Source organism: Mobula hypostoma, chromosome 7 (genome assembly GCF_963921235.1).
Source record: "Mobula hypostoma chromosome 7, sMobHyp1.1, whole genome shotgun sequence".
Classification (NCBI taxonomy): domain Eukaryota; kingdom Metazoa; phylum Chordata; class Chondrichthyes; order Myliobatiformes; family Myliobatidae; genus Mobula; species Mobula hypostoma.
In genome coordinates this window covers 74,712,519-75,000,876 of record NC_086103.1, presented here as the reverse complement: position 1 = coordinate 75,000,876, position 288,358 = coordinate 74,712,519, and the positions used below count along the sequence as shown (strand labels likewise).

At 46.1% G+C, this 288,358-nt stretch overlaps 1 protein-coding gene across 6 annotated transcripts; it reads left to right on the top strand.

Moving 5' to 3' along the window:
• Positions 1–47,689: 47,689 nt before the first annotated feature.
• Positions 47,690–282,168, top strand: n4bp3 (NEDD4 binding protein 3). 6 transcript variants are annotated; one of them, XM_063053618.1, is made up of 5 exons: positions 47,690–47,878; positions 66,993–67,143; positions 275,826–276,247; positions 278,122–278,940; positions 280,356–282,168. In XM_063053618.1, the coding sequence occupies exons 3-5, from the start codon at positions 275,858–275,860 to the stop codon at positions 281,001–281,003; spliced, it is 1,857 nt and encodes a 618-aa protein (XP_062909688.1). In that variant the 5' UTR covers positions 47,690–47,878; positions 66,993–67,143; positions 275,826–275,857; the 3' UTR covers positions 281,004–282,168. The 6 variants fall into 6 exon arrangements, with proteins under 6 accessions (XP_062909688.1, XP_062909684.1, XP_062909686.1 ...); XM_063053614.1 differs by lacking the exon at positions 66,993–67,143; XM_063053616.1 differs by lacking the exons at positions 47,690–47,878; positions 66,993–67,143 and adding an exon at positions 47,889–49,021.
• The last annotated feature ends 6,190 nt before the right edge of the window (positions 282,169–288,358 follow it).

Genomic DNA, 288,358 nt, shown 5'->3' with positions numbered 1-288,358 from the left:
AGGGGGTATGGAGAGAAGGCAGGTACAGGGTTCTTAGTTGGATGATCAGCCATGATCATATTGAATGGCGATGCAGGCTCGAAGGGCTGAATGGCCTACTCCTACACCTATTTTCTATGTTTCTATGTTTCTCTGTACCTCGAGCTTTATCTTCTGCATTTTGTTTTCTTTTTTCTGCCTCAAAGTACTCTTGTATGGCATGATCTCCCTGGATGGAATGTATGCAGAAGCTTTTCATTGTATCTCAATAAACATTTCAATAATAAACCAGTATCAATACTGTATCCGTTACCAGAGGTGCAAAAATACATTATCTGCTTATTTTCTTTTTTCTCCACAAAAATTCTGTAAGAACAAATTTTATTCCATATCATGGTACATGGAGCTTAGACAAATAGAGGGCCGTCCGGTGGGGAAATTCTAGGCAGCTTCTAGAGTAGGTTACATGGTCAGCACAGCATTATGGGCTGAAGGGCCTGTAATGTGCTGTAGGTTTTTATATATTCTATGTTCTATGTCCTATGTTCTATCTCAAATTTTTGTAGCAATTATGTGAATTCTGCGAGGTCAAATTTCCAAAATCCGAAAGGCCGTAACATGGGGGTTGTCTGTGAGATTTTTTGCTCCAAAGGGCTCAGAAGAAATATCTACCTCCCAGAATGCTGATCTCAGCCTTCTGACCTAGGTTCCTACAGGGTCAAGCTACCTAAGAAGAAATGGATGGATTTACCTCCATTTTTCTCATTCAATAGTAGTTCTTCGCCTCTCCTTCAGTATTGGTTAAAACACCAATAGGTTGCATTTCAGGCTGTCAAACATACTGGAATGACAGTTCTGAGCATTGACAAAGATGCCAACCTTCAGGCATATGGTTAACCGCGGTCCCGACCACCAGTGTTACTGGTTGATTAGTACATTTTTTTAATTCATTTACGGGATGTGGGCATCGCCAGCTAAGCCAGCATTTGTTGCCCATACACGAGGAATTCTGCAGATGCTGGAAATTCAAGCAACACACATCAAGGTTGCTGGTGAACGCAGCAGGTCAGGCAGCATCTCTAGGAAGAGGTACAGTCAACATTTCGGGCCTGGACCTGGCCTGAAATGTCGACTGTACCTCTTCCTAGAGATTCTGCCTGACCTGCTGCGTTCACCAGCAACTTTGATTTGTTGCCTATCCCTAGTTGCCCATGAGAAGGCGGTGATAATCCACCTTCTTGAACCGCTGCAGTCCCTGGGGTGTAGGTATACTCACAGTGCTGTTAGGTGGGTGAATTCCATGATTTTGACCCAGCGACAATGAATGAATGGTGATATGTTTCCAAGTCAGGATGGTGAGTAACTTGGAGGGGAATTTCCAAGTGGTGGTATTCCCAGGTATCTGCTGTTCTTGTCCTTCTAGATGGTAGTGGTTGTGGGTCTGGAAGGTGCTGCCTTAGGAACTTTGGTGTGTTGTTGCAGTGCATCTTGTAGATAGTACACACTGTTGCAACTGTTCATCGATGGTGGAGGGATTGGATGCTTGTGGAATGGGTACCAATCAATTTGGCTGCCTTCTACTGGATGGTGTCAAGCTTCTTGAATGTTGTTGGAGCTGCATTCATCCAGGTGAGTGGCGAGTATTCCATTATACTCCTGACCTGAGCCTTGTGAATGGTGAACAAGCCTTGGGGAGTCAGGAGGTCAGCTACACACCACAGCAATCCTAGTCTTTGACCTGTTCTGGTAGCCACGGTGTTAATATGGCTAGACCAGTTCAGTTTCCTGTCAATGGTAACCCCCCGGGATGTTAATAGTACTGTAGGGAATTCAGTGATGGTGATACCACTGGATGTCCAGGGCCAATGGTTAGAGCCTCTCTTGTGGGAGATTGTCATTGCCTGGCATTTGCGTGGCTCAAATGCTACTTGCCACTTGTCAGCCCAGCCTGGATATTGTCCAGGTTCTGCTGCATTTGGATGTGAACTGCTTCACTATCTGAGGAGTCACAATTGGTGCAGAACATTATGCAGTCATCTGCAAACATCTCCACATCTGACCTTGTGACAGATGGAAGGTCATTGATGGTTGGTCCTAGGACACTTTCCTGAGGAATTCAGCAAAACAATTTCAGAATTGTAGACACTCTTTAACTGACAATTTGTAACCAACAAAGTCCTACAAATAACAATAAAGTAATTGCACAGACTAGATGGACCAAAGGGTCTGTTTCTGTGCTGTACTCTTCCATAACTCTAAGACTCTGTAATCTGCTTGAGGATGTTGAATTGGTCAAGTTGCCAGTGAGGACCCTCCAGATCTTTAAAGAGTCAACATGACTTTTTACATTCCTTGAAAGGACAAATATGCAAATATTGCTCTGAAAGTTGGCACCACTGTTACTGTAGCACCTATCTGAATAGCACAGGAGTGCCCCTCGAACTTTGAGCTGAAATCCTTGAGTTAGGAAATAAAACCACAACACTCCGACCCAAATCCAAGAGTGGAATATCCTCCCGGATACAAATCGCTAAACAGAAAAAAAATGTTCACAGTAGAATCTAGAGCTGGAAAAGCCTTTGGAATGTACTTGAAGGACAGTTTACAATGCAGAAGGGCACAGTTTACTGATGAAGCTGTGCTCATGGATTTATCGAAGACAAAACTTTTTACTTTGGAGCCAGCAGCTACAATAACAATGGACTTGGTACAAGTGGAATCTGGAGAGCTGGGACTGGATGGCCAAACAAGAACTGCCCAGGAACAGAGGACAATGGGAATGAAGAGTGTGAGCTGTGACAACTGGGTCAGCTGCAGTCAGTGCCAGTGGGAACTGTAATAGGAGGGGTATAGATCACAGCAAATAAGAATTAAGCCGAGTATGGGAATGCAATAGTTTTAGTCATTTGTAACAGGGTAAGAATATTGACAGGTTTTATAGAAGATATAACATATAACCTCCAAAAAGCTATATGATTAAGAGGTCTTGGATTTTTGTAAATCTTAAAGTCAAACTTTGTAAGGGGCAGGTCTCGTTGACAGTTCACAGACTTTAATGAACTTTGCAGAATTTTAAGAGAAAGGGAAACGATAAACGCTAGTCCAACAGGGCCGTTAACGGAAACTCTCAAACTGAAGGTAAAATGCGAACACTGCAGCTGAAAGCAATAACTAAATACTAAATGAATACCGCTGCTTTCCTGCATCATTCGAAGCAGTAGCCTTCTTTCTGAGACAAAGACGAAGGTAAGCAGGGAGCATGATGTTGCTGTGCTTTGCTCAAGTCTCAACAAGACTACAAGGAAAAGAAAGGGTTAAATGCTGCTGTAATGGAACAGTAATTAGCTGGATCATGCATATTCATAAACACAATTGCTGAACTTGTTGCACAGCCTACCTGCGAGGGCACGTAAACTCCACAACAGAGTCCATGGTTGTGACAGGGATAGCTATTCCAGCAACAGTAAGAAGATGATTCCATTTCATCAATCTTTTCCTAAAATGGCTTAATCCAAGTCATTAGGTTATAGATGCAGAATGTTTCTCCTCCACTTCCAACCCAATGATGGTGTCTGAGATGTAGACATAATGTTGGTTAAATATGATTGCATATAGGAATAAGTTTTGAAGACCAAGAACTCTGTCAAAGAGACCCATGTTTTGGGGAAATGAGGGTAACTGCAAAACATTTGCAGAACCGCAGATCAGACTCAGTGTTTTCACTGCCTAACACTGTAATTGCTTAGAATATCTCTGAGCCACCATAACATATGGCAGCAGAAAGCCTTCCACCTGTTATCGCAATTAAAAGCCTAACATTGCACTGTTCATCCTTCTGTAGTGTTCACAGAGTCCAGTCCCCTGTTGGAAGCTCCTCCCACTGGTAACCCTGCACTATGTATTTGCCCAAGAGAAAATCTGCAGACACTGGAAATCCGAGCAACACACACATAATCCTGGAGGAACTCAGCAGGCCAGGCAGCATCTATGGAAAAGAGTAAACCGTTGACATTTTGGGCTGAGACCCTTTATCAGGACTGGAGAAAAAAGACGAGAAGTCAGAGTAAAAAGGTGGGGGGAGGAGAGGAAGAAATACGAGGCAGTAGGTGATAGGGGAAACCGGGAGGGGGGGATCCCACCACCAAGCATTTCTTTCCCTCCCCTCCCTCCCCACTTTCTGCATTGTGCAGGGATCGCTCCCTATGCAACTCCCTTGTCCATTCATCCTTCCCCACTGATCTCCCTCCTGGTAAGTGGAACAAGTGCTACACCTGCCCCTACACCTCCTCCCTCACTACCATTCAGGGCCCCAAACAGTCTTTCCAGGTGAGGCAACACTTCACCTGTGAGTCTGCTGCGGTCATCCACTGTATCCGGTGCTCCCAGTGAGGCCTTCTGTATATTGGTGAGACCCGAAGTAGATTGGGTAACCGCTTCGCCGAGCACCTATGCTCTGCCTGCCAGAAACAGCAGGATCTCCCGATGGCCACCCATTTCAATTCTACTTCCCATTCCCATTCTGACATGTCAGTCCACGGCCTCCTCTACTGCTGTGATGTGGCCATATTCAGGTTGGAGGAGCAACATCCGATATTCTGTCTGGGTAGCCTCCAACCTGATGGCATGAACATCAATTTCTTGAACTTCCAGTGATGCCCCCCGCCTCCTTCACCATTCCCCATTCCCATTTCCCTCTCTCACCTTATCTCCCTACCTGTCCATCACCTCCCTCTGGTGTTCCTCCCACTCCCCTTTCTTCCATGGCCTTCTGTCCTCTCCTATCAGACTCTCCCTTCTCCAGCCCTTTATCTTTTTCACCAATCGACTTCCCAGCTCTTAACTTCACCCCCTTGTCCTCTCCCGGTTTCACCTGTCACCTACCACCTCGTACTTCCTCCCCTCCCCCCACCTTGTTAGTCTGACTTTTCATCTGTTTCTCTCCAGCCCTGAAGGTCTTGGCCCGAAGGGTCTTGGCCCTAAACGTCGACTGTTTACTCTTTTCCATAGATCCTGCCTGGCTTTCTGATATCCCCCAGCATTCTGAGTGTGCTGCTTGGATTCTCCCTACATCTTGGCTGAGGTCACTTCCAGGCATTAGTTTTTGTGACAACAAATAGCTGTGATCAGGGTGTATTTAAATCATGCAGAATCTTCTGACATTACCATGTTTTGTGTGGAGGAAGGGGATTTGGGGGTCAATGTTCTTGTTGTGTTTTTGTTAGATTTTTTGTGCAGGGAGAGAGGGATTTGGGGGCCACTGTTCTTGTTGCATATTGTGCGGGGTGGGGAGGGAGTTTTGGGGGGGAGGGAGTTGATGATCGTGTTGCCATTCTTTTTTTTGTGTAGGGTGGTGGGTTGCTGTTTCTCTCAGAATTGACCTTTGTGGTTTTTCTTTGTTTTATGTCTATCTGGAGAAGACGAATCTCAGAGTTGTATACTGAATGCATACTTTGATAATAAATGGACCTTTCAACCTTTGAACTGCCAGACAATGAATCAGTAGTAAAATTGTAGAAATATCTAGACCGAAGAAAATCTTTGTCTAAAATCAAACTGCAGAGCAAAATTATTTATTTAAAATTGCATTTCTCCAAGTGACTTCCTGTACTCATGCACGCATCCACCACACCCCAGCTGAAAGTGTCTTGTAAAGAGTTACAGTACAAGTAACAGAGCTCAATAGAAAACTAATCGTATTCCTTTGCAGGAAGACCACCTCCTGTTTGTGCATAGTGTTTTTTGGTTCCAGACAACCCAAAGAATGTTGTGCAACCTAATACCCACAAAGCTTCTGTGGTGGACCAGTGACCAAGGTTTAATAAACACAATGAAACCTTTGTTTACCACATCTTCATTAGTAATCATCTACCAGCAATGCTCCAATGTAACTGCACGATCTTCAGATATTGGTTTTTCTTCTCCATATAATACAATCACACTTTGTGGTTGTGATATGTCACTGAACAGCACAACTACAACTGCAGCACCCTGCTGATCCATTCAGCTTTCTCACTCAAAAACAAGAACATTACCACACAGCAAGAGCTGGTGATGCAACCTGAGGACTAGCCCAGACTCAATGGGTTGAATGGCCAGCTGTGTGGTAGTATGTAAGTAAAGCATTGTTTAGGAGGAGAGGTAAACTGGATCAGTGAGCAGGCTGTTGAGGATTATAGTAACTTTTAGGGATAATTTGCTTTAATTGCAGTTTTGGACATTAGGCAAGGTCATGGAGGCCTCATCCAGTATGCATTGCAGCTGTCAAACTTAGGAAGGAAGCTGGCGAAAGACATGTTGGATATTTGCCTCTGTGTGAAATAACCCATACTAACATCCAATGATAAACACAAGAGGTTTTACGGATGCTGGTAAACTTGAGTAAAACACACAAAATGCTGGAGGAGCTCAGCACTTCAGGCAGCGTCTATGAAGCAATAAACAGTCAATATTTCAAGTTGAGACCCTTCATCAAAGTTCAAATTACATTTATTATCCCAGTATATATATACATATTATACAACCTTCAGATTCATCTCAAACAGCAAATGATCTTTGAAGCAAAGGCACCCAAACATTCTCTATGTGGAATTTTCATCAACTAAACACTTACAACAGAATTGGATTGCAGCTCAAAGTTCAATAAATTTATTTTCAAAGTACATATATGTCACCATATACCACCCTGAGATTAATTTTCTTGTGGGCATACTCAATAAATCCATAATAGATAATAACCAGAATAGAATCAATGGAAGACTGCACCAAATGGGTGTTTAATGAGTGTGCAAAAGACAACAAACTGTGCAAATACAAAAAGAAATAAATAATAATAAATAATTAAGGAATACATATTGAGAGCATGAGATGAAGATTCCATGAAATTGAGTCCATAGGTTGAGAGAACATTTCAGTGATGGGGCAAGTGAAGTTGAGTGTAGTTATCCCCTTTGGTTCAAAAGCCTGATGGTTGAGGGTTAATAATAACTGTTCCTGAGCCTGGTGGTGTAAGTCCTGAGGCTCGTATACCTTCTTCCAGAAGGCAGCAGTAAGAAGAAAGCATGATATGGGTAGTGGGGTTACATGATGATGGATGCTGCTTTCCTACGTCAACGCTCCATGTAGATGTTCTCAATGGTATGGAGAGCTTTTCCCATGATGGACTGGGCTGTGTCTACTACTTATTGTTGGATTTTCCGTTCAAGGACATTAGTCCTTCCATACCAGTCTATGATGCAGCCAGTCAATATACTCTCCACCACACATCTGTAGAGGTTTGTCAAAGTTTTAGATGTCATGCAGAACCTTTGCTAGCTCCTAAGGAAGTAGAGGTGCTGCTGTGCTTTCTGCGTAATTGCACTTATATGCCGGGCCCAGGACAGATCCTCTGAAATGATAACACCGAGGAATTTAAAGTTGCTGACCCTTTCCACCTCTGATTCCCCAGCGAGGACTGGCTCATGGACCTCCGGTTTTCTCCTGAAGTCAATAATCAGCTCCTTATTATTGCTGACATTGAGTAAAAGGTTATTGTGGCACCATTTGGCTATATTTTCAATCTCCCTCCCATATCCTGATTTGTCCCCACCTTTGATTCAGCCGACGACAGTGTTGTCATCAGCAAACTTGAAAATGGCATTGGAGCTGTGCTTAGCGTGAGCAGATTAAAGTCTGTCATGAGCCTAGTTGCCCATCAGGCCAGTGTTTATGCTGGTTCCGTGGCGTGAAGAGACTGGGAGTACGAGACTCCCCCCCCCCACCCCGATAGGACACCAGTCTATCGCGAGATTAACCCCCAGCATTTTTGCCAGTACCCATTCTCAGCTGGGTAGACTGGAGCATTGTGTGGTTAAGTGCCTTGCTCAAGGACACACACGCTGCCTCAGCTGAGGCTCGTACCCATGACCTTCAGATCGCTAGTCCAACACCCTAACCACTTGGCCACGTCCCACACAACGCGAGCAGAGCAGGGGACTAACTACACAGCCTTGTGGTGCACCTGTGCCGATGGAGATTGTGCAGGAGATGCTGTTGCCAATCCAAAATGCGTCCATCTCTTCAAATGCCCCCAGTGATCCAACTTCTAGGGCAAAGAATTCCAGAGATCTGCCACATTGTGCAAGAAAGAATTCCTACACACCACTTTTAAATGACCAGCCCTGTAACTACAGCCCATTGCTTAGATTTTCCCAAGAATGGAAACTTACCAACAGTCATGCTGTCCTGCTCCTAAAAGGATCATCTCTACTCCCTCAAAGGTCATATCAGGCTGAATCTAAATCAGCACCTGTCATGTCTCTATGCTTCTTGAACTTCTTACTCTGACTTGGTTTCATTTTTTATAAAATAGATAATGACATGGCTGCTCCCAGGTTGTGTATTTTCAGTACTTTAGGATCACATTCATCTCCTTTGCTTATACTGTATATGTGTCCTGGGAGTAGGTGAGCCAAAAGCCAAACAAAATACTGGTTTCTATTTCCTATTATTTATTGCTTTGTTAATAATTTTATTAGGTGTAAAATAAAGGAATGGTTTACATAAACATACCCAGACAAGTTGAACATTACTTTTAACTTTGATGACTGTGTAACAAGCTCTTCGGGCCTATGCGGGGAGCCAGAGAGCAGTGGACTCTGAGGTTCGTAGAGCACTTGAATTGGTTAATTGTTGTTTAACGAGAGTCGTTAATCATATACAGTTCCCTATGTTTTTTTATCGAGTGACTTGCTCTCTGTAATGTGGTATTCTGGTGCTTTCTGTTAAAGCTTGTTAGCTCAGAAAGGATGTGTTGTCATGGGAGAGAATCCAGAGGAGGCTAATAAGAATGATTACATAGAAACATAGAAAATAGGTGCAGGAGTAGGCCATTCGGCCCTTCAAGCCTGCACCGCCATTTATTATGATCATGGCTGATCATCCAACTCAGAACCCTGCACCAGCCTTCCCTCCATACCCCCGATCCCCGTAGCCACAAGGGCCATATCTAACTCCCTCTTAAATATAGCCAATGAACTGGCCTCAACTGTTTCCTGTGGCAGAGAATTCCACAGATTCACCACTCTCTGTGTGAAGAAGTTTTTCCTAATCTCAGTCCTAAAAGGCTTCCCCTTTATCCTCAATCTGTGACTCCTCGTTCTGGACTTCCCCAACATCGGGAACAATCTTCCTGCATCTAGCCTGTCCAATCCCTTTAGGATTTTATACGTTTCAATCAGATCCCCCCTCAATCTTCTAAATTCCAACAAGTACAAGCCTAGTTCATCCAGTCTTTCTTCATATGAAAGACCTGCCATCCCAGGAATCAATCTGGTGAACCTTCTTTTTACTCCCTCTATGTCAAGGATGTCTTTCCTCAGATTAGGGGACCAAAACTGCACACAATACTCCAGGTGTGGTCTCACCAAGGCCTTGTACAACTGCAGTAGTACCTCCCTGCTCCTGTACTCGAATCCTCTCGCTATAAATGCCAGCATACCGTTCTCCTTTTTCACCGCCTGCTGTACCTGCATGCCCACTTTCAATGACTGGTGTATAATGACACCCAGGTCTCATTGCACCTCCCCTTTTCCTAATCGGCCACCATTCAGATAATAATCTGTTTTCCTATTTTTGCCACCAAAGTAGATAACTTCACATTTATCCACATTAAATTGCATCTGCCATGAATTTGCCCACTCACCCAACCTATCCAAGTCACCCTGCATCCTCTTAGCATCCTCCTCACAGCTAACACTGCCGCCCAGCTTCGTGTCATCCGCAAACTTGGAGATGCTGCATTTAATTCCCTCGTCCAAGTCACTAATATATATTGTAAACAACTGGGGTCCCAGCACTGAGCCTTGCGGTACCCCACTAGTCACCGCCTGCCATTCTGAAAAGGTCCCGTTTATTCCCACTCTTTGCTTCCTGTCTGCTAACCAATTCTCCATGCACATCAATACCTTACCCCCAATACCGTGTGCTTTAAGTTTGCACACTAATCTCCTGTGTGGGACCTTGTCAAAAGCCTTTTGAAAATCCAAATATACCACATCCACTGGTTCTCCCCTATCCACTCTACTAGTTACATCCTCAAAAAGTTCTATGAGATTCGTCAGACATGATTTTCCTTTCACAAATCCATGCTGACTTTGTCCAATGATTTCACCGCTTTCCAAATGTGCTGTTATCACATCCTTGATAACTGACTCCAGCAGTTTCCCTACCACCGACGTTAGGTTAACCGGTCTATAATTTCCCGGTTTCTCTCTCCCTCCTTTTTTAAAAAGTGGGGTTACATTAGCCACCCTCCAATCCTCAGGAACTAGTCCAGAATCTAACGAGTTTTGAAAAATTATCACTGATGCATCCACAATTTCTCGGGCTACTTCCTTAAGCACTCTGGGATGCAGACCATTTGGCCCTGGGGATTTATCTGCCTTTAATCCCTTCAATTTACCTAACACCACTTCCCTACTAACATGTATTTCCCTCAGTTCCTCCATCTCACTGGACCCTCTGTCCCCTACTATTTCCGGAAGATTATTTATGTCTTCCTTAGTGAAGACAGAACCAAAGTAATTATTCAATTGGTCTGCCATGTCCTTGCTCCCCATAATCAATTCACCTGTTTCAGTCTGTAGGGGATCTACATTTGTCTTTACCAGTCTTTTCCTTTTTACATATCTATAAAAGCTTTTCTGGGAATGAAGGAGTTAACACATGAGGAGCATTTGAAGCTTTGGGACTGTACTCTCTGGAATTTAGAAGAATGTGGGGGGATCTCATTGAAACCAACTGAATGTTGAAAGGACTAGATAGGGTGGATGTCGGGAGGCTTTTTCCTATGGTAGGGGTATCCAGAACTAGAGGGTACAGCCTCAAAATTGAGGGGTAACCTTTTAGAACAGAGGTAAGGATGAATTTTTCAGACTGTGGTGGAAGCCAAGTCCGTGGGTATACTTAAGGCAGAAGTTGATGGTTTCCTGATCAGTCAGGGCATCAAAGGATATGGAGAGAAGGCAGGTGTATGGGATTGAGTGGGATCCAGGATCAGCCATGATGTGATGACAGAACAGACTCAATGGGCTGAATGGCCTAATTCTGCTCCTATGTCTTATGGTCTTATGGTTGAAGTGTAACTTGATAGGCTCAGGGATTCTGCACCTTCCTCCTGATGGTAGCAGTGAGAGAAAGGAGGGAGAGGGAGAGGGAGAGGGAGAGGCAGAGAGGGAGTGTCAGAGGGAGAGGGAGAGTCAGAGATATAACCATGTGACTGAGCATTAGCTGAGCTGCACACTTGAAACCAAGAATGAATGTAACCTAAAAATTCATTCTAGGTTACAAGAACCTAGAGAGAGAGTTGGTGGAAGGAGGGCTGGAGGGAGGGAGGAAATGAACCTACAGATTTGCCTTTGGAGACAAAATCACTACCCTGGGTTTTAGAACAGGTCATTATTTACCACACATTTGATCAAGGTGAAATGGATTGTGTTATCACATGAGACCTCATGTAATATAAAAGAAATGGCTGTCGCACTCATCATTAAAGGGCTTTGGAATAAAGCTGCCACAATATTCTGCACCACGCAGTTATAAAGGTTTTCAGCATTAGGTCAGCATGTGGCCACAAGTGCGATGAGTAATATGATTTAAGCTATCCAGATATGCAATTTAACTTAACGTTAAATAGTACTTTATGCAGCTCCTTGAGAACAGCTAATTATAACACAAGTACCTACAGGACCTGAGATCTCCTGCAAAATGTGGCAACTTGCAGCGTGAGATTGTGTAAAATTTAACTGCGAAGTGCTGCATTGTTGTATGCTTTTCATCATCTGTTGTCTGTGTTCACAAAGTTTTTTCACAAAGCTGTACATTTCAATACTCGTTCATTCTGTTACTCTCAAATGTTGTATTGTTAGTCTTTTCTGTTACCCACAAATGGTGTATCCCTCAAATACTGTATTGTTAGTCTTTTCTGCTATCCTCAAATAGTGCTTTGTTAATCTTTTGCAGGACACAGGATGTAACCCAGTTGGTGAGTGAGAAAACCTTAACAAGTTATTATTAGTAAAAGGGAAAGTGCAGGATGTTATTGTTAAACAGGGGCGAGAATGTACAGCCTTTGTAAGTTTACAAAGAAAAAGAAGTCTGTTTTAATCTGATATCTATCATATAAACAGCCAGAAGTTAAACAAGTAGTCCATCAGTGGCTGAGGCAGATTTCCTGCAGTATGAATTCAAAATCCTAGCTAGGTCCACTGAGCTTTACGGAAAACCAATTTCCATTAGGCTATTAATTTTTCCTGCAGTCTGTTATCCTGTTCATATTAACTTGTTTAAATAATTGAGTTACTATCATGGGTTTTCATCACAACATTCTATTTGACTTGTATATTGGAAAAACCATTGCGCCTTGCTAGCCTTTTACAAATTCTCTACAACAGTCACTAATTCCATTCTCATTCTATTGGTCATGATATAAGGAGGAAAGGTTCCAATGTTGATCTTATCTATTTTATAAAGACATAGAAAGCAACTTGGCCCATCAATTCTATGCTGCTTCACAGAGCAAACTTGTTCCCCACTAAATTTCCTAGTAAACTTTTTCCTCCACATTCCCATTCAATTCTAACACCACACTATAGAAAATTTACAGTGCATTTCTTTGGGATGTGAGAGGCAATCAGCTCATCAGGGAGAACATGTAAACAGTACTAGAGGTCAGGATTAAACCTAGGTCACTGGAGTTGTGTAGACCAAAGCTCCTATATCTGCACCATTACTCAATCTCTTCAGCCCCTCTGTTTTAGTAAAATCAACAACAACATGTTAATGTATTTGTTGGTGTTCCCAGGTAAAAATGACTGAAGAAATTGAATAATTTAGCATTTCTCCAGACCTCTGCTCATCTCCAAAGGTAATGTTTAGTTAAGGTCTCAACCTTAATGCAATGAGATTCCTCTTGACTTTTGGACAACTAGCCATGGGTTCAAACCTAAGGCTAATCGGGAGTACCATTTTTGAGCAATGATAAAACGTAGATGTTTTGTGGGTGAACAAGCGCTTTTATTTTCCTTTGACCTATGTGGTTGAAGTTCTCACTGCAGACAAGGTTTGCAAGCAAGTGCTATGAATGTTGATGTAACTTGGGGAGTTGTACAACTGAAAAAACTTACAGGGAAAACAAATGTCCCACCAAAAGTCAGAAGACATATTTGGCAGTGGGGCCTAAAGCACCCAAAACATATGCAAAATCAACTTGTTCAGGTTAAGCCGACTTTCAACAATTCCATATTGAATGAAGCTGGAACTCCTATCCTAACCAACACTTAACCTGTAGGTGGCTCCATTACGTGCTCATTTACCCCATCATATTTGTGAGACTTTTTATCAAATTTGACAGGCATGTTCTACTGCATTAATGTTCTTCAGAATTTGTTCTCTGAGAACATTGGGTTGCTTTCAACCCAGATAAATGAGAATTCTCTTTCTTATATAATACTTTCTATCTAGCAAATCTCTCTTACTTTGTAATAAATAGGAGGTAGAATGCCATATAGAATATGGAAGAGATTTGCAAATTTTGACCAAAGAAGTGTTAGCAGAGATAATATTAATGGAAACTTTTGAGTAACGAAAAATTATTGATACATTTTTCATGTAAGAATTCAGGAGTGTTGAATCTAAGGGACTTAAAAAAATATTGGCAATATTGAACCAAAAGGAAGCGATGTTAAATGTATCAAAAGGCAAATATTTGGAAGTTGAGGGAGGAACTGTACAAAGTTAAAGAGAAAAGAGGTTCATGGTTAAGATCTGGTGCCAAAAAGAGATAGGAGTGATGGGCAATTGAATTAGGAGGGCAGGAAATACAGAGTTAGAATCATTGACAAGCTGACTAGTTTACATGAAAGTCTTTACATACAGGTATCACGATGGGTCTGAGCTCTCTGATGCTCTGATGGAGGCTGGGATTAGAGAATTTTACAGCATGAGAATGCTATTCAGTGCCCTGATTATCTCTACTTCCCTGAACCACCACCCCCCACCCCTGCTGTTTCTTTATGGAACTCCTCCACTACTCTTTCAGGGTATGCATCATAGATCAGAACAATGTTGCTTTTATTTACATTGCCTCTGGCTCTTTTGGTTATACAGTAGATTCCAGTTAGTCAGGGCAGCTGCTTATTTGGGAAAACTCTTAAAGAACAAAACTAATCAAGAGAATAACCAGGATTCCCTTCATAAAATGGCGCCGGTAACTGGCGACTTTGCGCGTGCTCTCCCGAGCAAACTGCCCTCTCCACTATCCTATACCCGAGAAACCCTTCTAAGCCTCCAGTCTAGCAAGATCAAGATCAACAACACCCTGGCGAAGCTACTGACCCAGCTGGAGAACCCCGCACCAGAACTGCTTCTTAAACTCCAGACCGCACCTGGACCTGACCAACGAGTCCCACCACATTCCTGGAGACCCACGGTCTGCTACCATGCTGGAGCGCTTGGAGATGCGGCCCATTCCGACCAGCACCTCTCCGGAGCAGACGACCACACAGAAGTGATGGCAGAGCCCTCAAGGTGCCCCAGACGCTTCCCCAGAGCGACCACCGTAAAGCCCCATTGGTGGCCATCCACAGCTGCCGGAAGTGAGGTCCCGCTGCAGACCTCGGAAATCGAGCCCAAGGCTCGGCTGGAGCGGAGGCCTCCGCAACCGTGACTGGGCTTAAGGACTTGTTTCAGCCAGGAGCCCAGCCATCCGGGATTAAGTGTTGGCTTCGGGGCCCGACCCAATCGACAGCCTGGGCCCCCGGCAGCTGGAAGTGGCAGCGGAGCCTCCCCCGTTACTCGGCCCGACCTGGAGCGCAGAACGTGACCTGCCCATTGATCCCCGCGGGATGCGTTCACCAACATCAAAGAGTTGACAACAACACACTGCATCGATGGAAACCTGGAAAGATGCACTATTTATCGAGGAAGCGTGGGAAAAGAGCTGGACTGCTGGTCAGATTGAAGCTGAGGGGCTTCAGGGTCCCTATGCCAACCATCCTACTAGCTAATGTGCAAGCCATACAGAACAAGGTGGATGATCTTAAAGGGAGACTCACCTACTGCAGGGAGATGCAGGACTGCTGTGTATTCTGTTTCACCGAGACCTGGCTCTCCCCTGCCACTCCTGACTGTGCCATCCGACCGGAGGGATTTTCGATCCATCGGATGGACCGCATGGCGTCTTCGGGCAAGACGAGGGGAGGTGGTGTCTGCCTACTGATCAACACTGGGTGGTGCTCGGACACAGTGGCACTGACAAGCTCCTGCAGCCCAGACCTGGAACACCTGTCGGTGAAGTGTCGTCCCTACTATCTGCCATGGGAATTCACCTCGGTCATACTGACATCCCCCCAGGCGGACGTGGAGTGTGCTCTGAACATACTGTATGTCAACATCAGTGAACTTGAGACCAGGTATCCGGAGGCTTTGCTCATTACAGCCGGGGACTTTAACCAGGCCAACCTCAGAAAGGCGCTGCCAAAGTTATACCAACATGTCTCCTGCCCCACTAGAGGCCCGAATATACTTGACCACTGCTACAAAGCAGTCAAGGATGCCTACCATTCCATCCCACGACCTCACTTCGGAAAATTGGACCATCAGGCCGTACTCCTCCTCCCGGCTTACAAACAGAAACTGAAGTGGGAGGTCACGGTGTCAAAAGTAGTGGCACGTTGGACGGAGGAAACAGATGAGGTCCTCCATGACTGCTTTGAATCAGTGGACTGGTTAGTATTCAAGGACTCGGCAGCTAACCTCGATGAGTATGCCTCAGCTGTCACGGACTTTATCTGAAATGCACGGAGGACTGTGTGTCTCGCAAAACGATCCGGGTATTACCTAACCAGAAACTTTGGATGAATTATGAGGTCAAGTCCCTTTTAAAGGCTAGAGCTGCGGCTTTTAGTTCCGGGGATACCAGTCGCTACACGGAATCCAGGCGTAAACTCCGGAATGCCATTAAGGGCACCAAGAGGCAATATCGAGCCAAGTTGGAAGCCCAGGCTAACCAAAGGGACGCCAGTAGACTGTGGCAGGGTCTAAATGAGATCACTGGGTGCAAAGAAAAGGCTGGGAATATCAATAACTGTGGCACTTCTCTTCCTGACGAACTTAACGTATTCTACGCAAGATTTGAACAGAAGAGGAGCGTCCCACTCCCTCCGGATGAACCGGACCTGGTGGCATTGAGATTCATCGTCACCGAGGAGGATGTTAGAAGGGCCTTCCTGAAGATAAATCCAAGGAAGGCGACGGGCCCAGATGGCGTCCCAGGACCAGTTCTCTGGGCCTGTGCAAGCGAACTAGCCAGAGTGTTTGCTGACATCTTCAACTGCTCCTTGTTTCAGTCTAAGATCCCCTCGTGTTTTAAGAAGGCAATGATAATCCCAGTGCCGAAGAAGAGCAAGGTGGCATGCCTGAATGACTATCGACCTGTGGCTCTGACATCAATTGCTATGAAGTGCTTCGAGCGATTGGTTATGGCACATATCAACCACAGCCTACCAGTCAACCTCGATGCTTTGCAATTCGCCTACCGGAGCAACAGGTCAACAGCAGATGCCATCTCTCTGGCCCTACATTCCTCCTTAGAACACCTGGAGAATAAAGATGCATACGTAAGGCTCCTTTTCATTGACTACAGGTCTGCTTTTAATATTATCATTCCAAATAAACTAATTCCTAAGCTCCAGAACCTGGGCCTTAGCACTCAGATCTGCAGCTGGATCTTCAACTTCCTCACAGACAGGCCCAGGCTGTAAAGATAGGGGACAAACTCTCCTCTACAATCACTCTGAGCACTGGTGCCCCACAAGGCTGTGTACTCAGCCCCCTGCTGTACTCACTGCACACCCATGATTGTGTAGCCAAGTTTCCATCAAACTCAATATATAAGTTTGCTGATGACACAACAATTGTAGGCCGTATCTCGGGTAATGATGAGTTTGAGTACAGCGAGGAAATTAAGAACCTGGTGGCATGGTGCGAAGACAATAACCTATCCCTTAAAGTCAGCAAGACGAAAGAATTGGTTGTTGACTTCAGAAGGAATAGCGGACCGCACGACCCAATTTACATCGGTGGTGCACAAGTGGAACAGGTCAAAAGCTTTAAGTTCCTTGGGGTCAATATCACAAATGACCTGACTTGGTCCAACCAAGCAGAGTTCACTGCCAAGAAGGCCCACCAGCGCCTTTACTTCCTGAGAAAACTAAAGACATTTGGCCTGTCCCCTAAAACCCTCGCTAATTTTTATAGATGCACCGTAGAAAGCATTCTTCTAGGGTACATCACAACCTGGTATGGAAGTTGTCCTGTCCAAGACCGGAAGAAGCTGCAGAAGATCGTGAACTCGGCGCAGCACATCACACAAACCAATCTTCCGTCCGTGGATTCACTTTACACCGCACACTGTGGGAGCAGTGCTGCCAGGATAATCAAGGACACAACCCACCCAGCCAACACACTTTTTGTCCCTCTTCCCTGCAGGAAAAGGCTCAGGAGCTTGAAGACTCATACGGCCAGATTTGGGAACAGCTTCTTTCCAAATGTGATAAGACTGCTGAACGGATCCTGACCTGGATCTGGGCTGTACCCTCCAAATATCCGGACCTACCTCTTGGTTTTTTTGCACTACCTTACTTTCCATTTTTCTATTTTCTATTTATGATTTATAATTTAAATTTTTAATATTTACTAATTTTTACTATTTTTAATATTTAATATTTGTAATCCAGGGAGTGGACGCGCAAAATCAAATATTGCTGTGATGATTGTACGTTCTAGTATCAATTGTTTGGCGACAATAAAGTATAAAGTATAAAGTATTTATTTGAGACATTATGTCAATTAATTGGGGCGGGAGACTATTACTGCACTATTTCTAACTCGTGTCAGTCACATGTACTTGTGTGGCCGTTAGTCGCTACACTGTACTTAAAGTGAACGGGTTTTAAATAGCGTCAGTTGTATGCTTTTGTGTGTTCAAAAAGTAGTGATTTTTGTCACTTTTAGTTGGTGAGAAATAGCGGTAAGACAATTCAGAACAGTTTTGCTCACCACAGTTTCAAACATTAAGGCTTGCCAATGCCAGAAATGGACAGGAGTGAAAATGAAACTATTTCATTATTTCAACAAGTTAGGAAGTACAAAGAGTTTAAGGGAGGGGAGGGAACATCCCCCTCCCTCCCTCCCCTCCCCCCAAAGAGTTTAAAGGTATTGTCAATCATCTTGAAAGTCACAATTAAAATGAAGATTTGGATGATACCATCATTGAAAGCATTCTATGAAGCAGTCTCTTATATGCACTAGGTGTCTGTGCTCATTTTGTTCTTCTACAGTTCATCAAAAGAACATGGCAGCATATTCCGGAAGAATTCCTCCATTGATAACTATTAGGAACAAATGCACAGTCTTATAGTACTGTAGAGGTTTTGGTAGAGTTCTAATTTGTTCTGTATTTCATTTAAATGCATAAATTCTTACTCAGTTAAATGGTAGTTTGTCTCTTTTATACCTTTTTAACAATTTCCACGAAACTTCAGCTAATTAAGGCAGCCACTTAACTGGGCCAAAATGTACTAGTCCTGATATGTCCCAATTAACTGGAATCTGCTGTACGTCAAGTTTCGGTTTCCAAGTGAACCTCCAGGAAAAATAGTTTATTCTGATTCATGTCATCAAAACCTTCAGTGATTTTAACCACCACTTCCATCTGGCTTTCTCTGCCCTAAAGAGGACAATCCTTGTTTATCTCATCTCTTCACATAGCTGAAGTCTTTCATCTCTGGTAGCACTAACAACAACCTCTCTCAGGGCCTGACATCCTTTCTAAAGCATGGTGTGCAGAATGTGCTCCAGCTGAGACTTCTTTGTGTGAAAAAGTTTCTCTGTTTCTGATAAAGGGGTAGATGGCATCCTACAGATACTTTAAGAAAAGCAGACCTCAGTTGGTATTTGTGATAGAGCCTTCAAATCAGAATCCGAATCAGGATTAGGTTTAATATCATTGGCATATGTCATGAAATTTGTTGTTTTTGTGGCAGCAGGACATTGCAATACATAATAATCTAAATAAACGTGAATTACAATAAGTATACATACAGTACATTAAATAGTTAAATTACATAAGTCATGCAAAAATAGAAGTAAAAAAAAGTAGTGAGGTAGTGTTCATGGTTCAATATCCACTCAGAAATCGGATGTCAGAGGGGAAGAACTGTCCTGGATCATAGAGTGTCTGTCTTCAGGCTTCCTCACCTCTTTGCTGATGGTAGCAATGAGACCAAGACATGGCCTGGGTGATGGGGTTCTTTTTGAGGTATTGCTCCTTGAAGATATCCTGGATGCAACAGAGGCTGGTGCCCATGATGGAGCAGACTAAGTTTACAACTCACTGCAGCTTATTTTAATCCTTTGCAGTGGCACCCCCACACCCCCCATTCCAGATGGTGATGCAGCTGGTTAAAATGCTCTCCATGATACATCTATAGAAATCCGCCCGTGTCTATGATGACATATCAAATCTCCTCCTAATGAAAAATGGCCACTATTGTGCCTTCTTTGTAGCTGCATCGATATGTTGCTTCTGAAACATGTGGATCCAGCTTTCTTTTGCATCTCTTTTAAACAGGTATCATGTAGTTTTTAGTGTTTTTCCTTAGTTTTCCTGCTAAAGAGACACATTTCACATTCCTTTAAAAATAATTTAATTGCATTTCACCGAGATTTTTTAAAAATTGCAGATGCTAGAAATAATATAAAATAGAAAATGTGAAAAAGCTCAGCAGATCAGCCAGCATCTGTGATAAGAGAAACATCATCAGAATGCTATTTCTCTTAATTTTCTCCTCTTTGGTCAATTAATTTAAACTGGGGGCCTGCAAGCCCTCTCCCTGTGGGACAGTGACCTCTTCATGAGCTTGAATGGCATTATTAAATCTCCCCATGTCTCCTCTGTTCCAAGGAAAAGAATCCCAGTTTCTTCCGTCTCTGCATACACCCAGTGTTATAGTGATGAATTAAATTCATTTACGTAGTGAGGGAAACCAGGATGCAGCATCACCAAGAATGGGGTGGGCAGATAACTTTGGAATATAGACTAGTTCAGAAAGAGAAAGATTCAGATAGAGGAGAAACAAAAGGTAGACTAAAACTGACTTGAATTACATAATGCGTATAATGCAAGATATTGTGATATAATGACAAAGGTAATATTACAACAGTGAAAAAAGAGGTGGTATTTAAAATTTTGTTACCTGGGTTTGGTTAAAGAGCAGGATTACTGACACTTCTGGCTGTAAATCTAAGGTAACCAAAATTGGAAAATAACTTGAAGTGCAAATTTACAGGTATATTTTTGAAAGTTGCAAAAACAATTGACTAATGGTAAGCTAAGGAATTCATTTAGCTTAAAAATAGACTGAGAAAGCGGCTATCAGTAGGCAGCCCTGAGGAACTTTCTGACAAGTGTGAGAGAGAGAGATGGTGAATACAAATCCAGGATAACTAAAGATATAATGAGTAACATACTAATAGAATAATTTATTTACATGGGGTAGTAGAAATAGATCTTAGGTCCCACGCAACTAGGTTCAGGAACAGTTATGACCTTTCAACTATCAGGCTCCTGAACCAGCATGGATAACTTCACTCACCTCAACACTGAAGTAGTTCCACAACCTATAGACTAACTTTCAACTGTACAACTCACGTTCCTAGTATTATTTATTTGTTAATATTGTTTTTCCCTATTTGCACAGTTTATCTTCTTTTTCAGATTGATTGTTTGTCTGTCTTTGCATGTAGCTTTTCATCATTTCCATTGTGTTTCTTTGTTTTACTGTGAATGCCTGCAAGAAGTGAATCTCAGTACATCTGTACTTCAGGAATAAATGTACTTTGAATGTTTAACTTTTAACAGAGATACTGCCTTCAATTGAGAATTGAAGTCCCAATCATTCAGACTTTTTAAACAGCTCTTTGGGCGGAATAAACGTAATTGAATTCTTACAGGTGAGGACATGCTGCTGCCATTACAGATTTAATCCATCACACTGAATGCATTGGCCACTGTCATATAAGATGTCTAACTTCTGGTAACTTCTCCCTTACCCCCCACTTCTCTCTTGTTCCATTCCCTATTCTATCTCCCCTCTTACCCTTCTCTTCTCCTCACCTCCCTCTTGTGTTCCTCCTCCTTCCCTCTCCCCCATGGTACGTTGTCCTCTCCTATCAGATTCCTTCTTCCTCAGCCTTTCACCTCTTCTAACTGTCACCTCCGAGCTTCTCTCTTCATCCCCACTCCTCCCATCTACCTATCCTTATCCTCGTCTGGTTTCACCTATCACCTGCCGCTTGTACTCTTTACCTTCCCCCATCCCACCTTCTTCCTCTGCCTTCCAGTCCTGACTAAGGGTCTTACCACCCAAGATATTGACCGTTCATTCCTCTCCACAGATGTTGCCTAACCTGCTGAGTTCCTCCAGCATTTTGTGTGTGTTGTTGTGTGCATCAAATTGGTATTGCCAAGAAGCCCATACTGGATCAGTCAAAGGCAAATTACATTTAAGTAAGAAAAGATTTTAAAAAGTCAAACCATGAATTCCTGAGATGATTCCCAATTAGAGAGAGAGAGAGAGAGAGAGAGAGCAGTATTTAAATTCTAGTTTGAACTTTATAATCAACACACACAAAATATTGGAAGAACTCAGCAGGCCAGGCAGCATCTATCGAAAAAGATAACATTTCGGGCTAAGAACCTTCATTAGGACCCTCTCTCTATCAATCAACTATAAAAATTTGTGAGTGTCCTTGATGGCATACCAAATCTGCTCAAACTCTTCATGAAGTACAGTTGTTAGGTGTCTTCTTCATGATTACATCAGATTGTTGAACACAGGATAGGTCATCCAGGTTGATGATGCCCAGGAGTTTGAAACTGCTCACCCTTCCCACTGCTGACCCCTCAATGAGGACTGGATGTGTTGTCCCGACTTCCCATTCCAGAAGTCCACAATCAGTTCCTTGGTCTTGCTGACATTGTGTTTGAGGTTGTTGTTGTATCACCATTCAACCAGTCAATCCATCTTACTCCTGTATACTCCCTCACTGTCATGTAAGAGCTCCCCGTAACTTCCTTCAGTGCCTGCACTGTGATCCTCTCTCTACTGACAGTCAGAGAATCTGCTTCCCTGAAATAAGTGTGCTTCCTGACATATTTAGCACTGAGCAGCACTTGAACTCTCTGAATTCATGTTGGGGCTAATTTTCTTGCTGTTCTGATCACATGTTTACTGGTTATTCAATTTCAAGATAATCCTTCCTACACTATTTATCCTTATCCAAATCCCTTCCTTCTTGAACAAGGGAAAATCTGCAGATGCTGGAAATCAAAGTAGTACACACAAGATGCTGGAGGAACTCAACGGGCTGGGCAGCATCTATGGAAAAGTGTAAAGAGTTGACATTTTGGGTCAAGATGTTAGTTGTTTCCCCTTTCCCATAGATACTACCTGGCCTGCTGAGTTCCTTCAGCATTTTTGTGCATTACCCTTCCTTCTCGAGTTTGTTCTGTGGATTTCAAGTGTAGTGGTGCATCTGTTTTGAGCCGGAGGAGAAGAGTGGTATAGTCACTGCTATGGAGAAGTATAGCAAGGGCCAGCTGGTGGCGCAATGACATCACCGCCAGTCGGGTCCACTCCCGAGTAAGCTTTCCATCCATGCCAGGTTGAGTGTCGAGATCGCAACTCAGCCTCGTAAGTCAAAGGGAAAAATACTGCGAAATGTCTATGTGAGGAGTGGCGCGCCACACAGTCTCTCTCCCTCGCTCCACACCTTGTAAAGGCATGAAAATGACATTGTCCCGCCAACGTCGCACACGCACAGATGCACGCACGCACAGACGCACGCAGACGCAGACGCACACGCCAAAAAAAAAGTATAGCAAGATTAAGCTGTATTTTATATAAGCAACACACATAAAAGTTGCTGGTGAACGCAGCAGGCCAGGCAGCATCTCTAGGAAGAGGTGCAGTCAACGTTTCAGACCGAGACCCTTCGTCAGGACTAGGGTATGTATTAGGACTATGTATTTTATATATGCTGGATTGGTTTCATCTACCACTAGATAACGAAATGAATCAGTTCCATCTCCCCTTCTTCCTGTCCAAGACCGAAAGAAGCTGCAGAAGATCGTGAACACAGCCCAGCACATCACACAAGCCAATCTTCCGTCCTTGGATTCACTTTACACCGCACGCTGTCAGAGCAATGCTGCCAGGATAATCAAGGACACGACCCACCCATCCAACACACTTTTCATCCCTCTTCCCTCCGGGAGAAGGCTCAGGAGCTTGAAGACTCTTACGGCCAGATTTGGGAACAGTTTCTTTCCAACTGTGATAAGAACTGCTGAACGGATCCTGACCTGGATCTGGGCTGTACCCTCCAAATATCTGGACCTGCCTCTCGGTTTTTTTGCACTACCTTACTTTCCATTTTTCTATTTTCTATTCATGATTTATAATTTAAATTTTTATATTTACTAATTCTTACTATTTCTAATATTTAATATCGGTAAACCAGGGAGCGGGAAGCGCAGAATCAAATATCGCTGTGATGATTGTATGTTCTAGTATCAATTGTTTGGCGACAATAAAGTATAAAGTATAAGAATTGACATTATTAGTGTGCTATACACTCAATGGCCAGTTTATTAGGTTCACCTGTACAGCTGCTCATTAATGCAGATATCTAATCAGCCAGTAAAAGCATGCAGACAAGGTCAAGAGGCTCAGTTGTTGTTTGGACCAAACATGAGAATGGGGAAGGAATGTGATCTGAGTGACTTTGACCATGGAATTATTGTTGGTGCCCTAGAGTGGCTTGAAATCTCAAAAACTGCTGGTCTCCTGGGATTTTCATACACAACTGTCTAGAGCTTACACTGAATGGTGAAAAATACAAAAAAAACCATTCAGTGTGTGGCAGTTCTGTGGGCGTAAGTGCCTTGTAAATGAGAGGTGAGAAGAGAATGGCAGACTGGTTCAAGCTGACAGGAAGGCAACAGTAACTCAGTGGCCACTTTATTAGGTACATCCTGTACCTAATAAAATGGCCACTGAGAGCAAGGTTGCAGTAAGTGCACTTAATTAGACAAGGTTGTTTCAGAAGTTGGTCATTCTTCCTTTAAATGTAGCCAACTACCAGATCATCACTTCACTTCTGAAAATCCTCTTCAAATCATATTTGAAGTTTAAACACCTAAGGCTTAAATCAGGGAAATCAGAACAAAGCACTGACTGTGAATGGAGTGGTTAAACTTATTGTCTACGTTGAAAAGGGAGGGGAGGGGTGGGGATTAACAAGTGCAGTTTTATGGTGCTTCAGGAGAGTTAGTTGTTCCTGTACTCTCTGTTCAAATTGCGTGGGGGAAGGAATGTTCAGAGCAGGATATTGCCTTGATTCCCTGGGGGCTCTAACAATAAAAGCAAATGCCCGCTACTTCTTACTTTCCTTCCCTGGTTTGAACTGGTGTCTTATTTCAGTTAAGTGCTTGAGGGAGGGCGAAGGGTGGAAACCAAAAATGATGGCTTTGTCCTCTTCTAATTTTTCCTTTTCATTCCTATGAGTGTGTCTGTCTTCCCAAGGTACCTCCGTACTCAAAGATTCCTTACTCGGGTTATAAGATAATGATTTTAAACTTCTTTCTTCTGTTCTCTATTTCATCCTCTGCAGTTGCATCATAAAATCTTGGAAAGAAGTGAATTTGACTATTATGAGTGTACAGTGAAAGAAGAGCACACACTTGCTTAGGTTCACCTAACTTTCATAGCTCATCACTGGAATGGGAACTAACTATATGAAGACTTGGATTATCATTTGGGCAATTCCTCTAGAATTGCGATGGGACAATATGACTCACTGGAAGATGTTTGAGTCAATTGTTAAGGATGACGTGATGGAGTACTTGGTGACACAGGACAAGACAGTACAAAGTCAACATGGTTTCCTTCAGCGAAAATCCTGCCTGACGAACCTGCTGGAATTCTTTGAGGAGGTTACAAGTAGGATAGATAAAGGGGATGTAGTGGATGTTGTATATTTGGACTTTCAGAAGGCCTTTGACAAGGTGCCACACATGAGGCTGCTTACCAAGTTAAGAGCCCATGGTATTACAGGAGAGTTATTAACATGGTTAGAGCATTGATTGATTGGTAGGAGACAGCTAGTGGGAATAAAAAGGATCCTTTTCTGGTTGGCTGCGAGTGACCAGTGGTGTTCCACAAGGGTCGGTGTTGGGACCACTGTTTATAAATGAGTTAGATGATGGAATAGATGGCTTTGTTGCCATGTTTGCAGATGATATGAAGATTGGTGGAGGTGCAGGTAGTGTTGAGGAAACAGGTAGGATGCAGAAGGACTTAGACAGATAGAATGGGCAAGAAAGTGGCAAATGAAATAAAATGTTGGAAAAAGCATGATCATTAGAAATAAATGTGCAGACTATTTTCTAAACAGGGAAAAATCCAAATGTCTGAGATGCAAAGGGACTTGGGAGTCACTGTGCAGAACACCCTAAAGGTTAACTTGCAGGTTGAGTCATTGGTGAGGAATGCAAATGCCATGTTAGCATTCATTTCAAGAGGTCTAGAATACAAGATCAAGGATGTGATGCTGAGGCTTTATAAGGCACTGGTGAGACCTCACCTTGAGTATTATGAACCATTTTGGGCCCCCTCATCTTAGAAAAGATGTGCTGGCATTGGAGAGGGTCCAGAGGAGATTCTCAAGAATGATTCCAGGAATGAAAGGATTATCATATGGGAAACCTTTGATGGATCCGGGTCTGTACTCGCTGGAACTCAGAAGGATGAGGGGGGATCTCATTGAAACCTTTCGAATGTTGAAAGGCCTAGACAGAGTAGATGTGGAAAGGATGTTTCCCATGGTGGGAGAGTCTAGGACAAGAGGGCACAGCCTCAGGATAGAAGGGCACCCTCTCAAAACAGAGAAACGGAGAAATTTCTTTAGCCAGAGGATGGTAAATTTGTGGAATTTTTTGCCACATGCCGCTGTGGAGGCCAGGTTGTTGGGTGTATTTAAGGCAGAGATTGATAGGTTCTTGATTAGACATGGCATTAAAGGTTACGGGAGAAGGCCGGGAACTGGGGTTGAGAAGGAGAAAAAAAGGATCAGCCATGATTGAATGACAGAGCAGACTCTATGCGCCAAATGGCCTAATTCTGCTCCTATGTCTTATGGTCTTATGATTCTGCTGCTTTTGTTTGGTCTAGCTCATTGTGATTTCCCAGGGATAGATTCTCGGGATAGTGGGCACTGGAAGTTGATGCTGAAATTGAGGATGAATTGGCTCCTTTCCACTTTTGTGAGTTCTCAGGTGGCTGATGGAGTCAGTATGGTAACCGCAGACTCTTTCAGTGGTGGGGTAGCACCTGCCAAATGGGACAGCTGGATAGAGAGTGCCTGCACCTTCCACTGCTTATAAAGAAGGTTAAACAAGAGAAAATCTGTAGATGTTGGAAATCCAAGCAACATACACAAAATGCTGAAGGAACTCAACAGGCCAGGCAGCATCTATGGAAAAAAGTACAGTCAACATTTCCTGTCGACAGGTTTTGGTCCGACGCATCAACAGTACTTTTTTCCATAGATGCTGCCTGGCTGCTGGCTTCCTCCAGTATTTTGTGTGTGTTATAAAGGAGGTCTCTGCATTACCAGTACACAGACCCAAAGTTCATAATATGATTCCAAATACCCTTTTCCATTTTGATCAACAATGGGCCAGATGTTTCCAGGAGTCAGTGAGGATTTTGATTTCTGCAAGGAGTCTTTGAATACTTGAGTGTTTTTTTTTCTGCATGATAATACCTTCACTTGCAGGAGCTCAGATTGGATTGTTTTGGGACATTGATGTTGAATGTGCACAACAGAGCTGTGTGAGTGTAACTGAACTGTCTATGCTAGCTTGGGAGAGGGCACTAATGTTGGTTCTCTTGTCCCTCCAATAATTTTCGACAACTTTGCAAAGACATCATACCCCACCAACAACGAGGAAATCTGCAGATGCCGGAAATTCAGGCAACACACACAAAAAATGCTGGTGAACGCAGCAGGCCAGGTAGCATCTATAGGAAGAGGTGCAGTCGACGTTTTGGGCTGAAACCCTTCATCAGGACTGACCCACATCATACCCCACCACAGTGCACCACACTGCTCTCCAAACTCTGGAAAATGTCAGTCACTTTCTCCTGTTCCAAAGCTCTACCTCTTGGTGAGGACAGACACCATCACCTTCAATATGTCATCACAGTTTTTGGTTGATTGAAGAAAAGGTCAAGACCTGTGACCTGGCTTGAGACAGACTAGCAGCAGTGATGCCTGCCCTCCGCTAGGGGCAGACACTCGAAGCACTGGAAACTTACCTCCAACACTCTCTTTGCAAAATCCAACACATTCTCTAGAAGGCATTTTAAGGGTCTGCAGCAGTTAATCAGGGAGAACAAGAAGGCAATATCAGTCCTGATGAAGAGTCTCTGCCAGATACGTCAACTCTATTCCTTTCCATAGGTGCTACCTGACCTGTTGAGGGTCCTTCATCATTTTGTGTGTGCTATTCTGGATTTTCAGCATCTGCAGAATCTCATGTGTTTAAAGCAATGTCATAGAGCAAAAACGTCAAAGTGTTTTGCAAGATGCTGCATCAGGTCTCTGAATCCTAAAATTTCAAAACTCTCCTTTAGAGGTTTTACTTGGTGAATGCACTGGATGGAAAAAAAACCTGCAGAGGCTTGTAGACTCAGCCAGCTTCATCAAGGGCTAACTAGCCTCCCCACCACATAGGACATCTTCAAAAGGCAGTGCCTCAAGAAGGCAGAATCCATCATGAAGGACCTCACCACCCAGGACATGCCCTCTTCTCATTGCTACCATCAGGGAAGAGGTACAGGAGCCCAAGGATGCACACTTGATGTTTTATGAACAGCTTCTTCCCCTCAGCCATCAGGTTTGTGAATAGTCCATCAACCCACGAACACTACCGCACAATTTTGCACTCATCTTTCACTATTCACTTTTATGTTTATATATCTCTTATTGTAGCCTACAGTGATTTTTTGTATACTGAACTGTTCTGTTGTCACAAAACAACAAATATCACAACATGCTGCATGTCAGCAATAATAAACCTGAAAGAAGGGACAAACTGGTTGGAATTCAGTGAAGACAATCAAGAGATTGATCTTAAGGACATGATGTATGCAATTTAGTGCCAGAAAAAAACTGAAGATTTTACTGGCTACTGAAGATCAATCAGGGTGTGTAATGGATGGTACTTACTGAGTGACCTGCCTGTTATACATTCTGCCTGATTTTCATTCTCAATATCAAGAGAACAGACATCACATGTATGTTTAGCAACACACACAAAACGCTGGATGAACTCAGCAGGTTAGGCAGCCTTAGTGGCAGGGAATAAACAGTCGATGTTTCAGAGCTAGACCCTTCCTCAGGTGCTGCCCGACTCGCTGAGCTCCTCCAGCATTTTGTGTGCATTGCTCGCGATTTCTAGCATCGGCAGAATCGCTTGTGACTACCATTTGTATGTTTGATTCACATGACAACGCACATGGTTCTGTAACTGTTATGTAGTCTGAGTGACAATAGAGGAAGAGACAAAACCTGAGATATTGGAAAACCTGAGACTTTTACTATCAACACTTGTGCTTTTTTAGTGTATATTACCTTCGTCAGCAGAGTGGCTAATGATAGTCTGTTCTTCCATGTCAGTCAAATCTATCCAGTATAAGCTTTTCTTACAAAAAGTAAGTGAATTAAATAATTTAATGGCTTTGTATATTATAGCAAGGTATTTCATAGATAAAATGAGAAACTATTCCGTAAATATTACCGTTTCCCCAGGAGTTAATCAGTGTCAGGGAGGCCCCAGACCAGCAAGTTATGGAGATGATGGAGGGAGGGGCCTGAGGAGCTGGCTGGCAGGTAATGGCAGGGTTGGAGGCTCTGGGATAATCAAGGAAGTAGGGAAGTCTGAGGAGATGGTCCGGGTTGGGATTGGGGCATGATGACGAGGGTATGTCAGAGGAGGTACTTGTTGGGGGCTGATGAGTAGGGAAGGGGATTGTGGAAGTATCTGTGAAGTAAAGCTAAATTAGGTCATCCAAGATGAGGTGGGTGGTTGTTGGAGAGGTAGGGAGTTGGCTCTGCCATGAAGAATCATACTTGAGGAAGTTGGACATCATAGATTCCGAAGTGGCAGCACAGAAAGCTGTGGTACAAATACCAAAGCAGGATTTAATGCTCTGAACCTGAGGGTCTGTTATGCATAATTTTGAGTCACAACGTCAGTCCAGTACCCTCCAAAAGCATACATCACATCCATGGAGAATGCAGACCAAATACATAAATTGTACACAGACAAATCATCCAATCACATACAGTGAGTGGGTTTTCAATAAAATTCTTTCACATAGCACATAAAATATTTGTACCAAATAACTGAATTTCCAGGCCACCATCTCATATTGAAGGTATTCACTTCATCTTACACTTAGTTTAAGAGACACAAGAGAGACTGCAGATGCTGGAAGTCTGGAGCAACACACACAAAAGGCAGGAAAAGAAAGGGTATTCACTCTTAACAACTTCTCCTTTGGTTCCTCTCACTTTCTCCAGACCAACAGTGTAGCCATGGGCCCTGACTGCCTTTTTATTAGCGTTGTGGAATGATTCAAGTTCCAAGCCTATAATCCCCAGATCTTCCTCCACTACATTGACGACTGCATTGGTGTTGTTCCCTGCACCCACGTGGAGCTTGTCAATTTCACTAACTTCGAATTCACCCTCAAATATGCTTGGCCCATCTCCAACACCTCTCTCCCCTTAATTGATCTCTCTATCTCCATCTCTCGAGACAGATTATCTAGATACCTTTACATAGCCACTGACTCTCATAATTACCTTGACTATACTTTTTCCTGCCCCGTCATTTGTAAGAATGTTATTCCCTTCTCTCATTTCCTCCGTCTCTGCTGCATGTGTTTTCTCATGATGAGGTATTCCACTCCAGAGCATCCAGGGTGCTGGTCTTTTTCAGAAACCAGTGTTCCCCTCCACTGCTAACAATGCTGCCTTCACCTGCCTCACCTGAACCTCTTCCACTTCCTGCACTCATTATGAGTCTTTAGCTCATCAACATCCCTCCCACTGGCGACGTAACAAGGATAGAGTTCTCCTTGTTCTCACGTACAACCCCAAAAAACTCTACATCCAACAAATCATTCTCCAGAACTTATGACAGCTCAAACCTGATCGCACTGCCAGGCATATCTTCCCTACTTGCCTGCTTTAGCTTTCTGCAGGGATTACACTCTCTGCAACTTCCTCATGCACTTGTCCATCCCCACCGATTCCCTCCATGGAAAAGTAGTGTTGAGGCTAAAATAGGCCAGCGGCGACTTCATTGAATGATGAAGCAGACACAAGGGGCTCAATGGCCTACTTCTGCTCCTAATTCTTATGTCTGTATGAAATATCTCCGCAGTTTTATTCTTGGAGTGAAATCTGCGCTGTGCTCAGGAGTCTGCTGTTGGGTGGTGCAAGGGCAATGCAGTTATGAGAGTGCTCAGGATGTGTCCTGCAAAATGTGTGACATAAAAACAGCCTACAAAGTCAGTGCTCTCCACTAGCCTCAAAATAGCCATTAACTGCTCAGCGGTGGTTGTCGTGAAGCTTTTGTTAATCACCAACGTGGTAGTCAGCCACAAGCCAAAATACTTATGAATATAGTAACCTGTGTTATTTTTAATGTACCTTGGAGATCAATGTGGGATGTATCCCAGTCCTAGGACGGGAATTGACCCATGATTGAAGTACTGGAAATGCACTGACAGAGTGAAGTGATAAAGAGGTCTCTTGGGCAAACCAAAACAGTTGGCTTTCACAAACTCCTTCAACTTTTCAAAGGCAAGAACTGCAGGAGTCTCAGTCTGACCTCTCCCTCGTCATCCATTTGAAAAAAGTTTTAAGGGCTTTCTAAATAAACTCCAATTAAACTACTTGCCGGAGGCACCTGCTGTGCCATGTTTACCTCTTGCTGTAAGTGACTAGCTAGATAATATAGGTGCACCAGTATGGAATATTTTATCTAGGTTTTATAGTACACGGTGATATGGGTAGAGTTTGCTTCTGCTGTCTATAAGTTGCAGGCTGCATACCACATGCAGAGGGTGGTGGGTGGGCTGTATAGATCAAGGTTTTGAGCTGTAGGTTGTAAGCTGTGGACTGTATCCTACTGGGCACTGAAGGCGGTGGATTGAATGCTGTGTGCTGCTTGTGGATACTGCTAACAATGTGTTGAGCACTGCAGGTTCTCTGGCCTAGAAATTCTTGGCCAGTGGGAAAGGTGCTGCAGGTTTTTCTACAGTGTGAAAGTATTATTCAAGTGTGCAAGAAAGCCAAGACATTGAGCACGCAGAACTGGTCCTGTATATTTAGGCCCCAGTGACTCAAGTGAGAATGATAGTGACGAAACTGTTTGTATAAGATAGACAGTTAGGTCACAGCTTGCTCCAAAAGGTGTCAGGGGTAAGTTTTTCACGCAGGGAGTGGTGAGTGCGTGGAATGGGCTGCCAGTGACAGTGGTGGAGGCAGATACGATAGGGTCTTTTAAGATAGGTACATGGAGCTTAGAAAAATCAAGGGCTATGGGTAGCCCTACGTAATTTCCTAAGTAAGTACATGTTCGGTACAGCATTGTGGGCCGAAGGGCCTGTATTGTCTTGTAGGGTTTCTACGTTTCTATGTTTCTGTACTCAGAGGTCTTTGTACGATTAGGCAGAACAGAACAAATTCAAAATAGACACCAAGGGGTGTGGTTGATGCCAGCCACGGCTGACCAGTTAATGGCTATTGTGAGGCGAGTGGAAAACATACTTTATACTTCATACTTCATCCATCTTGTAGCTTGTTTTCATGCAAAATATACTGAGATATGACTCACACGGGTGGAGATTTATTTGATCAGGCCAGAGGCTTGGGGGGGGGGTGGTGATGGGGATGGGGTGGTAATTGGTCCAGGCTTCAGTGGCTATTGGTGTGGCAGGTGCTCCATCACCAAGAGGACTGAGTGAACGTGTTGGAGCTGGCAATAGGCTACTGAAAGGGAGGGGCCACAATGGAGTCAGGTTGGGAAAATGTGAAGGGGAGCCACAGTAAGGGTTCAGATGTTATAATTAAAGGGCATTCAGTAGGAGAGATGTGGCAGCCTTCAGCAGCAAGAGCCCAAGGAGCATGGAGCAATGTAGGAGGACATAACATGATTTCACAAATACGTCACGGCACGAATGTGAGTATGTTGGGGATCTGCTTCCCAGAGCTCCTATCTTCAGCTGCTTCCAGAGAAACTCAGACAACTTCCGCAAAATATCACACGCAGGAACTAACCAGTCAGTAATATAAGAATGCCACAGTAGATGACAAATAACCATTCCCCCTCTGTGTCAAAGTAACCACATTGGTCAATTGGATGGGAAAAGGATCCACTCATGTGCAATGCCTCACATTTTAGAAGAGAAGCCCCTCCCCTTTATGGGATTTGAGGCGTTCGGTAGCCTCAAATGCAGTGTCCCACTGCAGAGCTGGTGCTCTACTCCATCAGTACGTAGCTTTTGTCCCTTCACCATTGTTCTGCTGGCATGTCTCTGTGTGTGTGGCCTTGGATGCCCCCAGAAATACCAGCTACCGAGATTGTTCATGTTTTTCTACTGCTGAAGCTAACCTGAGAGACCTCCACTATCCCCGCACAACTCAAGTGCCAGTGGAGGAGGAGAGGATGGGCAGAAAGTGATGGGATGAAAGAGGATGATAAGGTAGTGGAGGATGAAGAACGTACCACTGCAACTGGTAGAAAGTGAGGCCAGAAGGCAACAAGTTAAAGGGGTATGCAGCACAGGAGAAGAAAACTGGCACCTGGGCCTGGAGCTGAAGGAAATCTTGAGAGAAATCTTGTCAGAGCAGAGGTTTACATACCAATACCCGTAAGGGCCACGATCAGAAAACATCCACTCAGAATCTGAAAGAAAGGTTTTCACAGGGGGTTGCACTAATCCAGAACAGTGTCAAAGCTTTGGTCCTTACATGGTAACCGGTATGCTGCCTGTGATAAAGAAAATGCTGAAATGTCCAGGTCAGCCAAATTATCAGAATTTCTCACGAAACATTGTAGAGAACTGAAGCAAAGTGGTATCCTCCTGAGAAACTTCAGGCTCTTAAATTGTGTCTGCCTGCACATCTGGAGGTTGTCCTCTTCCTGGGGAGTGATCTTCATAGACTGGAACTTGTGATGCTTGATGCTCATTCTGCTCTTCACCTTTCTCTGGCTCCTCCCATTTCCGCTCTCCTCGTGGATCTTCAGATAAAACCTGAGCTCCTCTGCTGGCCATGTTTTCCAAGGCCTGGCAGACTAAACAAAGAACGCAACTGCATGGGGTGTAATGCATTGAATCACTGGATTGGCACAGTCAGAGGGGTCTCACCTTGCAAACACCAGTGACATTCTCCAGGGCCCTGATAATTTGTTCATCTATTTATTTACAAGATATAGACATTTTTAATCAGGCTGTCATTTGCTGCCCATTCCTAATATCCCTTGAGAAGGTATTGGTGAGCTGCCATCTTAAATTGCTCAAAGTTCAAAGCAAATTCACTACCAAACTGCATATATGTCACCATATACAACTGTGAGACCCACTTACTTGCAGGCATACTGAGTAAGTCCAAGAACCATAACAGAATCAATGCAAGACGACACCCAACAGGCCAGTCAAACTGTGCAAATACAAAGGGGAGAAAATAAAAGTAATAATCATAAATAAATAATAAATATCAAGGACCTCCGATGAAGGGCCCTTGAATGTGAGTCCACAGGTTGTGGGAACAGTTCAGTGATGTGATAAGTGAAGTTGAATGAGGTTGTCATCTCTGGTTCAAGAGCTGATAGTAGAGGAGTAATAACTATTCCTGAAGCTGATAGTGTGAGTCCTGAGGCTCCTGTAACAGGGAGAACCCTGATGGCAGCAGTGAGAAGAGACCATGACCTGGGTGGTGAGGGTCCCTGAAGATGGATGCTGCTTTTCTGCAACATCACTCTGTGTATATCTGTTCAATGGAGGTGAGGTCTTTACCCGGGGTGGACTGGGCTGTGTCTTTCTAGCTACAATCTTTCCAGTGAAGGTACTTTCACAATGCGGTGGAGAGGGAGTTCCAGGGTTTCAAGCCAGCAACAATGAAGCAACAGTAATACACAGTATGTTGAAGTCAAGATGGTAAGTGACTTGAAGCAGAACTGCAAGTGATGGTATTTCCAATCATATGCTGCCATTGTCCTTCTGATGTACAGGGAAAGGTGACCTTCACCCTTCTGCCATTTTTGTGGAGGAATGTTTTTGGGAGTAAAACCAGTACTGAAAACATTCATTCAGCGCAGGCATGGGACACACTTGCCCAAACAGTAGGGGGGTCCTTACCAACACTGAAAGTATTTACACCACCACCAGGCACATTCACATCAGCAGTGGGATGACTAACTCTGGACAAACTCACTCCACCACCGCACACAGCAGCATTAACCCATCAGGACCAAATTCTCAGGATACTAAAGACACTTGCTAACGTGGACTCCTGAGGGACAAATAAGTCAGAGAGACACAGAGTTATAGGAAAGTACACTACTGAAACATGCCCTACAGGCCATCTAGTCCATGCCGAACCACTTAAACAGCCTACTCCCATCAAGCTGCACCGGGACCATAGCCCTCCATAGCTCTGCCATCCATGTGGCCATCCAAACTTCTCTTAACCATTGAAATCAAACTCTCATACATCACTAGCACTGGCAGCTCATTTCACACTCTCATGATCCTCTAGGTGAAGAAATTTTCCGTCATGTTCCCCTTAAACTTTTCACCTTTTGCCCTTAACCCATGACCTCTAGTTGTAGTCCCACCCAGCCTCAGTGGAAAAAGCCTGCTTGCATTTGCCCTATAAGCCACCATAATTTTGTATACCTCTATCAAATACCCTCTCAAGGAATAAAGTCCTAACCTATTTAATCTTTCCTTATAACTCGGGTCCTCCAGTTCTGGCAACATCCTTGTAAATTTTCTATGTATTCTTTCAACCTTATTAACATCTTTCTTGTAGGTAGGAAATCAAAAATGCAGACAATACTCCAAATTAGGCTCTACCAATGTCTTACACAACTGCAACATGACGTCCCATCCTGTACTCAGTACTTTGATTTATGAAGGTCAATATGACAAAAGCTTTCTATATGACCCTATCTACCTGTGACGCCACTTTGAAAGAATTATGGGTGTCTATTTCCAGATCCCTTTAATGTGAGTCATGTAAGCTTCCTGGACTCTGGGCACTGATCATAAGAAATATGTTTCATAGTTGGCGATGACTTCTGCATTGAATGAGGAGGAGTACTTACAATTCAGAGTCTGAAGACAATTCCTATTTTCTTTGTATTTTCACCAATATATCTCAAGGCCAGAACTGGTGCTATAAATAGGTTCTTAATAAGCTTAGCATAAAAACTCTGTGTTTCAATCCTGTTTCTCTAGAAATGGATCCCAAAGTCTGAATTGTATAATCCTAGAAAATTAATCAAGCAGAAAGAGGCTGTTCAGCCCATTATATCTGTGCTTGTCAAAAATAACTACCCATCCAAATCCCATCGTCCAGCACTGGATGCCTAGCTCTGTTGCTTACATATCTTCAAGTGCACATTCAACTACCATTCCAATGTGACAGGGTCTTATGCACCTGCCACGTTTTCAGACAGTGAGTTCGGGACCCATGCTAACCTTTGGTGAAACATATTTTCTCTTCTCCTCTCTAATGCTTCTACCTATTAGTTTCAGTCTATGTAAAATAGTTAACATGGAAATGGTGGGCAGAAAGGCCAACTTCTGTGCTATGTAACTCTGAGTGCCCTGGTTTGTGATTCCTCTGCAAAGGGAAATAGGCCCTTCCTATTTATTCTATCTGGGATTTTCATTATTTTCTGCATCTCAATTAAGTTTCCTCTCAGCATCGTCGTTTCCATTAAAATAAACGACTTTATTTATTCTTTCCTCTTAGCTATAATTTTCGAATCCTGGCAACATTGCCATAAATCTCCTCTACACCCTCTCCAGTGCAATCACATCTTCCAATTTATGTGATAAATAGAACTCTACTATTTACTTATGGTCTATCGCATAACCACTCTTGTTGATTTGTGTAGTTGCTTGGAAATTCTTAGAAATTTGCTTCATGTTCTTTTGAAATTAAGTGTTCAAATGTAGTAAATAGCCTTCACTGTTTACCATATTTAAACTCTTACTTTCCAAGAAATACCAGTAAGTCTTCCACCAGCTTTTCTAACAGTGATGTGAAACCACTGTATTGATAATTATAGAGACATAGAACACTACAGCACAGAAACAGGCCCTTCGCCCATCTAGTCCATGCTGAACCATTAATCTGCCTAGACCCATCGGCCATGCCCAGACCAAGGCCCTCCATAGTCCTTCTATCCATGCGTATATCCGAAAAATCAAACATGCATCCATCACTTGTGCTGGCAGCTTGTTCTGCATTCTCACCACTCTCTGAGTGAAGAAGTTCCCCCTAATGTTCCCCTTAAATGTTTCACCTTTCACCCTTAACCCATGATCTCTAGTTGTAGTCTCATCCAACTTGTGGAAAAAGCCTGCTTGAATTTACCCTATCTATGCCCCGCATAATTTTATATACCTCTATCAAATCTCCCATCAATCTTCTGTGTTCTGGAGAATAAAGTTCTAACCTATCCAATCTTTCCTTATAACTTCAGGTTGTCAAGTCCCAGCAACATCTTTGTAAATGCTCACTGTACTCTTTCGATCTTATTTGCATATTTCCTGTAGGTAGGTGACTAAAACTGCACACAGTATTCCAAATTAGGCCTCACCAATGTCCTGTACAATTTCAGTATAAGATCCCAGATTCCTCTGTTCTACCACACTCATCAGTGCCCGACTGCTCACTCTGTAAGACCTACGCTGGTCTGTCCTCCCAAAGTGCAACACCTCACACTTGAATGCATTAAATTCCATCTGCCATTTTTCTGTCTGGTCTAGGTTCTGCTGCAAGCTTTGATAGTCTTCCTCGCTGTCCACTAACACCACCAATCTTGGTGTCATCCGCAGTTCTGTTGGTCCAGTTAGCAACATTATCATCTAGATCATGATATAGATGACAAACAAAGTGTAATGAGCTCTGTGGGTCTGTGCAGCCGTTTTTGTTAGTTGTTGCTTTACCTAAAGTCGTTAAACCCTTGTGCTTTCTGTTTAATCTTGTCAAGTTTACTTTGACTGGAACAGGTTTTCTATGTACATTGTACTGTGATTATTTTCTATGTATGTACTGTGACTCCAGATTAGTGTTTACCGCAGGACCCATGTGTTTCGAGAATGATTTGTCTCACAGTGTAGCTCGGTTCAGCCACCGATGTTCTGGTGGTATTCCTATCAGTAAACTCTTGTTTCTGTCTCCAGATGGGAATCTGTTATTCCTCCACCCCGAGGTTCAGTACTTTGTCAGTGAACACCATGGGCTGTAAATTAACCCAGTGGAGGTCCTCAGTGACTTGGATATTGGTTGGCTGGGGGCAAGGATGCCTTCTATTCTCAGTGCTTGTGCGGTGGTTACACTCCACATTTCCTGAGGCTCCATTCTAAGTTTCTCGAGACTACATTCCAAGTTTCTCGAGTCCACGCTATGAGCTTCTCTGGTCTATGTTCAAGGTCATCAATGTTTCCTGGCTCTCCCATGGCCCTCTATGTTTCTGAGGACTGCTCCATATTTTCAAGGACTATTCCATGTTCCCAAGTTATAGGCAATGTTTCCGAGTTATATACAATGTTCTTGAGTTATATGCAATGTTCCTGAATTATATGCAATGTTTCCAAGTTATAAGCAATTTTGCCAAGCCATATGCAATGTTCCTGAGTTTACCAGCCCTGTCTCGAATTCCTCAGGGCTCCCTGGGCTGTGAGGTGCTGGCCTTAGGGAGGGAGGTACTGTCATGAGCCCTACAGTCCTGTGCACCTGTATTGTTAATAATTGTCTTATCTAAATTCGTTAAGCCCTTGTGCTTTCTGTTTAACCTTGTCAAGACTACTTTGACTGGAATGGGTTTTCTCTGTACTGTGATTATTTAAAGCAGTCTCCCAATTACCGCTTATCACGGGGTCATTGTGTTTCGAAAATGATTCATCTTGTGCTACCAATGTTCTGGTGGAATTCCTAAGAATAAACTTTTGGTTCTGTCTCTACGTGCGAGCCTGTTGTTCCTCTGCACCTGGGTTCAGCTGTCCGTCAGCACACACTGCGACACAACAGACCCGGCAGCAATCCTTGCGACACTCCACTAGTCACAGACCTCCAGTCAGGCAGGCAACCATCTATTATCACTCTCTGGCTTCTCCTGCAAAGTCAATGTCTAATCCAATTTACTACCTTATCTTGAATGCCGAGAAAACTGAAACTTCGTGACTAAACTCCCATTTGGGACCTTGTCAAATGCCTTGCTGAAGTCCATGTAGACAACATCCATTGACTTGCCTTGATCAACTTTCCTAGTAACTTCCTCGAAAAACTCTATTAGATTGGTTAGTCATGACCTACCACGCACAAAACCATACTGTCTATCCCTAATCGATCCCTGTCTATCCAATTACTCAGAGTCCCTTAGAATACCTTCTAATAACTTTCCCACTACTGAAGTCAGGCTCAACAGTGTATAATTTCCTGGTTTATTGTTTGAGCCTTTCTTAAACAGCAGAATAACATTAGCTATCCTCCAAACCTCCCGTACCTTATCTGTGGCTAAGGATGATTTAAATATCTCTGCTCGGGCTCCTGCAGTTTCTGCACCAGCACTGTATAGTACCTGAGCAAACACCTTGTCAGGCACTGGGAATGTATCCACCCCAATTCATTTCAGAACAGCAAACACCTCCTCCTCTGTAATCTATATAGGGTCTTTGACTTCACTGCTGATTTGTTTCAACTCTATAGACTCTGTGTCCATCTCCTAAATATACACAGATTCAAAATGTCCATTTAATATCTTCCCCATCTCTTTCAGCTCCATGCATAGATTACTACTGATCTTCCAGAGGAACAATTTTGTTCCTTGCCATCCTTTCGCTCTTGATATACTTATCTGTAGAAACCCTAATGATTTTCCTTCACCTAGTCTGTTAGAGTAAACTCATGCCTTCTTTTAGCTCTCCTAATTTACTTAAGTTTTCTCTTACATTTCTTATAGTGAAGTACCTCATTTGTTCCTACCTGCCTAAACCTACGATGAACCTCCTCCATTTTCTTAACGAGGGCCTCAACATCTCTCAAAAACCACAGTTCCTAAACCTGTCATCCTTGCCTTTTTTTCTGACTGGAAAATGCAAACTCTGTACTCTCAAAATTTCACCTTTGAAGGCCTTCCACTTACCAAGTATACCTTTGCCAGAAAACAACCTGTCCAAATCCACACTTGTTAAAACCTTTCTGCTACCATCAAAATTGGCCTTTCTCCAGTTTCCCAGAGTCTCAACCTGAGCACAGACCTAACTTTTACCATAATTACTTTGAAACAATGACATTATGATCACGCAATGTAAAATGTTCTCCTACATAAATCCTGCACAGCCTCATTCCCTAATAGAAGATCTAGTATCATACTCTCTCTGATTGGAACTTCTATATTCTGATGAAGGAAACTTTCCTGAACACATTTGCAAAGTCTTTCCCATCCAGCCTTCTTACAATATGGGAGTCCCAGTCAATACAACATGTGGAAAGTTAAAATCAACTATCACAACCTTATATTTCTTACAATAGTCTGCAATCTCTTTACAAACTTACTTCCCTAAATCTCATTAACATGTTCACACATATTTTCTTCCTTAGTTCTACCCATAAAGCTTCATTAGATGAGCTCTCTGTTTTGTCCTGCTGTGATATTTTCCCTGACTACCAACGCCACCCCCCCATTCAATCCCTCCCCCATCACATCTAAAACAATGGAACCCCAGAACAGCCAGTCCTTCCCCTCCTGCAACCAAGTCTCACAAATGGCTACAATATTCTAATTCCATGTGCTGATCCATGCCCTAAGCTCAACCGCCTTTCCTACAATATTCCTTGCATTATGAAGCTCAGAACTTTAGTCCCACCATGCTCAAACTTTTGATTCCTGACTTTGTTTGTAGGCTTAACAACATCTTTCTCCACAATCACTCCACTATCTGTTCTTCTGTTCTGGTGCTCTGGTTCCCATCACCCTGCAACTCAAGTTTAAACCCCTACCACCAACTTTCCCCCTCCCGTGCAGGTACTAGCAAACCTTCCCACTAGGAAATTAGTCCCCCTCCAGTTCAGGTGCAAACCACACTTTCTCTACAAGTTTCAACTTCGCTGGAAGAGATTCCAGTGATCCAAAAATCTGAAACCCTCCCTCCTGCACCATTTCCTTAGCCATGTGTTAAACTGTAGGATCTTCCTATTTCTGGCCTCACTAGCATGTGGCATGGGTAGCAATCCTGAGATCATAACAGTGGAGGTCCTGACCTTTAACTTAGCACTCTGAACTCACTTTGCAGACCTTGTCACCTCTCCTCCCCATGTCATTGGTACCAACGTGGACCATGACCTCTGATTTCTCACTCTGACACTTAAGAATGCTGTGGACTCGATCTGAGATGTTCCTCACAAAAGAATAAATCAAGGAAGGTAGTGCACCCGTGGCTGACAAGAGAAATTAGGGATAGTATCAATTCCAAAGAAGTAGCATACAAATTAGCCAGAGAAAGTGGCTCACCTGAGGACTGGGAGAAATTCAGAGTTCAGCAGAGGAGGACAAAGGGCTTAATTAGGAAGGGGAAAAAAGATTATGAGAGAAAACTGGCAGAGAACATAAAAACGGACTGTAAAAGCTTTTATAGATATGTAAAAAGGAAAAGACTGATAAAGACAAATGTAGGTCCCCTGCAAACAGAAACAGGTGAATTGATTATGGGGAGCAAGGACATGGCAGACCAATTGAATAATTACTTTGGTTCTGTCTTCACTAAGGAGGACATAAATAATCTTCCAGAAATAGTAAGGGACAGAGGGTCCAGTGAGATGGAGGAACTGAGCGAAATACATGTTAGTAGGGAAGTGGTGTTAGGTAAATTGAAGGGATTGAAGGCAGATAAATCCCCAGGGCCAGATGGTCTGCATCCCAGAGTGCTTAAGGAAGTGGCCCAAGAAATAGTGGATGCATTAGTGATAATTTTTCAAAACTCGTTAGATTCTGGACTAGTTCCTGAGGATTGGAGGGTGGCTAATGTAACCCCACTTTTTAAAAAAGGAGGGAGAGAGAAACCGGGGAATTATAGGCCGGTTAGCCTAACGTCGGTGGTGGGGAAACTGCTGGAGTCAGTTATCAAGGATGTGATAACAGCACATTTGGAAAGCGGTGAAATGATCGGACAAAGTCAGCATGGATTTGTGAAAGGAAAATCATGTCTGACGAATCTCATAGAATTTTTTGAGGATGTAACTAGTAGAGTGGATAGGGGAGAACCAGTGGATGTGGTATATTTGGATTTTCAAAAGGCTTTTGACAAGGTCCCACATAGGAGATTAGTGTGCAAACTTAAAGCACACGGTATTGGGGGTAAGGTATTGGTGTGGGTGGAGAATTGGTTAGCAGACAGGAAGCAAAGAGTGGGAATAAACGGGACCTTTTCAGAATGGCAGGCGGTGACTAGTGGGGTACCGCAAGGCTCAGTGCTGGGACCCCAGTTGTTTACAATATATATTAATGACTTGGATGAGGGAATTAAATGCAGCATCTCCAAGTTTGCGGATGACACGAAGCTGGGTGGCAGTGTTAGCAGTGAGGAGGATGCTAAGAGGATGCAGGGTGACTTGGATAGGTTGGGTGAGTGGGCAAACTCATGGCAGATGCAATTTAATGTGGATAAATGTGAAGTTATCCACTTTGGTGGCAAAAATAGGAAAACAGATTATTATCTGAATGGTGGCCGATTAGGAAAAGGGGAGGTGCAACGAGACCTGGGTGTCATTATACACCAGTCATTGAAAGTGGGCATGCAGGTACAGCAGGCGGTGAAAAAGGCGAACGGTATGCTGGCATTTATAGCGAGAGGATTCGAGTACAGGAGCAGGGAGGTACTACTGCAGTTGTACAAGGCCTTGGTGAGACCACACCTGGAGTATTGTGTGCAGTTTTGGTCCCCTAATCTGAGGAAAGACATCTTTGCCATAGAGGGAGTACAAAGAAGGTTCACCAGATTGATTCCTGGGATGGCAGGTCTTTCATATGAAGAAAGACTGGATGAACTGGGCTTGTACTCGTTGGAATTTAGAAGATTGAGGGGGGATCTGATTGAAACGTATAAGATCCTAAAGGGATTGGACAGGCTAGATGCAGGAAGATTGTTCCCGATGTTGGGGAGGTCTAGAACGAGGGGTCACAGTTTGAGGATAGAGGGGAAGCCTTTTAGGACCGAGGTTAGGAAAAACTTCTTCACACAGAGAGTGGTGAATCTGTGGAATTCTCTGCCACAGCAAACTGTTGAGGCCAGTTCATTAGCTATGTTTAAAAGGAAGTTAGATATGGCCCTTGTGGCTACAGGGGTCAGGGGGTATGGAGGGAAGGCTGGGTTCTGAGTTGGATGATCAGCCATGATCATAATAAATGGCGGTGCAGGCTCGAAGGGCCGAATGGCCTACTCCTGCACCTATTTTCTATGTTTCTATGTTTCTATGTTTCTCACCCTGGCACTTGGGAGGTAATGCCTCTGGGAATCTCGTTCTTGTCCACAGACCCTCCTTTTTGTTCCCCTAACAACTAATTCCCTGTCCCTACAGTTCACCTCTTTTCCCCCTTCCCTTCTGAGCCACAGAGCCAGACTCAGTGCCAGAAACATGACTACTGTAGCTTTCCTCTGCTGGGTCACTCCATCCCCCAACAATCTCCAAAGCAGTTGAGGGAAATGGCCACAGGGTACTCTGCACTGGCTGCCTATTCTCTTTCACCCCACCTGATGGTCACCCAGTTACCTGTATCCTGCATATTGGGCGTAACTACCTCCCTCTATATCCTGTCTGTCAACTCCTCAGCTTTCCGAATAATCTGAAGTTCATTCATCTCCAGCTCCAACTCCTTAACATGGCCCATTAGAAGCTGCAGCTGGATGCACTTCTTGCAGGTTTAGTCATCAGGGACCCTGGAGGTCTCCTTGCCATCACACATCCCACAAGAGGAGCAGTTCATTATGCTGCCTGGTGCCCCCACCACTCTAAATGTGCGATAAGAAAGAAAGAAAGAAGAAAACAGATCTACCTACACCTTTTCTTGCCAAGGCTTCAATGAGCCAATGCCTCAACTCCCCACTCTAACACTGACCACTCACACAATGATCGAATCACTTAAACCTAACTTCCTTTTTGCCTAATTGTGCACAATCCAATGTGTCCTCAGGAACTATGAAGTGCAAAGTGTGTCGACTGCCCCCACTCACTTCTTTTAAATTCTCTCTCCCTCTGCACAATCCAAAGTCTCCTTGGGACTGTGGTACACAAAATGTGCCAACTGCCCCTGCTCGCTTCTTCGAAACTCTGTCTCTCCCGCTCTATAATCCAAAGTCTCCTTGGGATCCGTGGCATGCAAAATGTGCGGATGGCCGCTGCTTTCTTCGTTTAATCTCTCTCTCCCTGTATGGAATCCAATGCCTTCTTGGGAATTGTGGAGCACAAAATATTCATCTGGTGCATTCTGTCTCCTTTTAAAATATGGCAAACACGATAGTAGTACACAAACAAATTGGCACCATTCTACTTCCCAATGATTTTTTATAATTATTTAAATTAACTTGTATCAAAAATGTTTTAATGCACAGATTCAATCCATCCAGATTGGGGTGGGGTATCCTCAAGCTTTATTAGCTTCTCCCTTTTCTTCCCTCTCCTCTCTATATTAAATGTCCATACATTTTTGATCTCTTTTAGTATTATATCCCACCAACATGGTCTCCCTAATAAATAGCAAACCAAATCAATTACTTGATGTTAGTTTAGTGCTACTGTCATGGGGACCAGTGTTCTGTCAGTGCTGTCTGAGCAGAGTTCTCATACTTGCTCTATGGCCACGTGGGCTTTTTCTAGATGCTCTAGTCTTCTCCAAACTTACTGGCAGGTTAATTGGCTGTATAATGCAGGTTGATGGCAAAAAGAATCAAAGTGTACTTAATGGACATGTGTGACAGAGAATAAATTGCAGGGGTGCAGGGAAACAAGACAATGGGAGCTGGCATTGGATTCAATGGGCTGAGTGGCACCTTGTGTGCTCTTACATGGTTGGATATTGTGGCTCATTTGGTGTGATTTCCAGTGACTGAGCCTCGACCTTGACCTTCATTTAGTTGTTTTATGTGATCCTAGAACATTTTATTAATGTTCTCATATTTCTTTGTCATTTCTTCTTATGATTGCTTTGTTATCAATGTACATAGAGGGTGTCTGTTACTTTAAATTTTATCCTTAATTTTTTTATTTCAAACATTACATTTATTACCAGCAACTTATTTATGTTTCTAGTTGATTATAAGTAGATTATATTGATCCCTAACAACAGGAATTCTGCAGATGCTGGAAATTCAAGCAACACACATCAAAGTTGCTGGTGAACGCAGCAGGCCAGGCAGCATCTCTAGGAAGAGGTTCAGTCGACGTTTCAGGCCGAGACCCTTCGTCAGGACTAACTGAAGGAAGAGTTAGTAAGAGATTTGAAAGTGGGAGGGGGAGGGGGAGATCCAAAATGATAGGAGAAGACAGGAGGGGGAGGGATGGAGCCAAGAGCTGGACAGGTGATTGGCAAAGGGGATATGAGAGGATCATGGGACAGGAGGTCCGGGGAGAAAGACAAGGGGGGAAAACCCAGAGGATGGGCAAGGGGTATAGTCAGAGGGACAGAGGGAGAAAAAGGAGAGTGAGAGAAAGAATGTGTGTATAAAAATAAATAACGGATGGGGTATGAGGGGGAGGTGGGGCATTAGCGGAAGTTGGAGAAGTCGATGTTCATGCCATCAGGTTGGAGGCTACCCAGACGGAATATGAGGTGTTGTTCCTCCAACCTGAGTGTGGCTTCATCTTTACAGTAGAGGAGGCCGTGGATAGACATGTCAGAATGGGAATGGGATGTGGAATTAAAATGTGTGGCCACTGGGAGATCCTGCTTTCTCTGGGGGACAGAGCGTAGGTGTTCAGCAAAGCGGTCTCCCAGTCTGCGTCGGATCTATGTTCCGTGCCTGTTCTGGTATCTGTCCCCCACTTTTCCTTCGCTACATCGATGACTGCATTGGCGCTGCTTCCTGCACGCATGCTGAGCTCGTTGACTTTATTAACTTTGCCTCCAACTTTCACCCTGACCTCAAGTTTACCTGGTCCTTTTCCAACACCTCCCTCCCCTTTCTAGATCTTTCTGTCTGTGTCTCTGGAGACAACTTATCCACTGATGTCTACTATAAGCCTACTGACTCTCACAGCTATCTGGACTATTCCTCTTCTCACCCTGTCTCTTGCAAAAATGCCATCCCCTTCTCGCAATTCCTCCGTCTCCGTCACATCTGCTCTCAGGATGAGGCTTTTCATTCCAGGACGAGGGAGATGTCCTCCTTTTTTAAAGAAAGGGGCTTCCCTTCCTCCACTATCAACTCTGCTCTCAAACACATCTCCCCCATTTCACATACATCTGCTCTCACTCCATCCTCCCGCCACCCCACTAGGAATAGGGTTCCCCTGGTTCTCACCTACCACCTCACCAGCCTCCGGGTCCAACATATTATTCTACGTAACTTCCGCCACCTCCAACGGGATCCCACCACTAAGCACATCTTTCCCTCCCCCCCCCAGCTTTCTGCAGGGATCGTTCCCTATGCGACTCTCTTGTCCATTTGTCCCCCCCATCCCTCCCCACTGATCTCCCTCCTGGCACTTATCCTTGTAAGCGGAACAAGTTCTACACATGCCCTTACACTTCCTCCCTTACCACCATTCAGGGCCCCAAACAGTCCTTCCAGGTAAGGCAACACTTCACCTGTGAGTCGACTGGGGTGATATACTGCGTCCGGTGCTCCCGATGTGGCCTTCTATATATTGGCGAGTCCCGATGCAGACTGGGAGCCAGAGAAAGCAGGATCTCCCAGTGGCCACACATTTTAATTCCACATCCCATTCCCATTCTGACATGTCTATCCACAGCCTCCTCTACTGTAAAGATGAAGCCACACTCAGGTTGGAGGAACAACACCTTATATTCCATCTGGGTAGCCTCCAACCTGATGACATGAACATTGATTTCTCTAACTTCTGCTAATGCCCCACCTCCCCCTCGTACCCCATCCGTTATTTATTTTTATACACACATTCTTTCTCTCACTCTCCTTTTTCTCCCTCTGTCCCTCTGACTATACCCCTTGCCCATCCTCTGGGTTTTCCCCCCTTGTCTTTCTCCCCGGACCTCCTGTCCCATGATCCTCTCATATCCCTTTTGCCAATCACCTGTCCAGCTCTTGGCTCCATCCCTCCCCCTCCTGTCTTCTCCTATCATTTTGGATCTCCCCCTCCCCCTCCAGCTTTCAAATCCCTTACTCACTCTTCCTTCAGTTAGTCCTGACGAAGGGTCTCGGCCTGAAACGTCGACTGTACCTCTTCCTAGAGATGCTGCCTGGCCTGCTGCGTTCACCAGCAACTTTGATGTGTGTTGCTTATATTGATCCTTGTTTCCTGTGGCTATTATATTTTTCTGTCAGAAAATATTTACTTTCAGAAATACTAAACTCAACTCTTCAAAACATCTTACTTCCAATTTAATATTTCGATCACATTCCCATTTCTGATGATGGGTCATTAACTCTTGTTTTTCTGCCCATCGATGCTGACTGCCTTGCTGCATTATTTAAATCTTTACTTTTTTTAGGGGAGGGGGTCTATTTGTTTCCTTATCAACAGTTGTGCCTCAGACTTTTGTCAATAGCTCCAGTTATTAACTTACTGGAGCTCTGTACTTACTGCTCTGATCTGAGCAGGTCTGTGAGCATTTCGCATGTACACGAGCGTGTTTGCTAAGGTTAAATTTGTGGTGTTTGTGGTGAGTGTGTTTGTGGTGTGTATTTGTGTGTTTTCGCGTGAACATTGACTGGAATTTACCGCACTGTCCCTATAGAAGTCCATATACTGTATATGCACAAGTTTTGTAATCGAGCCGAATTCAACGACTGTAGTGTCTCAGTTTATAAACTGCGTGTTCCATCTAGCGAAGTGAAAATCATTAATCTGTTTACGGATCGCCATTTAGTAATGAGCATCGTGGCCACTTCCAACCAGTGGGGTCCAGTATCCTTTTTTCCTTCAAGGATCCAACCCCGTGCTGCCTGGATTGTCCAGTCCCTCTTTTGCAGCTGTCCCGTTCCACTTTGCCACTGCATCCAATAAAGTCAGATTAGCGCTGCCTGCGCTCACACGGCGTGTCAGTTGAGAGGCGGCTGACCCGCAATTTCTTTCAGACAGTGCACCGGACTGAAGCGGGATAAAGTCTCGTCTGCTTGAGTGCATATTCAGTCTAAATCAACACAGAACGGAATGAAGACCACCTAAGTCAGTTCATCAGGACGCTTACCGAAGTGAACAGCGATGGGAAGGAATGGAGTTAGCATGAGTGAGTACATACCGTCTGAAGCAGGGCAGAAGAGTACAGTGTAACGCGTCAGATCTGAGTGCGGTTTAATCCACTGAGCTGCAGGTTATACTGGGCGCTGGCGTTCAGCGGAGCCGGTTACATGTGTGGGATGCGTGCTCGGTATTGAGCGGACGCGGTCCGTGTCCCTGCTGGAGAAGTTGCTGTTGTGATTGTGGAGCTTGTGAAGCCAAAAAAAAAACATTTCTGGTCGTTTGGGACGGGGATGGTGTTGCGATTTAGTTGGAAAGCTTTTGGTTTCCTCCATATGGGTGGTTAAGCCCCGGCTATCTCGCTCGGTAGGTGGTCCTGTGCATCTGGCCGGCACTTTCAGCAGTGCACTTGTCCTTGCGAGTGTGCGGGGCTCTGATGGAAACGGGCGCGTTCTGCTGCGTGCTGGGGGCTCCAGCGAACCTGGTGGTGGTCGGAAGGTCCCGAGTGCAGGCTAGGTAGAGCACACGTCAGCTGTGGGACTAGCACTACATCAACAACCGTTGGAGGCAGCATGTAATATTATCTTTGAAACCGCTTCTGTTGCTAACTGCCCCTGACTCTTTAAAATTTTGTGCGGTCTCTTTAAAAGTCTGTTTTAATTTTAATCGAAGTTGAGAATGACCCTTTCGCCCCCTGCACGGTGACTGATCTTTGCACGGATATTTAGCTTGCTTTATGCTATCCAAGACTTGAGAGGCTTATACACTGGGCTTTTGTCCAAAGTTAAATGCACGTTTTTTTTACGGGCCCCGGAGCATTGAGAAAGTCTCGGCTCAACTGATGCAGCTGTGAAGAAGGAGGAATCGACTGAACTCCCCGTACCCGACTCCCTTTGAAGAGAGTTCGCCAATGGATATCAGGTTGGAGTAAGACTGGATTCCCCTCAGGGATGAATAGTTGATCCTGATATTTAACTGTCCGGGAAGGACAGCAGCTTGAGACTTTATGGGAGTTGGTGGAAGACCAGTCCAACAGAATCAGTGCCTTCGAGGTGAATCTGAATCGAGGGAATGAAAATCAACTAGGGGGAGAATTGGAGGCTTTTTTTAAAAAAAAATCGTCTGTCTATTGTGGAGACAATGAATGCAACGGCTGTGTTTTGAAGAATGGCGGTGACTGTATCTTTACAAGGTAGTGTTTATGGCAACCATTCATGCACCCTTATTGAATCTTCAGTCAGTCCTTATTAATGTAGAGGAGCAAAACACTTTTTTTCTACGGTGATTGAAGTGCTTTAGCTAATCCATTTTAAGTCTTGGGAAAGTGATAATTGCTCTGGAAGAAGATATTGTATTGGGACAGAAATGTTCTACTATAATATTTCTTTTACTTGGTAAAATCATTAGGATCAAAGAAATGTATACTAGGGACAGGAAGTAGTTAGAAAGTTGGCATTTTGAAAGAAGAGTGGAGTAACGTTGGGAAGTTTTGATGGAACGTTAACTTGTGAGATTTTGTGCAGTTTAATTTCCTTACCTAAGGACAATGCTTGCATTGGTGGCTGGTGGCAGTGCTGGGGTTCAATTGTTGGCTTCTAAGATGAAATGGGTGATGTATGAAAAACGAGCTGATAACGTTGGTGTTTAGAGCGATGTGAGGTGATCTTATTGCTACAAACATTCTGACTGGGTTTGCTGATAGGCTGGATGCTGAGTAGACGATTCTCCTAGTGGGAGATCAATAGCCACAGTTTCTGAATAAGGGATTACCAACTAGCAATAGAGACAAGAGTCACCAGACCACTTTCCCTGCGGGTTATGAATATTCGGAGAGTTATGGAGATGGGCTCGTTAAATGTTTTAAAAGATGGAGACTGCTGGACACTGGTGTAAGGAGTTGCGGGGCGGTGGGGAGAATTCCATAATGTGGCCATGATCTTATTGAATGGTGGACAGGACAGGTTTGAGAGGCCGATTGGCTTCCACCTGCTGTTTTCTGTTTATCTTTTTATGATTAATTTAGCCCATTTTGACCCAGCCTAACAAAAATCAATATTCCCACTTCTTGATAGTTCTGATATCTAATGATTATCCCGATAACTTCAGGAGTTCCTAGCCCCAATCTCTCTAACATTTTCCCTCAAGTCTTCTCCAATTCTTCTCTCTATCAGTTAACTTAAATCTACTGTATATCCTCAAACCAATGACCACAGTCAAGCTGAGCTTATTGTTATGTGCAGAATACAGTGAGGTGCAAGTACGATGATAAGCTTGCTTGCAAGTGCAAAGTACTTATGATACTTGTGCAATGAATGAGTGGTCCTTTCTGTTCTCAATAGTTCCATTCCCTGAACAGTTCAAGAATTTTTTTTTAACATATATTTTACTGGATATCAGTTTGGTGATCTGTATTTCCTTCCATCATTCTGCAATAGGTATGAAATGATAGGAATTTTAGAGTAACTACAGATTCTGTCAGAAAGCTCAGCTTTGGGCAAACATGCTTCCTGTCATGACTATTAAGTTCAATGTATCCTAACTTTTTTACCTTTTCGTGGTCTGGATGTTGCTCATAAGGCCAGTATAATTGTCCCTGAGGAACTATTCTTAGCTGAAGTAATTCTGTGAAGAAGCTTCCAAAGTGGGGTTGGGTGGGTTGGTTCTGGGATTTAAGTGCAGTGATAATGAAGGAATGGCATATTTCCAAGCTGGGATGGTGTACAATATGGAAGGGAACCTGCAGGGGGTAGTGCATGTTGAGAGCTGCATTCAGGGTAGCCTTGGCAAGTAAAAGTAGTAAAGGTTGCAACCTGTAAATGGTACCGACTGTCACAGCATTACATCAATGATAAACAGATTAAATGCTTGAAATGCTGGATGGGATGCAAATTGAGTAACCTGCTTTATCTTGGATAGGGTCAAGCCTTTGATAGTTGTTGGAGCTTCATCCTGGCTGGTAGGGAGAACTCCATCACATCCTGACTTGCAGGTGAGAGTAGGAGTTTGGCACGGACTAGAAGGGCAGAGCTGGCCTGTTTCTGTGCTGTAATTGTTATATAGTTATATGGTTATTGGTAGAAAAAGACTTTGGGATGTCAGGAGCTGGGTTCCGCACCATAGAGTACCCAGTCTACGACCTGCTGCTGCAGCCATGATGTCTCTGGGCTTGTTCTGGTCGAGTTTTTGGTCAGTGATAAAAGATGATAGCTGACCTCTTTTGCTTTGAATGTGGAATTTGCTTTCCACAAGCAGTTGTAACCGCTAGTGTTGTCATGGACTGATGTACCTGCCAGGAGCACACTGAGGAGAAGGTCAATTAGATTTATCCCTTACGTTGGTTTGCTTGATTCTTGTAAGGTCCCAGTCTGGCAGCTCTGCCCTTCATCAGTAAGCCACCTCGATAAGTGGGCCACCAAGCCTATTTTGATATTAGATGTTGAAGACCCCAATTCTATATCTGTGAAACTTTCCATACTGTTTCCAAGCTGCTGTCCAACATAGAAGATACGACAGTATAGTACTGGACAACCTATCTGGCACACAGTGTTGAATGTTGTGCTGACCTTGAGCAAGAGGTTGCAGAGGACTATAGATTCAGCTAGCTCCATCAGTGGCATAACTCTCCCCACCACTGAGGACATCTTCAAAAGGCATTGGCTCAAGAAGACAGCAGCCATCATTTAGGACCCTGACCATCAGGGACACACCTTCTTCATATTACTACCATCAAGGAAGAGGTACAGGAGCCTGAAGACCTTCATTCACTGTTGTAGGAGCAACTTCATCTCCTCTGAACCATCTGCAATCCCATGAACACTACGTTATTATTTGTCTTTCACACTATTTATTTATTTTTGTAACTTATAGTAATTTTAATGTCTTGCACTATACTGCTGTTATAAAACAATAAATTTCATGAGTTCATTTTGTGATAACAGATCTGATTCTGATGTTCATCTATTTCCCTCCTTTGCCTTCATATTCATGTGCCTTTCTAAAGGCCTCTTAAACTCCATCAAACTACCTGCTTCCATCACTACCCTTGGTAACCTATACAGAGACCTACCACTCTCTGTGTGTGTATATATATATATATATATATATATAAAAATAAATTTGTCCCTCATGTTGACTTTAAACTTCTTCTCCACTAATGCCCCACCTCCCCCTCGTACCCCATCTGTTATTTATTCGTATACACACAATCTTTCTCTCTCTCTCTCTCTCTCTCCTTTTCCTCCCTCTGTCCCTCTGACTATACCCCTTGCCCATCCTCTGAGTTTTTCCCCCTCCCCCTTTTCCTTCTCCCTGGGCCTCCTGTCCCATGATCCTCTCATATCCCCTTTGCCAATCACCTGTCCAGCTCTTGGCTCCATCCCTCCCCCTCCTGTCTTCTCCTATCATTTTGGATCTCCCCCTCCCCCTCCCACTTTCAAATCTCTTACTAACTCTTCCTTCAGTTAGTCCTGACGAAGGGTCTCGGTCTGAAACGTCGACTGTACCTCTTCCTAGAGATGCTGCCTGGCCTGCTGCGTTCACCAGCAACTTTGATGTGTGTTGCTTAAAAACATCTTCTAGTGTTTGATATTTCTACCCTAGGGATAATATTTTGACTATCTATCCTAACCCTGCCTCCAATATCAGATTTCCCGTGAGCCTCTGAGGTTCTAGCAGGAGCACCCCAAGTTTGTCCAACTTCTCGTGCCCTCTAATCCAGGCAGTATCCCAGTAAAACTCTTCTGTGCTCTCACCACTGTTTCCACATCCTTTCTTTTTTTTTGACGTGTGCGTATGCCTGTGTGGCCACTCCTCACACAGACATTTCCGCAGTATTTTTCCATTTTTTATTTTACGAGGTCAAGTTGTGATCTTGACATTCAACCCAGCACAGATGGAAAGCATACTCGGGAGCGGACCCGACTGGTTTCGAACCTGGGAACCTCCGCTCCCAGGTCCGGCGCCGATGTCATTGCGCCACCAGCCAGCCCCTCCACATCCTTTTTGCAATGGGGTGACCAGAAACACATGCAGTATTACAAGTGCAGTTTGACTGAAGTTTGTGTATAGCTGCAGAATGACTTCTTTTCACTTAAACTCAACACCCCTATGAGATACACCACCTTTACCACTTTATCCACATGCACAGCCACTTACATTGAAGTGTGGGCCTGGGCCCCAAGATCCCTTTGTACCTCAATGCTACTAAGGGATCTACCATTAACTGGAGTCCAGGTGAAGGGTCTTGGCCCAAAACATTGACTGTTCATTTCCACAGATGCTGCCTGACCTGCTGAGTTCCTCCAGCGTGTTGTGCGTGTTGCTTTGACCCCAGCATCTGCAGAGAATTTTGTGTTTACCATTAACTGTATACTTTCTCCTCTCATATGACTCTCTTAAGTGCAACACCTCACACTTGCTCAGATTAACCTCCATCTGCCACTTCTCTACCCCTGTCTGTAACTGATCTATGATTATATATGCACAACAACGGTCTCAGCAATGATCCTTGCCAAATGCCACTGGTCTTGGAGCACCAGAGACAACAACAGCCTTCTTCCTCTACTGGAGTAGCATTGTTTAATCAGCTGAAGGAGGATGGTTGCTGGTAATAGAGAAGTGTTTTTTTTTGAGAATCTGATGTCAAGAGGTCTGAAGTTGAAGTTGAGCTCCGGGGCCCACAGTATGTCTTACCCCTTTGTCTTCCGGTAAGACGGGATATACGTATTTACTTATTGAGATACAGTGTGGAACAGTCCCTTTTGGCTCTTTGAGCCATGCTGCCCAGCAACCCTTGATTTAATCCAAGCCTAATCACGGGTCATTTACAATGACCAATTAACCTACCAACCGGTACGTCTTTGGACTGTAAAAAGAAACCAGAGAACCCGAGGAAAGCCATGCAGTCACACTAAGAACGTACAGGCTCCTTACTGACCGCAGTGCGAATTGAACCTCAGTGGCTGGTACTGTACGGTGCTGTGCTAACGTCTATGCTACCGTGGGACTGCAGTGGTGGAGTCCAGCATGTTCTCTGTAAGATGTTGCTTGTTAGGCTATTGCTCGAATGGTCTGTAGTATAACTCTTCAGTTTGGATCCCAGTCCCCAGGTATTTGTGAGGAGGAACTTGCATGGTCCACTGGACTAACAATGACTTTGTGAACCTTCGCTAGTGCCCAGTCTGACACTGATTTGTTTTGTTGTGCACTGAATGGCTAGCCTGACCACAGAAGGTGGTTAAGAATCAAGCGCAGAGCTGTGGGCCTGGAGTCATGTTCAGGCCAGATTCTAACCAGGAGGAACATTGGTGGAACAGATGGGCCCTACAAAAATCAGCTAATTCCAAGGTCACTATCAATGAAGTCTTTTAAAATTCCTGATGGGAATGAAAAAGATTGCAAGAGCAAGAAAGTTGCATATCTTTCTAATTTACTAAAAATATTAGCAATTGTTTAAACAGTGTAAGGATTTTTCATCTTTGGCCGATTTCTTCTAAAATGACTGATGTCACTGGAAGATTAAGGTCAGGTCATAGGCCGCCCACAATTGATCTTTTAGAAATTAGTGACTGGTATTTCCCTTTGCTCTGTTTAAAATCCATCCTGTCTCTGAGAGTATTTCTGACTTGTCCCAGACTTGTACTGTCTACACGGTGACAATATCCAGTAGGTTTGAAGCACTGACTCTAGTCTCTGTGCTAGCGATGTCAGTAGTTTGTATTTTTGGTAGACAGAGATGATGCTGATTTTCGTCTGGAATGTAGCCTTGTGTGTCTAACCACTGCAATGTAAACATTTCATGAGTTTGTGCAGGAACATTTTAGAAATTGTCTGGCAGGGAGTAATTTAGTAACACCAGGAGGACAATGAGTGCTTGACTGCTGTTAGTTCTCCAAAACAAGCCTGAGCCTTTATTGATAAAGTCTCTACTCTATCACTCTGTGTTTGGGTTAAGCTGTTGGGTTTTTCTTTTCAAATTCATTGCATTCTTCTGGTGCAACCCACCCCCCACTCTTCATGAACAAAAATAAAGAATGAACAAAGCATTTCACCAACCATTCCAATAGATTACTGTGCACCCTTGTGATTTGTTGAAAGTTATCCAGTCTAACAAAGGTGTTTGATCAGTTTGGGTTTCACATTGGTTGTCTGTGTGTTTTGTTTATGATGGTGATCGCCTCAAAGGACCATCAGGTGCACTGTAACCTTGTGTTGTGAAGTAAGGGAAATGAGCATGTGTGGACTTGGAGCAGTGACAAGAGTGACGTTCAATTGTAAAGCATGAGCTCAGATTGCTTTTGTTCTTTTCAATATGTTTCTTTGTCTGTATCCTTCAAATAAGGAGAGAAGAGATGAAATATAGGGAAAGCTAGCCGATAAAATAAAAGATACCAAACATTTTTTAGATATATAAACAATTAAAGAGAGGCGAGTGGATGTCGGACCACTGGAAAATAATAATTGGAGACAAAGAAATGACGGACAAACTGAATAAGCATTTTGCGTCAGTCTTCATTGTGGAAGACACTAGTAGAATGTCAGGGGGCAGAAGCGAATTGCTGTTACTAAGGAGAAGGTGCTTGGGAAGCTGAAAGGTCTGAAGGTAGATACGTCATCTGGAGCAGGTGGACTACACTCCAAGGTTCTGAAAGAGGTAACTGAAGAGACTGTGGAGCCATTAATAATGATACTTCAAGGATCAATGGATTCTGGAATGGTTCTGGAGGACTGGATAATTGCAAATGTCACTCTTTAAGTAGGGAGAGAGGCAGAAGAAAGGAAATTGTAGGCCTTTTAGCCTGACGTCGGTGGTTGGGAAGATGTTGGAGCCCATTATTAAAGTGAGGTTTCGAGGCACTTGGAGTCACATGATAAAAAAGGCCAGTCAGCATGGTTTCCTTGATTCCTTGAAATTCTTTGAGGAAGGAACAGGCAGAATAGCCAAAGGCGAGTTCATGGATATTACTTACTTGGAATTTCACAAGGCTTTTGACAAGGTGGTACATGAGGCTGCTTAACATACTTGTGCAGACATCCCACCCTGCAAAAACTCATTTCAGGGAGGTAGCACCATCAATTTGCGGGAGACTTCCGGGAGAAGTGGGATGTCTGCAATAGAGTAGCTCCTTAGCAGCTAGCCAGCTAGTTTAAATAATGTTAACTATGCTGATGAACAAATGACACCTGTTAAACTCACCTCAACATGTCTTTGACATTTTAACCCACCATGGGCAATAGAAAAGTCACTGTTGCAAACAGTGCAGCGAGCAACATTGTCATTATTTTGACCCCTATTAGGCAGGGGTACACTTTAGTGTAGTCTGGGGTGACGTACATTTTATTTTTTCTTTTTTTGGCACACTCTGCCACTCTGACTTTGTTTGGAACTCACTCTTACTCTTGCTCTCGCTCTCTCTCTATCACTCGTATCTCACTTGTGGTCACTCTCACTCGCGCTTGCTTTCTCGCTCGCTCTCTCTCACTCTCTCTCGCTCTCACGCTCTCTCGTGGTCGCTCTCACTCGCGCTTGCTTTCTCGCTCTTGCTCTCGCTCTCTCACGCGCTCTCAAAAAAAAATCAATTTCCAGGACATTGTATATAATTTGCGGGCATCAGGGAGCCACTATTAATTTGCGGGAGACTCCTGGACCTTGCGGGAGAGGTGGGATGTCTGCTTGTGAACCTCGTCTGAAACCTCTCCCATGCCAGCACTTGGCATGGATAGAAGATTGGTTGAGTTGCAAGAGGCCAAGAGTGGGAACGAAGGGGGCCTTTTCTGGTTGGCTGCCAGCGACTAAAGGTGTTTGCAGGGGCTGGTGCTGGGGACTGCTTCTTTTCACATTGTGTGTCAGTGACTTGGATGATGAAATTGGTGGCTTTGTGGCCAAGTTTGTGCACAGAGTGAAGAGAGGTGGAGGGGCAGGTAGTGTTAGGGAAGCAGGGAACCTGCAGAAGGGCTTGTATTGGGAGAACAGGCAAAATAGTGGCACATGGAATATCATGTAGGGAGATGTATAGTCATGCACTTTGGTAGAAGGAATAAAGTCATGGACTATTTTCTAAACAGGCAGAAAATTCAAAAATCTGATGTAGAAAGGGATTTATGAGTCCTTGTGCAGGATTCCCGATTGTTAATTTGTAGGTTGGGTGGGTGGTAAGGAAGGTAATTGCAACGTTAGCATTCGTTTCAAGAGGACTAGAATATATGAGCAAGGATATAATGTTGATGCTTTATAGGCATTGGTCAGACCACACTTGGAGCACTGTGAGCAGTTTTGGGCCCCTTATCTAAGAAAAGATATGTTGTCACTGAAGAGGTTTCAGAGGAGGTTCACAAGTATGATTCTGGGAATAAAGGGTTAAGCTATAAGAAGTGTTTGATGGGTTTGGACCTGTGCTCATTGGAGTTTAGAAGAATGAAGGGGAGAGGGTCTCATTGAATCCATTGAATATCGAAAGGCCTAGATAGAGTGGATGTCAAGAGGATGTTTCCCATAGTGGGTGAGTCTAGGACCAGAGGACACAACCTCAGAGTAGAGGGAACATCCATTTAGAACTGAGATGAGGAGGAATTTCTTTAGCTAGAGGGTGGTGAATCTGTGGAATTCATTGCCACAGACAGCTGTGGAGGCCAAGTTGTTTTTAAAGTGGAGGTTGATAGATTTCTGATTAGGCAGGCTGTCAAATGTTACAGGGAAAAGGCGGGAGAATGGGATTGAGAGGGATAATAAATCAGCCACGATGGAATGGCAGTGCAGACACAATAGGCCAATGGCCTAATTCTGTTCTTGTGTCTTATGGTCTAAATACGTAGAATATTGTGACTGACTCTCTGTGGTGCTCCTGTGTATCTAAATCCCCAATACTGAATGCTGAAAGTAATCTAGAAGAAATGGAGTGGCAGAGTAGCAGAGACAGGAATGGATGGCGTTGCAATGGACAAGTTCAGAGCTTGGTCAAAGAGGTGGGTTTAAGAGAGTTTTGGAGGCAGTAAGTGAAGTGGGGGGGGGTGAGGTGGAAAGAGATACTGATGAGGGACTTTTAACGTGTATGATAAAAATGCTAAGAAGTCTCCATGGGTGATGGTCAGCCCAAATCCACAGTAAATAAATAGTTTGAGCGTGAAAGAGAATGAAAAACTGGAGAATATTGTAAATTATTGGTTAAGGAAAATGAGTTATGAAAACAGGGATGGATTTTTTTCCAAACTTAGAATAAATTTTATACTTCCTGTGTCTTTATAAATATAAAATAGTAGGTGTGCTGTGGGAAAACAAGTAAACAATGCAACAAGAATTGCAAACTTGGCATGGCAAGAAGGTCACCTCATTCTGGGTTTCCTCTCCACTGTTAGAAGATGCCTGTAGCGTCTGCTTGGCCTGCCATGGACTGTGCAACCCATGGAAGTGCTCCAGGCTTAAGATGCTCTTTGGCTTTAGTGCCGTGGAACCTTTGAAGGTGAGTCTACGACTGTGGCTTCGAGGCAGGTGGTGAAATGGATTGGAAGGGGAACTGGTGGTCGGACACTCAGTCAGGACTTGATGAGGTGGATGTTTCTCTGACATGCATGGTGGTAGTGGTGATGATGGGAGATGGAGAGAGGGCCGTCTTGTTGTATGGAGGTGTGACTTGAGACAGAGTTGATCCCAAAGGTCGGTGCCTATAATGGGAGGATACCTGAAACTGGACCATGGGATTGCCAGGTGGGTCATTTGGAGTTCGGGAGTGGGAGTGGCTGGAACTTGAATAGCATACATAACTTGGAAAGGGGCCATCTTCGATTAGATTTCTACTGTGGGGCTGACACCTTGCTAATAGGCTGATCTAAATTTCACTGCTGTAAGTTAAGTAATGGCATGACAGTGTGGGTATTCATGAACTGACCAGAGACTATCATTTCTTAGAACAACATAACGCTATAGATGTTATACAGGGACCAATGTGTCAGATATTCAGATAGGGCCCAAGTACAGAGAGAGCAACACTGAAGCGGGTCAACAGTTCACTGACTTTAATGAGAATTGTTGCAGAATTTACAGGATAAGAAAAACAATAAAACACTAAGCCACCAGGGCCGTTAACTTTCAGTTTGAGAGTTTTAGTTGAAGCCAACAGTGTGGCTGGAAACAATAACTAAATACTAAGTGAATACTGCTCCTTTTCCGTGTCTGCCTGTGTAGTGGTCCTCTTTCCGGGTAAGGACGAGGGTAAGCAGGGAGCATAACGTTGCTGTGCTTTGGGTCAACTCTCGACAGGACTACAATGAAAAGAAGAGAGTTAAATACCGCCATTATGAAACAGCCATTAGTTGGAAAGTGTATACCCACAAGTGCAATTGCTGACCCTGTTGTGCAGCTCACCTGTGGGGGGTGGGGTGTAGACCCTGCAGCAGAGTCTGTGATAGTGACACATTGCACAGGCCTGTGACAATCATGTCTCTAGAGCTCAAAGCTGATTTGCAATTGGAAGCTTCATGCTAAATATTTGGAACGGTGTCCTTTGAACTAGAACGGATTGCGATCATGTTCTGCTCTGGAAATTAGTTTTATTTGTTTCCCTAGACATTTGCGCTGAACAAACACTGCTCTATAAAAAATTTCTAAGTGACCTTGTGATAGGTGTGTACAGTTCAATAGCACATTGTGATTACTCTCCATGTCATGCAAAATGGTTCCTTCCCAATTATTATGCTTGGTCTCCTTTAGAGAGATAAGGCATCGTCTCTGAAGTTTGACTTCAAATTTTATAATAGGATTGCATTATAAGCATAAGGACTGTGCTGGCATTTTGTGCTTAATGTGGGTGGAATCCATGGTACATCGATCAAAGTGAGTTTCAGGAAGTTGCTATGTTGCAGTGGTGCACAATTACAGTTAAACAAGTTGGCATTGAAGCTGAGCCAACCTCACAAGAATAAAATATGGTAGTTTATAGAGGAAATTGGTTGAGGCTTATTATCTAAAATCATGTCCTTCTCTAACTTTCATACTTATTCTTTCTAATCACTCGTTTGTTAATTCTCTGCAAGATTTGATTATTTTGTTTATATGAAGGAAGCTATATACAGACAGGTTATTTTACAAAAGCTGTTGTAGAATAGTGTCATCATGCATACTAAGGAGAGAGATGACTTTCAAAGTAGAATAGACATTATGGGCTCTGCAGTGTTGACCTACTTTTGTTTTTAGAAAGACTTATTTGCCCAGTGCATGCAACCACGCTGATATTTGGCCCTTTAAGAGCTCTTTTCCCTTTTTCAATATTTTTATTATTAATTTCTACATAAAGAATACAGAGTACAAGAAGTATATATTTTAAGTCAAAAAAGATAAAATAATACTAATACATATTTGAATCACACTTGCAACCTCATTACTCTATATTCATGTAAATTAAATTAAATCATAATATTTAAATATGACATAACATCACGTAACCATTGAGCGTGAGTAGGCGGAGCGATATCCTTCCATTTAAGCAAGAGCGTCCTCCTAGCTATAAGAGAAATAAAAGCCAAAATGTGCAAATCAGTTGTCCCCAGAATAATATCTTTTTCTCCAACAATACCAAATAAAGCTGTCAAAGGGTTGGGCTTAAAATTTACTTTGAAAAGTACAGAGAGAGTTTGAAATACTTCCTTCCTTCCAGTATTTCCCAAGACTCATGTCCAAAACATACGAATTAGTGAAGTTCTCCATTATTACATCTATCACAAAAGGGAGATATATCCGAATAAAAACGAGATAGCTTATCCTTGGTCATGTGGGCCCTACGGACCACTTTAAATTGTAAGAGGGAGTGACGGGCACATAACGATGAAGTGTTAACCAACTTAAAAATTTCATTCTAAGTTTCCTCAGAAACTGAAGTCTGTAAATCTTGTTCCCAAAGATTTTTAATTTTGTCTAAAGGAGCATTTCTCATTCCCAGCAACATACCATAAATATTAGATATTGAACCATTATGAAAAGGTTTCAAATTAAAAATTACATCTATTAAGTTCTTATTGGGACTTTTAGGAAATGTATATAATTGAGATCGCAGAAAGTCTCTAATTTGTAGATATCGAAAAAAGTGGGTTTTTAGTAAGCTATACTTAGCTGACAATTGTTCAAATGAAAAGAGACTTTCTCCAACAAAAAAATCCTGGAAGCATTTAATACCTAATCTATCCCATTCTTTAAAAACTAGGTCGGTCATAGAGGGTTTAAAATAAATTAGAAAAAGTGGGACTAGAAAGAGAAAATCTCAATAAACTGAAATATTTTCTAAATTGTACCCAGATCCTCAAATTATGTTTAACTACCAAATTGTCAGTTAGTTTACTTAAAGATAAAGGAAGTGAGGATCCAAGAAGAGAAATGATAGAAAATTTATTAACAGAGTTAGTTTCTAAAGAGACCCATACCGGACAGTCCTCACGGTTAATATAATATGACCAAAACATAAGGTTTCGTATATTGACTGCCCAGAAATAAAACCTAAAATTGGGTAAAACTAAACCTCCATTCTTTTTAGCTTTTTGAAGATGAACTTTATTTAATCGAATGTTTATTTTTCCATATATAAAAAGAATAGAATCAAGAGAATCAAAAAAGATTTAGGAATGAAAATAGGTAAAGCCTGGAAAAGGTATATAAATTTAGGTAAGATATTCATTTTAATAGAATTAATTCAGCCAACCAATGATAACGAAAGGGGCGACCAGTTTGTAAGAGCTCTAAATCTGGAACAACTGCAGCTATTTATTTTAGTTGTGTTTCTCTCTGGGTAGTTTGGTCCCTTTGATTATTTACAAGATTTGGGATCAGCACCCCAAGCCAAGTGCCACTGGTCTTGGAGCACCAAAGACAACAACAGCCTTCTTCCTCTACTGGAAAGGGAATGCCCACTGTTCCATGCCTAGAACACTTTTTGGGAGATCCGATCACTTGGCTGCCTTCTCTTATTTGCATACAGGTAGAGGCTAAAAAGCAAAGCTCCAGCGATAAGATTAACAAAGAGGTGGTCGCAGAAGACAGGAGCGGCTATAGGATTGCTTTGAGTCAGTGAACTGGGCCGTACTCAAGGACTCATCAGATGAACTGAATGAATATCATGGACTTTATTAGAACAGTCCCCACAAAATCATTCTGACTTTTCCCCAACCAGATGCCCTGGATGAACCATGAGATCTGCAATCTACCGAGGGCCACATCAGTGATACGATCACCAGGAAGACATCTCACGCGAGAAATGACAATTCCAGACCAAACACAAGTCACTGAGGGATGCTTAACTGCTGTGGCAGGGCTTGAATCGCTCCCAGCAACATACCATAAATATTAGATATTGAACCATTATGAAAAGGTTTCAAATTAAAAATTACATCTAATAAGTTCTTATTGGGACTTGTAGGAAATGTATATAATTGAGATCGCAGCAAGTCTCTAATATGTAGATATCGAAAAAAGTGGGTTTTTAGTAAGCTATACTTAGCTGACAATTGAAATCAAGTGACATAGCTGACACCAAGGCTTCACTCCCAGATGAACTCAGTGCAGTCTATACTTGCTTTGACCATTAAAACACGGAGGAAACATCACAATCTTCCACAGCCTCTGATGACCCTCTGATCTCAGTCTCTGAGGCTGATGTGAGAGCATCTTTCAGGAGAGTGAACCCAGCTCAAATGGGGTACCTGGCTGAGTTCTAAAGACCTGTGCTGATCGATTGGTTGGATTGTTTACCAATATCTTTATCCTCTCAATTCTGCAATCTGAGGTACCCACTTGATTCAAGTGGACTTCCATTATAGTGGTTCCTGAGAAGAACATGGTATCTGCCACAATGACTATCATCCAGTAGCACTTACACGCACTGTGATGAAGTACTCTGAGAGGTTGGTGATGAAACATATCAATTCCTGTCTGAGAAACAATTTGGATCTGGTCTAATTTGCCTGTCATCACAAGAGGTCCAGAGCAGGTGCCATTTCTTTGGCTCTTCACTTAGCCCTGGAACATCTGGACAGCAAAGGTGCATACATCATGATGCTCTTTATTGACTGCAGCACTCATTTCAGCATTCAACAGTATTGTTCCCTGAAAGCTAATCAATAGGCTCCAAGACCTTGGCCTCAATACCTTCTTGTGCAATTGGATACTCTTTTTCCTTGCTTGCAGACCCTAGTTAGTTCAGACTGGCAAGAATATCTTCTCCACAATCTTTATCAGCACAGGTGCACACCAAGGCTGTAAGGCTGTGTGCTTAGCCTCTGCTCTACTGGCTTTACAGTAATGACTGTGTGGCCAAGCAGAGCCCAATACCATATTTATGTTTGTTGATGACGCCACTATCGTTGGCCAAATCAAAGGCGGGAATGAATTGGCAAATAGGAGGGAGAATAGAAAATCTACTGGAGCCTCTACCTTCATAAAGTTTGTGAAGATTCGGCATGGTATCTAAAACATCGACAAACTTCTGTAGATGTATGGTGGAGAGTTTATTGACTAGTTGCATCATGGCTTGGTATGGAAATACCAATGCCCTGGAATGGAAAATCCTACAAAAAGTAGTGGATCAGGAGTAAAGCCCTTGCCACCATTGAGCATATCAACATGGAGTGCTACACAGAAAAGCAGCATCCTTCATCATAGATCCCCCCACCCACTTCCAGGCCATGCTCCCTTCACAGTACTGCCATCAAGAAGGTGGTGAGGGGCCTCAAGACCCACACCGGCAGGTTCAGGAACAATTATTACCCCTCAACCATCAGGTTCTTGACTCAACTTTACTCACCCCATCATTGAATTGTTCCGATAACTTGGGTACGCACTTTCAAGGACACTTCATCTTACGTTCTTGATATTTCTTGTTTATTATTGTTATTATTATTATTGTTTTTGCTCTTTTGTATGTATTTCCACGTTTGTTATCCTTTGCCCAATTTTCTTTTGTTTATCCTGTTGGGTACAGTACTTCAGTGATTCTGTTGTGTTTCTTGGATTTACGGCAAATGCCTGCAAGGAAACAAACCTCAGGGTTGTATATGGTGACATAAATGTAGTTTGATAATAAATTTACTTTGAACGTTTAAGAATGTTTCTGGAAATGAAAGGGTTAATGTATGAGGAGCATTTGATGGCTCCAGCCATTACTCACTGGAGTTTAGAAGAATGTGGGGGGATATCATTGAAACCTATCAAATATTGAAAGGCCTAGACAGTGGATATGGAGAGGATGTTTCCTATAGTGGGGGAGTTTGTAAGTCTATGCTTATATCTAAAGTGGAGTTTGATAGTTTCTTGATTAGTAAATGTGTCAGAGGTTATGGGGAGAAGGATGGAGAATGATATTTGAGAGGAATAATAAATCGGCCATGATGGAATGGTGGAGCAGACTCAGTGGGCTGAATGGTCCAGTTTTGCTTCTATGTCTTATGGTCCAATGGTCTTATGGTCAATTACATAATTAGGAATGGAGATTGGAGCAAAGATGGCCACTTTTCTTCCCTGAAGAACATTAGTGGACCATTTGGTTTTGTAACAACAATCCAGTAATTTCATGCCTACCATGAGTTGCTTTCTTTAAACAAGTGATATTTAATACCTCAATTTTTATTTCTCCAGCTTCCAATGTAGAATTTGAACTGTTATCACCTCTAGATCAGAGGTCCAGAACTTCAGCTCCAGTAAATTTACCACAGTGTTACAGTAAAAAATTTGTTGTTATAGAGATCTTGGGATGTCCGGAGTTCTTCATAATTATTAAGATACTTCTGAAGTCCAGCCACCATTGGAAGAAGTGTAATGGCTATTTTCAGACAGTAGGGTCTTAGTAAAGGAATTTTTGATGGGATTATCTGTTGATTCAAACTGTTAATGTTGAACACACTGAAAGGAAACCCTGCTGCTTTTCGGATACTTTTGGGAGTTCGTTAGCACTTCACTGGGCCAGATGCAGAATCTTGTATGTTTTTTTTAAAGCTGTCTTCAAACCTTTGACTCTGTGCTTTCTCAGGGCTGCACTGAAATGTCTCGTGAGCTATCACCCTATGACTTGAAAGCACACATACTGACACTGAGCTAAGATAGACGTGGAGAACTGCGTAGCGAGGAAAACCAAACTGCATGCAAAACAATGTGGAATAGCCAAAGATGAAATTGAAAACAGTTTTGACAAACTTGAAGTTCAGCAGCTTCTGCTAATGAAAAGCAGCAATCAACAGAATTAATGGAATTTTCAACTATAAGATGGAGCAGAACAAATGCCACACCAAATCATTCTTAAAGGTTTCAGACTCTGGTCAAATCACATCTTGAATATTGTCCATTTTTGGCATCAGATTACCCAGGTGATTGCAGATGCTATAGAGATACCTGATCTTAATGTTCAAGGCCTAATTCATGAGAACTTTGCTCTAGAAAGTCATTCATATGGTGTACTTTTTTAATCCTGCTGTACAATAACATGGAAGTATCACATTGAAACAGTATATGGTTCGAAATAGGATGGTTGTTGATTGTGCTCGTCATGTGCCTGTGTATGAACTCTATAGTGTATGCAGTAGTGAAGACAGCTGCCACATTATGCTGGTTTGTTGCTGCTAATATACTCTAAAGAAAAGGTCTCGGCCTCAAATGTCTTAAAAAGAAGGAATGCAGCCAGCAGTTCTGTAGATAGGGGTATCCTGAAATATTGCTGTGGAATCCATCAAACAAAAAAAAACAAACTTGAATTTTCTTCAATGGACCATATTTCTTTGCATATTCCATGTAAAGCTTTGTATCTTAGGCTGCACAAGTATTTCCTAAAGGTCTAAGTGTCTGATCATCCCCTAGGAATGCATCATGCCCATTTCCTTGTCTATTTTCCCACTCCTCGTTAGGATATCACATTCAGCTCCGTTACTAAAGTGGAAATTCTTGCTGAGAGCTCCTACCATGGTTGGAAATTACTTGGATAGAATCACATTTTCTTTGAAAGTCTTGAAATTGCTCATAAATTCTCTGTGTAATTGCATTGATTGTCATCATTGAGATATTCCTGCACTTTACTCACTGTACGCACAAGGAAACCCTTCCCTCTCCATCCTGGAAGGAACTTGAACCGCTGTTACATCACATGTCTGTGTCTGCTTTGTATGTGCAGAAATTCAGTTAGAGGAAAAGGTGCTACAATCATTATTAATTTGTGATTCATTCTCTCTATAACTGTCGTTGGGGATTGGGAGGAGGGATTTGCAAGAGGAACAGCATCAGGGTTGGAAGGTTGATCAAAGTCAAGAAGTACTCATCACATTTCCATGAAAAGAAATTACCATTTCACTCTGGAGGGGAGGAGGGAGGGAGTTCAATTTCTCAGTTGCATGACAATGAAGTTGTTCATTTGCATTTCTGGGCACTAAAATTTGGATTACAGGTGTCCCCCACTTTTCGAACGTTCGCTTTACAAAACCTCACTGTTACGAAAGACCTACATTAGTACCCTGTTTTCGCTTTCAGAAGGTGTTTTCACTGTTACGAAGAAAGGCAGCGTGCGCCCCGAGCAGCCACTCTGCCCCGGATTCAGAACGGCATTGCTTAAGCACGTTGCATTGAGCAGCTGTTAGCAAGATAAGTTCTAAGGTGTCGGAAAAGCCTGAAAGAGTAAGGGTGTTACACTTAGCATAAAACTAGACATAATTAAGCGTTTCGATCGTGGTGAACGAAGCAAGGACAAAGTGAGTTTGGCTTGTGGAAGTTGACAAAGATGATGTTGAAGAGGTTTTGGCATCCCATGACCAAGAACTGATAGATGAAGAGCTGATGCAATTGGAAGAGGAAAGGATAACAATCGTAAACACAAAATAATCTGCAGATGCTGGGGTCAAAGCAACACTCACAACACGCTGGAGGAACTCAGCAGGTCGGGCAGCATCTGTGGAAAAGATCACACAGCACGCTGGAGGAACTCAGCAGGTCGGGCAGCATACATCTCAGCTTCACCACTCCTCTCTCCTGTTCCAACCTCACTCCCTCTGAATGCACTGCCCTCCACTCTCTGCACTAAAGAAAAGGTCTGGGCCTCAAGTGTCTTAAACAGAAGGAATGCAGCAATCGGCAATCGCCTCTGATCTGCGCCGACATTTACGTGCTGGGCAGCACCTAATTAATTAGCATGTTTATTTTGGCTTTTTTCTTAAAGATGTGCCGGGTGCCTCCCGGCTACCGCTGCGTTCTTCACGACAATGTATTGGGTCGGCGGCCTGGAGGTTGGGGCCACTGCACCACCCAGCCTGTGACAACTCAGTCTAACTCAGTCTATCAGTGTGCTCGGCGCTGTTTTCCCAATTCCGGTAAGTGATACTACACTGTACATACATTATTTCTACTTTATATCGGCTGTGTATTTTTACGTGTTATTTGGTAGATTTGGCAGCTTCATAGTTTAAAGGTTACTGGAGAGCGCGTTTATGCCAACAGCGTTTGCGTGAGATTTTCTGCCGACGGCGCTTGCATGAGATTTTCGCTACGGAGATCTGTGCAGGCAATCGTTGTAGAGAAGTATTTCTACTTTATATAGGCTGTGTATTTTTACACGGTATTTGGTAGATTTGGCAGCTTCATAGTTTAAAGGTTACTGGAGAGCGTGTTTATGCCAACAACACTTGCGTGAGATTTTCACTACAGAGATCTGTGCAGGCAATCATTGTAGAGAAGTACTTCTACTTTATATAAGCTGTGTATTTATCATATCATTCCTGCTTTTACTATATGTTACTGTTATTTTAGGTTTTATGTGTTATTTGGCAAGATTTGGTAGGTTATTTTTGGGTCTGCGAACGCTCACAAAATTTTTCCATATAAATAAATGGTAATTGCTTCTTCACTTTACGACATTTCAACTTACGAACCATTTCGTAGGAACGCTCTACCTTCGGATGGCGGGGGAAACCTGTATTTCAATTCAATGCTTACCTGGCTTGAGCTCGGAAAACAAAAGTGCTTGTTACAACTCAGTGTAAGGATTAGATGTGAAAATTCTCTAATGTGAGCAGGTGCTTTCCTGAAGTTGGAAGGTCAGGGTTTCTATGCTGGTAATGGACAGGACACAATGCTACAGTTGAGTGTTTCCAAGGATTTCTACTTAGATTTTTAAAGACTTCTACTAAATATATCCCTTCTTTTACATGGGAAAACTTACTCTGTTGGTTATTGAGCCCTGATGCTGTCATGTGGGCTGAAAAGTGAAACACTGTTTTCCATGACTAGCATCCTTTGTCTTGATTGCAGAAATAACAAACAAAAACAAATTCAATTCTTGCACTGACAGGCACTGCCATGGCGAAACCAATGGATTTTCATTCTGAGCTGTTCTTTTTATATGTGTCAACATTACTCCAGTACGGCTAAATCACCTTCCTGTTTGTAAATCTTTTAATATAACTTTATCCTTGCGTGTTATTGATATGTGCATTATTAATGCACATTTTATTAAGACTCACTACAAACACTGAAAGGGATTTTGTCATTTAGTGCTAAGTACCTGTTCAACAAATTATTCTATGTTCTGTCAGCTGGACAGATTTGCTTGGACTATTAATGTAAAACTTTGATGATCTGATGGTCAATGTATCTGTAAGTCTATGCTGTAGGACCAGAGTTTCAGAGGTTTTCTAGTGGCTTGCTGTGCAGTGTGATATGATTGTATTGATGGCTCACTTTCCGGTCTTGATTCCCAATCTGACATGGAATTTTAGCCAATCTTTCCCTATAAGTATCCCAATTAATTCCCATTAATTTAGTATTCCAGTTTACTAACTACTATCTTGTGGCCATCTGTGTGGATATCTGGTTAAATGGCTTAGGCTTGGCTATATTAACCTCAGAACCTGTCTTTTTTTTTTAAAAACTTTGTATATGAATGTAGAGTTGAGTTTACAGTAAGGTCAGCCATGATCTTATTAAATTTGAGAGCAGGCTTGAGAGACCAGCTGCCTATTTGTCTCATTCATTTGTATGTACATCAAGAGTTGACCACAAGTTAGGGTAGCTTAATAGAAATTCAGTAGATTCTGTGAAACTGGCCATTAGAAATTGATAATGTGCCACTAACATGCCCACCCTACAATGGTTCAGCATGTGGAGTAATCTTTACTTCACCTTTCATATCCGACACAATGCTATTATATGTATCCTGGGTATACTTGGATGCCTACCACAATTTGGTAACCAAGGAAGTAAAGTTCTTACAGTGATTAATGACACCTGTGCAGACTGTTTTCATCTTGCTATTTTACTACCGCACACTCCATTATGAAGTATGTATGCATTCATTGGAATTAGGATCACTTCCCCAAGGGAGATATCCATTCCTCATTTATATTCGCTAATCAGAAATGAAATTAGAAACATCTGTTATTCGATGAGCCACAAGTAAATGACCTGTGTTGGCTGGGATATGTAAAACTAGTTGTTTTGTGGCTGGAATGACTGATGCAGGTATAAATTTTAGAATTCATTCAGGCTGTTCTAACACTTAAATTGTTTAAAATGTTCAAAGAATTGGGAAAAAAGAACTTTGTGGTTCAATTCTTCCCCCTCTTCTCTGTAAGCTATGTTGCGATTAATATATGAATCATGGTTCGCTGGTAATGCACTTGACTGAGTTAAAGTCCTGTTCTAAATGAGTGGAAAATATAGGCCTGGCATTGCTGTGGACAACAAAGGGATTACTACATTGCTGGTGGCCCAGCCTGTCAGATGAGCTGTTTTACTGAGGTCATGTCTGAATCTAAGGTAGAGGTGAAAGGTCAAAAATGAATAGGAGAATATCCTGGTGTCCTTCCTGATGCCACAAATGTGAAGCATGTGTACCAGGTTGCCTTTCATTTTCTGAAGAACTAAATGGCGATTTCACATCCCATCCCATGTGAAGAATTACAACACTTCCAATAGCTGGAAATAAATTGCAAGGAGAATTTACTCTAATTTTGTAAGTGAGCATCAGATCCTTTTTGCAGTAGTTTTTGTATAGTTTGTCAAGGAATTTGTGTTATTGATTCTTAGCAAGAATCCTTGAGCTGTAATGGATTTAGAATCCTTATTTTGATTTTTATTTCTCTTGCCCCTGACTGTCCACACTGAATGACTGAATACTGCCGGCACAATTCCCTAGCTCTGTATTTTAATTTATTTATTTTATTGACATAGGAGCAGGCCCTTCTGGCCCTTCAAGCTGCACGCCCACCAATCAGCCGATTTAACCCTAGCCTAGTCACGGGACAATTTACAATAACTAATTAACCTACTAACCAGTATGTCTTTGGACTGTGGGAGGAAACTGAAGCACCTAGAACAAACCCACAGGGTCACAGGGAAAACGTATAAATTCCTTACAGGCTGTGCCAGGAATTGAACCCAGGTCGCCTGCACTGTAAAGTGTTACCCCAACCACCACTCTCCCATGCCACCCATACACATCCTGACGAGATTATGTCCCCTTCTGGAGCCTTTATTACTATTTGGCAATGATCTCATTTGAAGCATATTTTCCTACAGTGTTCCATAATTTCTTACAATTTGGAATTATGCCATTTTGGCCAATTGAGATTTTGCTAACACACAAGGCAATCCCATTCCTCCACTATTTTCTTTTTCCCCCTCTGTTGCATAGTCTCCTTGGATTCCTCAGATTCTACCACTCACGTACGTGCTAGTGGCAAGTTAGCTAGTGTGTAGCCAGTAGTTAGTTAGTAACTAATGTGCAGCCACAGTAAGTTAGCTAGTCAGTAGCCAGTTAACCAACTAGTTAGATGAGATTAGATTAGATTATAAAGACACGCAATCCTCTTTTATTGTCATTTAGTAATGCATGCATTAAGAAATTATACAATGTTTCTCCAGAATGATATCACAGAAACACAAGACAGATCAAGACTGAAAAACTGACAAAAACCACATAATTAAAACATATAGTTACAACAGTGCAAAGCAATACCGTAATTTGATAAAGAACAGACCATGGGCACAGTTTAAAAAAAAAGTCTCAAAGTCTTTCAAAAGAGTCATCATCTCACGCAGACGGTAGAAGGAAAAAGACTCTCCCTGCTGTGAACCTCCAGCGCCGCAAACTTGCCGATGCAGCACCCTGGAAGCACCTGACCACAGCCGACTCTTGAGTCCGTCCGAAAACTTCGAGCCTCCAACCAGCCCTCCGACACCAAGCACCATCTCTGCCGAGCGCTTTGACCCCGGCCCCAGCCACCAAGCAACAGGCAAAGCCGAGGATTTGGGGCCTTCCCCTCCGGAGATTCTCGATCGCACAGTAGCAGCAGCAGCGAAGCGGACATTATGCAGCTTTGGGATTGGAAGGACATTGGATCAACCAGATAAGATGAGCATGATCACAGAGAGGACAGACAAATTCCACACAGGCAGCATTCAAGGTCAGGACAGAACCCAGCACCAGAGCTGTGAGCCAGCAGGTCCGCTATCTCTGTCACTCTGCATTGTTTGTGACCAGCTAAACCCAAAATTCTTGCCTAGTTGTTCCTGCAGTAGGGAAGAAACTTAGAATCTGGGGGGGATATTTTGTCTTATTGGAATTTGCAGGAAGTCTTCAATCCGTCTGAGCTCTCAGACTGAACGGTGACCTTTGAAGTGGGAAGACCGGTCGGAAGCATTCCATTCCGAGTCTGGATACAGTCTTCCACAGCTGTGAGCAGGAATCTCAAAGGCTACATTCCTGCTCTGTATTGAGTCTGTGTCCTTGGAGCTGAAAAATTTTGTAGGGGAATGATCGTTTGGTGATGTACATGGGAATAAAAAAAATATGGTAAGGATAGGAATTAAGTTCTACTGAGGGACTTTGAGGAACTAGGGACCAAATCACAGGACATAATCTCAAGAATTATAACGTCAGGATTGTTATGTGAGCCATGTGCAAATTGGCATACTTGAAAACAGATGAATGCATAGCTCAGTGATGTGTGAATGAAATGTTTCATTTCAAGAAGGGAAAGGATTTTTTTTTCTGATAGTTCATGTTATTAAACTGGGCTGCAGCCAGTGAATTAGGTATCTAGAGCATTACACAGACCTTTAAATAGTAGATGTGGGACAGGGTTTAGGTTAGGTAGAGGTTACAGATTTAAAGTAAAGTCAGGCTGTAAAACAAAATGGCAAACTGGGTGGTGATTTAGTGACAGAGGAAAGTCCATAGAGTTCAACAATAGTAGTCATGGAACATAGAACAGCACAGGCTCTTCAGCCCACAGTGTTGTGCTGACCCTGTCACCTACTTCAAGATCAATCTAACCCTTTCCTCCCATGTAGCCCCTATTTTTCTTTCATCCATGTGCTTTCTAAGAATCTCTTAAATGTCCCTAATGCACCTGCCTCTACTACAACCTCTGGCAGCATATTCCACGTACCTACTACCTCTGCGTTTTTAAAAAAAAAACTACCTCTGACATCCCCCCCCACCGACCCTGTATACTTTCCTCCAAATCACCTTAAAATTATGTCCCCATCCATTAGCCATTTCTATCCTGGGAAAAAGTCTTTATCTACTCTATATATGCTTCTTATCATCTTCTACACCTGTATCCAACCACCTTTCATCCTCCTTCTCTCCAAAGAGAAAAGCCCTAGCTCACTCAGCCTAATAATTGTTGTTCAAGATGATGCAGGTCGATGTTTTTCCGGCAGCTCACTGAAGTTCCTTTTTCTGAAATACTATTGCTGCAATCTGCAGCCTGTAACTTCCCTTTAAGAAAAGCACTTTTGAACCGTCTAATTGAACTAGTTGCACAGTTTGCCACCTTTTGCACAACAGTTGTTTGTCCATCTTTGTTTGTGTGTACTTTCTCATTGATTCTATTGTGTTTCTTTGTGTCTACTGTGAATGCCTGCAAGAAAATGAGTCTCAGGGTTGCATAAAGTGACATGGACAGTACATCTCTTGATAATAAATTTACTTTAAACTTTGAGCTTTGTCCTCATAAGTCATGCTCTACAATGCAGGCAGATTCCTGGTACATCTCCAGTCGTAGTAATACATCAGTAGAAAATAATGTAGCATATTGTCTGCTATTGCATTCACTGTTTGCCTGTACAGTGTGGCTTCCTCCGCGCTGAAGAAACCAAACCCAGGTTGGGAGATTGCTTTGTGACTCGTGTTGCGCGTGGTCCTGAAGTTCCTGTTGCATGCTACTTCAGATCTCAACCCAATTCCAAACTCTCACAGCAGCAGAATCACAAAGATGAGAAAATCTGCACAAAGCAAAATATACAAAATGCTGGGGATCTCAGCAGGCTAGGCAGCAACTATAGGAACGTTCCGACACGATTTCTGGTTTTCATTTGGATTCCAACATCTGCAGGTTTATTCATTTCCATTGTTTCTGCCAGACCTACTGAGTTCCTCCAGCATTTCATGTGTTTTGTCTTCCGGCAGTCTACTCCAATGCTATAGTGTGGTCTAACATAAACTCAAAGAACAACAGTTCATCTAAACTCTAAGCACATTGCTACTCACTCAAATAACAGAGATTTCACACCACTTCTTGTAAGGAGTTTGTACTTTCTCCCCATGACCATGTAGGTTTACTCCAGGTCCTCTGGTTTCCTCACCTGGTCCAAAGACATCAGTTGGTAGGTTAATTGGTCATTGTAAATTGTACCGTGATTAGGCTTGGGTTAAATGGGGGGGTGGGGGGAATTGTTGTACGGTGCAGCTCGAAGGTCCAGAAAGACCTGTTCCAAGCTGTATCTCGATAAATTAATGTATTAAATTAGCAACTTCAAGTAACCTCTCCTATTGTTTCCCATTATCTTGCCTTTATGTCCTTTTTTTTTCTGTTTCTTTAACATATCTTGCTAACATAAACTAGAAAAACAACAGTTTTATCTAAACCCTAAGCACATTGCCACTCACTCAAATGACATAAAACTCACACTGTTTCTTGCAAGGATCATATCAGTACATGCTCCTGATTGTTCATAAAGTCCACCACTCCCCTCCCTGCACCCCCCCACCCCGCCCCAGCTCTGTTTGAACACTGTAAACTCTCCACTCCTTACCAGCCAGTTCTGATGAAGGGTTGCTGAGAACATTGACTGGTTTCTCTTTCCATAGCTATTGCTTGACTAAGTTCCTGCAGGATTTCTGGTTTTGATTTGGATTCCAGAATCTGCAGTTTTAATTGCTTTTCACAAAACAGAGAAAAAAAATCTGAAAGGTTAAAATTTAAGTGAATTACACCTGATCGCACAAAGGAAATGTAAAACAGATGGCACAATTTGAGACCAAAAGGGTTTGAGCTGCTAATCACGACGGTAACATGGTTGCAGGATTGGAAATGAAATACTCTAGTAGATCTTGCTTTCAGAAAAGCAAAACAATGAGGAAGGGTGAGTTGGGGGATGGAGTTATGTAACTTGTAAAGGATAGTGGAGATTAATCTTGGCATAGCAGAACAGGAAGCAGACTCATCAGGGGTAGAGAGGAAATGAGATTCTCAAAGAGCAATGCTTGTAGACAGAATCATGAAGGAAGATTGGTGATGGCAGCTTGATGGGTTTTCTCCTCGTTCCTCACTTTGGGGAATAGTTTCCTTTAGCAGAACCAGGAAAGCTACCAGGAAACTGGTTATCTTTTATCTTGTGTAATGTGATGGTATTAATTAATAATCTCGAGTGAAATATCTCTTTGGGAAAAGTGGCCACAATACAATAGTCTTGTATAGAGTTCAAGAGAGCCAGCTCTGTTAGAAATTTGTCTTTGAGTTTCTGTAGGTGAGTGGCCAGTCTAGACTGGGATCATATATTAAAAAGATTTGCTGGAAGATAAACAATGAGAAACAATAAATGAAATATTTAGACTTTCTTACAAACATACATTCCATTGAGAAATCAAAACTATCTCTCCATGCCTAACCAAGAAGGTCAGGATTATGTTAGATTGAAGGCCAGACATTACCAAAAAGTTTAATATGTCTACCAGCTCAAATTCTCAATAAATGAACAAAATATTGATAAAGATGGCAAAGGGTGATTGAGCAATTTAATAAATATTTTCAAAAAAAGTAAAAGAGCAGGAAGAAAATAGCAAAACGAAACACTTAAGGAAAATACATGATGTAGAAGGGGAATTGATTACACCGATACAAAATTGGCTAAGTGACGGGTAACAGAGGGGTCGTGAGTGAATGGTTAGTTTTCAAGCCGGAGAAAAGTGAATTGTGCTGTTCCCCGGAGATCAAAGTTAGGCTTATTACTTTTTCAAAAATCTCGATTAATCACGACTTGCAGGTACGTGCCATAATTTCTAAATTTGCAGCTAACACAAAAGTTGACAGTATTGTGAAAAATAAACAAAAACTATAGTTGTTGGAAATCTAATCTAATGCAGAAATACTGGAGACGCAGCAGGTCAGGTCAGGTCACATCTATTAGCAGTAATGGGTGTTGCAAGGTGGGTAGTGATAAGATGCAGCAGGATGCACTCGGGCGTAATTTGTAGTTTCATGCTGGTTTGTGCTCAGTCTACCATTTAATCCTCATCAATTTGTACTGCCATAGATGTGATATTTGTTGCATTTTGATACGTTCTTTTGACTTTGAAATGATAAATTCTGAGGAAAATTTTAATATGGACAATTGATAAGATGATATTTTCTAGGTTATATTTTTCGAACTCTCACCAAGGCAGAATCGGATAGACACAAGACTCTGCAGATGTCAGGAATCTTGAGCAGCACACACAGAATGTTGGAGGATCTCGGCACATCAGGCAGCATTTACGGAGGAGAATAAGCAGTTGATGTCTTGGGCCGAGATCATTCTTTAGGATTGGAAAGGAAAGGGTTTGAAACCAGAATAAGAAGGTGGCGGAAGGAAGGGGAAGGATTAACTTCATTACCCCCTCACCTACCCACCCACCATCCTGCTCACCCGGTATCACATCACCTGCCTGCTTGTACTCCTTCCCCTCCCATCCCCAATCTTCTTTTGAAGCATTTGACAGCTCCCCCATGTTTTGACTGAATTATACAACATTGGGACAGGCCCATCAACCAACTAAGCCTATGCTGACCCAGTACCTATTTACACTAACGTTGTAGTCCCACTTTCTTCTTCCCATGTTCCCATTAACTCCCTACAGACTCTATCCAGCAGCACTCCAGAGAAAATATTGAAGTGGTTAATAAACCAACCAAACCTTGCATCTTTGAGATGTGGGAGAAACCTATATGGTCACAGGGAGAACATGAGATCTCCAGATAAAGAGCACTAAAGGTTAGACCGTACGGTATAAGAGCAGAGTTGAGTCATTTGGCCCATTATCTGTTCTGCCATTTCATTCATGGCTGATCTGTTTCTCCTCTCAGGTACAATCTCTTGCCTTCTCCCCGTATCCCATCATGTCCTGACTAATCAAGAATCTATCAACCTCTGCCATAAATATACTGATGACTTGGCCTCCAATGCCGCCTGTGGCAATGAATTCCACAAATTCGCCACTCTCTGGCTGAAGATGTTCCTCCTCATCTATATTCTAAATGGACATCCCTCTGTTCTGAGGCTGTGTCCTCTGGTCTTAGATTTCCCTACCATAGGAAACATCCTCTCCACATCCTCTCTGTCAGGGCCTCCAACATTCAATAGATTTCAATGAGGTCATTCCTCATTCTTCTGAATTCCAGTGAGTCCAGGTCCAGAGCCATCAAATGCTCCTCATATGATACGCGTTTCAATCCCAGAATCACTTTCTTAAAACTCCTTTGAACCCTCTCCAATGTCAGCACAGCCTTTCTTAGATAAAGGACACAAAACTGCTCACAATACTCCAAGAGAGCCCTCAGCAGTGATTTATAAAGCCTCAACATTGGGACTGAACCCAAGGTCATGGAGTCTGAGGCCGCTTTTCTATTCACTGTGCCACTGTGCTATAAAAATAAGAGCAAACAGATTGAATTGTTTTATTTGATGAATTGAAATTAAAATTGGCTAATAAAGGGAGGGAAATGGTTAGTTCTTGCAGTAGCCTTTTGGCTTAAACTTGCAGTAAGAAAACTGATTGATGGGAGGGATATGCAGCAACTTTGCTTCAACTGTCACTGAATTAACAACCCACCTTAACTGCGGCAGCGTGGAGAGGAACGGGAATGCATGGCGAGCATTTGTAGATAGTTGTCCCCATTTGAGTTGTTTTTAGGAGGTTACCTAAACCCAATTAGACACTGACTGAATCGCAGCAGAGCATCACCTGTGGAATGCTACATTGAGTTTTCCTAAGGTGCATGTTGAAGCACTCGGGCTTGGATGGGTAAAATACCGGTGTAGGTACCGACAATGCTAATGTACATTTGTCCCTTTATTAAACATCAAGTTTAATAACTTGAACTATCAGAAAAATCCTTTCTCTTCTTGAAATAAATTCTCCAGCAATGCTATTGCATACCTGCCCCTGCAACAGTAGGAGAAAAAGGTCATAGTCATTAAAGATTTCTGGGAAGGGCGAAAAAATTATTGAAATATCTATTTAATCCCATGCCAGTGATTTAGCCAGGAGTGAAGGATATTCTAATCTCTGCACGAGAAAACAAAATTACAGTTTCCAGAGACATTTTGCCATATAGTAATAATGAATATTAGCATTGTGTTGCATCATTAAGATTGTAGGACATTTGGATCTAGGTCACCTGGAAGGTGCTGTTGATGCAGAGCTGCAGGGTGAATGAAAGAAAATAGATTTCAAAGACAGCAGGTGGTTAATTTAAAACTATACTCGTATTCAAACCTCAAAGGAATATCCTTTTCTTGCTGGATATATAATTCTGTCTAAGTTAGAGCTCATTGTGAAAAATCTAAATTAACTTTACTACGTACAGATCGAGCGTAAAGCAGAACAGTATAGCACAGTGCAGGCTCTTTGGTCCATGATATTCTGCCAACATTTTAACCTACTCTAAGATCAATCTAACCCTTTCCTCCTACATAGCCCTTAAACCTCCATTTTTCTTTCTTTCTGAGTTTAGTTTTCATGGAAGTGAGAGTATTTTAATATTTCGTGCATGATGTAACCTGATAATTTGCAAATGACCTTTGCCAACAGCTGGCCAAGTGTCTACACTGCCTCAGAAATGGTTATATTTCTTCAAAGATGTGCTTAACCAGGTGCCTTACCCTTGGTGAAGGAAACATTTCTTGTTAAAGCAATGGGCTGCAGCTGATCCAGCAAGCATTAGGTGAATCGAGGCGATGAGAGATTGACTGGCAGATGGCATCAAGTGGGGGAGGGAAGAGTGGAGGTAGCATTAGAAGCTGGGAGGACATCTCCCAGGACATCCCAGGACAAGTGTATCCAGGACATCTTCAGTGAGTGATGCCTCAAAAAGGTGACATCCATCATTCAGTACTCCCATCACCCAGGTCATGTGGTGTTCTCACCCATCAGGAAGGAGGTACAGAAGACTGTGAAGACGCACTCAACAATTCAAGAACAGCTTCTACCCCTCTGCCACTTGATTTCTGAATGGAAATTGAACCCATGGACATTACCTCACTACCTATTTATTTTGATTTTTGCACTAATTATTTAATTTAACATACATACACTTAAATTCATTTTTTCTCTTACGATGTATTGCATTGTACTACTGCTGCAAAGACAACAAATTTCACAACATATTCTGGTGATATTCAACCTGATTCTGAGGTGAAAGGTGGAGGCAACAATGTGATGCATGGACAGATGAGATGTTCCTTGCTGGATACAGTGAAGGTTGTGACATTAGGTGGTGATGTTAGTGCATTGTCCCACCATCATTAAATCTTCTATAGGAAGAGGGCAATTGCTTTGTGGTTACACTTGGCTCTGCAATTCACACGTGCACTGTTGGCATTTCTTTTAAAATGGTGTCTAAAATACCGGGAAGTTTTGTTATGAGAGGACATTGTGCTAACGGGGTTGGTGAGGGGGAGGGGGTGTTGGTGGTGGGGGGACAAAATGAGGAAGGATTTTTTTCAGGAAAAAAAGACACAGCAGTAAGTTGTGTTATGCGAGTACCCTTTTCAGAACAGGCGCTAATTAGAGTTTTGCTTCATGCTGACTACAGAGAGTTTGTGTGCAGAGCATTAATCCTGCCGCAGCGTACTTCTCTGCCGGTCACCGAGGATCTGTACAGAAATTATTCTGAAGAGCACCAGGGTTCAGGAAAGTTTAATTAACCTTGTTGAGGAAAATCTACTTCCTGGCAGCGGGAGATAAATTAGTTTTCCCATATACCCTTAATCCTAATTTGGTATTTCTATTTATGTTAAATGTCAACATACCAAACCGGAGCATAAGGCTTGTGGTTGAGGTTTGGATGGAGAAATGGGAACTCTTCTCATGCCGGGTATTGTCATGGAGCAGGCTTGGAACATGACACGGTTTCTTTCTCATTCTGCCAAGCCTCAGGCTCGATCCTCCACAGCAATCCAAGGTCATTCTCATTTTCAAATCCAGTTTTAATGTAAAACAACAAGCTGTAGGTAGATTTTGGCAGCAGGCAGTGAGCCTCAGAATCTCTGAGCAAGCATTGACCAGCAACACCAGGGTGTGTTGGGCGGGAGGGGAGGAAGGAGGCTGACAACTCTTGGTGAGATGGTCTTTTCCATCTCACCACCTTGCAGATTGTTACCAATACTGAAAACCTAACTCAAAACGAGTTGGACTCCGCACAGACACATCCCGTTCTCCCCTTTCCACCAAACACAATATGCTTTGTGCCGGCAAAATGTGGGTGTGATTGATGGTGCCCCCTGCTCACAGCGGCTGTCACATGTCCTCAGGGAGACTTGGATAAGAGGCTCTGCTGCCAGCTACTCCCTTCTGCAGTTGGAGCATTTACAACCTGAAGGTTAGATTAAACTTTGCTCTGGATAGAAGACTGCCCACTGCTTTATCCAGTTACTTGTTTTAAATTGCGAGGGGAATCCAGGAGGGATGCAACTTGCCTTTTCCTTACTCCAGTTATAATGAAGGGTTTTCTACCTGAAACATTAACTATCTATATACTACTAAAACTCTCATGCTCTGTCTGTCTGTCTGTTTGTGACCTCCAATTAGTGCAAACGGTGCATTACAGCAGCACTTTTTTTTTGCTAAATCGAATTAAAATGCGCTAACTTACAGAATGCAGGCAAAGTTCAGGGTTATATATTCGTATAAAATCGCTCATTCACCAAAAATCAACAGGCTGGCTTTCACCCGAGAGCCGATCGATCATCATGGAATTCCGGACGCAACAGCCCGACGCATACGCACGGCCAGCCTCAGCAGCATCACCTACCAGAGCAAAAGGGCACACAGCTCTATTTCGAGGGGTCACATTCTGCTAATCACCATCAGCATGTGCAGGATTGGACAGATCTAACTGCCACCCATCAACAAGAGATAATTAAATCTTATTGTAATGATGTACTTTGAGACACCCATAAAACCTTTTGCTGCAGTCAAAGGACAGCGGTGACTATATCACGTCCATTTAGGAGAGTGCCAATCATATCATCAAGAATAATCATCATCCTTTGGTGTTAGTGCTTCTTATCTTCTATCCAGCATTAGGGTAAACAAAAAATTGTCAGCCTAATTACGCCGCGTGGAAAGGGAAGGGGGACATTATGGTCAAGAGATGACGCCAAACATCGTCGGGAAGTGGCAGGAGAGGGAGAGAACAAGAATCGGATGAGGCTAGGGCCGCACGACTCCGGGATCAAAGAGTCAGGACATAAAAAGATGAGAGAAGAAGAGACAGAGGAGGAGAGGCATGCACATCTCCAGGGTCAGAGACAAACAACAAACAGCAGAAGAGATGTAGAGATGGGGGATGAACGGACTGCACATCTCCAGAATGACAAAAACACACACAGATGGAGGAGAGAGGAAGAGACAAAGGAGCTGAGAAATGCACGTCTCCAGGATCACAGACAAACAACAAACAGCAGAAAGGATGAAGAGATGGGGGATGGAAATTCTGCACGTCTCCAGAATGACAACAAGAGGCATGAGGGTGGCAGATAAACCAGAAATTATGTCATCAAAAATGTCCTTCATTAAACGAGGAGGAGCTATATTTGCTTTGCTACGCATCGTTCTTCTTTAATAAACTGAGATTTTCTACTTCGGTTTGCAAAGCAAAGCGATACCAGTAGCATTCAAGAAAATTTAATGTTCATTCTAGTCACATCAGACTGCACTACCCTTCTTTCAAAGGGTGCCCCAACGGGTTACCCCGTTGTCTAGTGTTTCCTACGGATGTTGCCCAACCTGCCCGAGTGTGTTTATTTCAGATCTCCAGCACCTGACATTTCTTTGTATTTCTTCAGGATGTAAAGGGTGACATTTCCTCATAACTCTAACCATTCAGGTGCCTGCTTTGAAGGCAATGGAATGAGGATCTGGCTAGAGATTTCAAGTTCACTTGTGACATTTGGTTTTGTTTCCCCCTGCTGTGGGCAATGACATGGCACCAGTGCGATATCTTGGGATAACACCAACTATGGCCTTCCCGCTGCCCACTTGAATGCCTACTGTTGCAGGTGGAAAGCTAGAGGTTTGGAGTCCTGCTCTTTGAACTGAAACACAGGACAGACGACTATGCCCATTGCAACATAACAGGAGACCTATACTACTATAGTTGTTGCCATGGACAGAATTTGGAAATGGCTTTCACGATGCAGCAGCTGGACCCGTGGAACCCAATGCACCTTCAAATGGTGATGGGGTTTGGGAAATGCAGGGTTTCCAGAGGCTGATCAAAATGCAGGAGCAGGGGCGGTTTGTGACTTTGGTTTGGAGCCAGGAAGAATGGTCCTGGCATTCTCTTCAGTCTGCTGTCAGTGGACCATTTCCAGGGGCGTATCTCGATGTCCTCTGGTGCTCCGGGCTGACTGCTGTCTGCTCCTCCTCCCCCCTGTTGGAAATAAAAACGATGGGGGATTCCCAATGGGTAAAAGACTTGATATGTTGCTTTCAGAAATAGTTCATGTGGTGCAACTTCTGTTGCATCACATTGTTCTTGCTTTTTCTGAAAGCTGGTCATGAAAGGTCATGTGCACCTTGTGCAAATTTCACCAGACTTCCCTGCACACCTAGAAAATGAGAGATGCAAGCAGCAATATTCTAATGCAACATGAAATATACACTTAGAAAATATGTGAGTCTTGAATGCTAGAGCAGGCCATTATTGAATGTTAAAGATGTGTTGTGGAGTGTTCCTGAGAGATCCAGTAGTCTAGTAGAGCAAATCCATAAATTGTCTCAGGTTCCAAGGCCTTGCATCTCAAAAATGGCCGGTATTTCTTTCTTTGTTGTGAAAAGTCACACGAAAAGGATCTATGCTTCTGGCACAATGTTCGACAAGGTTCATTAACATCTGGGCTGCTCATTTCTAGCACTCACCTAGTGCTTGAACAGTTTGCCTCAAAACTGGCCCCAGTATCTGAAGATGGGACCAGCACTTTAAGAGCTGCCATATGGCCAAGGATGTCACTGACAAGTTTGCCCTTTGGAACTAAAACACAGGATTCATGGTTTTAACGTGTCTGAAGCATTGTGCATCATGCACAGTAGAAAGTTGATCTCCATGGCCCTCCTCGTAACTGGCTCTTTTAATACCTTTTATACAACATTGACAAATGTCCACGCTGTTGCCTCTGGAAGAGTTGGAGGGTTACCCAAAATACAGATACAGATGGAGTGATAATCCACTCCTTTGCTCTTAACTCAGTGGTGCAATGAAAAAAAAATCAGTGAAGCTTTATCATGGATTTAAAACTTATTCAACTGTGTTTTGGAGGGCATCAAAACCCCAGGCATCTGTTATATAGAGAACGAAGCTAAAGACATGAAAAGTTTGAAATACTGAACAGGTCAGACTACACCTATGGCCATACCTCCGGAAGAAGTTCTAATGAAGGGTCTTTGACCTGAAGTGTTAGTTCTGTTTTTCTTCCCACACATGCAGCCTGACCTGCTGAGTACTCCCAGCACTTGCGAGAAGTGTATCTGGCTACAGCCCTTGCAGTCCATGTTAAGGTACAGGAGCTGGAGCTGGGTGAACTATGTATCATTGGGCAGGCTGAGGAGTTGATTGCCAGGAGTTACAGGGTGGTAGTCATTCCTGTGATGCAGGAGGCAGGTAAGCATTTGACTGTCGGGATAGAGAAAGAGAGTAGACAGCCTGTGGCTGTTCCCTTCAATACAAACGTACTGCTTTGGATACTGTTGGGGGAGATAACCACCCTAAATGACCAGTCTAGCTCTGTGGCTCAGGAGTGAAAGGGAGGGGAAGAAGAAGAGTGAGGAAGTGTTAGGGGATTCATTGATTAGGGGACCAGACAGTTGGTTCTGTAGGTGTGAAAGGGTCATCCGGATCATATGTGGTCAAAGTTATTTCAGAGTCCAAAGCATTCATACTGGGGAGTGTGAGCAGCCTGAAGTTGTGGTACATATTGGTACCAATGACAGCAGGGAAAAGGGGTGAGGTGCTGACAAGTGAATGTACCACAGGTAATTAGGACCGAAACCAAGCAGCAGGGCCTGAAGGGCAGTAATCTCTGGATGACTGTCTGTGCCATGCACCAGTGAGGGTAAGAATAGGATGATTTGGCAGATAAATGTGTGGCTGGAGAGCTGACGCAGGGGCAGGAGTTCAGGGTTGTTTATCATTGGATCTCTTTTGGGGGGAAGATATGACCTGTACAAAAGGGAGCTTTACTCCCAAACTCAAGAATGACCAATGCCCTTGCCAGCAGGTTTGGTAGAGCTGTTCGGGAGGGCTGACAGAAAGATGCAAACCAGAGTGCTTGGTCAGAAGCTGAAACAGCTGGTGTGAAGGTGAATGCATTGTGCAGACAGACTGAGTGAAAGTATAGGCACTGCATATGATATGGGGGGGTTGAATTGTGTTTACTTCTACACGAGAAGTAATAAGGACAAGGTTGCAAATTTAGAGTACGGATCAGTACGTTGTATTACGATGTCGTGGCCATGACAGAGAGTTGGCTGCTTGATGATCTGGAGCTGTTTCAAAAAGAGGGAGGGGGGGAGTGACTTTGCTAATTAGGGATAGTACCACAGCTGCAGAAAGGGAGGATGTCGTAGGTGGATTGTGTTCTGAGTCAGTCTAAGTGGAAGTCAGAAATAGGAAGGGAGCAATCATTCTATTAAGAGTATCGTAAAGGTCAATAGCACTCACGACACTGAGGAGATTTTAGAAAGGTGAGTTTTTGTCATGGATGATTTCAACTTGCCCAATATAGATTTAAATTTGACAGATTTATCCAGGAAGGATTCCTCACACAGTATGTGGACAAGCTGACTAGAGGTGAGTCAATACTGGATCTAGGCAATGAACTTAGTCTGGTGACAAATCTCGCTGGTGACCATTTCAGAGACAGTGGCCACAGCTCCTCACCTTTAGGATAATGATGAACAAGGATAGGAACAAACGGGAAGGTAATTAGCGAGGGCTAATTACAATGGTATTAGACAGAAATTTAGGAGCTTACATTGGGAACAGATGTTCTCAGAAAAATGTACAACAGAAATGTGGAGTTTGTTTAGGGAGTACTTGCATGAGGACCTGAAGAGGTTTGTCCCATTGAGGCAGGGGAAGGATAGGGTGAAAGAGCCATGTTTGACAAGAGAAGTGAAATATTTAATCAAGAGGAAGAAAGTGCATATTTATTGTTTAGGAAGTAAATTTCAGACAGGACTCTTGAAGGTCATAGGTGGCCAGGAAGGAGCTTGAGAATAGACTTCAGAGAGCTAAAGGCGGACACGAGAAGGCCTTGATGAATCGGATTAAGGAAAATCCCAAGGCATTCCACATGTACACAAGGAACAGGAGGATGACTAGAATGAGGGTAGAATCTCTCGGGGATAAAGTGGAAAACGTGTACCTGGAGCTAGATGAGATAGGTGAAGACCTTAACAAATACTTTTCTTCACTATTCATTAGGAAAAGGGACCTTGATGAATATGTGGTCAGCGTAGAACTAACTAATGTGCTGGAGCATGTCAAGGTTAAGAAAGTGACAGTGTTGGAGTTTTTGGCAAAACATAAGGATGGATAAGTCCCCAGGGCCAGGTGGGACATACCCCAGATTATACAGGAATTGAAGGAAGAGATTGCTGAGGCATTGATGATGCTGTTTGTGCCCTCACTAGCCACAGGAGTAGTGCCAGATGATTGGAAAATGGCAAATGTTATTCAATTACGAATACAAGTACATAAGAAGCAGGTGTAGGCCACCTGACCCATCAAGCCTGCTCTGCCATTCAGTAAGATCATGGCTGATCTGGCTATGGACCCGTCTCCACCTACCTGCCTTTTCCCCATAACCCTTACTTTCTTTTCCCTATTATGTGAAAATCTATCCAACCTTGTCTATATATTTATTGAGGTAGCCTCCACCGCTTCATTGGACAGAGAATTCCACAGATTCACCACTCTCTGGGAAAAGCAATTCCTCCTCATCTCCATCCTAAATCTACTGTCCCAAATCTTGAGGTTGTGTCCCCTAGCTCTAGTCTCACGTACCAGTGGAAACAGCTTTCTTGCCTCTATCTTATCAATTGCTTTCATAATTTTATGTTTCTATAAGATCTCCTCTCATCCTTCTGAATTCCAGCGAGTACGGTCCCAGGTGACTCAATCTCTCCTCATAGCCATCTCTGGGATCAACCTGGTGAAGGTCCTCTGCACTGCCTCCAAAGCCAGTATATCCTTCCTCAAGTAAGGAGACCAGAACTGCACAAAGTACTCCAGATGTGGCCTCGCCAGTACCCTGTACAGTTGCAGCAAAACCTCCCTGCTCTTAAATTCTGTCCTTCAAGCAGTGAAGGCCAGCATCTCATTTGCCGCCTTGATAGCCTGCTGCACCTGCAAACCAACCTTCTGTGACTCCCAAGTCCCTCTGCATAACAGCATGCTGCAATTTCTTTTACCATTTAAATAATAAACTGCTCTTTCATTTTCCCTTCCAAAGTGGATGACCTCGCATTTACCAACATCGTACTCCACCTGCCAGACCCTTGCTCACTCACTTAACCTATCCATATCTTCCTGCAGACTCACTGTATCTTCTGCACAATTTGCTTTTCCACTCAATTTAGTATCATCAGCAAACTTAGATACACTACACTCAGTTCCCTCTTCCAGATGGTTAATGTATATCATGAACAGTTGTGGGCCCAGCACACGACTCACCACTGATTGCCAACCAGAGTAACACCCGTGTACCCCAACTCTCTACTGTCTATTAGTTAACCAAACCTCTATCCATACTAGCACATCACCCCTAACTCTATGCATCCTTATCTTAAGGAATAGTCTTTTTTTTGTGACACCTTACCAAACACCTGGAAATCTAAGTAATTACGTCATCTGTTCTCCTTTATCCACAGCGCTCGGTATATCCTCAAAGAACTCCAGTAAGTTTGTCAAGGAGACAAGTTCAAGAAAAGTAATAGGGATAATCCTGAGAATTATAGACTGAGACTTAAGTCAGTGGTAGGGGAAACTATTATAGAGCATTTCTAGAGACAGGAATTACAAGCACTTGGAGAGGCATAGTCTTATTAGGGATAAACTGATGAAGGTAGAACGGTGGTGGTTGTGTATAAGGTTCCTAATGGTAAGCTCATCCCGAAAGTCACATGGCTTAGAATCCATGGAAACTTTGAAGCATGGATTCTGAATTGATGTGCCCACAGAAGGCAGAAGGTGGTAGTAGATGGATTGAGTGCCTGGGGGTCGATGACTAGAGGTGTTCCGCAGCGATCTGTTCTGGGAACCCTGCTGTTTATTAGTTTTATAAATAACTTGAATGAGGAAGTGGAAGGATGTGTTAGTAAGTTTGCAGATGACACAAAGATTAGTTGCGTTGTGTGGAAGGTTATTGTAGGTTACGGCAGGACGTAGGCAAGGTGCAGAGCTGGGCGGAGAAGTGGCAGGCTGAACTCTATCCAGAAAAGTGTGAAGTTATGCATTTTGGAAGATTGAATGAAGGCAAAGTGCAAGGTTAATGGCAGGACTTTTAGCAGTGCGGACAAATGGGGAGATATTGGGGCTCAGGTCCATTGATTTCCCAAAGTTGTTGTGCAGGTTGATAGGGTGGACAAGAATGTGTGTTGTGTGCTGGCCTTCATTAGTAAGGGCACTGAGATCGAGAGCTGTGAAATAGAATTGCAGCTCTGTAAAACTACGGTTAGACCACACTTGGAATATTGTGTTCAGTTCTGGTAATCTCATTATAGGAAGGATATGGAAGCTTTAGAGAGGGCGCAGAAGATATTTGCCAGGATTATGCCTGGATTAGGGAACGTGTCCGATGAGGAAAGTTTGAGCAAGCTAGGGCTTTTCTGTTTAGAGTGAACGAGGATGGGCTGCAACTTGATAGAAGTGTGTAAGATTGAGAGGCATAGATACTGTGGACAGCCAGTGCCTCTTTCCTAGGGTGGGAATGGCCAGGATCAGAGGATTTCCATTTGTGATTAGAAGAAAGTTTATGGAAGATGTGAATAATAGTTTTCTCCACACAAAGAGTGGCGGGGGGTTGGAACTCACTACCAGGGTTTGTTGTAGAAGCTGATAAAATAGGGACATGGATGTAAGAAAGCTGGAGGTTTATGGATTGTGTAGGAGGGAAGGTTAGATTGATAGCAGAATAGGTTTGCATAGGTCAGCACAATGTCACGGTCCAAAAGTACTGTTCTGTTCTACTTTACTGTTCTATGTTTTGTGTTTCTGTTTTCAGTTTAGAATGCCAACATCTGTGGTTTTGTTTTGATTTTCACCTTGTAGATGGAGATATTTTTTCCTCCTAAATGTAAATAAGATAAAGGTGATATAGCAATATGCAGAATCTCAAGAAAGCCTCGGTCAAGCATGCTTAGGGCCTAACCATTTTGGGATAGGTACTTAAACAACATAAAACAGTTAATGGCTGCCAGACTGCTTACACAGTGGTTTTGTAGCCCTGTACAGTTTAGTGTTTGTTGCTATCTGCATGTCAGATACCATTTGCTGCTTCTGAAAGCTGAGGGCATTGAATTTAAAAACAGAGGGAAATGGATGTCTCAACCAGCAGATCATGCCTTTGAAGATGTGACATTCTCTGCAGCAAAACATTAGCCAACATGATTTCCTTGTGTGTTTAATGAAATTGGATCTCTCAGCTTTTGTGGCTTTGACACCGACAAGAGAGTGTTTAAGAGATAGTAACATCATTTCCAGGACACAAGTTTAAAGGAGAAACAAAATAATTGTTACTCCGCATCTGATGCAGCACAAAAAGCATAATGAGATAAAGAACTCAATTGTAAAAAAACACAATAAATATATAAGATTGATTTATATACATTGATTGTATGTCCATGAAGTGATGCTAGTGTGTGTACGTAAGTTGACTGACAGGACATGATGAAGTAGTGGTGGTAGGAGGTGCAGAAAGTTGGTTTAGTGAGTGAAGGTGTTGATCAGCCTTACTACTTGTGCAAAGTAACTATTTTTGAGGCTGTTGATCCTCACATGGATGCTACGTAGCCTTTTCCCTGATGAGAGTGGGACAAACGGTCCATGAGCAGGGTGGGTAGGATCCTTCATGATGTTTTCCAGCACCTTTCTATGTATACAGTGTGTATCTCCTCGACAGCAGGTAGGATGGTGCTGGCGAAGCGTTGGACAGTTTTGACCACCCGCTGCAGAGCCTTCCTGTCTGCTGCAGTGCTGTTTCTGTATCATGCAGAGAGTGGTTCTGCATCTTGAGTGTCTGAGGTCTGTGGATTAGGAGGTCCAACAGTGGTGAGGAGTACAAGCTTGTTCACCAATAGTGTTGAATGTAGAAATGAAATCCAGAAACAGCATTCTGACCCAAGTGGCCTCATTTGTTGGTGTGTCAGGGCCAGGTACATGACATCTATGGCATCTGTTGTAGAGTGGTTCTGTCAGTAAGTATATTGATGATTGCCCAGTGTGGCAGGAATAGAGTTTTTGATATGTGCCTGACTAGAAGCTTTGAAACACTATCTAAGAATTTGAAACTAGTACCATTACTGGGAGCCAAAGGAGCCACCGTGTCTCTAGTGCGCCACCATCTTTTGCCCAGTTGGCAGTTCTTAGATCAGGTGGAGTGCTGTGCTGAAAGTTGAAGAAAACCTGTGCTGGCAAGTCTGCCTAGCGTCTGCAGAAGCAGCCAGGCTCAACTGAATCTCCCCTGAACTGCTATGTTGAGAAGTTGGTCATGTCTTCTGTTTCCTACAGGTTAACTGAATGTTTGCTGGAGGTGGTGAATGTTGATGGACTTGCACATTTTATTCATCTTAGGGAGAAAACCTTCTAAGCTAAGGGTTTAGATAAATTAGTCTTAAAAAACTTTCAAACGTTAATGAGGATGTCCTGTTTTGAAGAAAATTGGCTCTAAGCCATAGGGACTGGTGAATGTGTGTAATTAGTTGTCAACTTTTGACGATTTTGCTATTTGTAGCTTTCAGTTTCCATCATCCATAAACACCATGCAGTTTTCTCACTTCTCCTCCTCAATATTCTGACTCACATGAAGTTATTTCCGTATGTTAGAAATCGTCATTGTAAGTTGGTTGTCTGCCATTAAATGTTAATGACTACTAAAATGTGGAAGAGGCATAAAAAGCCACACAAGTGCTCATAAGCACACTTACAGGTAAGCAGGGCCAGTGGGAAAGGGAAGAGGTTCCAGTATGGACGTGTTTAAACCCTTCCTGACTTTCTCCTTGCTTGTTATCGCGGGGATTCTAAGGGCAGTAACAACACCAATACCAGCTGACACTATAAGCAGAGGGAAGGAAAAGGGAATCCACATTTAACACATCCTTTTTTCTGCATTAAGTGACACTAGTCCAAAATCTATATTTATGTAGAGGTAATTTATTTCACAGAAGTCATTTTGGTTACCTTAATCGATTGCTTGCATGAGAGCCATGCTGTAAAACTTTTTTTTATATAAAGACCTCCTCTTTTCTCATAACACCAGCTTATGTCCTGGTCTACCCGTTGTGCCTATAACTCATTGAAATACATCCTGTTTTATTTCTGCTTTTGAATGTTAGGCACCTTGGCCTTGGCTGAGCTCCAGGTGACCTGGTATTATACCAAGCTCCTCAAAGCTACTGACGCTTGATAACGTCTCCAGTCCTAACTGTGAGTTGCTACTTCTGCTTCTGTTTTAATGAAGAGAAAATTAATAGAAAGACTCACTCTTGGCTGTCGAGCTGATGCTGAGAAACAGTTTTTAAAAGGGAGATTGCTATTTCGCTGAGGAAGTTAATTGGTGTAAGGCCTGAATATTTCAGCCTGAATGTTATTGAGTTGCCACAGCCCTCTCAGCTGAATTCTGTTTGAGTCTACTTTGTGTATCTGCCTTACCATTCCAGTGCTCTGCAGCTCCTACAAGAGCCGATTGCATTTTATATGTGAAAAAGGAATACTCCTTCAGTGATGTCGTTCAATGCCTGGTGCTATTCTTCAATATGTATTTATGCATTAATCTGACTTTGTCCAATTTTAATGTGTAAATGTGTTTGGTGTTTACTGGAGTGAGAAAAGTTTTTGCCAGCTTGAAACACTTCTCTGGTTCAACTATTCTGTGGCTAGAAATAGGGAAGTGTCAACACAAGTAGACAGGGTGGTAAACAAGGCATATGGCTTGCTCACCTTCATTATTCAGGGCATTGAGTATGAAAGTTGGCAAGTTACGTTGTAGCTGTATAAAACTTTCGTTAGGCCAATTTGGAGTATTATGCACACTTCTGGTTGTTGCATTACATGAAGGATGTGGAGGCATAAAGAGGGTGCAGAAGAGGTTCACTAGGATGTTGCCGGGATGGGAGAGTATTAGATTAGATTATGAGGACACACAGTCCTCTTTTATTGTCATTTAGTAATGCATGCATTAAGAAATGATACAATATTCCTCCGGTGTGATATCACAGAAACACAGGACAGACCAAGACTGAAAAACTAACAAAAAACACATAATTATAACATATAGTTACAACAGTGCAACAATACCATAACTTGATGAAGAACGGGCCATGGGCACAGTAAAAAGTTCACAGTAAAGGAATCGAGATGCTGAACAAAATTGGAATATGTTTCACACCCCGCACTTCCCGTTTCTACCTCCTACCCAAGATCCACAAACCTGCCCGTCCTGGCCGACCTATTGTCTCAGCTTGCTCCTGCCCCACCGAACTCGTTTCTGCATACCTCGACACTGTTTTATCACCCCTTGTTCAATCCCTTCCGACCTATGTTCGTGACACTTCTCACGCTCTTAAACTTTTCGATGATTTTAAGTTCTCTGGCCCCCACCGCTTTATTTTCACCATGGATGTCCAGTCCTTATATACTTCCATCCCCCATCAGGAAGGTCTCAAAGCTCTACGCTTCTTTTTGGATTCCAGACCTAATCAGTTCCCCTCTACCACCACTCTGCTCCGTCTAGCGGAATTAGTCCTTACTCTTAATAATTTCTCCTTTTGCTCCTCCCATTTCCTCCAAACTAAAGGTGTAGCTATGGGCACCCGTATGGGTCCTAGCTATGCCTGCCTTTTTGTTGGGTTTGTGGAACAATCTATGTTCCGTGCCTATTCTGGTATCTGTCCCCCACTTTTCCTTCGCTACATCGACGACTGTATTGGCGCTGCTTCCTGCACGCATGCAGAACTCGTTGACTTTACTAACTTTGCCTCCAACTTTCACCCTGCCCTCAAGTTTACCTGGACATTTCCGACACCTCTCTCCCCTTTCTAGATCTTTCTGTCTCTGTCTCTGGAGACAGCTGATCCACTGATGTCTACTATAAGCCTACTGACTCTCACAGCTATCTGGACTATTCCTCTTCTCACCCTGTCTCTTGCAAAAACGCCATCCCCTTCTCGCAATTCCTCCGTCTCCGCCGCATCTGCTCTCAGGATGAGGCTTTTCATTCTAGGACGAGGGAGATGTCTTCATCTTTTAAAGAAAGGGGCTTCCCTTCCTCCACTATCAACTCTGCTCTTAAACGCATCTCCCCCATTTCACGTACATCTGCTCTCACTCCATCCTCCCACCACCCCACTAGGAATAGGGTTCCCCTGGTCCTCACCTACCACCCCACCAGCCTCCGGGTCCAACATATTATTCTCCGTAACTTCCGCCACCTCCAACGGGATCCCACCACTAAGCACATCTTTCCCTCCCCCCCCCTCTGCATTCCGCAGGGATCGCTCCCTACACAACTCCCTTGTCCATTCGTCCCCCCCATCCCTCCCCACTGATCTCCCTCCTGGCACTTATCCGTGTAAGTGGAACAAGTGCTACACATGCCCTTACACTTCCATCCTTACCACCATTCAGGGCCCCAAACAGTCCTTCCAGGTGAGGCATCACTTCACCTGTGAGTCGACTGGGGTGATATACTGCGTCCGGTGGTCCCGATGTGGCCTTTTATATATTGGTGAGACCCGACGCAGACTGGGAGACCGCTTTGCTGAACATCTACGCTCTGTCCGCCAGAGAAAGCAGGATCTCCCAGTGGCCACACATTTTAATTCCACATCCCATTCCCATTCTGACATGTCTATCCACGGCCTCCTCTACTGTAAAGATGAAGCCACACTCAGGTTGGAGGAACAACACCTTATATTCCGTCTGGGTAGCCTCCAACCTGATGGCATGAACATTGACTTCTCTAACTTCCGCTAGGCCCCACCTCCCCCTCGTACCCCATCTGTTACTCATTTTTATGCACACATTCTTTCTCTCACTCTCCTTTTTCTCCCTCTGTCCCTCTGAATATACCTCTTGCCCATCCTCTGGGTCACCCCCCCCCTTGTCTTTCTTCCCGGACCTCCTGTCCCATGATCCTCTCGTATCCCCTTTTGCCTATCACCTGTCCAGCTCTCGGCTCTATCCCTCCCCCTCCTGTCTTCTCCTATCATTTTGCATCTCCCCCTCCCCCTCCAGCTTTCAAATCCCTTACTCACTCTTCCTTCAGTTAGTCCTGACGAAGGGTCTCGGCCTGAAACGTCGACTGCGCCTCTTCCTATAGATGCTGCTTGGCCTGCTGCGTTCACCAGCAACTTTGATGTGTGTTGCTTGAATTTCCAGCATCTGCAGAATTCCTGTTGTTTGCGTTTAAATTCACTACTGCGAAGCCTCTTCCGGTGATGCCTACACCGAAGAAGTTTAGATCCTCTCTTCGACGGGAGTTCAGTGAAACCATCTCTCACTGCTCCCCATCTGTAATTTCTTCGGCTCTTCAACTTTTCGACCACACTTTCACTCAAACTCGCTATCACAGCCATGTATCCTTTCTTGGAACGTGCCTCCGTCGCCAACTTACTCCAGTTGGCTTTAGGATTCGTTTCCAAGCCTCTCAATTTGGACCTTCTGAAGATCCCAGGTACTCACATTTTATTGACTCTGCCTCTCGCCGCTTCTCCCGTCAAGCTCTGAAGGCGACTCTCTCCGCCATGAGGAGGTACTTGGTGTCCCTATCCCAGACCCTTCCACACCTTCGGGACACTTTCTTCGCCGTCTGTAATGGTCCTACCCATTATTTCATCCTCCGTCGGATCCACGCCTGCAATCGCCGTTTTTTTGACTTTGTCATGTTAGGCAAAGATCGCAAGATCTTACATCTACGGACTCCAGAGCCTGCCGGCCCCGACGCTAGCAGGCATGAACTTTCAATTGCGGCCCCTGCCATTGATCTCGGCGGCTCCAACACCTCAGGACATATTCAAAACCCGGACTCCAGCAACGACCATGGACACATTCAAAGTGATTACGCAACCACCAACTGCAACTCCAGCCTTGAACACCAGGCCGGGTCTTTATGTGCTGCTGTTGTGACTCCCGTCTCCCCTTCCCCCACCACCACTCCGCAGCCCCGTCTTCCTCAGATCCCACCGTCAGCTCCTGGGCCCTCAGAGGCTCCATCTTCCTCTCACCCCAACCCTCCCCTCTCCACTGACACCCCCAGCCTCCCCCCTCCCCCCTCTGATCCGAGCTCTCATCCGTGCCGGGTCTTTACCATCCCCTCCGACCTTCAACTGTCGGAGGCAGAACGCTCTGTTCTCAGTAAGGGCCTCACCCTTGTCCCCCTTTGCCCACACCTCAGCGAGTTCCGTGTTCGCCACGATGCGGAACTTTTCTTCCGCCATCTCCGTCTCCGAGCCTACTTCTTCGGCAAGGACTCTTCCACCCCCACCGATGACCCCTTCTCCAGTCTTCAACCCTCCTCTTCTTCATGGACACCCCGCTCTGGTCTTCTGCCTGCTCTGGATCTCTTTATTGCCAACTGCCGACGGGACATCAACCGTCTCGACTTCACCGCACCTTGTCCCCATTCCAACCTCACTCCTTTGGAACGCTCTGCTCTCCACTCCCTCCGCACTAATCCTAACATTATTATTAAACCCGCTGATAAAGGGGGTGCTGTTGTAGTCTGGCGTACTGACCTCTACCTTGCCGAGGCACAGCGACAACTCGCGGATACCTCCTCTTATGTACCCCTCGATCGTGACCCCACTAAGGAGCACCAGGCCATTGTCTCCCACACTATCAACGACTTTATCCGCTCAGGGGATCTCCCATCCACTGCTACCAACCTTATAGTTCCCACACCCCGCACTTCCCGTTTCTACCTCCTACCCAAGATCCACAAACCTGCCCGTCCTGGCCGACCTATTGTCTCAGCTTGCTCCTGCCCCACCGAACTCGTTTCTGCATACCTCGACACTGTTTTATCACCCCTTGTTCAATCCCTTCCGACCTATGTTCGTGACACTTCTCACGCTCTTAAACTTTTCGATGATTTTAAGTTCCCTGGCCCCCACCGCTTTATTTTCACCATGGATGTCCAGTCCTTATATACTTCCATCCCCCATCAGGAAGGTCTCAAAGCTCTACGCTTCTTTTTGGATTCCAGACCTAATCAGTTCCCCTCTACCACCACTCTGCTCCGTCTAGCGGAATTAGTCCTTACTCTTAATAATTTCTCCTTTTGCTCCTCCCATTTCCTCCAAACTAAAGGTGTAGCTATGGGCACCCGTATGGGTCCTAGCTATGCCTGCCTTTTTGTTGGGTTTGTGGAACAATCTATGTTCCGTGCCTAGTCTGGTATCTGGCCCCCACTATTCCTTCGCTACATCGACGACTGCATTGGCGCTGCTTCCTGCACGCATGCAGAACTCGTTGACTTTATTAACTTTGCCTCCAACTTTCACCCTGCCCTCAAGTTTACCTGGTCCATTTCCGACACCTCCCTCCCCTTTCTAGATCTTTCTGTCTCTGTCTCTGGAGACAGCTTATCCACTGATGTCTACTATAAGCCTACTGACTCTCACAGCTATCTGGACAATTCCTCTTCTCACCCTGTCTCTTGCAAAAACGCCATCCCCTTCTCGCAATTCCTCCGTCTCCGCCGCATCTGCTCTCAGGATGAGGCTTTTCATTCTAGGACGAGGGAGATGTCTTCATTTTTTAAAGAAAGGGGCTTCCCTTCCTCCACTATCAACTCTGCTCTTAAACGCATCTCCCCCATTTCACGTACATCTGCTCTCACTCCATCCTCCCACCACCCCACTAGGAATAGGGTTCCCCTGGTCCTCACCTACCACCCCACCAGCCTCCGGGTCCAACATATTATTCTCCGTAACTTCCGCCACCTCCAACGGGATCCCACCACTAAGCACATCTTTCCCTCCCCCCCTCTCTCTGCATTCCGCAGGGATCGCTTCCTACACAACTCCCTTGTCCATTCGTCCCCCCCATCCCTCCCCACTGATCTCCCTCCTGGCACTTATCCGTGTAAGCGGAACAAGTGCTACACATGCCCTTACACTTCCACCCTTACCACCATTCAGGGCCCCAAACAGTCCTTCCAGGTGAGGCATCACTTCACCTGTGAGTCGACTGGGGTGATATACTGCGTCCGGTGCTCCCGATGTGGCCTTTTATATATTGGTGAGACCCGACGCAGACTGGGAGACTGCTTTGCTGAACATCTACGCTCTGTCCGCCAGAGAAAGCAGGATCTCCCAGTGGCCACACATTTTAATTCCACATCCCATTCCCATTCTGACATGTCTATCCACGGCCTCCTCTACTGTAAAGATGAAGCCACACTCAGGTTGGAGGAACAACACCTTATATTCCGTCTGGGTAGCCTCCAACCTGATGGCATGAACATTGAGTTCTCTAACTTCCGCTAGGCCCCACCTCCCCCTCGTACCCCATCTGTTACTCATTTTTATGCACACATTCTTTCTCTCACTCTCCTTTTTCTCCCTCTGTCCCTCTGAATATACCTCTTGCCCATCCTCTGGGTCACCCCCCCCCCGTCTTTCTCCCTAGGCCTCCTGTCCCATGATCCTCTCGTATCCCCTTTTGCCTATCACCTGTCCAGCTCTCGGCTCTATCCCTCCCCCTCCTGTCTTCTCCTATCATTTTGCATCTCCCCCTCCCCCTCCAGCTTTCAAATCCCTTACTCACTCTTCCTTCAGTTAGTCCTGACGAAGGGTCTCGGCCTGAAACGTCGACTGCGCCTCTTCCTATAGATGCTGCTTGGCCTGCTGCGTTCACCAGCAACTTTGATGTGTGTTGCTGGAATATGTTTCTCTTGAGTGTCAAAGGCTAAGAAATGACCTAATGGAAGTATATGAGAAGCACAAACAAGGTAGTCAGAGTATTTTTCCCCACAGGATGGAAATGACAAATACTAGAGAATTGGCTTTGTTTATGTTGTGGAGCAACTGACTTCTATGATGCATAAACTGTTCTCGGACTTCCAGCCAAATCCAGATGTCGATATTAATCATGTTTTGATGACAGACTCTGCCATCTTCATCAGGGATGAAGCCTAGGCATGTCTAGTCTGGTGGTGTATATACTCAACTCCCATCTTGCATCCCTCCTCATTAATTAGTCTTTCACCAATCAGGCTTTCACTGTCCCATCTTGTTTAAAGTCGTATTCCTGTTTTCATCTAGAGTGAGACCATCAAGGAGCATAGGAGGTGTATCGTTTTGGTTACCTGGAGAAATTGGCAGTAGCAGAACATTGCATATACAATGTCCACAGGATTGACTTCAATGGCACAAAATTTCTGTGCCATGCCAATGGCTTTTGGGACCACCTGGTGAAGGAAGCCATTGATATAAGACTAGAGAATAAGAATTTCAAAGACAAAGGTATGCTCTAAGTAAGAACTGGAATGCAACTTTAAACAAAGTGGGACCATGGAAAACTGATTGGTTGAGGACTAACCAATCAAGAGGGATGGATGATGGGGTATAAATACCACCGGACTAGACATGCCTAGACATTATTCCTGATGAAGATGACGGAGTTTGTCATCAAAACATGGTTAAAACTGACACCTGGACCTGGCTGGAAGCCCAAGAAGAGTTTATGCATCATATATGCCAGGAAAGCACTAGATCCTTTTTCAGTTCACTTGTATTGTTTGTTGCCTCCTGAAAGTCTTACTGTTGGGGGTGGGTGGGTAGCTTTTGGCACTTGAACATTAAAAGGAGGAGGAACGTATGGAGATGATACTTATTTACTTACTAAATACTTTAACTCTGTTCAAGGATATGTAGAGTCATTTAGGATAAAGAAAGCTGTAGGTACTTGAAATTAATTTTTTGAAGGGAAGTTAATTCATATACTTGAATATTTTCATTGATTCATCTGTAAATTGAGATGATGTTAGCTACTGTCAACCTGAGTTTTTCAGGAAGCATTAATATTTGGAGACTGAATTTATATTGGCATGCTTTTAATTTCAGATTAATTTCTTACCCTGCCTCTCTAACCTTTTAGGGAAATGTGCTCTGTTTGCATGGAGTTGTAATTAAGTTTAATTTTAGTAGTGGATTATTTCCACTTCCTTTACTGGGAAATTACATTGTATAATTTGGAAGTAGGTGTGCTGTGTTGAATGTCTGAATGATGCTATCATGTAGTTGGTTCTTTCAAAACATTTGATCAGAATCTTGCCTTAGTTCCGGGTAGGTAGTGTCTGGAAATCGTAAAGATCTATTTTTATATTGAATTTTGCTGGCATTCCAACTTTCTTTTATGAATTTGCAAAGCCACTATAATTGACTCTCTGTTTCTCTCCTTTGGCCTCCCTGTAGCTGAAACCTATTCAGCTTATAAGCAAATTTGTATGTTGTAAAAACAGATCCTGCTGATCTTGTTGACCAGCTGAAACACTTCACCTTTCTTTGCCATCACTACCTTTTTATTTAAATTTCTGTCCTCTCGTTGTCCAACACCTTTTCTGAAATTTGAAGATCAAAACAGCACAGATGTTAGAAACCTGAAATAAAAACTGCAAATGCTCTAAACTCTCAGCAGGCTGGGCGTCATCTGTGTAAAGAGGAAAAAAATGAGTTTTAGATGAAGTGACATGAATGGTTAAGTTTTCCAGAGACGCTGCATAACCTGAAGGATTTCTTCCTGAAAGTAATGACTTTGCTCTTAGTACTTCAAGATTTGGTAGGACATGTATATTGTGAATTTGAATCTTCAGATATGCCATATGATCTGTGTTATTAACATGAAGGCAAAAGTTATAAAATTTATAACTACATTTCTGCAGATGTAGTCGTTATAAAATCCAATTAATGATCTCGGTGAAATGCTTATTGAATCATACAGCGTGGAAACAGGAGTTTTGGCCACCCTGTCCCTGTTGGCCACTAAGCCTCTATGTATTCATCACTTTTACGAGCACTTGGTCCATAGACTTTCGTGCTTTGGTAACTCAAGTGATCAAAGTTCAAAGTAAATTTACATAAGATGTACATCACCATGTACAACTGCGAAATGAGTTTTGTTACGAGCATACACAGTAAATGTAAGAAACACAACAGAATCCTCCAATATCTACAAGGCCTCCTTGTGCAAGTGATGATCCAAGGTCATGAAGATGGTGGTGAATATTTGGTCTGAAGAATGACTTTTGAAAGCATTTTGATCATCAGAGACAACTACCATGTCAGAAATATAGAATGTAGGATTTCTGATATCTGCTAACTGAGGATTTTGTTTTTGATGGACTATTGCTTGATTTCTGTACGGCACTGCCTTGAATTAGTGGATTGTACAGCTGTGCTTTTAACGTTCTGACTGTTCCATCTGGTGAAAGGTGGTCTTTATTAAGTAGATAATTATTGGCCTGCTTTACCAGGGAAGGGACACAAATTCCAAGAATAGAAAGAAAAGTTCCCAGAGTGGAATAAAAGGAAAATTCAGGCACAGATGTACATTAAGCATGGCCACCCCTGTAGTAAACTGATGATCTGATTGCTTTAACCATGATTAAAGCTGTATTCCTAGATCTACAATATGACGCATGTGGTCTTTCCCTCCACACTCCACTCCCCAAGGCGACTGATGTTCAAATGATTCATGCTCAGTAAATAAGATTGGAGGAGTTCTTGGCAATTATCAAATCTTGATATGCTCTCTAAGAGCATTATCCTTTTAATGGAATTGGTTTTGAACATGAAAGTTGGTGTACATTTTCAGAATCACTGTTGACAAGCATTGAGCCTAAGGCGCAGGAAAAATAAGACCATAAGACAGGAGTAGAATTAGGCCATTTGGCCCATTGAGTCTTCCCTATCATTCCATCATGGCCGGCTTATGATCTCCCTCAACCCCATTCTCCTGCTTTCTGCATGTGACCTTTCATGCCCTGACTAATCAAGAACCTATCAACCTCCACTTTAAATATGCCTAATGACTTGGACTCTACAGCTGTCCATGGCAGTGAATTCCACAGATTCTCTACCCTCTGGCTAAGGAAATTCCCCCTCATCTTTGTGCTGAATGAATGTGCCTCTATTCTAATTCTGTGCCCTCTTGTCCTTGATTCCCCCACTATAATAAACATCCTCTCCACATCCAATATATCTAGGCCTTTTCAATATTTGATAGATGTCAGAGATCCCCACTCATTCTTCGAAACTCCAGCAAGTACAGACCCAAAGCATTCCAACACTCCTCATACATTCACCCTTTAATTCCCACAAACCTCCTCTGGGCCCACTCCAATGCCAGCACATCTTTTCTCAGATAAGGGGCCCAAAATGCAAAGTTCAAAGTAAACTTCTTATTAAAGTACATAAATGTCACCCACTACAATTCTGAGTATCATTTTCTTGTTAGAATACTTATTAAATCCAAGAACCAAACTAGAATCAGTGAAAAACTGCACGCAAAGGGGCGGACAAACAACCAATGTGCAAAAGACAACAAACTGCAAATACAAAAGAAAAAATAAATAAGCAACAACTATCAAGAACCTGAGATGAAGAGTCCTTGAAAGTGAGTCCATAGCTTGTGGAAACAGTTCAGTGATGGGGAAGTGAGGTTGAGTGAAGTTATCCCCACTGGTTCAGGAGCCTGACGGCTGAGGGGTAATAACTGGTGGTGAGAGTTTCGAGGCTCTAGTACTTCCTTCCCGATGGCAGCATTGAGAGAAGAACATGACCTGGGTGGTGGCGGGTCCCTGATTGTGGATGCTGCTATCCCGCGACAGCGCTCCGTGTGGATGTACGCAGTGGTGGGGAGCGATTTATCCATGATGAATTGGGCTGTATCCACTCACAATTCTACAAGTGCAATCTGACTGATGCCTTATAAAACCTCAGAATTACATTCTTGCTTTTATATTCTAGCACTATCAGAATGAATTCTAACATTGCATTTGCCTTCTTTACCACTGACTCAGCCTGGTTAAGTTTTAGGGAATCCTGCACAAGGACTTCCAAGTCTCTTTGCAACTCAGATTTTTGAATTTTATCTCCATATGGAAAATTGTCCATGCCTTTATTCCTTTTACCAAATGCATGACCATAGTCTTCCCTACACTATAGTCCATCTACCACTTCTTTGCCCATTCATCCAATTTGTCCAAGTCTTTCTGCAGACTCCCTGTTTCCTCAACACTTCCTGCCTCTGTTTCATCTGCAAACTTGGCCATGAAGCCACCAATTCAGTCATCCAAATCATTGACATATAATGTGAAAAGTAACGGACCCAACACCAAACCCTGCAGAGCAACACTAGTCACTAGCAGAAACCAGAAAAGGCCCTCTTTATTCCCACTTTTTGCCTCCTGCCAATTAACCAATCCTCTATCCATGCTAGTATCTTTCCTGTAATACTACGGGCTCTTACCTTGTTAAACAGCTTTATGTGCAGCACATAGTGACAAAGGCTTTCTGAAAATCCAAGTAAACAGCATCTGCTGTCTCTCCTTTGTCTGTCCTGCCCATATTATTTTCTCAAAGAATTCCAACAGATTTGTCAGGAAAGATTTCTCCTTATGGAAACTATTGCTGACTTTGGCATATTTTATCATATGCTTCCAAGTACCCTGAAACATCTTCCTCAATAATAGACTCCAGCATCTTCCCAAGCACTGATGGCAGGGTAAATGGCCTATCATTTCCTTTTTTCTGCTTCCCTCCTTTCTTAAAGAGTGGAGTGACATTTTCTAATTTCATATCCTCTGGAGCCATTCCAGAAACTAGTCAATCTTGAAAGATCATTAATATTGCCTCCACAATCTCTTCAGCTACCCCTTTCAGAACCTTGGTGTGTGAGTCCATCTGATTCAGATAATTTATCTATCTTCAGACATTTCATCTTTCCAAGTACCTTCTCCCTAGGAATAATAACTTCACTCACTTTTACCCTGACACTTGAATTTATGGTATATTGCTAGTGTCTTCAATAGTGAAGACTGATGCAGATGTTTATTAAGTTCATCCGTCATTTCTTTGCCCCCCCGTTACGACTTCTCCAGTATCATTTCCTGTCGTCCTATATCCAGCCTCACTTATCTATTACTCTTTATATATCTGAAAAAAACTTTTAGTATTTTGATTGATATTGGCTAGCTTGCCTTCATTTTCATCTTTTCTCTTTTTATGACTTTTCTTAGCTCCCTTCTCTCAGTGTCCAAGAGGTCCCCATTCCTCTAACTTCCCACTAATTTTTGCTATATTATATGTCCACTCTTTTCCTTTTCTGTTGTCTTTGACGTTCCTTGTCAGTTACAGTTCTTTTACAATTCTTCTTTAAGATTATCTATCCTATGCCTTCAGGATTGCTTCCAGACCTCCATCATTGCTGTTTTACCATCATCCGTGCTAGTGTCCCTTCCAATCAACTTTAGCCAGTTTCTTTCTCATGCCTCTGTAATTCCCTTTACTCCACTGCATTGCTGATACATTTGACTGTAGCTTCTCTCTCTCAAACTGCAGGGTGAATTCTAGCATATTATGATCACTGTCATCCAAGGGTTCCTTTACCTGAAGCTCCCAAATCAAATCTGGTTCCTTGTACAACACCCAACCCAGAATAGCTGATCCCCTAGTGGGCTGAACTACAAGCTGCTCTAAAAAGCTATCTTGTAGGCATTCTACAAATTCCCTCTCTTGGGATCCAGCAACAAACCGATTTTCCCAATCTACCTGCAAATTGAAATCCCCCATGATTATTGTAATATGCCTTTTTACATGCCTTTTCTATCTCCCACTATAATTTATATTGCATATCCTGACTACTATTCCAGCTGCTACCATCTGGGAAGTGGTATCACAGTGTGAAAGCCAGGATCAACAGTCTCCCAGACATCTTCTTCCACCAGGCCATCAGACAGGTGAACTCACACTGACTTGAGTGTACTCTATATTACATTGACTGTTCTATTTATTATAAATTACTATGATTGCTCATTTAGATGGAGATGTAGAGATTTTTACTCTCATGTATGTGAAGGATGTAAGAAATAAAGTCAATTCAATACTGTTCAGAGGCCTGTACATAACTCCGATCAAGGTCTTTGTACCCTGCAGTTTCTTAACTCTACCCACAAGGATTCTATACCTACCAATCCTATCTCACCTTTCTAAGGATTTGATTTCACTTTTTTACCAACCTGCTCTGCGTATTTCCTGTTCTTTCAAAACAATGTGCACCCTTGGATGCTAGTCTCTCTCAACTATGATCTTCTTTCATCCACAACTCAGTGATACCCACAACGTCATACCTGCCAATCTAACTGTGCTACGAGATCGAGATCATCTACCTCAAAGTGTATACTGTGTGTACTCAAATATAGCACCTTTAGTCCTGTTTTCATAACCCTTTTTGCCTTTGCCCCCATGTTACACTTCAACTCATCTGCCTTCTCATACTGTTTCTATAAGCTCTATAATATCCCATTTCTTGTGCAGTTTGCTTCCTGTTGTTTGGCCTTGGTGACTTGTGACATTATCTTATTGACTAACATTCCATTCTTCATAGGTCTTTTGCCCCACTATGAAACGGTACCCATTTATGACAAGATGGACTCTTGACCTCACAGGCTACCCTGTTAGAGCCTTGCACTTTATAGTCTGTCTGCACTACACTGTCACCTTAATCGTGGAATGAATTTGGTAGAAGGAATAAAAGCGTAGGCTATTTTCTAAAAGGTGATAAAAAGTAGAAATGGATTAGAATAAATCCAACATGTCCCAGGATTCTATATTTTTTAAAAAAAACTCTGTGCTTAGAATGTCAGGTCAAGTGGATGTAAGAATCAGCCCATCAGAGCTTAAAACTTTTTTCAGAGATGCAGCAGATTTTGAGCGCTGACATTGGCTGGTACACAGGCTGTTCTTGAGCTACCTTTACCATCAAGGTGCGGGGATGGGCATTGATGTCTCAGTTCAATAAATGTTTCAGTGAAACAATACTAACAAAAATGTCAATAATATTAGAGAAAAAAACTGGAATTTAAGTTTTTTTCAGTCCATGCCAGTGAAACCTTCATTTTAAGCCTGGTAACTAGGAAAAATGTTTTTAATTTTGTTTTTCTTGCTGAAGCTAACACGTACGCAGCTCATGGTGGTTACAGTATGCCATCCGGTGTGATTGGTTTCCAACAGCCTGTTATTATCTCCAGTCACAACATCACCCCTCCACAAAAACAAGCCATCCAAGACTTCGTGGTCAGCAGGTGAATACATAGCATGGTAAACCCATCAAATTGCAAAAAGGTTCTGAGAAAGATGATAGAATATCATAAAACCAAATGCAGAATAAACCCTTGCATTATTGAAGCCCAGTTTTTAATGTCTGGATGCTAGAAAGAGTCATGGCAATTTTACTGAGGTTGCCACAAATACAAAATACTGGAGGAAATCAGCAGGAAATGAATAAACAGCCGACATTTCGGGCCAAGACCATTTATCAAGACTTGAAAGGAAGGGGGGAAATGCCAAGTAAAAAGTTGGGAGGAGAGGAAGGAGAACAAGCTAACTACTCACCTTGTCTCTAAAGAATGTTTATTTTACATTCAACGCACGTTGGGGTTGCTGGTGGGCGTGGTGGGCTGGGCAGCGTCTCTGGGGGGAGGTGCAGTCGACGTTTCGGGCCGAGACCCTTCGTCAGGACCCTTCAGTGCGGGGCATCGGCTGTGCCTTTTCCTGGAGGTGCTGCCTGGCCTGCTGAGTTCACCAGCAACTTTGATGTGTGTTGCTTGAATTTCCAGCATCTGCAAAATTCCTCATGTTTATGTTTATTTTACATTATTTAGTTGTAAGCTTAAGAGCATGCATTGTCCCTGGGGAGGCAAAGGCTGATTGTTAAGGTCACCCGACCGACACGTTAGGGTCGTGTAAACGTCAGATTGGATGCTTGGCCCCTTCCAGCTGGACTGGGAGGTGGCGATAGTGCTATAAAGGTGGAAAAGTTCTTTCTCGGGCAGACCTCTCGCCTGGGTCCCACCTTCAGGCCGAGCAGCTGAACAGGCGCCAAGGACCTCCACCCTAACCAGTCCATGATCGATCGCCTGCCTCAGGGACCACGCAGACGTTGCTAAGTATACTCGGCAGTGTAGACCACTACGGGGTGCTTCTGTTAGCCCTACCTATTAGTGGTGTAGGTACTGTACAATATAAAGTATTTCTTGCAACTCTTTATTTCTTCTCTGTATTAACAATAAAGTGAGTCTTGGAGGAACTACCGCGTCTGTGTCCATTTGTTCAAGCGAAACCAAATAGTTGCAGCATCCACCCGTCACGGTTATTCTTATTGGTTATCAGTTTTGTGGAACAATTGGTGTAGTCGACAGGATTCGTGGATTGCTGACAATGTTTCGCTGGAACAAAAAGGTTGCCCCGGAACAATATCGCATACCTGGGTGGACGGATAATACTGATGGGTTTCCTGTGCTTGCTAACACCCTTGCTAAGTTGGGACCTCCCATAAGTTGGGATGATCGCCTAGATAATCCTGGCGACAAATTGGGAAGTAAGGTGGCTAGATTGTTGCGAGAAATAAATTTTCCATCGAAATGAGGTTCTCGTACCGATGGCTGTTGGCTGCTGGCCACAGCCTTGCGCCAACAGTTGGAAAGGGCCCGTGAAGTGGAACAAGAAAATGATAAGTTGAGGGATGAAGTGAATGCTATGGAGAGGTGCTCAGTAATGACTGAGGTGGTGAGGACCAGTCAGAATAGGGCACAGGAAGCTGAGGAGAGGGGAATTAAGATGGCATGTAGGCTAGTGTAAATTAAACGTCAGGAGGCAGCCTGCTGCCAGAATTATAACCCCGATCCCATGAGGATAAGACCGATGTTGCTATCCAGGGGAGACCCAGACACCAGGGATGGGGATATACGGTATGATGATAATGATAATGGGTCCTTTGGTGAGGGGGAAACTGCTTTTGACCCAGAACCATTGCAGGCTCGGCCTGCTGTGGTGACTTCTGAGAAAAATGTCCATGGGCAGCCAGGAGTACAGACTCTCGAGTGCAAGAAGTATAATGATAAGGAGCTATCTGAGATGGCTGCTCGTTTTAAATGAAGGTCCGGGAAATCACTGACCGAATGGTTCCTCTGCTTGTGGGATGGTGGAAGTGCTAGTATAACCTTTTATCCTGAAGAACTAGCAAGGCTAGGGTCTTTAACCTCGAATTCTCGTATTAATATTGATATCCTCAAATCTGGAGTATTGTGTGCAGTTTTGGTCACCAAATTACCGGAAGGATATTAATGAGGTTGAAAGAATGCAGAAAAGGTTTACAAGGATGTTGCCGGGACTTGAGAAACTGAGTTACAGAGAAAGGGTGAATAAGTTAGGACTTTATACCCTGGAGCGTAGAATAATGAGGGGAGATTTGATAGAGGTATATAAAATTATGATGGGTATAGATAGAGTGAATGCAAGCAGGCTTTTTCCACTGAGGTAAGGGGAGAAAAAAACCAGAGGACATGGGTTTAGGGTGAGGGGGGAAAAGTTTAAAGGGAACGTTAGAAGGGGCTTCTTCACACAGAGAGTGGTGGGAGTGTGGAATGAGCTGCCAGATGAAGTGGTAAATGAGGGCTCACTTTTAACATTTAAGAAAAACCTGGACAGGTACATGGACGGGAGGTGTATGGAGGGGATATGGTCCAGGTGCAGGTCAGTGGGATGAGGCAGAAAAATGGTTTGGCACAGCCAAGAAGGGCCAAAAGGTCTGATTCTGTGCTGTATGTTCTATGGTTCTAAGCTATAATGGGATAGGTGAAGCCAGGTGGGTGGGAAAGGTAAAGGGAAGGAGAGGGAGTCTGACAGGAGAGGAGATTGGACACGGGAGGAAGGAAAGGAGGCATCAGGCAAGTGAGAAGAGGTAAGAGGCCAGAGAGGGGAATAGAAAAGAGAAAGGAAAAAAGAGAGGATAAAAGGTTACCAGAAGGAGAAATCAATGTTCATGCCATCAGTTTAGAGACTACCTAAACAGAATATGAGATATTGCTTCTGTACCCTGCGAATGGCCTCATTGTGACAAAAATGGAGGCCATAATCTGACAAGTCAGAAATGGGTTTGGGGATTGGAATTGATACGTTTGGCCACTGGGAGATTCTGCTTTCGGTGAATGGAACAGAGGTGCTCGGCAATGCAGTTCCCCAGTTCTGACAAGGGAGGGACAAATGGACAAGGCAACCACAGAGGGAGTCATCCCTGTGGAGAGTGGGGGGAGGAAAAGACATGTTTGGTGGTAGAAGTTGAAGAGAATGATGTGCTGGATGCAGAGGGCGAGAACAAGAGGAACTCTATCGTTGTTAAGGTGGTGAGCTGATGCGGTGAGTGTGGATGTCTGGGAAATAGAGGAGATGTAGGTGAGGTCAATGGTGGTGGAAGGGAAAGGAGACGTCCTGAAAAGCAAAGCTTCACCCTGGGAACAGATAGTGGAGACAAAGAAACTGAGAAATAGGGAATAGCATTTTTACATGAGACAGGGTGGGAAGAATACAACAGAATACAACTTTGAGATTCGTCTTCCCCAGATAGCCATTAAATTCAGAAAAGCCATGGAAGTCATTGAGGCCCACCTCCGCACAAAAATGAAAAAGAATCAAAACTTTTGCAAACCCCAAATCCCCCAACTTCTCCTTTGCACAAAACCTTAATAGATTGTCCATTCAGACATATCAGTTAAAACATCAAACCCCTAACGCCCAGCCTCTCCATCACACAAAAATTGACAGATTGCCCACCTGGACACAAACATAGCAGCTAAAACACCAGACCCCTAACCCCCAACGTCTCCCCGCAAACAAAAACTAACAGATCATCCATTCGGACACAGCAGCTAAAACATTAAACCTCTAAACCCCAAGCTCCTCCCACACAAAAAAAACCAGCAACAATGACATGAAACACCCAATCCCTCTCTCACCCAGAAAAGTACCATATTGCCCAACTGCCAATCGACAACAAGAAACAACACAAACCAATATAAAATGTAGTCCACACCAATAATCACACGTCTTGGAATTTTGAAAAGTCCTCTGCCAGCATTGAGGAGAGCAACAGTTTGAACTCAATCCTTCCATGGGGCCTTCATCCACTGAGAGGTGGCCTCCTGTGAGGTGTGACCCCCAGCCCGACATGGCCTCCCATGTGGAGCGACCACTATTGAGAAACTGTTGCAGGTGAGCACCAGTTCTTCCAGAGGAGGAGAGTGGTGGTGGCGGTGAACAGGTTAAGTCTTTCGCCAAGAAAGAAGCAGAGGTCTTCTTGTTGAGGGATACAAGTGTTCAGGGACTGGACATCCATGGTGAGAATGTGGGTCTCAGGGTCAGGTATAGTCAAGATAGCCATGGGAATTGGTAGGTTTATAAAATATGTTGATAGGTGGTTTGTCTTTAGAGATGGAGACAGAGAGATCGAGAAAAGGGAGAGGGGTGTCAGAAATAGACCAAATGAATTTAAGGGATGTTGATGAAATTGATGAGATCAGCATGGATGCACGAAACAATGGAGTCATCTATATAGCGCAGAAAGAACTGGGGAGCATTACCAGAGAAGCCTTAGAACATGGACTGTTCTACATAGCCAATGAAAAGGAGGCAGGGCTGGGACCCATGCAGGTGCCCATGGCTGCACCTTGAGCTTGTAAATAGTGGGGGAGGCCGAAGGAGAAATTGTCGAGGGTGAGCACCAGTTCCTCCAGATGGAGGATGGTAGTGGTGGAGGAGGTGAATTGGTTGGGTCTTTTGTCAAGAAAGAAGTGGGAAGCTTTGAGGTCTTCTTGATGGGGGATAGAACTGTGTAGGGACTGAACATCCATGGTGAAAATGGGGCAGTCAGGGGCAGGGAATTGAAAGTTGTTGAGGGGATCGAGAGCGCATGAAGTGTCGCAGACATAGGTGGGAAGGGACTGAACCAAGGGGGATACAGTAGAGTTGTGGTATGTGGATACAAGTTCGATGGGACAGGAGCGGGCAGAGACTATAGTCCTACCTGGACAGTCAGGTCTGTTGATCTTGGGTAGGACGTAGAAGCAAGCAGTGTCGGGTAAGGGAGCTATGAGTTTGGTGGCAGTGGATGGGAGTTCTCCAGATCTGATGAGGTTAGTGATGGTGTAGGACACAATGGTCCTTAGTGAGGACCTTTTCAAGGGGTAAGTATGAGGTGGTGTCAGAAAGTTATTGTCTGACCTCAGCAATGTAGAGGTCAGTCTGCCACACTACAACAGCACTCCTTCTGTCTGTGAGTCTGATGGTAAGGTTGGGAGGGCAGTTCATTCAGAGGGGGTAAGGTTCGAGGGCGAGAGGGGAATGCTGAAGTTGAGCTGGGCGACATTTCACTAGCAGTTGGAGATAAAAAGTTCCAGAGTGGGCAGAAGGCCAGAGTGAGGTTCCCAAGAAGAGGAGGAGGGTTGAGTACAGCAGAAGGGATCATTGGTAGGGGATGAGGAATCCTTGCCAAAGAAATAGGCTTGGAGACTGAGACAACGTAAGAGAACCTCTGTGTCATGGCTGGTGCGGAATTCATTGAGGCATGGGCACGGGGGACAAAGGGAAGGCCCTTGCTGAGGACAGGGCGTTCCACCTCAGGGGAAGGTCGGAAGGGCTGGGGAAGGCACTGAGGGATCTGAGCTGGGATCAGAGGGGGAGAAGAGTTGGTGCAATCAGCGGAGGGGGAAAGCGTTTGGGGTGTTCAAGGAAGGTAGGGCGGGAGGAAAATGCTGAAGATGTGTGTTTTGTTCACTAAATACCAGAACTGTAGCCTAGGTCTGCGACCCATTCAGAATTGAAGGAATTCAGAAAAAAATTATGTTTCTTCTTTGCATATTTTCAACATCATCAACATAGTTTGCTGCATCTGTGTGAATTGCGATTGCTAAATTAAATGTACTGTACCAGACATTTAGGCAGAAGGTCATGTTATTTTTATTGACTTTATTAGCAGTCAGATATTTGCATAAGGTTGGCAGATGAGAAGCCTTTCCTGATGGGCAACCTCTTCAAGTATGATCTATTCAGTGTTAATATAATGGGCAGACAAAGCTATTTAAGAACTTTGGCAGCTGTGTTCCAGTAAAATACTGTTTTGCTAAAAATGGTGTTACAGTGCAAATCTTCAAAGTATATATTCTTCTATACTTCAGTGCAGCCATTAGCAAGCTAACATCTGAGAGATCTCCTGCTGGCCATCATCCATGGTTCATTAAAACCCATGAGGTTATGATTCTCAAATTTTTAAAAATATAGCTCGCTCAAAACCAAAATAACTTTTGTCACTGCCTCACTTTCCCTGAGGGAGAGTTGTAGAAATATACCGAGGTGGAGAGATTTTACAGGATGTTTCTAAACTTGATTATTATGACACAGTAGGAGGCAGGTCATTTAATCTGTTAGACCCATTCTGATTACTGTTCGGCAGTCAACACCATCAACCCCTCGCTACAAATCAACAAGCTTCAAAACCTGGGCCACTGCTGCTCCATCCTCGATTTCCACATTGGGTAAGTACAGTCAGTGTGGATTGATTAAAAACATCTCCCCTTCACTGATAATCAACACCAGCAAGACCAAGGATTTGATTGTGGACTCAGAAAGTTTAGAAAACGCACACCAAAGCCACACACACAAACAGTGGAAGAGTTCAGGAGGTCAGGCAGTATCTGTGGAAATGAATAAACAGTGAACATTACAGGCCGAGACCCTTCTTCAGAACAAACACACAGCAATCCTCATTTAGGGATCAGTGGTGGAAAGGGCGAGTAGCTTTAAGTTCCTGGGTGTCAATGTCTCTGAAGATCAATTGCGGACCCAGTAAAATGACGCAATCACGAAGTGGAGATCTGGTATGCCACCAAAGACTAGCAGGTTTCTATACCTGTGTGCGATGGAGAGAATTCTGAGATTGCATCACTGCCTGGTATGAAGGCTCCAAGGTGCAGGATTGAGAGAGGCTGCAAAGGTTATAGATTCAGCCAGCTCCATCACGGGCACAACCTTCCCCTCCATCGAGGACATCTTCAAAGTGCAGTGCCTCAAGAAGGCAGTATCCATCATGAAGGATCCTCATCTGGGAAATTACTACCTCTTCTCATTACTACCATCAGGGAGGAGCTACAGGAGACGGAAGATCCCCACTCAATGTTTTAACAACAGTTCCTTCCCCTCCACCATTAGATTTTTGAATGGTCCACGAACACCATCTCACTCTTCTGTTTTTGCTATGCTTGTTTGTTTGTTTGTTTATTTATTGATTGATTGCAACTTAAGTCTTGTGCTGTCCCGCTACCACAAAACAACAATTTTCATGACTTCTAGTATGTCGGTGATAATAAAACCAATTCTGATTTTCATTTTCTTGTAGCCCTGCAATTTATTCTTACCCCTCCAGCCCTTTGACCATGTTTGCCACTTACCAGATACTTCTAAATGTTCTGAGCATACTGGTGTCCGCCACCTCCTTGGACAGTACGTCGCAGATTTCAAGCAAGTTGTTCTGTTTTCTCGCTAGTCATCTGAAGTTTTTCACAAACTTCAAGCTGCCCCTGGAGATTTTCATAATCTTTCTGATGGTCCATACCTGCCAAATTCCACACAGATGATTGTTCTCACAGTACTTCATTGAGGTCATTGCCATCATTTTCCCATCTGTTTTGAAAGATGCAAATTGCCCTTCCTCCATCTCAAGTATATTAAGTTATAGCTCAGTTAGCAGACTCATTCTTCCCTGGAATCTCAAAGGTGGGAAGCTGCTTGCTGCCCTTCCAATTTTTGGTGTCCTTCCTTCCACAGGGGACAGTATGTATTAGAGTAAGCTGGAGGCTTCAGCTGTGTTTATCACAGGAGAGGTGAGCTGACAGATTGCTGCTTAGCCCTGCACTGTGGGGTTGAGGCTTCTTGCATTCTTGGCCAAAATTAACCGATTCCAGAGTGCTGTGCTGGGCCAAAGTCAGACGAGGATTGCTGAATGTCATATCACACACATTTTCTGTTTATTTGAATGTCATTGTTTATTTCCTTTGCAATGATTATATTACCCGTAAAGATTCCACTTTTCATGCTAACAAATCAGTCCGAAAGAGTAACCCTGATTTTCCAGTTGCCTGTCACTTCAGTTCACCATCTCACTCCCTCCCTGACCTTGGTCTGTGGCCTGCTGCACTTGCTTAACAAGGCCCAATATAGCAACATCTCACCTTTCAGAATCAGAATCAGGTTCAATATCTGCGGCATATCTCGTGCTCATCCTTGTAAGTGGAACAAGTGCTACACATGCCCTTACACTTCCTGCCTCACTGCCATTCAGGGCCCCAGACAGTCCTTCCAGGTGAGGCGACACTTCACCTGTGAGTCGGCTGGGGTGATATACTGCGTCCGGTGCTCCCGATGCGGCCTTCTATATATTGGCGTGACCCGACGCAGACTGGGGTATCGTTTCACTGAACACCTACGCTCTGTCTGCCAGAGAAAGCAGGATCTCCCAGTGGCCACACATTTTAATTCCACATTCCATTCCCATTCTGACATGCCTATCCATGGCCTCCTCTACTGTAAAGATGAAGCCACACTCAGGTTGGAGGAACAACACCTTATATCCGTCTGTGGAGCCTCCAACCTGATGGCATGAACATTGACTTCTCTAACTTCTGCTAATGCCCCTCCCCCTCATACCCCATCCGGTATTTAATTATTTATATACACACATTCTTTCTCTCTCTTCCCTTTTTCTCCCTCTGTCCCTCTCACTATACCCCTTGCCCATCCTCTGGGCTTCCCCCCTCCCCCTTTTCTTTCTCCCTGGGCTTCCTGTCCCATGATCCTCTCATATCCCTTTTGCCAATCACCTGTCCAGCTCTTGGCTCCATCCCTCCCCCTCCTGTCTTTTCCTATCATTTCAGATCTCCCCCTCCCCTCCCACTTTCACATCTCTTACTAGCTCTTCTTTCAGTTAGTCCTGATGAAGGGTCTCGGCCCGTAACGTCGACTGCACCTCTTCCTAAAGATGCTGCCTGGCCTGCTGCGTTCACCAGCAACTTTGATGTGTGTTGCTTGAAATTCCAGCATCTACAGATTTCCTCGTGTTCTCGTGAAATTTGTTGCCTTTGCGGCAGCAGCACAATGAAATACATAATAATGAAAAAAATGAATTAAAGTATATATATTAAATAGTTAGATTAAATTAGTGCTAAAAATAGAAATTAAAGAAGGTAGTGAGGTAGTGTTCATGGGTTCAATGTCCATTCAGAAATTGGACGGCAGAGGAGAAGAAGCTGTTCCTGAATTGTTGAGTATGTGCCTTCAGATTTCTGCACCTCCTTCCTGAGAACAAGACATGCATCAAGACTGGTTGCTTTTGTCCGCTTGCCGCTGTTTGCCATTTTCTCTCAGTTGTATGAACAAAGAGCTTAATTGCCCCTTATCATCCACAGTAGTGAACCCTCACAGAAATTTCCTTTCTGTAGCCATTGCCCTCTTCCACTTGCTTTGCTACCAAGACTAAATAATTTCTCCTTCTCTGGTGGACTGTCCCAGAGTGGAACTATTGACTGTTTCTCCTTCCACAGATGTTGCCTGACCTGCTGAGTGTCTCCAGTATTTTCTGTTTTAACTTGGTGCTGACACTAAGTGTGAGGTTTTACTAATCCCACCTACTCACTGTGACCTGCACAATTCCATCTTTATAAGCCTGACTCGTGTGTGATCCTAAACACACGAGATTCTGCAGATGCTGGAATTCTAGTGCAACACACACAAAATGCTGATGGTACTCAGCAGCATCTGTGGAGGGGAATAAACAGTCGATGTTTCTATGCAATGCAGACTGGGGGAACACTTTGTTGAGCACCTTCACTCTGAATGCTGCAAAAGGCAGATTCCAATGGTTACCCATTTTAATTTAACTTCCCATTCCCATTCTGATGTATCTGTCCATGGTCTGTTCTACTGCCATGAAGAGGTCAAAGTCAGGTTGGAGTAGCAACAACTCATATTCTGTCTGGGTAGCCTTGAACCTGAAGGCATTAAAATCAATTTCTCCAACTTCTGTTGATTTCTCCCCCGCCTCTCCTCTTTTAAATATCCCCACTCTGGTTCTCTTTTCACCTCTCCTCTCCTCATCCTCATCACCTTTTCTTTGCTGTCTTTCAGGAGAGGAAAGGGGATGGCAGCCAGTGTAGAGTACCCTGTGGCCATTGGCCATTTGCATCAATAATAAGTATATCATTTTGGATACTGTTGGGTGGGGGAAATAACCTATCGGGGAAAGCTACAATAACCAGGTCTCTGACACGGAATCTGGCTCGACAAGTAATTGCCTGAATTTAACACCAATGCAATGTTTGCATGCATTTTAAGAGAACTAGAATATAAAAGCAAGGAAGTAATGCTGAGGGTTTATAAGGGCACTGGTCAGACCTCACGTGGAGTATTGAGAGCAGTTTTTGGGCCCCTAATCATAGAAAAGATGTGCCGACAATGGAGAGAGTTCAGAGGAGGTTCACGAGAATAATTCTAGCAATGAAGGAGTTAACATATGAGGAGTGTTTGATGGCTGTGGGTCTGTATTCACTAGAGTTTAGAAGAATGAAGGAGGTGGCTTTCCTTCAAACCTATTGAATATTGAAAGGCCTAGAGAGATTGGATGTGGAGAGTTTGTTTCCTGTAGTGGGGGAGTCTAGAACCAAAAGGCACAGTCTCAGAATAGGATGTCCCTTTAGAACAGAGATGAAGAGGAATTTCTTTAACCAAAGGGTGGTGAATCTGTGGAATTCATTGCCACAGAAAGCTGTGGAGGCCAAGTCATTGGGTATATCGAAAATGGAGGGTGATTGGTTCTTAATTAGTAGGAGCATCAAAGGTTACAGGGAGATGCCTGAGAGGGATAACAAATCAACCATGTTGGAATGGCGGAATGGACTCAACAGGCCAAATGGACTAATTCTGATCCTGTGTCTTAAAGCCAATGTTCCCTTGTCCCCTTCCTCCTCTGTTTTCCCCCATGGTTCACTCCTTCCCCCTACTGGATTCCTTCTTCAACCCCACACCTCTTCCCCCTCCCAGCTTCTTTCTTCATCCCCCTTCCCTTTCACCTGTACTGCCTCCCCTTCCTCCCTCGAACCCCCCTCCCCCACCCACCGCCTTATTATTCCAGCTTCTGCCCCTTTTGTTTTCCAGTCCTGGTGAAAGGTCTTGGCCCAAAGCGTCACCTGTTTATTCCCCTCCATAGAGGCCGCCCAACTTGCTAAGTCCCTCCAGCTTGTGTGTGTTGCTGGTGTTTGGTTCCTGTCGAGAAAGTCAAGGTGCGGCTTCCAAAAGCACGAAGTGCTGGGCTTGATCTCTACAAATTTCAAATGGAAAGGCACATTGAGCAGAAGGAACAGGGTTAATCAAAATCATTTGATGCTTGGCAGGATTAAAGTGATGTTAACAGAGTGTAAATGCTGTGTCTGTCTCCTCTATCCCAAAGGCATTTGGTGTTTACAGAGTGTCATCATGGTACTAAATGTCAGGGTATTGGTACACTGAGTGCAACTGACAACAGTTCTTGTGTTTTTTCCCCCCATTTACTACACTCCTTTTAAGCAAGTCGCATTTTGTTTTTGCTACCAGCTGAGTCTGAGTGATGCTTCCACTACTTTTAAGCAGTGGATGCTACTCTTTGGATGAAATAAGGTCACACTGAGATCCCCTCTAATCCTTCTTAATTACCTCATCTATATCCCTTTAATTATATCCCAGTCATGTCCCTGTCTGGCCTCCCCTAAACCGGGGAAAACAGTCCTGGCTTCTCATGTCTCCTCTTAATTGAAATGCCTCATTCCGGACAACATCCTGGTAAATCACCGCTGTACCCACTCCAGCATTTACAACACAGAGTAAGAGTTGGACAGTTTTGAAGCAGGTCTGTCGGATCACTGAGCCTGTCGGTAAGATTTCCACCAAGTAGAGGAGGGTGGTGGTGGGGTCCCACCAAAGGGCTTTGGCCTGAAACATCGACTGTACTCTTTTCCGAGATGCTGCCTGGCCTGCTGAGTTCCTCCAGTATTTTGTGTGTGTTGCTCAGATTCCCAGCATCTGCAGATTTTCTCTTGGTGGTGGTGGTGGGGGAACTCATAGGTCTGTTGTCCAGAAAAAAAGCTGAGAGCTTTAAGGCCTTTCTGATGGGGGTTGGACGTCCATGGTGATCTGGGCCAGGGCAATGAAAGTGATTGAAGTGATGGAGAGCATGTGAACTGTCATGGATGTAGGGGGAAGCAAGGGAATCAACAGGGATAAATTAGAGTCAAGGTATGAAGACATGAGTTCAGTGGGACAGGAGCAGGCAGAATCAATAGGCCTACTGGAACAAAAGAGCTTGTGGATCTTGGGTAGGAGCTAGAAGCATTGGTGGCTGAGGATGGAAGATCTCCAGAGTCGATGAGGTTGGTGATGGTGAAGGAGGCAATGGCTTGATGCTCCTTAGTGGGGTCCTGTGCAAGGGATAACTAAGAGAAGGTGTCTGAGATTTGCCAGCTGGCCTCAGCAAGGTAGAGGTCAGTCCACCAGACTACAACAGCAACCCCACCCCACTTGACAGTGACTTTGATAAGGAGGTTGGGACTGGTGTGGGGAGAATGGACAGCAGGTGAATTTAGAGGGGGTAAGGTTTAAATTGAATTGACTTTACTACTTGCAACCTTCATATACATGAGGAGTGAAAATCTTTATATCTCTGTCTAAATGTGCAAAGTGCAATTTATAATAAACAGTATGTAGAACAGGATAGTCAATATAACACAGAAATACAGCTGTGTTAGCATGAATTAAGCAGTCTGAAGGTCTGGTGGAAGAAGCTATCCTGGAGCCTGTTGGCCTGGCTTTTATGCTGCGGTAACAGTAACATTTCCTGGATGGCAGCAGCTGGAACAGTTTGTGGCTGGGGTGACTCAGGTCCCCAATGATCCTTCAGGCCCTTTTTACACACCTGTCTTTGTAAGTGTCTTAAATAGTAGGAAGTTCACATCTACAGATGCGCTGGGCTGTCCGCACCACTCTCTGCAGGGTCCTGTGATTGAGGGAAGTACAGTTCCCATACCAGGCAGTGATGCAGCCGGTCAGGATGAATCAATTGTGCCCCTATCGGAAGTTCTTAGGATTTGGGGGCTCACAGCACACAACTTCAACCATCTGAGGTGAAAGAGGTGCTGTTGTGCCTTTCTCACCACACAACTGGTATGTACAGACCAGGTGAGATCCTCAGTGATGTTTATGCTGAGGAATTTAAAGCTGTTCACCCTCTGAACCCCAGATCCATCGATGTCAATAGGGGCTAACCTGTCTCCATTCCTCCAGTAGTCCACAACCAGCTCCTTTGTTTTTGCGACATTGAAGGAGAGGTGGTTTTCTTGACACCACTGTGTCAGGGCGATGACTTCTTCTCTGTAGGCTGCTTTATTATTATTTGAGATTAGGCCAATCAGTGTAGTGTCGTCAGCAAATTTAATTAGCAAATTGGAGCTGTGGGTGGTGACATAGTCATGGATATACAGAGAGTACAGGAGGGGGTTTAGTACACAGCACTGAGGGGCACCTGTGTTGAGGGGCAGAGGTGAGGGAGCCCACTCTTACCACCTGCTGGCAATCTGACAGGAAGTCCAGGATCCAGCTATAAAAGTCAGGGTGAAGGCCGAGGTCTCTGAGCTTCTTGTCAAGCCTGGAGGGAATTATGGTGTTGAATGCTGAACTGTAGTCCAAGAATAGCATTCTCACATAAGCATCCCACTTCTCCAGATGTGTAAGAACAATGTGTAAAGCAGTGGCTATTGTGTCATCTGTTGATCACTTGTGTCGGTAGGTGAATTGTAGGGGGTCCAGTGTGGGTGGTAGCAAGCTGCAGATGTAGTCCTTGACCAGCCTCTCAAAGCATTTGCTTATTATTGAGGTGAGTGCAACAGGGCACCACTCATTCAGACATGTTACCTTGGTCTTTTTAGGTACAGCAACAATGGTGGATGTTTTGAAGCAGGAGGGCACTCTACAATGGGAGAGGGAGAGATTAAAAATGTCTGTAAACACACCTGCCAGTTGTGTCGCGCACATCCTGAGTACCCGCCCTGGGATGTCGTCTGGTCCCGCAGCCTTGTGGCTGTCCACTCATTGGAAACACCTGCGTACTTCGGCTTCAGATGACCAAGCTGCAGGTCACACCAGCTGTAGGACTCCTCTGGAGCTCAGTGTTGGCAGTATCAAATCGAGCGTAAAAAAGATTTAGCTCATCTGGGAGTGAGACAGCGATGTTAGAAACGCTACTGCGTTTAGCTTTGAAGTCTGCGATGGTGTGCAGACTTTGCCATAGGTTGCATGTGTTGTTGGTGGAGAGTTGAGTCTGAATCCTTTCAATCATTTTTTTCGAAGTTTTAGATTTGATCAGAAAGTCTTTCTTTTTTTGTCGTATCCTCAAAATGGACTGTCCAGTCCCCTTTTTTGTTTTTTTTATATATAGTGTAGAGTTTCTTTTTCTTTTCATTTAAAACCCAATGTTTTTTCCTTTCTCTTGATAAACTGGTAAGAGGAGAATTGCTATTTTCATTTTTTTTATTATATATTTTATACTAGTTTATCAATATGTATGATTTTGACAATGTCTATCTTAATCTTGGTTTATATTGTTACTGATATATATATTTTTTTTGAACTAATTCTCCTCAATTGTATGTATGCTTTTTTAAATCAATAAAAAGATTAATAAAGAAAGACAGAGTTTGAATCTTGTCCCTGTATTGGTGTTTCGCTGCCTTGATGACTTTGCGCAGATCGTAGCTGCAGTTCTTGAGCTCTTGCTGATTACCAGTAACTCAAGCTCTGTGTTGAGCAGTGGGTGCTGCTCGCATGGAACTGTTGATCCAGGTTTTCTGGTTTGGATAGACCCTGACTGATTCCTCGGGGAACAACATCCTTGATGCACTTCCGGATGAAACTCGTGACCCCATCCATGAACTTGGAGACATTCTCATCATGGAAGACATTCCAGTAACGTCATCAAAGCAGTCCTGCAGCATAGAGGCCGATTGGACGGACCAACAGTGGACGGTTTTAACTATGGCCGCCTCTTGTTTCAGCTTTTGCTTGTACTTTGGCAGCAGCAAAGTGGAGTGATCTGATTTTCCAAATGGTGGATGGAGGAGCACTTTGTAATCATTGCAGAAGGGAGAGTAGCAGTGGTCGAGTATGCTACCTCCCCGTGTGCTCACCTGGATGTGTTGACAAAACTTCACAGAGACTTTAGGCAGTGACGCTCTGTTAAAATCATTGGCCATGATGAAGGCAGCCTCCGGATGTGCAACCTCAGGGAGAAGAGAGGAGTGCTGAAGTTGGGCCAGTTGACATCTTATCGTCAATTAGAGAGGAAAAGATCCAGAGTGGACAGAAGGCCGGAGCAGGGTGTCTAAGAAGAGGAGAGGGTTGAAGACAGCAGAAGGGGTCATCAGTGGCGGGTGGGGGAATCTTTGTGAAAGAAGTAGGCTTAGAGATGGAGACAACGGAAGAGGAGCTGGGTGTCGTGCCAGGTGTGGAACTCAGTGATGTGGGCAGAGGAGGACAAAGGTAATGCTCTTGCTGAGGACAGAATGTGCCACCTCAGAGAGGGAATGGTCCAAAGGGACAATGACGACACGGCAGGGGTTAGAGCTGGCGTCAAAAGAGGGTAGAGGGTTGGAGGGGTCAGAGGAGAGAGGAGGATAGGGGTGTTTAGGGAAAGTGGGGTGGAAGGAAGATGAGGACTAATGGAAATGAAGGGGTGATAAGGGGTAGAGGGGAGCCTGAGAGACCAGGGTTGGTGGTGGAAGAGGAAGAGTAGTAGGACCCAGCAGCCTCGAGAATGGTAATCAAGCTGGGTGAATCTCAATTCATCCACTCCAAATTCCCATCAGTGCCCTCATCTGCCTGCTAGAAGCAACTTAGTCATAAACCCATGAACATGCATGTCTTTGATGTGTGGGAGCAAACTGGAACACCCTGAGAAAATCTATATGGTCACAGTGAGATTGGGAAACGCCACAAAGACAGCACCAGAAGTCAGGATTGTACCAGAGTTGCTAGAGCTGGGACAAACCACCATGTTCTGTCTAACTACTGTTTTGTTCTGCTCAAGTCATCTAAAAGCTGTTTCATGCAGAATGATTCAAAATACATCGAAGCCATGTTCTGTCTAACTACCGTTTTGGTCCGCTCAAGTCATCTAAAAGCTGTTTCATGCAGAATGATTCAAAATACATCTAAACCATGGCTACTAGGAAAGCACTGGTTAAATAGAGAACATACATGAACAAGACACTGGTGACAGATGGGGTGGGGATTGGGCCAAATGCTCAACTTATCCAGGTTGCTTTTGCATTTCTTAAACATTCCGCCTTTCTCTGTGGACTGTTCCAGCAGTTTTAGAATCTGCGGGGAAGTCATGGGAATACAGGAACAATAAAGTGGGAGCAGTGTGGGATTAGTGTCAATGATCAGCACAGATTTAGGAGGCCAAAAGTCGCTTCTTTGCTGCTTTATAACTGCTAAACAATTTTTTATTCAGTCAGCAGAATGTGGAAACATTATTCAAATGGAGTATTATGAGCATATTACAAACAGATTTATACTTGTATGGTGCCTTTCTTCCTCTTGGGTTATCCCAAATCACATTCCAATTGAACCCAAGTCCCCAAAATGAGCAATCGTAATGTATTTTATGCCATCCCATCTGTGAGGACAAAATGCAACCACAGTTGCCTGGCGGAAAAGAAAGATGCAAGCGTTTTGAAAAAAAACATGCTTATGCATCCTGCCTAATTGCAAAACAAACACAGCTTTCCATTTATTTAGCACCTTTTAAAGCAAGGAGCATCCCAAAGTGCTTCATCGAGTAAAATTAATGCAGAGCTGCACAGGGTATAAAGGTGAATGCCCAAAAGTTCATTCCAAAGACCGTTTTAAGAGGACCTGAGAGAGGAGGTGAATTTAGAGAAATAATAAGTTTAGTGCTTTGGCAGCTGAAGGCAAAGCAGCCCATGGTGAATCAATCCCACCGAATACACACCAGTTTCTCACTGTGACTTCCACATAATGCATCGAGGTAGGTCTTTGGTGCAATCTGGAACACTAATATACACTTAGTGTTGGGAGTAGCATTGGTTACCTTGGCATGGCATTACCTGAAACGCTTGAGGCCGAGTTTATGTTGAGGGAATGAGTAACCAGCTTGACATTCAATGTTTTATGGCGGAGTATTGAACAAAATTTAAGTACAGCTCTGCAAAAGATTGGATTTCAATTTAAAAGAAAAAGTGAAGAGTTCTAATAAAGTTCAAGGAAAAAGCTTTTGAGTTGTTAAATAATTCCAGTTTTTCCCCCAGTCAGCTGACCCAGAAAGGGGAGATAAAACCCACTGATTCACCCATTGTATGTTTTGAACTGGCTAAGTTTAAGACCATATTTGTTTTAATTTGGTCTTACTTTTATGGTGTTACAGAATGTACTTTTTTATTTCAGACTTTGTACTATTTGAGTTTCAGAAGTGTGGGAAGGATGTCTGATTCACTGAATGAGCTACTGAATTTAGACTGCATTTCTTTTAACAATTGCATGCCTGTGTATTGCTGGGTTGGGGAACATTAGATTTACGTACAGAGATGGGTCTGATAAAGGCCATTGTTTTTCTGCTGTAGTCCACAATTCCTGCCAGGCGCCACTGATGCGGAGAGCTGCTTTGATTGTCTCTGCTGTTGATAAGTACTTTTTAAATCAATGTGTTCATTGGCAGATTCTGTCTAGTGGCAAATTCATAATCTTGATACTTTAAAATACAAATAAAATTTCTTCAATTTTCAAAGTTTTTTGAAATATTATATTGGACGCTGCCTACCCCTGGAGATTAGGTATGATGGTAACTATCATGAGAGAATGACGAATATTGGTGAAATTGCAAGAAGGGTAAAAGCAACTGGAGTATGGTTCACTTAAAGATTAATCCATACAGAAAGACATAACTATGCACTGACTTCTTGTCTCTGTATTTTGTTTCGTGATCTGAAAGTTGCGTTGCATGACTTTTTTTTAGACCCTGTGGGAGAGCTTGGGAGAATAGATTGTATTTTTTATGCAGGAAATGAGATTGGAGGAGGTTGGCTGGGAGGCTGTGGTCTTGTAATGGACATTGGTCACTATCTAGTGCCTGAGATGGAGAAGTTGAGGAGGGGAAGAGGAGAGTTGGAGATGGATCATGTGAAGGTACGAGTAAGGAGGAAATCGAGAGCAATCTTGGGGTTTTCCAGTTTAGAAAGTGAACAGGAAGCAGTATTCATACTGTCTTCAATGCACCAAGCAAAAGTGGATTATTATGTTGGATTCTGCTCTCCACACAATCTTGCTGTGTATTTAATATTTCAGGAATATTTGAATAATATTGCAAATATATTGTTTGATTAAGCATTCTTTGATGTTTATGTACTGCATTGTGGGTTATATCTAAAAGTACATAAGTGGCTTATGACATTCTGCCACCACATCATATGTAATCCACCTCACTTAAAGTAAAAACAAAATTGGACTTGCATTCTGGACCTCTTTGTTTTTCTTCATATTAGATTTTATGAGTTACAAAACATAACAGATGCAATGAGCAAGATTTAAACAAACCTACTACCTGCTACCTACTTTTTGAAGCACAGCGAGATGTAAGAGTTTATAGAAAAACACAGCAAGGAAAGGTCAAGTAAAAAAAATACACAGCACATACTTCTTCGTTAAAGGAGATGTTTGGGTTTAAAAAAAGGAGGGGAAGGCAGTCAAATTCACAGGTTCATAGACAGTGATTACCATGTGATAATGATAATAAATATTAAAAAAAGCAGAAATGGCTGGCTACATTGGAAAGATGAATGTGTTCAATTGTACAAGAGATAACTGGAACATGTGTGCTGAGTGAATTGAGCAGTATTTTAAAGCAAATGAGAAGGAAGTACCAGTTTTGCTGAGTGCATTGAATGGAAAGGCATACAGTTTGTTTCAAAGATTGACTGCTCCAACCAAACCAACCGAAATGAGCTTTGCTGATATCATGAATGTAATGCAGGAACATTTAGAACCAATGCCACACCCACATTTTACAAAGCCCATCTGGTTCCTTATACTATCTGTGATAAAGTAGCCAATGAGCTAGATCATATGGAGCTTGAAGGAATTCTTTCTAAGGTTGAGTGGAGACTGTCCTAGCAGCCAAGAAAAATGGGTTTGACAGATTCTGTGTGGATTTTAAGTTCACCGTCAACCCACTACTGACCGTAGATCAATACCCTTTGCCCATGGTAGAGAATCTCTGGAAAATCTTTCTGGAGAAAAACACTTCAGCAACGTGGACTTAGCTGTGACTTACCTATAGATGGAAATGGAAGAAGAGTCCAAAGTGTTACTCACACCAAGCACTCCCAAAGGGCTTTATCACTATAATAGGCTTATTTTTGGAGTAACATCTGTCCTTGCACTCTGGCAGACAGCTATAGACAAGGTCCTGCAAGGCTGTCCAGGCACTCAGTGTTACTGGGATGGTATCATTGTTACTGGTAAAGATGACAAGGAACATCTCTAAAACCTCAAGGTAGTGTTAAAAAGATTAGAAAATTATGGGTCAGGGCATGACGCAACAAGTGTAAATTCTTTAAAACAAGCAGCACCTACTGTGGTCACACAATTGATGCACAAGGATGATACATGTGTGCTGAGAAAATTCAAGCAGTGGTGGATGGCCCAAGACCAAAGGATGTATCACAGTTGCAGTCCTTCGTGGGATATGTCAATTACTAGAACAGGCTCCACCCATTGAACTCATTACTACTACAGATCGGGAAGAAATGTCAAAGGATAAAGCAGTGTAAGGTGGCTTTCAAAAGGGTAAAGAAAATGGTGATATCAGGCACTGTATTCACACATTGTGATCCACATCATCTAGTATAGCTTCCATATGACAACTTCACTTATGGGGAAAAGTGCAGTCATGCCACATGTAACGAGTGATCGAAGCAAACATCCCATACCCTTTATATCAAAGTCCCTGTGATAATATTTCTCTACCACTTCAGAGAAAAGTCATGCATAGATTGAGAGAGAGGCTTTGCGTGTGGTTTGGGGTGTAAAACATTTGAATCAGTACTTGTATGGGAGAGTTTGCCCTCAGTACTGATCATCAGCCACTAGACTACATTGTCAATCCACAGCAGCAGCCTGAATGCAGAAATGGGTTCTGTTCCTTGCAGAGCACAACTACAAGATCAAATTCACAAGGACAACTAATCATGGAGATGCTGATGGAGCATCTTGGAGAAAGGAGGAAAAAGGTGTCCAGGACAGTCAGGATCACTGCTTGCAGTCTTAGAATCAACGCAGAGGAGGCCCCAGAACTATATATCAACAGAAATGCCTCTTTTCTGTCAAAGTGAAAACAAATTTCTACAAATTGGTCCAAGTTTATTAAAATTATTGACCACAAAAATTGATTGCATAATTACTCACCCCCTTCAGGTTAGTATTTAGTAGGTGCAGCTTTGGCAGCAATTAGAGCCTTGAGTCTGTGTGGATAGGTCTCTATCAGCTTTGCACATATGGACACTGCAAATTTTCCCCATTTTTTTAAATAAACTGCTCAATCTCTGTTATGGGGATCATGAGTGAACAGCCCTTTTCAAGCCCAGTCACAAATTTTCAATTGGATTGAGGTCTAGACTCTGGCTTGGCCACTCCAGGGCATTAACTTTGCTATTTATAAGCCATTCCTGTGTTGCTTTGGCTTTATGCTTGGGACCATTGTCTTGCTGGAAAACAAATCATCTCCCCAATCAGTGTTCTCTTGCACACTGCATCAGGTCTTCCGCCAGGATTTTCCTCTATTTTGCTGCATTCATTTTACCATCTACCTTCACAAGCCTTCCAGGGCCTGCTGCAATGAAACAACCCCACAGCATGATCCAGCCACCACCATACTTCACAGTAGGGATGGTGTGTTTTTGATAATGTGCGATATTTGGCTTCTGATGGCCAAGAAGCTCAATTTTGGTTTCATCAGACCATCAAACCTTCTTCCAGCTGACTCCAGAGTCTCTCATATCCCTTCTGGCAAAATCTAGCCAAGATTTCATGTGAGGTTTTATTTCAACAGTGGCTTTCTCTTTGCCACTCTCCCATAAAGCTGCAACTGGTGAAGCACTTGGGCAACAGCTGTTTACCTGTGCAGTCTCTCCCGCCTCAACCACTGAAGTTCGTAAGTCCTCCAGAGTTATCATAGGTCTCTTGGTGGCCTCCCTCACTAGTTCCCTTCTTGCATGGTTACTCAGTTTTTGAGGACGACCTGCTCTAGGCAGATTTACAGCTCTGCCATATTCTTTCCATTTCTTGGTAATTGACCTGACTGCACTCCACGGGATATTCAGTGACTTGGAAATTTTCTTGTATCCATCTCCTGACTGGTGCTTTTCAATAACCTTTTCATGGAGATGCTTAGAGTGTTCTTTCGCCTTCATGATGTAGTTTTTGCTAGGATACTGATTCATCAGCAGTTGGTCCCTTCATTTAACTAATTATGAAACTTCAAAAACCAATTGGCTGTGCCTGTGATGATTTGATGTGTCATATTAAAGGGGGTGAATACTTACACAATCAATTATTTTAGTTTTATATATGTAATTAATTTAGATCACTTTGTAGAGATCTGTTTTCACTTTGACACGAAAGAATCTTTTTCTGTTGATTAATGTCAAAAAAAGCCAAATTAAATCCACTGTGATTTAATGTTGTAAAACAATAAAACATGAAAACTTCCAAGGGGAGTGAATACTTTTTATAGGCACTGAATAGAATGTGTGTGTGTGTGTGTAAGTTGAAATGCATTCTGTATTGAGTCGGAGTTCATAGCTAAACAGGGAGGAGTGTTGTGTATTCAGTAATATTACAGTAATAGTGTAAATATATTGTTTGATTAAGCCTTCTCTGTTGTTTGCATAGTGCATTCTGACCTGTGTGTAGAAGTACAGAAATGGCATACACCATTGTCCTGCCATGTCATATGTACATAACTTGCTTGTAGTAAAAACAAATTTAGACTCTCATTCCGGACTTCCTTGTTTTTTTTCCAATTAGTTTTATGTTTTGGAGTTACAAAACATAACAGATCTTACCTATTCTGTTCCTTCCCAGAGCTATGATCGTGTTCCCTGGCCCTCCCCTTCCACCCTAGAAAGCCTCTTTACTAAATAAATCATCCTCCCCTTCAAGGCCACTCTTGATGTGTCGTGTCATTTTTCTGGGCATATAACTCTTGTTTGAAGTTGGTTTTAATTCTTTCAGGCATTGTTACTCAATCATCAAACACTTTTTCAAATAAATGCAAGAACACCCCGTAATCCAGCTTGCGCAATACCAAGTGATATGTAGAGAATATTTATCTCCTGCCACGGTGGTGGTGTTGCATTCTGAACTCTGCAATAATAAAAATTCTCATCCTCATCCCTGGCAGTCAGTATCTGGCAACGGTGATGGGGGAGAACCATGAGAAGGAGCCTGTATCTACTTTGTCACTGGTAATCCCACAGGGGGGAAAACAACTGGTTGGATCAAGGCACAGCAGTGCAGGTGGGGCCTCCTAAATTGAAATAAAATTTCTCATGCAGTATTAATTTAGTTGAGATGGCGTTCTCCTTTCAGATTTGGAGGTTTTTTGTTTCAAGTTCAATTTTGAACCCTGGCTGTTACTCCAATGTAAAGCTGAGACCAACAAATACATTGCCGAAAGGACTGCCTTGAAAATCAGAATCTAAATCAAGGCTCTCTTCAACAATAGCATTTCCTTTCTCCTGAGGTCATTGTCTTCAAACATTGCCACCTAAAACCTCATGTACTGGTTTTTCCTCTTAATTTTGATCCTTGTGCAAACCTGCTGCATTATTTCCTTGAAGTAATTCTTTGGGTGCAGAGATGCATGAACTGCACAAGTTTTCTTTGTTGTTTTTACCTTTTTGTTTGGGGTGCAATGCAATTATACAGAATGATTGTTTGTTTGTGGCCAAAACTCTGATCTTATAGCAGATATTAATTACTTTAGATCCTTTCATCGATCAGAAGGGTTCTGGATTAGTACAATCCAGTTCCTTCAGACATTCATGCCTGCTTTATATGACTGGATTTTCCTGAAATGTCATTGTTGTGGTCAATTCTAAATTTTTGGGCCAATTAAGCTTTTTGCCTTGTGAAATAGTAATTTAGCATCTTCCTCATCTTACTAATTACATCGTTTTGACAAAGGAGTCATTCATCATGAATTGATTGATTGGTGACGTTAATGAAAGAGGATACTGTGCTCTTGAATTTGTTTCCAGATTTAATTTGAAGGTGTCAGAAACTAATGGTGATGGAAAATAAAGGCTTTGTTTACTCAGATATTCATTGCATTTAAGTGCTGTTGTTCTCCATCAGGGCTCAGAATCTAATCATGTAAGCACCGCGGCAGGAAGCAACTTACTTCATCAGGAACTCATAAAAGCGAGTTATGATCTTCCTCTGTCAGTAACATTTGGATGTTTACATTTAGTTTTCTCCAAGAAGAGTGATCCTTGGGTGTAATGATGGCAATTCCCTGTTGGAACTCATCCCAAACAAACTGTGCTGCAAGGCTTCATTATGGACACACTGTGATATTTCTTTATGAAATCTATGTTAATATACTTTCTAAAATATTTAGTTTTGTCTGCCGTTTCATTTCAATAACACCAGAGAAACTCTTTTTATATATAAAGTTTGGTTTCCTGCTGGCAGAAAGCTACAATTGGTCACTTATGAAGGAGCTGATTAATAGTAGACACCTGATAATTAAATGGTGTCTCAAATCCATGGAAATGTTTTTCTTTGTATGGTTTCAGATGCAATAAAGACATTAATGCCCTGAGGAGCTCTGCTTAATTTCTACTGAATGCCTGTTTTTAATGGAATGTCCCGATTAAAAGCTCTCCTTTGACGTTATTTATAGCTTACATGTTTTAATTTGCCCTGCAGCAAGTGCTACGACTGTTTACCTGGTGCTGATGAAGTTGCTTGGGATCTTTTTGTCAGGTTTGGTGAGCACAGTCCACAATGGCTTGCTTACTGATACAGAATTGGAGATCATTGTCAGATGTCTTTTGCTAGGGGTTCAAATTTCATGCAATCAGAGTGACTGGTATTTGAATTGGAATCCAGAGTGTGTATAAAAAATCTGGATTGTGGTTCCGTCTGAGTACATCCTTTGCATGGGAGCTAAGGAATGTGAAATATAAATAGGTGACAGCAAGGACTGCCCTTCAAACAATACCTTCCTTTTAACGCTAAGGTTTTGAAAACAAAAGGAAGATGATCAAAATGCACATGTTGGAAATTCAAAATAGATCATAAGGCCATAAGACAAAAGAGCAGATTTAGGCATTTTGGCCCATCAATAAAAAACAAAAAATGCTAGAAATACTCAGCAGGTCAGGCAGCACGTTTGGAAAGATAAACAGAGTCAATGTTTCAGTTCTAAGAATCTTTGTCAGAAGTGGGAGGATGAGAAAGAAGCGGCAAGGAGGTTGGGTGACCGGTAAGGTAACCAGGTGGAAAAGCTCAGTAAATGAATGGAAGCAGCTAGAGTGAGAACATTGACAAATAATGTCAGAACTGTAAAATGCAAAGCAGGAAGACAAGCAGGGCAAGTCCTCCATTCCCAAAGGGGAAAAACTGGGAAGAGAAACAAACAATATTATCCTACATCACAGATGAATGACTGATAAAGACAAAGAAATCAGCATCTTAGGTTGTAGAATTCCATATTGAGCACAGAATGCTGCAATGTGTCCACAAGCTGATCTCCGGTCTTGTTTTGGGTCTTGTGTAACAGTACAGGAGATCACATACCAACAGGTTAGAGTGTGAGTGGAGTGGAGAATCAAAGTGGCAGGAAGTTTAGGATCACCTTGTAGAGTGAAGGCCTGTGCTCCACGAAGCAGTCACCTAATCTGCGTTTGGTTTCTCCAGTGTAGAGGAGATCACATTTTGAACACTGATTACAGTACACTAGATTGGAAAAAAATCACTGCTGAACATCTTGGCCTGAAACGCCGACTGTAGTCTTTTCCATAGATGCTGCCTGACCTGCTGAGTTTTTCCAGCATTTTGTGTGTGTTGCTTGGATTTCCAGCATCTGCAGATTTTCTCTTCTTTGGAATTGAAGTTAAAAGCACACTTTTACAAATAACCAATACTGTCTGTAGGAGATATGGTTTGCAAAATGGTGAACATGAGACATCGCCATATGCATCAGGCAATCATAAAACATAGAACCAGGGGTGCAGCGGTAGCCGGAGCGCACCCAGCATATATTTAAGAAAAAAGCCGAAATAAAGGAGCTAATTAATTAGGTGCCGCCTGGCATGTAAATGTCGGCTCAGATCAGAGACGATTGCGATTTCATTTGCTCTACGCAATGTTCACTCCTCTTTCCAGGGCACTGGAGCCTTTAGCTGTTCCGTTGTTTAGTCAATTTAAACGCCAGCCCAGACAGGCTGAAAAGACAGGGCTGTCAGGTTCGAGGTGACATGTTGAATCTACACAAACTTCTAATAAAGTATAGGCACTGCCGTGCTTTCTTTGTAATGACAGTTACGTGCTGGTCCCAGGACAGATCCTCTGACACTTTTCAGAGAGAGAAACGTCGATCCTTAATGTCAAAGAATTTAAAGTTATTGACCCTCTCCGCCTCAGTTCCTCTAATGAAGACTGGCTTCTGGGCGGCACCTAATTAATTAGTTTGTTTATTTTGGCTTTTTTCTTAAAGATGTGCTGGGTGTGCTCTGGCTACCGCTGCACCTCTGCACAGAACATAGAAAATCTACGGTCCATTACAGGGCCTTCAGCTCACTATGTTGTGCCAACCATGTAATCTACTCTAGAAACTGCCTAGAGTTTTCCTACCGCATAGCCCTCTATTTTTCTAAGCTCCATGTACCTATCCAAGAGTCTCTTAAAAGACCCTATTGTATCCACCTCTACCACCGTCGCTGGTAGTGCATTCCACACACCCACCACTCTCTGTAAAATGTACCTCTGACACCCCCCTTGTACCTACTTCTAAGCACCTTAAAACTCTGCCCCCTCATGTTAGCCATTTCAGCCCTGGGAAAAAGCCTCTAGCTATCCACACAATCAATGCCTCTCATCGTCTTACACATCTCTATAAGATCATCTCTCATTTGCTGTCACTCCAAGGAGAAAAGGCCAAGTTCACTCAACCTATTCTCATAAGGCACACTCTCCAATTCAGGCAACAGCCTTGTAAATCTCCTCTTCTCTCTCTCTATAGTATCCACACCAGAACTGAATACAGTACTCCAAGTAGGATCTAACTAAGCTCATATATAGCTTTAACATTACCTCATGGCTCTTGAACTCAATCCCACGGTTGATGAAAGCCATCACACCATACACCTTCATAATAACACTGTCAACCTGCGCAGCAGCTTTGAGTGTCCGATGGACACAGAACCCAAGATCTTGTTGATCCTCTACACTGCCAAGTGTCTTACCATTAATGCTATATTCTGTCTTCAAATTTGACCTACCAAAATGTACCACTTCACACTTTTCTGGGTTGAACTCCATCTGCCACTTCTCAGCCCATTTCTGCATCCTATCAATGTCCCACTGTATACTTTGATAACCCTTCGGTCTATCCACAACACCCCCAACTTTTGTGTCATCAGCAAACTTACTAACCTACCCTTCTATTTCTTCATCCAAGTCACTTATAAAAAATCACAAAGAGGAGGGGTCCCAAAACAGATTCCTGCAGAACACCACTGGTCACCAAACACTGTGCAGAATACAAACCATCTGCAACCACCTTTTGCCTTCTGTGGACAAGCCAATTCTGGATCCACAAAGCAAGGTCTCCTTGGATCCCATGCTTCAGTACTTTCTGAATGAGCCTTACATGGGGAACATTATCAAATGCCTTACTGAAATCCATATACACTACATCCACTGCTCTACATTCATCAATGTGTTAGGTTACATCCTCAAAGAATTCAATTTTGGCTCATAAGCACGGCTGGCCCTTGACAAAGCCATGCTGACTATCCCTAATCAGGTTATGTCTCCCCAAATGCTCATAAATCCTGCCTCTCAGGATCTTGTTCAACAACTTGCCCACCAATGAAGTAAGATTCACTGGTCTTGAACAAGGGAACAACATTTGCAAACTTCTAACCCTCTGGTACTTCTCCTGCCTCCATTGATGATGCAAAAATCAGCACCAGAGGCTCAGCAATCTCCTCCCTCGCTTCCGACAGCAGCCTGGGTTGTATATCATCTGGTCCTGGTGACTTATCTAACTTAATACCTTTCAATAGCTCTAGCACATGCTCTTACTTAATGTCTGTACTCAAGTGTTTCAGTCCGTTGTAAGTAATTCCCACAGTTCCCAAGGTCCTTTTCACTGGTGAATACTGAAGCAAAGTATTCATTAAGTATCTCTGCTACCTCCTCCGACTCCATGCCCACGTTTCCTCTATCACACCTGATTGGTCCTATTCTCACACAGCTCATCCTCTTGCTCTTCATATACTTGTAGAATGCCTTGGGGTTTTCCTTAACCCTGCTCACCAAAGCCTTCTCATGGCCCCTTCTAGCTCTCCTAATTTCATTCTTGAGCTCCTTCCTGGTATCCTTGTAATTTTCTAGAGCTCTAACAGTGGGTTGTGTTAATTGGCCTGCATCAATCCAGGGTGTGAGTAATGGGTTTAAGTAATTTGCACCTTTGTAAACAAGTTCAAGGAAGCTTGTGGACCAGACTGATACCATCACTAAGACCTGTCGATAGTTGGGCATGTGGCTGTCTGTCATCAAATGTTCTCATTTCTCCCGGCAAGAGTTGTCTTATCAATTACGATGTGCTTCCACTGTAAATATATACCTCAAAGGAGCCATTCGTCCACCCAAAATATAGAAGTAAACAAGGCTATTGTAACTAATTAAAATTGAATTGAATCACCTACTGTTACCTTTGATCTTAAAGATATAAAAAATGTGATGTACTTTTGAGATTGAGGGACTGTATCGAGCATTTCCAAGAGAATGTCTGTATGTCATGATGAATAAAGACTATCATATCTACAATTTCTGCAGTTTCTCCAGGGATTTATTCGCAGTCACAACAGGGTCCTTAGATAGAAGGAAAGAGGTGAAAGGGCAAGTGTTGTTACACCAGCAGAAGTCAGGGAAAGTACCAAAAGAACCAGGGGAGAATGCTGAGAACAGAAGAGTGGACCAGGAAGTCTTGAAGGGGAAGGTCACTGCGAAATGCTGAAAGGGAAGGAAGAGAAGGATGTATTCAGTGGTGGTTCTCTTTGAAGGCGGCAGAAACTGCTGAGGATGATCCGTTGAATGCGGAGAGTGAAAGCTGAGAACAGGAGAACTCTACCCTTATTCTGTTTCAAAGGAGATGGGGGTGAGAGCAAGACATAGGAATTGGTATGATGCAGTTAAGGTTGTTGTTAACAATTGTAGAACTGAAGCCACAGTTTAAGAAGAACCATTTTATTGGAGACAAATGTTTGTTGCATATTTGGGGGAAAATGGAACACATTTATGGTAGACTACAGTTCTTGACAGCATTTGCTCTGTATGTAGAACCTTGAGTTTTCTTGTGAGCTCTGAAATGTTCTTGATTGTGAACACTACACTTTTAAAAAGATTTTGAAAACTCTCTCTAAGAATTGCTATTGAACACAGTTGCTGCAAGATAAGAGGGATGTGTGAGGGAGCGTAGGAAACAAGGGGGCCTAGAAAATGTAAGGCATTATCATTAATGGTAGGCTGAGGATAAACCCCAGTACTGATATTGGGTTTAGAGCAATAGACTGGGGAACGAAGAAGGAAAAGTTGAACAAAACTAGAGGAAATTATGTTTAGTATGTCCTGCGTCAAAGAACTAACACAGATCAGTGATAACAAAGGAGAAAGGTGAATTGAACTCAGGGGAGACCTGACTATGTGTAGCTGCATTGAACCATTGCATGTCTCAGTTTCGTTTTAAAGTCTTTGCATACAGAACAAGTGAAGCATGTTTGGATAAGATACCCACCTTGAATTCATTGCTCTTTTTTTAAAGTTGTGTGTGTCTGAGCCAAAATATATTTGTTTTAATTGAGTATTTAAGTTAAAAGGTAAGACTGAGGAGCTGACACTGGATGGTTAGCTAGAAAAGATGGCACCAATGTAATTGGAAGTTAGAGGCAACAGCAGCAGAAGGGAAGATTTTGCTGCAGTGAGGTGGTAAAGATAATGGGAGTGGAATTGCACAGTTCTGGCATTGGGTGGGATATCAGTTTTGTAGCTTTGGGAAGGATCAGAATGCTTCCGTTTAACCAAGGAACTGGGAAATATGAAGATTAAGTTTTATACATTCAAAATACACCATCTGTTGGTGCTGTTTGCATTTTGTAGCCAGCCATGCTGCCACCAAACCATCTTCAATATTGACCTTTGACTCTCTGGCAAGATTCTCCATCATTTAACTTCACTAATTAGTTTTGAAGAATCCACCTCTTGGCACTTGATGCCATAATGACATTACTAATGTACAGCTTTACAGTTAGGATAAAATTTTAGTAAATTGGCAGCTGCATTATTTTGATGATGGAGAGAATTCAATTACTGTAATGGCTCTGAAGCATTTTGAAATACTCTGACGATGTGAAATCCTGATCCCATTTCAGTTTGTCTTCTTGAAGAGTGAAGAAAATCTCATGTCATTCACACAACAGTAATGAGCCAGTTCTGTTCTGTTTGGATGACAAAAGTATGATTTTTTTTGTAATTTGATGATAAAAAGAGAGCTTAAAACAAAAAAAGCCATTTGGAATTTCTCTAGTGCCCATGTAGATGATCGAATTCTTGCTGAGGGAATTGCAAACAGGAAATTTCCTAATATTCAACGCAGAATGTTTTGCAATTTATCAACACACCAGGTGAAGTTAACAAGCCAGCCAAACATGAGTAAGTGTGAGAGAATTTCTTTTTTTGCTTTTTGATTGGGTGTTTGCATCTCCTATTTATCAGCTTGGAGACTGAGCAGGTTTAGGCTAGCCTTCCACTTCACCACTTACCTCAGAGGATGACCTCACTGGCAGTCCTGGGCTGAATAAAACAGCAATTAGTTTGTTGGTCACAGTGAAAGGTGTGCAGGCAAATCCAACTGTTTTCTGAGCCAGGACAGTGACTGACTATTTATTCAGTTTATACATTGAAGGGGCAAGTATCCGAGGAAATGTTGAGCTGTTTGTATCAAGTATGCAAGTTTATGAACATAGATTGTGAGAAATATTAGTCTAAATAGATTAAATTCCCTTGAGTATGTGGCTAACACAAACCACTGTTTTATCTAACATCTATATAAATCTATCTTTAAACTGGATAGATTTTTAGGTATTCAGTGGTGTTGAGCGAAAAGATCTTATTCAATGGTTTGGCAGGCAGGAGGGACCAATTGGATGAATTCTGCTTTTTAAGTTCTAAATAGGTTATAGATGGAGTGTCTCATATGTATCTGGTCCTTATGGGAGGGCACACTCTACAGCTTGGACTTGCTAGCCACAAGGTCTACTCTTTGACATTTGATTCTGTGGCAGCTTTGATTATTTTTTACTGAAAGGAAGTACATGTTTGATAAGGTCTTGGTGCAACAGTGCATCCCTGAGCTGTGGATTTTCAGCGGCCTCTGTGGATGCACCCCGGAGCAATGAAGCTGAATGCTTATTTTAAAATCCTTGTTGCTGATTATCCCGCAGGAAAATATTAAACCATTCCTTTTCAGAGTTCCATTATTTTTGGAAGTAAGGCCATTTCTCTCTATTTTTTTCTAGTCTTTGATAATCTGATGAATTTAGGCACAATTACTGCATCCCACTGCAGAACTACAGTGCTATCAGACCCCAGGCATCACCTTTTCCTGGGCCATCAAGCTCTTTAGTGTTCTCAGTGGATTCAAGTTCAAGAGGTTCCTTATCAAGTGTCTGTGGAGAATACATTTATTAAGCACTGAAGCCCAGAGCAGAGCAAGGTTGGCTGGGGCAGTATTCCCTATTTAAAAGGCTGCAAGAAATAATACATTCTTCATGAAGAACTTTTATTTTCTATGTTTTAATGCTTCAATGCGAAGAAATGCAAACACCGTTAGGAAAAAGTCTTCTAAAAAAATTCTTGTGGATTGATGCTTTACCCAACCATGATGACTGCAAATGTACATTTGGGAGGAGTTCTATTTGCAGCATTACAATCCTTCCCTAGATGGGCATAATTCTGTGTCTGAACAGATTCTAAATCAATGTAAATGTATTGTCAAGCTCTAGTTTATATCTGTGTACTTGCTGCGTAGCTGTTGAGTTTTGGGATCTTTTAAGTCATAGTCTTTTTTGATTGAAAAGAATTTGTTGCATGGACTTTTTCTGATCTATGCAAATGGGAATGTCATCAGCGGTCACTAAATGAAAATATTGAAAGAGATGATGTAACAAAATGGTAAGATAACTTGAAAGTTCAGTTGAATATGTGCATGTTAAACAACTGTGAGATTAACCTTAAGGATGGGGAGGTTAAGTGGTCAATCACTGTACCTTTTTACTAAATTTTCACTTTCAGTTGAACATTGACAACTACAATAAATTTATGTTTACCTGATGCTCCATAATAAATTAGTGTAAGTGATGGCCAGTTTAGACAAACCCACAGTATCAAGATACAGTAGTGTCAAATAGCCACATCCTGGTCCAGAACTGGTCCTCACCCTCACCAATTTCTCCTTCAGGTCCTTCCACTTACTACAAACCTAAGGGGTAGCCATAGGCTCTCACGTGGGTCCCAGTTATGCCTGCCTCTTTGTTGACTGTGTAGAACACTCTATGTTTGAAGCCTTCCCCAGTTATACTCTATAAGTCTTTCTCCAATACATTGACTACTGCATTGCTGCTGCTCTATACACCCATGCTGAGTTCATCAATTTTATCAACTTTTCCTCTAACTTTCACTCTGCCCTGAAATTCACTTGGTCCATCTCTGACACCGCCCTCCCCTTTCTTGATCTCTGTCTCTATCTCTGGAGACAAAATGTCAATAGATATTTGCTCTGTTGGTAAAAAATGAAATCAAATCATTAGAAAGAGGCAACATAGGGTCTGAAGGTGTTGAATCATTGTGGATAGAGCTAAAGAACTGTAAGGATAAAAGGACCCTGATGGGAGTTGTATACAGGCCCCCCAGTAAGGATGTGGTCTGCAAATTCCAATAGGAGATAGAAATTGCATGCCTAAAGGGCAATGTTACAATAGTCATGGGTGATTTCAATATGCAGGTAGATTGGGAAAGTCGGGTTGGTGCTGGATCCCAAGAGGGGAAATTTCTAGAATGCCTATGATATGGCTTTTTAGAGCAGCTCATAATTGAGCTCACTGGAGGATCAACTGTTCTGGATTGGTTGTTGTGCAATGAACCTGAATTGATTAGAGAGTTTAAGGTAAGAGAACCCTTAGGGGTAAGTGATCATAATATGATCAAATTCACCCTGAAATTTGAGGAGAAGCTAATGTCAGATGTAGCAATGGCTGGAATTTCTAGAAGCAATTCAGAAGGCACAGGATATACACATCCCAAAGAAGTATTCTAAAGGCAAGATGACACAACTGTGGCTAACAAAAGAAGTCAAAGCCAACATAAAAGCCAAAGAGAAGGCATACAATAGAGTAAAAATTAGTGGGAAGTTAGAGGATTTGGAAGCCTGGAAAAACTAACAAAAGGCAACTAAGAAAGTTATTAAGGAGGTAGAGATGGAATACAAAAGTAAGCTAGCAATAACATTAAAGAGGATTCCAAAAGTTTCTTCAGATACATATAGTGTTCTGATTAAGATTTTACTGCTATGCTGTGAGGTAATTTTATTTTAACAGTTTTCTGCAAAAGCAGTATGTTCTGCTAGTAAGTGTGTTTTGGCTTCAGCTAATGATAAAGAGCCATGTTGCCCAATTTAGGAATGTGTGTGAGCCAATCAGGACTGTCTGGGTATGTATTGTAACTTTCTGCCCAGTGGGATGCAAGAGAAGATTGCCGAGAACTGGGTGGGTGGGATGAGATTGCTGAAGGACAGTAATCTGGTTTGGGGTCTTTTGGTGGGAGCTTTAGAGTGGGGCACAAAGGAAGAAGCCCGCCAAATGCCAGATGAAGGAGAGACCCATTGTTTCAAGTACTTTTGCAGATAAATGGTTCAAAGGAGGAATTGTCAATACTCCTGAGTTATCCAGTTTGTTTGAGATGGTCTTCAAGGGAGGTTCAAATTGAGGCTGGTGTCTTTCACACAGAACATGAGTTCAGCATGTGAGTAAGTCGACACACCCGACTACTCCAGAAATGAGCTCCAATGTTTATGGGCATATTGGACTGGCATAACTGTAATAGGCCTGTTTATTTTTCTTTTCTTTTCCTGTTAGCTCTTTCGATAACATTGAAAAATTGGTGAATATGCTTGCTTTATAATTTTATATAAGTATATGGTCTGTTATTTCTTGGTGACCAATAATTGTGCATGGGGCAGTATTTGCACAGCATTTGCTACAGTCAGTGTAAAGATGAAGCTATTCCACATCCCATTCCCATTCTGATATATCTCTCCATGGCCTCCTCTACTGTAAAGTTGAAGCCACACTCAGGTTGGAAGAACAACACCTTATATTCCGTCTGGGTAGCCTCCAACCTGATGGCATGAACATTGACTTCTCAAACTTCTGCTAATGCTCCACCTCCCCCTCGTACCCCATCCGTTATTTATTTATATACACACATTCTTTTTCTCTCTCTCCTTTTTCTCCCTCTGTCCCCCTCACTATACCTCTTGCCCATCCTCTGGTTTTCTCCCCCCTCCCACTTTTCATTCTCCCTAGGCCTCCTGTCCCATGATCCTCTCATATCCTTTTTGCCAACCAACTGTCCAGCTCTTGGCTCCATCCCTCCCCCTCCTGTCTTCTCCTATCATTTCGGATCTCCCCCTCCCCCTCCCACTTTCAAATCTCTCACGGTCTCTTCTTTCAGTTAGTTCTGACGAAGGGTCTCGGCCCGAAACGTCGACTGTACCTCTTCCTAGAGATGCTGCCTGGCCTGCTGTGTTCACCAGCAACTTTTATATGTGTTGCTACAATTGGTGTTCCTTAACATATGATTGAACCCCAAATCATACCGACCCTAGACGTATATTGCTTATGGAAGGTGGCCTTCTCACCATTGAGACACATGGCTGTTAGCAGAGTTAGCTAAGGAGCCAAGTTTCTATATGAGCTCGGTGAAATGGTTATATACATAAAGTGTAAAAGAGAGGCGAAAATGTATATCAAACCATTGGTAAACGATGCTGGAAAGGTAGTAATGGGGAACAAAGATAAGGTGGATGAACTGAATAAATATTTTGCATCAGTCTTCACTGTGGAAGACACTAGCAGTATGGTGGAAGTTCCAGGTGTCAGGGGTCATGAAGTGCGTGAAGTTACCATAGCTAGAGAGAAGGATCTTGGGAAACTGGATGGTTTGAAAGTAGATAAGTCACCTGGACCAGATGCTGTACACTCCAGAGTTCTGAAAGAGGTGACTGAAGAGATTGTGGAGGCATTAGTAATGATCTTTCAAGGATCACTATATTGTGCAAGAGTTCTGAATGTCACTCCACTCGTCAAGAAGGGAGAGAGGCAGAAGAAAGAAAACTATAGGCCAGTTAGTCTGACCTCAGTGATTGGGAAGATATTGGAGTTGATTATTAAGGATGAGGTCTCAGGTTACTTGGAAGCACATGACAAAATAGGTTGCAGTCAGCATAGTTTCTTCAAGGGAAAATCTAGCCTGACAAACCTGTTGGAATTCTTTGAAGAAATAGCAAGCAGGATAGACAAAGGAGAATTGGTTGATGTTGTATACTTGGATTTTCAGAAGGCGTTTGACAAGGTGCCACACGTGAGGCTGCTTAACAAACTATGAGCCCATGGTATTACAGGAAAGATTCTATCATAGATAAAGCAGTGGTTGATAGGCAGGAGGCAAAGAGAGGAAATAAAGGGAACCTTTTCTGCAACACACATCAAAGTTGCTGGTGAACGCAGCAGGCCAGGCAGCATCTCTAGGAAGAGGTACGGTCGACGTTTCGGGCCGAGACCCTTCATCAGGACTAACTGAAGGAAGAACTAGTAAGAGATACTTTTCCTGGTTGTCTGCCGATGATTTGTGGTGTTCTGCAAGGGGCTGTGTTGGGACTGACATTTTTTTACATCATACATCAATGATTTGGAGGATAGAATTGATGACTTTGTTGCAAAGTTTGCAGACAATATGAAGATAGGTGGAGGAGCTGGCAGTTTTGAAGAAGTGGAGAGGTTACAAAAGAACTTAGACAGATTAGGAGAATGGACAAAGAAGTGGCAGATGGAAGACAGTGCCAGGAAGTGTATGGTCATGTACTTTGGTAGAAGAAATGAAAGGATTGACTATTTTCTAAATGGAGAGAAATTACAAAAAACTGAAGCAGAAAGGGACTTGGGAGTCCTTGTGTAGGATTCTCTGAGGGTTAATTTGCAGGTTGAGTCTGTGGTGAGGAAGGCAAATGTGTTGTTTGCATTCATTTTAAAAGAACCAGAATATAAAAGCAAGGATATGATATTGATGCTTTTTAAAACACTGATGAGGCCTCACTTGGAGTATTGTGAGCAGCTGATGGCTCTGGGTCTATATTCACTAGAATTCAGAAGGATTGCTAAATGAGGAGGAATTTTTTTAGCCAGAGAGTGGTGAATTTGTGGAATTCTTTGCCATGGGTAGCTGCGGAAGCCATGTCTTTATGTATATTTAAGGCAGAGTTTGATAGGTTCTTGATTAGTCAGGGCATGAAGTGATATGGGGAGAAGGCAGGATTGGGGCAGAGAGGAAAATTGGATTAGCCATGATGAACTGGCGGAGCAGACTCGATAGGCCAAATGGCTTTTTGTGCTCCAATACCTTTTGGTCTATATCTGTATCTACTGATTCCCACAGCTATCTTGACTATATTTCTTCCCACCCTATTCATGTAAAAATGCTATTTCCATTTCTCAGTTCCTTCACTTACCCCACGATTGTTCCCAGGACGTGGCCTTCCATTGTAGGACATCAGAGATGTTCTCCTTCTTTAAAGAGCAGGTTTTCCCTCATTCCACTATTGATGCTGCCCTCTCCTGCATCTCCTCCATTTCCCCTATATCCACAGTCACCCATCTTCCTGCTACCTTAACGGTGAACGTGTTCCTTATGTTCTTACCTATCGCGCCATCAACCTCCGCATCCATCCAAAATATTATCCTCCACAACTTCTGCCATCTCCAAATGGTCCTTCCACTAAACATTTCTTTACATCTTCCCTCTCCCCACCCCTGGCCTTTGCAGGGATCATTCCCTCTGCAATTCACCTGTCAGTTTGTCCCTCCCCACTAACCTCCCTCCCAGCACTTAACCCTGCACGCGGCCAAAGAGCTACACCTGCGCGTGCACCACCTCTCTCACCTCCCTTCAGGGGCTCAAACAGTCCTTCCAAGTGACACAACACTTCAGCTGCAGATCTGCTGGGGTCATCTATTGTGACTGATGCTCCCGATGCAGCCCCCTTTACAGAGGTGAAAACCATTGTAAATTGTGGGACCGCTTCGTCGAGCACCACCGCTCTATCCACCACAGGCAGAACTTCCCGTTGGCTAAACCTTTTAACTCCGATTCCCATTCCCCATTCTGACCTGTGGTCCATGGCCTCCTCCTGTGCCAAGATGAGGCCACCCTCAGAGTGGAGGAGCACCTTATATTCCAGCTGGGCAGTCTCCAACCTGATGGGATAAATATAGATTCCTGCTTCTGGTAAACAAATTCCCCCTCACTGACCTCCTCTGTTCCTCACTCTGATCTTTTACCTCTTCTCACCTGCCTATTACTTCCCCCTGGGTCCTCTCCTCCTTCTCTTTCTCCTATGGACCACTCTCGTCTCCTGTCAGGTTCCTCCTTCTCCAGCCCTGCTCCTTTCCCACCAACCTGACTTCACCTATTACCTTCTAGCTAGCATCTTTCCCCTCTCCCACTTTCTATTTTGGCATCTTCCCCCTCCCCCACTTTTTATTTTGGCATCTTCCCCCTTCCATCTCAATCCTGAAGAAGGGTCTCAGCCCAAAACACTGACTATCTTTTCATTTCCTTAGATGCTGCCTGACCTGCTGAGTTCCTCCAGCATTTTGTGTGTGTTGCATGAAGTTATCCTCTCTGGTTCAAGAGCCTGATGGTTGAGTGGTACTAACTGTTCCTGAACCTGGTGGTGAGGCCCAAGGCTCCTGTACCTTTCTCCTGATGGCAGCAACAAGATGAGAACATGACCTGGGTGATGACGGATGCTGCTCTCCTGTGACAATGCTCCGTGTAGATGTGTTCAATCTTGGGGAGGGGCTTTGCTTGTGATGGACTGGGCCTCACCACCAGGTTCAGGAACAGTTAGTACTCCACTAATTTTTGTAGGATTTTCAAGGGCATTAATGTTTCCATACCAGGCTGTGATGCAGCCTGTCAATGTACTCTCCACCACACATCAATGGAAGTTTTAGATGTCATGAAAATCTTCGCAAGCTCCTCAGGAAGTAGAGGTGCTGCCGTGCTTTCCTCGTAATTGCACTTACGTGCTGGGCCCAGGAAAGCTTTTCTGGAATGGTAACATAGAGGAATTCAAAGTTGCAGACCCTCTCCTCTTCTGACTGCCCCCCCACCCCCCAGTGAGGACTGATGGACTTCTGGTTCCCTCCTCCTGAAGTCAATAATTAGCTCCTTTGTCTTGTTGACATTGAGTAAGAGGTTGTTGTTATGGCACCACAAAGAGAGATTTTCACTCTCCCTCCTGTATGCTGATATGTCACTCCCTTTGATTCGGCCTATGACAGTGGTATCCTCAGCAAACCTGAATATGGCCACACAGCCTTCAGTGTAAAGTGGCTGGAGCAGGGGGCTAAGCACACAGCCCTGTGGTGTACCTGTGCTGATGGAGATTGTGGAGGAGATGCCTCTGGTCTACTTCAACAATTTTATCCCTTGCCTTAATGAGCAGCTTTTTTTTTATTGCTTTTCTAACAAAAGATGTTCTCTAAATCTACATACATTAGTCAGTGTACACTCTAAATAGCATGTGCTAAATTTGACATGGTACCACTGTTCTGTTTCTAGGTTTATATTAGTGCCATTTAAATAGGGTATTGGTATGTTGAGATGTTCCAGTTGGATAAGGACGCCCTGCCCTCCCTCCCTATTCAACATCTCCAGATTAAACCATTTTTCAAGGCGTTGGATCCCTCTTGCATCCTTCGGACCCCTATCCTCACCAGAACCAATCTCAATTTGAATATATTATGCTAGACTTGAGCAGTTATTAGCTCAAATGTACTGAGTTTTCCCTCTGTGCCAGGCACCACCGCTGTATTTTCAAAGTCAGGGAATATATCAGTATCAATGGTCTCACCAAAGATGGGGGAGTTGTCTTGTTCATCAACAACCTTGGCTCACTCTCATAGCATTTACTTATCCCAGTTAAAATGGTCCCATCACACAGAAAGCCTTTCATGGGTAATGGTCCAGGACTCCTTCTCGCATTGGCTGGTAAGCACAGCAATCACTACTCCATAGCTGAGTTGATAATACCACTGTGTATGAGCAGAGGTATTTTGGGGTGGCAGGTTTCCTACCCTGTACCTGCAAAGAGTTCCTTTCACGCTCCCCTCAATGACCACACTGACTTTTTTTTCAGAAGTATTCTATTTTGCTACCAACTTCTGTAAAGATGTTTGGATAGGAGTCATTAGTAATGTAATAGAGTTGACACTAAATTCAGTGGATCACGGGAGCGGAGTTCATGATACAAATTTTACCTCAATATACCTTTAGAGCACTGACAAAAAAAAATTCTACTCCAGTAAATTGCATTTACTGACTTAGACCAAACACCTCACAATTGTGTTTCTACTCTAACACTATATATAAATGATAGCTGAATTTAAACTCTGTTCTGCTTCCCGAAGTTTGCCAGCTATATGACAATAAACAACCAGTTTTACACACTGTTTGAGAGCTTGCGGCATGAATGGGTTCATTCAATATGCTGGCTTTGGCTCTTCCCACATTTCACGAGTGTGCTACCTCTGGGGAACAGTGGTGGCTGCCTATCAGATGGGGTGAGGAAGGTGCTGACTATCTTTACTAATCTAGACTCAGTCCCATGTAGTGTAGCTGGGGCCTATTGTGGGGTTCAGAATTTTTATTTCATTGAATTAATTGAGCTGGGACTCATGGTGCTTATCTCCAGCAGATCTGCACCTTATAAAGCACTGTTCCTGCAACTCTAAACCACAGGGTTTAATTGCTATGCATGGTTACACCGCTACTAAATAAACCTTTTGTTTAGAAGTCTTTTCAGTCATTGTTAATGTGTCTGTGAGCAAGTTAATATTTAAACACTTAGCTGCTGTTGAATTTGCAGTTTAAGTTGTTAATGATGTTGTTCAAGGTCCACAAATTGCCTTCTAGCAATACTCTAACTAGGGGCTACCTGTGGTGGAATTTGAGTGACAAAGAACTAGACTCCAGCTCAGTGTTCAGGGGTTTGAAGGTAGACTTCTAGACTCCAATAAGTGGTCTTCTAGACCGCTTAAATAGCAAAAAACAGGTAGACTGCTTACAACACAAGGCAAGTCATTAACTATTTATCATTTTGATTTGCTTGTATTATGTTTTGTTGTTCATTTGACATTGGTACAGGTTGCATGGTTATTTAGGACTTTAAAATATATGGCACCCTATGTAATTTGTAGGTTAAATACCATTATCAAGGAGATGGATCTGTTGTGTATTTAATATTTTAGTAATATTTGAGTAATATAGAAACATAGAAACATAGAAAATAGGTGCAGGAGTAGGCCATTTGGCCCTTCGAGCCTGCACCGCCATTTATTATGATCATGGCTGATCATCCAACTCAGAACCCCGCCCCAGCCTTCCCTTCATACCCCCTGATCCCCGTAGCCACAAGGGCCATATCTAACTCCCTCTTAAATATAGCCAATGAACTGGCCTCAACTGTTTCCTGTGGCAGAGAATTCCACAGATTCACCACTCTCTGTGTGAAGAAGTTTTTCCTAATCTCAGTCCTAAAAGGCTTCCCCTTTATCCTCAAACTGTGACCCCTTGTTCTGGACTTCCCCAACATCGGGAACAATCTTCCTGCATCGAGCCTGTCCAATCCCTTTAGGATTTTATACGTTTCAATCAGATCCCCCCTCAATCTTCTAAATTCCAACGAGTACAAGCCCAGTTCATCCAGTCTTTCTTCATATGAAAGTCCTGCCATCCCAGGAATCAATCTGGTGAACCTTCTTTGTACTCCCTCTATGGCAAGGATGTCTTTCCTCAGATTAGGGGACCAAAACTGCACACAATACTCCAGGTGTGGTCTCACCAAGGCCTTGTACAACTGCAGTAGTACCTCCCTGCTCCTGTACTCGAATCCTCTCACTATAAATGCCAGCATACCATTCGCCTTTTTCACCGCCTGCTGTACCTGCATGCCCACTTTCAATGACTGGTGTATAATGACACCCAGGTCTCGTTGCACCTCCCCTTTTCCTAATCGGCCACCATTCAGATAATAATCTGTTTTCCTATTTTTGCCGCCAAAGTGGGTAACTTCACATTTATCCACATTAAATTGCATCTGCCATGAATTTGCCCACTCACCCAACCTATCCAAGTCACTCTGCATCCTCTTAGCATCCTCCTCACAGCTAACACTGCCACCCAGCTTCGTGTCATCCGCAAACTTGGAGATGCTGCATTTAATTCCCTCGTCCAAGTCATTAATATATATTGTAAACAACTGGGGTCCCAGCACTGAGCCTTGCAGTACCCCACTAGTCACCGCCTGCCATTCTGAAAAGGTCCCGTTTATTCCCACTCTTTGCTTCCTGTCTGCTAACCAATTCTCCATCCACATCAATACCTTACCCCCAATACCGTGTGCTTTAAGTTTGCACACTAATCTCCTGTGTGGGACCTTGTCAAAAGCCTTTTGAAAATCCAAATATACCACATCCACTGGTTCTCCCCTATCCACTCTACTAGTTACATCCTCAAAAAATTCTATGAGATTCGTCAGACATGATTTTCCTTTCACAAATCCATGCTGACTTTGTCCGATGATTTCACCGCTTTCCAAATGTGCTGTTATCACATCTTTGATAACTGACTCCAGCAGTTTCCCCACCACCGACGTTAGGCTAACCGGTCTATAATTCCCCGGTTTCTCTCTCCCTCCTTTTTTAAAAAGTGGGGTTACATTAGCCACCCTCCAATCCTCAGGAACTAGTCCAGAATCTAACGAGTTTTGAAAAATAATCACTAATGCATCCACTATTTCTTGGGCTACTTCCTTAAGCACTCTGGATGCAGACCATCTGGCCCTGGGGATTTATCTGCTTTCAATCCCTTCAATTTACCTAACACCACTTCCCTACTAACATGTATTTCGCTCAGTTCCTCCATCTCACTGGACCCTCTGTCCCCTACTATTTCTGGAAGATTATTTATGTCCTTCTTAGTGAAGACAGAACCAAAGTAATTATTCAATTGGTCTGCCATGTCCTTGCTCCCCATAATCAATTCACCTGTTTCTGTCTGTAGGGGACCTACATTTGTCTTTACCAGTCTTTTCCTTTTTACATATCTATAAAAGCTTTTACAGTCAGTTTTTATGTTCCCTGCCAGTTTTCTCTCATAATCTTTTTTTCCCTTCCTAATTAAGCCCTTTGTCCGCCTCTGCTGAACTCTGAATTTCTCCCAGTCCTCAGGTGAGCCACTTTTTCTGGCTAATTTGTATGCTTCTTCTTTGGAATTGATACTATCCCTAATTTCTCTTGTCAGCCACGGGTGCACTACCTTCCTTGATTTATTCTTTTGCCAAACTGGGATGAACAATTGTTGTAGTTCATCCATGCAACCTTTAAATGCTTGCCATTGCATATCCACCGTCAATCATTTAAGTGTCATTTGTCAGTCTATCTTAGCTAATTCACGTCTCATACCTTCAAAGTTACCCCTCTTTAAGTTCAGAACCTTTGTTTCTGAATTAACTATGTCACTCTCCATCTTACTGAAGAATTCCACCATATTATGGTCACTCTTACCCAAGGGGCCTCTCACGACAAGATTGCTAATTAACCCTTCCTCATTGCTCAAAACCCAGTCCAGAATAGCCTGCTCTCTAGTTGGTTCCTCGACATGTTGGTTCAAAAAACCATCCCGCATACATTCCAAGAAATCCTCTTCCTCAGCACCTTTACCAATTTGGTTCACCCAATCTACATGTAGATTGAAGTCACCCATTATAACTGCTGTTCCTTTATTGCACACATTTCTAATTTCCTGTTTAATACCATCTCCGACCTCACTACTACTGTTAGGTGGCCTGTACACAACTCCCACCAGCGTCTTCTGCCCCTTAGTGTTACGCAGCTCTACCCATATCGATTCCACATCTTCCCGGCTTATGTCCTTCCTTTCTATTGTGCTAATCTCTTCTTTAAACAGCAACGCCACCCCATCTCCCCTTCCTTCATGTCTATCCCTCCTGAATATTGAATATCCCTGAATGTTGAGCTCCCATCCTTGGTCACCCTGGAGCCATGTCTCTGTGATCCCAACTATATCATAATCATTAACAATCTGCACTTTCAATTCATCCACCTTATTACGAATGCTCCTTGCATTGACACACAAAGCCTTCAGGCGCTCTTTTACAACTCTCTTAGCCCTTATACAATTATGTTGAAAAGTGGCCCTTTTTAATGCTTGCCCTGGATTTGTCGGCCTGCCACTTTTAGTTTTCTCCTTAGTACTTTTTGCTTCTACCCTTACTTTACACCCCTCTGTTTCTCTGCACTGGTTCCCATCCCCCTGTTGTGAACTAACCTCCTTTCGCCTAGCATCTTTAATTTGATTCCCCCCCCCCTACCATTCTAGTTTAAAGTCACCTCAGTAGCCCTCGCTAATCTCCCTGCTAGGATATTGGTCCCCCTAGGATTCAAGTGTAACCCGTCCTTTTTGTACAGGTCACGTCTGCGCCAAAAGAGGTCCCAATGATCCAAAAACTTGAATCCCTGCCCCCTGCTCCAATCCCTCAGCCACGCATTTATCCTCCACCTCATCGCATTCCTACTCTCACTGTCGCGTGGCACAGGCAGTAATCCTGAGATTACTACCTTTGCGGTTCTTTTTCTCAACTCCCTTCCTAGCTCCCTATATTCTCCTTTCAGGACCTCATCCCTTTTCCTACCTATGTCATTGGTACCTATATGTACCACGACCTCTGGCTCCTCTATGTGTGTGTGTATATATATATGTATAATGTGTTGATTCTTGTTCGTTTAAATAATTTATAAAAAGGTTATATGTATAAATACATGAATAGCATATGCCATTACACGATCACGTGTTACATGCGTGCCTCACTTAAAGCAAATACGAAGTTAGACTCACATTTCAGACTTCCGTGTCTTCCTTTAAATTAGGTTAATGTATTGAAGTTACAAAACATAACATTGGCGACGAGGTATTATTAAAATGAACTAGAGAAAGCCTGTTGAAGTGCAGCAAGACTTTCAAATTTGAAATTGCAGTGAGTAGAAAACACAGCCCAACACATGCAGAGACTGTCGAGTTTAAAAAAAAGCAATGGAGCATGTGTTCTTCAGAAGGGAAGATACAGCTGAGTATTGAAAAAAGACGGTAAATGGAACAATTCACGGGTTCATAAAGAGTGAGTATTGGGTGATAATAATCACAAAAAAAGAGCAGAAATAGCACGCCACATTGGAAAGATCGGCATGTTTGATTTCACAAGAGCTAATTGGCTCATGTATACTGAGCTAATTGAACAGTATTTTGAAGCAGGTGAAATAACCAATGAGAAATGAATACAAATTTTACTAAGTGCATTGAGTTTAAAGGTATACAGTTTGCTTTGTAGTTTGACTGCTTCAAACCAGTAGAAATGAACTTTGCTGATATTGTAAAAGTAATGCAGGAATACTTCGAACCAAAGCCATTATTGATTGCGGAATGTTTTAGGTTTCTTTAGTGGAATCAAATGAAAGGGAGTCCATTTCAGCATACATGGTTGAATTGAAGAGATGGTCTGAGCATTGTCAGTTTGATAATGGGCTTGATGATGCACTGAGAGATTGTTTGGTTTGTTGAATCTTACAACAAAACATTCAAAAACAGCTACTAACTGAAGCACAACTTGCATTTAAAAGAGCAATTGTAATTGCTGTATCAATGGAAACGGCAGACAGAGACACAATTGGGTTGCAGTCAGGCATGAAAGCGAGCATGAACAAGCTTGCAATGCCTAAACAGAAACCAGCCTGGCCAAACAAATTGTGTTATCATTGTGGCAGGGTCTCACGTACACCAGATCAATGCAGATTTAAAGGAGAAACTTGTAGAAAATGTATCAAAGTAGAACATATACAAAGAATATGTCGAGCAGACAAAAACAGATGGACTGCACAGAGAGGACAAAAAGATTAAAAAAATCAAATTGCAGTTGTATGGACTATTATGTAACACATTTAATACACATTTCATTGCAGAAAATCTAATTATCTTTAAAATATTATATTTCCCTGTGTGGAAGATGTTGGCTGCTGCTGAGATTACAGAGCCAGTTTAGAGACACGAATTTTGGCTGCTACTCCTATACAAGAGTGCTTCCTTGTTAGGATACCAGCATTCAAATGAGACAGGAAACCAAGGCCAGCCTGCTCCTTCAGGAGGGTATCAAAGATCCCATCAGCCTAAGTCATAGAAAGACTGAAAAGTTATTGCTGGTTTCAATGCCAATCCTCACTCAGTATCAGTATGGCAAGAAAAAAGATTATTCAGCTGTTGCAACATTGATGTTTATGGAACCCAGCTGCTTTTATTCTTCCGACATTAACCCTGTCGCAATAGTTCAAAAATACTTCTTTGGGTGCAAGGATTTTTTGTGACGTCCAGAGAAGGATGTGAAAGGCACTACAAACATGCACACCTTTCCTTCCTTCCTTCCTTCCTTTGCATTTACCCTAACTGGCTATTCTTTAGGTGCAAGCTCAAAGAGTTTAGCTAGCATTTTGCACCCTTGACAGTCTTCAGAGTTCAGCCCTTTCTTGACTCATTGTCCACTTATTGAACTTCTATTACCACTTAGAACAAGGCTTTCTCTGGTGCTGAAACCATGAATGTCCGACAAGCGCATATTTTGAAATTAATCACTGTTGTATGTTGTTTTTTTATTCATGTACATCCTGACAGGTGCAGTCAGTTTGGTTACTTCTGCGACTACTATAAATCCCTGGTGTGCAGTCTTGTGTCTTTGTTCTTAAAAGCTCAGGCTTAGGATGTGGATGTCAGTGGCATAGCAGTAGTTATCATAAAGCCCCAGAGGAGGGGCCAACGAGCTACTTCCTTGAACAGGTTGGTTGGGAATCATAACTGGGTCAGTAAGTTCCAGGATTTCAATGTAACCAAGATAAAAGATTAAAAATTAGCTTTATTTGTCACATGTACTATACATCAAAACATACGGTGAAATACGTCATTTGTGTCAAGGACCAACACAATCTAAGGATTGTTTAGTAACAGAAGTGATATCATAATCTTAACTGTTGCTATTTCCTTTGTACATATTCTCTGGGGTGCTACCCCAGCCTGTTGCTTTCTTAAGTAATTATCAAATCAAAATCTGCCTCTGAGTGTTTTCAGCCTCCACTCCAGCTCCAGATCTCTGCCTTGCAGTAGTTCATTTGAATTCCAGTTGCCTCCACTCATGAATTTTCTTCCGTATTCATGCTCTCTGTCATGAATTTTTAAAATTTACATTCTTTAGAAAGGGATGGAATTACTTGCATGGAAAACTTCCAACCCCAACAGCAATTTCCTCGGGAGGCTGCGTGGGTTGTTGTCATGCATCGTCCCAGTGTGGAATTGCTACCATACTCTGTCTTGATGTGTTGCAGACTGACATGGTACAATTTATAGAGCTAGTCAAAAATAATTAAAACGAGACCACTCAGACCACCAGATCAGAATTTTATTAACTAATTTCACAGTCTATCGTCCTGTAGACTATGACTTACGAATGGTTCATTAAGCCGTGTCTCCCCTCTCTCATCATGGGCAATGTGAGATCGCTGGGTAATAAAATGTACGAATTGACGGCGCTTGTCAGGAGCCAGAGAACATTTCGGGAGAGCAGTGTTATGTGTTTTACTGATACATGGCTGCAGGAGGACATACCCGATCAAAACGTTTCCATAGAGGGCTTCCAGCCTGTTCGGGCTGACCGGAATTGCACTGAGAGCGGTAAGCGTAAAGGAGGGGGGCTTACTGTTCTGGTAAACAACAGATGGTGCAATCCTGGTCATATTACAATCAAGGAACGTGTTTGTAGCCCAGATATTGAACTTCTTGCTGTTGGACTCCGGCCATATTATTTGCCAAGGGAAATCTCGCATGCAATTGTGGTTGTTGTGTACATCCCTCCCTCAGCCAACCCAACGTCGGCGTGTAACATCATTTACACCATCATAGCCAGATTACAACCCCAGCACCCGAGTGCCCTCATTACCATCTCGGGTGACTTCAACCATGTTACCATGGCTAGAACACTGCCCAGCTTCACACAGTATGTGAGCTGTACAACCAGAGGGGAGAGGTCTCTGGATTTGATGTACGCTAATGTTAAGGATGCATACAGCTCCTCTCCTCTCCCCCCGTTGGGAAGGTCAGATCACAACCTGGTGCATCTAAAACCTTGCTACCTGCCTCTGGTGAAGAGTAAACCTGCAACCTCGAGGACAGTGAGGAAATGGTCGGAGGAGGCTTATGAGGCGCTCCAGGGTTGTTTTGAGGTGACAGACTGGCAGGCACTCTGTGAGCCACATGGAGAGGATATTGATGGGCTCACAGAGTGCATCACTGATTACATCAACTTCTGTGTGGACTGCAATGTTCCGACAAGAACTGTCCTTTGTTATTCAAATAACAAGCCATGGGTAACAAAGGATATTAAGGACATCCTGAACGCTAAAAAGAGGACGTTTAGAGATGGAGATAGGGAGGGGCTGAGGGCAATACAGAGGGACCTGAAAGCCAGGATCAGGGAGGCGAAAGACAGGTACAGGAGGAAGCTTGAGTGGAAACTCCAGCAGAACAACATGAGAGAGGTCTGGAGTGGGATGAAGACCATCACTGGGTTCCGGCAAACTAGCAACAGAGGAGCTGAAGGCAGTGTGGACAGGGCCAATGAACTTAACCTGTTCTTTAACAGATTTTGACATTGTGGCCCCTGCCCATCCTACACATGAGCCATCTGTTGTCGGCCCCCAACCAACACATATTCCACTCTCCACTCCTACCCTTCCTCACAGTCCCCCACCCTGCTCTAATTACTATACCCCTTCCCCACACGAAACTACCACGCTGGGCTTCACAGCTGAACAGGTGAGAAGACAGCTGAAACGTCTCAACCCAAGCAAAGCTGCAGGACCAGATGGTGTCAGTACTAGGGTGCTCAAAGCCTGTACCCCTCAGCTATGTGGAGTACTTCGCCATGTATTCAACCTGAGCCTGAGGCTCTGGAGGGTTCCTGTATTGTGGAAGACGTCCTGCCTCGTCCCTGTGCCGAAGACGCCGCACCCCAGCGACCTCAATGACTACAGACTGGTGGCATTGACCTCCCACATCATGAAGACCCTGGAGAGACTTGTTCTGGAGCTGCTCCGGCCTATGGTCAGGCCACACTTCGATCCCCTCCAGTTCACCTACCAGCCCCGACTAGGAGTTGAGGATGCCATCGTCTACCTGCTGAACCGTGTCCACGCCCACCTGGACAAGCCAGCGAGCACTGTGAGGGTCATATTTTTTGACTTCTCCAGTGCGTTCAATACCATCCGCCCTGCTCTGCTGGGGGAGAAGCTGACAGAGATGCAGGTGGATGCTCCCCTGGTGTCATGGATTCTTGATTACCTGATTGGCAGACCACAGTACATGTGCTTGCAACACTGTGTGTCCGACAGAGTGATCAGCAGCACTGGGGTTCCACAGGGGACTGTCTTGTCTCCCTTTCTCTTCACCATTTACGCCTCGGACTTCAACTACTGCACAGAGTCTTGTCATCTTCAGAAGTTTTCTGATGACTCTGCCATAGTTGGATGCATCAGCAAGGGAGATGAGGCTGAGTACAGGACTACGGTAGGAAACTTTGTCACATGGTGTGAGCAGAATTATCTGCAGCTTAATGTGAAAAAGACTAAGGAGCTGGTGGTAGACCTGAGGAGAGCTAAGGTACCGGTGACCCCTGTTTCCATCCAGGGGGTCAGTGTGGACATGGTGGAGGATTACAAATACCTGGGGATACGAATTGACAATAAACTGGACTGGTCAAAGAACACTGAGGCTGTCTACAAGAAGGGTCAGAGCCGTCTCTATTTCCTGAGGAGACTGAGGTCCTTTAACATCTGCCGGACGATGCTGAGGATGTTCTACGAGTCTGTGGTGGCCAGTGCGATCATGTTTGCTGTTGTGTGCTGGCGCAGCAGGCTGGGGGTAGCAGACACCAACAGAATCAACAACAGAATCAACAAACTCATTCGTAAGGCCAGTGATGTTGTGGGGATGGAACTGGACTCTCTCACGGTGGTGTCTGAAAAGAGGATGCTGTCCAAGTTGCATGCCATCTTGGACAATGTCTCCCATCCACTACATAATGTACTGGGTGGGCACAGGAGTACATTCAGCCAGAGATTCATTCCACCGAGATACAACACAGAGCGTCATAGGAAGTAATTCCTGCCTGTGGCCATCAGACGTTACAACTCCTCCCTTGGAGGGTCAGACACCCTGAGCCAACAGGCTGGTCCTGGACTTATTTCCTGGCATAATTTACATATTACTATTTAATTATTTATGGTGCAACTGTAACGAAAACCAATTTCCCCCGGGATCAATAAAGTATGACTATGACTATGACTATGAGGTACCTTTCAGGTGTTTTGAGGGTGTTCTTCCTCCCCTGGTTTCACCAATAAGATGTAACTCTCTGAATGAAAAGATTTTCCCTAAACATCCCTCTAATCTTCCACCAGTTACATTGAATTTATACTCTAGTTATTGATCTCCCTCTCTCTCTTAGACCAGGGCTTCAATACCCTAGAGTTAACTGAGACATCTAATGGGGGAAGGGTTTAGATGGGAGAGATGGTGTATGCCAGAATTTTTAGGCCATGTACATTTTCTGAGTTGGGGAGTCATTGAAACATTTTTAGTTGATGACTGTGGACAATCAGGCAGCAGAGTAAGGTCGGGCCAGGGTGATGAGGGTAGGGGTATTAAGCGAGGACTGTAACATGAAATGATTGGGGTGGAAGAACAGGACTGCAGTGGAGCGATGGGCAGGTAATGAGGGCAGATGATAATTAGCATTTGTGGTAGATTGCATGTAAATCTGAAGAGCATATACAATAAATAAATATAAACGATTTTGCAGATGCTGGAAATCGAGAGCAACATGCACAGGATGCTGGAGGAGCTCAGAAAGCAGGCGGTATCTATGGAGGGGAATGGAGCTAGTCTTGATGAAAAGTCTCGGCTTGAAACTTCGACTGTTTATTCCCCTCCATAGATGCTGCCTGACTTGATGAGTTCCTCCAGCATTAAATAAAGGAAGGCTTGGGATCACTGTATTAAAGGAAAAGCCTCTTTCCTGTACAATCTTTTGAGGCCTCCTATAATTTTATACATTGTCTAGCTACACCTGCTCTCCTTTACTCCATCCTATATTTAGTGAATGTTAACTCAAGCTATTGTTGCTGCCGTCCAGTTCCATTAGAATGACAGTAAGTCCATTCTAGCCTTCTGGCTGACCAGGGTGTGAACAACCTGGCATTCTCACTCCTAGACTTGTCACACTGTCTCCTTGCATAGTTGGTCGAACTGTGAGAATAAACAAGGATTATAGAGGGGTGATTTATGCTAAGATCTGAATCTATTCTGGTACTCTTTGTTCTGGCCAACACAGCGAGGCTTTATCTGTGTTTATAAAGGAATCATTAATGATTTCTAAAGAAGTATTTGTGGTATTTATGACTTCCATTATGCTGTACTGGCTGAAGAAATGTCCTTTTGGCCAGGCGTTCATAAAAAAACAAAATGATTGTTGGGGACAGGGATGGGTGAAAAGGCGAGGCCAATTTGTAGTGAATATTGGGTTGGTCTACAGCTGCAGAGAGGATAGTCTGTGAGAAATTCATGGCTTAGATTATACTGAAGCACTGGTACTCTCTGCCCATGGCCATTACTAAGTTGGACTGACCTTGGGTGAATAGGGACCAGATTTTCCCACATCTGAGTAATGGAGGCTGGGTCTTGAATGATGCAATGGAGTGATGTACGCCAGAACACACCCTTTCAAACACCCCTGCTGAAAGCCTTTTTTAATCTCTAGCTTTGCTGGCTGTAATGATTTTAATGCCTCTGACACCTCAACATTTCTTAATGTTTTTAACTTCCAAAAACATTTAAAATAACTAAAAGTGAAATAAATTATAGTCTGAAAGTTAACAATCTTTTCATGCCAACTTTAAAAGGCAGCTTTTTATGTAATGAGAATAAGCAAATATATTTGTAAATTATTCAGAATAAAAGACAAATCATAAATTATAAGTCGTTTTATGAATGAGCTTGTGTTAAGCTACTTACTTTTTAACTTACATTGCAAATGCAACTTGTTATATGCACTGTGTTGTGCACATCTTCCGCAAGATCTTCTGGTAAGATGGTGGCGTGTTCGATTGCAGCGGCTTCTCTGGGGGTCAACCAAAGGTATTATAGCCCTTTTTAGATGTATTTTTTACAAAGGCAAGATCCTGTTGGGCATTAAGAACTTAAGGTACCGCAGGTCTACCCCGTCAGCCAGTTGCTCGTTGGTGGAGAAGCAAGCAGCTGGTGTTGGTGCGGACGGTACTGCTGCCTACGCCGGAGAGGCATTGGAAGAGTTGGTGCATGAAGGCAGTGTGCAGGCTAACATCAAGTGGTTGCCTTAGTCACTTTTCTTGTGATCACAAGACGCTGTTGGACATTGTTAATGTGGAATGCTGCAAGTCTGATTTATTGGCGGACGGCAGGGACAGGGGCAGATGGTGGGGGAGATGTGTGCCCTCGGTTGTATCGAGGACTAGGCCTCAAGCCGCCCAAGAGAGAGGCGTAGGAGTCGGTGCGCTCCACCGGAGGTGGTGTGGCACAGCATCCAAGATGGAGACGGTATTGCTCCCAGTATTCCCTCGGCAAAAGACAAGTTGTATTGTGCTCGACTGCAGACTGCTGCAACATTCATGGACTTGGGGATCATGGACTTTTTTTTGTTTGACTGTATTTTAACTGATATCTTATATGTGCTATATGTGCCTTGTGCTTTGTATGACTGTTGGTATTGTGTTTTGCACCTTGACCCCAGAGTAAATCTGTTCGCTTGGCTATATTCTTGGGTATCCATGTATGGTTGAATATGAATAAATTTGACTGTAAGAACAATCTGGCTCATTGTAATTTAAGTATCCTCAGGTTATTTTGAAATGTGAGTTTATTGTCAAGTGCACAGGTGCAATGAAAAACCTACTTGGAGCAACATCACAGGCAGAAAAAAGTTTATCAGATTCTGCCTGGTTTAGAAGGCATGTGTTATCATGAGATGCTTGATAAACTTGGGTTGTTTTCTCTATGGAGGCTGAGGGGAGATCCGACAGAGGTTTATAAGATCATGAGAGGTGTAGACAGGGAGTATGTTCCCCAGTAACACACACAAAATGCTGGTGGAATGCAGCAGGTCAGGCAGCATCTATAGGAAGAAGTACAGTCGACGTTTTGGGCCGAGACCCTTCATCAGAACTAACTGAAAGAAGAGACAGTAAGAGATTTGAAACTGGGAGGGGAAGAGGGAGATCTGAAATGATAGGAGAAGACAGGAGGGAGAGAGATGAAGTTAAGAGATAGAAAGTTGATTGGCAAAGGGGATACCAAGCTGGAGAAGGAAGAGGATCATGGGATGGAAGGGGGAGGGCAGCACCAGAGGAAGATGGAGAGCAGGCAAGGAGTGATTGTGAGAGGGCCAGAGAGAGGAAAAAAGGGGGAAATAAATAAATAAATAAGGGATGGGGTAAGAAGGGGAGGAGGGGCATTAATGGAAGTTAGAGGAATCAATGTTCATGCCATCAGGTTGGAGGCTACCCAGATGGAATATAAGGAGGTGTTCCTCCAACCTGAGTGTGGCTTCATCTTGACAGTAGAGGAGGCCGTGGATAGACATAACAGAATGGGAATGGGACGTGGAATTAAAATGTGTGGCCACTGGGAGATCCTGCTTTCTCTGGCAGACAGAGCGTAGGTGTTCAGCAAAACGGTCTCCCAGTCTGCGTCGGGTCTCACCAATATATAGAAGGCCACACCGGGAGCACTGGACGCAGTATATCTCCCAACTGACTCACAGGTGAAGTGTCACCTCACCGGGAAGGACTGTCTGGGGCCCTGAATGATGGTGAGGGAGGAAGTGTAAGGGCATGTGTAGCGCTTGTTCCGTTTACAAGGCTAAGTGCCAGGAGGGAGATCGGTGGGAAGGGATGGGGGGGACGAATGGACAAGGGAGTCGCGTAGGGAGCGATCCCTGCGGGAAGCAGAAGGGGGTGGAGGGAAAGATGTGCTGATTTGTGGGATCCCGTTGGAGGTGGCGGAAGTTACTGAGAATGATATGTTGGGCCCGGAGGCTGGTGGGGTGGTAGGTGAGGACAAGGGGAACCCTATCCCTAGTGGGGTGGCGGTAGGATGGGGTGTGAGCAGATGTGCGTGAAATGAGGGAGATGCGTTTGAGAGCAGAATTGATGGTGGAGGAAGGGAAGCCCCTTTCTTGAAAAAAGGAGGGCATTGCGAGAAGGGGATGGCATTTTTGCTAGAGACAGGGTGGGAAGAGGAATAGTCCAGGTAGCTGTGAGAGTCGGTCAGCTTATTGTAGACATCAGTAAATAAGCTGTCTCCAGAGATAGAGACAGAAAGATCAAGAAAGGGGAGGGAGGTGTCGGAAATGGACCAGGTAAATTTAAGGGCAGGATGAAAGTTGAAGGCAAAGTTAATGAAGTCAACGATCTCAGCATGCGTGCAGGAAGCAGTGCCAATGCAGTCGTCGATGTAGCGAAGGAAAATTGGGGGACAGATACCAGAATAGGCTCGGAACATGGACTGTTCCACAAAGCCACCAAAAGGTAGGCATAGCTGGCGCCCATACGGGAGTGGGAGTTTGGAGTTAGTTTGGAGGAAGTGGGAGGAGCCAAAGGAGAAATTATTAAGAATAAGGACTAATTCCACTAGACGGAGGAGTATGGTGGTAGAGGGGAACTGGTTCCCAGTGTTGAAATGTCTAATACCAGATGGCATGCATTGAAGGTGAGAGGGGTAGGTTCAAAGAGGATGTGAGGGGTAAGTTTTTACTCAGAGAGTGGTAGATGCCTGGAATGCACTGCCTGGTATGGTGGTAAAGGCAAATACACTAGAGGCTTTTAAGAGATTTTTGGATGGGCATATAGATGGAGGGAAGATGGAGGGACATGGATGTTGTGTAGGTTGGAGGGATTAGTGTTTGGGTGTTTTTGACTTGCCTTTTAGCTGGTTCTGTTCCTGTGCTGTACTGTTCTATGTTCTAAGGACCCCACCAAGCAGGCCTTGCTCTCTTCTTGCTGCTCTCATCAGGAAGGGGGTCATCATCATCATCATGTGCCATACTCTGCCAGAGCCTCGGTGACCACTTTCTTCCGCTGCGATCTGTCGGCAGTCAAACCTCTTGCATCTCTGGCGGTGAGGCTGGTCCACTTCTTGATTTTGTCAATAGACAATAGACAATAGGTGCAGGAGTAGTCCATTTGGCCCTTCGAGCCAACACCGCCGTTCACTGTGATAATGGCTGATCATCCACAATCAATATCCAGTTCCTGCCTTCTCCCCATAACCTTTGTTTCCGATGTCGATCCAGGTTGTCCTCTGTCTGCCTCGAGCGGCTTCCCTCTACTCTGCCTTCAAGCAGAATGCGTTCCAGTGTGTCATCAGTTCTTGAGATGTGTCCAAAATAGCAAAATATCCTTTAGATAACTGTTTCCAGAAGTATTGTTTTCGTGGGGAAGGGGCTACAGGAGCTTTAGGTCTCACGCCATCAGGTTCAGGAACTGTTGTTATCCTTCAGTCATCAGTCTCCTGAACCAGTGTGGATAACTTAATTCAATTCAGCTCAGAACTCCTCACTAAACACAACCTTTGGACTCTACAACTCATGTTCTCAATATTACATACTTACTTATTATTTTTTTCTCTCAACTCAAGCTGGTAATAACCTAAGTGTGGGCATAGCCAAGCACACTCATTTCTCAATTGGTAATTCTAGGACTATTCTAGTGGTGTTTAGTATTGCGGCCTTCTGGATATTTACATACGTAGATATTGCTATGTAGCCCTAATTGTTTGCTGCTATTGTGTCGTGCCTTTGGGATGATACCAGTTGTAGATATTGCTATCGAGACAATATATACCCTGCTCATGTTCCAAAGTTTTCCAATTTCCTCTTTTAATTATTATTACTATTATTATTGTATTTACATGGCTTGTCTTTTGCACATTAGTTGCTTGTCAATGTTTGTGCATTATGTAGTTTTTCATTGATTCTGTTGTATTTGTTCAGCTGTGAATGTCTGCAAGAAAATGAATCAGTGCAGTATATGATGAAATCTACGCACATACTTACATAATTAAGTTACTTTGGACTTTTGAACTTTGAACATAGCATCAGATACACAACAACCACAGGAAAAACATAACTTATGCAGATTATAAACATTGTTTATAAGGCAGAACACAATTAGAACAAAAAGAAACAACGTCCATAGTAGCATTGTAGTGCTATACTGAGGTAATGATTCAGCTTATGCAGGTTGGTTCAAGGACTTCGAGGGAACCAGGTGGTTTGGGACTTCACTCTTTTCTACTTCCTGCCTGGTGGTAGCTGTGAGGTGTGGTGACACGTATTATGGGGATCTTTGATACCTTCCTCAAGCAGCATCTCCCAAAGGTGCGGTGAGATGTGCCCATGATGTACTGGGCTGAGTTGTGTGCTCCAGATATTGAAACAGCAAATCAATTGTTTCATGAAACAATTGATGTACTTATGATGTATCTGAATATATTTTTAAAATATAGTAATCTTTGTGGAGCTTTTACATTCTAAACAGAGCCATTCTTGCATTTCCAAGCATCTGACAGGCACCGATGTGTGTTATAGGCTCTGTGTGAGGTGGGGGTTGGATTGGGAAGGGGGGGGTGGAGGGCGGAGGATGGATGAGTAACAGAGACCATAAGATATAGGAACAGAATTAGGCCATTTGGCCCATTGAGTCTGCACCATGGCTGATCTATTTCCCTCTCAACTACAATCTCCTGCCTTCTCCCCATATCCCTTCATGTCCTGACTAATCAAGAATCTATCAACCTATGCCTTAAATATACCCAATGACTTGGCCTCCACACCAACTTGTGGCAACGAATTCCACAGATTGAAGAGAGTGGGCTAAGGCTTGTTTTTAAATTTTTTTCTTACTTCCCTGCCAATTTCTCCTGAACACATTAACTCCTTGTTTTTTTTAAGACACAGGCGGAGGTCGTTCAGCTTCTCAGATCCATGTTGGCTCTCAGTAGAGCAATTCCATCAGGCACATTTTCTTGTAACCTTGCACCTCAGTCTCACTCACCTGTCCAACTCCCCTTTGACTCTTTTCCCACTTACTGACACTCGGGGTGATTTACAGAAGCTAATTAACCCACCAGCATGTCTTTGGAAAGTGGAAGCCCACACGGAGATTAGACAAACTTTGTACCGACAGCAGACCCAGGTCACTGGATCTGTGAGGCAGCAGCACTACCTGCTGTGCAGCCGTCACTAACCTGCAGTTGATTGAAGTGTACTAACACCAACACTTTACTAAAGTTCAAACACTGCTGCTGCCTTCACCAGTAATACTTCAGCTGTGAGCTGAGATAGGAATTTTCAGCAGCTTAATGAGCTGTTGGGGGCATCACCCTGAAGCATAATTCTGTGCGGAGTAATTGCCCACATTTCGCATCCCACATCAGTTTTCTCACATACCACGCTTGCATGGGCTGGATGCGGAACCTGTACTGGCCTCTTGCACTGAGTTCAGCTGTGAGAGCATACTGAGGCCTTGCTGTTAGTGAGTGATAATAGCAGAAACTTCCCGTTGACTCCAGATAAGGGTAAATGACAACAACTGAAGCTGCTGGCAAGCTCCCGCCATTGATATAACAGTCAGTTTTAGCTTGCATATTTCAGCTCATCAAAAGTCTAGACCCCAATCCAACCGTACTCCTGGTCAACACTCTGAACCCCACATCCGACCTTACTCTCATCCCACATTCCTGACCTGGTTCCGACCTTATTCCCAGACCACACTGAACCCCGGATCTGACCTCCCTCTCAGTTCACTCTCTCGTCCCACGCTCCTGCTCAGGCCTCACTCCCACCCCACATTCTGAACCCGGGATCTGACCTTACTCTCGGTTCACTCTCTAGTCCCATGCCCCTGCTCCGAACTCCCTCCCAGCCCACACTGAACCCCGGATCTGACCTCACTCTCAGTTCACTCTCCAGACCCACGCTCCTGCTCAGGCCTTCACTCCCAGCCCATATTCTGAACCCCAGATCCAACCTCACTGTCATCCCACATTCCTGACCTGGTTCCAACCTCACTCCCAGCCCACACTGAACCCCGGATCTGACCTTACTCTCAGTTCACTCTCTCGTCCCACGGTCCTGCTCAGGCCTTCACTCCCAGCCCACACACTGAACCCCGGAACTGAGCTCACTCTCATCCCACATTCCTGACCTGGTTCCGACCTCACTCCCAGCCCACACTGAACCCCGGATCTGACCTTACTCTCGGTTCACTCTCTAGTCCCAAAGTAATGCTCCAAACCTCACTCTCAGCCCACACACTGAACCCCGGATCTGGCCTCACTCTTGGTTCATTCTCTAGTCCCACGCTCCTGCTCAGGCCTTAAAACCCAGCCCACATTCTGAACCCCGGATCCAACCTCACTGTCATCCCACATTCCTGACCTGGTTCCAACCTCACTCCCAGCCCACACTGAACCCCGGATCTGACCTTACTCTCAGTTCACTCTCTCGTCCCACGGTCCTGCTCAGGCCTTCACTCCCAGCCCACACACTGAACCCCGGAACTGAGCTCACTCTCATCCCACATTCCTGACCTGGTTCCGACCTCACTCCCAGCCCACACTGAACCCCGGATCTGACCTTACTCTCGGTTCACTCTCTAGTCCCAGAGTAATGCTCCAAACCTCACTCTCAGCCCACACACTGAACCCCGGATCTGGCCTCACTCTTGGTTCACTCTCAAGTCCCACGCTCCTGCTCAGGCATTAAAACCCAGCCCACATTCTGAACCCCGGATCCAAGCTCACTGTCATCCCACATTCCTGACCTGGTTCCAACCTTACTCCCAGCCCACACACTGAACCCCGGAACAGAGCTCACTCTCATCACACATTCCTGACCTGATTCCGAACTCCCTCCCAGCCCACATTCTGAACCCCGGATCTAACCTCACACTCAGTTCACTCTCTCGTCCCACGCTCCTGCTCAGGCCACTCCCAGCCCACATTCTGAACCCCGGAACTGTGCTCACTCTCAGTTCACTATCTAGTCCCACGCTCCTGCTCAGGCCTTTACTCGCAGCCCATACACTGAACCCCGGAACTGAGCTCACTCTCATCCCACATTCCTGACATGGTTCTGACCTCACTCCCAGCCCATACACTGAACCCCGGATCTGACCTTACTCTCGGTTCACTCTCTAGTCCCAGAGTATTGCTCCAAACCTCACTCTCAGCCCACACAGAACCCCGGATCTGACCTTCCTCTCAGTTCACTCTCTAGTCCCACGCTCCTGCTCCGAACTCCCTCCCAGTCCACATTCTGAACCCTGGATCTAACCTCAAACTCAGTTCACTCTCTAGTCCCACGCTCCTGCTCAGGCCCTCACTCCCAGCCCATACACTGAACCCCGGATCTGACCTTACTCTCGGTTCACTCTCTAGTCCCAGAGTAATGCTCCAAACCTGACTCTCAGCCCACACAGAACCCCGGATATGACCTCACTCTCGGTTCACTCTCTAGTCCCACAGTAATGCTCCAAACCTCACTCTCAGACCACATAGAACCCCGGATCTGACCTTACTCTCGGTTCACTATCTAGTCCCACGCTCCTGCTCAGGCCTTCACTCCCAGCCCACACTGAACCCCGGAACTGAGCTCAGTCTCAGTTCACTCTCTAGTCCCACGCTCCTGCTCAGGCCTTCATTCCCAGCCCATACATTGAACGCCGGAACTGAGCTCACTCTCATCCCACATTCCTGACCTGGTTCTGACCTCACTCCCAGCCCATACACTGAACCCCGGATCTGACCTTACTCTCGGTTCACTCTCTAGTCCCAGAGTAATGCTCCAAACCTCACTCTCAGCCCACATAGAACCCCAGATCTGACCTTACTCTCAGTTCACTCTCTAGTCCCATGCTCCTGCTCAGGCCTTCACTCCCAGCCCACACACTGAACCCCGGATCCAACCTCACTCTCATCCCACATTCCTGACCTGGTTCCGACCTCACTCCCAGCCCACACTAAACCCTGGATCTGACCTTACTCTCGGTTCACTCTCTAGTCCCACAGTAATGCTCCAAACCTCACTATCAGCCCACACACTGAACCCCGGATCTGGCCTCACTCTCGGTTCACTCTCTAGTCCCACGCTCCTGCTCAGGCCTTCAATCCCAGCCCACATTCTGAACCCCGGATCCAACCTCACTGTCATCCCACATTCCTGACCTGGTTCCAACCTCACTCCCAGACCACATTCTGAACCCCAGATCTAACCTCACTCTCAGTTCACTCTCTCGTCCCACGCTCCTGCTCAGGCCTTCACTCCCAGCCCACAATGAACCCCGGAACTGTGCTAATTCTCAGTTCACTCTCTAATCCCACGCTCCTGCTCAGGCCTTCACTCCCAGCCCATACACTGAACCCCGGATCTGACCTTACTCTCGGTTCACTCTCTAGTCCCAGAGTATTGCTCCAAACCTCACTCTCAGCCCACACAGAACCCCGGATCTGACCTTCCTCTCAGTTCACTCTCTAGTCCCACGCTCCTGCTCCGAACTCCCTCCCAGCCCACATTCTGAACCCTGGATCTAACCTCACACTCAGTTCACTCTCCAGTCCCACGCTCCTGCTCAGGCCCTCACTCCCAGCCCATAGACTGAACACCGGAACTGAGCTCAGTCTCATCCCACATTCCTGACCTGGTTCTGACCTCACTCCCAGCCCATACACTGAACCCCGGATCTGACCTTACTCTCGGTTCACTCTCTAGTCCCACAGTAATGCTCCAAACCTCACTCTCAGACCACATAGAACCCCGGATCTGACCTTACTCTCGGTTCACTATCTAGTCCCACGCTCCTGCTCAGGCCTTCACTCCCAGCCCACACTGAACCCCGGAACTGAGCTCAGTCTCAGTTCACTCTCTAGTCCCACGCTCCTGCTCAGGCCTTCATTCCCAGCCCATACACTGAACCCCGGAACAGAGCTCACTCTCATCACACATTCCTGACCTGATTCCGAACTCCCTCCCAGCCCACATTCTGAACCCCGGATCTAACCTCACACTCAGTTCACTCTCTCGTCCCACGCTCCTGCTCAGGCCACTCCCAGCCCACACTGAACCCCGGAACTGTGCTCACTCTCAGTTCACTATCTAGTCCCACGCTCCTGCTCAGGCCTTTACTCGCAGCCCATACACTGAACCCCGGAACTGAGCTCAGTCTCATCCCACATTCCTGACATGGTTCTGACCTCACTCCCAGCCCATACACTGAACCCCGGATCTGACCTTACTCTCGGTTCACTCTCTAGTCCCAGAGTATTGCTCCAAACCTCACTCTCAGCCCACACAGAACCTCGGATCTGACCTTCCTCTCAGTTCACTCTCTAGTCCCACGCTCCTGCTCCGAACTCCCTCCCAGCCCACATTCTGAACCCTGGATCTAACCTCACACTCAGTTCACTCTCTAGTCCCACGCTCTTGCTCAGGCCCTCACTCCCAGCCCATAGACTGAACACCGGAACTGAGCTCAGTCTCATCCCACATTCCTGACCTGGTTCTGACCTCACTCCCAGCCCATACACTGAACCCCGGATCTGACCTTACTCTCGGTTCACTCTCTAGTCCCAGAGTAATGCTCCAAACCTGACTCTCAGCCCACACAGAACCCCGGATATGACCTCACTCTCGGTTCACTCTCTAGTCCCACAGTAATGCTCCAAACCTCACTCTCAGACCACATAGAACCCCGGATCTGACCTTACTCTCGGTTCACTATATAGTCCCACGCTCCTGCTCAGGCCTTCACTCCCAGCCCACACTGAACCCCGGAACTGAGCTCAGTCTCAGTTCACTCTCTAGTCCCACGCTCCTGCTCAGGCCTTCATTCCCAGCCCATACACTGAACGCCGGAACTGAGCTCACTCTCATCCCACATTCCTGACCTGGTTCTGACCTCACTCCCAGCCCATACACTGAACCCCGGATCTGACCTTACTCTCGGTTCACTCTCTAGTCCCAGAGTAATGCTCCAAACCTCACTCTCAGCCCACATAGAACCCCAGATCTGACCTTACTCTCAGTTCACTCTATAGTCCCATGCTCCTGCTCGGGCCTTCACTCCCAGCCCACACACTGAACCCCGGATCCAACCTCACTCTCATCCCACATTCCTGACCTGGTTCCAACCTCACTCCCAGACCACATTCTGAACCCCAGATCTAACCTCACTCTCAGTTCACTCTCTCGTCCCACGCTCCTGCTCAGGCCTTCACTCCCAGCCCACACTGAACCCCGGAACTGTGCTCATTCTCAGTTCACTCTCTAATCCCACGCTCCTGTTCAGGCCTTCACTCCCAGCCCATACACTGAACCCCGGATCTGACCTTACTCTCGGTTCACTCTCTAGTCCCAGAGTATTGCTCCAAACCTCACTCTCAGCCCACACAGAACCCCGGATCTGACCTTCCTCTCAGTTCACTCTCTAGTCCCACGCTCCTGCTCCGAACTCCCTCCCAGCCCACATTCTGAACCCTGGATCTAACCTCACACTCAGTTCACTCTCTAGTCCCACGCTCCTGCTCAGGCCCTCACTCCCAGCCCATAGACTGAACACCGGAACTGAGCTCAGTCTCATCCCACATTCCTGACCTGGTTCTGACCTCACTCCCAGCCCATACACTGAACCCCGGATCTGACCTTACTCTCGGTTCACTCTCTAGTCCCAGAGTAATGCTCCAAACCTGACTCTCAGCCCACACAGAACCCCGGATATGACCTCACTCTCGGTTCACTCTCTAGTCCCACAGTAATGCTCCAAACCTCACTCTCAGACCACATAGAACCCCGGATCTGACCTTACTCTCGGTTCACTATCTAGTCCCACGCTCCTGCTCAGGCCTTCACTCCCAGCCCACACTGAACCCCAGAACTGAGCTCACTCTCAGTTCACTCTCTAGTCCCACGCTCCTGCTCAGGCCTTCATTCCCAGCCCATACACTAAACGCCGGAACTGAGCTCACTCTCATCCCACATTCCTGACCTGGTTCTGACCTCACTCCCAGACCACATTCTGAACCCCAGATCTAACCTCACTCTCAGTTCACTCTCTCGTCCCACGCTCCTGCTCAGGCCTTCACTCCCAGCCCACACTGAACCCCGGAACTGTGCTCATTCTCAGTTCACTCTCTAATCCCACGCTCCTGCTCAGGCCTTCACTCGCAGCCCATACACTGAACCCCGGAACTGAGCTCACTCTCATCCCACATTCCTGACCTGGTTCTGACCTCACTCCCAGCCCATGCACTGAACCCCGGATCTGACCTTACTCTCAGTTCACTCTCTAGTCCCACGCTCCTGCTCAGGCCTTCACTCCCAGCCCACACTGAACCCCGGATCTGACCTCACTCTCGGTTCAGTCTCTAGTCCCACAGCAATGCTCCAAACCTCACTCTCAGCACACACTGTACCCCGGATCTGACCTCAATCTCGGTTCACTCTATAGTCCCACGCTCCTGCTCAGGCCTTCACTCCCAGCCCACATTCTGAACCCCGGATCCAACCTCACCGTCATCCCACAGTCCTGACTTGGTTCCAACCTCACTCCCAGCCCACACTGAACCCCGGACTGAGCTCACGCTCATCCCACATCCTGACCTGATTCCGAACTCCCTCCCAGCCCACATTCTGAACCCCGGATCCGACCTCACTCTCAGTTCACTTTCTCGTCCCACGCTCCTGCTCAGGCCTTCACTCCCAACCCATACTGAACCCCGGATATGACCTCACTCTCAGTTCACTCTCTCGTCCCACGCTCCTACTCAGGCCTTCACTCCCAGCCCATACACTGAACCCCGGAACTGAGCTCACTCTCATCCCACATTCCTGACCTGGTTCTGACCTCACTCCCAGCCCATATACTGAACCCCAGATCTGACCTTACTCTCGGTTCACTCTCTAGTCCCACAGTAATGCTCCAAACCTCACTCTCAGCCCACACACTGAGCCCCGGATCTGGCCTCACTCTCGGTTCACTCTCTAGTCCCACACTCCTGCTCAGGCTTTCAATCCCAGCCCACATTCTGAACCCCGGATCCAACCTCACTGTCATCCCACATTCCTGACCTGGTTCCAACCTCACTCCCAGACCACATTCCGAACCCCAGATCTAACCTCACTCTCAGTTCACTCTCTCGTCCCACGCTCCTGCTCAGGCCTTCACTCCCAGCCCACACTGAACCCCGGAACTGTGCTCATTCTCAGTTCACTCTCTAATCCCACGCTCCTGTTCAGGCCTTCACTCCCAGCCCATACACTGAACCCCGGATCTGACCTTACTCTCGGTTCACTCTCTAGTCCCAGAGTATTGCTCCAAACCTCACTCTCAGCCCACACAGAACCTCGGATCTGACCTTCCTCTCAGTTCACTCTCTAGTCCCACGCTCCTGCTCCGAACTCTCTCCCAGCCCACATTCTGAACCCTGGATCTAACCTCACACTCAGTTCACTCTCTAGTCCCACGCTCCTGCTCAGGCCCTCACTCCCAGCCCATAGACTGAACACCGGAACTGAGCTCAGTCTCATCCCACATTCCTGACCTGGTTCTGACCTCACTCCCAGCCCATACACTGAACCCCGGATCTGACCTTACTCTCGGTTCACTCTCTAGTCCCAGAGTAATGCTCCAAACCTGACTCTCAGCCCACACAGAACCCCGGATATGACCTCACTCTCGGTTCACTCTCTAGTCCCACAGTAATGCTCCAAACCTCACTCTCAGACCACATAGAACCCCGGATCTGACCTTACTCTCGGTTCACTATCTAGTCCCACGCTCCTGCTCAGGCCTTCACTCCCAGCCCACACTGAACCCCAGAACTGAGCTCACTCTCAGTTCACTCTCTAGTCCCACGCTCCTGCTCAGGCCTTCATTCCCAGCCCATACACTAAACGCCGGAACTGAGCTCACTCTCATCCGACATTCCTGACCTGGTTCTGACCTCACTCCCAGCCCATACACTGAACCCCGGATCTGACCTTACTCTCGGTTCACTCTCTAGTCCCAGAGTAATGCTCCAAACCTCACTCTCAGCCCACATAGAACCCCAGATCTGACCTTACTCTCAGTTCACTCTCTAGTCCCATGCTCCTGCTCAGGCCTTCACTTCCAGCCCACACACTGAACCCCGGATCCAACCTCACTCTCATCCCACATTCCTGACTTGGTTCCGACCTCACTCCCAGCCCACACTAAACCCCGGATCTGACCTTACTCTCGGTTCACTCTCTAGTCCCACAGTAATGCTCCAAACCTCACTCTCAGCCCACACACTGAACCCCGGATCTGGCCTCACTCTCGGTTCACTCTCTAGTCCCACGCTCCTGCTCAGGCCTTCAATCCCAGCCCACATTTTGAACCCCGGATCCAACCTCACTGTCATCCCACATTCCTGACCTGGTTCCAACCTCACTCCCAGAACACATTCTGAACCCTAGATCTAACCTCACTCTCAGTTCACTCTCTCGTCCCACGCTCCTGCTCAGGCCTTCACTCCCAGCCCACACTGAACCCCAGAACTGTGCTCATTCTCAGTTCACACTCTAATCCCACGCTCCTGCTCAGGCCTTCACTCGCAGCCCATACACTGAACCCCGGAACTGAGCTCACTCTCATCCCACATTCCTGACCTGGTTCTGACCTCACTCCCAGCCCATGCACTGAACCCCGGATCTGACCTTACTCTCAGTTCACTCTCTAGTCCCACGCTCCTGCTCGAAACTCCCTCCCAGACCACATTCTGAACCCTGGATCTAACCTCACTCTCAGTTCACTCTCTAGTCCCACGCTCCTGCTCAGGCCTTCACTCCCAGCCCACACTGAACCCCGGATCTGACCTCACTCTCGGTTCAGTCTCTAGTCCCACAGCAATGCTCCAAACCTCACTCTCAGCACACACTGTACCCCGGATCTGACCTCAATCTCGGTTCACTCTATAGTCCCACGCTCCTGCTCAGGCCTTCACTCCCAGCCCACATTCTGAACCCCGGATCCAACCTCACCGTCATCCCACATTCCTGACTTGGTTCCAACCTCACTCCCAGCGCACACACACTAAACCCCGGAACTGAGCTCACGCTCATCCCACATCCTGACCTGATTCCGAACTCCCTCCCAGCCCACATTCTGAACCCCGGATCCGACCTCACTCTCAGTTCACTTTCTCGTCCCACGCTCCTGCTCAGGCCTTCACTCCCAACCCATACTGAACCCCAGATATGACCTCACTCTCAGTTCACTCTCTCGTCCCACGCTCCTACTCAGGCCTTCACTCCCAGCCCATACACTGAACCCCGGAACTGAGCTCACTCTCATCCCACATTCCTGACCTGGTTCTGACCTCACTCCCAGCCCATACACTGAACCCCAGATCTGACCTTACTCTCGGTTCACTCTCTAGTCCCACAGTAATGCTCCAAACCTCACTCTCAGCCCACATAGAACCCCGGATCTGACCTTACTCTCGGTTCACTCTCTAGTCCCACGTTCCTGCTCCGAACTCCCTCCCAGCCCACACTGAACCCCGGATCTGACCTCACTATCGGTTCACTCTCTAGTCCCACGCTCCTGCTCAGGCCTTCACTCCCAGCCCACACTGAACCCCGGAACTGAGCTCACTCTCATCCCACATTCCTGACCTGGTTCTGACCTCACTCCCAGCCCATACACTGAACCCCGGATCTGACCTTACTCTCGGTTCACTCTCTAGTCCCAGAGTAATGCTCCAAACTCACTCTCAGCCCACACAGAACCCCGGATATGACCTCACTCTCGGTTCACTCTCTCGTTCCACAGTAATGCTCCAAACGTCACTCCCAGCCCACATAGAACCCCGGATCTGACATTACTCTCGGATCACTATCTAGTCCCACGCTCCTGCTCAGGCCTTCACTCCCAGCCCATAGACTGAACCCCGGATCCAACCTCACTGTCATCCCACATTCCTGACCTGGTTCTGACCTCACTCCCAGCCCACACGTACTGAACCGCAGATCTGACCACTCTGATCCCACATTCCTGACCTGATTCTGAACTCCCTCCCAGCCCACATTCTGAACCCCGGATCTAACCTCACTCTCAGTTCACTCTCTCGTCCCACGCTCCTGCTCAGGCCTTCACTCACAGCCCACACTAAACCCCGGAAATGAGCTCACTCTCAGTTCACTCTCTCGTCCCACGCTCCTGCTCAGGCCTTCACTCCCAGCCCACACTGAACCCCGGAAATGAGCTCACTCTCAGTTCACTCTCTAGTCACACGCTCCTGCTCAGGCCTTCACTCCCAGCCCACACACTGAACGCCATAACTGAGCTCACTCTCATCCCACATTCCTGACCTGGTTCTGACCTCACTCCCAGCCCATACACTGAACCCCGGATCTGACCTTACTCTCGGTTCACTCTCTAGTCCCACAGTAATGCTCCAAACCTCACTCTCAGCCCACACAGAACCCCGGATCTGACCTCACTCTCTGTTCACTCTCTAGTCCCACGCTCCTGCTCAGGCCTTCACTCCCAGCCCATACACTGAACCCCAGATCCAACCTCAGTGTCATCCCACATTCCTGACCTGGTTCCGACCTCACTCCCAGCCGACACACACTGAAACGCAGATCTGACCACTCTGATCCCACATTCCTGACCTGATTCTGAACTCCCTCCCAGCCCGCATTCTGAACCCCGGATCTAACCTCACTCTCAGTTCACTCTCTCGTCCCACGCTTCTGCTCAGGCCTTCACTCCCAGCCCACACTGAGCCCCGGAACTGTGCTCACTCTCAGTTCACTCTCTAGTCCCACACTCCTGCTCAGGCCTTCACTCCCGGCCCATACACTGCACCCCGGAACTGAGGTCACTCTCATCCCACATTCCTGACCTGGTTCTGACCTCACTCCCAGCCCATGCACTGAACCCCGGATCTGACCTTACTCTCGGTTCACTCTCTAGTCCCAGAGTAATGCTCCAAACCTCACTCTCAGCCCACACAGAACCCCGGATCTGACCTTACTCTCAGTTCACTCTCTAGTCCCACGCTCCTGCTCCGAACTCCCTCCCAGACCACATTCTGAACCCTGGATCTAACCTCACTCTCCGTTCACTCTCTAGTCCCACGCTCCTGCTCAGGCCTTCACTCCCAGCCCACATTCTGAACCCCGGATCCAACCTCACCGTCATCCCACATTCCTGACTTGGTTCCAACCTCACTCCCAGCGCACACACACTAAACCCCGGAACTGAGCTCACGCTCATCCCACATCCTGACCTGATTCCGAACTCCCTCCCAGCCCACATTCTGAACCCCGGATCCGACCTCACTCTCAGTTCGCACTCTCGTCCCACGCTCCTACTCAGGCCTTCACTCCCAGCCCATACACAGAACCCCGGAACTGAGCTCACTCTCATCCCACATTCCTGACCTGGTTCTGACCTCACTCCCAGCCCATACACTGAACCCTGGATCTCACCTTACTCTCGGTTCACTCTCTAGTCCCACAGTAATGCTCCAAACCTAACTCTCAGCCCACATAGAACCCCGGATCTGACCTTACTCTCGGTTCACTCTCTAGTCCCACGTTACTGCTCCAAACTCCCTCCCAGCCCACACTGAACCCCGGATCTGACCTCACTATCGGTTCACTCTCTAGTCCCACGCTCCTGCTCAGGCCTTCGCTCCCAGCCCACACACTGAAGCCCAGATCCAACCTCACTCTCATCCCACATTCCTGACCTGGTTCTGACCTCACTCTCAGCCCACACACTGAACCCCGGATCTGTCCTTACTCTCGGTTCACTCTCTAGTCCCACGCTCCTGCTCAGGCCTTCACTCCCAGCCCACACACTGAACCCCGGATCCAACCTCACTGTCATCCCACATTCCTGACCTGGTTCCGACCTCACTCCCAGCCCACACACACTGAACCGCAGATCTGACCATTCTAATCCCACATTCCTGACCTGATTCTGAACTCCCTCCCAGCCCGCATTCTGAACCCCGGATCTAACCTCACTCTCAGTTCACTATCTAGTCCCACGCTCCTGCTCAGGCCTTCACTTCCAGCCCACACTAAACCCCGGAACTGTGCTCACTCTCAGTTCACTCTCTAGTCCCACGCTCCTGCTCAGGCCTTCACTCCCAGCCCATACACTGAACCCCGGATCTGGCCTTACTCTCGGTTCACTCTCTAGTCCCAGAGTAATGCTCCATCCTCACTCTCAGCCCACACAGAACCCCGGATATGACCTCACTCTCAGTTCACTCTCTAGTCCCACGCTCCTGCTCTGAACTCCCTCCCGGCCCACATTCTGAACCCCGGATCTAACCTCACTCTCAGTTCACTCTCTAGTCCCACGCTCCTGCTCAGGCCCTCACTCCCAGCCCATACACTGATCCCCGGAACTGAGCTCACTCTCAGTTCACTCTCTAGTCCCACGCTCCTGCTCAGGCCTTCACTCCCAGCCCATACACTGAACCCCGGATCTGACCTTACTCTCGGTTCACTCTCTAGTCCCACAGTAATACTCCAAACCTCACTCGCAGCCCACACAGAACCCCGGATCTGACCTCACTCTCAGTTCACTCTCTCGTCCCACGCTCCTGCTCAGGCCTTCACTCCCAGCCCACACTGAACCCCGGAACTGAGCTCACTCTCAGTTCACTCTCTATTCCCACTGTAATGCTCCAGACCTCACTCTCAGCCCACACAGAACCCCGGATCTGACCTCACTCTCAGTTCACTCTCTCGTCCCATGCTCCTGCTCAGGCCTTCACTCCCAGCCCACACAGAACCCCGGATCTGACCTCACTCTCAGTTCACTCTCTCGTCCCACGCTCCTGCTCAGGCCTTCACTCCCAGCCCACACTGAACCCCAGAACTGAGCTCACTCTCAGTTCACTCTCTATTCCCACTGTAATGCTCCAGACCTCACTCTCAGCCCACACAGAACCCCGGATCTGACCTCACTCTCAGTTCACTCTCTCGTCCCATGCTCCTGCTCAGGCCTTCACTCCCAGCCCACACTGAACCCCGGAACTGAGCTCACTCTCGCTTCACTCTCTAGTCCCACAGTAATGCTCCAAACCTCACTCTCAGCCCACATAGAACCCCGGATCTGTCCTTACTCTCGGTTCACTCTCTAGTCCCACGCTCCTGCTCCGAACTCCCTCCCAGCCCACACACTGAACCCCGGATCCAACCTCACTGTCATCCCACATTCCTGACCTGGTTCCGACCTCACTCCCAGTCCACACACACTGAACCGCAGATCTGACCATTCTAATCCCACATTCCTGACCTGATTCTGAACTCCCTCCCAGCCCGCATTCTGAACCCCGGATCTAACCTCACTCTCAGTCCACTCTCTCGTCCCACGCTCCTGCTCAGGCCTTCACTTCCAGCCCACACTAAACCCCGGAACTGTGCTCACTCTCAGTTCACTCTCTAGTCCCACGCTCCTGCTCAGCCCTTCACTCCCAGCCCATACAGAACCCTGGATCTGACCTTAGTCTGAGTTCACTCTCTAGTCCCACGCTCCTGCTCCGAACTCCCTCCCGGCCCACATTCTGAACCCTGGATCTAACCTCACTCTCAGTTCACTCTCTAGTCCCACGCTCCTGCTCAGGCCCTCACTCCCAGCCCATGCACTGAACCCCGGAACTGAGCTCACTCTCAGTTCACTCTCTAGTCCCACGCTCCTGCTCAGGCCTTCACTCCCAGCCCACACTGAACCCCGGAACTGAGCTCACTCTCAGTTCACTCTCTTGTCCCACTGTAATGCTCCAGACCTCACTCTCAGCCCACACAGAACCCCGGATCTGACCTCACTCTCAGTTCACTCTCTCGTCCCACGCTCCTGCTCAGGCCTTCACTCCCAGCCCACACTGAACCCCGGAACTGAGCTCACTCTCAGTTCACTCTCTTGTCCCACTGTAATGCTCCAGACCTCACTCTCAGCCCACACAGAACCCCAGATCTGACCTCACTCTCAGTTCACTCTCTCGTCCCACGCTCCTGCTCAGGCCTTTACTCTCAGCCCACACTGAACCCCAGAACTGAGCTCACTCTCAGTTCACTCTCCAGTCCCACAGTAATGCTCAAAACCTCACTCCCAGCCCACACACACTGAACCCCGGATCTGACCTTACTCTCGGTTCACTCTCTAGTCCCACAGTAATGCTCCAAACCTCACTCAGCACACACACTGAACTCCGAATCTGACCTCACTCTCGGTTCACTCTCTAGTCCCACGCTCCTACTCAGGCCACTCCCAGCCCACACTGAACTCCGGAACTGACATCACTCTCGCTTCACTCTCTAGTCCCACGCTCCTCCTCAGGCCTTCGCTCCCAGCCCATACACTGAACCTCGGAACTGAGCTCACTCTCATCCCACATTCCTGACCTGGTTACGACCTCACTCCCATCCGACACACTGAACCCCGGATCTGTCCTTACTCTCGGTTCACTCTCTCGTCCCACGGTAATGCTCCAAACCTCACTCTCATCCCACACAGAACCCCGGATCTGACCTCACTCTCAGTTCACTCTCTTGTCCCACGCTCCTGCTCAGGCCTTCATTCCCAGCCCACGCACTGAACCCAGGATCCAACCTCACTGTCATCCCACATTCCTCACCTGCTTCCGACCTCACTCCCAGCCCACACACACCAAACCCCGGAACTGACCTCACTCTCATCCCACATTCCTGACCTGATTCCGAACTCCCTCCCAGCCCACATTCTGAACCCCAGATCTGACTTCACTCTCTCGTCCCAAGCTCCTGCTCAGGCCTTCACTCACAGCCCACACTGAACCTCGGAACTGAGCTCACTCTCAGTTCGCTCTCTAGTCCCACACTAATGCTCCAAACCTCACTCTCAGACCACACAGAACCTTGGATCTGACCTTCCTCTCGGTTCACTCTCTAGTCCCACGCTCCTGCTCAGGCCTTCACGCCCAGCCCAAATTCTGAACCCCGGATCCAATCTCACTGTCATCCCACATTCCTGACCTGGTTACGACCTCACTCCCAGCCCACACACTGAACCCCGGATCTGACCTCACTCTCAGTTCACTCTTTTGTCCCTCGCTCCTGCTCAGGCCTTCACTCCCAGCCCACACTGAACCCCGGAACTAAGCTCACTCTCAGTTCACTCTCTTGTCCCACAGTAATGCTCCAAACCTCACTCTCAGCCCACACAGAACCCCAGATCTGACTTCACTCTCAGTTCACTCTCTCATCCCACGCTCCTGCTCAGGCCTTCACTCCCAGCCCACACTGAACCCCGGAACTGAGCTCACTCTCAGTTCACTCTCTAGTCCCACAGTAATGCTCCAAACCTCACTCCCAGCCCACACACTGAACCCCGGATGCAACCTCACTGTCATCCCACATTCCTGACCTGGTTCTGACCTCACTCTCAGCCCACACAGAACCCCGGATCTGTCCTCACTCTCAGTTCACTCTCTTGTCCCACGCTCCTGCTCAGGCCTTCACTCCCAGCCAACACTGAGCCCCGGAAGTGAGCTCACTCTCAGTTTACTCTCTCGTCCCACGCTCCTGCTGAGGCCTTCTTTCCCAGCCCACACACTGAACCCCGGATCCAACCTCACTGTCATCCCACATCCCTTACCTGGTTCTGACCTCACTCCCAGCCCACACACACTGAACCCCAGATCTGACCTCACTCTCATCCCACATTCCTGACCTGATTCCGAACTCCCTCCCAGCCCACATTCTGAACCCCGGATCTGACCTCACTCTCAGTTCACTCTCTCGTCCCAAGCTCCTGCTCAGGCCTTCACTCACAGCCCACTCTGAACCCCGGAACTGTGCTCACTCTCAGTTCACTCTCTCGTCCCATGCTCCTGCTCAGGCCTTCATTCCCAGCCCACACACTGAACCCAGGATCCAACCTCACTGTCATCCCACATTCCTCACCTGGTTCCGACCTCACTCCCAGCCCACACACACCAAACCCCGGAACTGACCTCACTCTCATCCCACATTCCTGACCTGATTCCGAACTCCCTCCCAGCCCACATTCTGAACCCCAGATCTGACCTCACTCTCTCGTCCCAAGCTCCTGCTCAGGCCTTCACTCCCAGCCAACACTGAACCCCGGATCTGACCTCACTCTCGGTTCACTCTCTGGTGCCACGCTCCTGCTCAGGCCTTCTCTCCCAGCCCACATTGTGAACCCCGGATCCAACCTCACTGTCATCCCACATTCCTGACCTGATTCCGAACTCCTTCCCAGCCCACATTCTGAACCCCGGATCTAACCTCACTCTCAGTTCACTCTCTCGTCCCATGCCCCTGCTCCGAACTCCCTCCCAGCCCACATTCTGAACCCCGGATCTGACCTTACTCTCAGTTCACTCTCTCGTCCCACGCTCCTGCTCAGGCCTTCACTCCCAGCCCACACTGAACCCCGGATCCGACCTCACTGTCATCCCACATTCCTGACCTGGTTACGACCTCACTCCCAGCCCACACACTGAACCCCGGATCTGACCTTACTCTCGGTTCACTCTCTCGTCCCACGGTAATGCTCCAAACCTCACTCTCATCCCACACAGAACCCCGGATCTGACCTTACTCTCAGTTCACTCTCTAGTCCCACACTCCTGCTCAGGCCTTCACTCCCAGCCCACACACTGAACCCCGGATCCGACCTCACTGTCATCCCACATTCCTGACCTGGTTACGACCTCACTCCCAGCCCACACACTGAACCCCGGATCTGACCTTACTCTCGGTTCACTCTCTAGTCCCACAGAAATTCTTCAAACCTCACTCTCATCCCACACAGAACCCCGGATCTGACCTTACTCTCAGTTCACTCTCTAGTCCCACGCTCCTGCTCCGAACTCCCTCCCAGCCCACACTGAACCCCTTATCTGACCTCACTCACGGTTCACTCTCTAGTCCCACACTCCTGCTCAGGCCTTCACTCCCAGCCCACACACTGAACCCCGGATCCGACCTCACTGTCATCCCACATTCCTGACCTGATTCCAACCTCACTCCCAGCCCACACACTGAAGCCCGGATCTGACCTTACTCTCAGTTCACTCTATAGTCCCACGCTCCTGCTCAGGCCTTCACTCCCAGCCCATACACTGAACCCTGGAACTGAGCTGACTCTCATCCCACATTCCTGACCTGGTTCTGACCTCACTCCCAGCCCATACACTGAACCCCGGATCTGACCTTACTCTCGATTCACTGTCTAGTCCCACAGTAATGCTCCAATCCTCACTCCCAGCCCACACACTGATCCCCTGATCCGCCCTCACTGTCATCCCACATTCCTGACCTGGTTCCGACCTCACTCCCAGCCCACACACTGAACCCCGGTACTGACCTTACTCTCGGTTCACTCTCTAGTCCCACAGTAATGCTCCAAACCTCACTCTCAGCCCACACTGAACCCCGGATATGACCTCACTCTCAGTTCATTCTTTAGTCCCACGCTCCTGCTCAGGCCGTCACTCCCAGCCCATACACTGAACCCCGGAACTGAGCTCACTCTCATCCCACATTCCTGACCTGGTTCTGACCTCACTCCCAGCCCATACTCTGAACCCTGGATCTGACCTTACTCTTGGTTTACTCTCTAGTCCCAGAGTAATGCTCCAAACCTCATTCTCAGCCCACACAGAACCCCGGATCTGACCTCACTCTCAGTTCACTCTCTCGTCCCAAGCTCCTGCTCAGGCCTTCACTCCCAGCCCACACTGAACCCCGGAACTAAGCTCACTCTCAGTTCACTCTCTTGTCCCACAGTAATGCTCCAAACCTCACTCTCAGCCCACACAGAACCCCAGATCTGACTTCACTCTCAGTTCACTCTCTCGTCCCACGCTCCTGCTCAGGCCTTCACTCCCAGCCCACACAGAACCCCGGAACTGAGCTCACTCTCAGTTCACACTCTAGTCCCACAGTGATGCTCCAAACCTTACTCCCAGCCCACACACTGAACTCCGGATGCAACCTCACTGTCATCCCACATTCCTGACCTGGTTCTGACCTCACTCTCAGCCCACACAGAACCCCGGATCTGACCTCACGCTCAGTTCACTCTCTTGTCCCACGGTCCTGCTCCGAACACCCTCCCAGCCCACACTGAGCCTCGGATCTGACCTCATTCTCAGTTCACTCTCTTGTCCCACGCTCCTGCTCAGGCCTTCACTCCCAGCCCACACACTGAACCCCGGATATGACCTCACTCTCGGTTCACTCTCTAGTCCCACGCTCCTGCTCAGGCCTTCACTCCCAGCCCACATTCTGAACCCCGGATCCAATCTCACTGTCATCCCACATTCCTGCCCTGGCTCCGACCTCACTCCCAGCCCACACACTGAACCCCGGAACTGAGCTCACTCTCATCCCACATTCCTGACCTGATTCCGAACTCCTTCCCAGCCCACATTCTGAACTCCGGATCTAACCTCACTCTCAGTTCACTCACTCGTCCCATGCCCCTGCTCCGAACTCCCTCCCAGCCCACATTCTGAACCCTGGATCTGACCTTACTCTCAGTTCACTCTCTCGTCCCACGCTCCTGCTCAGGCCTTCACTCCCAGCCCACACTGAACCCCGGAACTGAGCTCACTCTCATCCCACATCCTGACCTGATTCCGAACTCCCTCCCAGCCCACATTCTGAACCCCGAATCTGACCTCACTCTCAGTTCACTCTCTCGTCCCACGCTCATGCTCAGGCCTTCACTCCCAGCCCATACACTGAACCCCTGAACTGAGTTCACTCTCATCCCACATTCCTGACCTGGTTCTGACCTCACTCCCAGCCCATACACTGAAACCCGGATCTGACCTTACTCTCGTTTCACTCTCTAGACCCACAGTAATGCTCCAAACCTCACTCTCAGCCCACACACTGAACCCCGGATCTGGCCTCACTCTCCGTTCACTCTCTTGTCCCACGGTCCTGTTCAGGCCTTCACTCACAGCCCACATTCTGAACCCCGGATCCAACCTCACTGTCATCCCACATTCCTGACCTGGTTCCAACCTCACTCCCAGCCCACACACTGAACCCCGGAACTGAGCTCACTCTCATCCCACATTCCTGACCTGATTCCGAACTCCTTCCCAGCCCACATTCTGAACCCCGGATCTGACCTCACTCTCCGTTCACTCTCTTGTCCCACGGTCCTGCTCAGGCCTTCACTCCCAGCCAACACTGAACCCCGGATCTCACCTCACTCTCGGTTCACTCTCTAGTCCCACGCTCCTGCTCAGGCCTTCTCTCCCAGCCCACCTACTGAACCCCGGATCTGACCTTACTCTCAGTTCACTCTCTCGTCCCACGCTCCTGCTCAGGCCTTCATTCCTAGCCCACACTGAACCCCGGATCTGACCTCACTGTCATCGCACATTCCTGACCTGGTTACGACCTCACTCCCATCCGACACACTGAACCCCGGATCTGTCCTTACTCTCGGTTCACTCTCTCGTCCCACGGTAATGCTCCAAACCTCACTCTCATCCCACACAGAACCCCGGATCTGACTTCACTCTCAGTTCACTCTATTGTCCCACGCTCCTGCTCAGGCCTTCATTCCCAGACCATGCACTGAACCCAGGATCCAAGCTCACTGTCATCCCACATTCCTCACCTGGTTCCGACCTCACTCCCAGCCCACACACACCAAACCCCGGAACTGACCTCACTCTCATCCCACATTCCTGACCTGATTTCGAACTCCCCCCCAGCCCACATTCTGAACCCCAGATCTGACCTCACTCTCTTGTCCCAAGCTCCTGCTCAAGCCTTCACTCACAGCCCACACTGAACCTCGGAACTGAGCTCACTCTCAGTTCGCTCTCTAGTCCCACACTAATGCTCCAAACCTCACTCTCAGACCACACAGAACCCCGGATCTGACCTCACTCTCAGTTCACTTTTTCGTCCCTCGCTCCTGCTCAGGCCTTCACTCACAGCCCACACTGAAGCTCGGAACTGAGCTCACTCTCAGTTCACTCTCTAGTCCCACAGTAATGCTCCAAACCTCACTCTCAGCCCACACAGAACCCCGGATATGACATCACTCTCAGTTCACTCTCTCGTCCCTCACTCCTGCTCAGGCCTTCACTCCCAGTCCACACTGAACCCCGGAACTAAGCTCACTCTCAGTTCACTCTCTTGTCCCACAGTAATGCTCCAAACCTCACTCTCAGCCCACACAGAACCCCAGATCTGACTTCACTCTCAGTTCACTCTCTCGTCCCACGCTCCTGCTCAGGCCTTCACTCCCAGCCCACACAGAACCCCGGAACTGAGCTCACTCTCAGTTCACACTCTAGTCCCACAGTGATGCTCCAAACCTTACTCCCAGCCCACACACTGAACTCCGGATGCAACCTCACTGTCATCCCACATTCCTGACCTGGTTCTGACCTCACTCTCAGCCCACACAGAACCCCGGATCTGACCTCACGCTCAGTTCACTCTCTTGTCCCACGGTCCTGCTCCGAACACCCTCCCAGCCCACACTGAGCCTCGGATCTGACCTCATTCTCAGTTCACTCTCTTGTCCCACGCTCCTGCTCAGGCCTTCACTCCCAGCCCACACACTGAACCCCGGATATGACCTCACTCTCGGTTCACTCTCTAGTCCCACGCTCCTGCTCAGGCCTTCACTCCCAGCCCACATTCTGAACCCCGGATCCAATCTCACTGTCATCCCACATTCCTGCCCTGGCTCCGACCTCACTCCCAGCCCACACACTGAACCCCGGAACTGAGCTCACTCTCATCCCACATTCCTGACCTGATTCCGAACTCCTTCCCAGCACACATTCTGAACTCCGGATCTAACCTCACTCTCAGTTCACTCACTCGTCCCATGCCCCTGCTCCGAACTCCCTCCCAGCCCACATTCTGAACCCTGGATCTGACCTTACTCTCAGTTCACTCTCTCGTCCCACGCTCCTGCTCAGGCCTTCACTCCCAGCCCACACTGAACCCCGGAACTGAGCTCACTCTCATCCCACATCCTGACCTGATTCCGAACTCCCTCCCAGCCCACATTCTGAACCCCGAATCTGACCTCACTCTCAGTTCACTCTCTCGTCCCACGCTCATGCTCAGGCCTTCACTCCCAGCCCATACACTGAACCCCAGAACTGAGTTCACTCTCATCCCACATTCCTGACCTGGTTCTGACCTCACTCCCAGCCCATACACTGAAACCCGGATCTGACCTTACTCTCGGTTCACTCTCTAGACCCACAGTAATGCTCCAAACCTCACTCTCAGCCCACACACTGAACCCCGGATCTGGCCTCACTCTCCGTTCACTCTCTTGTCCCACGGTCCTGTTCAGGCCTTCACTCACAGCCCACATTCTGAACCCCAGATCCAACCTCACTGTCATCCCACATTCCTGACCTGGTTCCAACCTCACTCCCAGCCCACACACTGAACCCCGGAACTGAGCTCACTCTCATCCCACATTCCTGACCTGATTCCGAACTCCTTCCCAGCCCACATTCTGAACCCCGGATCTGACCTCACTCTCCGTTCACTCTCTTGTCCCACGGTCCTGCTCAGGCCTTCACTCCCAGCCAACACTGAACCCCGGATCTCACCTCACTCTCTGTTCACTCTCTAGTCCCACGCTCCTGCTCAGGCCTTCTCTCCCAGCCCACATACTGAACCCCGGATCTGACCTTACTCTCAGTTCACTCTCTCGTCCCACGCTCCTGCTCAGGCCTTCATTCCTAGCCCACACTGAACCCCGGATCTGACCTCACTGTCATCGCACATTCCTGACCTGGTTACGACCTCACTCCCATCCGACACACTGAACCCCGGATCTGTCCTTACTCTCGGTTCACTCTCTCGTCCCACGGTAATGCTCCAAACCTCACTCTCATCCCACACAGAACCCCGGATCTGACTTCACTCTCAGTTCACTCTATTGTCCCACGCTCCTGCTCAGGCCTTCATTCCCAGACCATGCACTGAACCCAGGATCCAAGCTCACTGTCATCCCACATTCCTCACCTGGTTCCGACCTCACTCCCAGCCCACACACACCAAACCCCGGAACTGACCTCACTCTCATCCCACATTCCTGACCTGATTCCGAACTCCCCCCCAGCCCACATTCTGAACCCCAGATCTGACCTCACTCTCTTGTCCCAAGCTCCTGCTCAAGCCTTCACTCACAGCCCACACTGAACCTCGGAACTGAGCTCACTCTCAGTTCGCTCTCTAGTCCCACACTAATGCTCCAAACCTCACTCTCAGACCACACAGAACCCCGGATCTGACCTCACTCTCAGTTCACTTTTTCGTCCCTCGCTCCTGCTCAGGCCTTCACTCACAGCCCACACTGAAGCTCGGAACTGAGCTCACTCTCAGTTCACTCTCTAGTCCCACAGTAATGCTCCAAACCTCACTCTCAGCCCACACAGAACCCCGGATATGACATCACTCTCAGTTCACTCTCTCGTCCCTCACTCCTGCTCAGGCCTTCACTCCCAGTCCACACTGAACCCCGGAACTGAGCTCACTCTCAGTCCACTCTCTAGTCCCACAGTAATGCTCCAAATCTCACTCTCAGCCCACACAGAACCTCGGATCTGACCTTCCTCTCGGTTCACTCTCTAGTCCCACGCTCCTGCTCAGGCCTTCACTCCCAGCCCACATTCTGAACCCCGGATCCAATCTCACTGTCATCCCACATTCCTGCCCTGGTTCCGTCCTCACTCCCAGCCCACACACTGAACCCCGGAACTGAGCTCACTCTCATCCCACATTCCTGACCTGATTCTGAACTCCCTCCCAGCCCACATTCTGAACTCCGGATCTAACTTCACTCTCAGTTCACTCTCTCGTCCCATGCCCCTGCTCCGAACTCCCTCCCAGCCCACATTCTGAACCCCGGATCTGACCTTACTCTCAGTTCACTCTCTAGTCCCACGCTCCTGCTCAGGCCTTCACTCACAGCCCACATTCTGAACCCCGGATCCAACCTCACTGTCATCCCACATTCCTGACCTGGTTCCGACCTCACTCCCAGCCCACACTGAACCCCGGATCTGACCTCACTCTCCGTTCACTCTCTTGTCCCACGGTCCTGCTCAGGCCTTCACTCCCAGCCAACACTGAACCCTGGATCTCACCTCACTCTCGGTTCACTCTCTAGTCCCACGCTCCTGCTCAGGCCTTCTCTCCCAGCCCACATTGTGAACCCCGGATCCAACCTCACTGTCATCCCACATTCCTGACCTGGTTCCGACCTCACTCCCAGCCCACACACTGAACCCCGGAACTGAGCTCACTCTCATCCCATATTCCTGACCTGATTCCGAACTCCCTCCCAGCCCACATTCTGAACCCCGGATCTAACCTCACTCTCAGTTCACTCTCTCGTCCCATGCCCCTGCTCCGAACTCCCTCCCAGCCCACATTCTGAACCCCGGATCTGACCTTACTCTCAGTTCACTCTCTCGTCCCACGCTCCTGCTCAGGCCTTCACTCCCAGCCCACACTGAACCCCGGATCTGACCTCACTGTCATCCCACATTCCTGACGTGGTTACGACCTCACTTCCATCCGACACACTGAACCCCGGATCAGTCCTTACTCTCGGTTCACTCTCTCGTCCCACGGTAATGCTCCAAACCTCACTCTCATCCCACACAGAAGCCCGGATCTGACCTTACTCTCAGTTCACTCTCTAGTCCCACACTCCTGCTCAGGCCTTCACTCCCAGCCCACACACTGAACCCCGGATCCGACCTCACTGTCTTCCCACATTCCTGACCTGGTTACGACCTCACTCCCAGCCCACACACTGAACCCCGGATCTGACCTTACTCTCGGTTCACTCACTAGTCCCACAGTAATTATTCAAACCTCAACTCATCCCACACAGAACCCCGGATCTGACCTTATTCTCAGTTCACTCTTTAGTCCTACGCTCCTGCTCCGAACTCCCTCCCAGCCCACACTGAACCCCTTATCTGACCTCACTCTCGGTTCACTCTCTAGTTCCACGCTCCTGCTCAGTTCTTCACTCCCAGCCCACATTCTGATCCCCGGATCCAACCTCACTGTCATCCTACATTACTGACCTGATTCCAACCTCACTCCCAGCCCATACACTGAAGCCCGGATTTGACCTCACTCTCAGTTCACTCTCTCGTCCCACGCTCCTGCTCAGGCCTTCATTCCCAGCCCACACACTGAACCCAGGATCCAACCTCATTGTCATCCCACATTCCTGACCTGGTTCTGACCTCACTCCCAGCCCATACACTGAACCCCGGATCTGACCTTACTCTCGATTCACTGTCTAGTCCCACAGTAATGCTCCAATCCTCACTCCCAGCCCACACACTGAACCCCTGATCCGCCCTCACTGTCATCCCACATTCCTGACCTGGTTCCGACCTCACTCCCAGCCCACACACTGAACCCCGGTACTGACCTTACTCTCGGTTCACTCTCTAGTCCCACAGTAATGCTCCAAACCTCACTCTCAGCCCACACACTGAACCCCGGATCTGGACTCCCTCTCGGTTCACTCTCTAGTCCCACGCTCCTGCTCAGGCCTTTACTCCCAGCCCACACTGAACCCCAGATATGACCTCACTCTCAGTTCATTCTCTAGTCCCACGCTCCTGCTCAGGCCGTCACTCCCAGCCCATACACTGAACCCCGGAACTGAGCTCACACTCATCCCACATTCCTGACCTGTTTCTGACCTCACTCCCAGCCCATACACTGAACCCTGGATCTGACCTTACTCTTGGTTTACTCTCTAGTCCCAGAGTAATGCTCCAAACCTCATTCTCAGCCCACACAGAACCCCGGATCTGACCTCAATCTCAGTTCACTCTCTCGTCCCAAGCTCCTGCTCAGGCCTTCACTCCCAGCCCACACTGAACCCCGGAACTAAACTCACTCTGAGTTCACTCTCCTGTCCCACAATAATGCTCCAAACCTCACTCTCAGCCCATACAGAACCCCAGATCTGACTTCACTCTAAGTTCACTCTCTCGTCCCACGCTCCTGCTCAGGCCTTCACTCCCAGCCCACACTGAACCCCGGAACTGAGCTCACTCTCAGTTCACTCTCTAGTCCCACAGTAATGCTCCAAACCTCACTCCCAGCCCACACACTGAACCCCGGATGCAACCTCACTGTCATCCCACATTCCTGACCTGGTTCTGATCTCAGTCTCAGCCCACACAGAACCCCGGATCTGACCTCACTCTCAGTTCACTCTCTTGTCCCACGGTCCTGCTCCGAACACCCTCCCAGCCCACACTGAACCTCGGATCTGACCTCATTCTCAGTTCACTCTCTTGTCCCACGCTCCTGCTCAGGCCTTCACTCCCAGCCAACACTGAGCCCCGGAAGTGAGCTCACTCTCAGTTTACTCTCTCGTCCCACGCTCCTGCTGAGGCCTTCATTCCCAGCCCACACACTGAACCCCGGATCCAACCTCACTGTCATCCCACATTCCTTACCTGGTTCTGACCTCACTCCCAGCCCACACACACTGAACCCCAGATCTGACCTTACTCTCATCCCACTTTCCTGACCTGGTTCCAACCTCATTCCCAGCGCACACACACCAAACAAACCCCGGAACTGACCTCACTCTCATCCCACATTCCTGACCTGATTCCGAACTCCCTCCCAGCCCACATTCTGAACCCCGGATCTGACCTCACTCTCAGTTCACTCTCTCGTCCCACGCTCCTGCTCAGGCGTTCACTCCCAGCCCACACTGAACCCCGGATCTGACCTCACTGTCATCCCACATTCCTGACGTGGTTACGACCTCACTTCCATCCGACACACTGAACCCCGGATCAGTCCTTACTCTCGGTTCACTCTCTCGTCCCACGGTAATGCTCCAAACCTCACTCTCATCCCACACAGAAGCCCGGATCTGACCTTACTCTCAGTTCACTCTCTAGTCCCACACTCCTGCTCAGGCCTTCACTCCCAGCCCACACACTGAACCCCGGATCCGACCTCACTGTCTTCCCACATTCCTGACCTGGTTACGACCTCACTCCCAGCCCACACACTGAACCCCGGATCTGACCTTACTCTCGGTTCACTCACTAGTCCCACAGTAATTATTCAAACCTCAACTCATCCCACACAGAACCCCGGATCTGACCTTACTCTCAGTTCACTCTTTAGTCCCACGCTCCTGCTCCGAACTCCCTCCCAGCCCACACTGAACCCCTTATCTGACCTCACTCTCGGTTCACTCTCTAGTTCCACGCTCCTGCTCAGTTCTTCACTCCCAGCCCACATTCTGATCCCCGGATCCAACCTCACTGTCATCCTACATTACTGACCTGATTCCAACCTCACTCCCAGCCCATACACTGAAGCCCGGATTTGACCTCACTCTCAGTTCACTCTCTCGTCCCACGCTCCTGCTCAGGCCTTCATTCCCAGCCCACACACTGAACCCAGGATCCAACCTCATTGTCATCCCACATTCCTGACCTGGTTCTGACCTCACTCCCAGCCCATACACTGAACCCCGGATCTGACCTTACTCTCGATTCACTGTCTAGTCCCACAGTAATGCTCCAATCCTCACTCCCAGCCCACACACTGAACCCCTGATCCGCCCTCACTGTCATCCCACATTCCTGACCTGGTTCCGACCTCACTCCCAGCCCACACACTGAACCCCGGTACTGACCTTACTCTCGGTTCACTCTCTAGTCCCACAGTAATGCTCCAAACCTCACTCTCAGCCCACACACTGAACCCCGGATCTGGACTCCCTCTCGGTTCACTCTCTAGTCCCACGCTCCTGCTCAGGCCTTTACTCCCAGCCCACACTGAACCCCAGATATGACCTCACTCTCAGTTCATTCTCTAGTCCCACGCTCCTGCTCAGGCCGTCACTCCCAGCCCATACACTGAACCCCGGAACTGAGCTCACACTCATCCCACATTCCTGACCTGTTTCTGACCTCACTCCCAGCCCATACACTGAACCCTGGATCTGACCTTACTCTTGGTTTACTCTCTAGTCCCAGAGTAATGCTCCAAACCTCATTCTCAGCCCACACAGAACCCCGGATCTGACCTCACTCTCAGTTCACTCTCTCGTCCCAAGCTCCTGCTCAGGCCTTCACTCACAGCCCACACTGAACCCCGGAACTGTGCTCACTCTCAGTTCACTCTCTCGTCCCACGCTCCTGCTCAGGCCTTCATTCCCAGCCCACACACTGAACCCAGGATCCAACCTCACTGTCATCCCACATTCCTGACCTGGTTCTGACCTCACTCCCAGCCCATACACTGAACCCCGGATCTGACCTTACTCTCGATTCACTGTCTAGTCCCACAGTAATGCTCCAATCCTCACTCCCAGCCCACACACTGAACCCCTGATCCGCCCTCACTGTCATCCCACATTCCTGACCTGGTTCCGACCTCACTCCCAGCCCACACACTGAACCCCGGTACTGACCTTACTCTCGGTTCACTCTCTAGTCCCACAGTAATGCTCCAAACCTCACTCTCAGCCCACACACTGAACCCCGGATCTGGACTCCCTCTCGGTTCACTCTCTAGTCCCACGCTCCTGCTCAGGCCTCTACTCCCAGCCCACACTGAACCCCAGATATGACCTCACTCTCAGTTCATTCTCTAGTCCCACGCTCCTGCTCAGGCCGTCACTCCCAGCCCATACACTGAACCCCGGAACTGAGCTCACTCTCATCCCACATTCCTGACCTGGTTCTGACCTCACTCCCAGCCCATACACTGAACCCTGGATCTGACCTTACTCTTGGTTTACTCTCTAGTCCCAGAGTAATGCTCCGAACCTCACTCTCAGCCCACACAGAACCCCAGATCTGACTTCACTCACAGTTCACTCTCTCATCCCACGCTCCTGCTCAGGCCTTCACTCCCAGCCCACACTGAACCCCGGAACTGAGCTCACTCTCAGTTCACTCTCTAGTCCCACAGTAATGCTCCAAACCTCACTCCCAGCCCACACACTGAACCCTGGATGCAACCTCACTGTCATCCCACATTCCTGACCTGGTTCTGACCTCACTCTCAGCCCACACAGAACCCCGGATCTGACCTCACTCTCAGTTCACTCTCTTGTCCCACGGTCCTGCTCCGAACACCCTCCCAGCCCACACTGAACCTCGGATCTGACCTCATTCTCAGTTCACTCTCTTGTCCCACGCTCCTGCTCAGGCCTTCACTCCCAGCCAACACTGAGCCCCGGAAGTGAGCTCACTCTCAGTTTACTCTCTCGTCCCACGCTCCTGCTGAGGCCTTCTTTCCCAGCCCACACACTGAACCCCGGATCCAACCTCACTGTCATCCCACATCCCTTACCTGGTTCTGACCTCACTCCCAGCCCACACACACTGAACCCCAGATCTGACCTCACTCTCATCCCACTTTCCTGACCTGGTTCCAACCTCATTCCCAGCGCACACACAGCAAACAAACCCCGGAACTGACCTCACTCTCATCCCACATTCCTGACCTGATTCCGAACTCCCTCCCAGCCCACATTCTGAACCCCGGATCTGACCTCACTCTCAGTTCACTCTCTCGTCCCAAGCTCCTGCTCAGGCCTTCACTCACAGCCCACTCTGAACCCCGGAACTGTGCTCACTCTCAGTTCACTCTCTCGTCCCATGCTCCTGCTCAGGCCTTCATTCCCAGCCCACACACTGAACCCAGGATCCAACCTCACTGTCATCCCACATTCCTCACCTGGTTCCGACCTCACTCCCAGCCCACACACACCAAACCCCAGAACTGACCTCACTCTCATCCCACATTCCTGACCTGATTCCGAACTCCCTCCCAGCCCACATTCTGAACCCCAGATCTGACCTCACTCTCTCGTCCCAAGCTCCTGCTCAGGCCTTCACTCCCAGCCAACACTGAACCCCGGATCTGACCTCACTCTCGGTTCACTCTCTAGTGCCAACCTCCTGCTCAGGCCTTCTCTCCCAGCCCACATTGTGAACCCCGGATCCAACCTCACTGTCATCCCACATTCCTAACCTGGTTCCGACCTCACTCCCAGCCCACACACTGAACCCCGGAACTGAGCTCACTCTCATCCCACATTCCTGACCTGATTCCGAACTCCTTCCCAGCCCACATTCTGAACCCCGGATCTAACCTCACTCTCAGTTCACTCTCTCGTCCCATGCCCCTGCTCCGAACTCCCTCCCAGCCCACATTCTGAACCCCGGATCTGACCTTACTCTCAGTTCACTCTCTCGTCCCACGCTCCTGCTCAGGCCTTCACTCCCAGCCCACACTGAACCCCGGATCCGACCTCACTGTCATCCCACATTCCTGACCTGGTTACGACCTCACTCCCAGCCAACACACTGAACCCCGGTACTGACCTTACTCTCGGTTCACTCTCTAGTCCCACAGTAATGCTCAGGCCTTCACTCCCAGCCCACACACTGAAGCCCGGATCTGACCTTACTCTCAGTTCACTCTCTAGTCCCACGCTCCTGCTCAGGCCATCACTCCCAGCCCATACACTGAACCCTGGAACTGAGCTGACTCTCATCCCACATTCCTGACCTGGTTCTGACCTCACTCCCAGCCCATACACTGAACCCCGGATCTGACCTTACTCTCGATTCACTGTCTAGTCCCACAGTAATGCTCCAATCCTCACTCCCAGACCACACACTGATCCCCTGATCCGCCCTCACTGTCATCCCACATTCCTGACCTGGTTCCGACCTCACTCCCAGCCCACACACTGAACCCCGGTACTGACCTTACTCTCGGTTCACTCTCTAGTCCCACAGTAATGCTCCAAAACTCACTCTCAGCCCACACTGAACCCCGGATATGACCTCACTCTCAGTTCATTCTTTAGTCCCACGCTCCTGCTCAGGCCGTCACTCCCAGCCCATACACTGAACCCCGGAACTGAGCTCACTCTCATCCCACATTCCTGACCTGGTTCTGACCTCACTCCCAGCCCATACTCTGAACCCTGGATCTGACCTTACTCTTGGTTTACTCTCTAGTCCCAGAGTAATGCTCCAAACCTCATTCTCAGCCCACACAGAACCCCGGATCTGACCTCACTCTCAGTTCACTCTCTCGTCCCAAGCTCCTGCTCAGGCCTTCACTCCCAGCCCACACTGAACCCCGGAACTAAGCTCACTCTCAGTTCACTCTCTTGTCCCACAGTAATGCTCCAAACCTCACTCTCAGCCCACACAGAACCCCAGATCTGACTTCACTCTCAGTTCACTCTCTCGTCCCACGCTCCTGCTCAGGCCTTCACTCCCAGCCCACACAGAACCCCGGAACTGAGCTCACTCTCAGTTCACACTCTAGTCCCACAGTGATGCTCCAAACCTTACTCCCAGCCCACACACTGAACTCCGGATGCAACCTCACTGTCATCCCACATTCCTGACCTGGTTCTGATCTCACTCTCAGCCCACACAGAACCCCGGATCTGACCTCACGCTCAGTTCACTCTCTTGTCCCACGGTCCTGCTCCGAACACCCTTCCAGCCCACACTGAGCCTCGGATCTGACCTCATTCTCAGTTCACTCTCTTGTCCCACGCTCCTGCTCAGGCCTTCACTCCCAGCCCACACACTGAACCCCGGATATGACCTCACTCTCGGTTCACTCTCTAGTCCCACGCTCCTGCTCAGGCCTTCACTCCCAGCCCACATTCTGAACCCCGGATCCAATCTCACTGTCATCCCACATTCCTGCCCTGGCTCCGACCTCACTCCCAGCCCACACACTGAACCCCGGAACTGAGCTCACTCTCATCCCACATTCCTGACCTGATTCCGAACTCCTTCCCAGCCCACATTCTGAACTCCGGATCTAACCTCACTCTCAGTTCACTCACTCGTCCCATGCCCCTGCTCCGAACTCCCTCCCAGCCCACATTCTGAACCCTGGATCTGACCTTACTCTCAGTTCACTCTCTCGTCCCACGCTCCTGCTCAGGCCTTCACTCCCAGCCCACACTGAACCCCGGAACTGAGCTCACTCTCATCCCACATCCTGACCTGATTCCGAACTCCCTCCCAGCCCACATTCTGAACCCCGAATCTGACCTCACTCTCAGTTCACTCTCTCGTCCCACGCTCATGCTCAGGCCTTCACTCCCAGCCCATACACTGAACCCCAAAACTGAGTTCACTCTCATCCCACATTCCTGACCTGGTTCTGACCTCACTCCCAGCCCATACACTGAACCCCGGATCTGACCTTACTCTCGGTTCACTCTCTAGACCCACAGTAATGCTCCAAACCTCACTCTCAGCCCACACACTGAACCCCGGATCTGGCCTCACTCTCTGTTCGCTCTCTAGTCCCACGCTCCTGTTCAGGCCTTCACTCACAGCCCACATTCTGAACCCCGGATCCAACCTCACTGTCATCCCACATTCCTGACCTGGTTCCAACCTCACTCCCAGCCCACACTGAACCCCGGATCTGACCTCACTCTCCGTTCACTCTCTTGTCCCACGGTCCTGCTCAGGCCTTCACTCCCAGCCAACACTGAACCCCGGATCTCACCTCACTCTCAGTTCACTCTCTAGTCCCACGCTCCTGCTCAGGCCTTCTCTCCCAGCCCACATTGTGAACCCCGGATCCAACCTCACTGTCATCCCACATTCCTGACCTGGTTCCGACCTCACTCCCAGCCCACACACTGAACCCGGAACTGAGCTCACTCTCATCCCATATTCCTGACCTGATTCCGAACTCCCTCCCAGCCCACATTCTGAACCCCGGATCTAACCTCACTCTCAGTTCACTCTCTCGTCCCATGCCCCTGCTCCGAACTCCCTCCCAGCCCACATTCTGAACCACGGATATGACCTTACTCTCAGTTCACTCTCTCGTCCCACGCTCCTGCTCAGGCCTTCATTCCTAGCCCACACTGAACCCCGGATCTGACCTCACTGTCATCCCACATTCCTGACCTGGTTACGACCTCACTCCCATCCGACACACTGAACCCCGGATCTGTCCTTACTCTCGGTTCACTCTCTCGTCCCACGGTAATGCTCCAAACCTCACTCTCATCCCACACAGAACCCCGGATCTGACTTCACTCTCAGTTCACTCTATTGTCCCACGCTCCTGCTCAGGCCTTCATTCCCAGACCATGCACTGAACCCAGGATCCAAGCTCACTGTCATCCCACATTCCTCACCTGGTTCCGACCTCACTCCCAGCCCACACACACCAAACCCCGGAACTGACCTCACTCTCATCCCACATTCCTGACCTGATTCCGAACTCCCCCCCAGCCCACATTCTGAACCCCAGATCTGACCTCACTCTCTTGTCCCAAGCTCCTGTTCAGGCCTTCACTCACAGCCCACACTGAACCTCGGAACTGAGCTCACTCTCAGTTCGCTCTCTCGTCCCACACTAATGCTCCAAACCTCACTCTCAGACCACACAGAACCCCGGATCTGACCTCACTCTCAGTTCACTTTTTCGTCCCTCGCTCCTGCTCAGGCCTTCACTCACAGCCCACACTGAAGCTCGGAACTGAGCTCACTCTCAGTTCACTCTCTAGTCCCACAGTAATGCTCCAAACCTCACTCTCAGCCCACACAGAACCCCGGATATGACATCACTCTCAGTTCACTCTCTCGTCCCTCACTCCTGCTCAGGCCTTCACTCCCAGTCCACACTGAACCCCGGAACTGAGCTCACTCTCAGTTCACTCTCTAGTCCCACAGTAATGCTCCAAATCTCACTCTCAGCCCACACAGAACCTCGGATCTGACCTTCCTCTCGGTTCACTCTCTAGTCCCACGCTCCTGCTCAGGCCTTCACTCCCAGCCCACATTCTGAACCCCGGATCCAATCTCACTGTCATCCCACATTCCTGCCCTGGTTCCGTCCTCACTCCCAGCCCACACACTGAACCCCGGAACTGAGCTCACTCTCATCCCACATTTCTGACCTGATTCTGAACTCCCTCCCAGCCCACATTCTGAACTCCGGATCTAACTTCACTCTCAGTGCACTCTCTCGTCCCATGCCCCTGCTCCGAACTCCCTCCCAGCCCACATTCTGAACCCCGGATCTGACCTTACTCTCAGTTCACTCTCTAGTCCCACGCTCCTGCTCAGGCATTCACTCACAGCCCACATTCTGAACCCCGGATCCAACCTCACTGTCATCCCACATTCCTGACCTGGTTCCGACCTCACTCCCAGCCCACACTGAACCCCGGATCTGACCTCACTCTCAGTTCACTCTCTCGTCCCATGCCCCTGCTCCGAACTCCCTCCCAGCCCACATTCTGAACCCCGGATCTGACCTTACTCTCAGTTCACTCTCTCGTCCCACGCTCCTGCTCAGGCCTTCACTCCCAGCCCACACTGAACCCCGGATCTGACCTCACTGTCATCCCACATTCCTGACGTGGTTACGACCTCACTTCCATCCGACACACTGAACCCCGGATCTGTCCTTACTCTCGGTTCACTCTCTCGTCCCACGGTAATGCTCCAAACCTCACTCTCATCCCACACAGAAGCCCGGATCTGACCTTACTCTCAGTTCACTCTCTAGTCCCACACTCCTGCTCAGGCCTTCACTCCCAGCCCACACACTGAACCCCGGATCCGACCTCACTGTCATCCCACATTCCTGACCTGGTTACGACCTCACTCCCAGCCCACACACTGAACCCCGGATCTGACCTTACTCTCGGTTCACTCACTAGTCCCACAGTAATTATTCAAACCTCAACTCATCCCACACAGAACCCCGGATCTGACCTTACTCTCAGTTCACTCTTCAGTCCCACGCTCCAGCTCCGAACTCCCTCCCAGCCCACACTGAACCCCTTATCTGACCTCACTCTCGGTTCACTCTCTAGTTCCACGCTCCTGCTCAGTTCTTCACTCCCAGCCCACACACTGAACCCCGGATGCAACCTCACTGTCATCCCACATTCCTGACCTGGTTCTGACCTCACTCTCAGCCCACACAAAACCCCGGATCTGACCTCACTCTCAGTTCACTCTCTTGTCCCACGGTCCTGCTCCGAACACCCTCCCAGCCCACACTGAACCTCGGATCTGACCTCATTCTCAGTTCACTCTCTTGTCCCACGCTCCTGCTCAGGCCTTCACTCCCAGCCAACACTGAGCCCCGGGAGTGAGCTCACTCTCAGTTTACTCTCTCGTCCCACGCTCCTGCTGAGGCCTTCTTTCCCAGCCCACACACTGAACCCCGGATCCAACCTCACTGTCATCCCACATCCCTTACCTGGTTCTGACCTCACTCCCAGTCCACACACACTGAACCCCAGATCTGACCTCACTCTCATCCCACTTTCCTGACCTGGTTCCAACCTCATTCCCAGCGCACACACACCAAACAAACCCCGGAACTGACCTCACTCTCATCCCACATTCCTGACCTGATTCCGAACTCCCTCCCAGCCCACATTCTGAACCCCGGATCTGACCTCACTCTCAGTTCACTCTCTCGTCCCAAGCTCCTGCTCAGGCCTTCACTCACAGCCCACTCTGAACCCCGGAACTGTGCTCACTCTCAGTTCACTCTCTCGTCCCATGCTCCTGCTCAGGCCTTCATTCCCAGCCCACACACTGAACCCAGGATCCAACCTCACTGTCATCCCACATTCCTCACCTGGTTCCGACCTCACTCCCAGCCCACACACACCAAACCCCGGAACTGACCTCACTCTCATCCCACATTCCTGACCTGATTCCGAACTCCCTCCCAGCCCACATTCTGAACCCCAGATCTGACCTCACTCTCTCGTCCCAAGCTCCTGCTCAGGCCTTCACTCCCAGCCAACACTGAACCCCGGATCTGACCTCACTCTCGGTTCACTCTCTAGTGCCACGCTCCTGCTCAGGCCTTCTCTCCCAGCCCACATTGTGAACCCCGGATCCAACCTCACTGTCATCCCACATTCCTGACCTGGTTCCGACCTCACTCCCAGCCCACACACTGAACCCCGGAACTGAGCTCACTCTCATCCCACATTCCTGACCTGATTCCGAACTCCTTCCCAGCCCACATTCTGAACCCCGGATCTAACCTCACTCTCAGTTCACTCTCTCGTCCCATGCCCCTGCTCCGAACTCCCTCCCAGCCCACATTCTGAACCCCGGATCTGACCTCACTCTCAGTTCACTCTCTCGTCCCAAGCTCCTGCTCAGGCCTTCACTCACAGCCCACTCTGAACCCCGGAACTGTGCTCACTCTCAGTTCACTCTCTCGTCCCATGCTCCTGCTCAGGCCTTCATTCCCAGCCCACACACTGAACCCAGGATCCAACCTCACTGTCATCCCACATTCCTCACCTGGTTCCGACCTCACTCCCAGCCCACACACACCAAACCCCGGAACTGTCCTCACTCTCATCCCACATTCCTGACCTGATTCCGAACTCCCTCCCAGCCCACATTCTGAACCCCAGATCTGACCTCACTCTCTCGTCCCAAGCTCCTGCTCAGGCCTTCACTCCCAGCCAACACTGAACCCCGGATCTGACCTCACTCTCGGTTCACTCTCTAGTGCCACGCTCCTGCTCAGGCCTTCTCTCCCAGCCCACATTGTGAACCCCGGATCCGACCTCACTGTCATCCCACATTCCTGACCTGGTTACGACCTCACTCCCAGCCCACACACTGAACCCCGGATCTGACCTTACTCTCGGTTCACTCTCTAGTCCCACGCTCCTGCTCAGGCCTTCGCTCCCAGCCCATACACTGAACCCTGGAACTGAGCTGACTCTCATCCCACATTCCTGACCTGGTTCTGACCTCACTCCCAGCCCATACACTGAACCCCGGATCTGACCTTACTCTCGATTCACTGTCTAGTCCCACAGTAATGCTCCAATCCTCACTCCCAGCCCACACACTGATCCCCTGATCCGCCCTCACTGTCATCCCACATTCCTGACCTGGTTCCGACCTCACTCCCAGCCCACACACTGAACCCCGGTACTGACCTTACTCTCGGTTCACTCTCTAGTCCCACAGTAATGCTCCAAAACTCACTCTCAGCCCACACTGAACCCCGGATATGACCTCACTCTCAGTTCATTCTTTAGTCCCACGCTCCTGCTCAGGCCGTCACTCCCAGCCCATACACTGAACCCCGGAACTGAGCTCACTCTCATCCCACATTCCTGACCTGGTTCTGACCTCACTCCCAGCCCATACTCTGAACCCTGGATCTGACCTTACTCTTGGTTTACTCTCTAGTCCCAGAGTAATGCTCTAAACCTCATTCTCAGCCCACACAGAACCCCGGATCTGACCTCACTCTCAGTTCACTCTCTCGTCCCAAGCTCCTGCTCAGGCCTTCACTCCCAGCCCACACTGAACCCCGGAACTAAGCTCACTCTCAGTTCACTCTCTTGTCCCACAGTAATGCTCCAAACCTCACTCTCAGCCCACACAGAACCCCAGATCTGACTTCACTCTCAGTTCACTCTCTCGTCCCACGCTCCTGCTCAGGCCTTCACTCCCAGCCCACACAGAACCCCGGAACTGAGCTCACTCTCAGTTCACACTCTAGTCCCACAGTGATGCTCCAAACCTTACTCCCAGCCCACACACTGAACTCCGGATGCAACCTCACTGTCATCCCACATTCCTGACCTGGTTCTGACCTCACTCTCAGCCCACACAGAACCCCGGATCTGACCTCACGCTCAGTTCACTCTCTTGTCCCACGGTCCTGCTCCGAACACCCTCCCAGCCCACACTGAGCCTCGGATCTGACCTCATTCTCAGTTCACTCTCTTGTCCCACGCTCCTGCTCAGGCCTTCACTCCCAGCCCACACACTGAACCCCGGATATGACCTCACTCTCGGTTCACTCTCTAGTCCCACGCTCCTGCTCAGGCCTTCACTCCCAGCCCACATTCTGAACCCCGGATCCAATCTCACTGTCATCCCACATTCCTGCCCTGGCTCCGACCTCACTCCCAGCCCACACACTGAACCCCGGAACTGAGCTCACTCTCATCCCACATTCCTGACCTGATTCCGAACTCCTTCCCAGCCCACATTCTGAACTCCGGATCTAACCTCACTCTCAGTTCACTCACTCGTCCCATGCCCCTGCTCCGAACTCCCTCCCAGTCCACATTCTGAACCCTGGATCTGACCTTACTCTCAGTTCACTCTCTCGTCCCACGCTCCTGCTCAGGCCTTCACTCCCAGCCCACACTGAACCCCGGAACTGAGCTCACTCTCATCCCACATCCTGACCTGATTCCGAACTCCCTCCCAGCCCACATTCTGAACCCCGAATCTGACCTCACTCTCAGTTCACTCTCTCGTCCCACGCTCATGCTCAGGCCTTCACTCCCAGCCCATACACTGAACCCCAAAACTGAGTTCACTCTCATCCCACATTCCTGACCTGGTTCTGACCTCACTCCCAGCCCATACACTGAACCCCGGATCTGACCTTACTCTCGGTTCACTCTCTAGACCCACAGTAATGCTCCAAACCTCACTCTCAGCCCACACACTGAATCCCGGATCTGGCCTCACTCTCTGTTCGCTCTCTAGTCCCACGCTCCTGTTCAGGCCTTCACTCACAGCCCACATTCTGAACCCCGGATCCAACCTCACTGTCATCCCACATTCCTGACCTGGTTCCAACCTCACTCCCAGCCCACACTGAACCCCGGATCTGACCTCACTCTCCGTTCACTCTCTTGTCCCACGGTCCTGCTCAGGCCTTCACTCCCAGCCAACACTGAACCCCGGATCTCACCTCACTCTCGGTTCACTCTCTAGTCCCACGCTCCTGCTCAGGCCTTCTCTCCCAGCCCACATTGTGAACCCCGGATCCAACCTCACTGTCATCCCACATTCCTGACCTGGTTCCGACCTCACTCCCAGCCCACACACTGAACCCGGAACTGAGCTCACTCTCATCCCATATTCCTGACCTGATTCCGAACTCCCTCCCAGCCCACATTCTGAACCCCGGATCTAACCTCACTCTCAGTTCACTCTCTCGTCCCATGCCCCTGCTCCGAACTCCCTCCCAGCCCACATTCTGAACCCCGGATCTGACCTTACTCTCAGTTCACTCTCTCGTCCCACGCTCCTGCTCAGGCCTTCATTCCTAGCCCACACTGAACCCCGGATCTGACCTCACTGTCATCCCACATTCCTGACCTGGTTACGACCTCACTCCCATCCGACACACTGAACCCCGGATCTGTCCTTACTCTCGGTTCACTCTCTCGTCCCACGGTAATGCTCCAAACCTCACTCTCATCCCACACAGAACCCCGGATCTGACTTCACTCTCAGTTCACTCTATTGTCCCACGCTCCTGCTCAGGCCTTCATTCCCAGACCATGCACTGAACCCAGGATCCAAGCTCACTGTCATCCCACATTCCTCACCTGGTTCCGACCTCACTCCCAGCCCACACACACCAAACCCCGGAACTGACCTCACTCTCATCCCACATTCCTGACCTGATTCCGAACTCCCCCCCAGCCCACATTCTTAACCCCAGATCTGACCTCACTCTCTTGTCCCAAGCTCCTGCTCAGGCCTTCACTCACAGCCCACACTGAACCTCGGAACTGAGCTCACTCTCAGTTCGCTCTCTAGTCCCACACTAATGCTCCAAACCTCACTCTCAGACCACACAGAACCCCGGATCTGACCTCACTCTCAGTTCACTTTTTCGTCCCTCGCTTCTGCTCAGGCCTTCACTCACAGCCCACACTGAAGCTCGGAACTGAGCTCACTCTCAGTTCACTCTCTAGTCCCACAGTAATGCTCCAAACCTCACTCTCAGCCCACACAGAACCCCGGATATGACATCACTCTCAGTTCACTCTCTCGTCCCTCACTCCTGCTCAGGCCTTCACTCCCAGTCCACACTGAACCCCGGAACTGACCTTCCTCTCGGTTCACTCTCTAGTCCCACGCTCCTGCTCAGGCCTTCACTCCCAGCCAACATTCTGAACCCCGGATCCAATCTCACTGTCATCCCACATTCCTGCCCTGGTTCCGTCCTCACTCCCAGCCCACACACTGAACCCCGGAACTGAGCTCACTCTCATCCCACATTCCTGACCTGATTCTGAACTCCCTCCCAGCCCACATTCTGAACTCCGGATCTAACTTCACTCTCAGTTCACTCTCTCGTCCCATGCCCCTGCTCCGAACTCCCTCCCAGCCCACATTCTGAACCCCGGATCTGACCTTACTCTCAGTTCACTCTCTAGTCCCACGCTCCTGCTCAGGCCTTCACTCACAGCCCACATTCTGAACCCCGGATCCAACCTCACTGTCATCCCACATTCCTGACCTGGTTCCGACCTCACTCCCAGCCCACACTGAACCCCGGATCTGACCTCACTCTCCGTTCACTCTCTTGTCCCACGGTCCTGCTCAGGCCTTCACTCCCAGCCAACACTGAACCCTGGATCTCACCTCACTCTCGGTTCACTCTCTAGTCCCACGCTCCTGCTCAGGCCTTCTCTCCCAGCCCACATTGTGAACCCCGGATCCAACCTCACTGTCATCCCACATTCCTGACCTGGTTCCGACCTCACTCCCAGCCCACACACTGAACCCCGGAACTGAGCTCACTCTCATCCCATATTCCTGACCTGATTCCGAACTCCCTCCCAGCCCACATTCTGAACCCCGGATCTAACCTCACTCTCAGTTCACTCTCTCGTCCCATGCCCCTGCTCCGAACTCCCTCCCAGCCCACATTCTGAACCCCGGATCTGACCTTACTCTCAGTTCACTCTCTCGTCCCACGCTCCTGCTCAGGCCTTCACTCCCAGCCCACACTGAACCCCGGATCTGACCTCACTGTCATCCCACATTCCTGACGTGGTTACGACCTCACTTCCATCCGACACACTGAACCCCGGATCTGTCCTTACTCTCGGTTCACTCTCTCGTCCCACGGTAATGCTCCAAACCTCACTCTCATCCCACACAGAAGCCCGGATCTGACCTTACTCTCAGTTCACTCTCTAGTCCCACACTCCTGCTCAGGCCTTCACTCCCAGCCCACACACTGAACCCCGGATCCGACCTCACTGTCATCCCACATTCCTGACCTGGTTACGACCTCACTCCCAGCCCACACACTGAACCCCGGATCTGACCTTACTCTCGGTTCACTCACTAGTCCCACAGTAATTATTCAAACCTCAACTCATCCCACACCGAACCCCGGATCTGACCTTACTCTCAGTTCACTCTTTAGTCCCACGCTCCTGCTCCGAACTCCCTCCCAGCCCACACTGAACCCCTTATCTGACCTCACTCTCGGTTCACTCTCTAGTTCCACGCTCCTGCTCAGTTCTTCACTCCCAGCCCACATTCTGATCCCCGGATCCAACCTCACTGTCATCCTACATTACTGACCTGATTCCAACCTCACTCCCAGCCCATACACTGAAGCCCGGATTTGACCTCACTCTCAGTTCACTCTCTCGTCCCACGCTCCTGCTCAGGCCTTCATTCCCAGCCCACACACTGAACCCAGGATCCAACCTCACTGTCATCCCACATTCCTGACCTGGTTCTGACCTCACTCCCAGCCCATACACTGAACCCCGGATCTGACCTTACTCTCGATTCACTGTCTAGTCCCACAGTAATGCTCCAATCCTCACTCCCAGCCCACACACTGAACCCCTGATCCGCCCTCACTGTCATCCCACATTCCTGACCTGGTTCCGACCTCACTCCCAGCCCACACACTGAACCCCGGTACTGACCTTACTCTCGGTTCACTCTCTAGTCCCACAGTAATGCTCCAAACCTCACTCTCAGCCCACACACTGAACCCCGGATCTGGACTCCCTCTCGGTTCACTCTCTAGTCCCACGCTCCTGCTCAGGCCTTTACTCCCAGCCCACACTGAACCCCAGATATGACCTCACTCTCAGTTCATTCTCTAGTCCCACGCTCCTGCTCAGGCCGTCACTCCCAGCCCATACACTGAACCCCGGAACTGAGCTCACTCTCATCCCACATTCCTGACCTGTTTCTGACCTCACTCCCAGCCCATACACTGAACCCTGTATCTGACCTTACTCTTGGTTTACTCTCTAGTCCCAGAGTAATGCTCCAAACCTCATTCTGAGCCCACACAGAACCCCGGATCTGACCTCAATCTCAGTTCACTCTCTCGTCCCAAGCTCCTGCTCAGGCCTTCACTCCCAGCCCACACTGAACCCCGGAACTAAGCTCACTCTCAGTTCACTCTCCTGTCCCACAATAATGCTCCAAACCTCACTCTCAGCCCACACAGAACCCCAGATCTGACTTCACTCTAAGTTCACTCTCTTGTCCCACGCTCCTGCTCAGGCCTTCACTCCCAGCCCACACTGAACCCCGGAACTGAGCTCACTCTCAGTTCACTCTCTAGTCCCACAGTAATGCTCCAAACCTCACTCCCAGCCCACACACTGAACCCCGGATGCAACCTCACTGTCATCCCACATTCCTGACCTGGTTCTGACCTCAGTCTCAGCCCACACAGAACCCCGGATCTGACCTCACTCTCAGTTCACTCTCTTGTCCCACGGTCCTGCTCCGAACACCCTCCCAGCCCACACTGAACCTCGGATCTGACCTCATTCTCAGTTCACTCTCTTGTCCCACGCTCCTGCTCAGGCCTTCACTCCCAGCCAACACTGAACCCCAGATATGACCTCACTCTCAGTTCATTCTCTAGTCCCACGCTCCTGCTCAGGCCGTCACTCCCAGCCCATACACTGAACCCCGGAACTGAGCTCACTCTCATCCCACATTCCTGACCTGGTTCTGACCTCACTCCCAGCCCATACACTGAACCCTGGATCTGACCTTACTCTTGGTTTACTCTCTAGTCCCAGAGTAATGCTCCAAACCTCATTCTCAGCCCACACAGAACCCCGGATCTGACCTTACTCTCAGTTCACTCTCTCGTCCCAAGCTCCTGCTCAGGCCTTCACTCCCAGCCCACACTGAACCCCGGAACTAAGCTCACTCTCAGTTCACTCTCTTGTCCCACAGTAATGCTCCAAACCTCACTCTCAGCCCACACAGAACCCCGGATCTGACATCACTCTCAGTTCACTCTCTCGTCCCTCACTCCTGCTCAGGCCTTCACTCCCAGTCCACACTGAACCCCGGAACTGAGCTCACTCTCAGTTCACTCTCTTGTCCCACAGTAATGCTCCAAACCTCACTCTCAGCCCACACTGAACCCCGGAACTCTGCTCACTCTCAGTTCACTCTGTAGTCCCACAGTAATGCTCCAAACCTCACTCCCAGCCCACACACTGAACCCCGGATGCAACCTCACTGTCATCCCACATTCCTGACCTGGTTCTGACCTCACTCTCAGACCACACAGAACCCCGGATCTGACCTCACTCTCAGTTCACTCTCTTGTCCCACGGTCCTGCTCCGAACACCCTCCCAGCCCACACTGAACCTCGGATCTGACCTCATTCTCAGTTCACTCTCTTGTCCCACGCACCTGCTCAGGCCTTCACTCCCAGCCAACACTGAGCCCCGGGAGTGAGCTCACTCTCAGTTTACTCTCTCGTCCCACGCTCCTGCTGAGGCCTTCATTCCCAGCCCACACACTGAACCCCGGATCCAACCTCACTGTCATCCCACATTCCTTACCTGGTTCCGACCTCACTCCCAGCCCACACACTGAACCCCGGATCTGACCGTACTCTCGGTTCACTCTCTAGTCCCACAGTAATGCTCCAAACCTCACTCTCAGCCCACACACTGAACCCCGGATCTGGACTCACTCTCGGTTCACTCTCTAGTCCCACGCTCCTGCTCAGGCCTCTACTCCCAGCCCACACTGAACCCCGGATATGACCTCACTCTCAGTTCATTCTCTAGTCCCACGCTCCTGCTCAGGCCGTCACTCCCAGCCCATACACTGAACCCCGGAACTGAGCTCACTCTCATCCCACATTCCTCACCTGGTTCCGACCTCACTTCTAGCCCACACACTGAACCCCGGATCTGACCTTACTCTCGGTTCACTCTCTAGTCCCACAGTAATGCTCCAAACCTCATTCTCAGCCCACACAGAACCCCGGATCTGACCTCACTCTCAGTTCACTCTCTCGTCCCAAGCTCCTGCTCAGGCCTTCACTCACAGCCCACACTGAAGCTCGGAACTGAGCTCACTCTCAGTTCACTCTCTTGTCCCACAGTAATGCTCCAAACCTCACTCTCAGCCCACACAGAACCCCGGATCTGACATCACTCTCAGTTCACTCTCTCGTCCCTCACTCCTGCTCAGGCCTTCACTCCCAGTCCACACTGAACCCCGGAACTGAGCTCAATCTCAGTTCACTCTCTAGTCCCACAGTAATGCTCCAAATCTCACTCTCAGCCCACACACTGAACCCCGGATCTGGCCTCACTCTCGGTTCACTCTCTAGTCCCACGCTCCTGCTCAGGCCTTCACTCACAGCCCACGTTCTGAACACCGGATCCAACCTCACTGTCATCCCACATTCCTGACCTGGTTCCGACCTCACTCCCAGCCCACACTGAACCCCGGATCTGACCTCACTCTCCGTTCACTCTCTTGTCCCACGGTCCTGCTCAGGCCTTCACACCCAGCCAACACTGAACCCCGGATCTCACCTCACTCTCGGTTCACTCTCTAGTCCCACGCTCCTGCTCAGGCCTTCACTCCCAGCCCACATTGTGAACCCCGGATCGAACCTCACTGTCATCCCACATTCCTGACCTGGTTCCGACCTCACTCCCAGCCCACACACTGAACCCCGGAACTGAGCTCACTCTCATCCCATATTCCTGACCTGATTCCGAACTCCCTCCCAGCCCACATTCTGAACCCCGGATCTAACCTCACTCTCAGTTCACTCTCTCATCCCATGCCCCTGCTCCGAACTCCCTCCCAGCCCACATTCTGAACCCCGGATCTGACCTTACTCTCAGTTCACTCTCTCGTCCCACGCTCCTGCTCAGGCCTTCACTCCCAGCCCACACTGAACCCCGGATCTGACCTCACTGTCATCCCACATTCCTGACCTGGTTACGACCTCACTCCCATCCGACACACTGAACCCCGGATCTGTCCTTACTCTCGGTTCACTCTCTTGTCCCACGGTAATGCTCCAAACCTCACTCTCATCCCACACAGAAGCCCGGATCTGACCTTACTCTCAGTTCACTCTCTAGTCCCACACTCCTGCTCAGGCCTTCACTCCCAGCCCACACACTGAACCCCGGATCCGACCTCACTGTCATCCTACATTCCTGACCTAGTTACGACCTCACTCCCAGCCCACACACTGAACCCCGGATCTGACCTTACTCTCGGTTCACTCTCTAGTCCCACAGTAATTCTTCAAACCTCACTCTCATCCCACACAGAACCCCGGATCTGACCTTACTCTCAGTTCACTCTCTAGTCCCACGCTCCTGCTCCGAACTCCCTCCCAGCCCACACACTGAACCCCGGATCTGTCCTTACTCTCGATTCACTGTCTAGTCCCACAGTAATGCTCCAAACCTCACTCTCAGCCCACATACTGAACCCCTTATCTGACCTCACTCTCGGTTCACTCTCTAGTCCCACGCTCCTGCTCAGTTCTTCACTCCCAGCCCACATTCTGATCCCCGGATCCAACCTCACTGTCATCCTACATTACTGACCTGGTTCCAACCTCACTCCCAGCCCACACACTGAAGCCCGGATCTGACCTCACTCTCAGTTCACTCTCTCGTCCCACGCTGCCGCTCAGGCCTTCACTCCCAGCCCATAAACTGAACCCTGGAACTGAGCTGACTCTCATCCCACATTCCTGACCTGGTTCTGACCTCACTCCCAGCCCATACACTGAACCCCGGATCTGACCTTACTCTCGATTCACTGTCCAGTCCCACAGTAATGCTCCAATCCTCACTCCCAGCCCACATACTGAACCCCTGATCCGCCCTCACTGTCATCCCACATTCCTGACCTGGTTCCGACCTCACTCCCAGCCCACACACTGAACCCCGGTACTGACCTTACTCTCGGTTCACTCTCTAGTCCCACAGTAATGCTCCAAACCTCACTCTCAGCCCACACACTGAACCCCGGATCTGGACTCCCTCTCGGTTCACTCTCTAGTCCCACGCTCCTGCTCAGGCCTCTACTCCCAGCCCACACTGAACCCCAGATATGACCTCACTCTCAGTTCATTCTCTAGTCCCACGCTCCTGCTCAGGCCGTCACTCCCAGCCCATACACTGAACCCCGGAACTGAGCTCACTCTCATCCCACATTCCTGACCTGGTTCTGACCTCACTCCCAGCCCATACACTGAACCCTGGATCTGACCTTACTCTTGGTTTACTCTCTAGTCCCAGAGTAATGCTCCAAACCTCATTCTCAGCCCACACAGAACCCCGGATCTGACCTCCCTCTCAGTTCACTCTCTCGTCCCAAGCTCCTGCTCAGGCCTTTACTCCCAGCCCACACTGAACCCCGGAACTAAGCTCACTCTCAGTTCACTCTCTTGTCCCACAGTAATGCTCCAAACCTCACTCTCAGCCCACACAGAACCCCAGATCTGACTTCACTCTCAGTTCACTCTCTCGTCCCACACTCCTGCTCAGGCCTTCACTCCCAGCCCACACTGAACCCCGGAACTGAGCTCACTCTCAGTTCACTCTCTTGTCCCACGGTCCTGCTCCGAACACCGTCCCAGCCCACACTGAACCTCGGATCTGACCTCATTCTCAGTTCACTCCCTTGTCCCACGCTCCTGCTCAGGCCTTCACTCCCAGCCAACACTGAGCCCCGGAAGTGAGCTCACTCTCAGTTTACTCTCTCGTCCCACGCTCCTGCTGAGGCCTTCAATCCCAGCCCACACACTGAAGCCCGGATCCAACCTCACTGTCATCCCACATTCCTTACCTGGTTCCGACCTCACTCCCAGCCCACACACACTGAACCCCAGATCTGACCTCACTCTCATCCCACTTTCCTGACCTGGTTCCACCCTCATTCCCAGCGCACACACAGCAAACAAACCCCGGAACTGACCTCACTCTCATCCCACATTCCTGACCTGATTCCGAACTCCCTCCCAGCGCACATTCTGAACCCCGGATCTGACCTCACTCTCAGTTCACTCTCTCGTCCCAAGCTCCTGCTCAGGCCTTCACTCACAGCCCACACTGAACCCCAGATATGACCTCACTCTCAGTTCATTCTCTAGTCCCACGCTCCTGCTCAGGCCGTCACTCCCAGCCCATACACTGAACCCCGGAACTGAGCTCACTCTCATCCCACATTCCTGACCTGGTTCTGACCTCACTCCCAGCCCATACACTGAACCCTGGATCTGACCTTACTCTTGGTTTACTCTCTAGTCCCAGAGTAATGCTCCAAACCTCATTCTCAGCCCACACAGAACCCCGGATCTGACCTTACTCTCAGTTCACTCTCTCGTCCCAAGCTCCTGCTCAGGCCTTCACTCCCAGCCCACACTGAACCCCGGAACTAAGCTCACTCTCAGTTCACTCTCTTGTCCCACAGTAATGCTCCAAACCTCACTCTCAGCCCACACAGAACCCCGGATCTGACATCACTCTCAGTTCACTCTCTCGTCCCTCACTCCTGCTCAGGCCTTCACTCCCAGTCCACACTGAACCCCGGAACTGAGCTCACTCTCAGTTCACTCTCTTGTCCCACAGTAATGCTCCAAACCTCACTCTCAGCCCACACTGAACCCCGGAACTCTGCTCACTCTCAGTTCACTCTGTAGTCCCACAGTAATGCTCCAAACCTCACTCCCAGCCCACACACTGAACCCCGGATGCAACCTCACTGTCATCCCACATTCCTGACCTGGTTCTGACCTCACTCTCAGACCACACAGAACCCCGGATCTGACCTCACTCTCAGTTCACTCTCTTGTCCCACGGTCCTGCTCCGAACACCCTCCCAGCCCACACTGAACCTCGGATCTGACCTCATTCTCAGTTCACTCTCTTGTCCCACGCACCTGCTCAGGCCTTCACTCCCAGCCAACACTGAGCCCCGGGAGTGAGCTCACTCTCAGTTTACTCTCTCGTCCCACGCTCCTGCTGAGGCCTTCATTCCCAGCCCACACACTGAACCCCGGATCCAACCTCACTGTCATCCCACATTCCTTACCTGGTTCCGACCTCACTCCCAGCCCACACACTGAACCCCGGATCTGACCGTACTCTCGGTTCACTCTCTAGTCCCACAGTAATGCTCCAAACCTCACTCTCAGCCCACACACTGAACCCCGGATCTGGACTCACTCTCGGTTCACTCTCTAGTCCCACGCTCCTGCTCAGGCCTCTACTCCCAGCCCACACTGAACCCCGGATATGACCTCACTCTCAGTTCATTCTCTAGTCCCACGCTCCTGCTCAGGCCGTCACTCCCAGCCCATACACTGAACCCCGGAACTGAGCTCACTCTCATCCCACATTCCTCACCTGGTTCCGACCTCACTTCTAGCCCACACACTGAACCCCGGATCTGACCTTACTCTCGGTTCACTCTCTAGTCCCACAGTAATGCTCCAAACCTCATTCTCAGCCCACACAGAACCCCGGATCTGACCTCACTCTCAGTTCACTCTCTCGTCCCAAGCTCCTGCTCAGGCCTTCACTCACAGCCCACACTGAAGCTCGGAACTGAGCTCACTCTCAGTTCACTCTCTTGTCCCACAGTAATGCTCCAAACCTCACTCTCAGCCCACACAGAACCCCGGATCTGACATCACTCTCAGTTCACTCTCTCGTCCCTCACTCCTGCTCAGGCCTTCACTCCCAGTCCACACTGAACCCCGGAACTGAGCTCAATCTCAGTTCACTCTCTAGTCCCACAGTAATGCTCCAAATCTCACTCTCAGCCCACACACTGAACCCCGGATCTGGCCTCACTCTCGGTTCACTCTCTAGTCCCACGCTCCTGCTCAGGCCTTCACTCACAGCCCACGTTCTGAACACCGGATCCAACCTCACTGTCATCCCACATTCCTGACCTGGTTCCGACCTCACTCCCAGCCCACACTGAACCCCGGATCTGACCTCACTCTCCGTTCACGCTCTTGTCCCACGGTCCTGCTCAGGCCTTCACACCCAGCCAACACTGAACCCCGGATCTCACCTCACTCTCGGTTCACTCTCTAGTCCCACGCTCCTGCTCAGGCCTTCACTCCCAGCCCACATTGTGAACCCCGGATCGAACCTCACTGTCATCCCACATTCCTGACCTGGTTCCGACCTCACTCCCAGCCCACACACTGAACCCCGGAACTGAGCTCACTCTCATCCCATATTCCTGACCTGATTCCAAACTCCCTCCCAGCCCACATTCTGAACCCCGGATCTAACCTCACTCTCAGTTCACTCTCTCATCCCATGCCCCTGCTCCGAACTCCCTCCCAGCCCACATTCTGAACCCCGGATCTGACCTTACTCTCAGTTCACTCTCTCGTCCCACGCTCCTGCTCAGGCCTTCACTCCCAGCCCACACTGAACCCCGGATCTGACCTCACTGTCATCCCACATTCCTGACCTGGTTACGACCTCACTCCCATCCGACACACTGAACCCCGGATCTGTCCTTACTCTCGGTTCACTCTCTTGTCCCACGGTAATGCTCCAAACCTCACTCTCATCCCACACAGAAGCCCGGATCTGACCTTACTCTCAGTTCACTCTCTAGTCCCACACTCCTGCTCAGGCCTTCACTCCCAGCCCACACACTGAACCCCGGATCCGACCTCACTGTCATCCTACATTCCTGACCTAGTTACGACCTCACTCCCAGCCCACACACTGAACCCCGGATCTGACCTTACTCTCGGTTCACTCTCTAGTCCCACAGTAATTCTTCAAACCTCACTCTCATCCCACACAGAACCCCGGATCTGACCTTACTCTCAGTTCACTCTCTAGTCCCACGCTCCTGCTCCGAACTCCCTCCCAGCCCACACACTGAACCCCGGATCTGTCCTTACTCTCGATTCACTGTCTAGTCCCACAGTAATGCTCCAAACCTCACTCTCAGCCCACATACTGAACCCCTTATCTGACCTCACTCTCGGTTCACTCTCTAGTCCCACGCTCCTGCTCAGTTCTTCACTCCCAGCCCACATTCTGATCCCCGGATCCAACCTCACTGTCATCCTACATTACTGACCTGGTTCCAACCTCACTCCCAGCCCACACACTGAAGCCCGGATCTGACCTCACTCTCAGTTCACTCTCTCGTCCCACGCTGCCGCTCAGGCCTTCACTCCCAGCCCATAAACTGAACCCTGGAACTGAGCTGACTCTCATCCCACATTCCTGACCTGGTTCTGACCTCACTCCCAGCCCATACACTGAACCCCGGATCTGACCTTACTCTCGATTCACTGTCCAGTCCCACAGTAATGCTCCAATCCTCACTCCCAGCCCACATACTGAACCCCTGATCCGCCCTCACTGTCATCCCACATTCCTGACCTGGTTCCGACCTCACTCCCAGCCCACACACTGAACCCCGGTACTGACCTTACTCTCGGTTCACTCTCTAGTCCCACAGTAATGCTCCAAACCTCACTCTCAGCCCACACACTGAACCCCGGATCTGGACTCCCTCTCGGTTCACTCTCTAGTCCCACGCTCCTGCTCAGGCCTCTACTCCCAGCCCACACTGAACCCCAGATATGACCTCACTCTCAGTTCATTCTCTAGTCCCACGCTCCTGCTCAGGCCGTCACTCCCAGCCCATACACTGAACCCCGGAACTGAGCTCACTCTCATCCCACATTCCTGACCTGGTTCTGACCTCACTCCCAGCCCATACACTGAACCCTGGATCTGACCTTACTCTTGGTTTACTCTCTAGTCCCAGAGTAATGCTCCAAACCTCATTCTCAGCCCACACAGAACCCCGGATCTGACCTCCCTCTCAGTTCACTCTCTCGTCCCAAGCTCCTGCTCAGGCCTTTACTCCCAGCCCACACTGAACCCCGGAACTAAGCTCACTCTCAGTTCACTCTCTTGTCCCACAGTAATGCTCCAAACCTCACTCTCAGCCCACACAGAACCCCAGATCTGACTTCACTCTCAGTTCACTCTCTCGTCCCACACTCCTGCTCAGGCCTTCACTCCCAGCCCACACTGAACCCCGGAACTGAGCTCACTCTCAGTTCACTCTCTTGTCCCACGGTCCTGCTCCGAACACCGTCCCAGCCCACACTGAACCTCGGATCTGACCTCATTCTCAGTTCACTCCCTTGTCCCACGCTCCTGCTCAGGCCTTCACTCCCAGCCAACACTGAGCCCCGGAAGTGAGCTCACTCTCAGTTTACTCTCTCGTCCCACGCTCCTGCTGAGGCCTTCAATCCCAGCCCACACACTGAAGCCCGGATCCAACCTCACTGTCATCCCACATTCCTTACCTGGTTCCGACCTCACTCCCAGCCCACACACACTGAACCCCAGATCTGACCTCACTCTCATCCCACTTTCCTGACCTGGTTCCACCCTCATTCCCAGCGCACACACAGCAAACAAACCCCGGAACTGACCTCACTCTCATCCCACATTCCTGACCTGATTCCGAACTCCCTCCCAGCGCACATTCTGAACCCCGGATCTGACCTCACTCTCAGTTCACTCTCTCGTCCCAAGCTCCTGCTCAGGCCTTCACTCACAGCCCACACTGAACCCCGGAACTGTGCTCACTCTCAGTTCACTCTCTCGTCCCACGCTCCTGCTCAGGCCTTCATTCCCAGCCCATACACTGAACACCGGATCCAACCTCACTGTCATCCCACATTCCTCACCTGGTTCCGACCTCACTTCCAGCCCACACACTGAACCCCGGATCTGACCTTACTCTCGGTTCACTCTCTAGTCCCACAGTAATGCTCCAAACCTCATTCTCAGCCCACATAGAACCCCGGATCTGACCTCACTCTCAGTTCACTCTCTCGTCCCAAGCTCCTGCTCAGGCCTTCACTCACAGCCCACACTGAAGATCGGAACTGAGCTCACTCTCAGTTCACTCTCTCGTCCCACAGTAATGCTCCAAACCTCACTCTCAGCCCACACAGAACCCCGGATCTGACATCACTCTCAGTTCACTCTCTCGTCCCTCACTCCTGCTCAGGCCTTCACTCCCAGTCCACACTGAACCCCGGAACTGAGCTCACTCTCAGTTCACTCTCTAGTCCCACAGTAATGCTCCAAATCTCACTCTCAGCCCACACACTGAACCCCGGATCTGGCCTCACTCTCGGTTCACTCTCTAGTCCCACGCTCCTGCTCAGGCCTTCACTCACAGCCCACGTTCTGAACCCCGGATCCAACCTCACTGTCATCCCACAATCCTGACCTGGTTCCAACCTCACTCCCAGCCCACACTGAACCCCGGATCTGACCTCACTCTCCGTTCACTCTCTTGTCCCACGGTCCTGCTCAGGCCTTCACTCCCAGCCAACACTGAACCCCGGATCTGACCTCACTCTCGGTTCACTCTCTAGTCCCACGCTCCTGCTCAGGCCTTCACTCCCAGCCCACATTGTGAACCCCGGATCGAACCTCACTGTCATCCCACATTCCTGACCTGGTTCCGACCTCACTCCCAGCCCACACACTGAACCCCGGAACTGAGCTCACTCTCATCCCATATTCCTGACCTGATTCCGAACTCCCTCCCAGCCCACATTCTGAACCCCGGATCTAACCTCACTCTCAGTTCACTCTCTCATCCCATGCCCCTGCTCCGAACTCCCTCCCAGCCCACATTCTGAACCCCGGATCTGACCTTACTCTCAGTTCACTCTCTCGTCCCACGCTCCTGCTCAGGCCTTCACTCCTAGCCCACACTGAACCCCGGATCTGACCTCACTGTCATCCTACATTCCTGACCTGGTTACGACCTCACTCCCATCCGACACACTGAACCCCGGATCTGTCCTTACTCTCGGTTCACTCTCTCATCCCACGGTAATGCTCCAAACCTCACTCTCATCCCACACAGAAGCCCGGATCTGACCTTACTCTCAGTTCACTCTCTAGTCCCACACTCCTGCTCAGGCCTTCACTCCCAGCCCACACACTGAACCCCGGATCCGACCTCACTGTCATCCCACATTCCTGACCTGGTTACGACCTCACTCCCAGCCCACACACTGAACCCCGGATCTGACCTTACTCTCGGTTCACTCTCTAGTCCCACAGTAATTCTTCAAACCTCACTCTCATCCCACACAGAACCCCGGATCTGACCTCACTCTCAGTTCACTCTCTAGTCCCACGCTCCTGCTCCGAACTCCCTCCCAGCCCACACACTGAACCCCGGATCTGTCCTTACTCTCGATTCACTGTCTAGTCCCACAGTAATGCTCCAAACCTCCCTCTCAGCCCACATACTGAACCCCTTATCTGACCTCACTCTCGGTTCACTCTCTAGTCCCACGCTCCTGCTCAGTTCTTCACTCCCAGCCCACATTCTGATCCCCGGATCCAACCTCACTGTCATCCTACATTACTGACCTGGTTCCAACCTCACTCCCAGCCCACACACTGAAGCCCGGATCTGACCTCACTCTCAGTTCACTCTCTCGTCCCACGCTGCCGCTCAGGCCTTCACTCCCAGCCCATAAACTGAACCCTGGAACTGAGCTGACTCTCATCCCACATTCCTGACCTGGTTCTGACCTCACTCCCAGCCCATACACTGAACCCCGGATCTGACCTTACTCTCGATTCACTGTCTAGTCCCACAGTAATGCTCCAATCCTCACTCCAAGCCCACACACTGAACCCCTGATCCGCCCTCACTGTCATCCCCCATTCCTGACCTGGTTCCGACCTCACTCCCAGCCCACACACTGAACCCCGGTACTGACCTTACTCTCGGTTCACTCTCTAGTCCCACAGTAATGCTCCAATCCTCACTCCCAGCCCACACACTGAACCCCTGATCCGCCCTCACTGTCATCCCACATTCCGGACCTGGTTCCGACCTCACTCCCAGCCCACACACTGAACCCCGGTACTGACCTTACTCTCGGTTCACTCTCTAGTCCCACAGTAATGCTCCAAACCTCACTCTCAGCCCACACACTGAACCCCGGATCTGGACTCCCTCTCGGTTCACTCTCTAGTCCCACGCTCCTGCTCAGGCCTCTACTCCCAGCCCACACTGAACCCCAGATATGACCTCACTCTCAGTTCATTCTCTAGTCCCACGCTCCTGCTCAGGCCGTCACTCCCAGCCCATACACTGAACCCCGGAACTGAGCTCACTCTCATCCCACATTCCTGACCTGGTTCTGACCTCACTCCCAGCCCATACACTGAATCCTGGATCTGACCTTACTCTTGGTTTACTCTCTCGTCCCAGAGTAATGCTCCAAACCTCATTCTCAGCCCACACAGAACCCCGGATCTGACCTCCCTCTCAGTTCACTCTCTCGTCCCAAGCTCCTGCTCAGGCCTTCACTCCCAGCCCACACTGAACCCCGGAACTAAGCTCACTCTCAGTTCACTCTCTTGTCCCACAGTAATGCTCCAAACCTCACTCTCAGCCCACACAGAACCCCAGATCTGACTTCACTCTCAGTTCACTCTCTCGTCCCACACTCCTGCTCAGGCCTTCACTCCCAGCCCACACTGAACCCCGGAACTGAGCTCACTCTCAGTTCACTCTCTTGTCCCACGGTCCTGCTCCGAACACCCTCCCAGCCCACACTGAACCTCGAATCTGACCTCATTCTCAGTTCACTCTCTTGTCCCACGCTCCTGCTCAGGCCTTCACTCCCAGCCAACACTGAGCCCCGGAAGTGAGCTCACTCTCAGTTTACTCTCTCGTCCCACGCTCCTGCTGAGGCCTTCATTCCCAGCCCACACACTGAACCCCGGATCCAACCTCACTGTCATCCCACATTCCTTACCTGGTTCCGACCTCACTCCCAGCCCACACACACTGAACCCCAGATCTGACCTCACTCTCATCCCACTTTCCTGACCTGGTTCCACCCTCATTCCCAGCGCACACACAGCAAACAAACCCCGGAACTGACCTCACTCTCATCCCACATTCCTGACCTGATTCCGAACTCCCTCCCAGCGCACATTCTGAACCCCGGATCTGACCTCACTCTCAGTTCACTCTCTCGTCCCAAGCTCCTGCTCAGGCCTTCACTCACAGCCCACACTGAACCCCGGAACTGTGCTCACTCTCACTTCACTCTCTCGTCCCACGCTCCTGCTCAGGCCTTCACTCCCAGCCCACACTGAACCCCGGAACTGTGCTCAGTCTCAGTTCACTCTCTAGTCCCACGCTCCTGCTCAGGCCTTCACTCCAAGCCCACACACTGAACACCGGATCCAACCTCACTGTCATCCGACATTCCTCACCTGGTTCCGACCTCACTTCCAGCCCACACACTGAACCCCGGATCTGACCTTACTCTTGGTTCACTCTCTAGTCCCACAGTAATGCTCCAAACCTCATTCTCAGCCCACATAGAACCCCGGATCTGACCTCACTCTCAGTTCACTCTCTCGTCCCAAGCTCCTGCTCAGGCCTTCACTCACAGCCCACACTGAAGCTCGGAACTGAGCTCACTCTCAGTTCACTCTCTCGTCCCACAGTAATGCTCCAAACCTCACTCTCAGCCCACACAGAACCCCGGATCTGACATCACTCTCAGTTCACTCTCTCGTCCCTCACTCCTGCTCAGGCCTTCACTCCCAGTCCACACTGAACCCCGGAACTGAGCTCACTCTCAGTTCACTCTCTAGTCCCACAGTAATGCTCCAAATCTCACTCTCAGCCCACACACTGAACCCCGGATCTGGCCTCACTCTCGGTTCACTCTCTAGTCCCACGCTCCTGCTCAGGCCTTCACTCACAGCCCACGTTCTGAACCCCGGATCCAACCTCACTGTCATCCCACATTCCTGACCTGGTTCCGACCTCACTCCCAGCCCACACTGAACCCCGGATCTGACCTCACTCTCCGTTCACTCTCTTGTCCCACGGTCCTGCTCAGGCCTTCACTCCCAGCCAACACTGAACCCCGGATCTCACCTCACTCTCGGTTCACTCTCTAGTCCCACGCTCCTGCTCAGGCCTTCACTCCCAGCCCACATTGTGAACCCCAGATCCAACCTCACTGTCATCCCACATTCCTGATCTGGTTGCTACCTCATTCCCAGCCCACACACTGAACCCCAGAACTGAGCTCACTCTCATCCCATATTCCTGACCTGATTCCGAACTCCCTCCCAGCCCACATTCTGAACCCCGGATCTAACCTCACTCTCAGTTCACTCTCTCATCCCATGCCCCTGCTCCGAACTCCCTCCCAGCCCACATTCTGAACCCCGGATCTGACCTTACTCTCAGTTCACTCTGTTGTCCCACGCTCCTACTCAGGCCTTCACTCCCAGCCCACACTGAACCCCGGATCTGACCTCACTGTCATCCCACATTCCTGACCTGGTTACGACCTCACTCCCATCCGACACACTGAACCCCGGATCTGTCCTTACTCTCGGTTCACTCTCTCGTCCCACGGTAATGCTCCAAACTTCACTCTCATCCCACACAGAAGCCCGGATCTGACCTTACTCTCAGTTCACTCTCTAGTCCCACACTCCTGCTCAGGCCTTCACTCCCAGCCCACACACTGAACCCCGGATCCGACCTCACTGTCATCCCACATTCCTGACCTGGTTACGACCTCACTCCCAGCCAACATTCTGAACCCTGGATCTGACCTTACTCTCAGTTCACTCTGTTGTCCCACGCTCCTACTCAGGCCTTCACTCCCAGCCCACACTGAACCCCGGATCTGACCTTACTCTCAGTTCACTCTCTGGTCCCACGCTCCTGCTCCGAACTCCCTCCCAGCCCACACACTGAACCCCGGATCTGTCCTTACTCTCGATTCACTGTCTCGTCCCACAGTAATGCTCCAAACCTCACTCTCAGCCCACACACTGAACCCCTTATCTGACCTCACTCTCGGTTCACTCTCTAGTTCCCACGCTCCTGCTCAGTTCTTCCCTCCCAGCCCACATTCTGATCCCCGGATCCAACCTCACTGTCTTTCTTTCTTTCTTTTTAAATCTTTTTATTGAGTAAGTATACAAAAAAGGTAAGCCATATAAACATTAATACAATGTTAAAGTATAATAAAATTCCAAAAGATAACAATACCAAAAAGAAAATACTACAAACAATGTAATTTAAGCATAAGAAACCAAGATAACATAATAGTATACTAAATTTTATATATATCAATGGAAAAAAAGAAAAAAAAAACCCCCAAAAAAACCCACCGTGCAGCTAACTAAAAGCAAGGCAAAGCAATGGGCTAACTTGAAACCAAACAGAGTTAAACTTAAAATCACGTCCTCAATCCCGACCTCCATTAAAAACAGTGAAAAAAAAACAAGAAGGGTAAATATTACATTAAATGAAAATATCGAATAAAAGGTCCCCAAATCTGTTCAAATTTAAATGAAGAATCATAAAGGTTACTTCTAATTTTCTCCAAATTCAAACATAAAATCGTCTGAGAAAACCAAAAAAAGGTAGTTGGAGCATTAAGCTCTTTCTAATGTTGTAAATTACATCTTTTCGCCATTAAAGTAAGAAATGCAATCATTCTACGGGCTGAAGGGGAAAGATTACTAGAAATTTTAGGTAGTCCAAAGATAGCAGTAATAGGGTGAGGAGAGATATCTATATTTAATACCTTAGAAATAATATTGAAAATATCTCTCCAAAAAGTTTCCAAAGTAGGGCAAGACCAAAACATATGAGTTAAAGAGGCTATCTGCCCCGAACATCTATCACAGAAAGGATTAATATGTGAGTAAAAACGCGCTAACTTATCTTTGGACATATGTGCTCTATGAACCACTTTAAATTGAATTAGGGAATGTTTAGCACAAATAGAGGAAGTATTAACTAATTGTAAAATCTGCCCCCAATCATCCACAGAAATGGTAAGCCCCAATTCCTGTTCCCAATCTACCCTAATCTTATCAAATGGAGCTTTCCTAAGTTTCATAATAATATTATAAATCATAGCCGATGCACCTTTCTGACATGGATTAAGGTTAATTATCGAATCTAAAATATATATAGGAGGAAGCATTGGAAAGGAAGAAAGTATAGTACTTAGGAAATTTCTAACTTGTAAATATCTAAAAAAATGTATTCTTGATAAGTTATATTTATTAGATAATTGTTCAAAAGACATAAGGGAACCATCTAAAAATAAATCCAAAAACCGTAAAATACCCTTAGTCTTCCAAGTTTGAAAAGCGCGATCCGTAAAAGAGGTCTCTAACCCGATAGTTAAATATGCTTTGCGCATTTGGTTTCAATTCAGAAAATTTTTTGATCTTAATCAATTCGGGTTAGCGATTCCTATTTTAGGTAACATATTTTTTCCTCCCTCACTGTCATCCTACATTACTGACCTGGTTCCAACCTCACTCCCAGCCCACACACTGAAGCCCGGATCTGACCTCACTCTCAGTTCACTCTCTCGTCCCACGCTGCTGCTCAGGCCTTCACTCCCAGTCCATAAACTGAACCCTGGAACTGAGCTGACTCTCATCCCACATTCCTGACCTGGTTCTGACCTCACTCCCAGCCCATACACTGAACCCCGGATCTGACCTTACTCTCGATTCACTGTCTAGTCCCACAGTAATGCTCCAATCCTCACTCCCAGCCCACACACTGAACCCCTGATCCGCCCTCACTGTCATCCCACATTCCTGACCTGGTTCCGACCTCATTCCCAGCCCACACACTGAACCCCGGTACTGACCTTACTCTCGGTTCACTCTCTAGTCCCACAGTAATGCTCCAAACCTCACTCTCAGCCCACACACTGAACCCCGGATCTGGACTCCCTCTCGGTTCACTCTCTAGTCCCACGCTCCTGCTCAGGCCTCTACTCCCAGCCCACACTGAACCCCAGATATGACCTCACTCTCAGTTCATTCTCTAGTCCCACGCTCCTGCTCAGGCCGTTACTCCCAGCCCATACACTGCACCCCGGAACTGAGCTCACTCTCATCCCACATTCCTGACCTGGTTCTGACCTCACTCCCAGCCCATACACTGAACCCTGGATCTGACCTTACTCTTGGTTTACTCTCTAGTCCCAGAGTAATGCTCCAAACCTCATTCTCAGCCCACACAGAACCCCGGATCTGACCTCACTCTCAGTTCACTCTCTCGTCCCAAGCTCCTGCTCAGGCCTTCACTCACAGCCCACACTGAAGCTCGGAACTGAGCTCACTCTCAGTTCACTCTCTAGTCCCACAGTAATGCTCCAAACCTCACTCTCAGCCCACATAGAACCCTGGATCTGACATCACTCTCAGTTCACTCTCTCGTCCCTCACTCCTGCTCAGGCCTTCACTCCCAGTCCACACTGAACCCCGGAACTGAGCTCACTCTCAGTTCACTCTCTAGTCCCACAGTAATGCTCCAAATCTCACTCTCAGCCCACACACTGAACCCCGGATCTGGCCTCACTCTCGGTTCACTCTCTAGTCCCACGCTCCTGCTCAGGCCTTCACTCCCAGCCCACATTGTGAACCCCTGATCCAACCTCACTGTCATCCCACATTCCTGACCTGGTTCCGACCTCACTCCCAGCCCACACACTGAACCCCGGAACTGAGCTCACTCTCATCCCATATTCCTGACCTGATTCCGAACTCCCTCCCAGCCCACATTCTGAACACCGGATCTAACCTCACTCTCAGTTCACTCTCTCATCCCATGCCCCTGCTCCGAACTCCCTCCCAGCCCACATTCTGAACCCCGGATCTGACCTTACTCTCAGTTCACCCTCTCGTCCCACGCTCCTGCTCAGGCCTTCACTCCCAGCCCACACTGAACCCCGGATCTGACCTCACTGTCATCCCACATTCCTGACCTGGTTACGACCTCACTCCCATCCGACACACTGAACCCCGGATCTGTCCTTACTCTCGGTTCACTCTCTCGTCCCACGGTAATGCTCCAAACCTCACTCTCATCCCACACAGAAGCCCGGATCTGACCTTACTCTCAGTTCACTCTCTAGTCCCACACTCCTGCTCAGGCCTTCACTCCCAGCCCACACACTGAACCCCGGATCCGACCTCACTGTCATCCCACATTCCTGACCTGGTTACGACCTCACTCCCAGCCCACACACTGAACCCCGGATCTGACCTTACTCTCGGTTCACTCTCTAGTCCCACGCTCCTGCTCCGAACTCCCTCCCAGCCCACACACTGAACCCCGGATCTGTCCTTACTCTCGATTCACTGCCTAGTCCCACAGTAATGCTCCAAACCTCACTCTCAGCCCACACAGAACCCCGGATCTGACCTTACTCTCAGTTCACTCTCTAGTCCCACGCTCCTGCTCCGAACTCCCTCCCAGCCCACACACTGAACCCCGGATCTGTCCTTACTCTCGATTCACTGCCTAGTCCCACAGTAATGCTCCAAACCTCACTCTCAGCCCACACACTGAACCCCTTATCTGACCTCACTCTCGGTTCACTCTCTAGTCCCACGCTCCTGCTCAGTTCTTCACTCCCAGCCCACATTCTGATCCCCGGATCCAACCTCACTGTCATCCTACATTACTGACCTGGTTCCAACCTCACTCCCAGCCCACACACTAAAGCCCGGATCTGACCTCACTCTCAGTTCACTCTCTCGTCCCATGCTGCTGCTCAGGCCTTCACTCCCAGCCCATAAACTGAACCCTGGAACTGAGCTGACTCTCATCCCACATTCCTGACCTGGTTCTGACCTCACTCCCAGCCCATACACTGAACCGTGGATCTGACCTTACTCTCGATTCACTGTCTAGTCCCACAGTAATGCTCCAATCCTCACTCCCAGCCCACACACTGAACCCCTGATCCGCCCTCACTGTCATCCCACATTCCTGACCTGGTTCCGACCTCACTCCCAGCCCACACACTGAACCCCGGTACTGACCTTACTCTCGGTTCACTGTCTAGTCCCACAGTACTGCTCCAAACCTCACTCTCAGCCCACACACTGAACCCCGGATCTGGACTTCCTCTCGGTTCACTCTCTAGTCCCACGCTCCTGCTCAGGCCCCTACTCCCAGCCCACACTGAATCCCAGATATGACCTCACTCTCAGTTCATTCTCTAGTCCCACGCTCCTGCTCAGGCCGTCACTCCCAGCCCATACACTGAACCCCGGAACTGAGCTCACTCTCATCCCACATTCCTGACCTGGTTCTGACCTCACTCCCAGCCCATACACTGAACCCTGGATCTGACCTTACTCTTGGTTTACTCTCTAGTCCCAGAGTAATGCTCCAAACCTCATTCTCAGCCCACACAGAACCCCGGATCTGACCTCCCTCTCAGTTCACTCTCTCGTCCCAAGCTCCTGCTCAGGCCTTCACTCCCAGCCCACACTGAACCCCGGAACTAAGCTCACTCTCAGTTCGCTCTCTTGTCCCACAGTAATGCTCCAAATCTCACTCTCAGCCCACACAGAACCCCGGATCTGACATCACTCTCAGTTCACTCTCTCGTCCCTCACTCCTGCTCAGGCCTTCACTCCCAGTCCACACTGAACCCCGGAACTGAGCTCACTCTCAGTTCACTCTCTTGTCCCACAGTAATGCTCCAAACCTCACTCTCAGCCCACACTGAACCCCGGAACTGAGCTCACTCTCAGTTCACTCTCTAGTCCCACAGTAATGCTCCAAACCTCACTCCCAGCCCACACACTGAACCCCAGAACTGAGCTCACTCTCATCCCATATTCCTGACCTGATTCCGAACTCCCTCCCAGCCCACATTCTGAACCCCGGATCTAACCTCACTCTCAGTTCACTCTCTCATCCCATGCCTCTGCTCCGAACTCCCTCCCAGCCCACATTCTGAACCCCGGATCTGACCTTACTCTCAGTTCACTCTCTTGTCCCACGCTCCTACTCAGGCCTTCACTCCCAGCCCACACTGAACCCCGGATCTGACCTCACTGTCATCCCACATTCCTGACCTGGTTACGACCTCACTCCCATCCGACACACTGAACCCCGGATCTGTCCTTACTCTCGGTTCACTCTCTCGTCCCACGGTAATGCTCCAAACTTCACTCTCATCCCACACAGAAGCCCGGATCTGACCTTACTCTCAGTTCACTCTCTAGTCCCACACTCCTGCTCAGGCCTTCACTCCCAGCCCACACACTGAACCCCGGATCCGACCTCACTGTCATCCCACATTCCTGACCTGGTTACGACCTCACTCCCAGCCCACACACTGAACCCCGGATCTGACCTTACTCTCGGTTCACTCTCTAGTCCCACAGTAATTCTTCAAACCTCACTCTCATCCCACACAGAACCCCGGATCTGACCTTACTCTCAGTTCACTCTCTAGTCCCACGCTCCTGCTCCGAACTCCCTCCCAGCCCACACACTGAACCCCGGATCTGTCCTTACTCTCGATTCACTGTCTAGTCCCACAGTAATGCTCCAAACCTCACTCTCAGCCCACACACTGAACCCCTTATCTGACCTCACTCTCGGTTCACTCTCTAGTCCCACGCTCCTGCTCAGTTCTTCCCTCCCAGCCCACATTCTGATCCCCGGATCCAACCTCACTGTCTTTCTTTCTTTCTTTTTAAATCTTTTTATTGAGTAAGTATACAAAAAAGGTAAGCCATATAAACATTAATACAATGTTAAAGTATAATAAAATTCCAAAAGATAACAATACCAAAAAGAAAATACTACAAACAATGTAATTTAAGCATAAGAAACCAAGATAACATAATAGTATACTAAATTTTATATATATCAATGGAAAAAAAAGAAAAAAAAAACCCCAAAAAAAAACCCACCGTGCAGCTAACTAAAAGCAAGGCAAAGCAATGGGCTAACTTGAAACCAAACAGAGTTAAACTTAAAATCACGTCCTCAATCCCGACCTCCATTAAAAACAGTGAAAAAAAAACAAGAAGGGTAAATATTACATTAAATGAAATTTCGAATAAAAGGTCCCCAAATCTGTTCAAATTTAAATGAAGAATCATAAAGGTTACTTCTAATTTTCTCCAAATTCAAACATAAAATCGTCTGAGAAAACCAAAAAAAGGTAGTTGGAGCATTAAGCTCTTTCCAATGTTGTAAATTACATCTTTTCGCCATTAAAGTAAGAAATGCAATCATTCTACGGGCTGAAGGGGAAAGATTACTAGAAATTTTAGGTAGTCCAAAGATAGCAGTAATAGGGTGAGGAGAGATATCTATATTTAATACCTTAGAAATAATATTGAAAATATCTCTCCAAAAAGTTTCCAAAGTAGGGCAAGACCAAAACATATGAGTTAAAGAGGCTATCTGCCCCGAACATCTATCACAGAAAGGATTAATATGTGAGTAAAAACGCGCTAACTTATCTTTGGACATATGTGCTCTATGAACCACTTTAAATTGAATTAGGGAATGTTTAGCACAAATAGAGGAAGTATTAACTAATTGTAAAATCTGCCCCCAATCATCCACAGAAATGGTAAGCCCCAATTCCTGTTCCCAATCTACCCTAATCTTATCAAATGGAGCTTTCCTAAGTTTCATAATAATATTATAAATCATAGCCGATGCACCTTTCTGACATGGATTAAGGTTAATTATCGAATCTAAAATATATATAGGAGGAAGCATTGGAAAGGAAGAAAGTATAGTACTTAGGAAATTTCTAACTTGTAAATATCTAAAAAAATGTATTCTTGATAAGTTATATTTATTAGATAATTGTTCAAAAGACATAAGGGAACCATCTAAAAATAAATCCAAAAACCGTAAAATACCCTTAGTCTTCCAAGTTTGAAAAGCGCGATCCGTAAAAGAGGTCTCTAACCCGATAGTTAAATATGCTTTGCGCATTTGGTTTCAATTCAGAAAATTTTTTGATCTTAATCAATTCGGGTTAGCGATTCCTATTTTAGGTAACATATTTTTTCCTCCCTCACTGTCATCCTACATTACTGACCTGGTTCCAACCTCACTCCCAGCCCACACACTGAAGCCCGGATCTGACCTCACTCTCAGTTCACTCTCTCGTCCCACGCTGCTGCTCAGGCCTTCACTCCCAGCCCATAAACTGAACCCTGGAACTGAGCTGACTCTCATCCCACATTCCTGACCTGGTTCTGACCTCACTCCCAGCCCATACACTGAACCCCGGATCTGACCTTACTCTCGATTCACTGTCTAGTCCCACAGTAATGCTCCAATCCTCACTCCCAGCCCACACACTGAACCCCTGATCCGCCCTCACTGTCATCCCACATTCCTGACCTGGTTCCGACCTCATTCCCAGCCCACACACTGAACCCCGGTACTGACCTTACTCTCGGTTCACTCTCTAGTCCCACAGTAATGCTCCAAACCTCACTCTCAGCCCACACACTGAACCCCGGATCTGGACTCCCTCTCGGTTCACTCTCTAGTCCCACGCTCCTGCTCAGGCCTCTACTCCCAGCCCACACTGAACCCCAGATATGACCTCACTCTCAGTTCATTCTCTAGTCCCACGCTCCTGCTCAGGCCGTTACTCCCAGCCCATACACTGAACCCCGGAACTGAGCTCACTCTCATCCCACATTCCTGACCTGGTTCTGACCTCACTCCCAGCCCATACACTGAACCCTGGATCTGACCTTACTCTTGGTTTACTCTCTAGTCCCAGAGTAATGCTCCAAACCTCATTCTCAGCCCACACAGAACCCCGGATCTGACCTCACTCTCAGTTCACTCTCTCGTCCCAAGCTCCTGCTCAGGCCTTCACTCCCAGCCCACACTGAAGCTCGGAACTGAGCTCACTCTCAGTTCACTCTCTAGTCCCACAGTAATGCTCCAAACCTCACTCTCAGCCCACACAGAACCCTGGATCTGACATCACTCTCAGTTCACTCTCTCGTCCCTCACTCCTGCTCAGGCCTTCACTCCCAGTCCACACTGAACCCCGGAACTGAGCTCACTCTCAGTTCACTCTCTAGTCCCACAGTAATGCTCCAAATCTCACTCTCAGCCCACACACTGAACCCCGGATCTGGCCTCACTCTCGGTTCACTCTCTAGTCCCACTCTCCTGCTCAGGCCTTCACTCACAGCCCACGTTCTGAACCCCGATCCAACCTCACTATCATCCCACATTCCTGACCTGGTTCCGACCTCACTCCCAGCCCACACTGAACCCCGGATCTGACCTCACTCTCCGTTCACTCTCTTGTCCCACGGTCCTGCTCAGGCCTTCACTCCCAGCCAACACTGAACCCCGGATCTGACCTCACTCTCGGTTCACTCTCTAGTCCCACGCTCCTGCTCAGGCCTTCACTCCCAGCCCACATTGTGAACCCCTGATCCAACCTCACTGTCATCCCACATTCCTGACCTGGTTCCGACCTCACTCCCAGCCCACACACTGAACCCCGGAACTGAGCTCACTCTCATCCCATATTCCTGACCTGATTCCGAACTCCCTCCCAGCCCACATTCTGAACCCCGGATCTAACCTCACTCTCAGTTCACTCTCTCATCCCATGCCCCTGCTCCGAACTCCCTCCCAGCCCACATTCTGAACCCCGGATCTGACCTTACTCTCAGTTCACTCTCTCGTCCCACGCTCCTGCTCAGGCCTTCACTCCCAGCCCACACTGAACCCCGGATCTGACCTCACTGTCATCCCACATTCCTGACCTGGTTACGACCTCACTCCCATCCGACACACTGAACCCCGGATCTGTCCTTACTCTCGGTTCACTCTCTCGTCCCACGGTAATGCTCCAAACCTCACTCTCATCCCACACAGAAGCCCGGATCTGACCTTACTCTCAGTTCACTCTCTAGTCCCACACTCCTGCTCAGGCCTTCACTCCCAGCCCACACACTGAACCCCGGATCCGACCTCACTGTCATCCCACATTCCTGACCTGGTTACGACCTCACTCCCAGCCCACACACTGAACCCCGGATCTGACCTTACTCTCGGTTCACTCTCTAGTCCCACAGAAATTCTTCAAACCTCACTCTCATCCCACACAGAACCCCGGATCTGACCTTACTCTCAGTTCACTCTCTAGTCCCACGCTCCTGCTCCGAACTCCCTCCCAGCCCACACACTGAACCCCGGATCTGTCCTTACTCTCGATTCACTGTCTAGTCCCACAGTAATGCTCCAAACCTCACTCTCAGCCCACACACTGAACCCCTTATCTGACCTCACTCTCGGTTCACTCTCTAGTCCCACGCTCCTGCTCAGGCCTCTACTCCCAGCCCACACTGAACCCCAGATATGACCTCACTCTCAGTTCATTCTCTAGTCCCACGCTCCTGCTCAGGCCGTCACTCCCAGCCCATACACTGAACCCCGGAACTGAGCTCACTCTCATCCCACATTCCTGACCTGGTTCTGACCTCACTCCCAGCCCATACACTGAACCCTGGATCTGACCTTACTCTTGGTTTACTCTCTAGTCCCAGAGTAATGCTCCAAACCTCATTCTCAGCCCACACAGAACCCCGGATCTGACCTCCCTCTCAGTTCACTCTCTCGTCCCAAGCTCCTGCTCAGGCCTTCACTCCCAGCCCACACTGAACCCCGGAACTAAGCTCACTCTCAGTTCGCTCTCTTGTCCCACAGTAATGCTCCAAATCTCACTCTCAGCCCACACAGAACCCCGGATCTGACATCACTCTCAGTTCACTCTCTCGTCCCTCACTCCTGCTCAGGCCTTCACTCCCAGTCCACACTGAACCCCGGAACTGAGCTCACTCTCAGTTCACTCTCTTGTCCCACAGTAATGCTCCAAACCTCACTCTCAGCCCACACTGAACCCCGGAACTGAGCTCACTCTCAGTTCACTCTCTAGTCCCACAGTAATGCTCCAAACCTCACTCCCAGCCCACACACTGAACCCCAGAACTGAGCTCACTCTCATCCCATATTCCTGACCTGATTCCGAACTCCCTCCCAGCCCACATTCTGAACCCCGGATCTAACCTCACTCTCAGTTCACTCTCTCATCCCATGCCCCTGCTCCGAACTCCCTCCCAGCCCACATTCTGAACCCCGGATCTGACCTTACTCTCAGTTCACTCTCTTGTCCCACGCTCCTACTCAGGCCTTCACTCCCAGCCCACACTGAACCCCGGATCTGACCTCACTGTCATCCCACATTCCTGACCTGGTTACGACCTCACTCCCATCCGACACACTGAACCCCGGATCTGTCCTTACTCTCGGTTCACTCTCTCGTCCCACGGTAATGCTCCAAACTTCACTCTCATCCCACACAGAAGCCCGGATCTGACCTTACTCTCAGTTCACTCTCTAGTCCCACACTCCTGCTCAGGCCTTCACTCCCAGCCCACACACTGAACCCCGGATCCGACCTCACTGTCATCCCACATTCCTGACCTGGTTACGACCTCACTCCCAGCCCACACACTGAACCCCGGATCTGACCTTACTCTCGGTTCACTCTCTAGTCCCACAGTAATTCTTCAAACCTCACTCTCATCCCACACAGAACCCCGGATCTGACCTTACTCTCAGTTCACTCTCTAGTCCCACGCTCCTGCTCCGAACTCCCTCCCAGCCCACACACTGAACCCCGGATCTGTCCTTACTCTCGATTCACTGTCTAGTCCCACAGTAATGCTCCAAACCTCACTCTCAGCCCACACACTGAACCCCTTATCTGACCTCACTCTCGGTTCACTCTCTAGTCCCACGCTCCTGCTCAGTTCTTCCCTCCCAGCCCACATTCTGATCCCCGGATCCAACCTCACTGTCTTTCTTTCTTTCTTTTTAAATCTTTTTATTGAGTAAGTATACAAAAAAGGTAAGCCATATAAACATTAATACAATGTTAAAGTATAATAAAATTCCAAAAGATAACAATACCAAAAAGAAAATACTACAAACAATGTAATTTAAGCATAAGAAACCAAGATAACATAATAGTATACTAAATTTTATATATATCAATGGAAAAAAAAGAAAAAAAAAACCCCAAAAAAAAACCCACCGTGCAGCTAACTAAAAGCAAGGCAAAGCAATGGGCTAACTTGAAACCAAACAGAGTTAAACTTAAAATCACGTCCTCAATCCCGACCTCCATTAAAAACAGTGAAAAAAAAACAAGAAGGGTAAATATTACATTAAATGAAATTACGAATAAAAGGTCCCCAAATCTGTTCAAATTTAAATGAAGAATCGTAAAGGTTACTTCTAATTTTCTCCAAATTCAAACATAAAATCGTCTGAGAAAACCAAAAAAAGGTAGTTGGAGCATTAAGCTCTTTCCAATGTTGTAAAATACATCTTTTCGCCATTAAAGTAAGAAATGCAATCATTCTACGGGCTGAAGGGGAAAGATTACTAGAAATTTTAGGTAGTCCAAAGATAGCAGTAATAGGGTGAGGAGAGATATCTATATTTAATACCTTAGAAATAATATTGAAAATATCTCTCCAAAAAGTTTCCAAAGTAGGGCAAGACCAAAACATATGAGTTAAAGAGGCTATCTGCCCCAAACATCTATCACAGAAAGGATTAATATGTGAGTAAAAACGCGCTAACTTATCTTTGGACATATGTGCTCTATGAACCACTTTAAATTGAATTAGGGAATGTTTAGCACAAATAGAGGAAGTATTAACTAATTGTAAAATCTGCCCCCAATCATCCACAGAAATGGTAAGCCCCAATTCCTGTTCCCAATCTACCCTAATCTTATCAAATGGAGCTTTCCTAAGTTTCATAATAATATTATAAATCATAGCCGATGCACCTTTCTGACATGGATTAAGGTTAATTATCGAATCTAAAATATATATAGGAGGAAGCATTGGAAAGGAAGAAAGTATAGTACTTAGGAAATTTCTAACTTGTAAATATCTAAAAAAATGTATTCTTGATAAGTTATATTTATTAGATAATTGTTCAAAAGACATAAGGGAACCATCTAAAAATAAATCCAAAAACCGTAAAATACCCTTAGTCTTCCAAGTTTGAAAAGCGCGATCCGTAAAAGAGGTCTCTAACCCGATAGTTAAATATGCTTTGCGCATTTGGTTTCAATTCAGAAAATTTTTTGATCTTAATCAATTCGGGTTAGCGATTCCTATTTTAGGTAACATATTTTTTCCTCCCTCACTGTCATCCTACATTACTGACCTGGTTCCAACCTCACTCCCAGCCCACACACTGAAGCCCGGATCTGACCTCACTCTCAGTTCACTCTCTCGTCCCACGCTGCTGCTCAGGCCTTCACTCCCAGCCCATAAACTGAACCCTGGAACTGAGCTGACTCTCATCCCACATTCCTGACCTGGTTCTGACCTCACTCCCAGCCCATACACTGAACCCCGGATCTGACCTTACTCTCGATTCACTGTCTAGTCCCACAGTAATGCTCCAATCCTCACTCCCAGCCCACACACTGAACCCCTGATCCGCCCTCACTGTCATCCCACATTCCTGACCTGGTTCCGACCTCATTCCCAGCCCACACACTGAACCCCGGTACTGACCTTACTCTCGGTTCACTCTCTAGTCCCACAGTAATGCTCCAAACCTCACTCTCAGCCCACACACTGAACCCCGGATCTGGACTCCCTCTCGGTTCACTCTCTAGTCCCACGCTCCTGCTCAGGCCTCTACTCCCAGCCCACACTGAACCCCAGATATGACCTCACTCTCAGTTCATTCTCTAGTCCCACGCTCCTGCTCAGGCCGTTACTCCCAGCCCATACACTGAACCCCGGAACTGAGCTCACTCTCATCCCACATTCCTGACCTGGTTCTGACCTCACTCCCAGCCCATACACTGAACCCTGGATCTGACCTTACTCTTGGTTTACTCTCTAGTCCCAGAGTAATGCTCCAAACCTCATTCTCAGCCCACACAGAACCCCGGATCTGACCTCACTCTCAGTTCACTCTCTCGTCCCAAGCTCCTGCTCAGGCCTTCACTCCCAGCCCACACTGAAGCTCGGAACTGAGCTCACTCTCAGTTCACTCTCTAGTCCCACAGTAATGCTCCAAACCTCACTCTCAGCCCACACAGAACCCTGGATCTGACATCACTCTCAGTTCACTCTCTCGTCCCTCACTCCTGCTCAGGCCTTCACTCCCAGTCCACACTGAACCCCGGAACTGAGCTCACTCTCAGTTCACTCTCTAGTCCCACAGTAATGCTCCAAATCTCACTCTCAGCCCACACACTGAACCCCGGATCTGGCCTCACTCTCGGTTCACTCTCTAGTCCCACTCTCCTGCTCAGGCCTTCACTCACAGCCCACGTTCTGAACCCCGATCCAACCTCACTATCATCCCACATTCCTGACCTGGTTCCGACCTCACTCCCAGCCCACACTGAACCCCGGATCTGACCTCACTCTCCGTTCACTCTCTTGTCCCACGGTCCTGCTCAGGCCTTCACTCCCAGCCAACACTGAACCCCGGATCTGACCTCACTCTCGGTTCACTCTCTAGTCCCACGCTCCTGCTCAGGCCTTCACTCCCAGCCCACACACTGAACCCCGGATCCGACCTCACTGTCATCCCACATTCCTGACCTGGTTACGACCTCACTCCCAGCCCACACACTGAACCCCGGATCTGACCTTACTCTCGGTTCACTCTCTAGTCCCACAGAAATTCTTCAAACCTCACTCTCATCCCACACAGAACCCCGGATCTGACCTTACTCTCAGTTCACTCTCTAGTCCCACGCTCCTGCTCCGAACTCCCTCCCAGCCCACACACTGAACCCCGGATCTGTCCTTACTCTCGATTCACTGTCTAGTCCCACAGTAATGCTCCAAACCTCACTCTCAGCCCACACACTGAACCCCTTATCTGACCTCACTCTCGGTTCACTCTCTAGTCCCACGCTCCTGCTCAGGCCTCTACTCCCAGCCCACACTGAACCCCAGATATGACCTCACTCTCAGTTCATTCTCTAGTCCCACGCTCCTGCTCAGGCCGTCACTCCCAGCCCATACACTGAACCCCGGAACTGAGCTCACTCTCATCCCACATTCCTGACCTGGTTCTGACCTCACTCCCAGCCCATACACTGAACCCTGGATCTGACCTTACTCTTGGTTTACTCTCTAGTCCCAGAGTAATGCTCCAAACCTCATTCTCAGCCCACACAGAACCCCGGATCTGACCTCCCTCTCAGTTCACTCTCTCGTCCCAAGCTCCTGCTCAGGCCTTCACTCCCAGCCCACACTGAACCCCGGAACTAAGCTCACTCTCAGTTCGCTCTCTTGTCCCACAGTAATGCTCCAAATCTCACTCTCAGCCCACACAGAACCCCGGATCTGACATCACTCTCAGTTCACTCTCTCGTCCCTCACTCCTGCTCAGGCCTTCACTCCCAGTCCACACTGAACCCCGGAACTGAGCTCACTCTCAGTTCACTCTCTTGTCCCACAGTAATGCTCCAAACCTCACTCTCAGCCCACACTGAACCCCGGAACTGAGCTCACTCTCAGTTCACTCTCTAGTCCCACAGTAATGCTCCAAACCTCACTCCCAGCCCACACACTGAACCCCAGAACTGAGCTCACTCTCATCCCATATTCCTGACCTGATTCCGAACTCCCTCCCAGCCCACATTCTGAACCCCGGATCTAACCTCACTCTCAGTTCACTCTCTCATCCCATGCCCCTGCTCCGAACTCCCTCCCAGCCCACATTCTGAACCCCGGATCTGACCTTACTCTCAGTTCACTCTCTTGTCCCACGCTCCTACTCAGGCCTTCACTCCCAGCCCACACTGAACCCCGGATCTGACCTCACTGTCATCCCACATTCCTGACCTGGTTACGACCTCACTCCCATCCGACACACTGAACCCCGGATCTGTCCTTACTCTCGGTTCACTCTCTCGTCCCACGGTAATGCTCCAAACTTCACTCTCATCCCACACAGAAGCCCGGATCTGACCTTACTCTCAGTTCACTCTCTAGTCCCACACTCCTGCTCAGGCCTTCACTCCCAGCCCACACACTGAACCCCGGATCCGACCTCACTGTCATCCCACATTCCTGACCTGGTTACGACCTCACTCCCAGCCCACACACTGAACCCCGGATCTGACCTTACTCTCGGTTCACTCTCTAGTCCCACAGTAATTCTTCAAACCTCACTCTCATCCCACACAGAACCCCGGATCTGACCTTACTCTCAGTTCACTCTCTAGTCCCACGCTCCTGCTCCGAACTCCCTCCCAGCCCACACACTGAACCCCGGATCTGTCCTTACTCTCGATTCACTGTCTAGTCCCACAGTAATGCTCCAAACCTCACTCTCAGCCCACACACTGAACCCCTTATCTGACCTCACTCTCGGTTCACTCTCTAGTCCCACGCTCCTGCTCAGTTCTTCCCTCCCAGCCCACATTCTGATCCCCGGATCCAACCTCACTGTCTTTCTTTCTTTCTTTTTAAATCTTTTTATTGAGTAAGTATACAAAAAAGGTAAGCCATATAAACATTAATACAATGTTAAAGTATAATAAAATTCCAAAAGATAACAATACCAAAAAGAAAATACTACAAACAATGTAATTTAAGCATAAGAAACCAAGATAACATAATAGTATACTAAATTTTATATATATCAATGGAAAAAAAAGAAAAAAAAAACCCCAAAAAAAAACCCACCGTGCAGCTAACTAAAAGCAAGGCAAAGCAATGGGCTAACTTGAAACCAAACAGAGTTAAACTTAAAATCACGTCCTCAATCCCGACCTCCATTAAAAACAGTGAAAAAAAAACAAGAAGGGTAAATATTACATTAAATGAAATTACGAATAAAAGGTCCCCAAATCTGTTCAAATTTAAATGAAGAATCGTAAAGGTTACTTCTAATTTTCTCCAAATTCAAACATAAAATCGTCTGAGAAAACCAAAAAAAGGTAGTTGGAGCATTAAGCTCTTTCCAATGTTGTAAAATACATCTTTTCGCCATTAAAGTAAGAAATGCAATCATTCTACGGGCTGAAGGGGAAAGATTACTAGAAATTTTAGGTAGTCCAAAGATAGCAGTAATAGGGTGAGGAGAGATATCTATATTTAATACCTTAGAAATAATATTGAAAATATCTCTCCAAAAAGTTTCCAAAGTAGGGCAAGACCAAAACATATGAGTTAAAGAGGCTATCTGCCCCAAACATCTATCACAGAAAGGATTAATATGTGAGTAAAAACGCGCTAACTTATCTTTGGACATATGTGCTCTATGAACCACTTTAAATTGAATTAGGGAATGTTTAGCACAAATAGAGGAAGTATTAACTAATTGTAAAATCTGCCCCCAATCATCCACAGAAATGGTAAGCCCCAATTCCTGTTCCCAATCTACCCTAATCTTATCAAATGGAGCTTTCCTAAGTTTCATAATAATATTATAAATCATAGCCGATGCACCTTTCTGACATGGATTAAGGTTAATTATCGAATCTAAAATATATATAGGAGGAAGCATTGGAAAGGAAGAAAGTATAGTACTTAGGAAATTTCTAACTTGTAAATATCTAAAAAAATGTATTCTTGATAAGTTATATTTATTAGATAATTGTTCAAAAGACATAAGGGAACCATCTAAAAATAAATCCAAAAACCGTAAAATACCCTTAGTCTTCCAAGTTTGAAAAGCGCGATCCGTAAAAGAGGTCTCTAACCCGATAGTTAAATATGCTTTGCGCATTTGGTTTCAATTCAGAAAATTTTTTGATCTTAATCAATTCGGGTTAGCGATTCCTATTTTAGGTAACATATTTTTTCCTCCCTCACTGTCATCCTACATTACTGACCTGGTTCCAACCTCACTCCCAGCCCACACACTGAAGCCCGGATCTGACCTCACTCTCAGTTCACTCTCTCGTCCCACGCTGCTGCTCAGGCCTTCACTCCCAGCCCATAAACTGAACCCTGGAACTGAGCTGACTCTCATCCCACATTCCTGACCTGGTTCTGACTTCACTCCCAGCCCATACACTGAACCCCGGATCTGACCTTACTCTCGATTCACTGTCTAGTCCCACAGTAATGCTCCAATCCTCACTCCCAGCCCACACACTGAACCCCTGATCCGCCCTCACTGTCATCCCACATTCCTGACCTGGTTCCAACCTCATTCCCAGCCCACACACTGAACCCCGGTACTGACCTTACTCTCGGTTCACTCTCTAGTCCCACAGTAATGCTCCAAACCTCACTCTCAGCCCACACACTGAACCCCGGATCTGGACTCCCTCTCGGTTCACTCTCTTGTCCCACGCTCCTGCTCAGGCCGTTACTCCCAGCCCATACACTGAACCCCGGAACTGAGCTCACTCTCATCCCACATTCCTGACCTGGTTCTGACCTCACTCCCAGCCCATACACTGAACCCTGGATCTGACCTTACTCTTGGTTTACTCTCTAGTCCCAGAGTAATGCTCCAAACCTCATGCTCAGCCCACACAGAACCCCGGATCTGACCTCACTCTCAGTTCACTCTCTCGTCCCAAGCTCTTGCTCAGGCCTTCACTCCCAGCCCACACTGAAGCTCGGAACTGAGCTCACTCTCAGTTCACTCTCTAGTCCCACAGTAATGCTCCAAACCTCACTCTCAGCCCACACAGAACCCTGGATCTGACATCACTCTCAGTTCACTCTCTCGTCCCTCACTCCTGCTCAGGCCTTCACTCCCAGTCCACACTGAACCCCGGAACTGAGCTCACTCTCAGTTCACTCTCTAGTCCCACAGTAATGCTCCAAATCTCACTCTCAGCCCACACACTGAACCCCGGATCTGGCCTCACTCTCGGTTCACTCTCTAGTCCCACTCTCCTGCTCAGGCCTTCACTCACAGCCCACGTTCTGAACCCCGATCCAACCTCACTGTCATCCCACATTCCTGACCTGGTTCCGACCTCACTCCCAGCCAACACTGAACCCCGGATCTGACCTCACTCTCAGTTCACTCTCTCATCCCATGCCCCTGCTCCGAACTCCCTCCCAGCCCACATTCTGAACCCCGGATCTGACCTTACTCTCAGTTCACTCTCTCGTCCCACGCTCCTGCTCAGGCCTTCACTCCCAGCCCACACTGAACCCCGGATCTGACCTCACTGTCATCCCACATTCCTGACCTGGTTACGACCTCACTCCCATCCGACACACTGAACCCCGGATCTGTCCTTACTCTCGGTTCACTCTCTCGTCCCACGGTAATGCTCCAAACCTCACTCTCATCCCACACAGAAGCCCGGATCTGACCTTACTCTCAGTTCACTCTCTAGTCCCACACTCCTGCTCAGGCCTTCACTCCCAGCCCACACACTGAACCCCGGATCTGTCCTTACTCTCGATTCACTGCCTAGTCCCACAGTAATGCTCCAAACCTCACTCTCAGCCCACACACTGAACCCCTTATCTGACCTCACTCTCGGTTCACTGTCTAGTCCCACGCTCCTGCTCAGTTCTTCACTCCCAGCCCACATTCTGATCCCCGGATCCAACCTCACTGTCATCCTACATTACTGACCTGGTTCCAACCTCACTCCCAGCCCACACACTGAAGCCCGGATCTGACCTCACTCTCAGTTCACTCTCTCGTCCCATGCTGCTGCTCAGGCCTTCACTCCCAGCCCATAAACTGAACCCTGGAACTGAGCTGACTCTCATCCCACATTCCTGACCTGGTTCTGACCTCACTCCCAGCCCATACACTGAACCCCGGATCTGACCTTACTCTCGATTCACTGTCTAGTCCCACAGTAATGCTCCAATCCTCACTCCCAGCCCACACACTGAACCCCTGATCCGCCCTCACTGTCATCCCACATTCCTGACCTGGTTCCGACCTCACTCCCAGCCCACACACTGAACCCCGGTACTGACCTTACTCTCGGTTCACTGTCTAGTCCTACAGTACTGCTCCAAACCTCACTCTCAGCCCACACACTGAACCCCGGATCTGGACTCCCTCTCGGTTCACTCTCTAGTCCCACGCTCCTGCTCAGGCCTCTACTCCCAGCCCACACTGAACCCCAGATATGACCTCACTCTCAGTTCATTCTCTAGTCCCACGCTCCTGCTCAGGCCGTCACTCCCAGCCCATACACTGAACCCCGGAACTGAGCTCACTCTCATCCCACATTCCTGACCTGGTTCTGACCTCACTCCCAGCCCATACACTGAACCCTGGATCTGACCTTACTCTTGGTTTACTCTCTAGTCCCAGAGTAATGCTCCAAACCTCATTCTCAGCCCACACAGAACCCCGGATCTGACCTCCCTCTCAGTTCACTCTCTCGTCCCAAGCTCCTGCTCAGGCCTTCACTCCCAGCCCACACTGAACCCCGGAACTAAGCTCACTCTCAGTTTACTCTCTTGTCCCACAGTAATGCTCCAAACCTCACTCTCAGCCCACACAGAACCCCAGATCTGACTTCACTCTCAGTTCACTCTCTCGTCCCACGCTCCTGCTCAGGCCTTCACTCCCAGCCCACACTGAACCCGGAACTGAGCTCACTCTCAGTTCACTCTCTAGTCCCACAGTAATGCTCCAAACCTCACTCCCAGCCCACACACTGAACCCCGGATGCAACCTCACTGTCATCCCACATTCCTGACCTGGTTCTGACCTCACTCTCAGCCCACACAGAACCCCGGATCTGACCTCACTCTCAGTTCACTCTCTTGTCCCACGGTCCTGCTCCGAACACCCTCCCAGCCCACACTGAACCTCGGATCTGACCTCATTCTCAGTTCACTCTCTTGTCCCACGCTCCTGCTCAGGCCTTCACTCCCAGCCAACACTGAGCCCCGGAAGTGAGCTCACTCTCAGTTTACTCTCTCGTCCCACGCTCCTGCTGAGGCCTTCATTCCCAGCCCACACACTGAACCCCGGATCCAACCTCACTGTCATCCCACATTCCTTACCTGGTTCCGACCTCACTCCCAGCCCACACACACTGAACCCCAGATCTGACCTCACTCTCATCCCACTTTCCTGACCTGGTTCCAACCTCATTCCCAGCGCACACACAGCAAACAAACCCCGGAACTGACCTCACTCTCATCCCACATTCCTGACCTGATTCCGAACTCCCTCCCAGCCCACATTCTGAACCCCGGATCTGACCTCACTCTCAGTTCACTCTCTCGTGCCAAGCTCCTGCTCAGGCCTTCACTCACAGCCCACACTGAACCCCGGAACTGTGCTCACTCTCAGTTCACTCTCTCGTCCCACGCTCCTGCTCAGGCCTTCACTCCAAGCCCACACACTGAACACCGGATCCAACCTCACTGTCATCCCACATTCCTCACCTGGTTCCGACCTCACTTCCAGCCCACACACTGAACCCCGGATCTGACCTTACTCTCGGTTCACTCTCTGGTCCCACAGTAATGCTCCAAACCTCATTTTCAGCCCACACAGAACCCCGGATCTGACCTCACGCTCAGTTCACTCTCTCGTCCCAAGCTCCTGCTCAGGCCTTCACTCACAGCCCACACTGAACCCCGGAACTAAGCTCACTCTCAGTTCACTCTCTTGTCCCACAGTAATGCTGCAAACCTCACTCTCAGCCCACACAGAACCCCAGATCTGACTTCCCTCTCAGTTCACTCTCTCGTCCCACACTCCTGCTCAGGCCTTCACTCCCAGCCCACACTGAACCCCGGAACTGAGCTCACTCTCAGTTCACTCTCTAGTCCCACAGTAATGCTCCAAACCTCACTCCCAGCCCACACACTGAACCCCGGATGCAACCTCACTGTCATCTCACATTCCTGACCTGGTTCTGACCTCACTCTCAGCCCACACAGAACCCCGGATCTGACCTCACTCTCAGTTCACTCTCTTGTCCCACGGTCCTGCTCCGAACACCCTCCCAGCCCACACTGAACCTCGGATCTGACCTCATTCTCAGTTCACTCTCTTGTCCCACGCTCCTGCTCAGGCCTTCACTCCCAGCCAACACTGAGCCCCGGAAGTGAGCTCACTCTCAGTTTACTCTCTCATCCCACGCTCCTGCTGAGGCCTTCATTCCCAGCCCACACACTGAACCCTGGATCCAACCTCACTGTCATCCCACATTCCTTACCTGGTTCCGACCTCACTCCCAGCCCACACACACTGAACCCCAGATCTGACCTCACTCTCATCCCACTTTCCTGACCTGGTTCCAACCTCATTCCCAGCGCACACACACCAAACAAACCCCGGAACTGACCTCACTCTCATCCCACATTCCTGACCTGATTCCGAACTCCCTCCCAGCCCACATTCTGAACCCTGGATCTGACCTCACTCTCAGTTCACTCTCTCGTCCCAAGCTCCTGCTCAGGCCTTCACTCACAGCCCACACTGAACCCCGGAACTGTGCTCACTCTCAGTTCACTCTCTTGTCCCACGCTCCTGCTCAGGCCTTCACTCCCAGCCCACACTGAACCCCGGAACTGAGCTCAGTCTCAGTTCACTCTCTAGTCCCACGCTCCTGCTCAGGCCTTCACTCCCAGCCCACACACTGAACCCCGGATCCAACCTCACTGTCATCCCACATTCCTCACCTGGTTCCGACCTCACTTCCAGCCCACACACTGAACCCCGGATCTGACCTTACTCTCGGTTCACTCTCTAGTCCCACAGTAATGCTCCAAACCTCACTCTCAGCCCACGCACTGAACCCCTTATCTGACCTCACTCTCGGTTCACTCTCTAGTCCCACGCTCCTGCTCAGGTCTTCACTCCCAGCCCACATTCTGAACCCCGGATCCAACCTCACTGTCATCCCACAATCCTGATCTGGTTCCGACCTCACTCCCAGCGCACACACACTGAACCCCGGACTGAGCTCACTCTCATCCCACATTCCTGACCTGGTTCCGAACTCCCTCCCAGCCCACATTCTGAACCCTGAATCTGACCTCACTCTCAGTTCACTCTCTAGTCCCATGCCCCTGCTCCGAACTCCCTCCCAGCCCACATTCTGAACCCCGGATCTGACCTCATTCTCAGTTCACTCTCTCGTCCCACGCTCCTGCTCCGACCTCCCTCCCAGCCCACACACTGAACCCCGGAACTGAGCTCACTCTCATCCCACATTCCTGACCTGGTTACGACCTCACTCCCAGCCCATACACTGAACCCCGGATCTGACCTTACTCTCGGTTCACTCTCTAGTCCCAGAGTAATGCTCCAAACCTCACTCTCAGCCCACACACTGAACCCCGGATCTGGCCTCACTCTCGGTTCACTCTCTAGTCCCACGCTCCTGCTCAGGCCTCTACTCCCAGCCCACATTCTGAACCCCGGATCCAACAGCACTGTCATCCCACATTCCTGACCTGGTTCCTACCTCACTCCCAGCGCATTCTCTGAACCCCGGATCTGACCTCACTCTCGGTTCACTCTCTAGTCCCACATTCCGGCCTCATTCCCAGCCCACATTCTGAACCCCGTCTGTTCTCCCTCGTGGTTCACAATCTAGCTCAACTCTCCTGGTCTGACTCTGACCTCACCTCCAGCCCACACTTGGAACTGAGCTGAAGATACTGGTACACTCCAGCTCTTTTGATGCCTCTGGAGCAAGTTTGAAGTGGAGTCTAGGAGAGACCTCAAGTCTGCAATAGTAGTTCAGTGGATAATGTATATGTTATCAGCTGGGGATGCTCAGCAGCACTTTTTGAAGTTTGTAAGGTCGCAGTACCAGTGGTCTCTTGGAACTGCAGAATCGAGATCTGTTTGCTTGGTTCAAATGTCCATAAAGAATGCAAACCCTGGATTGTGTAAAAGATGTCTGCAAAGTGGCTGTTAAACCTTCTTTACAATCAAGTTCAGCTTATTGTCATTCAACTGTACACATCTATACTGCCAAACAAAACAAGGTTCCTCTAGACCAGGGTGCACAACACAGTACATATAACTCACACACATAACACATAAGGTAATGTTACCACAAGTAAATTAACAAATACTAAGGTGCAGTTACGACAATTTAACTAAACAGTAGGCAGCAAATGCTGCAGCTGCTACATGTGTGATGAGACCTGGGTGGTGGCAGGAAGTTCAGTAGTCATATGACGGGCCACAGAAGCATTTTCCCATCCTAACAGTTCTTGTTCTAATGCTACGGTACTTCTTGCCTGATGGTGGGTTGGCGGGGTGGGGTAGTTCAAAGAGGTTGTTGGATGGTTGGGACAATACTAAGGGTCCTGCATACACAGTGCTCCTGATAAATATCTCTGAGGGGTGGAAGAGAGACCCCGGAGATCCTCACAATCTTTAGTAGGACTTTCGTTTAGATGGTGGTCTCCTAATTCTAAGTTGTTAAGTAAGAAGATTTGTGCTGACAGGAGCCATCTGTATCTCTTTGTTGAAGAGAGCCTGGTACATGTTACACTTTCTGACCTCCTTTCAACCAGCTTAATTCCTTCAGCTTTCCAGAGCACGGTGCATGAATACCAGATCAGGGCCCGTGCTCTCTCTCCACATGGAGGTCATTAGAGGCCATCTGCGCACATAATCGCAACAAAGCTGTTTTCAAAGCTTTGCCTCCTGGTTCCTTGAATGAAGTCTTGGTTTTGAATTCCTTCCACAAGCAAGCCGAGCTCTGGCTATTGACATGTCAGTGTGGTTCAATTTGAGAATCATTTTTATTTATTCCCTCAGAGATCTCCCACTACATCTTTTTAACTTTTTCTTAATAAAATGATTCCACAAGAGCCACATAACCCCTTTTGTAAATTTCCCCTCACCCCTTTGGTGATATCGTCACAGAAACAGGACCTTCATCCCACCACATGCATGCTACCCGATCTACACTAATCCCACTAACCAGCACCAGCACCAGCTGTCCAGCTGCCTTTGCCTTGACAATGTATTTGCCTGTCCGTTGTGAGAGTACCTGCCTCCACAACCCACTCAGGCAGTATGGTTGAATTTCCGTCCACTTTCTGATTAAGTTCTTTCTCAAGTTACATCCAAATTTGAATTCCATTATCTTAAATTTATACTCGGTAGTTCTAGACAATTTTGATAACCCTAGGTAATTTCTAAAGTAAGTACATGTTCGGCACAGCATTGTGGGCCAAAGGCCCTGTATTGTGCTGTTGGTTTTCTATGTTTCTATATACAGAAGAACCCTGCAGGTCGTTGAAGGAAAAGACATCAACTTCCCCCCCCCCCCCCACCACCGGCATGAAAAAGAAAAAGAAACAGAAACAAAACCCTCAAACCCCAAAAGCCCCCACTCCCTCCCTTACACAAAGGCTAACAGATCGCCCACATGCAAAACAGCAGCTGGAACATCGAAACCCCCAACCCCAACTCCCTCCCTTGCAAAAAAAACAGCAACAGTAACATAAAATCCCCGAAACCCTTACCTCGCAGAAAAGAACAGCGACAATTACATCAAATCCCCAAACCGCTCCCTCACACAGAAAAACCAATAGATCTACTCCAACAAAAATAAATCCAGCCTATCCTGCCTCTCATTAACTAAAATGTAACATTTCCAGGCAAGATCTGAAGAATCTCCTCTGTCTGCCCTCCAGTGCTATAATAATAATCAGGTAATTTCTGCTCGGGCAATTAGCTTAATGAATTTCCTGGTACTGCATGTCAAAACTGCTGGGAGGGGGGATATCTTTGGGCTTTTTCTGAAGGAGCATGTGTTTCAGAAACAGGATCAGAGTTATCACTGATCTGTATGACATGAAGTTACTTGTTTTGCTGTAGTAGTGTAATGCAAAGACTTAACATTACTATAAACTAATGACTAGTGCGAAAAAAAGAAATAATGAGGTAGTTTTCATGGTGCATGCAGAAATCTGGTGGTGGAAGGGAAAAAGATGTTCCTATTTGGTTGGTGTGAGTCATCAGGCTCCTGTACCTCCTCCCCACTGATAGTAAGAAGTAGAGGGTGATTCCAGATGTCGAGTGTCCTTAGTGATGGAACTACCTTCTTTTATCATCGTCTCTTGATGGTGGGGAAGAGTTGAGGGTTGACTACAGAGGTAGGTGGGCTACCACAAGTGGATTTAATAACCCCAGAGTAAGCAATGGTAAAAGTCCTGAAGAACTGTCTCGGCCCGAAACTTGGACTGCTTACTCATTTCCATAGTTGGTGAGTTCAGCCTTTTGTGTGTGCTACTTTGGATTTCCAGCCTCTGCAGACTTTCTTGTGCTTAATGGTAAAGGTTAGCTTCTTTGCAGCATGCCTGCAGTAAACAAGTAAGTCCTTCAGGAATGTCAGATAATGCTGGGCTTTGAACAAGAAAGTCTCACCAGGCTGCAGCCTGCTCTGTACACAGTGGCTGTCAACACTCCTCTGTAGTAAATACTGCCTAGGAATTGTACAGTAGCCCAGTGTTCGTATATTTAGGAGAGGGGAAAAATGCATTGGGAGGAGGGCTATGTGAAGGAAAAATAAACTCGACCTTAATGAAAGTCAAAACAACGGAAGATGCTGGAATTTGAAATAAAAACAGAAAACATTGGAAACTCTCTGCAGGTTAGGCGGCATCAGTGGAAAAAGAAACAGAGATAACGTTGCAGGTCTATGACCCTTCATCAGTAATATTCCGCCTTTAACCCCCCACCCCCCGTTTGACCTGACACCTAAAGGGAGATCTCTTTCCACTGATTATGCCTGTTCTTCTCCATCTGAATTGAGCAGTAGCGTTCTCTGACTCGACTCGGCCTCTGGCTCTCCATCTGGAACTTAACTGATCTTGGATTCTGTGAAAAAGAGCTTCAAAACTGAGTGCCTGCAGTTGAGTGAAAATCAAATGCTTGCCACAATGAGCCATTGATAGAGAAAATATCTTCTTACTGGCTGCCTTGTACCACTTACTATCTGTCTGGCTTCGTCGCAGCTTTTGAGTTACCAAAGAAAATGTAATGTGAAGAATTTAGCAGGTCAGAATCTATGGAGGGTCATTAAGAGTTGACATTTCTGGCCAAGAGCTTACATTGGGATTGGAAAGGAAGAGGGCTGAAGCCAGAGTAAGAAGATGGGAGAAAGGGAAGTACAAGCTAGTAGGTGATAGGTAAGACCAGGTGAGAGGAAAGGTGGGTGTGGGGATGGGATGATGTAAGGAACTGTGAAGTGATAGGTGCAAGAGGTAAAGGGCTACTGGAAAAGAAATCTGATTGGAGGGGATAGTGTACCAAAGAGTAAAGAGAAGGAGGAGGGGAACCGGAGGGAGGTGATGGGCAAGTAGTGTAGTAGCAGAGGAAAAGAAAAAGGTGATAGGACTGCCAGAATGATGGAAAGCAAAATGGGGCGGGGTGGGGGTTGGAAACTAATTGGAGCTTTCTTGATTTTTCTTTCCTTTCCTTTCCCCCTAACATTTTTCTATGCTGTTTGAATAACTGCAGCCTGAGTTGATAAGAAACTTCCAGCTGGATTTGGCTCCATCTGAAGTGCACAGAACTCAAGGAAGGAACTCTGCTGAGCAGGAGGCCTGTTACTAATCAGGGCATCTGCTTCCAATCTTCAAACCTGTGTCCCATCATTGAGATCTGCTCTCAATTCAGAACAAGGAATCAGCAGCTCTCCTGATCAAGGGGAGCTCTGCTGGTTTGCAGCAAGAACCATAAATTGCTGCTGCTTATTTATCATAAATTTATCACCTGCTAGGCTTTAGTGGGATTGATTTATTGCAATATTGACCACGGTCTGAACTGTAATTTCTGGATGGTGCTTTATTTCTGCTTGCAGCATACAGAATGTGTTGTACTTGAGCAAGATGGATGCAGCAGTGGTCTACTCCAGAAAAGGTGCCAGCATTGTGGATTGTCGGTGAAGGAGTATTGGAAGTGGAGGAGGCTAGATGTGCATGATCAGGTGGAGGGAAAGCAGGAGTGATAGCAATTGTATCCAAAAATCTGAGCCTTCTATCTGATCATCCTCTCATCTCCACCTCCAGCCCTGCCCAACTCTTTTGTCAGCAGAAAGTCAAAAACTTGAGAACAGATTCCAGTCAGGCTCAAGAACAGCTTCTCTCCCACTGTCATAAGGTTCTTAAAATGGATCTCTTGCAATATAAAGATGAACTCTACCTTGGGGTGGCCCTTGCGTCTTATTTGCCTACCTGTACTGCACTCTGTAACTGCAACACTATATTCTGCGTTCCTGTTATCGTTTGTAGTATCTCGATGTAGTTATGTTTGGAATTATCTGTCCGGATGGTAAACAAAGAAAAGTTTTGCACTCTACCTTAGTATATGTGACTATAGTAAACCAATTACCTAGTAACAATCGATCAATGCCTCTGATGTTCTGCTTCCCTGTGAAAGTGGCTGGGAGCAGTAACTATGAGTTTTAAGACCAACTGCATCAGCTGTTCATATCTAGATTGACATCTTTAATCTTGACAAGTGCAAAAGCAATTTGCAGAAAGCAGTCTTTCTTTTTGCCTTGGGGTAAGCAATAACACATCAGACCTGGATTAGGTTAAGAGCAACGTTCTACTTAAATTGTCAGGGATGGTTTGTCCAAGATGGCATGTGCAAAACCTTTGTTGGCATGTGACATGCATTGCTTCCCCCTGATTCTTTAAAGCCTATTCACAATAAAAAGGTACATTCATAATTATGTTAACTGATAAATGAAGCAGAACAAGAATGTTGCCAGGTCTGGAGGACATGAGTTATAAGGAAAGATTGAATAGGTTAGGGCTGTATTCTTTAGAACATAGAAGATTGAAAGCAGATTTGATAGAGAAATACAAAATTGCAGGGGGTAGAGATAGGGTAAATGCAAGCAGGCTTTTTCTGCTGAGGTTGGGTTGGACTACAAGCTGAGGTCATGGGTTAAGGATGAAAGGTGAGAAGTTTGAGGGGAAAATGAGGGGAAATCTCTTTACTCAGAGGGTCGTGAGAGTCTCAAATGAGCTGCTAACACAAGTGCTGCATGCAAGCTTGATTTTAACATTGAGGAGAAGTTTAGATAGGTACATGGATAGTAAAGAAATGGAAGGCTAGGGTCCTGGTGTAGGTCAATGGGAGACTACAGACCTAAGCCCATAAGATATAGGAGCAGAATTAGGCCATTTGGTCCATAGAGTCTGCTTCACCATTTCATCATGGCTGATCCAATTTTCCTCTCAGCCTTTATCTCCTGCCTTCCCCCGTATCACTTCATGCCCTGACTAATCAGGAATATATCAACCTCTGCCTTAAATATACATGAAGTCTTGGCATCCACAGCTGGCTGTGGCAAAGAATTCCACAGATTCACCACCCTCTGACTAAAGAAATTCCTCCTAATCTCTGTTCTAAAGGAATGTCCCTGTATTCTCAGTCTGTGTCCCCTGGCCTTAGACTTTCCCACCATAGGAAACATCCTCTCCACATCCAGTCTATCAAGGGCTTTCACCATTCGATGGGTTTCAATGAGGTCACCCCTCATTCTTCTGAATTCCAGTGTATACAAGCCCAGAGCCATCAAACACTCTTTATATGACAAGCCACTCAATCGTGGAATTATTTTCATGAACCTCCTTTAAATCCTCTCCAGTTTCAGCACGTCCTTTTGAAGATAAGGGGCCCAAACCGGCTCACAATACTCCAAATGAGGCCTAACCAGTGCTTTATAAAGTTTCACCATTACATCCTTGTTTTTATATTCTAATCCTCTTGAAATGAATGCTAACATTGCACTTTTCTTCCTCATCACAGACTCAACCTGCAAATTAACCTTCAGGGAATCCTGCTCTACGACTCTCAAGTCATTTTGTACCTCAGTTTTTTTTGTACTTTCTCTCCTTTTAGAAAATATTCAACCCTTTCATTTCTTCTACAAAAGTGCATGACCATACACTTCCCAACACTGTATTTCATCTGCCATTTCTTTGGCTATTCTCCTAATCTGTCTGAGTCCTTCTTTAGTCTCTCTACTTCCCCAAAACTACCTTCCCCTCCAATTATCTTCATATCATCTGCAAACTTTGCAACAAAGCCTTTAATTCCATCGCCCAAGTCATTGACATACAACATAAAAAGAATCAGTGCCAACATAGACTCTTGTGGAACACCACTAGTCACCAGCAGCCTACCAGAAAAGGCTCCCTTTATTCCCACTCTTTGCCTCCTGCCACTGCTTTATCTATGCTAGCATCTTTCCTGTAATATCACAGGCTTGTAGGTTGTTAAACAGCCTCATGTGTGGCACCTTGTCAAAGGCCTTCTGGATATCCAAGTACACAACATCAACTGATTTTTCTGTGTCTATCCTGCTTGTTATTTCTTCAAAGAACTTAAACGGATTTGTTAGGCAAGACTTTTCCTTGAGGAAACCATGCTGACTTTGGCCTATTTTGTGTCTCCAACTACCCTGTGACCTCATCCTTAATATTCAACTCCAACATCTTCCCAACCACTGAGGTCAGACTAATCGGCCTATAGTTTCCTTTCTTCTCTTTCTCCCCCTTCTTGACGAGTGGAGTGGCATCTGCAATTTTCCAGCCTTATGGAACCATTTCAGAATCTAGTGATTCTTGAAAGATCATTACTAATGCCTCCATGATCTCTTCAGCCACCTCTTCCAGAACTCAGGGGTGTAAACCATCTGGTCCAGGTGACTTATCTACCTTCAGACCTTTCAGTTTCCCAAGAACCTTCTCTCTAGTTATAGTAAATTCACACACTTCATGCCCTCGTACTGCTAGTGTCTTCCACAGTGAAGACTGATGCAAAACACTTGTTCAGTTTGTCCATCATTTTGTCCATCACTACCTCTCCAGCATCTATTTCCAAATGTCTAATATGCACTCTCGCCTCTCTTTTACACTTTACGTATCTGAAGCAACTTTTGGTATCCTCTTTAATATTATTGGCTAGCTTACTTTTGTATTCCATCTTTACCTTCTTAATGACTTTAGTTGCCTTCCATTGGTTTTTAAAAGTTTACTAATCGTCTAGCTTCCCATTAACCTTTGCTGTATTATATAACCTCCCTTTGGCTTTTATATTGGGTTTGAATTCTCTTGTGTCATCTTTTCTTTAGAATACTTCCTTCCTCTTTGGGATGTATGTATCCTGTGCTTTCTGAATTGCTTTCAGAAATTCCTACCATTGCTGCTCTGCTGTCATCCCTGGCAGTATTCTTTTCCAATCAATTCTGGCCAACTCCTCTCTCATGCCTCTGTAATTCCCTTTACTCCTCTGTAATACTGATACATCAGACTTTAGCTTCTTTTTCTTCAAATTTCAGGGTGAAGTCAATCATATTATGATCACTTGCCCCAATGGTTCTTATACCTTAAGCTCTAATCAATTCTGGTTCATTGCACCACACCCAATCCAGAATAGCTGATCCTCCAGCGGGCTCAACCATGAGCTGCTCTAAAAAGCCATCTCATATGCCCTCTAGAAATTCTCCATACTGTAATCCAGTCCCAACATGATTTTCCCAATCTACCTGCATATTGAAGTCCCCCATTGTAACATTGCCCTTTTGGCATGCAATTTCTATCTCCCATTGTAATTTATAGGCATACTACTCTTTGGGGGTCTGTATACAACTCCCATCAGGATCTTTTTACCCTTGCAGTTCCTTAGCTCTATCCGCAATGATCAACACCTTCTGACCATATGTCACCTCTTTCTAATGATTTGATTTCATTTTTTACCAGCAGAGCAACACCACCCCCTCTGCTTTCCTGCCTATCTTTTCAATACAATGTGTATCCTTGGGCATTAAGCTCCCAGTATAATCCTTCAGCTATGATTCCGTGATGGCTACAACATCAAACCTGCCAATCTGTAACTGTTTTGCAAGTTCATCTACTTTATTCCATATACTCCACACATTCAGATACAACACCTTCAGTACTATATTCACCCTTTTCAATTCTGTCACAGCATGCTCAAACTTTTCATTCCCAACTTTGCCTGAGGTCTTAGCAACACGTGCCTCCACAATCTCTCTGCTAACTGTCCTGGTACTCTGGGAGTAGGCAGTTTAAATGGTGTTGGCATGGATTAGTTGGGCCGAAGGGCTTGTTTCTGTGCTGTACTTCTCTATGATTCTATGAATGACTTTTTACAACCTGAGAGTGGTGAGATACTTTTATAGGAAACGTCTCATGTCAGTTTGCAAGAGACGATGATGGATAATATATTATGAAATCCTCGCAGGATTTGTATGGTAAATGGTTACGATATTAATACTATTTACAAATGATTTTATCTTTCAAATCTTTTTAAAAGAATAATATTAATAATTTTTGAACAAGTTTTCTAAAACGTTTCATATATTTTCATCTGACTGTTATATTTTTACGAATAGTAAAACAACAAATCCATGTAAATAAACAACAAGGCTCATCTGTTTTCTTTAAAAAAATTCCATAATTATTGTTACTAATTCACTGATTAATGATAATCTCTGCTCAAAAATACCAAGGCACATGAGAAAATGTTTAGAAGTTTTTGCCAATTTGAGCACATGCTCTCAAAAAGGTTCACAATCCCGTTTTAGGGATTTGCCTTTCATTACAAGTCAAACTACATTGCACCACCACCCCACCCTGTCTTTCTGTTGCATTTCCCACCACTTCTCCATCTAGTAACCTTGATTTAGGATCATCCAGCCAATCTTTTGCTTCAACATTCTTTCTGCATAAGGACTCAATCTCTCAAATCAATGTGCAATCAGTTTCCCCAATTTATTGGATCTATGACAACTCCTTACTGTTAGTGAACTAAGATCACAAGAGTTTGTCCTATCCTCTAACCAAAGTGATGATGCTTGCCTTAAGCTATTTCCAGGGGCATCAATAAGTACCCATATTTCAAGCGCGTGCTCTTACAACCAATGGGCACGAAGGCGACTATTTTTCTCGGGTGATTGTGTTCACTCAAATTTTCTATTATTTTTCAACCAACCGTATTTAGTTGATTAGGAATCTTGCAGAATTCCTACACTAAAGTATCCAGAATATCCAATAATCAGCACCTTAGCGATAACCTTGCGACTTTGAATCCAAATAATGCTGTTGCCTTGCAGAGCTTTCTATTATTGTATAACATTGCATTGTTTAGGTGAAGATTTTCTAGTCATGTCCTTCGTTAGATCTTCTGAAGCTATTGCAGAAAGCTGGATAATGTGGATTTCTTATCTAGAGAGCTGAAATATTTTTAGATAAGGTTGTAACAGAGCCGACTGTTGACACTTTCCACTTCCAGACATTCTTACCCATAGCTGGCTGAGTGGTGTGGAGGAAAGCACACACAACACACCTTCCAGCATTGTGCTTCAATTCAAGAAGCAGATCTGATTTATAAATAGCTGTGCACCAGGGCAGACATGTGGATGGGCAAGAATGAGACTCAGGCTATTTACTCACATTGTTTCTATCAGAGAGGCCCTGCATTCAGTTAATTCAAAGTCAAAAATTCAAAGTAAATTTATTTTAAGTAGCTATGAGTCACCATACACTACCCTGAGATTCATTTTAATGAGAGACAATTTAGAACGGGCCCTTCCGGCCCTTCGAACCGCATTGCCCAGCATTCCCCCCCGATTTAACACTAGCCTTATCACAGGTCAAGTTACAATGATCAATTCAACTACCAACCAGTTTGTCTTTGCACTGTGGGAGGAAATCAGAGCACCCAGAGGAAACCCACGCGGTCACGGGGAGAACACACAAACTTCTCACAGGCAGCAGCAGGAATTGAACTCAGGACACCGGTACTGTACTTTATACATATCCAGGGGACGCCCAGATATTTCCATGTCATGAAGACCTCAGTTCTAAAATAAATATGCCACTGTAGCATAATGGTTCGCATGGCACTAGTACAGCTTGGGGTGTCAGGGTTGAATTCCAATATCATCTGTAAGGAGTCTGTACGTCCACCCCATGGGATGTGTGGCGTTTTCTTGGGTGCGCCAGTTTCCTGCCAAAATCCAAAGACGTACCTGTTAGTAGGGTAATTGGTCATTGTAAGTGTCCCGTGAATAGGCTATGGTAAATAGGGGGTTGTTGGGGGATGCAGCTTGAATGGGCAGAAGGGCTCGTCCTGCCTGTAACTCAATCAATCAATCAATCAGTCAAAATTAACAGGGCTAATATGCCATGATTTTACTCTGTTATAACTGGGATCTCTGTTGTACCTCTCCACAAGAACCAAGAGTAAATTGTACGTTCTAAGAGTGAAGTAACCAACGGGAAAGGCAGTGTCAGTGTGGCTGGCTGCCTAACACGAGTTAGTTTTTAATGGTAATGGGGCACATTCATGGTTTTTTTTTGGTACTAGAATGCAATGGCTTTCTGTTTCACAGATTGAACCATAGTTGGAATTTGGCCCATCACCTCTGTGGTTGTGACATTGGCAACAGCCTGACGGGACCTGACGAGACGTGATTTGTGATTCCTGGTATTCTGAGGCCTATTGTTGGAGGGGAATTCATGGCAACATGACAGAGTATGGTCAAAGTTGTTTTCCCCTGGTGTGTAATATAGTGCCAAATGGAGTTTCTGTAGTACAGTCAGCAATAGCACAAATCCTATATTCATCAGAAAACTGATGCCATCTCAAGGAGAAATGGGGAATTCATCCACCCTGGGAATAACTACACAAGCAGGGTGCTTGAAACACTCTGAAAACTACTTTCGAGCCTAATAACCTTTTGAGATTTTCATTTTATTTATTACTCTGGAGCTTTACAGCCACACATCATTCCCCAAGGATGTTCCTGCCCAATGCCTTGCAGTGACCATTAGACTAAAAGGAAGCCCTGGATATAAATAGAAACCTTGGTCACGATTATGGCCTCGTTAACATGACAATACAAAATTGTCAGTTACTCATTGCTGGTTGCGTTTTTTTCCTCACTCGGTTCCTTTCACGAGGACAATTTGGACTCCTGCCACAGAAACGTAATGGAAGACTTGGATTTTGGATTGAAGTACGAGTACAGGGAGGGAATTTCACAATCCAACTCCTTAGTGCAACAATTTCATTGGAGCTGCTACATCTGGTAGAAGGTGAATTCTGAGGCCCACTTGACCTAATAATGTTCTCTGTGGCTGTCAGGAATAGTTCATTAGTGTGATGGATTGCAGGTGGCATTTGGCATGGATTCAAGGACTGCTGCTGAGTTTCCTTATGTATGATAAGTTTATTTTGAAAAGCGTCTTGTTTAGTCGAATTAAATCAGAACAAAGAACTGAAAACAGAGTACTCTCAATTTGCAGCTGCAGAAACCAAACTATTTTATCACTAACTTTATTCTCCATGGTTCCCCAATGTGTTGCATTTTGCATTTCAGGGACCTGCTTTGATGTGGCCCCCAAGTTCCACACAGGCATGTTCTGGCATTTTTTTTTGACATAGATGTGCACGGCATAAATATGTTCCTAATTTGTGTTTTTAATCTGCTCCAAGATGGTTCAAAACATTGTCAGAGAAAACTCAAAAGGGTTGAAGTTGTGAACTAACTGTGTCTTCATTCATTTCCTGGTTTAATAAGACCATAAGACATAGGAGCAGAATTAGGCCATTCAGCCCATCAAGTCTGATCTGCCATTCCATCATGGCTGATCCCTCTCAACCCCATTCTCCTGCTTCTTCCTTGTAACCTCAGATGCCCTGACTAATCAACAATCTATCAACCTCTGCTCTGACTGTACTCAACGACTTGGCATCCACAGCCATCTGTGGCAATGAATTCCACAGATTCACTACCCTCTTGCTCAATATAGTCCTCCTCATCTCTGTTCTAAATTTGTGTCCCCCTGTTCTGGGGCTGTGCCCTCTGGTCAAGGGCTCACCCACTATAGGAAACATCTTCTCTACATCCACTCTTTCTAGGCTTCCCAAAGTTCCATAGGTTCCAGTGAGATCGCCCCTCATTCTTCCGAATTCCTGCAAAGTACAGGCCCAGAGCCATCAAATGCTGCTGGTGCATTAACCCTTTCATTCCCAGGATCATTCTCACGCACTTCCTCTGGACCTGCTCCAATGCCAGGCCATCTTTTCTTAGATAAGGGACCCGAAATTGCTCACAATACTCCAAGTCAGTCTGACCAATACCCTGTAAAGCCTCAGCATCACGTACTTTTCTCTATTCTAGTCTTCTCAAAATGGATGCTAACATTGCATTTGCCCTCCTCACCACCGACTCAACCTACAAGTTAACCTTCAGGGAATCCTACACCAGTACAACGACTCCAGTCCTGTATGTTCAAAAGCTGGACTTGCCCAGTCAAACTTGAAACTTTGATTGGGAATACCTTTTGGCGTAATTGTACGGTGGAATGGTCAGATTAGTACACTGATGGATTGTCCAGTCCACGCACTACAGATTCCATTTATACATTTGTAGGAATTTACAGAAGAGAATGAGGCTATTTGGTCCAACTGGTTTAAGCTCCAATTCTGGATTGTTGTGTTGGGGGGGGGGGTCAAGGTTCACTATTAATATGACCCATTTTTTTGTTTCATTTTGTTTCTGCATCCCCAGAAAAAGACAACATAATGTCCTTTCTATTCTTAACACTGTTTGAAATGCCAGTCAGTATAATAATTACTTGAAGGCATTAAAATATGCTGTATCTCTAGTGACTGCTTTTTAGTTTAGTTTCTTTAGCATTACAGTGTGGAGTGGGCCCTTCTAGCCCTTTGGGCCACACTGCCCTGGCAACTCCCAACCCGATTAACCCTAATTAATCACAGGACAATTTAAACTGACCAATTAACCTGCCCAGTACATCTCCGGACTGTGGGGGGAAACTGGAGGACCCGGGAAAAACACACACATTCCACGGGGAGGACGTACAGAGACTCATTACACAACATCGCTGGAATTGAACTCTGAACTCCAGAATGTCTTGAACTGTAATAACATTGCACTAACCGTTACGCTACCATAGCTCCCTCATAAGACAGGATGTTCTTGAGGTTAGGAAGTTAATTATTAGCTGACAAGTATGTATGAAACACAAAAATAAGTGGACACAGATATGAATGAATAATTTTCTGTCCTTTTTAATTGAATGGTTGAACAGAGTATTGTCTGTCTCTATTGGAAGAAAACAAAGTAAGTCAACTTTTGTAGTTTATGCTAACTTGTTCAAGCCACTTTGTCCTCAATGTTTCTAAATATGGGAGTAAATAGAACTGTTGGCTGATATACTTGCAGACACTGGGTGAATTCCACTTCTCACACTGTATCCCAGAAGATCTTTGGAACAGAGGCTCAATAGCATATGTGAATGCAGCTCGCCAAAGGGAGGACCATCCCAGCAAGAGACGAGGGAGAAATATGTTCACTCTGTATTGTTAGGAGAGGGTGTGGGGGGGGGAGGCTGGTGGGGTGGCAATTCTTAATGACCAGAGGAGTGCATGTAACAAAGCTCCATTGCTCAGAGGCAGGAGAGAAATCTGAACGGGTCTCGGAGTTCAGATAGTAACTTCAGGAATTGCAGGAGGGGTCATTGCATGGTATCAGGCCTCCATTGGTCACTTGGCATGCCAATATCCGTGACACATTGATTACATCGAAACATAGAAAACCTACAGCACAATACAGGCCCTTCGGCCCACGATGCTGTGCCAAACATGTACTTACTTCAAACTGCTCAGAGAACACGTAAGTGTTACCACTTGATTGTCAATTAGCTTTTCCCTCTGTCTCAGTATATTGAAAACTCAAAACAAATGTGTTCAAAGAAAAATTAAAATGACATTTTTGTTGCCCCCCCCCGAATTGTTTTTGTTGGGTTGTTTCTAATTGTACTCTGGAAATTCCTCTAATTCCTGGGATGCCGGGGCAGTCTTAGAGGGTTTGCAAACATAATAATATTGACTGCTATATCTAGGTTGAATCTTACAGATATTTTCTTCTTCTACATAAACAAATACTCCTGGGCGATTCCAGAGATGCTCCAGGGACCTGTTCCTGACTGAATTAGGTCAAAATACATAGAGAGAGAAAATCAAAGACAGACGCATAATGTTTAGTCTGAGTCTAGACCAGTGTGACCTGAGCTGCTTCAGCAAAGTCAATGATCCCTGGTGCAGTCCTTTGGCACTGAGGCCACCTATGTACATTGCTGGACTGGATGTCATAGTATCCAACCTGCCCTTCAGCTTCCTTTCTAGTTTCTGGTGTGGCTTCCATTCTAAGAATCTCTTCACTTTCTCCCCTTCTCCACTCATTAAAATCATCTGTCACAGCAGTTCTTAAGACATTTGTGTTGTGTGTGCAGGAAAAAACTGCAAGTATAACAAAGAAACTACATCAGTGTTATTTCAATTTTGGATGTTCCGCACGGTTGTTCAGGCTTTGCTTGTCCTTCCATGCCTCACCAGTATCCCACATGCACACCTGCACAGAGATTCACTCCTCTGGGCTACAGGAAACAATTATTGTCAGCATATGCTTCTTTGCTCCAACCTCCGGGTTTGCCCAAAAAGAACCAATAGATAGCACAGACAGTTAACTCACATGAGGTTTGCTTCTTGTAGAATCACCATTATTCTAAATGTATTTCTTCCCTGGGCTGCTGAATTTTATACCAGTTTCTGTAAGATGAGCAACAGTGGCTTGGAACAGCACTACCCACTCCTCCGATTTGCTCTCATTCTGTCCTCTGAAACCCCTCAGCATTGGGAAGTGCCCCGTGCCAGATTGAGAGCCATGGTCGGTTATTGGAGTGCAGGAGTAAAGTGTACTGGAATGTCTGAGCAGTTTGATTAACATTATTTGTGATGGCTCATTTCATTTCTCCAAAAAGATGTATAATTGTTGAAGTTTTTGAAAACCTTAGTGTTACAGGCTGTGTTTCTCAAAGACTCATTTCTTGCATCCTGTTTGATTTGATCTTTCACTAGGCTAGACTGAACTCTGATTCTCCCTCTGCTGTTCGTGAAGCCTTTATAGCAACATCAGCAGAAGGCTGCAGGCAAGAGTGAGGCACTTGAATTACTGTGATTGATGATCTGAACACCTTTGACTGTGAGATCACCAGCTGCCAAATTTCCTGTTGCACAGTTTGAGTTTCCGATCTGTGCAGTCGTCCTCCTATTTCTTCCCGATCTCCGTCTCTCTTTCTCTCCCCACTCTCTCCTTCTGTCTGTCTCTCTCCCCTCTCTCTGTCCTTCACCCTCTCCACTACCCTTTCCCTCGCCCTAATCCTCTCTCTCCATAGACTGTAGTTTCTACTAGCCTACACTGGATAGATTTTATTCAAAGGCCAGCTGTTTAATACCATGATTACTTAAATGTTAGGAAATTATTTAGCCACATAATACCACCCTTTCTGCACTTCCATCTCTCTCTCTGACAAGAGAAACTGACCCTCAGGTTAAGGGCTCTAGCTGGTCTGGAGATACCAGTTTATTCTTTGCTCCTGACCTGAATTTTTTTCTCACACTATGCACACCCTCTCCTATCCGCCCCTGCTCCCCGCACCAGTGCTAATCTGATCATTGTATTTCATCCGTCTTTACAACATCCGACTGCCTACCACTTTGTGATGTATATCTTGCCTCTGGTCATATCACTCAGAGCGAACAGCTAGCTGTAGCAGTCTATAGTCAGATGCTTTGAACCCGTTATTCCGGCAGTTACCATGCTTCACTGGACCTCTGTAATCCTGACCTTGCATTGAAAGTCTTTGCTATTCCTTCAGGTTTCACACATCCCACTTTGGCAATCTCTGGAAGCACTTTCCATATTCCTTTGGCCATAAAATAGGAGCAGAATTAGGCCAATCGTCCCATCATGCTTTCTCCATCATGGCTGATTTATTATTCCTATCAACCCTATTCTCCTGGCTTCTCCCCATATCCCTTCATGCTCTGACTAATTAAGAATCTATCAACCTCTGCCTTACCCGATGACTTGGCCTGCACAGCCATCCGTAGCAATGAATTCCACAGATTCACTGTTCTCTTGCTAAATAAATTGTTCCTCATATCTGTTTTCAATGGATGACCCTCTATTCTGAGGCTGTACCCTCTAGTTCTAGACTCCCTTACTATAGGAAACATCCTCTCCACATCTTCTATATCTAGGGCTTTCAATAGTCGATAGGTTTCAATGAGATCTCCCCTGATTCTTCTAAAAGCCAGCATGTTCAGGCCCAGAGCTGACAGATGCTCCTCATATGTTAACACTTTCATTACTCTCATGAACCTCCTCTGAACCCTCTCCACAGTCAGCACATCTTTTAGATGAGGGGCTCAAATCTGTCCAGATTACTCTTTTAAGTGCAGTCTGACCATTGCCTTATAAAGCCTCAGCGTGAAATCTTGCTTTTGTATTCTAGTTCTCTCAAAATGAATAAGTCTCTGGGACTGGATAAAATGTACCCCAGGCTACTGTGGGAGGTGAGGGAGGAGATTGCTGAGCCTCTGGCAATGATCTTTGCATCATCAATGGGGACAGGAGAGGTTCCGGAGGATTGGAGGGTTGCAGATATTGTACCCTTATTCAAGAAATGAAGTAGAGATAGCCCAGGAAATTATAGACCAGTGAGTCTCACTTCAGTGGTTGGTAAGTTGATGGAAAAGATCCAGAATTTAGTATTAATGGTAAGACTCTTGGCAGTGTGGAGGATCAGAGGGACCTTGGGGTCCAAGTCCATAGGAACTCAAAGCTGCTGTGCAGATTGACTCTGTAGTTAAGAAGGCATATGGTGCATTGGCCTTCATCAACCATGGGATTGTGTTCAAGAGCCAAGAGGTAATGTTACAGCTATATAGGACCCTGGTCAGACCCCATTTGGATTACTGTGCTCAGTTCTGGTCACCTCACTACAGGAAGAATGTGGACACCATAGAAAGGGTGCAGAGGAGATTTACAAGGATGTTACTTGGATTGGGGAGCATGCCTTATGAGAATAGGTTGAGTGAACTTGGCCTTTTTTCCTTCAAGTGACAGAGGATGAGAGGTGACCTGATAGAGGTGTATAAGATGATGAGAGGTATTGATCGTGTGGATAGTGTTACAATGGCGGGGGCATGGGGAGCAAGGGTGGACTCAAATGTAAGACACATCTTGTGAGGTTACTTAGGTTTAGTTTATTGTACGATACCAGGACAGCAAAACAGAAGCAGGAATAGCGAACAGGATAGGGACTCAGGACTACGACTCGGCTGGGACCAAGGGTCTGGGCTTGGACTTGGAATCGGCTCCCAGAACTAGAGGAGATGTGAAGAGGCTAGCGTATGGACTCCGAGCCCGAGACTGGGCAAGGACCCAGTACCTGGGTCTTGCCTTGGGCTCGGACCCCAGAACCAAGCATGGACATGACATGGGCTAGGGAGAGGAGGAACATGGGAGCACAGAGCCTCGGTCTCGGAAGAGTAGGTAAATAGAACCATGGACACATACACAGAACACAGAGTCGGGACCCCTCCTTGGGTACAGGACATAGGGCCGGGTCTCATGACCCTCCACGGGGCATGACTTACCCCACGGAGGTGAGGACAAGACAAGACAGAACATGACTCCCCGCGGGGCAACGGCAAGACGGCCAGACTTACCCCACGGAGGCAAGGACAAAACAAGACAAGATCACCACAAATGAACACCAGACAGTACCTATCTAGCTCCGGCGATTGAACTAGACCGAAGTGCAGGTGGGGGCTGCAGACGAGGGCTAGAGGCGAGAGGGGCAGAGAAGGGATTCAGACAAGGGGGTAGGACAGGAATCACAGACCGCCACGGCCAGGACTTGACTCAGAACTGGGAAGCCGCCAGAGTCAGGACTTGACTCAGAACTGGGAAGCCGCCAGGGTCAGGACTTGACATGGTACTTGAATGCCGCCCGGAGCCAGGACTTGACTTGGAGCCTCCGGGTAGTGGTGAGCTCTCAACTCGGCCCGGGAACAGTGGTTCTTGATTCCCTCTGGCGGGTTAACTGACGGACCCACCTTGGTAAGGAAACTTTGCAGGCTTGTTTTGGTGAGGTAACTTGACAAGGTTGCTCCGGTGAGGAAAGGCGAATTACCGGCACTCGCTTCGGCAGAGACCAGACTTGCTCCGGCCAGATGACATCGGCACACCGTACCTTTGATGACTTTGCAGACGCTCCCGCGCCGAACGGCTGAAACCGGAGACTATAAACTACTGGTTCAGCCAAGTGTTAATTGCCGCTAATCACCGAAGTCGAGGGACATGGGAAAACAGAGAATCAATGGTCCGGATCGTAACATAAACAAGGTAAATTTAAAGGGACCCTGATCCGGACCATGACGGATAGTCAGAGGCTTTTTTCCAGGGCTGAAATGGCTAACACAAGAGGGCACAGTTTGAAGGTGCTTGGAAGTAGGTACAGAGGAGATGTCAGGATTAAGTTTTTTACTCAGAGAGTGGTGAGTGTGTGGAATGGGCTGCTGGCGGCAGTGGTGGAGGCAGATACGATAGGGTCTTTTAAGAGACTCCTGGATAGGTACATGGAGCTTAGAAAAATAGAGGGCTATGGGTAACCTTAGGTAATTTCTAAAGTAAGTACATGTACAGCACAACATTGTGGGCCAAAGGGCCTGTATTGTGCTGTAGGTTTTTCTAGGTTTTTCTATGTTTTTCTATGTTTGCCTTCCTTACCACTGATTCAAGCTGGAAGTTAACCTTTAGGGAATCCTGCACGAAGATCTCCAAGTTCCTTTGCACCTCTGATTTTTCAGTTTTCCCCCCATTTAGAAAATTGTCCATGTCTTTATTCCTTCTACCAAAGTGTATGACCATACACTTCCCCACACAATATTCCATCTGCCATTTATTTGCCCATTCTCCCAATCTGTCCAAGTTCCTCTGCAGACAACTTGCTTCCTCAACACTACCTGCCCCTCCACCTATCTTTGTATCGTCCACAAAACCATCAAATCCTTCATCATGTCATTGACATATAACATGAAAAAAAGTGGTCCCAATACAGACCCCTACAGAACACCGCTAGTCACAGATAGCCAACCTGAAAAGGCTCTCTTTATTCTCATACTTTGCGTCCTGTCAGTCAGTCAATCTTACATCCATGCTGGTATCTTACCTGTAATACCATGTGCTCTTAACTTGTTAAGCAGCCTCATACGTGACACCTTGTCAAAGGCCTTCTGAAAATCCAGATAAACAATATTCACTGACTCTCCCTTGTCTATCCTCCCTGTTACTTTCTCAAATAATTCCAACAGAGTTGTCAGAGTAGGTTTATCTTTAAGTAACCGTGCTGGCTTTGGGCTATTTTATGCCTCCAAGTACTTTGAAACGTCATCCTTAATAATAGACTCCAACATCTTTACAATCACTGAAGTCAAGCTAACTGGCCTATAATTTCCTTTCTTTTGCCTTCCTCCCTTCTTATAGAGTGAAGTGACATTTGCAATTTTCCAGCCCTCCAGGATCATTCCAGAATGAGGCGATTTTTGAAAAATCATTACTAATGCCTGCACAATCTCTTCAGCTACCTGTTTCAGAACGCTGAAGTGTAGTCCAGCTGGTTCAGGTGACTTATCTATCTTCAGACTTTTCAGTTTCCCAAGCACCTTTTCCTTAGAAATAGCAATGACACTCACATCTGCCCCCTGAAACTCTTACATTTCTGGCACTCTGCTAGTATCTTCCACAGTGAAGGCTGATGTAAAATACTTAATAAGTTCATCCACCATTTCATTGTCCCCTATTACTACATCTCCAGCATTATTTTCTTGTGGTACGATATCTATTCTGATCTCTTTTTACTGTTTTTGGATCTTCTTTTATATTATTGGCTGGCTTACTTTCATATTTCATCTTTTCTCTCTTTATGATTTTCCAGTTGCTTTCTGTTGGTTTACAAAAGCTTTCCAATATTCTACCTTCCCACAAATTTTAGCTATATTATATGCCCTCTCTTTTGCTTTTATGCTGTCTTTGGCATCCCTTGTCAGCCACAGTTGCCTCATCCTACCTTTAGAATACCTCTTCATCTTTGGGATGTATCTTTCCTGCATCTTCTGAATTGCTCCCAGAAATTCCAGTCATCGCTGTTCTGTCATCATCCCCGCTGGTGCCCCCCTTCCAATCAACTTTGGCCAGCTCTTCTTTGCTGCCTCTGTAATTCCCTTTAATGCCAATATATCTGATTTTAGCTTCTCACACTCAAACTGAAAGGTGAAAACTATATTATGATCATTATTGTCCAAAGGTACCCCCTACCTTAATCTTTCTAATGGAATTTGGGTTTTAACATAACATCCAATGCAGAATTGCCATTTCCCCAGTGGGCTGAACAACAAGCTGCTCTAAAAAGACATCTTATAGGCATTCTACAAATTTCTACTCTAGGCATCTAGCACCAACCTGATTTTCCCAGTCTACCTGCATATTGAAATTACTCATGAATATAGCAAGATTGCCTTTTAACATGTTTCTTCTATCCCCTGTTGTAATTTGCAGGCTACATCTTGGCTACTTTTCGGAGGCCTGTATATAATTGCTATCAGGGTCTTTTTATCCTTACAGTTTCTTAACTTTATCCAAAAGGATTCTACATTTTCCTATCCTACGTCACCCCTTCTAAGGGACCACACACCCTCTGCCTACCTATCTGTCCTTTTGATAAAATGGACATAAGGCTCCCAACTATGATCTTCCTTCAGCCACAACTCAATGATGCCTACAGTATCATACCTGTCAGTCTCTAACTACACTACAAGATCATCTACCTTATTCTGTATACTGTATGCATTCAATTATAACAGCTTCAGTCCTGTATGCATCACCCTTTATGATTTTGGCCCCCTGTGCAGATTAACCCATCCCACTGGCTACAATTTTACCCTATCATCTCCCTGTCCTTCCTCATAGTCTCACTACACACTACATCTAGTTGAATACCAACTGCCCCATCCTCAGCCCAATCATTGTGGTTCCCATCCCCTTGCCAAATCAGTTTAAACCCTCCACAACTGCTCTGGAAAACCTCTCCTTTTTGTACAGGTCATACCTTCCTGGAAGGCAACATACCATTCAGGTTACTCTTTCATGTCCACAGAATCTAAAGTTTGCTCCTCTAATTATGGAATCCCTTATCACTACTGCACTCCTCTTCTCATCCTTCCTTCTGAACCACAGAGACATACTCAGTGCTAGAGATCAGGCCGCTGCATCTTCCCCCGGTAGGTTCCACAGCCCCCCACCCACAGTATCTAAAGTTGTATACTTATTATTAACAGGAATGGCTGCAGGGGTGCTCTGCAGTAGCTGCCTATTCCCTTTCCCTCTCCTGCCAGTCATCCGGGTACCTGCCTCCTACAACTTAGGGGTGGCTACCTCCCTGTAGATCCTCTCTATCACCTCCTCATTTTCCCAGCAGTAGCTCCCGTTCCTAAATACGGTCTCTAAGGAGCTGCAGCTCGGTGCACTTTGTGCAGATGTAGTTATCAGGGAGACTGGAGGTCTTCCAAAGTTCACACCCCTCACACAAGGAACACACCATTAACACTGGACCCATTCTCAGCGCATTAGCTATATACTAACTAAAAAAACTTACCAGAAAAAATTAGTTAGAGCCTCCACCTGTTCTCGCCCGAGCCTGCTTAGCCAAACCCTGACCACTCTAACGTTGCCCACTCCCACAATGGCTGCTCTGCTTACACCTCATTTCTTTTTAATTGGCCCCTGCCAAATATCTAATAGATCGTTATGATTGCAGCCCACTGAAATGTTCTGAGAGCACCCAAGCTCTATATACACCTCCTACTGCATCACCAATGAATGATCTTAACCATGGAAGGTATCCATTTTGGTTCATTGAGTCACTGCCAATTCACAGAACAAGCCTATTCCTCTGTAATTTTCCTTGTATCCTATTGCCCCTTCATTTTCATCAACTACTACTCGGTCTAATTTACAGTGGACAACTAATCACCGAACCTTTGAAGTGTGGGAAGAAACTGGAGTAGCCAGAGGAAATTGACTTGGTCACAAGGAGTACCTGCAAACTGCACCGAGGCACACGGTTGCCTGCAGCTTTGGATGATGGAAAAGAGACAGCTTGCTGTTGAGCTTGAGAAAATGCCATCACTCGTCACCCAGGCAACAGAGGACCTGGTCACAGGGAGAACATGTATTTTCCACACTGTTAGCACTGGTGGACAGGGTCAAACTTGAGTTTCTGAAGCAGTGTGATAGATGTGTCACACTATGCATGCAGTTTGCAGGTACTCCTTGTGACCAAGTCGATTTCCTCTGGCTATGCCAGTTTCCTCCCACACTTCAAAGCTTTGGTGATTAGTTGTCCTCTATAAATTAGACCCAGTAGTAGTTGATGAGAATGAAGTGACAATAGGATACAAGGAAAATTAGAGGGGAATAGGCTAGTTCTGTGAAATGGCAGAACGGCTTCACCCCACCCCCCGCTCCACTAATTCGTCAAGTAAAAGAATTCCATCATCAAATTACAATGAGAGACTTTACTTTGTTCGCAAACAGAAATAAAGACACAGACCTCGGTATAAGGTTAACCCTTTAATACATGATCGGGGGAGCCGTTATCTTACCACTCCTTCGATGTCAGGTTACACCTTAAATTTATACAGTAAATGTTGGGCAATAACCAACAGCTAAATGTACTTGGTCAGTGATTTCAAGAAGCATTCGTTAGGTATCAGCTATTCTACAAATGCTTTCTATGCGAGACTCAAGATTAGAGTTGCACGCCTGCAGTCAGTTGCTCTATTAGCTGGACAATCTCAAACAAAGGTTAGCAATACCTCATCACTGCATGATCTATTGCTAGCTATTGTTATCTCGTACAGGCAAGGCCGCGTCTCCATCTTATCTTGTCACCCTCATGACCCAAGTCTTGACCAACACTTAGCTAGTCAAGCTTGACAACAAAATTCAAAATGTAACTTTCCTCTTAACCTTCCTTCCACACTCTGGAACTCTTGAGGTGCTGCTGTAGACCTTCCTCACTGCCCACAGAACTCTCCTGTTCCAGCAGGCTTTACCCCAACTCTTCATTCAGCTTCTACCCCTCTTCGGTTGCGCTCCACCAACCAATTTCATCAAATGTTCCTCTTCACATGAGAAACAGATGAAAAGTTTCACTGGGGAAAATAAATAATACTATGTCTTTTTTGAGACAAAATTTTAATCCCTATAACAAGGCCACGGTTCTATACCCTGAATGCTAATAATCCTTTTAGTAGAAGTGTGTTAGTATATCTCAAATCATACTTTCAATGTGTTTTCACTTGGTTGTTGTACTGTTTCATTTGTTAAGAAACTTAGATTTGCAACTTCTTTGAGAACAGGGTATGCCTACATGGTAAATATCCTTCGAGTGATAGTCTCGGTATTCACGTTATATTAACATTCATCCCTCCTAGTCTGAAAAGCTGTTGGATAAACAAAATCACTGGGATTTTTATTACTGGAGGCAAGTTAAATTTGGAACTGCGGAGGGGTTACTGAGGTGATCTGGTGATTATGAGATTAAATGTGGGATGTAGCTATCGACATTGTGAGACTGACCTTCAAGCTCAGTGTTTCGCAGTCCTCCCTGCTTCAAGAATCAGCTGTCCCCATTTCGAAATGAAAAGCTGTTTTATGAGAGAGTGTGGGTAAGTGAAAATGTTTTGTGCCATGTCGTCTTATCCAGCCCAGACTGGTTACTTGGTGGTGTACTCCAAGGATTTGTGTTTTGGATTCTGACATCTACTGGCGCAGATAACATTGTTCCCTGTCAGATAGGACACTTCCAGATGGCTCTCTGACAGAAATAACTGTTACTGGTGGTACTTAAAAAAATATGTTACTAGTCAAAGGTATGAAAATTGTCCTTTCCAAATATAAAAGGGAGTAATTAGAGAAGAAATATTTCTTTTCCTTTTAAAAGAAAAGTTTTCATTAAGCAATAATTTTCACTGAAATTTCCCATAGATTCTAATTCCCTATCTGATGTAATGTTCTTTTACTGTAAGTCATTTAGATGAATGTGTTGTTGTGACTGCCGAAGTCTACTTTAGATATTTGTTCCAAAGATGGAACCACCTGCTTCCCCTCACAATCCACATTGTTATTCAGATATACCGAATGCAGAAGAGTGGAAGTTTATCTGCAGCAAACCATCTTCAGACGTTTCTTAGTCACAGTTAATAATTCAACCAGGCTTGACATAAACCCAGAGCAAAATCAGAAAATTCTGCAAGTTTAGTAGATTGGGTGTTATTTAAGATGGAATATGATGCCAATTAAGATTAATGACAAACAAGAAAAAATCTGCAGATGCTAGAAATCCAATCAATGCACCCGAAATGCTGGATGAACTCAGCAGGCCAGGCAGCATCTACGGAAAAGAGCACGGTTGACGCTTTGGGCTGAAACCCTTCAGCAGGACTGGAGAAAGAAAACTGAGGAAGAGATTTAAAAGATGGGGGAAGGGGAGAGGGAAACATCAGGTGATAGGTGAAACCCGGAGGAAGAGGGATGAAGAGCTACGAAGTTGATTGGTGAAAGAGACAGAAGCCCATGGAAGAAAGAAAAAGGAGGGAGGTGATGGACGGGCAAAGAGATAAGGTGACAGAGGGAAAAGGGGATGGGGAATGGTAAAGGAATGGGTGGGAGGGGGCATTACCGGAAGTTTGAGAAATCGATGTTCATGCCATCAGGTTGGAGGCTACCCAAATGGAATATAAGGTGTTGTTCCTCCAACCTGAGTGTGGCCTCAGCACGACAGGAATCGTGCTGATATCGGAATGGGAAGTAAAATTAAATGGATGGCATCTAGGAGATCCCACTTGTTCTGGCTGACGGAGCATAGATGCTCCGTGAAGCGGTCTTCCAATCTATGTCAGGTCTCAATGATATACAGGAGGCCACACCAGGAGCACCGAACACAGCAAATGAGCCCACAGGTGAAATGTCGCCTCACCTGGAAGGACCCTGAATGGTAGTGAGGAAGGAGGTGTAGGGGCAGGTGTGACACTTGTTCCACTTGCAAGGATAAGTGCCAGGAGGGAGATCAGTGCGGGTGGGGGGAAATGAATGGACAAGGGAGTCGCATAAGGAGCGATCCCTGCGGAAAGCAGGAAGTGGGGAGAGGGAAAAATGTGCTTGGAGCTGGGATCCCGTTGGAGGTGGCGGAAGTTTTGGAGAATTATGTGCTGGACGCGGAGGCTGGTGGGTGGTAGGTGAGGATGAGAGGAACCCTATCCCTAGTAGGGTGGAGGGAGGATGGGGTAAGATTAATGACCTTTCCTCAGCTCTATCTGGTGCTGTGCAATTCATTGTCATACCAAAGCAATGCAGCCCCAGAGCTGGCTGCTGTCAAACTTTGAGTTTTCCCATTGGTCGGGCTGTCTGGCAGATTCGACAATCCTCACACCTCAAGGTTGCAAAATCGCAGAGGCATGGTGATAAAATTCTGTAGCTATAGGTGTTGAATTTAGAGATGGGGAATTTTGACAGACATTTCATCCCAGCATGGCTGCTAATCTTAAGTCTATAACATCCAGCAGGACAAAATCTAGTTACCTTTCTGGTTTTTCTCTATTTATGGCTAATCCGAGGGGGCAAATTTTTAAGGTGATTTGAGGAAAACGTGGGGGGGAGATGTCAGAGTCAAGTTTTTTTACACTGAGAGCTGTGGATGTGTAAAATGTCCTGCCTGGAGTGGTGGTAGAGGCAGATACATTAGGGATGTTTATGAAACTCTTAAATAGACACATGGATGATAGAAAAATGGAAGGCTATGTGGGAGTGAAAGGTTAGATTGATCTTAGGTGGGTTAAAATGTCAGCACGACATCGATGGCCGAATGGCCTGTAATGTTTTAGGTTCTTATTATTATTTGTCATTGTGATACTGTGGGGGATACTTTGGCTACAGCCTGGATACTGTATTCATAAAATTGCTCAGGGTTTCATGGAATTGTGAATCAGCTTTTCAGTGTATTCTCTCTATCTCCTATCCAAAATCCAAGCTGAAGCCAAGTCTATTTCTCACCTGCCTGATTAGGTAACATGCCAAACTGTCCACCGAGCAATTTATTGGCCTTTTGATTAGAATTCTCTTTACTGTGTTTGTTCTCTGTTGAACTTCAAGCTGAGCTGTTGACCTTCCAGCCTCTCAACTCCAGAAACTGCTTCAATCCATCAGATCCTGAAACCATTATTTATGTCTTTGCTGTTCCAGTCCAACCATCACGGAGCTCTCTAAATTGGCATGTTGCCTTCTATGCATTGATTCAACAGGATCTTTTGTCACCTTCCTTCTATGTCCTGTGCTTGCCCCACACCCTTGCTTTCATTGCCAATTGCACTGAATTCCTTAAAGCTCACCACATCATCTTTAACTCTGCTCAATCCATCTACTGCTTCATAACTTTGCCCAGGCCCCAGCACCAGTCCCCAGCTTCCTCCACTTTATTCTTTTGGCCCTCATGTTTGGTGTATCTCAATGCTTCTGCACCCTGCCATTCACTGACTGGGCTTACTCTCCTAAACTTTCACATCTTCACTTCTTCTATCTTAAAACCTTCTGTCAGGCATTTGACGCCCCATTTAGTATCTCCCACTGTGGTTGCTTGCTTGATTTTAAGGTTCTAAAAAGGCACTGTGGAATCCATGCTGATAAGTTGCTTGCTTCCTTCAGTCTGGAACTGGAGCAAGATATCAGGATTAGAGGTCTACTTTAGGGGCTGAAAGTGTGGCGTGTGGCCAAGTGGTTAAGGCATTGGACTGGCGATCTGAAGGTCATGGGTTCGAGCCTCGACCGGGGCAGCATGTGTGTCCTTGAGCAAGGCACTTAACCACACAATTCTCCAGTCTACCCAGCTGAGAATGGGTACCGGCAAAAATGCTGGGGGTTAACCTTGCGGTAGACTGGCATCCTATCCGAGGGGGAGTCTCGTACTCTCAGTCACTTCACGCCACGGAAACCAGCATAAGCTCTGGCCTGATGGGCCACAAGGCTCCTGACAGACTTTAATTTTGGGGGCTGAAAATGGGAGGAGATAAAGGATTTGTGAATCTTGTGGTAAGGCTGTGTCTGCCCTGTGACAAATATTGATAGGTTTTTGGAATCTGAGCAGGAAAATGTGAACCAGGATAATCTTGTCAAATGTCAGCACAAGTTCAAAGATTCCTTTATGTTACTGGTGCATATTCCTTATGATTTAATCTGTGTGCAGCTCATTTGATGTGCTAATGCCCAGGAATTTAAAGTTGCTGACTCTCTCTACTACCGATTCTCCAATGTAGGCTGGTGCAGGTTCGCTCTCTTTCCCCTTCCTCAAGTCAACAATCGTCTCTTTAGTTTTGCTGATATAGAGCGGGACGTTTTTGCATCAACACGTAATCAGGTGACCTGCCTCAGTCTGGTAAGCTAACTAATCATCACCTGTCATTTGTCCAGCAACAGTAGTGTTACTAGGAAATTTGAAGATCGCACTGTACCTGTGTTTAGCCGCACAGTCACATGTATATAGAGGGTAGCTCAGGGGACTAAGCACACGGCTTTGAAGTGCACCAGTGTTGATGAACAGCAAGGAGGGGACTTTCTCGCCAGCCCTTGCTGACTGAGCTCTGCTGATGTGGAAGTCAAGCATCCGGTTGCACAGGGAGGTGTAAATGCTCACATCTTGAAACTTAATGATAGTTTGGATGGGAAGATTGTGTCGAACGCTGAAGCATAGTCGATGAGTGGCAGTTTGTTGTCTGAGTTCCTGCTGTCCAGAGCAGAATGAAGAGCCAGAGAAATCACATCTGCTGTTGACCTATTATGGCAATAGACAAATTGGAGGAGATCCAGGTCATCACTGATTTGGGAGCAGATTTGTATCATAGCCAAAGGCCAGTGAATGGTAGTCATTGAGACAGGTCACCACTGTCCTTGGGCACCGGTACAATAGAGGTCTCTTTGAAGCAGATGGGGACCGCAGACCACAGAAGTGGGAGGTTGAATATATCTTTAAATATTCCAACCAGTTGGTCTGCATGAATCTTTATTTCTCATCAGCAACACCTCCTGGATTAGATGTCTTTTGTGGATCCACCCTTGTTAATGATGCCCAAACATCAGACTTGGAGTCTGAAGCTACAGGGACACCTGGAGGTGTTGGGGAAGGCGGAAGGGGGAGGGTGGTGTGGGTTGCAGACTGGGTGGGCTTGTGTGGGTGTGTCAAAGTATGCACAAGATGTATAGAACTATCCAGGACTGATGGTTGTTGCCACTTACGATACCCCCAATCTTGCCTTGCAGTAAGTTATAATGTGCAAACCCCACCACAGCTGTCAAAGTCCCTCCTTGCTGTTGCTACTCTTCTCTTTAAACACCAATACTACTATGAATACACTTTCTTTTTTTGCCTGTCCTTCTTAAATTTTGAATACCCTTAGCTGTTCAATTCCAATTCTTGACCTCCAACATTCCTCTAATTTTTTTTACAGCTGCGCGGACCAATCATTGCTCTGAAAAGGAAACTTTTACACGGCCTGAAAACTGCACAGCATTTTAAATATGTGGATTATATTCATTAATACACAATTAATTACAGGGTATTTCACAATTCTATTAACATATCATTTGAAATTATATTCATATAATTTCAGGGTTATATTAATATTATAGAAAAGTATATTCCAGCAGCGCAGCAACAAAGGCTATGTGTGCAGGAGCATTTCAGTTACTGCGCAACCATGCACCCGCGCACCTTGGAGGAAACAGTGCTTATATCCACAGTCCCAATGTTATGCCTGTTTACATCTACTTCAAGTATCTACAGGGTTTTTAAAATTGTTCATATCCAAGTATTATTTGGTGGTTAATAGACCATCACCAAGAGGTAATCTCAAATGAATTCACATTTACAAAACAAAAAAGCTGTGCCTTGAAACCACAGATGTTCAACAGTGCATGTGCTTTATCAATGTCACCATTTAGAAAAAATCCCTTTAATTTTTGATGCATTGAACAATGATTGCTGTTAATTTAATAGGAGGATCTGACTTGTATGAGTCGCTGAGTGCTGACAGAAAGGGGGCACTATCAGCAGAGATGCATCGTTTATCCAGGAATTCTTCAATGTATTTGTCGTTTTGACTGTGTATATTAATTCTGCTCCTGCACTCTGTCAGAATCATTAATTTTGCTCAGTCCTCAGATTTTCTGATTCTAACGAAGATTTGCAGTGGTTGTAAACAGTAATGTTTAGGAATCTTTGTTAGGGGCATAAAATGATTTTGTTACCTGTCCTTTCAACTCTGTGTGATGAGCCTTATATTTAGTGTTCTCTTCAGCTCTTTAGCGCAGTGGTAGTGAATTGGATCCGGTTGGACATTTCTAACACTACTGTTTACTGGTGGAAGAATACTGTACAAATCTGCACAGTTTTACCATCATTGAATTACTGAAGGGAAACATGGGGGAACTAATATGCAGCCACATGAATCTGTTGATCTTTTATGGATTTTGTAATAGCCAGAGACAACTATAACAAGCAGAAATATCTCTCATTTAAATCCTCATGTCTCCTCAGAGCACAATAGCAGGACAAAAAAAAAGTAATTGGGATAGTCAATGGGCATATCAAAGGATTTTCTGTCACATTAGTGCCTTTGTGCATTTGAATTTTCTGGCTCTGCATTCCAGCAGCACATTCAATAACTAAGGATGTTGTTAGGAAGCTTTGCTGCTGGAAGGTGGTATCAATGTATGTACTCCAGTTTATAATAAGCATTCTCGCTGTAGAGGCCCTACCTATTCTTTTACTCAGGATGGGACCAGTTCAATGAAATGATTCGGCAGCTACATATTAAGGAAGGAAGGAAATAAGCAATTAAGGATTGTGATTAGACATTTGCACAGATGGGTGGAGTTTTAACACCACTTAAACCTGCACATCATCCAAAACTAAATGTTCATACAGTCCTGAAGAAGTACTATGTACTGTATTACCTACAAAATGCTCTGCTGTCAACCGGTCTCTGCCAGCATAGGGGTGGCGGAAAATTTCTACTCCCACCTGCTTTCTGGTGACAGCTAGTGGAGGGAGAGTGTCCATGGGGGTGCTCAGTGGCAGAGTAACTTGATGCTGTTGTGTTAGCAGAGTGTTCACTGATCTGATTAGTCTTTCATGTTAAAAAATAGCCTCTTCTAGGGGGCCTCCTTTGGAATGTGTCTCAGCAAGAGCCAGCATCATCAGGGAGGGACAGGAAGAGGAAAATGGCGGGGCTAGGTTGCCTACCTTACTGGTGATGACAACTTTTATTTGCTTTTGTGTTATACCTGGCTTTGGGAAAATCTGTGCCTGTATTACGGGCTTGAGCAACACAATTGAGCTCATTTTATTCTAGTACATATTGGAAATGAGTAATAGCATGTCTATGACTAGCCTTCTTTACTAACGCTAGACTGTGTGTCATGAAGTCATTCAAAAGTACAGCACAGAATCAGCCCCTGCAGCCCTTCTAATCTGTGCTGAACCATTTAAACTGCCTACTCCCATCAACCTGCACCAGGACCATAGAGGCAAAGCTTGCAAACCAACTCCTCTCTATGCTGCTACAAATATTTTGGGGTGGAACTGTGCAGATCTGGTTTGCTTCTGGGAGAGTTGAAATCTGTTAGTCTTTTTATCTGCTTTTTTGTTCAATGAAGCAATTTATTGGTTTGATTGGGGTGCCACAGTAGAATAGTGGTTAGCGCAATGCTATTACAGATTGGGGTGTCGGAGTTCAGAGTTCAGAGTTCAGTTCTGGTGTCCGCCATAAGGAGGATTGTAGATTCCTTTCTGCGTTCACATGCGTTTCCTCCAGGTGCTCCGGTTTCCTCCCACAGTCCACAGATGTACCAGTTAGTAGGTTAATTGGTCATTGTAAATGTTCCCATGATTAAGCTATGGTTAAAACAGTGGGTTGCTGGGTGATGTAGTTCAGAAGGCCAGAAGAGCCTGTTGTGTGCTGTATCTCCAAGTAAAATTATCAGCTGACCTTCAGTATCTCAATGGGAAATTGAGGAAGGGATACATAAGACACACAGACTTTGGGCTGCATTACTTCAAAAGCCTGTCATTCGCCAGTGTCTTGAGCTACGTGCTTTATAATGCAAACAGAAAATTTTGGTCAGGCCAAGCAAATCTTTTGTTTGGAGGGATAAACAGTTGTCCCAAGTTCTTCATCTCTGGAAGTAGCAAAAGCTTTAAGGATGTCAAAATAGGAAAGGAAAGTGATGTCATGATGCCAGATGTGACAGCTTCAAACACCAGGTGTTGACTTGACAAAGGCGTCTATGAGAAAAGTTGTCGACTAGCACTGGGAATGGTACTGAAATATCCAGATAATACCAAAATAGAACAGTTAATATTTACACACTGCTGGAAGTTTGGCACCAGGCTTAACTCTGGAATTATGTGCAAGGTGATGAATTTTTGATTATTAATATTGAATGGCTGTATTTACAGAAATAAGCTCAATACCCAGGCAAGCAAAGGGATTTGGGTGTAGCACAGTACAGGACAGATTCTCAGAGTGATGAGGAAAATAGATTCTCATTCCATTTTATGTTTCTCCTCAGGATAATAATGGACATCTTGGAGGGCTCATCCGCGAGGTTGTATGAGTAGAGCTCAGAAATGAGAAAATGCAATCACTATGATGCTCTTGTTGCAGGCGTGCCAACAGCCAGCAGGAGGAAAGGAACAGATATGCGGGTAGATCACCAAATTATGCAAAAACAGGGTTATTGTAGTGGGTGATTTTAACTTTCCCGATATCGATTGGGTCTCCCATATTGCCTGGGACAGATGGAATGGGATTTGTTAGGTGTCTCTAAGAAAAACAGTACGTCGAGAATCCAGCTTGTGCTGGGCCATACTAAACGTATTGGCGAATTAATCGGAGGAAAACAAAGTTTAAGTGAGGGGTCATTTTTGAAACAGTATACCATTATTCATTAATTTTTAAGATGGTTATGGATGAGGATAGGACAGGTCCTCTGTTGAAAGTTAAAACTGAGGAAAGGCTAATTATGAGAGTGTGAAGAAGGAACTGGACATTATGGAACACAGAAAATTCAGCACAGTACAGGCCGCGATGTCATGCCAACCTTTTAACATCTAACCCTTCCCTCCTACACGGCCCTCCAATTTTTCTATCATCCATGTGACTTTCTAAGAGTTTTTAAAACGTCCCTAATGTATCTGCCTCTACCACCACCCCTGGTAGGGTATTCCACACACTGAGCACTCTGTAAAAAAGCTTTACCTCTGACATACCCCCCCATACATTATTCCAGTCACTCTAAAGTTATGCTGCTTCATATTAGCCATTTCCACCCTGGGTAAAAGCCTCTGACTATCTGCTTGATCTATGCCTCTTATCATCTTGTTCACCTCCATCACGTCACCTCTTAACCTTCTTCACTCCAAAGAGAAAAGTAAAGTTCACTCAACTAATCCTCATAAGACTTGTCCTCTGCACCTCCCTAAAGCTTCCACACCCTTCCTATAAAAGGTAACCAGACCCAAGCACAGTATTCCAGTGTGATCTAACCTGGGTTTTATAGAGTTACAACATTACCTCCCAGCTCTTGAATTTAAACCCCTGACTAATGAAGACCAACACAGCATACACCTTTATAACCTCCCTAACAACTTGCACAGATACTTTGAAGGATCTATGGTAGTGGACGCCAAGAAGGAAGGCAGATTGGAAATTGGGTGTTTGAGTATAAATCCACATGATATGTGGAAGAATTTTAAAAGCTGGTTGATTAAAGTCCAGGACTAGCATGTTCCTGCGAAGCTGATAGATAAAGATGGCAAGGTTTGGAAACTTTGGATGACAATGTAAGCATTTGTAAGGTTTAGGAACTTGAAATTAGACAATGCACTTGATGAATATAGAGAATTTAAACATGAAATAGAGGGCTAACAGAGGCCAGAAAATGATCTTGACAAGTTGGATCAAGGAGAACCCCAAGGCATTTTATACGTATATTAGGAATAAGAAGATAGATCAGAAAAGGGTAGGTCCACTCGAGGATAAAGGAGGGGACTTATGAATCGAAATCAGTATTCACCAAGCAAAAGGAGATGGGTGACAGTGAGATTAGGGAGAGTTTTGCTGATATTCTAGGACATATCAATATTAGAAAGAAGGTGGTATTGTGTGTCTAGGAAAATATTCAAGTGGATAAGTCCCCAGTGCCTGATAGAATCTAATTCAGGCTACTGAGGGAAGCAAGGGAGGAGATTGCTGGAACCTTGACAAAGATACAGTATGTGTATCTCTTTAGCCACAGGCAAGATACCAGAAATTGGAGATTAGCCAATGTTGTTCCTTCATTTGAGAAAGACAATAGGCACAAACTAGAAAATTATAGGTTAGAGAGCCTTGCATCAGTGGTAGGGAAATTATTGGAGAAGTTTCCCATGGAATGACTTGTCTGCATTGGAAAAACCTGGACTTGTTAGAGAAAGTCAGTTGTGCTTTGCGCAGGGAGATCCTGCCTCTCCAACCTGATCGAGTTCTTCTGAGGGAAGTGACAAAGATGACTGAGGGTAGGTCAGTAGATGCTGTCTTCATGGATTTTGGTGAAGCATTTGACAAGGTCCCTCATGGTAAATAAAGGTGATGCTGGAAATCTTGAGCAACACACACAAAACGCTGGAGGAACTTAGCAAGACAGGCAAAATCGATGGAAGGAAATAAACAGGCAATACTTGGGCTGATTTTCTTCATCAGCACTTTCCGTGCTATCCACGACTTGTGTCATCTGTAAACTTACTAATCACTGCACCTATTTTTCATCCGAATTACGTATATGGACTGTGTTGTTCATTGACACAAATGACAAAATTCACTCTATGTTTGAATGTGTACATGTGACAAATAAAGCAAATCTTTATATTTATCAAAAAGATAATATCTGGATATGTTATTGACTTCAGCATGCAGGCCTCCACCCAATCCATTACCAGCTGAGTGTTTAAAGGTTGGGCTCGAAATTTGTTTGCTTATTTCAGCATTGTAATGGACTCCCCAAATGGATTTTATCTAAAAATCCACACATGGAGTTTCACGTACATTGAGTGCGCAAGTGCGCAGAGATTGTTGGGCTTGCAACTGTTGTGCCACTTACATTGTATCTGTATGTGGACAGACCTGTACACTGGGACAGACTTTACTTGGAGGGTTGGAAGGTGCTCCATTGTTAAAACATCCATTTGTACCGGAGGGTAAGGTGCATAGGTTTTACCTCAAAGTAGATTCTGAACTTCATTACACACTTCACCAAACTTTTTAATCAGTTCCTATTTTCAAAATTTTCTTTACGATGTTTTTGAATCGCTTCTCAGCATCTTCCTTCAATTTTGGCTTTGGCTCACTCTGATTCTTTTCTCAATTCTTCTCCAGTTCTCCCCACTAGATAGTTCACCCCGCCTCCATTCTGAGTGACTTGCACTCCATAGTAAGACCACTCTGAGGAAAAATATTAATGCATGATAGATTGTTCTATTCTCCAGTCCAGGCAGTGACATTAGAATATCAAGATATCGTGCCCCCAATTATTGAGAAACCCAAGCACCTCATTGGTTCACCAAAAACAAATGATGCTGCAGCGTTTCTAGCCCCGGGAGTTTGCTCTGCACCTATCTCTCGTAATCCTCCATTTTGGAACATTTGGAATCTGGTACAAGTGTCATGGCAATTGAGTCATATTCACTGATTAAATATGCATTATATTTCTTGATATTTTCCCAATAGCTCAGTGGTACATCTAGTACATGGTGCTTCTGGGATGAAAACCATGCCACTTTGTGGTAAAGTGGTTGGCAAGCTCTATTTTCCTCCAAAGGACATTTGTGCGATAAAGAAATAAGACAAAAGTGAAATTAGATAATTTTACAAGTAATTGAAGATGCGCACTTCAATTCAATGGCCACTTTATTAGCAACACCTGTTGGTTAATGCAAATATCGAATCAGTCAATCATGTGGCAGCATCTCAATGCATAAAAGCATGCAGACATGGTCAAGAGGTTCAGTTTTTATTCAGAACAAACATCAGACTGTGGGAGAAATGTGATCTAAGTGACTTTGACCATGAAATGATTGTTGGTGCCAGATGGGGCGGTTTGAATAGCCCAGAAATTGCTGACCTCCTGGGATTTTCATGCACAAAAGTCCCTAGAATTTACACAGAATGGTACAAAAAAAACCCTTCCAGTGAGTGGCAATTCTGTGGGCAAAAATACTTTGTTAATGTCAGTGGTCAGAGGAGAATGGCCAAACTGGTTCAAGCTGACGGGGAGGAAACAGTAACTCAGATAACCACATGTTACAACAGTGGCGTGCAGAGGTGGTGTGCAGAAGAGCAGCTCTGAACAAACAACACGTCATTCCTTGAAGTGGAGTTCTATAGCAGCAGAAGACCATGAACACAATCACACAGAAATATTCTCAGTGGCCACCATTGGGTACCACCTGTACCTGATAAAATGGCCACTGACTGAATGTACTAACCACCATGAAAATTTCCCATTGATTCAGTGCTCCAATATTATTTGCAGGGAAGTGGAATCCGCAGTAAAACGAAGTTGAAAATGGTAGAGCTGGAATTTGCACCACATTGTCCCAGAACCAGGAACTGGTCAATGCACAATATTGCGACTTTGTTCTATAAAATGTAACAAAGTAGCACTGCTTCTATTCAAAAGTATTAGTGATGTAAAATTTAAATATAATTTACTCCTTCATTGAGTAAATTATCACTTAACGCTATCTGTTGACACATTGCAAGCTACAGATAGCTCACAAACATCCTGCCTGAGACTCACTAAATATGGTACGTTGTTTAGGCAAGCAGCAGGAATTTTGTTTGTGAGATTTCCAGTATTATTAAAACTTCTCAACACCTGGTGCAATGTTGAAGCTTAGTTTTATCAGTCGTGCAACTCTGCTGCTGGGACACAATGCGAGTGCTTGAAATAGTTAGTAGGAAGCTAGATAGAAAAGGAGCTGGATTTTCTTTCTGTGGAGTTAATTGTCTGTTTTGGAAACATTTCAGCTCTATTTATCTCTGTCTATTCTTGCCACCCATAATACCAGGCAGCATTGAAGTTCCCCTCCCTCCATTCATTCCCCCCCCCCCACTTCTCCCATCTCTCCCTCCTTTGGCTCTTAACTCTTTATGCCCACTTTTGCCCCATCAGTTCTCTGTCCACTTCCCTCATCCTCCCCCTTTTCCGTGGTTCTCTCCCCACTCCTCTTTCTCTGCATCGACTTCCCACTCTCCCTTCCAACCCCCCACCGTCCCTATGTCATAATGCAGTCAGAATTTGCAGCTTAGTCCTTATCCAGAGCCTTTGCATGCATTTCTGCAGTGCTGCAAGATCCTGAGAAAAATTTATCCGCTATCTGTTCCCTGATCCCCCCCCCTTTTTTTTACTCTTTATGCCATTTTATTGGAAGTAAGAACAGCAGTTTTTCTAAATGTCAGTTTTTCTGATGGCACAAAGCTGCAACAAAGCCCCATTTAAAATATTACAGTACCTTCCTGTCAGTACAATGGCTCCACTGGGAATCCGCCATTCCTGCCTGTCTGATTCAGTACAATTTAGATGTTCAAGGACAGCTGGGAATAGGCAATAGAGCAGGCTTTGCCAGCAATGTGCAAATCTAGAGAATAAATATTTTTAAAAGCCTGTCACAAAGCACTAAGTTTGGCAATATAGCTTCTCATAAAGTGATTGTATTTGCCAATACATTCCCTCTATTAAGCGACATTTGCTGAATTTATTGTGTGCATTTGGAGTGAGCGCATATTTGGTTTATTTGCCACAGAGAGGAGGAACACATTCTTTTCGATGCTATGTAACACAGACAGCATACATCCTACCCAGTCTAATCATGGGGACAGGAGCAGGGCTTAATTTTCATTAATTCCTCAGTGCTGGTATTTTAAGTGGTCTGTTTTTTCTCTTCTAGTGTTGCCATCAAGCCATGTTCTGGAGTCCTGAATGCCCATGGCTGCTGTCCACACCTTACCTGTATCTAGTGATCGCAACAACCTGTATCCTTGTTCTCCAGTTAACAGCAAGTGCAAAATGGGAAGCGTTGGTAGTCTAATGGCTGAAAAACATGAGCTCACAAGTGATAATATGAAGAGTCACCGAAGTGGGAACGCATACAACCTCAGGCAGCCAGATGGGCTCTTTAAAAAAGGACTGACCCAGAGAGACCTGTTGAACTATCTTAACAGCACCAAAAAAGGAGCAAAAACGGACAAAAGGATTGCGTCCGGGTGTTCTTCCATGGAACGGTGCCGAAAAGACGGACAGAATGAGATTTATGGGAAGGACATTGACCTAAAAAAGAACTCACTTCCTGTTGGAGGAAAATTTGAAAAGGTACTTTAAACCTCAGTCAGAAACACCTGACTAGAACAAGTTTGATACAGTAGAATAAGTTGCCTTTTACTTTTAATTCACCCTGTTTAAGATATATCAATCTGATAATTATTTAATGTACTTTATTTTCAACCTTCCGAATTTATAATATTTCTCTTTATATATTTTGATTCTGTATAAATATTGATAACTACAGCCACCTTCATTCACTACTGGTGGTGGCACTACACTCACTTATTTGGTTCTTGTCTATCCAGCTGAAGCCAGAAGTTCCTACAAGGAACACTGGCGTTTTCCCAAATCCAGGCCTCATTTTATTTTTTCATCCATATGCAGCCACTTGGCAACATCACTCAAAAGCGTGGCATCAGTATCTTCACGGATTCTTGTAGCATTGTTGCAAGTGGATTATAGCACAGTGTGTATCTTATGCAATGCTGCACCAGAATCCTTTCTCAAAACATGGGGTTTGTGTGTCTGGCAGAACAGTTAACGTTTTCAAGCTCACACGACAAAGTGAGTGTTACAGTTGATCACTGCTACAAAGTAGTTCAAAGTTCAAAGTAAATTTATTATCAAAGTTCATGCTGTGTATGTCACCAAATACAACCCTGAGATTCATTTTCCTGTGGGCATACTCAGCAAATCTATCTAGAATAGTAACTATAACAGGATCAATGAAAGGTCACTCAGAGTGCAGAAGGTAAGAAACTGTGCAAATGAAAATATAAGTAAATAGCAATTAATTATGAGAACATGAGATAATGAGATAAAGAGTCCTTAAAGTGAGATCATTGGTTGTGGGAACGTTTCAATGGACGAGCAAGTGAGAGTAGCTACACAAATAGCTACACGTGATCTCAGGATGTCCATACCAAGCCACAAGAGGACACAGTTATGATGTGTACAGATGACGCCACCTCTGTTTCTCTCTCTGAGCTTCTCCACAGCTTCTCTTGACATGGACGGGCTGAAATTTTCTTCAACTTGAAATGTTACTTATTTTCTCTCTTTCTATAAGAGTATTTCCAGCATTTTCTACGTATTTCAGTAACAGCTTCTTTCTTACCTCATGGCTGTCTCAGTAGCAATATCTTTTAAGATAAAAATGAAGCTTTAGTCAGACTCTGAGCAGAGTAACTGTGAGGAATGTAAATGTCACCAGGATGCTCTTGCCAGATAGTCTGACAATGGAAGTGGGGAGAAGAGACTTCTGCAAAGCTGTTTAAATGCATGAACTTCAATTGAAGTGTTTGTTCATTGGTGCCTAATTGGATTTCTGCAACTAAGAAAAGTGTGTAGACCTCAAACCTAAAAATTATTGGCTTTGCCTGATTTTATATTAGCATTTATCTCCATACTTGACAATCAAACAGATTGTCTTTTGATAATTATGGCATTCTTTAAGATCATAGATTGTAAAGAAAATGATTATAACACTACAACCAACTAGATGTACCAGTGTGATTCATGTTAACCTGCTGTCTGGGATGGGAGTCTCTCTATTAAGTTAAATGAACCTAGTTTAATATAAGTATTTGCCATCCAGGTTAGCTCATGTCACTCCTCTGTCAGGTGTTGATAGTCTCACAAGTACAAAAATCAGGGCTGTGAGATATCTAGATAATAAAAAACATCAGGAAAGCGGAAAGTGCCGGAACTAAGCTTTGCCTTTCAGTTGATGATGGAAATGCTACAAAAATTTGGAGAATAAACAACTTCTTATGGATTACTAATGGGTATACGAGCATAATCCATTTAGCAGAAAACAAGTACAAACTGTATTTTAATGTATATCAATTGATCTTCAATTTTACATCCTCCCATCTACTCCCCCTCACCAAACCGTCCCCACCTTATTGTCTTTTCCACAGTCACGATTCCGACCCTCTGCGTTCATGCCGGTGGTGCCAAAGAACTTCAGTTCAATGCAGAATCTGTATCCGCAGCAGACCAAGGAGCTGAGTGACAGTACAGCCAGCCTCAATGTCTTCAGCAAGATGGACCATTCACCCATGAGGAATGGAGGTGAAAAGAAGGATTACTTCAGGACAGTCAGTCAAGAGGAGGACCTGTCTGACTCTGGGCGGAATTCCATGACGAGCCTCCCTCCCTGCGGAACGGGCCTGAAGCACCACATAGGGCAGATAAGTGCCTCCATGGGGCAAATCAACCACATTGGCTCAAACTGCGTTGATGGGGGATCCAAGGAGGCTTCCAACTCTGACAGTGGCCGTTTCTCCTGCAAGAGTATGGCAGTCCTGAGCCGAGTGGACCCCCAGGGCAACATGTCCCCTTCCTGCGAGCTGTCACGATCGATGGAGGACGTTGTCAGAGAGCTGGAAGACCGGCTTCACGAGAAGGAAGTGGAGCTGAAGCACGTGAGGAGGAACCTGGACGAGAGCGAGGATGCCATTGCTCAGGTGTTCGAGGATAAGCAAAGGCTCTGGGAGAAGGAGATGGAAGAGCTGAAGCTTATCTATGCCAGCAAGCTGCGCCAGGTGACCCAGCAAGCCCAACACACCCAGCGGACTCTCCAGCTGCAGGTCTTCAAGATCAAGCAGGAGAAGAGGAAGCTGCAGGAGGATTTCAACAAGTTGCTGCTGGAATGTGAGCAGCTCAAAAGCCAGTGTACGTCTTATCGACAGGAGCAAGATGACTTAACCCCAAAGCTGGAGGAGACCAAATGGGAGGTATAATTATTTATGTATTAATATTATGTATTGCCATTGGTTAATTAGCATTTCACAAACAAAAGAACATGGAACCCCAAAGTAATCAGCAACATCTTCCTTGTTACTGATCTAGGTTTCTGTACTAGCACTGTTACATTGTCCACATTGTCCCATATTGTTTTCCGCCAAAACGTCGAGGAAGCTGTACCTATTGTTAAAGCTGGCTTTAATTGTTTGTTATTAACCCTGCCCCTATGCACTGCACAAGGCAAATTTGTCAAAAACCTGTTGCTAAATACGATTGGGTATTTGGTGCACCAATTGCAGCCGGCAAGATTTTTGTGTGTGGGCTCTCATCTTTCTGCTTACGTACAGACATCAAAGGCTGTGTAGAATTTAGTCACCTGTGCAAAATTCTTATCTGCACATGGTTTATGCCCCACATGAGAAATCAACCTTTAACCTTGGGGTTGGGACCTGCTTCAGTGATAGATAAAGAGGGCCCAGGTTTACCTAGGCTGCTGGCAGAAAGTCTGAGCAGGGATTACCTTCCAAGCACACTTTCCTGAAGAATTCTCCTTTGCAATGTTACCAGTCTGTGCTTGGTTACTGCTGATGCCCTGATCTCTTCTTTCCACACCTCAATTTCAGACCAAGGATGCTGACAGCAATGCTGTTCTCCTGGAGTTAAATCTCTGCAAGGCTCAGCTCTATTACGTGGGAGGCATTTGCTCCGTTAATCCCACTTTCATTCATATAGCACACCGAATTTCATACTGGAATCAAAGGAGATGTTTAATTTCTCTGAAGTGAATGCACCTCTGACATATATTTTATATTTATCTATCTCTTTCCAACCCAGTATTCACCAGTGGCTAGGCCCAATTCTTTTCCTCTGCACTTAGCAACTAAAATTTCGAATGATCCATTTTGGCCAAGAGTAAAGTCAACAACAGAAGTGCAGCACAGAAATAGTGCCTGCAGTTGTATTTATGACAACCATCAAGGCCCATCTATCCTCATCCATTTACCATCCTTAGTCTGGGCCCTCCTTTGTTTTAGTTGGAATACTTAAATACTGTGAGAGTCTTAACCTCCATCACTCCTCAGTATTTTCCAGATTCCAACCTTGGGGGGTGAAAAAAAAATCTTTCTCAGATCCCCTCTAAACTTCCCTGTAGCTTGTAAACTTAAACCCTCAATCTGATTGAATCTCTGGCAAAGGAAGAAAACCATTTCAGGTGGGTCTGTAGTGTCTGCACTGTTCAACAGCTGGGCAATTACAAACTTCTCTCTCAAAATTTAAAAAAAAGCTTTGAGCATTTAGATTAAAAAGTCTTGGGTGAAAACTTAAATGTTGGTTTTTGCTCATGCTGAGCAGCCTGTTGTTTCAGATGACCAGAAGGGTTTGCTTGAAATTTGTCTCATTGCAGGTCTGTCAGAAGGCTGGTGAGATCGCCCTGCTGAAGCAGCAACTGCGAGACTCTCAGGCAGAGGTAGCGGAGAAACTGAGTGAGCTGTTCAGCCTGAAAGCCCTGCTCCAAGAAGTTCGAGTGGAGCTCTGTACCAAAGATGAACAGATGCTGCTGCTAAAGAACTCCCTGCAGGCACAATCCAAGCAACTAGCTAAAAGCACAAACGCACTGCTGCAACAGCAGCAGCAGCAGGAGGAGCACATCTTACTCCAAGAAGCCTGCCTGGAGAGAGATGGAGCACCCGAAGAAATGAAAGGCTTGTTGAACAGGGAGACCGATGATCTGAAGGCCAGAAGCTGTCATGGTGACACCACCCAAGGTCTTGTCCTCCAGATTGAAAGACTGAAAGCTGAACTGTTATTGGAACGAAGGCAGTGTGAAGCCCAAGCTGCCAATTTTGAAATTGAGAGAAGTACCTGGCAGGACGAAAAGGAAAAAGTCATTCAGTATCAGAAACAACTACAGTCTAGTTATCTAGAGATGTACCAAAGAAACCAAGCCCTTGAACAAGAAATTCGGGTTATTACAGCCAAAGTAGAACTAACGGACAATGATGTCAAACAGAACCTACCATGGATTGAAAGGATCGAATCCTCTGAGATATGAATAAGCAATTAAATTGTGCATCATTGATTGTAGATCAGGACACTGACTTTTTTAAAGATATATATATATTGTGTTGAATTCCTCAAGGTGAACAGAACATGATGATAGGTTGTAGCAGCTGGAAGATATTACTGACTTGGATCTACAAATGGAAAGGATGACACACAAGGATGCTTCCAGAATGTTCTCTAATGGAAAGTGGCGTGTGTAGAGAACGTGAAACACTTAGTTCTTGATGCCTCAAATCTGAGAAGTGATTGACCTTTTCTCCATAATTGAAAGATGCTACAAAGAACTTCTGTGCACTCAACAAATGCAAACCTAACTTAAGTCAAGCCAATTTAAGGTTTAAACTCAGTGTTTTAAAATGTGAAATAATCCCCTAGTATGGTATTTTATTTACCTATATATTTTAGAATCACTGCAGAGAATGACACATTAATGCAATTCAGGTCCCTCTCTGAATTATTAATTGTTAGAGCTTAGTTTAAATTTCACATTCTACAGAATTAAGCTCTGCAATTTGATTAGCAAATCTGCCGAGAAGTAATATTGATTTGGAATGATAGTTTTAGAAAAGTGACAAGTAATACCAGATCTTGCCTATGTTTAATTATTTTTGTAAGGATTTTCCCTTTTTTGAGATGGAGTGAATTTTATCGGCTGAATTTTATTTGGATTTTGTTTTATAACATTTTCTACACACGAGGCATAGATACCATTTTTTTCATAATGCTCTTCCTTTGCCTTTTTATCACTCACTATGTATAGACAAACTGGAAGTTTCTGTCTTATGAGGATCATGATTGTACTGACAAGATCTGGCTTGCTTTGCAGCAACCAGGAGGGCAATTGTTTTGCTTTTGTCTTGTGTCTTGTTGAAACAGAATTGGGCCTCAAGGGAAGAAGAGGACAATATTGAAACCGACATTCAAAACTATAACCCTACCTGCTAGTACTTTTTAGAATTAATATGCAGATACCTACAGCTGTTGGTTGTTCACTGCAATGTCAGGGCAGTGAGGGCAGTCATATGCAGTCATGGCCAGAGCAGTATTTGCCTCAGAAAAAAAAAATGACCACCTAAATGACACCACATTTTCTCCTCCAGGAATTGTAACTCGGAACAAAACAGCCTGATTAAATTTATAAATACATTCACAAATACATTTTCATTCTTTCATTGCAAGGTTGAATATTTTAAAATTATATTGAGATATGCTGTACAATTGCCATTTTTGATCATTACTCCTCACCACGTATCTTAAAGTACTGTTCAGAGAATACGTCACTATACTGTGAGAAATATCCCACAGACAGCATTGCAAAGACCAGCTAGCTCACTAGTTTCTTTTTGACTACATAGACTGAGAAAGGAATGTTGACAAAAATGCCTGGAGAAGTCCCTTCCATGTGAACAAGGCAATGCATTTTTCATTCATGTGTGAAATGGCTAAGTATTTCTCAACCAGAAGGCAGGATTTGCAACAGTACAGGACACGCAGGTTCTGCACTAATACGGTACAGAAGTAATCCCTCAGCTTGTGTTTGTGACTTCTGTGGCTTGATCCACAGCCTACTACGTATTTTTACTGAACAATGCTGATGGCGAAAATCTGAATCCCAATGAGTGGAGCTGGTGTACAAATGGATTAGGAGCAGATGTAGGCTAACTGTTGACTCAAGCCAGTGCTGCATTCCAATAATATCATGGCTAATCAAATTTCAACTTCAATTCTACGTTCTTGCTTACCCCAGTTATCATAGAACTTAGAATATCGCAGCACAGTACAAGTCACTCAGCCCACAGCATTGTGCCAGCCTTTTAACCTACTCCAAGCCACCCCTCCCACATAGACCTCCATTTTTCTTACATCTATGTGCCCATCTAAGTGTTTTTCTTAAATGTCACTAATGTATCTGCCTCTACCAACCACCCCCCTACCTCCCGGCAGTGCCTTCCACTTATCCCTGCTTATTGATCAAGTTTCTACCCACACCATTCAAGGAATGTTCAACATTTGTCTTCCTAAAAGGAAGCAGAATCCCAAAGATTAAAGGTCAACTGAGAGAGAAAAAATATCTTTTTTTAAGAAATGGATGACCCTTATTTTTAAATAGTAAACTCAATTTTTAAATTCTTTCCACATCTATTCTTTCAATACCCTTCACTATAACAAACTAAAATGTCCAGGTAGTTTTGACTGCAAAGCTACAGCAGAATTAGTGTCAGTTTTTTTATAGCTGCCACAATTTTTTTTAAAGAATCAGGAGGTATTATCTGGCTGAACACAGGTTTGCCACTGTGTATATTCTGTTGCACATTTACTCTCCACCCTCAGTACAGGGCTGCTAGGATCACTACTTATAGCCGCACCTACTAGCATTTCATCTTAATGCTCCTTACAGGTTCCCATCTGCGCTTGCAAATTCCACTCACCTGTAATTGTTCACTAAACACCAAGACATGTAATAGTGGATGCACTGTCTGCAAAGCTCTAACCTCAAAGGAGATTTTAAGACCTGTCCAATATAGGTTTCTATGGGCATCTTCACAATAAGGCAGTTGTACTGAATTCAAAGACTAGCTTACTCCCCTGTCTAGTCTCTGCAGCAAGGTTTAGCTGCCAATACAGCTATCTGAATGGTGGCATTCCCTTCCCTATCAAGGAGGAGGTTCTTCCAGCCAACAAAGTTAAAATAAACCAAACAGTATGTTTGTTTTAATTTAGACAAGCAGTTCTTAACATACATACATTTAACACTGATAGACAATTTCTAATTTATGAAAGATTTCTGAATTACAAAAGATTTATAAACTCCAATTTCCAAACACGGGTACAATTCTTACAAAAAAAGAACTTACCAATGAGTTGCAGATGAATGAGTTGTCTGTTACAGAAACCAAATGTTGACAAATGAATTCTAGTTCTTCTGTCTGTCACCCCCATCTTTCTGTAATTCTCCTTGTCATTGGTAGCAATTCCAGATGCTTTCTAACATTTATACTGTTTTGCTACTAGTTGACGTTATCTACAAGTGATGTTTTTCAGATGCCTTTGCTAGGACAAGGTAATTCAACAGACGGTCTAAACGTTTCTGGGGACAGAGATCCCAGAAACCCAAAAATAATTCTGTGAGGACTGACTCTCTGAGTATGAAAATACTGTATCCCAACTAATATATGATCGACAACACATGTGACCATGTTTGATGTGCTAAATGACAAAATCAGTCTGGTCTGCAATCTTTTCAGACTTAGTCACAATGATGCAAGTAACTTAGCCAGTGTTGTCTGGTTAGATGCAGGCTAATTAGCACAACCCTATTGTCTTACATTGATTAAGCATGGGCCTACAAGAACTACTTGTTCAGTTGTTTACGACAAGAAGCTGAGCAAGGGATGTTGGTTAGAAATTAACTTTGTCACAAACTCTAACCCTTTGGAAAACTTATGCTGCTGTGCTAGAAAGCTCAGGTCAGCAATAAACCTCTTGGGCCTTGGAAAGAAAATAATCTATCACAGACAGCAAAATCATCTTCCTCTATGTTTGTTCAGTAACTCTCTCTCTCTCTCCAACTTTATCCTGGGGGCATGATCCTTTCAGTCCACTGAACTGACACCTATATCAAGCACCCATTTACACTAAAGATGGGTTTATTGTGCATTTATTCTTTCCACATTGCTACCAAAGTCCTCAAGATTCTAGCACTCACCTGACACAATTCTGGCCAGTTATCTTACTTTAGGATGTAGGGTGAAACTAGAGCACCCTGAAAAAACCGATGTGGTCCACCAGGAGAATGTGTAAGCTTGACATGGTCAGTACCAGTGGCCGGGCTTGAACATAGGTCACTGCAGCACGAACTCTGCCCCAGTGCCACAATATTCCTGTCTCCCTTGCTCACTCGAACATGACTTCCTGATGTAAGCAATACTGAAAGCCAGTGTTACTTCTTCATGTCATTTAGGGGCTTGAAAATGGAATAAGAGCAACTTCCAAAATCACCAAATCTTCTGAACACTCAAGTTTTAGACAATTTCCAAAGAAACTTGGGCTCCAGTTCTTGCTGCTCAGATCACTTCTTCGCTGAGTGTGAACACGAACAATACTGTTCCCCTTCAAGAAGGAGTTCCCACTTGAGAACAAAGTGATGATCTGTTGCAGACATTGAAAACAAAAAAAAATGCATTTTCTGTTTAGTTTAGATTTCCAGTATCTGGATCTATTTTGTTATTTGCCTCTGTCCTGCTTTAATAGAATCCAGAGCTGAAAAAACAACCATATAACCATGATTTAATCTTGCTTCTGTTCTTCCTGCCTCCCCACTATAACCAAAAAGATGTTTCCTTTTAGATATAATATTTTAAGTATAGAAGTGGTTGTGGAGCACTGGATGCTGCCTGTCCTGGGTGGCATTTCTTGATTTTCCTTTTAATTTAAAAAAAATTTAACACCTGTTAGCATTCTGCAAAATTGTTTTGAGTAACTAAAATCCTTCCACAGTCAATAACTGGGCCACACCAGTTTGGAGATGGATTATACAGAGTACAGAAGGCTGAGAGGGCCTAATTCAAGATTCCTTCTCCCACCTCTTTTCCCCTTCCTCAGCACCTGCACTGGCTGCAGGGTAGACTAGTGCTTAACAAAAGAACAATATTGACTTCATGGCCTAGTGTACTAGTGCTTACTTTGGATTGATGATACACTGTGTCCACCTAGTGACAATGATCAGTACTGCAGTTACTCGCTCCTATACTACCATCTTTTCATCACCTATTTCTTTCATTGTAGCAGACTGTACCAGTTATGTTGTTGCTATGAGCAACGTAGTCATTTTAAAATACTTCAGGTTTAATCTGCATCTGTGGTAGTGAATTAAATGTCTAGAAAATATTAACCTGGCATCTTAACATTGTTTAGTAACTAAGACCAGATGCATTAAGCTTGCTATTTACCAATCATTTATGGCTCAAACTCTGGCTTAAACATTTCCAAATAAAACTTACTTTAAAATGGGTTCTTGTTTTACCATGGTTTGTCTGTTAATGACATACGTTAATGCACTCTGGTGTGCACCATAATTTATAGTAAAAGTTAAGTTATATTTGGAAGGTAACCTAGAAAAACATTAGAACCAAACCAAATCATTATTCCAGGTGAAGTTCAGTTAAAAACTGTATGGAATTAACTTTACTATTTAAACCAAAGCTGTAAATTTGCTTGTTACATTGGGAAATCTGTATCTTATCTGCTTGTCAATGCTAGAGGAAATGTTTGTAATAGTTATAAACAGCTCTAGATTTTTACACAGTCTTCTCATTCCCAGATAATCACCATTGAAATTTACCCATAATCCCAAAGCATTTTTCTTGATGGAGTGCTCAAAACAGAACTTATTTTCCAATCTCCACTCTAAACATTGTCTTACATATATTCAACACATTCATATTATTAAGCCTTTAAATTCAGTGGCAAATAACTAAAATTTCAAGCCCCCTTTCTATGGTACTTCCAAGTCAAATTTTGGTCTAAAGTTTCTTGATGGAGAAATTACATACTGATTTAAGGTCTTTTTAAAGAATGCAAAAATGGGATAGATTAGTAAATCTTCTCAGGAAGTCCAATAATTAAAAAGGAATTCAAATTTATTCAGTTCTCATTAATTACTGGTGTATAACATACCCTGTTTGATTCAAATCCCAGAATATTTCACTAATTTTTTGTTTCTAAAAATCTTTCCCTTGAGGGATGTTATTCTGCTTCGAGCACTTTTAATCAGTGTTACACACTTCACTGGAGCAAATGAGTTTAAATCCATTGTGTACTGACAACACCTTCACCCACAGAGTGGCATAGTGGGAGTTTCATTCATGTTTATGATACTGAAACTAACTTCGTTCATCAAAGGGGCTCTGATCTTCATCAACATGCTGAGCGCTCTGTTGCACTGCCCAAACTATTAATCTTGTACCTTTCCCATTCAGTGCCTGTCTGTGGACTTCCAATTCCTGTGGGGAAAATTCTTTGAAGTTGGTTTTCTTTCCAGTTCCTCCATATCAAAACTTGATTTCAGTACTTGGATACAAGAAAGTTAATGAAAAGGAGTCTTTGGTAGCACCAGTGACTGTGGAATGGGGGCATTAAAGAATGTGGATATCAATGGGCAGTGGCTGTTAGTCCCCTAGTTAGCGATGCCTGGCTGTGTGGACTTCATCATGGTGACTCTGCTATTCATCATCCTGAAAAAATCCCTGCTCCCAGACAATTCAGGAAAACTCTTTGTCAGCAACTGCACTGTCAGTTTTTATTGAACTTATTTGATTATAAATGAAATGTATAAGTTTTGTACACAAGTTCAAACAAGCTGCTACTTACAGGTAAAGGAGGATTAATGACCCTGACCAAAGGCCCTACATGCTCCTGTTGTATCCTTAGCAACTGAGTAAGTAATGAAATATAAACAGATGGCAGGAAGGAAAAGGAGGCATCCAATGGCAAGCAGAAGTTATTGAACCTGAGGTTTTGGAGCCCTTATAATGCCACTAATATGTTTGAACATGAGGTGCTGGGAGTTCTAGGGAAGATATGAATCAAGTGTCCTAATAGATCTAAGCCCATGGTCAGCTCAGCAACATATGAAGGGTAGCTTGGGCAGACCACTCTAGTTTAGCATTGCTGACCTCCAGTCTTAGTGCCAGGACCATTGCCTGAATTCTGACGACGGTTTAGGATATGTCATTCAGTGGGAGACTGGAGTTGGACATCGTGGGTGAGGTACAGAAACATCTGGGGCTGGGTAGTTAGCGTTTACTCACCAAGAATGAAGAATTCAGGAAATTCTGCAAGTCTGAAGGACCTGGATCGGTTTGACTGGAGGGATACCTCCAGGAATACGTGCTGGGGAAGCGGACGCAATACGAGGAGCTTGTCGCTCACCCTGGCGGTGAAGGGACAACTGCTGGGGATGGCCGATGGCAGAACGCCCAAGGGAAGCTGTCACGCAGGAAGTTTTAAACAATTACAAAAACAAGTAGCAGTTAGCTGTTTGAGGATTTGATAGAATTACGATAAAATGCCAAGGCGGAACGACACAGATTAGAAACGGAAAACGAATGTCGGCATAAAGCAGAAGCCGAGAGATGTAGGTTACAACAGGAAATCCTAGAATGTCGACAAAAAGCAGAAGCTGAGCGAAGTAGGTTAGAAGAAAACAAAAGGCTCCAAAAGGAGGTAGAAGCTTCTAGAGAAAGGGTTACTGATTTACAGGGTCAGAGAGGTGCATATGAACCAGTTTCAGTTGAAGTGTGAGAAATTACTTAAAGAGAAAAGTAAACAAGGGGAGGCGAAGGA

Bases quoted from the DNA above. Each gene is read 5' to 3' on its own strand.
- n4bp3 (XM_063053614.1), top strand. From the start codon at position 275,858: ATGCCCATGGCTGCTGTCCACACCTTACCTGTATCTAGTGATCGCAAC. The intron at 276,248-278,121 runs GTACTTTAAACC...TCTTTTCCACAG, and splicing joins TTGGAGGAAAATTTGAAAAG to TCACGATTCCGACCCTCTGC. The intron at 278,941-280,355 runs GTATAATTATTT...GTCTCATTGCAG, and splicing joins TGGAGGAGACCAAATGGGAG to GTCTGTCAGAAGGCTGGTGA.